Source organism: Beta vulgaris, chromosome 9, assembly GCF_026745355.1.
Source record: "Beta vulgaris subsp. vulgaris cultivar EL10 chromosome 9, EL10.2, whole genome shotgun sequence".
Lineage (NCBI taxonomy): Eukaryota > Viridiplantae > Streptophyta > Magnoliopsida > Caryophyllales > Amaranthaceae > Beta > Beta vulgaris.
In genome coordinates, this window is record NC_079210.1 from 52,208,193 (window position 1) to 52,418,760 (window position 210,568).

At 34.6% G+C, this 210,568-nt stretch overlaps 20 protein-coding genes, 2 long non-coding RNA genes, 1 other non-coding gene and 1 pseudogene across 42 annotated transcripts; 10 read left to right on the forward strand and 14 right to left on the reverse strand.

Moving 5' to 3' along the window:
• Positions 1–285: 285 nt before the first annotated feature.
• Positions 286–11,347, reverse strand: LOC104904682 (protein disulfide isomerase-like 1-6). Its single transcript, XM_010693030.4, has 12 exons — positions 10,677–11,347; positions 10,442–10,571; positions 6,458–6,623; positions 6,107–6,225; positions 2,668–2,748; positions 2,485–2,574; positions 2,286–2,357; positions 2,118–2,186; positions 1,758–1,838; positions 1,175–1,309; positions 784–837; positions 286–690 (listed from the first exon to the last, which is right to left on the reverse strand). Exons 1-12 carry the CDS (start codon positions 11,183–11,185, stop codon positions 595–597), a joined length of 1,602 nt encoding a protein of 533 aa, XP_010691332.1. The 5' UTR covers positions 11,186–11,347; the 3' UTR covers positions 286–594.
• A 4,588-nt stretch (positions 11,348–15,935) lies between these two features.
• On the forward strand, positions 15,936–25,510 carry LOC104904683 (UDP-glycosyltransferase 82A1). Its single transcript, XM_010693031.4, has 2 exons — positions 15,936–16,897; positions 24,373–25,510. The coding sequence occupies exons 1-2, from the start codon at positions 16,414–16,416 to the stop codon at positions 25,257–25,259; spliced, it is 1,371 nt and encodes a 456-aa protein (XP_010691333.1). The 5' UTR covers positions 15,936–16,413; the 3' UTR covers positions 25,260–25,510.
• A 435-nt stretch (positions 25,511–25,945) lies between these two features.
• On the reverse strand, positions 25,946–30,986 carry LOC104904684 (hypothetical protein). Its single transcript, XM_010693032.4, has 3 exons — positions 30,242–30,986; positions 27,242–27,427; positions 25,946–26,430 (listed from the first exon to the last, which is right to left on the reverse strand). Exons 1-3 carry the CDS (start codon positions 30,698–30,700, stop codon positions 26,149–26,151), a joined length of 927 nt encoding a protein of 308 aa, XP_010691334.1. The 5' UTR covers positions 30,701–30,986; the 3' UTR covers positions 25,946–26,148.
• Positions 30,987–35,634: 4,648 nt separating this feature from the next.
• On the reverse strand, positions 35,635–39,183 carry LOC104904685 (plasmodesmata-located protein 7). Its single transcript, XM_010693034.4, has 3 exons — positions 38,359–39,183; positions 36,875–36,988; positions 35,635–35,844 (listed from the first exon to the last, which is right to left on the reverse strand). Exons 1-3 carry the CDS (start codon positions 39,083–39,085, stop codon positions 35,837–35,839), a joined length of 849 nt encoding a protein of 282 aa, XP_010691336.2. The 5' UTR covers positions 39,086–39,183; the 3' UTR covers positions 35,635–35,836.
• Positions 39,184–48,159: 8,976 nt separating this feature from the next.
• On the forward strand, positions 48,160–49,743 carry LOC109136148 (dynein light chain 1, cytoplasmic). 3 transcript variants are annotated; one of them, XM_019252089.3, is made up of 3 exons: positions 48,160–48,309; positions 48,536–48,688; positions 49,277–49,743. In XM_019252089.3, the coding sequence occupies exons 2-3, from the start codon at positions 48,551–48,553 to the stop codon at positions 49,421–49,423; spliced, it is 285 nt and encodes a 94-aa protein (XP_019107634.1). In that variant the 5' UTR covers positions 48,160–48,309; positions 48,536–48,550; the 3' UTR covers positions 49,424–49,743. The 3 variants fall into 3 exon arrangements, with proteins under 3 accessions (XP_019107634.1, XP_048491711.1, XP_019107635.1); XM_048635754.2 differs by having other exon boundaries at positions 48,224–48,309; positions 48,454–48,688; XM_019252090.3 differs by lacking the exon at positions 48,160–48,309 and having other exon boundaries at positions 48,381–48,688.
• A 1,901-nt stretch (positions 49,744–51,644) lies between these two features.
• On the reverse strand, positions 51,645–53,408 carry LOC130589409 (glyoxylate/hydroxypyruvate/pyruvate reductase 2KGR-like; annotated as a pseudogene).
• Positions 53,409–53,677: 269 nt separating this feature from the next.
• On the reverse strand, positions 53,678–57,103 carry LOC104904687 (hydroxyphenylpyruvate reductase). Its single transcript, XM_010693036.4, has 2 exons — positions 56,591–57,103; positions 53,678–54,290 (listed from the first exon to the last, which is right to left on the reverse strand). Exons 1-2 carry the CDS (start codon positions 57,011–57,013, stop codon positions 53,772–53,774), a joined length of 942 nt encoding a protein of 313 aa, XP_010691338.2. The 5' UTR covers positions 57,014–57,103; the 3' UTR covers positions 53,678–53,771.
• On the forward strand, positions 56,568–117,528 carry LOC104904691 (protein CURVATURE THYLAKOID 1C, chloroplastic). Of its 2 annotated transcripts, none has more exons than XM_057391681.1 (7): positions 56,568–56,578; positions 111,629–111,748; positions 114,695–114,789; positions 115,058–115,144; positions 116,433–116,495; positions 117,030–117,067; positions 117,198–117,528. In XM_057391681.1, exons 2-7 carry the CDS (start codon positions 111,643–111,645, stop codon positions 117,250–117,252), a joined length of 444 nt encoding a protein of 147 aa, XP_057247664.1. In that variant the 5' UTR covers positions 56,568–56,578; positions 111,629–111,642; the 3' UTR covers positions 117,253–117,528. The 2 variants fall into 2 exon arrangements, with proteins under 2 accessions (XP_057247664.1, XP_010691346.2); XM_010693044.4 differs by lacking the exon at positions 56,568–56,578 and adding an exon at positions 111,404–111,542 and having other exon boundaries at positions 111,632–111,748.
• Positions 60,082–62,963, forward strand: LOC104905045 (rop guanine nucleotide exchange factor 12). Its single transcript, XM_057391683.1, has 7 exons — positions 60,082–60,501; positions 60,638–60,754; positions 60,919–61,073; positions 61,166–61,240; positions 61,345–61,611; positions 61,876–62,196; positions 62,319–62,963. Exons 1-7 carry the CDS (start codon positions 60,189–60,191, stop codon positions 62,730–62,732), a joined length of 1,662 nt encoding a protein of 553 aa, XP_057247666.1. The 5' UTR covers positions 60,082–60,188; the 3' UTR covers positions 62,733–62,963.
• On the reverse strand, positions 63,062–65,216 carry LOC104904686 (photosystem I reaction center subunit VI, chloroplastic). 2 transcript variants are annotated; one of them, XM_048635752.2, is made up of 3 exons: positions 65,020–65,216; positions 64,486–64,615; positions 63,062–63,323 (listed from the first exon to the last, which is right to left on the reverse strand). In XM_048635752.2, the coding sequence occupies exons 1-3, from the start codon at positions 65,145–65,147 to the stop codon at positions 63,144–63,146; spliced, it is 438 nt and encodes a 145-aa protein (XP_048491709.1). In that variant the 5' UTR covers positions 65,148–65,216; the 3' UTR covers positions 63,062–63,143. The 2 variants fall into 2 exon arrangements, with proteins under 2 accessions (XP_048491709.1, XP_010691337.1); XM_010693035.4 differs by having other exon boundaries at positions 64,486–64,612; positions 65,020–65,214.
• LOC104904688 (30S ribosomal protein S17, chloroplastic) lies at positions 67,533–68,186 on the forward strand. The gene has a single exon (XM_010693038.4). It carries the CDS (start codon positions 67,588–67,590, stop codon positions 68,059–68,061), a length of 474 nt encoding a protein of 157 aa, XP_010691340.2. The 5' UTR covers positions 67,533–67,587; the 3' UTR covers positions 68,062–68,186.
• LOC104904689 (homeobox-leucine zipper protein GLABRA 2) lies at positions 68,866–79,262 on the reverse strand. Its single transcript, XM_010693040.4, has 11 exons — positions 78,930–79,262; positions 78,414–78,661; positions 73,043–73,160; positions 72,732–72,929; positions 72,169–72,552; positions 71,690–71,791; positions 70,387–70,596; positions 70,123–70,297; positions 69,754–70,025; positions 69,582–69,668; positions 68,866–69,508 (listed from the first exon to the last, which is right to left on the reverse strand). Exons 1-11 carry the CDS (start codon positions 79,011–79,013, stop codon positions 69,128–69,130), a joined length of 2,259 nt encoding a protein of 752 aa, XP_010691342.2. The 5' UTR covers positions 79,014–79,262; the 3' UTR covers positions 68,866–69,127.
• On the reverse strand, positions 94,516–96,807 carry LOC125499526 (uncharacterized). 2 transcript variants are annotated; one of them, XR_008967490.1, is made up of 3 exons: positions 96,528–96,807; positions 96,162–96,219; positions 94,516–94,767 (listed from the first exon to the last, which is right to left on the reverse strand). It is a non-coding gene; the product is annotated as an uncharacterized LOC125499526 (long non-coding RNA). The 2 variants fall into 2 exon arrangements; XR_008967491.1 differs by having other exon boundaries at positions 96,745–96,798.
• On the reverse strand, positions 100,114–102,167 carry LOC130590244 (uncharacterized). Its single transcript, XM_057392303.1, has 5 exons — positions 102,077–102,167; positions 101,709–101,949; positions 101,083–101,438; positions 100,692–100,981; positions 100,114–100,584 (listed from the first exon to the last, which is right to left on the reverse strand). Exons 1-5 carry the CDS (start codon positions 102,165–102,167, stop codon positions 100,114–100,116), a joined length of 1,449 nt encoding a protein of 482 aa, XP_057248286.1.
• Positions 102,500–105,426, reverse strand: LOC130589978 (uncharacterized). Its single transcript, XR_008967492.1, has 3 exons — positions 104,961–105,426; positions 104,377–104,434; positions 102,500–102,974 (listed from the first exon to the last, which is right to left on the reverse strand). It is a non-coding gene; the product is annotated as an uncharacterized LOC130589978 (long non-coding RNA).
• On the reverse strand, positions 105,832–111,366 carry LOC104904690 (uncharacterized). 10 transcript variants are annotated; one of them, XM_048636845.2, is made up of 5 exons: positions 109,954–111,366; positions 109,082–109,296; positions 107,900–108,029; positions 107,695–107,781; positions 107,078–107,581 (listed from the first exon to the last, which is right to left on the reverse strand). In XM_048636845.2, exons 2-5 carry the CDS (start codon positions 109,202–109,204, stop codon positions 107,532–107,534), a joined length of 390 nt encoding a protein of 129 aa, XP_048492802.1. In that variant the 5' UTR covers positions 109,205–109,296; positions 109,954–111,366; the 3' UTR covers positions 107,078–107,531. The 10 variants fall into 10 exon arrangements, 1 of the variants encoding a protein (XP_048492802.1); XR_007270043.2 differs by lacking the exons at positions 107,695–107,781; positions 107,900–108,029 and adding an exon at positions 105,832–106,197 and having other exon boundaries at positions 107,496–107,581; XR_007270045.2 differs by lacking the exon at positions 109,082–109,296 and adding exons at positions 105,832–105,985; positions 106,109–106,197 and having other exon boundaries at positions 107,496–108,029; positions 109,954–110,152.
• A 12,437-nt stretch (positions 117,529–129,965) lies between the features above and the next one.
• Positions 129,966–132,155, forward strand: LOC125493718 (serpin-Z2B-like). Its single transcript, XM_048637221.1, has 2 exons — positions 129,966–130,391; positions 131,295–132,155. The coding sequence occupies exons 1-2, from the start codon at positions 129,966–129,968 to the stop codon at positions 132,153–132,155; spliced, it is 1,287 nt and encodes a 428-aa protein (XP_048493178.1).
• Positions 132,156–135,730: 3,575 nt separating this feature from the next.
• Positions 135,731–138,506, forward strand: LOC104904694 (serpin-Z2B). 2 transcript variants are annotated; one of them, XM_010693046.3, is made up of 4 exons: positions 135,731–135,987; positions 136,847–137,323; positions 137,535–138,006; positions 138,109–138,506. In XM_010693046.3, exons 1-4 carry the CDS (start codon positions 135,874–135,876, stop codon positions 138,342–138,344), a joined length of 1,299 nt encoding a protein of 432 aa, XP_010691348.2. In that variant the 5' UTR covers positions 135,731–135,873; the 3' UTR covers positions 138,345–138,506. The 2 variants fall into 2 exon arrangements, with proteins under 2 accessions (XP_010691348.2, XP_010691347.2); XM_010693045.3 differs by having other exon boundaries at positions 137,535–138,506.
• Positions 138,507–139,097: 591 nt separating this feature from the next.
• TRNAT-AGU (transfer RNA threonine (anticodon AGU)) lies at positions 139,098–139,171 on the reverse strand. The gene has a single exon. It is a non-coding gene; the product is annotated as a tRNA-Thr (tRNA).
• A 1,595-nt stretch (positions 139,172–140,766) lies between these two features.
• LOC104904695 (golgin candidate 5) lies at positions 140,767–153,607 on the forward strand. The gene is made up of 20 exons (XM_010693047.3): positions 140,767–140,993; positions 141,099–141,303; positions 142,549–143,534; positions 143,673–143,744; positions 146,369–146,440; positions 146,858–146,972; positions 147,554–147,615; positions 147,713–147,760; positions 148,860–149,144; positions 149,282–149,341; positions 149,452–149,535; positions 149,645–149,710; positions 149,782–149,880; positions 150,000–150,218; positions 150,315–150,426; positions 150,500–150,720; positions 151,206–151,265; positions 151,345–151,458; positions 153,002–153,076; positions 153,166–153,607. The coding sequence occupies exons 2-20, from the start codon at positions 141,159–141,161 to the stop codon at positions 153,199–153,201; spliced, it is 2,931 nt and encodes a 976-aa protein (XP_010691349.2). The 5' UTR covers positions 140,767–140,993; positions 141,099–141,158; the 3' UTR covers positions 153,202–153,607.
• Positions 153,608–155,367: 1,760 nt separating this feature from the next.
• LOC104904696 (hypothetical protein) lies at positions 155,368–162,532 on the forward strand. Its single transcript, XM_057391847.1, has 5 exons — positions 155,368–155,713; positions 157,341–158,079; positions 159,372–159,451; positions 159,564–159,686; positions 161,785–162,532. Exons 2-5 carry the CDS (start codon positions 157,361–157,363, stop codon positions 162,003–162,005), a joined length of 1,143 nt encoding a protein of 380 aa, XP_057247830.1. The 5' UTR covers positions 155,368–155,713; positions 157,341–157,360; the 3' UTR covers positions 162,006–162,532.
• Positions 162,533–163,189: 657 nt separating this feature from the next.
• LOC104904697 (magnesium transporter MRS2-4) lies at positions 163,190–171,501 on the reverse strand. 3 transcript variants are annotated; one of them, XM_048635940.2, is made up of 5 exons: positions 170,966–171,501; positions 166,791–167,233; positions 164,980–165,258; positions 164,309–164,371; positions 163,588–163,754 (listed from the first exon to the last, which is right to left on the reverse strand). In XM_048635940.2, exons 1-4 carry the CDS (start codon positions 171,270–171,272, stop codon positions 164,318–164,320), a joined length of 1,083 nt encoding a protein of 360 aa, XP_048491897.1. In that variant the 5' UTR covers positions 171,273–171,501; the 3' UTR covers positions 163,588–163,754; positions 164,309–164,317. The 3 variants fall into 3 exon arrangements, with proteins under 3 accessions (XP_048491896.1, XP_010691352.2, XP_048491897.1); XM_048635939.1 differs by lacking the exon at positions 164,309–164,371 and having other exon boundaries at positions 163,190–163,754; positions 166,791–167,125; XM_010693050.3 differs by lacking the exon at positions 164,309–164,371 and having other exon boundaries at positions 163,190–163,754; positions 170,966–171,500.
• A 5,107-nt stretch (positions 171,502–176,608) lies between these two features.
• On the reverse strand, positions 176,609–181,566 carry LOC104904698 (cleavage and polyadenylation specificity factor subunit 3-I). Its single transcript, XM_010693052.3, has 6 exons — positions 181,369–181,566; positions 181,012–181,186; positions 180,817–180,914; positions 180,206–180,251; positions 179,967–180,116; positions 176,609–178,440 (listed from the first exon to the last, which is right to left on the reverse strand). Exons 2-6 carry the CDS (start codon positions 181,165–181,167, stop codon positions 176,800–176,802), a joined length of 2,091 nt encoding a protein of 696 aa, XP_010691354.2. The 5' UTR covers positions 181,168–181,186; positions 181,369–181,566; the 3' UTR covers positions 176,609–176,799.
• A 3,124-nt stretch (positions 181,567–184,690) lies between these two features.
• Positions 184,691–194,221, forward strand: LOC104904700 (probable plastidic glucose transporter 3). 3 transcript variants are annotated; one of them, XM_048636192.2, is made up of 15 exons: positions 184,691–185,077; positions 185,166–185,296; positions 186,067–186,175; positions 187,804–187,871; positions 188,063–188,195; positions 188,831–188,930; positions 189,017–189,129; positions 189,239–189,332; positions 189,814–189,967; positions 190,080–190,223; positions 190,433–190,506; positions 190,978–191,066; positions 192,826–192,940; positions 193,402–193,586; positions 193,755–194,221. In XM_048636192.2, the coding sequence occupies exons 2-14, from the start codon at positions 185,212–185,214 to the stop codon at positions 193,579–193,581; spliced, it is 1,458 nt and encodes a 485-aa protein (XP_048492149.1). In that variant the 5' UTR covers positions 184,691–185,077; positions 185,166–185,211; the 3' UTR covers positions 193,582–193,586; positions 193,755–194,221. The 3 variants fall into 3 exon arrangements, with proteins under 3 accessions (XP_048492149.1, XP_010691357.2, XP_010691358.2); XM_010693055.4 differs by having other exon boundaries at positions 184,692–185,077; positions 185,161–185,296; positions 193,728–194,221; XM_010693056.4 differs by having other exon boundaries at positions 184,693–185,077; positions 193,728–194,221.
• The last annotated feature ends 16,347 nt before the right edge of the window (positions 194,222–210,568 follow it).

Below are 210,568 nucleotides of genomic sequence, written 5' to 3' on the forward strand. Positions count from 1 at the left end.
AGAGTTCAAGCCAGATCATGTGGCACAAGTTTATGAATACTTCGAGCAAGGTCACTCCGAAATATGGCCTGACCAATAACCGGGTCAATAGTTTGGGTTAGAATCCTGTTTCCGAACCCACACCAAAATCGCAAACTTAACTGGGCTACGCTAATTAAGATTGATCCGGCTCTGGTTCGAATCAGAGCTTACAAGATATTCATTTGCATGTAAGAAAGAGTCAAACCCATTGCTATTGATCTGGAGAGGCTAGAGAACAGTACATTAGTAAACATGCACGGGTAATTTGGTAAGTTTACTTGATATGGGCTTCACATAAATTCTTCCGAGTAGTTCACACTTACAAATGTAAGGAAAGATGGACCATTTTCCATTGGATCAGGATTCATCATCTTTTTCCCTCTCAAAAAATCAGTCTAAAATTACTGTGGTTTCTATTACAAAATTGTTTTCATAAAGTTAATCTACACAAGTTTTCTAAGCCTCTTCTTATACTAGTGATTTTGTGTTGTAATTGCCGCTGAAGTTAAGATATTTGGCAATGTAAACACTAGTATACTATTTAACGAAAGAAGGCATTCTGCATACTACATTCTACAATTCATCTTTATTTGCATGTTCTTCAGCTTTAACATTTTTCTTGATGAATGCTCCCAAATCCTTCAAACTGGACTTCGCAGGCAACGTAATCTGGAATGAAGAAAGAGCAAACTCAGTCAATAAATGACAAGTTCGGCTAGTCAGTGACCTATAAATTACAAGACAGAGGAATGTGATGTTTACTGGATTTGATTTATCCGCTGCTGGATAAAACAGTAGTGTCGGGTAGTCCGTGACCTGCAAATAACAATTACTTAGAATTAACCCAACAAATTTATTTCGGTGATCTCCATAATGTACAAAGCTACAGAGTCGTGTCATATTATTAATTATTGGTTATAGATGCCTTGTTACAGCATAAATCTCTGTTAATAGAGGTCTCACGGAACAGCATTTCACCGAATGGCAAGTTTAAAATCTGTTCTAGGACAGGACAGCCTTTACATAACGGAATGGCCATGTTTTGATTTCATGGCTCTAACAGACATATACATAAACCAATCAATTACGTTCGCTTTACTATGTAGGCATATAGAGTAGTAAGCACCTACGTGCAAGATTCATGCTTACTAACCTGAAGTTTGGGATGCTCATTTGCGGAAGCATCTATCCTTGCAAAGCTTAGATTTTCCAACCCTCTGAAATGTTTCGCCAATTTTTCTACTTGCTTGCTCACAGCATCACAAGTCATGCACCATGGTGTAAAGACCTTGATGTTTTACAACAGCAACAAATAAAGGTAGTAAGAAGAAGAGAAATGAGTTCTTGTTGACCTTTTCCAATAATACATCTACTATTTAATCATTCATGGATATGAAAATTTTTCATTTCCCAAAAGTAAAAAGACCAGGAAGGAGAGAGGCATCAGCCTGAGAAAGTAAAATCAAAAGTGAAGTTCATAAAAATTTAGCAAAAGCAGTTCAAAGTTGGTGAAGTAACAATGACCAAAAACAGATCCAAGAGGAAAAAATCCTTATAGTTTTGGGGTCTTGTTATAAGCATCTTGTTTTGTGCTATAAAATGCATGAATTAGCTAAAAAATTCCATATAATGTACAAAGCAGAACACATAGTGAAAGGGAAACAAAGAAGAAAAGCTTTACAGAAAGAAAGCTTTTCGCATAAAATCGTAGGAGTGCAGAGGGCAGGAATTCGAACCTCAAGAAAAACATTCTTGGAGTTGCTGAGGACCAGGTCATCAAATGTCTTCCCCACGACAATCTGGACAGTAGTGTTTTCCTGTAATATTTCAATCTCAACGATTATTAATAAGCAGCTGATAGACTTATTACTATTGTTTCCTAAGACTATTTAGGGCTTTTTATAGGAAATATTTATCTAGCATGGTACAACATATTGTCCTCCCTGCATAATATCTAACATGGTAAATCAATTCTAGATCAGAAAAGTTGCAAATTCACAACTCCTGCAACCTAGATTTACCACCCTTGTTGCTTAAATATCAAAAGTAACATCTAAATAACAACATTCAAAATAAAATAGGTATAGAAAACTCACATTATCTGGTATACCCTGTGACTTAAAGAACATTGGAACAGTCCCATGCAACAGCCCGGAGCAGAACTCCTATAATCATGCAATAACAAGAAAAACAAAGAGTAAGTTAAGCAAATAGTTTGTGGAGTGAATAGCTAGTAGTAGAAGTAGCAAGCTGACAACACCTACTTCTAAATTTGTAGGAGTTGGTTCTGCTTCCAACATATACTTTGTGCTGATCTTGCTATCAAAAGCAGCAACCTGTCAATGACACAGGTCAATTATTCACATCCAAGATCGGCATTTCAGTATCAGGTAAACCGAAGATTAAGATTATGAATCTGACTTCAGAATAAGTTAACTAACAATAAGTCATCAAGACACTCACAACAGTTTGCTGAGAATCTTCTAGTCCCAGCAGGGTCAAGAAAGGTTTAGCCAAATTCTCCTCGGTAATGTCCACATATATGAGCATTATCTGCGGCAAAAAGATAGAGAATTAACTTACATGTTCAGGAAAATTCAAAAAAAGAAAAAATAAGTGGATGGAAGAAAAGAAAAGAAAGGGGACCTTCGACTTAAATTTTTGGGCAACTTCTTGAAGTATCGGAAGAAGGGACTTGAACTTGTCAGATTCTGTAAACACATAAACCTACAAACACATTTTAACTCGTCATTAGAATCTTGCTTGATATAAAGCTTAACAGTTGATAGTATTTGATAAGCACAGTTCAATGTACACGTATTAAAATGTTTAGAAACGGGCTGGAACTAATGAGGTTAAGCAGAACTAAGATATTCAAATTACATCTGAGGGTAGTGGGGGTAAGAAATTTCCAGCATCCAAAACTTACTTTTCTCACGATAAAAGAAAGCATCCACAGAAAAAAGAGACTAATACATAAAATTACCATATTCAGTAAGGAATAAAACTTTGCAAACAGTTGGGAAATAAGGCTTTGGTGTTATTATTGTTGTTGCTGCTGCTGTTGTAGTAAGCAATAAAATTTGCAAACAGTTTGATGACACTGCTCAATATCCAGATTAATAGATTGAGTGGTCTGAGTCTTTGTGCAGAAACCACAATCACCATTTTGTCATCTTATAGCTTCAGCTTCTGATCAAAGTCACTGTAAAGCATGACCCTGGCTTTGATGCTTCAATCCTAAAGGACATTTCATACATCTAACTTACACAAATCGCCCCCCCCCCTCCCAACCCTCTGCCTTGACCTACTGAAAGCCTATCTCCCCAGGACAACAGCTTTGGCCAACATTAGCTACATTATTTCCTGAACCGACAATCATTATTCACATTCAAAATCTGTTAACATTCAGAACTTTCATGCCTTGCCCCGATGCTCGTTCCATTAATCTTTTCTGAAGGGAGTTGTGGGGAGCACATACTTTCATCTTTTACTGAAATGACGAAGCATCTCAGTTTCCCCGTATTACATAAGGGCAATACTGTGATGCAAGTCTGCCAGGCAAAAATAAATCACATAAAAATTGAGCATATAAGCTAAACAAAGAGTGCCAATGAAGCCAAATTTAGCTTTCAGGGATTAGCAATCTATCCAGTTCGAGTGGTTCATTTGCTTGGACCAATTCATACCAAAGGAGATCAAATGCTTGCATAATTAATGTTCCCGCATGTTCTAGAATGATTCACAGATTATTTTATTTATATTTTTTTTCTCACATTATACTGTTGAAGGAATTGAAGCATTGTATAAATCACAAGTTCGGATCTAATCTTGGATGGAGCTGACTATCAGGCTAGGCTTCTTAAGTCAATCTAATAGTGATATACTTGGCCTAAATATTCAGTTGTTAAGTGATTCACTAAATCCAACCTTTAACGGCGGTCATATGATTGCATCGCTTCCATTGTTGAAATTGTTGCACTTAAAGAATAAACTTAGTAGAGACCACCACACGAGTAATTATGGTGCACTCCGTCACAGTAGTACCTTCACCATGAATCCAACTCTGGCACAAAACCAGTGGAGTCATCCCCTTGAAATATACTGTGTGAATCATGCTTTCTAAATTTATCCTTAATAGTAGTCCCTATATGCCTTTTGATATCTGACTCTCATGCTAGATTTGTCCTTAATCTTGGATGGAGCTGATTATCACGCTAGATTTATCCTTAATACATGTTGGCAATTCTTTACTGAATTCTCTTTTGGGAAGTAGGCTCTAATCACTATTGTTTAGTCCACACTTTTTGGCCTTCGGAAGGACCCTGTCGAGCAGGGACGGATTATTGAAGGGGAGGGTGGGGGCTTGGCCCCCCATAGCTGTATAAGATAAATTATGTAAATTTTAGTTCATGTCACAAAACAAACTGTGGCACAGTGACAGTGAAACAAGGTGTACAAGGAAGTTTGAGTCCTAGAGGTTGCAAGTCCGAACCTTGCATCAACACATTTGGACTTTTTTGTTTTCCTTCATTTTAATTGCTTCTCTTTTTTCTTTTTTTTTTCTTTTCCTTCGTTCTTTTTTACTTCTTTCTTCTTTCCCTCTATCTTTGGCTTATATCAATTTGCCTAATTTAGAAAAATCTTTTCCATTGATTGTACTATCTTTTATTCTTCTTCTTTGAAAAATTTCTTTTTTATTTAACTATAATAGTACTTCTTATTTCCTCAAACTCATTCCTAACAATCATAAAATATAAGTTTATCTCTTTTTTTGTGACTTAAGAAAGCAATTTGGTAATTTATTTAGTTTTTTTATTGGAGTAATTTATTTAGTTGCTAATGAACTATACATTCAATTTCTTACAAAATTACTCAATTTCTTGAACATTTCATAATGGTCAAACAAATAAATGGAAACAATTCCTTAAAAATTATACCTTTGAGATTTTGATTTATTACATTAGCTACAAGCTCTTTGTAGCCATTAATAATAGTATATTTATATTTTGGTGTATTAGTGTTTTTATTTAGTGTTTTGGTGTAAACCTTGTTTTCAAAAAAAAAAAAAAAACTTTTATCACTCTTGACGATGCCATCTCCTCTGGTCACGATTCCTGGTTCATGTTAGCCGACCCCAAATCACCTTGGGAATAAGACTTAGTTGTTGTTGTTGTTGTTGTTATTGTAGTGTTTTTATTCATCATTTAAAATTTTACACTGAAACTTTTATTTTACCAACTCGGCCCGTATTAAATAGTTAGTTAAGATCCGCCACTGCTGTGGAGAGTAGTTGCCCCTGGACTCACACGCAAAATTTTCATTGAGGTTTAGATACCTTCAATATGCATGTGGATTTTTTTTAACTTGTAATTTTTTTAAATTTGATTTCTCTATCAATAGTTTCAGATCTTACTTAGTATTAGTCTTTTTTACTAAAACTTCTTGGTACAAAGCAGTAGAGCTTTGTTTTCTAGCTAGTACTAGCTTGCTGCATCAAATTACAAGTCAGAATCATATCTTCCTTTTCCCTTCATCTCCACATTTATTATCACATTTACAAGAAATTATAATCCACTCCAAATACTTTCTTGACACTCAAAATTAAACTGTTACTCCAATAAAACTTGCACGGTCTCCTACTCTCCTATTTGGATATCCCAAAATAATATGGTCTTTCCTTTTATGGTGTATTTCATTTTGTATTTCTCTCTGAATGTTTTATTCATAGTTAACAACTGATCTTAATTTCCGTGCCAAGAGCAACAATGCAAGTGTTTTTGGGGTAAAAAGTATAAAAAATTCATTGATTCTGATAATACTGTAATCATATACATGACTCATATACCTCAGGAAATCAAATGTCAATTAGAACCATGATACATAAATGGAAAAGAAATTATGAAATGTGAAAAGTATTATAACCACTTAAAAAAAGGAATTGGCAATATTACTGTATACATGAATTTTATATCTCTCAGGACATCAGATGCCAGTTCATTTCCCGAAATCAGGATCGACATACATGTTATGTAAATGAGCAATGTCAGAAGCATGGCAAATATGAAAAAGAATGAAAAGAAACCTGAAGTTTAATTTCGCTGGAGTAGACTTTCACAGAATTCAGCTCAGTTAGAGTTGTAACTAATGGAAACTTGTTATGTTGCAAAAACTGCAATAATTTTTCGTTCTCTAGGGGCTCTTCTACAGAAGCAAACGAAATACCTATGTCAGAGCAATAATAAATAGAAGAAAAAAAAGGTATTGGACAAACATTCTGTAACCAATAACCAGAAAAATGATCAAAAAATAAAGTAGAACAGGGTGGCATAACTGATGTACAATGTTTATTATTTTCTCTAAAACTAACATATCTCCAATATAATTTGGCATACTAAGTGAAAATGTCAATATACAAAAAGCTAGCACTCCTTACCGAAACTGGTGTATCTTTCTGGTTCACTCTTGACAAGACCAACAGCAGGTCTTGTAGACTTGATATCAGGGAAAAGAGTTTTTGCAACCTCATAAGAATTGGTTTCAACAAACTGCATTTCACTGTCCAAAATTGCAGCCTTGACAAATTCTTCATACTGTGGACCCTGTTAAATGATTTCACACAGATTAGGTGCTGCTGGAGGATATACATAAAGGGGATAAATAACTTCTGCACAAGGATATATGGCGTACATATTATATTAGAACAAAAAGGTTGAGAAAAAAGAACTAGGACCCAGCTCTGCTCCCAGCCTCTTAATTTCGTCACAGCTCGTAAAGCATACAAAAAGGGCCTTTATGCATATAACTCCTTGCAAAACCACCAACATGAATGCAGCATTTATAAAATCCTGTTTGGATCTATAAACATTGCATTTTTTTGGGATTTTGAACCTTAATATAAAGTAGCTTAGCCAAAAGTACTCCGGCTAATTTGCTTCAGGTTCTAACAGCTTCCTTCTTATCCCAGCTCAAAATCAAACAGACTTATAATTCAGAAGCATCAATTGTGCAGCTCAATATGACCATAAATTATCAATCAGAAGTTCAGAACAATCACAAGATAAAATCTAAATATTTTGTATTCTCAAAGTAGTCCAGCATGGCAGCACTCAAGCTTAAGTTCAGCTAGCATATCCAACATGATCAGAATATGTCAAAGCAATGGCCTCAAGGAAATATTGTCTGTTTTCTGAATCATCAATGAAGTTCAGAGTTCCTTTGTGTTAGAAGAATTAGTTGCTGCCACAAGCTGAGAAACTGATATATTATTCTGAAAAGTGGATACACGTAATTTAACAAGAAGGAACAAATTTCATATCCAGCCATACTATGATCATCAATATCCAACACATGAACTTGCCTTGGAATAAATCTCAAGGACTCAAATGGTATCTCAAACCAACTTTGCATGGTGACTACCCTCACTGAATATCGTCCATTGATGTCTCGGTATTAACAAAACCCTTGAATTGGTGATTCCTACAGCATCCACACAATTAGTAGCTCCAAAGTCCAACCTCCAGTTCATCCATGTATATGCAGCTATTCATGTCATGAACACTGTTAACAATGAGCGTGTAAGGACCTATTTGTAAGTTTCCCACGCACCTGATCTTAAACCTACGAGAAATAAGATGGAAACTTTTTTTAACCAGGTCGTGTCACAAGCTTCCCTAACACATGTAGGATATCTACTACTATCCTATTTACAGCCTAATAGTACATAGGAAACTGACATAAGAGCCTAGGCACTTTCAAAACTTGTCATAAGTTGCACTCATTGACTCCCCAATTTTTATGAGAGAAGTTGCACCCCTTACCATCGATGTGGCTGTATTGATTACATCGCTCTTGTGTTGCGGAACTCCAAACAAATCCCTATGGATCCAATAACAATTAAAAAAGGAAGCTTGCATTTCTCTTTGCAGGTTTTGCTTCAAAGATTTTTGGAGGGCTTCTAAACAGGCAGAATAATTTTTTTCTAGCATTGCACAGGGATAAGTATACAACATAATCAAGAATCATACTCTAACCTTAGAAATAACGGTTTTTTCACCAGGTACCTTGAGGTTTACGAATATTCACCAGGTACCCGTGTTTTCAACAATTCACCCGGTGCCCTAGGTTTTGAAATTCATCAGAATACCCTTAATGACTAACAGTCGTCAACTCTGTTAGTCATTAAGGCTAAATCAACCCAATTAACCCCTAACAAACCTAACTAATACTAATTAATCCTAATTAACTCATTAAACTTAATTAATACTTTTAAACCCTAATAAATTATATCTCTTCGTAACCCCTAACCCCACCACCTGACCCCACCCCACCCTAATGTCCTACCCACCCAAATCCCAGCACCTCCCCTCACCCCACCCCTGCAGCCCCCCAGCAGCAACAGCACCGCCAACCCGACCCCAGCAGCCGTCAACCCAGCACCGCCATCCAGCCCCGACCCCACCTCACCGTCAACCCAGCACCGCCACCCAGCAGCCGCAGCATCCCTAACCTGCTGCTCCTTTTCAATGGCGCTTTTAGCGCTGTACTCAATGGTTTATGAATTTTAAAAATTTCGAAATTACTTCCAGCAGCCACAACACCCCTATCCCTGCCATTGTAGTTCTAGTAAGTGCCAAATAATTCATTGGAGACAAGGTCACAAGTTTAAATGTAATCCTCAAGACCCCAGTGCGTTTCAGAGAGATCATTTAAGTAGAAATGCAGAAGCTGGGAAAATGGGACACCTTTCTTAGACATTAATGCACCTAATATGGACCAAAGAGAAGATAAAAATAACGAATTGGATTCAAACACTTCAACGGGGTTGGGATCAACAGCGAAAAATAGAAGAGAGAGAAATCAAGGCAAAGTGAGAGAAGGAAATCCAGTTGTGGTTGTGCCGTTGCTGCTGGTCTGTCGTGGCTTGACGCTACTTTTCTCTCTCCTCTGTCGTCCCTCCCTGTGTTGTTGCGGTTGCTTCTTGTTGTTTCATTCGTCGGGGTTGCGGATCGTTGCGATGAGGGTGGATATAGTGGGATGAGGGTGGCAGTTTTAGTGGTGATGCAGCACTGGAAGGTAGGGCCGTAGGGGTGTTGGTGTTGGTGTTGGTGTTGTTGTTGTGGAGAGAGAAATGGAATACGAGTGGAAATGTTGGCAATCGTCGAATCCTAAATTCTCCAAAACCAGAGGGGTAAATGGTGAATAAAGTTTGTAACGAAAACTTAAAGCCAGGGGCAAGCCATGTATTTTTCAAAACCTCAGAGGAACCAAGTGAATTGTTGAAAACACGAGCATACCCGGTGAATATTAGTAAAGCTCAGGGGCACCAAAAAACCGTAGAAACAATGCATCAATGGAGGTAACTTTGTCATACCAAAATCTATCTGTCTCCCTCCACCTCTCCTTTAACTTAGTCTTCTCTATCATTTAGTTCTTAACCGTTTATTTCGACTACGACACGCCGACACGGCGATACTGGTCCTTTGTCCAGGCATACTAGTCATGTATACTATTGTTCGATGTTCCAAAAAGAATCACTTTCAGAGATGCCCAAAAAACTTTATAGTGTATTTCAGTAGAAATATCTAACGTGCTTGCTCCTGAGGGACAGGATAGTCGAACTATCATTCCCAGACAAAGGAAGCAATACATAAACACAGATTATCACATTGCTTTGCATTGCAAAAACATAGCGGTTCGGGCAATAGCTTTTGAGGTTGCAATTTTACTAGGTTAAACTCTACCAAATTTGAATTTTTTTTTCCATAAGATAACAATCTAAGAGCGATTACTGTTATATCTTAAAACTCATTCCACCACAACTTAAATCACATTCCAAAACTTTGTAAACAATTCAAACCAAATGCTAATTTCACCAAAAACTTAATTTTTGAGTAACTAACCACTGCTACCCACAACACACACCCATTGTGCCGGACATGCTCGTAAAATATCAGAGTCCTTAATAGATCATGGACCAATGAATCATACATACGAAATAATCCAACCCCATTAACAATCTATATCAACGCTCCAATCAAATTTGCCGTCTATTACATTTACAATACATTACATAATATCAAATCAAAAGAAGTAACTAAACTCTTGTCACCCATTTACACTCAACACATGATAAGGAAAACCAACCCATCGAAACATCGAAAATCACATTATAAAGAACACAAATTCGGCAGATCAAATTACATTTACACTACATTACATGATCTCAAATCAAAAGAAGTAAATAAACTTTTGTCACCCATTTACACTCAGCACATGGTAAAGAAAACCAACGCATCGAAACATCGAAAATCACATTATAAAGAACACAAAATTCGCCAAAATCAAACATTTCCGACAACATAGTCATATATCCAAACCAATATAAACATAGATTAAAATCAAACAAAATATAAAATACCTCAAATTTCTCAAACAACCCAACAACAAAGATACTATACTTCTTAGCAAATGCCTCAGCTTCAGCAACTGAATTCAATCTAACAACTGGCTCACCCGTCTTCTTCCTCGCCCAAATCACAATATCCTCCCTAATAATAAAAACCCAAATTTCAAAATTCTTCCATATAATTCAATCAAATCAAACAAACAAAATCAACCAATTTATATAAAAAAGAAGGGAAAATTCTCCTTACGCTGTAAATCCACCAGTATAAGGCTGAGAAACCCCATTAGTAAAAAGAAGAAGAGTAGGATAACCCTTAATATCCAAAGACGACGCCGTTTTAGGGTATCTCTCAGCATCAATTTTCGCCATTAAAAGAGGAGAATTCAATTCATTCAACAAGTTAGCAGCTTCAGCAAATTGAGGCATTAATTCAGCACTTCTAGGACACCAAGGAGTATAACCCAGAATTAAAACAAAGTGATTTTGATCAATGAGTTTCTGGGTATTATCATTGTTTAATTCTACTACAATTCTTTGAGCTCTACTTAAAACATTGGCTTCAGAAGATGAAGATGAAGTTGGTCTTTCAAGTTCTTCTTGTTCGTCAACTGCTAAAAGTTCTTCAATTTCGGAAATGTCATCGTCGGTGGAATGATCATCATCATCGGAGGAGAGAGAGTGGAGTGGGTTTAAGAGCAGAAGAAGGAGGAGGAGAGAGAATTTGAAGAGATTGAAGTTAGGTGTTTTAGTGGGCATTGTGAAAAAATTGGAGAGAGAGAAGAAAGGTGGGATTTTTGGAAGTGAGATCTTGTGTTATTGTCTGAGACTTGGGAGTGAAAGAGAAAGGAAATTGGAGACGAAATGGTTTCCGTTGATCACGGAATTGAAAATGGGAGAGAGTGGAGACAGGAGACTGGGAGAGTAGGAGACTCGAACTAGAGGTGATCATAGGTCGAGTCGGGCTTTTGTCGTTGAAGAAATAGCATGTTTTGGGTTAATGTGTCGGGTCGAGATTTTGTATTCAAAGTTGGGCTTAGGGTAATTACTCTGGAAAATAGTAGGATATTGTTTTGGCTTAAAAATTATGTTCAAAATTCGATTTTTTCTAAGCGAAATATTGAGAAAAAAACATGTCCGGATATGAATTTTTAGATTAGACTAGACTTAATTACCTCGAGCTTGAAGTTTGTTTTTTCTTTTCTTATTAAGAATATGTTATTATCTACATTTTCTGACCTTTATCTCTAAAATATGACTTTGTTCTTTTCGATTGCAATTTCTCTTTGTACTTTTTCTTCTACACTAAAACTATTTATCAAGCAATTTAACTCTTAAAGATAAAATAGGAATGAGGCAAACAAGAAGGGATGAAAAAAGGATCTCATATCTCATGAAAAGGGGAAGGGTAGATTGGGATTTCCCTTCTAGGGCTGCTAATCGAGCGAGTTGATCACGAGTAGAGGGTTGTTCGGCTCGTGCTCGCTAAGTTTGGAGTCGAGTCGCTCATGAGCAGCTCGTATAAAGTTTTGATTCATGGAAAATCTTTTTTTTGACCCAAAGAAAATTGAAACTTGAATAAGAAATATAAAACTAAAATAGATAAAAAGAAAAAGAAGAATCTTGAAGTAAGATAGGCTGGGGTGGATGGCTGGTGGGGGTAGGTAGGGGGCTGGTGGGCTGGGGTGGGTTAGGGTTAGTTAGGGTTTTAGGGTTTATAGGTTTAACTAAGGTTAATTAATTAGGATTTTTATGATTAATTAGTATTAATGACTAACGAATTTAACCGCAATTAGTCATTAAGGGCATTGAATGTATTTTTTAGAAAGTAAAAGATATATGATGAATTCGAAAATAAAATTGGGGTATTTGGTAAATAAAAACTTGTTAGGGCTATTAGGTGAAAAAGTCATTTAAATTAAGATTTTAAGTATCAAAGCATGGATTTTTAGGGTTTCATAAGTTGGAAAATCATAGTAGTATATTATAGTTTATGAAATTGAGTATTTTTAAGATTTTAAGTATGTTTAAAAAGGATTTTAGTATATTATAAGTTGTTGGAAATTTTGTAAGGATGCTTATGATGGAGTTTTTATGATCAAATTATGAGTTTTAAGGGTTTTAACATCTAGTATAGTAGTACACTAATACTATACTATGGAGTATTAATAATTGAATTTTTATTGATAAGAAAGGTTTTTAAACACTTTTAAAGAGGGCTTAAAATATATTAATATTGCTCTAAATTTTTAGAGTATTGATTTATGGTTATGTTGATTATTGTTAGGCAGAGAATTCTCTTTATGCATGCGATTTTTAAGCTTGTGAAAGTGGTCTCTCGTTTTATCTACACAAGGTATGTACATACCTATGTGTTGGTTGGATTAGTATCATGCCTTAAGGATGGGATTTATGTAGTATCATGTATAGGAAATTATTTTTAGTTCATACATGATTTATTTTCAATTGGAGTTGTATATTTTATGTTGTTGTATGAAGCATGTTGATTATGATGATTATATTATGTTTGTATGGATGATTGATGCAAGCATATGAGATTTGATAACTTTATTTATCAATTCACATGAGGGATTCAATTTATATTGGTGTTGGATCATGATTGAATCATGTTATTGTTCCCTTTAGATTATTTAATTACTTTATGAGGATCGATGGCCTTACTTAGTAAATTGATTATTCACCTATAAAAGGTTGGTTGGTTGGTTGTTGACTTGGTTAAACATATAAATAAAAGTTATGAATATAATATATATTGAAATTAATCTTGAATTGCTAAGTTGATGATCACTTTATCTAATCATAAGATTAAAAAAAAAAAAAACTAGCCTTCTCCTCTCCCCTCTCTTCTAGAAAACTCTAATTATTTTCTTCTAGTTTGGGGCTGCCATCATCCTTTTGATGGTGGTAAACCCCCAATTCTTCTTTTTTCTTCTAGTTTTCATTATTTTTGTTATTAATAATTTTCCATTCTCTCTCTTTTTGAGAGTTTTCTATCCAATTTTTGGGTTCTTTCTCTCCTTTTATGGGAGTTTGGAGTTTGATTTTATTCTCTTCCCATGTGGAAGTTTAAAAATTGGTATGAGAAATTGTTCCTATTGGTTGAAGTTCAAGACCATCAACATCGAAGTATTGGAAATCCGGATGCAGTCAACATGGTTAAATCAAGAATTTTCTTCCCCAAACTATGTCAGAATGATAGACTTCCTCATCAATAGCTGCGTGATCCAGCAAATACAAGGGAGTTGCACTGTATTGCTCGATCTGGTTTGTAGTTTATTCGAAGAAGAATTTGATTTGATCTTGTCTGATTATGTCTTGTTTTTCTTTAATACTTATTGTAGATGTCGTTTGGCCATCAATTAATGAAATTTATCTTTCAAAAAAATAAATAAATCTAATCCTAATTAAGATAAAAATGGAAGTTTATGTATCTTTGATTATTATATTATTTGTCCTACTTGTGAGTCATAACAAGTGAATAAATTATTAATCATGTAAAGTGAAACGTTAATAGCAATGGTTTTAGACTTGTGCACGTATCAAGTGTTGGACTAGTATGAGTTGGAGTATATCATGGTAGCACATGGCTTTTCTTGGGACCAGATTGATCATCATGTCCTATTTTTATTTTAAAGGTCCCTTGCTATCGTAGGTCTGGGGAGTACGGAGTCGCGCCTGTACTTCATCTTCTAGATTGAAAATTGGTTTTGGTTTAGACAACTCGTGCCATTGACTATTCCAACTAAATTAAATTAACTTATTAGTTATGGAGATTAGTTTAGTAAAAGTAGTATGCTATATTATTTTATCCATGTTTAATGTTTATTAGTATCATGTTAAGTTTTATATTTATTTACTATGTACTACTCAACTTTGCTGATTACATGAGCTGTGTGTATGTGTTGATCATAGCTATGCCTTATCGATCCTATGATTACCCAATTGGTGAGCAATCTCTCGAGATCAATAAAGCATTGTTGTGTACAAGTTGAAGATGATGCATAATGGGTTCGGGGATTTGGAGAGCTTGTGTTGACTTTTATTATTTCATAGTTGACTTTAACTTTTGTGGTTGACTTTTACATTTGAGGTTGACTTTTGACTTTATGTTGGTTTGACTTTTGGTTGACTAAGTTTTATTTTCAAAGTTATTTATTATCATATCCACTGCAAGTAACTGAATATACCGATACATTATCACATACATGGGCGATAATACTTTGATAATTCTCTGAGTTTTATATTAAAAATGTATTTTTGGAAAAGAGAGAATTGTCGAGTGTTACAAAGATAGAAATGAGGCAAACAAGAAGAGATGAAAAAAGGATCTCATATCCCATAAAGAAAAGGAAGGATCTCATAGATCATTTTAGATTGGGATTTTCATTTTAGGGGTGCTAATTGAGCGAGTCGATCGATCATAATCAGAGCGCTGATCGACTCATGCTCGCTAAGTTTCGAGTCGAGTCGCTCATGAGCAGCTCGTTTAAAATTTTGGCTCACCTTCAATTATATGCATTTGATTATCATATCATCTTTTCTTTACATTTTTCCCCTTTCATACTAGATCAATTTATTTTTATTGAGTTTAATATATTTCTTTAGTTCAAAGAGAAATTGATTGAAAGCAATTGGGTTGTGGGCAAGGTAATCGAGTTTCGAGCTCAATCGGGCGAGTTTGAGCTAACTCTAGTCGAGCCTTGACCGATTCGTGTTTGAGCTGCTTGCCAGCTGCTTAACTCGATTACCACCCCTATCCACTTTTAATTGTTATCTTTTAGTACAATTTTACAAGTTTTATGGTACTAATTGAAAAAGTTTTCCCGATTAAATAATGATCTCAAACTGACATCTACTAAATAGAAACCTATTGTTTCTCTGCTTAAACAGAGTTTAAACATAAGCTTGACCACCGAGCCTTCAATAGCAATATGCACGCTTATACGACCAAGGAAAAGTTTTATCATATTGACCTCGTGTAAAATATCTAAAAAAGAGGCTCATGCATCTCCCAGTTACATGACATGCCGACGAGCCCTTTGAGAAGTTTACATTATTATTTTGTGGTTGAAGGCAAGTCGTTTATCGTGCTTGTGCTTAATTTTAATATCAATGCTTGTTGTCACGAACACCATTATAACTATCTTGCCGTACAGAGATATTAACGAGTTTAAATCGTGTGATCCAGTCCAATCCACATACAACTCTAGTTAAATTGCTTTTGAAGGCGGCAGGGGGTTCGAAGGAAAGCAACACAAATTAAGACTACTTACTACTAGCAAGTGTGGCCACCTATTCATCATGTTAATAATTCAGGGGTGCGGTTGGCAGAAGACCAATAAATGTTACTAGCAAGTGTGGCCACCTATTCATCACATTAATTAATCATCAACTACCTCAAAAGGACTTATTCTTACAATCGTAATTCCCTACGTTGTACAATTATAAAATATGTGACATACATTACTATATATATCCTCAATTCCTCATGGCTCATTTACTTAACTCTCAATATTCCACAATACCGTGTGCTTTGCATCATAAACCACCTCAACACTTCACTTACAATAACATTTTCTTACAACTTTACATCTACAACAAAAAACCTTAATCGAATAATTAGTTGTTAAAATCAGATCGACTGATTCAGCAAAGATCCATATACTTCTTTTTACAGAAACCCCCACGTGCTTATACTGATTGTTTCTCCCATTTTTATTTGATCTTAACTTCCTACAAAATCCTACTTCATTCTTATATATATTCATCTCTTTAAGCTCTTAATAATCACTTAAAATCAAACACATTCGAAACCTCCCTAGACAAACATATTTTTATTTATCAGATACACGTATTTTTAGGGTCGCGCTGTCTTATCTCAGAGTTATTAAGCTCGAACTATACCATCAAACCCCCTACATCCCTCCCCTCGTTCTCCACGAGAATCAATATCTTTATATTACAATATGGTTTATGATGAGCCAAAAAAGAAAATGATCATCTTAGTGCCATATCCAGCACAAGGTCATGTTACTCCCATGCTAAAGCTAGCATCCACTTTATCAACGTTTGGGTTACAACCCTTGTTGGTCCTCCCAGAGTTCATCCATCATCCGATCGTCGCTAAAGTCGACGCCGCGACGAAAGGTGGGATCGTGTGTGTGTCTATCCCAGATGGGTTGGATGAGACCAAGCCAAGGGATTTCTTTGCTATTGAGAAAGCAATGGAGGACTATATGCCGGCTCATTTGGAACGTATGATTCGTAAGATAAATGGTGATGAAAATATTATTGCGTGCATGGTAGTTGATCTTTTGGCTTCTTGGGCTATTGACGTGGGTTTAAAATGTGGTGTTGCTGTTGCTGGGTTTTGGCCTGCGATGTTGGCTACTTATACTTTGATATCTTCTATACCTCAGTTGGTTCAAAGAGGTCTTATCTCTGAGTCAGGTAATTATTTGATTTGAGTAGTTATAATGGATAGGAAGTTATAAATTAGATTTAGAATTTTTGGGACAAAGATCTTAGGTCCGGTTGGTTATCGTTTTCTGTTTTCAGTTTGTTTTGAAAACCAAAAATTATAATATGAAAATCAGAAAAAGTAGTTTTCAGTTTTTAGTTGTCAGTTTTCAAAATTAGCATAATTACTATCATTATGACTAAGTTTAAGTTTATAATACTACTTATATCATATGATTTGTAAATCATAAAAACCAAAACAGGAAACTGGTAGTGATATCGAACGGGCCGTTATCCTTTTCAAAAGAAGTTTAGTTTGTTTTTCATTTCTATTCAAGGGTTCTTATGTGTTTTTACGCCTCATTGAAATTTTGAGAAATGGACAATTTTTTTTCATAGGGATATATACCTCACTCATATGCAATATTTTGACTTTTATACTATATATAATCAATATATTGTCTGGTTAGTTTCAATGTATATTTTCATAATATTAACTTTTTTCTTTAAATTTTTATCAATTGAATATTAGAAATAATAATACTTAAAAACTACTATTGTATATTTGTATCTATCTATATATATAAAGCTAGAAAAATTTGCCTATGTGTCAAGCTATTACTCATTTCGCCACATGTCATCATTATACTTATTCTCATTATTTTAGTGCCACGTGTAAAATGGATCAATTACAATCTTATAAATTTGGTAAGTTTCACTCAGTAAATGGAAGTACTTTACAATCATATTAGTTCGTGTATAATTCTGGCACAGTTGCTAACTAATAATAAACAATGTTAATATTGATATAACTTACCATTTTACATTACCATTTATGTAACTTACCCGTAGTCGTAGATTTTGATTTATAATGTAGACAATTTATTTTGGAGTTGCGGGATTGATAATTTTCACAACTTTTTATATTGCTTAATTATTACTCCAGTAGAGTACATTATTATTAGATATTATATTAGTGTAGTATACAATAATTATCTTTACGTGTCATTTGTCTATATTAATAATGTATGGTTAGCAATAAGTTCGAGTTGGATTAATTTCAAGTTCACCTGATTTCTATTTCGGGTCACTTACCCCTATCCAAACTTGACTTGATTCTGATTTCACGCCAAAAATTAGAATTTAAACCCGACCTTTTCGATTTCAGGTTGACCCGAAACCAACCCAAAATGACCTGATTTTAAATTTAATCATTGCAATAATTCAACATATTGAGTGAGTCTTGAATTCAAATGCCAACTTAATCAAATTTAGAATATTAAGAAACGAGTTTGGTCTAATACAAGTTAGATAAACATAGGTTGGCCTGCCTTGAATTTCACCCCACTTCAAAGTCAGATTATTCATATTGTTTTGAGGTTCAAAAATTCAACCTGAACCTAACCCATTATTTTTTCTGGTCGGGTTGGGCTGACCCATCTTTTTTTTCAGGTTGAAAATTTTAACCCAAATCCGAAATTTTCAGGTTAGATTCGAGACGGGTTATCATATTGGATCAGCTTTAATTTTGACAGTCCTAATAAAAAGATTATATCATGAAATATAAATTTACAATTTATAATCTTTCAATTTTAAATGTAGTTATTCCAATAATTTTGGAACGAAAAAAAACTATTTGAGAACTAAAAAAAATCCATGTGCATTATGCACGGGTCCAATAATCTTAATATAAATTATTTCTCAAATAGTCAAGATGTAAATTATTTGCAAGTCAATAGTAACAAATTTTAAAAGCCATCTAATCTTTTATTTCTCATTTATATCTTTCTTAAATTATTTCAATATTTAGTTGTGTATGATCACTTCATGATTCTAATGTAAATATTCAATTTCTAAATTGAAATATTTTGGGTTTTCATATTTTTTTCTTAGATATATGTTATTAATATTAATTATCAGCACATATTTTGCTGACCCGCAAATGAAAACCATGCTATCTAGGGGAATATATTTTTTTTTTAATATGTAACAATATTGATATAAACAATTAGATTCATTGTAAGAAAATTTATGTGAGCTTAAAGCGAGTTTGAACAAGTTTGACCACTAAATGTTACTCAAATTAATTAAATTAACCTAAGCAATGTATGTGCTATTAACTTAGTACCATTTAATCATTTATATGGAAATAATAATAATAATACTGATTATTATAGATAATTTATATTTCAGTATAGTGCATCGCACGGGTTGTAAGCCAATTTTAGACTATTCTTAATACAATATTATATCATTTTAGATAACAAGCCCATTTAGTTATTTTGTTTAAGGTTAAACCCATTTTAATTTATAAGATTCTCATTACAAGATCATAATATCGTGTAGGATATTTCTATATTCATTTCTTAGGTATATATTAGAAGAAAAATTTATACATTACAATATATATTTCATTTATATATTACAATATACATGAAATTTTTTGTATAATAATAATTATGATTAAATGGGTTAAACGGGTAATTCGTTTATCAAATAGGTCGGGTCAGGGTTGAGTAGTATTTCAACCTGTTTATTAAATGTTTAGTAAACCCGAACGCAAATCCAACCAAACCTGAACTGATTGCCAGCCCAACTTGGTTGCCTACTCTACTTTTATGTTTATACTATTTCATTACATATTTATATAAATATATATACACGATTTAAGGGACGTATTATATAATTTTAAATATATATTGTCTATCAAGAGTTATTAGCAAAAAGGGTTTGATGAACATTAATAACTGATATTTCTATATTCATTTCTTAGGTATATATTAGAAGAAAAATTATACATTACAATATATATAATTTATATATTACAATATACATGAAATTTATTGTCTATTTGATAAGATGAGTTACATGTTATTTTTTTAATAAACTAAATTGAAAATGTATTTTCTCTTTAATTTTTTTGTTAATTTACATTTACTATACAGTGTAAATTATAATGTCACTACTTTATGTAGGGTTTGCAAAAGCTAACTCAATACGAAATACGACCCGAACCTAACCCAAAATAAGCAGGTTAGGGTTGGAACTTTGACCGATTTTCTAACCCATTGATTAAACAGGTAGGTTGAGGTTGACATTTTCGACTCGAAATTGACATGCTTTGACTTTATTAACTTACATATATGTAGAAAATTCTCGAAAAATATATTGATAAATCTAAAATTTGGTTAAAAAAGTAAATATTGCTAAATTGGTCACAATTATTATAAGAAATATTAAACATGCATACTTTCAACAGTGAACAAACTCTCTCATATATACTTTTAAGAAAATAATTAATTTTTTGTATAATACTAATTATGATTAAATGGGTTTGAACGGGTAATTCGCTTATCAAATAGGTCGGGTCAGGGTTGAGTATTTCAACCTGTTTATTAAATGTGTAGTAAACTCGAAAGCAAATCCAACCAAACTTGAACTGATTGACAGCCCAACTTGCTGGTTGCCTGCTCTACTTTTATGTTTATACTATTTCATTACATATTTTTATAAATATAGATATACCATGATTTCAACTCTCACCATGATTTCAAGGGACGTATTATATAATTTTAAATATATATTGTCATATCAAGAGTTATTAGCAAAAAGGGTTTGAAAAACATTAATAGCTGATAAAGAACGTGAAAACTCAAATGTTACCACAAATGTATAGTACAAAGACGTGGTTCAAAATGTTTTTAAAAATCTTATTATTATTGTCATTTAATAATTCATTTGTGATGTTCATTCACTTCGTTGAGATAAAAGGGTTTTTCGTGTTTCCTCTTCAATAAATGCTACATGTAAACTTGCAGTGTTTTACCATGTATAACATAATATATACACATTCTTATTTGATATAAAAAATTAAATCAAAAAAATAAATTTTCCGTGCATTTTTGCACGGGTAGAAAACTAGTATATATTAAAAGGCGTGCGTAACAACGTCGATGCGCCACGTGACACCCTCCTCTGGCCACCAGAATTTTGCCACGTGTCTGTTAACCAACAAAGTCAAGCGGTCATTATTTAAAAATAAATATGCTGAAGCCTGGGCTCGAACCCCTGACCTTATGTAAGTATTTTCAAAGAATCACCATCTCATCTAACATCTCTTAGTGATCCATGTTTCCACAAAATTACAAATATGTGTTGTAATTAGTTAATGATATTAAACATATCCCTTGCATCCTTAAAAATAAATAAATTTGCATGTTCATTAAAATTAATTATGTATGCATGATACCATTTGAAGAGTAGTGTTGACCACTACAGTAGGGAGTTTTAGTTCATGTAATCTATGTACAATAAAAGAAATTGCATAGTATAGGGTTTGATCCCGAGACCTCAAGTAGATATACTAAAGTCTTAACCACTAGGCTAAGTTGTATTTATTGTTATTATCATAAAGTATTATATTAATAAATGAAATTTTTTCTTACCCGGGGCATAGCCCGAGCCTAATAACTAGTTAACAAGTATAACAGAATAAGACGTAATTATAAATAAACAGATGAATAATGACAACCAACTTTTATTTTGGATTGATGTACTTATTCTTAACAACTCTTGCTAGTTGCTACAAGACCCTGCTAAAGTCTTAAAGTATGTTTAACTAGTCTTGGAGTGAAGTACGAAGCAAAACTTTGGTGAGTTTGCTGCAAGACTTGCTATAATAGGATTATATAGTTGACAGTCTTTGATGGCGTTTTGGTTTCCAAAACTCTGACAAAGACTCACTTTGTCTCCCAGGCAACATTGCCATTATCGAGTTAACTACCCAATAAGGACCTAAACTATGAGAATTTTTTCTAACAAGGACCTCAACAATTTTTTTGATCTACTAAGGACCTCAAATTAACCATGGTTACATTTTCCATCCAATAGGTTACATTTTCCATCCAATTTTATTAACTTTGTTTATTTTTTGTTTAAAAAATTGAAAAGGCCCACCAACTCAATTATTCTTTACCCTCTCCATCTTCCTCCTAATTTGACGTTAACTCTTTTTTCATAAAACTATGAGTATTTTTGTCAAATTGATACTTTAAGATACATTCTTTGATAATATGATCATTTTAAAAAAAAATCACCACATGTGTTTATTTTTAAAGATTTCCTTTAATCATATGAGTATTTCTTAAAATTTCGACTACATATAAGATGTTGTAGAAATTTATTAAAAACAGATATACCGTAGTAATTTCTTTAAATACTCGTATGGTAAGTTCTTAACATATGTTGGCGTCCACCTTTAATCATACTAGATTGCAAATACATGTTCTTATTTTTCTTTATATTTCTGTATTTTTTTTTCTTTTACCCTTATTTTTGCCCTTTATCCTGCTTTTGTGAATAGTTGTGGCATGAATTCATTAACTACTGACCCGAGACTTTTTATTAGTGTCCGAGAGAGAAAAGAGAAAAAAGGTAAAGAATTGAGAGAGATATAATTATCGATTCTTTAGAGTTCTTCAGAGACAATTACTCTAAGAATATATAAGATGTAAATAGAGGTGAATATATAACATTAGCTAAAGGGCTTATATGGTCAATGAAGATTTATTAAATACTTATAAGTAGTCCAAATTTAAGAAATACTCATATGATTAAAGAAAATCTTTGAAAATACACACATGTGATAATTTTTTAAAATATGTTCATGTGATCAAATAATGTATCTTAAAGTACCAATTTGATAAAAATACTCATAGTTTTATGGAAAAAAAAGTTAAAGTCAAATTAAGAGGGATATGGAAAGAGATAAAGAATAATTGAGTTGGTGGGGCCATTTCAATTTTTTAAAACAAAAAGAAAACAAAGTTAATAATATTGGATGGAAAATGTAACCATAGTAAATATGAGGTCCTTAGTAGATCAAAAAAATTGTTGAGGTCCTTGTTGGAAAAAACTCTCATACTTTAGGTCCTTACTAGGTAGTTAACTCTGCCATTATCCCACCCAAAGCAAAATTGCAACCTCTACAATTTTTTTGGTTGTTACCCGGTTCACTCGAGTCTTTTATCCGGGTCGCACACCTGGCTTTAGTGGGTGAGTCTCTCAACAAGAATTTCTGCATACAATGAGGCTCGAATTCGAGACCTTCTTTAAATGACATCAAACTGTTTATCACTTGAGCCAACTCTGGTTGATAACCTCTTTGTGACATTTGTTTTTAAAAAAAGGATTCTCAAATTCCTCCAAGTAACTAAATGAGTGTCCCATCATTTTTATAAAATTAATGTCATCATTTCACACATACTCAATTAGTGCCCATGATTATTATAAAATTAGTATAAGTTTAAAATCTTAAATAAATTTTCGAATTATAAAATAATATGTATATATACTAACTATAAACTGATCTCATGATATGATATATATATATAATGTTAAAGCAAAAAAAAAATGAAATAATTAAATATAAAATAATGCTAAACTTTTATTAGTAAGTCTATAGAGAGTTTGAAGGGAAAAAATATAAAATTAGAATGAGTCTTGAATGGATATGAAGAATAAAAAGTAGTAAAAATTAATAATATACTTATATAACACAGTCTAAAATTTAGGATTGAGTCTAAGGGACAAACACACCCTAGCTCACTCATTAAGGGTTCATTCGTTATCATTTTCTGATTTCTGTTTTCATTTTATATGAAAACCAAAAACAAAAACATATAGTTTCTGATTTTTGGTTGTCAGTTTTCAAAATTGACATGTTTATTATAAGTACGACTAATTTGAAATTTATTATATCTCTTATATTATATAACTTTTATATTAAAAAAACCAAAAACTTTATAGTAATACCGAACGGGCTTAAGAAATTTGGGGCGGCTTGTGCAAAAGGTCACTTGTGGTTTACGCAACTTGTAAAAGTCATTGTCTCACATTCTCACTTAATCATAACATAATAGTTTATGTACTAATCATGGATGCTGAAAAAGTCTAAGCGTGACGCAGCTAGAAGGGTAAATTTTATTATACTTTACTTATACATGTTGTTGCCATGTTAGATGTTACCATAAAATACTAATGATCTTCTTTTTCCGGCTGCTTAATGTACGCAATTAGCGTTGTACTTTTAGGAAAGGCTATTTATTTAAAATTAGAGGTCGGCATGTATTCGTCTAGATGATTAACTTAGACAACTACGCTTTATAAGGATTATATTCTTGTTCAATGATTAGTCCATCATTTAAAATGCTTAAATAAGCATATAGGAAGACATGTACTCAAAAATTAGCTTTAAATGTACTTAAACTTAAGTACATCCTTCATACTTGTATATATAAAAACACGCTAAAACTTCTAGACTTGAATATCGTTTTTTTTCTTCTGAATACTCCGTTACTATCACACGGGATCTAATTGTAAAATTTGAAATGACGTATATTTTTTGAATATTAACTTTTTATATTCTTTTATAAATGCGCGATGGGATTGATTTACTGTCTATGCAGGGCTTCCACAACTTAAAGGACCAATATCATTTCAACATGACCAACCTCTTGTGGATATTAAAGATATGCCATGGTTAATCGGAACTCAGGCTGCTAAAAAGGCAAGATTCAAGTTTTGGGCCAGAACTATGGATCGGTCCAGATCTCTTAAGTGGCTCCTTGTCAACTCCTTCCCATATGAATCACAAAAATTACGAGTCTCAAATTCAGACAACAGCCCAACTACATTTCAAGTTGGGCCATTGAGCGGTAATGGGCTAAGTGAAAGCCCGACTTTTTGGGATGAGGATGGAAGTTGTTTAGAATGGCTTGAGCAACAAAAGCCCAACTCAGTCATATACATATCATTTGGAAGTTGGGTCAGCCCAATAGGTGAGGCGAAGGTAAGGAGATTAGCATTGGCATTGGAAGAGTTGGGCAGGCCATTTATTTGGGTACTTGGACCTGCATGGAGAGATGGACTACCCAAAGGGTATATAGAAAGAGTTTTAAAACAAGGGAAAGTTGTAGCATGGGCACCACAAGTAGAAATTTTGCAACATAAGGCAATTGGGTGTTATATCACACATTGTGGTTGGAATTCGACAATAGAGGCAATACAATATAAAAAATGCCTCTTGTGTTTTCCAGTAGCTGGTGATCAATCGTTGAATTGTGAATATATTGTTAACGTGTGGGAAATAGGGGTTAAGTTACGTGGATTTAATATCAAGGATATTAGTAATGGCGTGAAAAGAGTGATCGAGGATCGGGAGATGAAGAAAAAGATAGAGATGTTGCACATGAAAGTTTTCGGGAAGCAAGCAATCTTTAAAGTTGAAGAAAATATGTTGCGTTTCATAAATGATGTCAAGAGATCTGATAATGCATTGAATTTCAACTTATGAGAGTTTGGTAGAGAATATATGTCAACATTCTCCTCGTAAGTTTAAGATATATTTATATATATTCTCTATTAGTGTTTATGGAAAGAAATTGAATTAGCAACAAAGAAAAGGAGATGATGGTAGAGAAAAATGGTCCTTTATTCTTTGATACCATTCTTTTCTTCTTTGGTATTCAGAGCAATATGCCTTCCAATTTGTTTAGGTCATCGTAATTAAATCTGACAATGAAAAATAATTGTATATTTCTTCTACTTTTTTACTGGCTACAACTAGGGGTATTCAATGTCGGATATCAGATCCGATCCGAAAATTCAGATATCCGAAAATTTCGGATCGGATCACCTGGTTTTCGGATCGGATCCGTTGACATTTTTGAAAAAACCCGATCCGTATCCGATCCGAAATCCCGATTTTTTTCCGGATACCCGATCCGAAATATCCGAAATCTTAAAATCGGATCGGATATCCGAAATTTCGGATCGGGTCGGCGGATTTTCGGATCGGATATTTTTGCACACCCCTATACAACACATTTGTCTTTTACATTGTCAATAATGTGCAACTTTTCCTTATATATTTTTTATTTATTTTACGTTGTACTCAATTTTTTTTTTATATAAAACTTTCCACATTATTCCCTTGAACTTACAAAAATTTTAGATTGTACGCTAGCTATCTAGCTAATATGGTGGATTTATTCGTTTTTTTTGTCATTAGCTTCATAGCAAAAGTGCATCTCTAATTAAATTACACTTAAACAAGAAAATTTAGAAGGAAACCCAACAAAAACAAGCGTAAAATACAAGCATATCTACAAGTATCCTTACATACACTTCCATAAACAATGTCACACTACTCTTAAATTAGCAAAAAACAAACAAGATTAGATTCAATAATATGAGCAAGTATTCTTCCGAAATTTGATAGGCTTGGTGCTTAAGTAGTCGACTGTAACATTGCAGAATACGTGCAAACGATGCCTTGTTCTTACGAGCTTTCCTACGACGTCTCCCCTCGAATGAACCTCCATTTCTAGCAAGAATGGAACTTGGCCACTACGTTGACTGGATACGTCTAAGTTTGATGCAGCTCCATACAATGGAACCTTATCTCCATTCACTATTATTGAAGTAGTGCTCCGACTTTTTCTTGGTTGATAGTGTTTCCTCAACTGTTAGTTGCACAATTATTAAGTGAATATATATATGTATACAAGTTGTCATGATAAATGGTAAGAACTAGGCCACAATCTAATTATAAACGATATCTGTCGAAAAACCAACTCAATCATAAACTTAAGCTAATAGTTCAAGCTATAGGAATAATTTTAAACTCTTATCAGTATCAAATAGACAAAGCTACATGTCTACTTGTACCCGGTGGGTAAAGTATCCACATGAAATAACAAAATATTTCCAATTATTGTTTGTGCTTAGTTAGTGGCGGATCTAGAAAAAAAAATTAATGAGGTCAAAGCGTAATTATTAAATTTTATCGGGGTCAAATGGTCAATTTTCAGGATAATTTTCAAAAAATCGAAACTTTTAAAAGAATTTTTTGCAATTCTACCAATTCAAGTGGGATCAAGTGACCTCGATCCCTTGTTTTTAAGTGGATCCGCCACTGTGCTTAGTTGTGATCCGCTATGCATTATAAAGTCTATCATGTAGATAGGTTATACAATGGGTACATTCAATTTTTGCAACTCAAACTATCTCTTCGTCTTTTTTAGTTGATACCTTTGCTTTTTCACTGTCTTCAAAATACAACTTCAAACATTAATATCTTTAATTACATGTCAAAAAATCAGACTTGACTATGTATTTCCTCACTTAGATAAACTCAGAGTCAAAGTTTTCATATAAATAGTATCCACGGTAGAAAATGTAGCAACTAAAAAAGATCGAGGGAGTATTTTAAGTTAAGCAAAGAGATGGTAAAAGAAAGCAGTAATTTAATAGATGTAGAAATGTAAATCTAACCTGACCGGTAGCAACAGCAATCTCGGAGTAAAGAAGAGTAATGGGAGTTGAGCTAACATGAATGCCGAAAAATGTAGCAGGATTATGAATGCCAAGCTTCAATGAACCATTAAATGTCATTACTTTTGTGGGTACCCCTGAGAAATCCGTAGCCTCCGACACATACAAGTTATGAACTGCCAAGCTCTGCCATGAATATATATGACGCCAACAAAAATTAAGTACAATTATTATTTTGATGATTAACTTAGGAATAATTCCTTAATGCTATAGTTCTATTATTTAGGCATCGGAAACCAATGATGTCTTGACCTAGTGATTAAGATTGATGTGTTTTGAATGATAAGTCACAGGTTTGAATCCCCCTTTATACTTTGTACTGCCTTTGTAACTCATATAGATAAAAAAAATTATTTAGGCATTGTAACTCTTTCGTTCAGCAAGGGCGTAAGAGATTCAAGGAGGGGTGAAATTGAGCAGAAATTGGGTGTTAGAGTGGTTGAGGTGCATGATAGATACCTTGGCTTACCTACTACAGTTGGTCGTTCGAAAAAATCATTACAAAAGGTGTAAAGAAAAATTATGGAAAAAGCTTCAAGGGTGGAAGGGGATGATTCTTTCAAAAGCTGGTAGGGAGGTTATGATAAAGGCAGTGGCCCAATCTCTTCCTACCTACGCGATGAGTGTGTTTAAGTTTCCCTCTTCTTTTTGTGATGAGATACGATCTTTGATAGCTCAATTCTGGTGGGGCAAAAAAATGGTGAACGGAAGATCCACTGGGTTGCTTGGAAGAAACTATGTAAATCAAAAGGGGAAGGTGGTTTGGGATTCCGAGATATGAAACTGTTCAACTGGGCTCTATTGGGAAAACAGGCATGGCGTCTTGCGACTCATAAGGGGAGTTTGATTGAACAAGTTCTAAAGGCGAAGTATTATCCCCATTCCTCTTTTATGGATGCTGAGCTGGGGTCGAATCCGAGTTATACTTGGCGTGGTATTTGGGAAGCGAGGTGGGTGTTGAGAAGAGGAGTTAGGTGGAGGGTTGGTGATGGTGAAAAATCCGAGTTTGGCATGATGAATGGATTCCAGGTACGCAGTCTCGCAAAATTATTTCTCCGCGAGGGAATTCGAATCCTAATACTATGGTGGGGGATTTAATTCATCCTATTTATAAGAATTGGAATAGAAGTTTATTATCACAACTCTTTCTACCTTTTGAGGTGGAACGAGTAATGAGTATCCCTATAAGTTCCCGTCTTCCGGAGGATGTTATGTGTTGGGACCTTGAAAAGGATGGAGTGTATTCGGTGAGATCTGCATACAAAGCTATTTGGGGGGACTCGGAACAAGCTATTGAAGCCTCTACTTCGTCTCCTTCGATGGTTTGGAAGAAAATATGGAGTTTGCAAGTGCTGCCCCGGGTTAAAATTTTTGCGTGGAGGGCTCTCTCAAACGCCCTCCCCACAAACTTAGCTCTGAACCGTCGTGTTCCTAGTAGGGAAAAGATTTGTAGCGTGTGTGGGCAAGGAGATGAATCTGTAGTTCATGCACTATACTACTGCTCTTTCGCACAGGAGGTTTGGAGACTTAGTGATTTCGACATTAGGGAGCGAGACGTGGGCAGGTATGTGGGTGACTGGTGGGAAGGTTGTTTCGAAAATCGGAAGGGGAGGCGATGTGCGAGTTGGTGACTCTATCTTGGGCGATTTGGGGCTAGATGCAAGATGTTAATGGAAGGTGAGGGGGGCTATCCTATGGCCACATGGCAATATGCAAAGAAGATATGTAAAGAAGCCTTGGAAATTAGCCAAACTCGCCACAAGGGAGAAGCTGCTGCTGCCCCCCACGCAACTGAATGGGCCAAGCCCAGCGCTGGAACCGTGAAGCTCAATATTGATGCGGGCCAAATTGGGGTTGGTGGGTGCGGGTTAGGTGCGGTGTTCCGTGATGAGAAGGGTGATGTACTAGCTGCTGGTGCGTTTCAATTCGAGGTCGCTTGGGAGCCGCGTGTAGCGGAAGCAAAGGCGATTTATCATGGTCTCAAACTGGCGAAGGAGTTAGGCTACCGTCACTTGGAGGTGGAGAGTGATAGCCTTCTAGCGATACAAGCTTTAAGAAAGGGTAGAGGGGGATCTAGTGAGTTTCATTTAATTATAGATGACATTTTAGATTTGGTTGTTTGTTTTGATTTTGTTGTTTGGTCTTTCGTGAAACGTTCCGGTAATAATGTTGCTCATATGTTGGCTCATCTCCAACCTTGGGAGATTGGCAAACGTGTTTGGGTGGATGATATTCCGGTTGATGTTATGTCTTTGGCTATGACTGATATAATATGATCTCCCTCTTGGGGTTCCCCTCAAAAAAAAAAAAAAAAAAAAAAGACCGACTTTCAAGCCTCCCAACGCAGAACATTGACGAAATTCATGTGATCAACGCACAAGGTAAGAGTTCAATTCCTTTTTAAATAAGTGAAGTATACAGTTCGAGATTTCTTATGACGATATAAAAGTAAGTTTCACGGTATAAGAATTTAACTCAGTGATACGTTAATCACTAATTAAGATTTGTATACTTATTCCGTTCTTAAATAAATGCAATACTTATTTCAAAAAGCTTTCATATGAAAGAGAGAAGTCTCTCACTTATTTTATAATAGAGGGTAAGTATATTGTCATATCTTTGTTTAATTTTGGGGACTCATCAACTAGGGTTTTGGAAAGGGGGTTAATAAGCCTTTTCAGGATTAATTAGGCGTGTGATTTGCATAATTGCATTTATCTCAAACATTAACTAAGGTAGAATTACGTTAAACTTAATTCTGACTTATCCCGGAAAAATCTAAGTGACTATAAGTCTAATAAGATAAAATTAAGTAACTTATTAAATTCAGATAAGATTAAATAAGTTCAGATAAGCTTAAATAAGTCAAAATCAGTTTGAATAGACCACATCCTAATACTTCATCCAAACTATATCAACAAAAGCACAAGTTTTTTTTACCTTCAAAGTGACTTGAGTTTTGAAAGGTCTACTAGCTCCCCAAATAATCAAGCAAAACAAAGTGAACAAAACCACAAAGCTAAGCAACCCAATTAAGGCCTGAATTCTTCTTGACAACCCTTTCTCATCGTCGTAGTTACCTTCTTCAAGTATCACATTACACTCAGGCCATCCTTTCTCATTCCTTCTCCGACTACCTTTCCGACCCGACGAAGACCGGAAAATCCCCGAAAACCGGCTAGCAGACGAGTTCCTCGAGTGCCTACCCATAGAAGGATGTGAAGGAGACTCCGTAGGACTATTGTACATAGGAGTAGCGTGCAATGAAGTAGACTTATCTCCCTCATCATGTGAGTCTCTTGATGGACTTTGCACGTAGTAAATTGGCCTTTTTGGTGATCTTGAAGGTGATGATGGAGCTAAACTTGTAACATCTGATTCTGATTTATTATGTATCATCTTAACACCTTTTTTTTTTGTCTAGGAGAAATTTGATACAACAAATGAAAGTTTTGTTGCTTTATTCTATTAAACTTGTTAACATAGAGTACACATTTTTTGTGTTAATAATGTAAAACACGCTTCTTAATTAATTCTAGAGAAGAAAAATGGTGAGAAAAAAAGCAGAATAATAGACTTTAATGGGGGAAAGACAAAGTTGTTATGTATGGTATTGGTGGAAGGAGGGACCATTATAAGAACAAGTGAGTGTTGCTAGTTGCACATTATGTGCACTATATAAAATTTGAAAGGTGACAACAGAAAAATTATGCTTTTAGTAGGTGACAAGAGGGGTATACAATGAGCACTATTCCTCAAATATTGGCTATGCTTGTGTGGATATGTTTGATTGTTGAGCTAAAAGTGTCGGCAACCGACGAATATTAACCAAAATCATTGTTTGGATATTGTTATAAACTAAATTAGTATTAGTTATGTTGATTTTTTTGGTGAGTGAATAAGTTTGATTAGGTATTTAGGTTGTTCTCAATGTTTTAGAAATTTTTTTTTTAATCATTAGTAATAATACGGGCTATTTGTATAAGTAAGCTTTCTCGAATAGAGAGCACTAGTAGAAAAAACCTCAATTGCTTTGGTTTTTTAGGCCGCAAATGCTCCGTATTGCACGCGTAGCAGACGCCATATATACGATCTTGTATAAAATTAAGAATAAGGCGGTCTTATATGAGATTTTGTACCTTTTGATATTTTTATCAATATATATAATTAGAGAAATCAAAGACGACATTCCACATGAAAAACAAATTGATGGTTCATATTAAGGTCAAGTCTAAGTTTCTTTTCCGTATCAAAAATATATATATATATATATATATTAAGGACAAGTAACTCTTTATAATTATAATGCAATATACTAAGAAATAACAGAGTTAAAGTTATAATTAATGCATAATTGGCGAACTCCTCCTACAATGATTAATAAGTGAGACTATCACCATATCTTTAAAAAGACTAGATATCTAAATGTAAAATTAGAACTAGGTGTACTTCATATCATGTAAACTTAGTTATTAGGTCCGGGATATGTCTCGGGTAAGAAATTTTTTTATTTATTAATATTGTACATTAAAATAATAACACTAAATACCACTTGGTCTAGTGATTAAGACTTTAGTTTATGAACTTGAGGTCACGGGATCAAAACTTATGATATGCAACTTTTAATGTACAATACTCCTAAGAAGAGCGCCACGTGACACCACACCTTGTTTAGAAACAGCTTTTAATATATTTATATAGATATAAATTGGATAGGAAAACCTCTACCATCTAATAAGTTTATCATGTAGGCATCTAAAAGTTATAGTACTACTATTAGCTAGGAGTATTGGTTATAAATTTGAACAAGCGGCACAATATGCATCGAATCTGTATATTATTTTTTGCGGCCAAACTTTTTGTAGTGACAATCAAAACTCCAATTAAGTTAGGACCCATTATTTGCATTTTTTTAGGGAATGTTAGGACCCATGATTGACATATCCTTCATGAGTTCGTGAATGATAGACTAACTAATTTATTTCATCATGACATAAATGCAATTAAACTAAACTAGTTTAGATGAGTTAATGTAAATTTACGTGCGCAGTTAAAACAAAACACTTTTTAACAAATTTACGTTAGGACTCATTATTTTCACCCATATTGGATAGAAGACACTTTTTTTTTGTCCATTACAGTTAACTCTAATAATGGACTCAAAAGCATAGAGCTCTTTCAAGAATTACCTACTTCCTCCGTTTCTTAATAAGTGCAACATAGAGAAAGTGGGGAAATACCAAGGAATGTAGAGAGAGAAAGTTGGGACCACAATAAAGTAGAGTAATTCAAGTGATGAAACAAAAAAGTCGTGGTCTCTTCTTGCTTTTTAGTGACATATTTGTAACAATACTGAACTTTTTTTACCATTTTGAGCTTGGTTGCACTTATTGTGACTATTCCAAATAAGGGAAATGTTGCACTTATTAAGAAACGGGAGGTAGTATTATTTTTTACATTTGTTGTCCAAGACTTACCTATTTAGGTTGAAATTTGCCAATTAATGAACAATTATTTATCAGTGAAATTATGAAAATATATTATCTTAAATTAATGTGTCAAGAGAAAATCTATAACATGTTACATAATAATATACTAATACTTACTTTTATCTGTCAATTAAAGATATGATCAAAATGATATATATAGATAATATTGTTGCAATTTTTTTTAGAAATAGCGATATAAATAAATGCAACGTAAGTATAAGGATATACTCAAATAATAATATACTGATATTTTATATTTACTTTTATACATCAGTTAAAAATATGATCAAAATGACTTACATAAATAGTACTATTTTTTTTAAAATGGTGAAAATAATAAATAAATGAATGCGACAATAAGTATAGGACATATTCAAGTATTAATGTATTAAAGACAACCATTTATTATGGCCCACAACGGATTGAGACTAAACACCTTCTTCGGCCAAATTATATTTCACAGTCCACAGGCCCACAGCTATTGCCACTATCAGTCTATCACAAGGATCGACGAAGGCGTCCAGGTGTGTACGGGTGTACCCGGTTCAGCCCATATATGAATGGGCCTATTAGTTTTTGATTGACTTTGGGCCTGGTCCACTATAAAGGACTTTATCATCTTGGTCTTTGAAGGCAATATCTTGGAGAGGGACATGCGATGTAGCCATAATAGCCCATAGCCTAAAACATTTAATAAACTCCAATGACGCTAGAATTTAGAGTAGGTTTTGTTCAAAATTATTATACTCCAAGAAACGGAATCAATCAAATATCTTTCTTCTTGTTTGGTTCAATTTTTTTTCAATCTATTATTATTATTTGGTAGTTGGTGGTAATGAGCTCCCCTTGTTTGTTTCTTTTCCTTCCCCTCAAGTAACAAAATTCGCTTGTTGATAGTAATAATTATCATTCTGTTTTCATTCCAAAGTTTGAAACAAACACCTAACGGCCCATTTGGTAGTCGTTAATAAATTGCGGTAATGGAAATGAATTTTAAGTATATTTTATTAGGTAAGTATCCTTAAAATCTCCATGGGGAGACATTTTTTCTCCATGGGTAAGCAATCTCACCCGTGAACTTGTCTTTTTGTCTCCAAGGGGAAGCAATTTTCATTACTACTCATTACCACCTACAAGGTGGTATTGGATGGGAATGAAAATTCTAGAAGGAAAGTGGACACTTTAGGATAAATTAGCATTACCATAGGAGTGGACAATGATATTTTTCACAAATTCATTCCCATTACCACCATTTATGACCAACTACCAAACGGACCGTAAAGGTAACAAGCTTTGTTATTGTTCCCAATCAATCCTCTCTTTGATTTCATTCTTTTTTTTCATTCTACTACTTGAAGAAAACATACTACAGGTGATCACGGGTCAGACCAAATTAGTCATTGGTCGAAAAAGTGGCATGGGCCAAAGCGTCTTGCCCAAATTCCACTATTTCGAGTTGGGCCAAGCGGGTTTTCAAACATTTTCTAACAGAGTCAAAATTTAGCTTAATTTTCCGGATTTAGGTTGCCCAAAAATCAAGTCTGGTCGGAATCACAAGTCAAAATCATGTCAAAGATCCGCCCATTTTCGGGGCGGATCCATGTTAATCACCTCTAAACCATAACTATGTAAAGTACTATTAATATCGAATCAAACATACTCTTAATTATATACATTTATGTTGCTCAATCTATTTTTCTTTGTTAACCTAAGATTCAGTATAATCTATTTTTCTTTGTTGAACTATGATTCAATATATATCAACCTGAATCGTTCCTTTCAAAATGAAAACCTCAATTTTTGTTCTACCTTTCCATCTTCATGACTTGTCAAATACGCTTATATATATTTTTTAATCTTTCTCACTTGAAATATTCTAGTTAAAGTTAGTTAAAAAACTTTGACCACATGATGGTTATTATATTATAATAAAGAAAATATATCAACAACTTGAAATCCTTGATAACAACAAAAATCACATAGTGGTCGTTTGGTTCAAAAATGGAATTGAAAGGGAATATAAACAAATAGGAAGAAAATGGTAATAAAAATGATTATATTTATTGAGTGTTTGGTTCAAGTCATGGAATGAAAATGGATGGTAACCATTACCACCGATAACTAATGAATTTTGTTACTTGAGGGGGATGAGGAGGTAACAAATTTGGGGGAGTCAATTACTATCAAGTAATGAAATGGATTGGTGAGAATTTAAACCAAACATGAATAAAGGGAATCGATAATTGATTATGTTTATTAAAGCCTAAATATAGTGAACCAAACAGGTTGAAGTAGGAGTAAAAATTTAACGGTGTTGAATAGCCATGCACAAAGTAGTACTACCTCCGTTTCTTTTTAATTGTTACATTTTGACATTTTACACTATTCACAAATTGCACTTTGACCCTCGTTTGTGATTTATACGTGAATAAAAACATAGTCATGTGGGATCTTGTTAGATTCGTATTAGTATGTATTTTATTAATATGTAGTTTTTATATTTTTTACAAATACAAAATTAGAGATATAAAGGCTCAAAGTAGTGCATCGGCATACGTGAAAAGTGTAAGTGTAACAATTAAAAAGAAACGGAGATAGTATGTAATACCTCGGAATCCAATGCGTAAAAAAGGTAACAACATTGCCTCCAATCCATGCAACTTTATATAATGCATGTGGCGTATCTTAAAACTTAAGATCAGACAATACAACTTTAATACAGATTGCTTTCATAAAAGTGTATTAGTTTGTGGATTCCTCTTGCCTTTTGCATGAATATGCAGACTGGTTCACACCCATCTTTTGCTTTCTTCCTTTTCAAAAGCTTTGCTTAATCAAAGAATATTACAATATACTACTATTATAATTATATATATATATAAAGTAACAACAAAAGAAAGAGTAATAATAATGTCATTTTTAAAGCAAGAGAAGCAAGAATGGATGGAAAGTTGACATTATGAAGAGGAAAAGAAAGAAAGAAGAAAAGGCCTGGCGCTTAAAGCAGCCATTTTTAGAAGAAAAATGCCAGTCACAATTTAGCCATTTATTTACCTGCCAAAGACAAAGAAAAATGATTATTTAAAAAAATAAGAAATTAAGTACGCCTAATTCTAATTTTTGTTCATTTGAAACTCTTCTTTTTTATTACATTTTGCTTATTTGGATGATTTCAAATAAGCATTGAGTAAAAGAATTAGCATTAAGTGTATCATGCTCACGGTATACCGTGATGTATGATAAATTTTTTAGAAGAAGTACTATGTTCAACATTGGTAGTGATACTTATAAGGAGGAGGAGAGTTTGGTCCATATACAAGTCCAAAAGAGGTTTCATACTAAAACCAATTCGCAATAGTAGGAGTAGCTCCTCTAGCTTATATTATGGTACTTTCTCTTCTCTTTCTCCAACACGAGACAACTCATAGGTGGACAACATATATGGAGTTCAACAATAAGCGATCAGAAATATTTATGATCAAAGTTATATATTGTCATCGGAGAACGGACAACATATATGGTGGTCGTCTGACGATCAATAGAGAAGGTGGTGGTCTGATGGCTTGGTGTTGACCGCGAATTATGGGGAGAAAATGTGGATATTGATTTAGTGAAGGTGAAGGAGAAAAGGAAAAAAAAAGGATTGTTTTTTGTTTTTTATTTGAATAAAAATTAAAACCCCAACCAATGAAACAATGACACATGTCCAAGTTTACTGGTTTATTAGGTTGCATCAAGTTTTGACCTACTCTAAGAATTTTGTTACAAAATTTAAAATTATTAAATAATAATCAAAAGTTTATATTATTAATGGAGAAGTAATCAAAATTTGTATTATTGTAGTTAAAAAAGTCTGTTATATATTGAGACGGTGCGATATAAAGTTTTGACCAGGGAAAAATTGGAACAACTATCTTCAAATACAGAATTAACTATAAATCATTGTGTCTTCGACTACTCGATAAAAGAATATTGGTCAATTTTAAATTTTTTGCTTTAGAGGATTGTTAGTGAAATATTGATTCAGGAGAAAAGTGTAGTATTTATGACAAATAAAATAGAGATGTTTATGATGATAACTTACTACTTCCAGCAAAGACTCGGCAAATGAAAGTGAGAAATATGATGACGATAACAATTGCAGCTAATAGTCCAATAATTAGAGCGAATGTCTTCACACTCTTATTTTTGTCGGATCCTAAACAAAATAAAGGAAAGAGAAAAAAAAAAGATAAGATTCATGCAGAGAAAAACAATTAAGATTAGTTTTTAATTTGTACAACAAATAATTAAATCTAACTTAATTAAGTTATGTAACAATGATCTGGGTCCTAGTCATTAGTCACTGGTTCACCACAGATAATGTATTCTAACACTATTAGTACATATTTATCTTGGATCTTTATTACCTTCTTGTTATAATGTACTCCCAAGACTTTGTCGTCATGCATAATGCATTAGGTTACAATTCCATTCCCCCCTTACTCTCAAACGCTTGGCTCATTAAGACCCGAACAGGGTTCGGGCCACTTCTTCTTACTAACAAAAAAAAAAAAAAATCCAACTATAGATATACATGAATCTCTCTAGTTCTTTAAATGATGATACAACATTATTTGTTGTAAAAATGATGAGTTAAATTAGAGTATAGACCTAAAATATACTATTTCGCCTTGTAATGAAGGATTAAGCTGTTTTTCTTAATGCCAAATGACTGAGATTTCGAGAAGAAGAATTGCAACATAAACGAAGAAAAAGTATTAATATATATACGTACACTGATTTTTTGTAAAACATTTTTAGTAACATAAACGGAGTAGAAAATTAAGGTCAAAAGTACTTATATATATATATATATATATATATGTCTCTACAATTACCAACATATAAGACATTATTCTTTTGTCACTTAAGTTATAATACTATTGGAAATATACAATATTGTGTTTTCATTTTTACAAATTCTAGTGGTAGAAAAACATTGTACTCAATTTTTTTGGTCAAATTATCCACAATAACCGAAAGACACCTTATAATGAAGCAATATATATATGTAATGGTAGAATCAAACTTATGGAGCTAGAGTTTGAGAAAAGAAAAGAAAGAAAACAATAACCAAAAGTATGTAATTAGACACTTTTATTGTCAAATTATTCATACACCTTAAGCATTATAGTACAATATATATTAGAAGTAAACCAATATACTTCTATAGTAAGCAAATCTCGATTATATAAGGCAACATATGGTGGACACTAAAAAATAGAAAAAGGAAAAAAAATAGAGGATAACTAACTGTTTCATTTGAATGAAAAAAAAAGGATGGGGAAAGTAGGACAAGTAAATTGAACTTCGGTTATTTTTTTTGAAAATAAAATGTAAAGACTATTTTTCTACCCAATTAATATTATTTTCTACTTCATTTGTTATCACACGTTATCGCACGCAATATGTAAGACTAGTTTTCCATAATTAAACCCCAATGATACTTTGTCTAATAATGTGTAAGATGCTTAAGAATGTCTAAAAATAGTGGCGTAACAACATTAAGATTTATAAAGAACTTACCAATATTATTAGTGTTGAAATATGCACGACCACCTCCAATAGTATACCTCACGTAACATTTACCTAAATACATATCACCGTAACCACTTGTTGCACAAACCATCTTAACTTGTTTATCAGCCTCTTGTAAACAATCTTGACACTGCCCTTCATTCAAGTCTCCTACACATTGCGCAATCACCGCAACATCCTTAGACCCTCCCGCCCTATAAATCTCTCCTCCACCACCCACCACCCCATCTAACACCGCGTCGCGGTTCGTTATCTTATCAGCTATCCCCGTAGGAGTGCCACATTTTTTCATGACCACTGTCTTATCCTCGGCACCAATGAACGTGTCATTATCATACTTAACGTAGCACCCTTCGAGTTGAATGACACCTCCACATGCACCAGGGCATAAGGCTCCTAGACGACTAACCGAGTTGGCTACGCATGTAGCGCAGTCTGGCATGGAGAGGTCGCCTCGGCATTGGTAGATGCCGTAGACAACGTCGTGCGGGGAGGTCCCCGCGACGGCGAAGTGGTTGTAGGACATGTAGGTTGCTGAGTTCACGAGGGAAGTGAGGAGGGAGTTGAGGTTTGAGGTGTAGGCGGAGTCGTCGGAGGAGTATCGGAGTTGAGAACAGCCACCATAGATGAAGGAGTTGAGTGTAGAGGAGTGGGAGAGGGAGAAGAATAAGGGTAGGAGTAAGATAGGGAATGTTATTGGAAGTGATGGTGCCATTTCAAAGAAAAGGGAAGAAAGTGATGGAGAGAATTTAAGTTAGGTGTTTTCAAGGGAGGTCACATAAGCATATATCAATTGTTAGTTGGTTGTACGTTTTATTTACTTCATGTTTCTATGGTCTTTAAGGATAGTCTTAGGGGCATTCTTGTAAAAGCATTGATAAGTTTGTTTATCTATGTTTTTTTTTATCCATATGACCTACAAAGGAAGTATAAAGTACAAAGAAGGAGAAAGGGGATTTGAATTTGTGACCTATTGTTCACAACACCTCAATCTTAATCACTAGGCCAAAACATCCTTGATAGTTATGTTTATCTATGTTATGAAGAAAAACTTATCTTCATCTTAGAGCTGATCATTTTGGCTTGGCTTGGCTCGGCCCGGCCCGCCATATTTTTGTGCGGATTTTGGGCAGATTTTTTGGCCCGTGGTTGGGCCAAATTCGATTTTTTTTTTGCCTTGGGCAGGCAAAAAATGACTTTTTAGTCTATTTTTTACCCGAAAAGCAGCTCATTTTGACCCAAAATTTTGGTCTGAACCGATAAATGGCTATTTTTTTTAAAGCGCGATCCGACCCTGTCCATGATCACCTTTACTTCATCTAAATGTGTTACTCTCTCACAATGGCTAAATGTATTATTTGCTATATTAGTAATTAAGTTTTATATATTAACTTTAACTCGTATAGTTTGTTCATTTTTGTTTTACCCCACCTAGCTAGTGATGTGCTCATATGCATCCTTTTTCTTTTCTTGTACCTACTTTCATTTGGTAATGTTTTCTTTTGTCTGTATTACCCTAGCCTTTTTATCTCACTTTTTCCCTCCCTTAATTAATTTAGTGACACCCATTTAATATATATAAATTATACCTTACTTTTTCATCCTCCTCCAAGAATTAATACCTTACTTAACTAATTTAATGAATTTATTTTTTTATAAAATTAATTCTCCATTTTCTATCTACAATATTGAAGTATAACATGAAAATTTACGAGAGTTAGATATATAAATGAAATAGATAATAAACCTCATGTATTAGAAGAGAAAAGGAAAGAATTCATTACCAAAAATATTAATGTTGAAAAAAAATATGCAACATCCTAAAATAAAAAATTGTTGCAAGTAAAACAATTATATTTGTTGAAAGTTAGTGGAACTTACAACTTTCTCAAAATTATTGCAATAAGTTGAATAGAATTAGAGTCAACAACACCTAAAAACAATAAAAACATAATGGTCAACATATAATGAGGTTATAGGTATATTACTTATCTTTTAGGTGTGTGCGAGATTCTTTTTGCACAAAAGCTCAAAAGTTGTAACCTTTCTACCTAAGAACCAAAGGTTTTCTTTTATTAAATAAAAATAATAATAAGACATAAATAAATAAATAAATAAACCAAAGGCTTTCAATTGAATTTCTTAAAGCATTGGGTAAGATAAAACACTCTCAAATCTCATTGGTGGAAACTAAGAAAAGATACCTAAAGGTTAAAGTCTTAAAGGATTACAAGAAGCACACTTTATTAAAGATCTAAAGTAATATGAATATGAGAGAATATCTCAAAAGCATACTATAATTCAATGAATTTCCTAAAGTCAGAACATTTAAAACATAATTAGTTTTTATCTCGGCCGATATGTCTCGTATTATTTACGAATGTGTATTTAAAGTCTCCAAAAATAGAAATAGTATCTTATTCCTAAGGGTCTGTTCTCTTCGGCATAAAACAGCTAAACTGAACTGAACTTATTGGAGCTGAACTGAACTGAATTGAATTGAATTGAATTGAAATAAACTGAATTGAATTGAATTGAATTGAAATAAACTGAATGTAATAAATATATAAATAATATTTTAAACAAGAATAATATGAATATTAAATAATAATTATAAAGATAACTAATAATAATGAATAATAATAATAATAGTATTTTGGATATTTTAAAATGATAGTTATAAATAAATAATATTAATAATCATAAATTAATAATAATAATAATTAATGATAATAATGATAATTTATAATAATTATTTTATATTATTTGTATTAATATATTAATACTTGATGATGATATATAATAACAATAATATCTAAGAAGTAAATTAATATTACTATTTTAATAATTAGATTTAATAATATAAATTAGTAATAAAAATAATGATTGGGTTGGACTGCAAAAATTACATCATAAACCGTCTTGACGTGATTTGATTGTTTTATGGGATAAAAAAAAATGGATTTATTTGTGCTTTGACCTAAATCATGTTCCTCCTAATAATAATAGTAATAATAATGAGTAAAGCTATAATAAACAAAATAATATATAGAAACAACAACAACAACAACAACAACAATAATAATAATAATAATAATAATAATAATAATAATAATAATAATACTTAATAGTAATGATATATATTTAAAATAATAATAATGATAACAATAATAATAATAATAATAAGAGTAATTAGTAAAATAAATTATACCAACATAATAATAATATTTAACAAAATAATTATAAAAGAATGGAGCTGAACTGAACTGAACTTATTGGAGTTGAACTGAACTGAACTGAACTGAACTTATTGGAGCTGAACTGACTGAACTGAACTGAACAGAAAATAAGCTGGGGAGAACATGAGTACTGTATAGTGTAGTTGGTTAGTGCATTAGCATATCAAATAAGAAGTCATGGATTCGAGTCTTGAAACAAATATTTTTATTGCTCAATATCTCATTTGATTGTGTGAGGGAGGGAAGATTACATGTGGCAGCATGACATTTGTTTGTCTTGAATTATATATATATATATTATATATATATATATATATAATATATATATATGATATATATATATATATATATATATACTTCCTTCGTTTTTTTTACATGTTACACTTTTCAAATCACGGACTTCTAGGTAATTTTTGGAGAGGAGAGAGATAGAGAGAAAGAAAACAAAAGGGTCTCATGTGAGCATGTGATAGGAAAGAGATAGAGAGAATTATTATCCAAAATAAAAATGTAATATCTAATTTAAAACTTCCTAAAATAAACCGTGTAACATGTAAAAAAACGGATGAAGTATATAGATTATAGTTTACATGTTGGACCATATGGCCTATCAACCCACAATCTCGAAGCTAGTATTGGCCCATTGGACCGTTTGGACGAAACTCCATATACCACCAAATTATTGAAATCAGGAGGGATGGCTAGGGGTGAAAGTTATTCGGATAAAATCCAAAATCCAATCCAATCCAATCCGAATTAGTAATTCGGATCGGATTTGAACTGTGTTCGGATTGGATTCGGATTGAGATTTCTTGAAAATTTGGATTTTCGGAACGGATTGGATTGAGGGTAATCGGATCCAAAAATCCAATACAACCAAATAGTAATATGCCTTGTATTATGTATTTGGATTGGGCTTAAATGCTTATTTTTTTTATAAAAAAACCTACTCCATATATACATAGCACTTCAACCCTTCCCCTAAAATACTAAGTACACTTAATTCCTCAAATCCTCATTTACTAAATCTACTAAATTGTTGTTGTGCTTAATTCATTTCATCGAAAAACATGAGTTTTAAAAAAATTGGATTTCGGATCGGATCCAATTTAGAGTATGAAAATTTGAATTGGATTGGATCGGATTCAAACCCTAATTGGTTTGGATTCGGATTGAAAAATTGAAATCCAAATTTTATTCGGATCGGATTGGATTAGGCCTAAATCCAAACCGCACATCGAACTTTCAACCCCTAGGGATGGCATCTACTATGAAGAAACATGCAGGAATTATCGAACGAACATTACTCACGTCACCATCGCGGCAAGACTGCAGGTGTAGGTTTGGGCTTTGAAGTTGAGCCCAAAATCCAAATATAGCCTTTTGTTTTTTTTTTGTTTTTTCTTTTTTGATATATATAGCCTTTTGTTTATTGTTTAGGCTAGTTATTCAGTATATATAAAAAAAGTATTTATTAAGTATTAGATTTAAATGTATTAGTTAAAGATCTTTTTAATCAATTTTTTTTTTTATAAAAAAACAGTCTATAAATATAATTTGAGAGAATAATCTAAAATATCTTGTTAAATCAAGTTAGTTTAGGTGAAAATTTTATGTGAAAAAGTAACATATCTCAGTTTTAGTTTTAAGATAATGTAGTAATAGATTGCAAAATTTGTCTTCATATTCTACATCTATGTTTGACAAATTCATGTAATTGTACTTGCGGTATGATTTTTTTAACCAGGTTTTCCCGAGGTTTCACGAAATGCACCAGGTACCTTCGTTGTTTCAAAAATGCACTAAATGTCCTTGTGATTTGCATAAAATGCATCAACTACCCTTACTGACTAACGGTGTTAAGTTTCCGTTAGCTTTATTTACCATTTTGCCATTATTAGCCCCTAATCCTAAATCCTAACCCTAAACTCTAACCCTAATATTAACCCCCTAACCCTCCTCCATCGCCCTACCACCCAACCCTCCTCCCCTACCCCCGCAGCAGCCCCCATCCTCCCCCACTACCCCAGTCCCCAGCAACCCCCTCCTCCCACCCCCGCAACAACCCCCCTCCTCTCCACCCCCTGCATTGTCCCCCCCACCACCCCAGTCCCCAACAACCCCCTCCGCCCCCACCCCCGCCAAAAATTCCCTCCTCCCCCACCCCCGCAGTAGCCCCCCCCCCACCCCGTCGAATTCCCCCATCCCCGATACAAAATACACCAGCGTATCCGCAACAATTAAAGAGAAAGAAAAAGTGCTTGGGGTCGTTGGTTGAAATCGACGACGGTGGGGGAAATTTGATGGAGATCGATGGTGGTGAGGGAAATCGATGGAAATCGACGGGGTGGGGGGAACGGGGGTGGGGGCTACTGCGTGGGGTGGGGGAACAGGGGTAGGGGCTACTGTAGAGGTGGGGTGGGGAAATCGACTGGGGAGGGGTTGTGGGGGTGGTGGGATGTTGCGGGGGGTGGGGGAAGGGGAAGGGGAGGGGAGGTGGTGGTGGAGGGGAGGTTGTGGTGGTAGGGTTTGAAGTTAAGGGGGTTAAGGTTAGGTTAGGGCTTGAAGTTAGGGGTTAGTTTTACGATAGGGTTAGAAGTTAAGGTTTAGTTAGTTAATTAAGGATAATTAGAATTTAAATAGGGTTAGAGGTGTTAATTAACCCTAAAAGCTAACGGAAACTTAACACTGGTAGTCAGTAAGGGTACTTGGTGCATTTTATGCAACTCACAAGGGCATCTGGTGCATTTTTGAAACAACGAGGGTATCTGATGCATTTCGTGAAAAATCAGGGGTACCTGGTGAAAAAACCGTTTTTAATTTAACTCTTTTAAAAACAAAGCGTTTAGTTGAGACACATCTTGAGTTTCAGTTTTATGACATTTTTGTATCATTTTGAGACACTTTTATATCAATTCAGACTATAGTCACTATACTTCAATTTAAGCTATTTTTACGAGTGTATGAAAAAAATTATCAGTTTATGTATATTATCTCTAATTTGGGGGATAAAATTTTAAGCTTATGGCATTAAGTTGTCAGTTGGGCAAACTCCACAAACTAGTAGATATATAACTTATAAGTTTATGGCCACAATGTTTAGTATGGTAATCTATCATTCCACATCAATGGATAGAAAAAGTTTATGGAGTTATAACCTCTATTTATTTATTTATCCAATATGAGTCACGAAGGCAGAACAAAGTACAGAGAATCCCGTCAAAAAAAAAAGTACAGAGAATGAGAGAGAGATTCGATCGAACCTGTAACCTATCGTTCACAAATCACAAGACATCAATCTTAACTACTAGATCAAGACATCCTTGATTTATCATTTTTATTTATTAAGGTCCTTAATACTAAACATTAAAAGATGAGGTTATTAACCTAAACAATCTAAATATATACAAACCCGATTCCCTCTCCTTTTAATTATTTTTTTTTCAAAATTGGTGCTTTATAAATTTCTATAATTTTGTTTCTTGTTATCTATGTATCATTTTTAGTATGCAATGCTAACCTGTAGCTCGCGTAAGCAAATAAATATTTATAAAATTAAGATAATAAGAAACAAAGACATTTTACAATTGACTTGCTTAAAGTAATTAAATTAAGTTTATAGGATCTTGTTTTTCTGTTGACATAGATTTTTTTTTTTGCATAATCGTTAATTTTTCTAAGACTAGTGTATTCGAGTTTTAATGTATATTTTCCTCTAGTCCATAAAGTACTCTCTCTGTTTCATAATATAATTTTTGTTTCTCGCTTTTGAGATCAAATTTTTAAATCTTTTTCATTTTTATATAGAAAAAAAAAACATATTTATATAGGATTTTGTTAGATTTGCCTCAATGTATAGTTTTATAGTATCATCTTTTTTATATTTTTTATTAATAAAAAATTAAATATATTGAAAATCAAATATTAACCTGAAGACCGTATAAAAAAGAAATAAACACTATATTATAAGACGAAGGAAATATCAGAGACGGTAACGATCCTTCTAAATCTAAGGGTGTCTTTATCGCTGGTCTTGAGCAAGAGTCTGAGGTACAGACTTTGCCAAGACTCAGAGAGTCTCACGGATAATCTTCAACAAAATCAATGTGAGTCTTGAGATGGGTTTGGATAATCAAGACTCCACCCAAGACTATTGATATGGGACCCATACTTTCTAGGCCACCAAAAATCTGCCATGTGTCTTTTATTTTTTTCTTTGTAAAAATCTGCCATATTTTAAATTTTTGGTAGATAGTATGGATAGAGTCTGAGGGATAATGTATAAAACTGGAATGAGTCTGGAGTGAGTCTGAAAAGTAAAAAATAGGTAAAAATTAGTGGAAAACTGATGTGGCAAAATCTGAAGTTTGGATTTAGATCTGAGGGATAAACACACCCTAAATGACTAATGTATAGACGTATAGTCACAAATATTATCAATTTATCTGATAATCAACAAAAAAAACTAATGGATAAACTCGAGGTGACACAGAAATTCAGAAATTAGTTCGTACAGGTCACGACTCACGGCTACCGAAAAATTGCGCGTACTACCACTCCAACTCATATACACGTCATCAAAATGATGCTAAAGAATTTTGCCAAGTCAAAGCATTTTCTCCTCCCATCACATATCCACGTCATACTAGTAAATATTCCTAGTCAATTTTTTTGACTCAGTTTATACAAAGAAAATGAAAGGATATTTAAACCTGTGACCTATTATTCACAGCATCTCAATCTTAATCACTATGTTAAAACATCATCAATTGAGTTATTAGTTAATGTATAGAGCTTACTTTAGGGTGAAAAATTGTAATTAGATCCTATTAAGGGAATCTATATTGGCCGAGGCTTCATAAATATTCCTTATAGTTGAACTCTAATAACATTACCTTTTATCAACAAAATAGGAAAAAAATCCTAGTTCATTATAATTAATATCCTCCCATTTCTATTTTAGGATTATTACAAGTAAAGTTTATAAACGATGTATTTTGTGAATTGGAAATTATAATGACCCAACACTTTAAATTGGATTAATACTCCCTCTGTTTCAAATTATAAGGCATTTAAGCTAAAAAATTTTGTTTCACAATATAAGGCGTTTTACATTACCAATGTAAAATTAAATGCAATTTTATACTATCAAGATAAGATTATAGGTTATTTTCTATTATCAACACAATATTTAATGTAAATTTTTATTACCTATGCAAATCTAACTAAAACTAACTAAATTCTTAATATGCGTAAAAGTGGTTTACATGCCTTATAATTTGAAACGGAGGGAGTAGTGCTTATTGAACTTGTAAAGTTAAAAGGAATCTTTTAGGACTTGGGTTTTGTACTTCTATTAAAGCCAGAAAATATATGATCAGATTTAGGTTAGAATCTAATGACAAAATAAATATATATGTTCATAAAATATCAAGGATAAAAACATTTCTTTTAAAAAATACAATTACACTTTTTTTTCACAAACATTCGTAACGATTAAGGTCTTTTCTAACAAAACTCTCTTATTATGTACTCCCTCCTCTTTTTAATAACCATATTTTACATTTTTACGCTTGTCAATGTAAATATATGAACATTAATATCTCTAAATAAGATCTCCCATGTCTATATTATTTCTTACCAATTAATCACAAATGATAGTCAAACATAAATTTATCAAGTGGGTAGAGCGCTCCCCCTTGGCCCCTGAGGTCGTGGGTTCGATCCTTACCCTAGCATTATATTGGGGTATTTCCTTTACATGCTATCCATGCCTTACAGGCCAATGTGTTGGTGTTTCCTACAGGCTAGTAGCCTTGTAGGGGTTAGCCCTTGGATTGACTTAATTTTCTAATAAAAGAAAAACATAAATTTATCAAAATACAAAGAGTAACCATTAAAAAATGCAATCTAACATACAATCAACCGTCCTAACTCCTAAGGGTCTATTCTCCCCAACTTATTTTCAGTTTAGTTTAGTTCAGCTCTAAACAATACTTTAACTCTCACATATCACTATTCATTTCAGATCATTCAGTTCAATTCAGCTCTGGACAATACTTTTACTCTCACATATCACTATTCATTTTAGTTCAATTCAGTTTAGCTATCTTATATCGAAAAAAACAGGTCCTAAGGCTATGTTTAGTTCACCTGAAATTTTCTGATCTGAACTTATCTGATCTAATCTGAACTTATTTTTTCTGATTTGATCTGATCAGATCTGAACTGATTTGATTACAAGATCTTATCTTTTAGATTTTTCTCAATATATAAGAAAAAATATAGTCATGTGGGGTCTTGTTTGATTCGTCTCAATGAGTACTTTATTAATATTCAATTATTATAATTTTTACTAATATGTAATGAAAGATATAATGATTTTTAAATATAACCATGATCTGAACTGATCTGAATTTATTTTTTCTGATATGATCTGATCTGATCTGATTAGATCTAAAATAAGCAAAAATAAGGTGAACTGAACATAGTCTAAAAGTCCCAACTTATGTGCCTCTCAAGCTTTTATCCCTAAACAACATTGTCCTATAGTCTAACTAATAAATCAGCCATGAGAGAAAGAGGCATAACCTCAAAGTTGGGAGAGAAAGGAAATAAAAATATAAGGAAAGTTTGGAATATGTGCCAGACTTCAATTATGTAAAGCTTACGACAGCAAATGGCTCGGTCACATTTGGAGGTAAGTAGATCATAGATGAGATGGGCACTTCTCCCACTTCTCTGTATTTTTATAAAAGCCTCTGATATTGCTACATTTGCAACACTTTTATTTGCTTCATTTCTTATGTATGCCTCTTAAAACTTGAAACTTTTTTATTTTCAGTACAAATTGAGCTTATCCTTTCTGGGTTTTCAAGATAAGAATCAAGCAGTGCATATCTCATCTGGGTTTTCCTTGGTAACAGTGATAAAGAGAGAAAATGTTGGAAGGAAAAGCTATGATAGAGGATACTGATATGCCTTTGAAGATGCAGATCCAAGCTATGGCTTCTGCTTCTCATTCTCTTGATTTATTTGATGTCTCTGATTGCAAATCCATTGCTGCTCACATCAAAAAGGTACAAATACCAATAAAAATACTATATTTCTTCCATTCGGAAATAAGTTAAAACGCTTCTCTCATGTTTCATCTATTTTAGAACGGAGGCATTATGTTTTTTTATTGAATTTCGTTGTAGACCTAGTTATTGAAGTTCAATGCGGTCAGGGTTGGGTCAAGATTATAGGGTTTTAACGTGTATAGACTCGTATTTTACTTGTTTCGTGTATTGCCCAATATTTAAGTTAAAGACTTCTCTCATGTTTCATCTATTTCAGAACGGAGGTATTATGTTTGTTTTTCATTCCTTTGTAGTAGACCTGGTTATTGTAGTCCAATGCGGTCAGAACTGGGTCAAGATTATAGGGTTTTGACATGTATAGACTCGTGTGTTACTTGTTTCGTGCATTGCCCACTATTTAAGTATCGGACTAGGCTATTTACTATTTTATATATTTAAATGTCATACTGGAATAGTTTAAACTAATCAAGAGTTTGTATGTCCACCATCTACAACACAGTACTTGAGGTAAAATGAGAAGTCCTTGTAATTATTTGTAACGTTAATTTTTTTCTGATTTATTTTGTACAACTTAAAATGTTGTAGGATTTTGACAAGAGATATGGAGGAGGATGGCAATGTGTGGTGGGTTCAAATTTTGGTTGTTTCTTCACTCATTCAAAAGGAACCTTCATCTACTTCACACTTGAGACACTCAAATTCCTCATCTTCAAAGGGGCTGTCTCTTCTTAACGTCAGAAAGAAACAAGGGTTTATTTGAAACAAAAAAGGGCAATTACTCTTTTCCATCATGTCATTTTCTTTCTAGGTTTTTATTGTCATCTCACTTTATTTTATGAGGCGACGAATAGAAGTTCAGTATTTTCAGTCTTGAGAGCTGATGCAAGGTTGTTTTTGGTATTTTTCCTTGCTGTGGTTTAAGACAATTATATCTGCCCAACTTTTGTATATATTAGTAGTACTAATGTACTATCCTGATGCTTTACTGCATTATCTGTCTTCATACTCTGAATCTTCATCATTATTGTTAATTACTATCTATTTGTGTCTCACTTATGATTTTTTTTTGAATTCTAGATGATAAGATAAGATTGCCATTTCCATTTAGTTGGAAGATAACCTAAGCTTCTTGGAATCTTCTATCAATTAGTTGATTGACTAAAAAGGTTAAAGATAATCCATAGATATCTATGAACATATGTTGACTAAGTTGACGCGGTAAGCATAAGTGCACAACTGCACAAGTTCAGTCGAGTTTGAATTGGAGCTAGCTCGACTCGATTTGCTATCGAATTTCACTTGATTAGGGTGTTCATATAGTTCAGAAGTTTCAGGATCTAGCTACTAAGTAGCACCAAGATGCCTGCCTGAATGTATATGGCTTCCCCAATGGATAACTATTAACACATCAGGTAGATCAAGATTGAGGGATTCTATAGACAAAGTAAAGATACAAAGAATCAAGGCATTCTTCTAATCCTTTTTCATTATTATGTTGATGCTCTTTTGGTTACTTATTACTACCTCCGGTCTTTATTAGTTTATCCGTATTTTTTTTGGGGACGTCCCTTATTAGTTTACCCATTTCTTTTGTTTCTATTTTTGGAATGAGACCACTAACTTTTCATCACACATACATTCAACGTTAATATGAAATAATAGTTTCTCTTTCTTTCTATGTCCCACAATATTATTTCTCCTAAATTTTGTGCAAAAGGAACGGTAAACTAATCAAGATCGGAAAGGGAGTATTTTATGAGGTATTGTGTTTTCTTTCTCCTCATCATAAGAACATAAAGAGATGGGTCCAATACTTGGGATTCCATCCCCTCTTAACACGGAAAGGTGTAGATGTATCAATATTCAATTATTACAAGTTGACAACATCACCATACTTTGTAGTTATTGACATGGACATGCTCAAGAGGCTAGGATATTGAATTATGATGATCACTTATTTAGTCACTATACATAAACAAATGACAATCCTTCAAAATAATATTAATCACTTGGTCCTCTCATTTTTTTAGGATCAAAATTATATGTGGCAGTTGGATCTAAAATTAGGTAGTTTTTCAGTAAATACAACTCATAAAACCTAGTAATCCAAACTTTTCAATATGTGCTTCTGAGGATTAAAATCGGCCTAATGATTATGAGATCCTCCTTCTAATCTTGTGATCGAGGTTCGATTCTCGCCCCTTTTAAGAAAGATCTGCTATATCCCCCCTTCTTGCAAGGAAATGCTTCTATTTCATCACTGTACAATAAGTCTCCAATAATGCTAATCCATGGATAAAGTGAGCCACCTAATTTTTTAAGCCTGATTTTGTGCGAGATGAGCTTCCTACCCAAACATGTATATATCCTGTGATGCAGAAGTTGATAACGCAGACATGTACATATGTGGAGGTGCACATAAATAGCCTTCATCTCACATCAAAATCATTGAGCCCAGGCTCCTAGCTAATGGTCTAACAGTGAGACAATTAACAAAAGTTGAAATGTCAGTAGTTACCTTAAGTCTAATTATTGTTTGCTTATTAAGGGTATTTAGATGTTTACAACGTTACTTTTGGTGTTAATTCTTATTATTTTGATAATGAGGAAGACCAAAACCTTATTGGATCGACACTTCTTGCAAGTCTGTATGTCCAACTAAGTTCTTCACAACATTCCTTTTGCTATTAATGATTTTTTTTAAGTAATGAGAAGGAAGACCTTATTGGATCGACACTTCGTGCAAGTGTGTCTATCCAACTTAGTAATTTAGACCTTTTGGGAGAAGAGAGAAAAAGTAAGGGAATTCCAACTTCGAAGGAGCTCCTACTGGGGTTTGATTTCACGACCTGAAGGTCAAGATCATCGCTTAACACTAGGTTAAGTGCTTGTATCCTATATATCGAACACGATATAAAACAGATGGTAATCCACCTATTTCAAAGAAAACATGTAACAAAGTCAATCACTGATATATGAAGATGGTCCAATTTTGAACTTCCAGAATCAGACAGCAATACGACATCTAGAAGTGTTTAGACAAGAAGCTTAAGGTGAGTGCATAAAAGAAAATGCTCACTACAATACACAGAACAATACAGCGTATCTAAGTGAAGAATCAGAGAATTACCAGTGTCTCGAGAAAAGAATGTTTCCGAAGGCCAATAGGAAATAAAATAGATTCGAACGAATTTCATTGAAGGCTTCAGAAGTTGCTAGATAACTGGAGTCAACAATGGCTTCTTCAGGAAATGTGCCTCTAGATTTCTGATCACAAGATCAGCCATGGCCTTGCAAGTTTCAACAGTGTCACTTCCTACATGAGACAACATGACCACATTATCAAGCTCGAATAGTTCTTGAGGAACATGTGGCTCATTCTCAAAAACGTCTAGCCCTGCACCGCCTAATCTACCTTCGAGCAGAGCAGATACAACCTCAGTTTCAACAAGATGAGCACCTCTTCCTATGTTTATGAGGATACTCTTTGGACCCAGAGCATCAATGACCCCGCGATTGATAATATGACGGGTTTCTTCAGTGAGGGAGCATGAAACAACAAGGATTTCGCAGTTAGCTGCCAAGTCAGTAACATTTTCATAGTATCTGTATTGTACATCAGTTTTCTTAGACCTGGAGCAGTAACTAACATCGCATCCAAATGCTTCCACTCTCTTTGCAATAGCATAACCAATCCTACCCAATCCCAGAATTCCTACTGATTTACCAGTGAACTGCAAAGACAGAATAGGGGAAAGGTATGAGCAAATCATAATCATATGCCAGTACAATGTCAAAGCTGAGCTATAGCGCAACTAAGAAACACTAACACGAAAAAATTTGCACAAGCAAGTGAAGCATACAAGAGTAAAAGACAATTAGCATCTCATTTATAAGGCTGGGAGTAATTATGTGAAGAAAAGATAAACCAAGACTGATTCTGCTTCTGTTTTCGGCAGATATGGTCCTGAGGCCGAAATACTGTGATCGCTTGGATAAAGCATGCATGGAGAAATCATCACTTGGTTTCATGGTACGGCTGATATTGCCATCAATAAAAACTTGTAACTCAACCAAGGTACTCCTTACTGTAGGCAACATAGTATTCAGCTTATTAATTTGAGTACCAGAATGGTCCTGAGTCCTGACAGATTCATCCCTTAAAGTCCAAAATTTATGATAGCAAAACAGTCAAAAGGAGTCGAAGAAAGGCGTGTTGGTGATCATCGAGGGCGTGAAGCTACTCGAATGGCACTTCTGAACTCGTTTTCGATAGCCAACTGTAGTGATGTAGCTAGCTGAATTTTGAAGTCCTCCGCCTGTTAATATATGTAATCCTCATCTCTCTCCTTGCACTTACCCAGATAAATTTTATCAACCCCAACACTGTAACTGGCTATTATCTCCAATACGGAGAGAGAATCGATCAACTGGAGCTCACACCATGCACTGTGTTGCTGACAACTGCGTGGATTAAGTTGGATTTTTGTTTAAGAAATTCATGGTTTGAAAAAATTCCCAGATTTTGAAGACTTAATACGCCCAAGTAAAACTACATTTTTTTTTATCCACATGAGCCACAAAGACAGTACAAAGAAGGAAAGGGAGGATTCAAACCTATGACAGTCACAACACCTCAATCTTAACCACTAAGCTAAGACATCCTTGATTGAGTAAAAAGACATTGGTAGGTCATTAATACGCCTTTTTTCTCCATTGTTCAAGAGTTAAATTAATTTTTTACAAGGAACACAAACTCATGAGTATTGGTATTTTAATCTTTACAACTGCACAAATGGACTTCTACTAAGATTCTTTTCAACATAGAATCTTTGTTATTACCTCAAGGCCCAAGGGTCTTGTAAATTTTAAAATTGACAAAAGTACCATGAAGTTAGCTAAACCTCAGAAGTACCGAGTGAAAAAACTCAGAATTACAAGTAGTTGATATATGTTCAATTTGCAATTTTATGGCACCATCCTCAGTCGAATCATTAAAAAAGATTTGTTGCCTTGAATTTTAAATATATGCCCAGTATCAAGATTTATGAATAAGTTAGCTAACAGTAACATAGAACAATCAAACAACTGGTGTCAAGAGTGGTTTGGCACTGAAGTGAGCCTCCAAATTCCCAAGAACAAGATTGGCCATGTCGGTGCGGGTCTCCACCGTTCCACTAGCAACATGAGGCAAGAGTACTACGTTATCAAGTTTAAACATCTCTTCAGGAACGTGAGGTTCATTTTCAAAGACATCAAGCCCCGCCCCAGCTATCCGGCCTTCAGCAAGCGCTTTCACCAGCTCGGGTTCATCCACATGAGGACCCCTTCCGATGTTAATCAGAACACCCTTAGGACCCAAAGCATCCATGACTTCACGGTTCACGATATGCCGTGTTTCTGCAGTTAGGGCACAAGCCACTACCAGTATGTCACAATTAGAGGCAAGTTCCACAACACTGGGATAGTAAGTGTAACTCGAATCTGACTTTTTGGTTCGAGAGAAGTAAGAAATTGGACAGTCAAATGCTTCAGCTCTCTTGGCAACTGCAGCACCAATCCTACCCAAACCAATAATTCCAACCTTTTTGCCACTAAACTGGAACGACAAAGCAAAAAGAGCAGTAAGCGGCGTGCTAAGGTCTTAACATCTTATCCAAGAAACACACAATGGATATGGGCTACCAAGGTAAAGATTGATAACAGGTATGGGCGACATGATAGGTTGATACTCAAAGCAATAACATCAGGAAATCAGTCAGAAATATCTACGATTCACATACCTAGAGATCCTGATCCAACAAGGGACAAAGACAAATCATATGCATCTCATTCCATTTCACATATTTATAATGACAAGCAAGTAGATCAATGGCAAGACAGATCAGATCATGAAGTGATTGGAATTTGTTGGTTTGTTGGACACCATTAATAAAGGTAATACATACATTAATAACAGGTCAGGACTCGTCCATGTTTCACATAAAATAGCTGCAGGTTCATGGCATGCTAAACAAGAGAGACTGGTCGAAATCTATGCTTCCTAATTTCACCATCAAATTCATCTCACAAGACCACAGCCTAAAAATCCTTTAAAGTAGCAAAAGCATTTGCTATTTCAAAAGTGTTACATCACAGCAGTGAGAGCGAAAACAGCAAAACAATAATGAAGAAACAGGTACAAAGAGAAAATAATTCAAGGACTAAATGCTATACTATCAGCAATCATATTTACGCATTATATAACCAAGGATGTCTTGGCCTAGTGGTTAAGATTGAGGTGCTGTGAACGGTCACAGGTTCGAATCCCCCCTCCCCTTCTTTGTACTTTGTACCGCCTTCGTGGCTCATATAGATCAAAAAAATATATAAGTATATATTTACGCATTATATTCACTTGCTACATAATGATCTCCCATTTCATTACCGTCCAATGACTCCAATCTAATCTAAGCAAAGATCATAAGATGAATGTTAATGTCATGAACAGCTAATATACTAATGTAAGAATCTGCAAAGCTTTTTTTTTTTATTTAGTTAGCCCAACGACCAAAAGGAAATGGCTTTAGAGGGTGCAGTTCAAACAGAGACAATTAAGACAATTAGAACACTTACAGAGTTATTTTAGTCTTTAGAAGTTCATAATCTCAAGTTTCATACACGGTAATCAATTAAAACTCCAGAGTTTCTGAATTGTAGCACATGCCAACATTTCCAATTTTCAGAATCTCAACAACAAAATCTTATTTTACTCGGAGTCTTCAATAAACTTTAGATACTCGTGTCCAGTCCTGAATGCTCCGACATGGTTATGGACACTTTTCATAATGTTTCCATCAAACACTTGTACACTAATCCTTTTCCGACACTCATACCCGAGTACAAGTAACATAACACGCCAACTGCAGATTCCATTGTGATTTGGGAAACTCAGACTTTCCCCTACTACAGAGTTTTTTTTTTTCTAATAGAACTTCCATAAATTTTGACAAAACATGATTCACTTACATCATATCACATATTGGGCTTCAAATTAACACATAAACTGTAACTTCAAAATAGCATATTAGGTTCCTTGCCTAAACTACACTCGAAACTATCAACATTGACATAAACATATAATAAACATTCATCTTGACCTAATGCAAACAGCAATTAGATGATGAAGCCAACTTCAAATTACAAAATCTCATACTACAAAGGATAATTTTTTAAGGTAAAAAGTGACCCCTTAACTTTAAAAATGGCCAAAAAGTGAGGTGTTCTTACTATAACTTTTGGAATTCGCAATTTCAAATTAGTATATTAGATTCCTTGCTTAAACTACACCACAAACAATCAACATTGTCATTAATATAAATGAACATTCCTCTTACCAAATGCAACCAGCAATTAGATGACAAACCCAACTTCAAATTACAACATCTCATATAAACGATAACTTTTTAAGATAAAAAAATGACCCCTTTAGTTTGAAAGGCGACCCCTTAACTTAAAAAAAGCCCCTTTACAGCAAAAAGTGAGGTGGTCTTACTATAACTCCACGTCTTACACAAGACTCGGGCTTTGTTCTTTTGGACCGAACTCGGAATTGAATAGAACTGAACTGAAATGAAATTGTTAAAAGGAAACTGAACTAAACTGAATTTGTCCGAACTAAATCGAATTTGTTTGAACATAACTGAATTTTCATTAATTCAGTCCAAAAGAACATAGCCTTACGAAATTCTCAATTCAAATGTGAAATCAGTTTCCTTTCTACTCAAACTACACAAAACATAATCAATTCAACGTCAACACAATCAATCAAATCAAACATCAATCAATCAATAAAATCCGAATTCAAAACATATCAAAAATCCAACAAAAAAGGGGAGAAAAACAAAAAGAAAAATTTACCCTCGTAGTCAATTGAAAATCCCCTTTCTTCCACAATCCATTTCTAACATAACGATCACACTGAGGAATCTTCCTCAAAACAGCAAGCATAAGCCCAATTGCCAAATCAGCAACATCATCAGTCAAAACATCAGGAGTATTAGTAACCCTAATTCCTCTTTCTTTGCATTTCCCCAAATCAATTTTATCAAGTCCGACGCTGAAACTAGCGACGATTTCAAGCTTGGGAAGAGCACCGATGAGGGAAGCGTCAGCGCCAGCAGAGGCGTTTCCGACGACGGCGCGAATGGAGTTAGCGTGATGAGAGAGAAATTGGGTACGGTCTGGAATGTTCCAGAAGCGGAAAAGATTGTAACGTTTGTTGAGTTCTTCTTCTAAGTAGGAATTCATTGGACATGCTAGTAGAACTCCTATGGATTCCATTTTTTTTGGGAATTTTTTGGGTGGTGTTTGTGAAATTGAGTTTGTTTGAGTTTTTACTACTAGTAGCCTAATAGCCTAGGAGTGAAGAACTAGTGGTAGCAACTTTAATGAGGTGCCATGTCATCTTATAACTTATCAAAAAGCATGAGTCATGAGCTCATGACACATTAAAAGTTTAGTTAATTTATATTTCTTCCGTTTCATAATAAGTGAAATACTTTCCTTATTTGACATAGTAAAATCAAACTCCAAATGGTAAAAAAAAGTTCACTCTTATTGCAAATATACTACGAAAAAGTAAGAAGAGACCACAACTTCAATACTTTTTCACTCTAGTTTATTATGGTTTCAACTATCTCTCAAAATTCTTTGGTAGCTTCCCACTTTCTCTATGTTTCACTTTTATGTTGAAATGGAGGAAGTATCTAATAAAAATAATATAATTATAGTTCAGTTTATCGGTAGGAAGACTAGTCATAAAATCATAATATACTCAAGCGTGTGAGTCATGACACACTATTCTTTTGGATTTGTTTTTTCGGTTTTTAAAGTTATGTTTTGTTCAATTTAGTTTAGTTTTATTATGTTTTGATCGGTTCAATTTACTTTAGCTATATTTAATCCAAAACAACTTGATTTTCATTCAGTTCCTCGATAGGACTTAGGAGGATGGTTGGTAATTAGGGTTGTGCACCGACCGAAACAGACCAGACTGAAATCGGTTTGGGCCGGAACCAAAATAACATATTTTTCCTTCTTTTTAAAAGTTGTTTTTTTCCTTCTTATTCTAATACTAATTCATGAACTATTTTAACCTTCTTTTATATTAATATTAATTTAAATACAATCTCATAATTTTAATATAAATTGGTGGAAAGTTTAATGAAATCTTTGTATAAAAATAATAAAAAAGTATTTTGTAAAAGTAATCGATTTTTCGGTCCAATCCAGACCTTAAAAATTCGATTTTACACCTGACCGGAAACAGAATTTCAAAGTTTTGAGGACCAAATTGACAACTACCGATCCGATTCCGATTCCGATATGCTTATCGGTCCAGTCCGAAAGTTCACGCCCCTCATATTAACAAATAAGAAAAACCTTCATTTTTCTTCTAATGATGGGTTAGTGATGTGCCATACAAAATCATGTATACTAGTGTGTTTCCTCCTAATTCCTAAATCTACCTAATACAAAACCCTAAAAACACACATAGCTCTCCCATACGATTTCTCTTACTCACTTTTTTTATTTTGTACTTTACGGAAGTTTAAGAAATTTTTTGACAAAATATTTGTTATTAGATTCATTTTGTGAAGAAGTACTTCATAAATTTTGAGTCAAAAACTATATTATAGCATCGAGATTGTAGAAAGGGTGTCAATGTTATTTTTTTTTTTAAGGGAATCCAACAAGAACGGGTTATATCATATCTTTCGAAGCAATAGCCAAAACATCACATGGGATATCATCCACCCATACACGCTTTGACTTACGAATCTAATGTTAACTATATATGCATGTATAATTGATAATGTAGATTGTATATGATTGTAAAGAGGTTTGGGTTCAATTCAATCTCTAATTGTCATGTCTATTAGTATCTAACTAATAGCAAGTTGTGTCGAATTTTAATTAGGTTGTTGTTGATTTTCTTAGGTGAGGTTTAGATTTAATTCGATTTTCTACTCATGGAGTCTATAATGTATTGAGTCATTCCTGTTTTAGGTGGAGTTGAGTTCAAGTTTGGCTCAGGTCAATTTGGTTTTCGATCTATATCATGTTATGTTTGAGTTGGTTATATTTAGTAATCACGAATAGCAAGTCGCAACAATTTTACGTCAAATTATCTAAAAAGTTCAATTTTTGACAGCTCCAATTGGCTCGGCCTTGCTGGTCACCAAGTTTGGTGAGTATTATGATTGCAAAGATTCCATCTAACATCTCTCGAACAAGATATATGTCAACATTCTCTATACCTAATAACATTACAATAGGCAACTAAGAGCTCAGATTACAACGTTAATCTGATATGACGATCGTACAAGTTAAGATTAAGTGAAAGTAGTAAAAGTGATTAATAACCTTTACATTTTTACTTAATACTCCCTCCGTCTTTTATTAGTTTATCCCTTTTGACTTTTGACACTATTCACATACATGACTTTGACTATCTCTTGTAATTTGTATTTAAGGAAAAATATAGTCATGTGAGATCTTGTTGGATTCGTCTCAATGTGTATTATCCAAATATCAACTTTTTGTAATTTTTGCTTATCGAAAATTAGAGATATTAAGGTTCAAATTAGTATCTCGACAAATGTGCCCCAAAGAAAGGGGTAAACTAATAGAGGACGGAGGGAGTAATTAACCATTAAACCATTTTGGTTTAGTCAAATTGTCTAACTTAAGACTTGTTACATTACAATATATTCAACCCCCTTCCACAAGTTAATGCAATACACTTAAAAATAAAATAATATATGTTTTATTAAAAGAAATTAACATATACAATGCACTTAAAATACATAATTTATTTCCAAAAAAACACGACGATAACATTACAAAACAGCTAGCTAGCATCATAATTTGGTGCACCTAATTATTGTTCCTTGTGTAAATAAACAATTTTTTTAGCATGATGACCGTTGAATATATATGTTTTAAGTATCCAAAAAAACTAATTAACCAAATCCAAAGATTCTCATTATCCTTAAAAAGACATTAACTTTACCCCTTTTCACCCAAAAATATACTCAAATCATAACATAATTATTGATAATCTCCTTATCATGACAACTTGTATTAACTCTTTCTCTTAAAACATGCACCCCACGTTCTTACAATCCTTTCATTTCAAAAATAGTAAATAATCACAAAACAATCATCCCACTAATTATTTGGCAACATGAACTAAACTTCAATTTTCTTTTCTCCTTTAACATTTTTTTTTTTTGTTCAACAAGAAGAAAAAAAAAAGTCAAATAAGGTTATATCTCTGTTCAGTCTTCACAATCTTTTTTTTCCTCTATCCCCTCTCCTTAATCTTAATATGACACAAAAACAATCCTAAGAAAAACAACTTTGCCTTAGAAAGAATTTGTTCCTACATAGTTATGCAAAAATTGTTGTTCTAAGTTGAAGCATATATATACATATTGTAAGAAAAAAAAGAATGGTAAGAGCGTTGGAACAAGAACAGGAAAATAACAAGGCGAGGGTGTGCCACATTCGTGGATTGAATAGAGAGGGTAGTGGAACCAACAATGGCATGAGGCGCGGCCATTCGCAAAGTATGATCCTCGAAAGCACGAGTTCAGAGGAGATGGTAGAGGATCCTAGGAGCACAAAAAGTTATGCTTCTAAGATGGAACAACAACCTTTGCCTAAGCAAAAGATTGGTGCAACATTGGATAAGGATCAAGGTCTAGGTCCGCGCTCAAGATTGGCACCCAATGCTGGAGCTGATAGAGATACCCTTTACAAAGGCAATACCATATAACCATATAACCATATCTCCTTTAACTATGTCCCAGTTGTTTCCGTGCTTCATAGATTTTGAATTCGTTCATTATTAGTACCTACCATACCTTATTGATTATGTTTTTTGTTCATGATTTTTAGATATGGATATGATGAAGGAAAAGTTTGCTAAGTTGCTCCTAGGAGAAGATATGTCTGGTGGTGGAAAGGGTGTATCTTCTGCTTTGGCTTTGTCAAATGCCGTCACAAATTTAGCAGGTAACTAACTTATTACATCGATTGTAGGATTGAAACAATGAAACACGATGAAGGTAGAACTAGAGTTTTAATTGTTGATGATGATCTGCATTAGGGAATGGTTAAAACATTGATACATAATCATCAATTAATCTAAAGATAGTACTTTGTGCAATATGATGCAGCATCTGTGTTTGGAGAACAGAGGAAATTAGAACCAATGGCTCCAGAAAACAGGGCAAGATGGAAGAAGGAAATTGATTGGCTTCTATCTGTTACGGATCATATTGTTGAATTTGTTCCTTCTCAACAAAAATCCGCGAATGGAACTAGTATGGAGGCAAGAATTTTGATTTGAATCACTATCATTTTTGTCAAATTTGTTCATACTTCAACCCAAAGAAAATAAAATCATGTTTTTGTGTGTTTTAGATCATGACAACGAAACAAAGAACGGATCTTCAAATGAACATCCCTGCTCTCAAAAAGCTTGATGCCATGCTAATGGTAAGCATTGAAAAGATCAAGTTCATATTATCAGTTTGTTTGTTGTATGTGTGTACATATATATATAGCAGGATTTTAATTGGTTATATTACTGATACATATAGGATTGCCTAGACAATTTCAAGGATCAAAATGAATTCTATTATGTGGCTAAAGATGCTGATGAATCAGAAAAGGGATCAAAGAGAGAGGACAAATGGTGGCTACCTACAGTTAAAGTTCCTGCAAACGGTCTATCAGAAGTCACGAAGAAATGGCTTCAGTTTCAGAAGGATTCTGTCAACCAAGTGCTCAAGGCCGCAATGGCTATAAATGCACAAGTCTTGTCAGAAATGGAAATCCCTGAAAACTACATCGAAGCCTTGCCAAAGGTACTCATTACCTAACAACATTGTTATTATTTGTAATAGTTTTACAGACAATTTGGTGTCTGGTAATAAATTGTGGTAATGGTAATGAACTTCCATGTAATTTTGCAAAACGAATGCCCACATACACTGGCATGAAACTTTATTTGCGAAATTGCATAATAGTTCATTGTCATTACCATCAATAAGAACTGCCTACTAAACTAACTGAGCATTAAGGTTTGCAAGGTGATTTTTGCTGATATATATGACATGTATTCTTGGTAGAACGGACGAGCTAGCCTTGGAGATGTAATTTACAAAAGCATAACAGTTGAATATTTCGATCCTGAGCAATTTTTTACAACAATGGACTTATCATCAGAGCACAAGATTCTTGACCTTAAAAACAGAATTGAGGCTTCAGTAGTGATTTGGAGGCGAAAGATGACCAACAAAGATGCCAAGTCTCCTTGGGGTTCAGCCGTTAGTATAGAGAAGAGAGAACTATTTGAAGAAAGAGCAGAGACCATTTTACTAATCATCAAGCAGCGTTTTCCTGGAATCTCTCAATCCCAACTCGATATCAGCAAGATACAATTCAACAAGGTAATATTATTCCTGAAACTTGTGTTTTTATAGTGAAAAGAACAAGGCCTCAATCTTAATTAGCTCTAAAAGTTGCTCAAAACAACAAACCTAAAGCAGGTGTTTGTGTTATGGCATTGCAGGATGTGGGTCATGCACTACTAGAGAGCTACTCAAGAATCCTAGAAAGTTTAGCACACACAGTGTTATCGCGCATTGAGGATGTTCTATACGCGGATTCTCTTGTACAAAATCCATCTCTTGCGCAAAAAAAGAGGAACCCCTTGACAGATATCAAGATCACTTCAACAAAGTTCCCAAATGCAGATGAAGAGATAGAGAGGCTAAATGCAGTAGGAACACCTCCATCAATGACACTCTCGGACTTCATGGGATGGACTATGGATAATGGTGAAGCAGATTTAAAAGCAAAGGAGGGATCAGGAAACGAAGATTCCTTTGATTTAAAAGCAAAACTTGCAAACATTGCGATTCCTAAGAAGATATCCTATCTAGAGAATTTGGGTGGTTTAAGAAGTCCAACATCGCGCCATTGACAAGATGTTAAGTTGTAGAGAGACAGAGAAAAGCACTTCTTAAAACAGCAGAAATCGCGGTGTAGAGAGATATATGCTAAAACCCAGTTGTAAGTTGTAACTCATTAAAAGTTCCCTTACAGTTTAGTTATTCACTTCCCTTGTTTTGACAGTTGGGGAAGCTAATGTATGCATTGGGTTTGAAGCAAAAAACTGTTCTGCTTTCATCAGCATATACTAATTGTCTTTGTAGACTTTTAGCTAAATCAGATGTTAAGTTGTTGATCATAACTTCATTTGTCATTAAAAAGAGGTGAAAATTCTTCGAATAAATTTAAGAAGAATAGAGATGAGATGCTGTTAAAATTGTACATTCAATTGAAGATGATTTCCAGTTTTACAACAATGTAATAGTAGAAGAGAATAAGATACTTAGATCTTTCCACGAGGTCCGAGCTTAGGAGGTTGTTGTGGACCTCTAGTGATGGGTAGAACATCGGAAGGAGCGTTGGCACTAACGTATGTGAGCAAAGAACCACCTCCCAATATCAAAAACTTGAGCAATAATCCTCTCTTAGTGAATGGAGCTGCAAATGTTTCAAAGAATTTGCTCTGCAATTGGATCCAAAAGTCATTTAGACAAAGTCTAATTCTGTCCTTTCTACTGCTAGTTTACAGGAAAAACTATTCTACCAAAGCATAGTGAAGTATACTTTTGAGCAAATGAATAGACTAACATAAACAAGAAATTAGATATGGTATTATTCATCAGTTTCGTTTTAAATGCAACAAAAGGGTATTATTTGTGAGATACAAAATATTCATTTGTTGCATTTAAATTGAAATGAAAGAAGTATTGTTTTGAAACAGAAATAATAAACTAAGTTCTATGGAATGAATTGGTTATATCCCTTGGAGAATGGAGGTAAATACTATATACTGTATCATATAAGGATGAAGAAGTTAGCAAGAAATAGGAATTATTACTCTATCCGTTTGGTTTTAAATACAACAAAGGAGCATTATTTGTGAGATATAAAATATTCATTTGTTGCATTTAAAACGAAACAAAGGAACTATGATTTAAGTCTTCAAACCCCCCTATTTCCCCTTTGTTTCCAAAATTAGGAACGAAATTTGTTCCTAATAGTTAGGAATCGGGAATCTCTCATGTACCTAGTTATCATACTCAAGAATATATTACTCCCTCCGTCTCATAATATGGTGCTTGTTTCTTTTTTACACGGCCTCCAAAACGTAACTTTGACTTTTAATATCATCAATTCCGTGTTAATAAAAAATATAAAAAGTTGATATTATGAAACTACACATTGGGACGAATCTAACAAGATCCCACATGAATATGTTTTTTTAATATATACAAATGAGAATATTCGGTCAAAGATTTTAAAGTTTGACCCACCAAAAATGAAGTAGGCACTATATTATGAGACGGAGGGAGTATGATTTTACTAGAGGGAAACAAAATTTGTTGACAAAATTTCCATTTCTATCATCTTCCTATATCACTTGATTAAAGTAATGATATGATAAGAAATTCAATCATAAATCACCTAACTAAGATATATTTGTTCAAATTTGTGTGTTGGTAGACGTGCAAAGAGCAAATGATAAAACTAAAAAAACCGGAGGAAGTATAAATTTCTATCTATCCCAACAACCTAAAATCACCATTAAATTAGAACTTGTAACTTAAGCACTAAATGTGTAAAATATGAAACAAATTGAGAAAAACAATGAACTAAAAATAAACCTGAAGAGAGTTGTATGGTGAAGGAGCATCTGATCCATAGACATCCCATTGACCAGTGGTGTTTGCTATGTCATCCAAATCAAAGTAAACACTCTTATCACCATACTTAGCAACCACTGCACCACACCTGCTAACATAAACAATAATTAAACTAATTACTAAAAGGGCTCATTTATTATCGTTTTTTGTTTCCATTTTTCAGTTTTTCGGAAAATCAAAAACAAAAATATGGAAACCAGAAAAAGTAGTTTTCAGATTTTTGTTGTTAGTTTTCAAACTTGACATGTTTGGTATAAGTATGACTAATTTTAAGTTTATTATACCCTTTTATCATATTACTCTTACATTCATAAAACCAAAAACTGAAAACTGACGGTGATGCTGAACAGGTCCATATAATGATAACTATTCATCAAATACCAACTCCTTTCAAATTTACTTGTTAACGTGTGTACGTTAAATTACACTATCAACGTGACTACTAATTCCGGATGAACGAATTATTTTTATCTACCATGTAAGTTTAGTATGTACCTAGACTTGTTGAGTTTGAAACTCTGGTTAGCAGGCCTAATGTGGAGCTTAGTACCGGTGATGGAACTTCCAGCAAGGCCCTTAATGGTGGTGGGCTGAACAGCAGCCAAGGTTGCTAGTGAAGCCATTAATTTGGATGTTTTTGTTCCAAGCAAAGATTTTCTTTTTTTTTTACTCTTTGTTTACAATCACTTGGCAAATTAGTATATAGCCAATGTTTGAGGTTTTGTGGAATAGAATGAATCTAAGTTGCTTACGTGGCATTGTTAGACTTGCTGAGATAGATATGAACTAATAACTCCTACCAATGTTTGACACTTGGATTTTGAGGTGGATAAGGCTATCTCTTTTGATTCTCTACCTTTGCATTTTTCTTTTTCCTTTTTGTTCCTTTCCATTTAGTTTTTTTTTGGGTTTTCTACATAGTGACTTGTGTTTTTCGAAATTTTACATTGTACCTGACCTTTTTGAACTCTATATATTGTATCCCAAAACTCTCTAAACGTCACACATAATACCCTTACTAATAAAAATTCCTACTCTAAATCTCATTGGTCTTTAATTTATCGGATTATATCCCAAACCTTAGTAATTTAACAAGGCAATAAAATCCTACTCTAGGCCCACAGGGTAAGAAAGTCCCATAATCTACTGTTTATATCGTGTATAAGGGTCTTATGTATAACGTTAATAAATCTTAGGGGTACAATGTAGAAATTTCAAAAACATCGGGTACAACATAGAATTTCGTAAAACACAAGGGTACTGTGTAGAAAAAACCCTTTTTTCATGCTTTGATATATAGTAGAGGTGATCATGGGTCGAGTTGAGCCGCGTCTAAAAAAATTGCCTATTGATTGGGCCGGGTCAAAAATTTGTGCCCAAAGCCTGCTATTTCTGATCAAAATGAGCGTGTTTTTCGGATCAAAATCAGGCCGGACCAAAAAATAAAATAAAAGGTCATTTTTGGCTTGCCCAAAGCAAAAAAAATCGGACCAGACCGAGACCGACCGCGGGCCAAAAAATTAAGCCTAAGACCCGCCTAAAAAGCAACTCGGGCCAAAATGATCAGCTTTAATATATAGTTATAGATTTGTCATTGATAATGTTTCAAGCAAACATATGATTTCTCAAAAATATTAATTAATTTTGGAAATATTTGAATGGCATTAATATTAAATAATGTAAACTCAATTTTGACATTTTTTCAATTTTAAAATACTACATCCGTCTTTTATTAGTTTACCCACTTTGACTTATAACACTATTTATCTTTATTAGTTTGACCATCATTTGTACTTTATATATAAGGTAAATATAATTATGTGTGATATTGTTTGATTCGTCTCAATATGTAGTTTTGAAATATTAAATTTTTATAATTTTTACAAATACATAATGTTGAATTACTATTTGGTTCAATAAAACGATTTGAACTTTGCCTAAAATAAAGGATGTTGGGCTTATGAATAGAAACGTCAAGTGAAGTTTGGTTTTTCATTTGGACATTGAGATCATCATTATTAAAACTCGGACCAAACATTTAAATGGGCCGGCCATTTTCATTCCATCATCGAGTGATGTCAACAAAGTTTTTCATGACCATCAAAACTCAAAATCAATCTTCACATTTGTAGATAAATGCCTTTGAACTAAAAATGTAATTAGTAATTAGAAAGAATATATTGGCCTATTAATTAAGATTGATGTGCTGTGAATGATAGATTACATATTCGAATCCCCCTTTCTTTATACTTATCAAGCTTTTGTGGTTCATATGGATCATATCAGCGCATTATTTTTCAAACCGTGTTAGTAGGAAGAAAATAAATCATTTTATTCATATCTATATTCATACAAAACATTGTACATTTTTCCTTCAAACCCATTAAACAAACACATGATATAATTTCTAATTTAAATTTTTATAACATAAGCAATAAGAAGGTAATGGGCAGGTTAATGAATTTCTACGGTGCTGAGTTAAGAGGGGAGGAGAACCACATGACGGGTTACATTTTGTCCAAGCTTTTTAATAATAATAGTACTTGTCCAATCTAAGACTTTGTTCTTTTGGAATGAACTAAACTGAACATAATATATCTAAATTAAACTTAACTGAAACATTAAAAGAAAACTAACTAAATTAAATTGAATTAATCTGAATTGAACTTTAACTGAACTGCACTTTACTGAACTATATTAATCTAGTCCAAAAGAACAAAACCTAAACACCTCATTTTTGAGTACACTCAAACATAAACCAATTGCAAACAAGTAGTCTTTACTATATTGAGCTAACCCAAACCCGAAACTCATAACCTAAAATAACTCCTTTTATTGAAAATCGAACCCGAACTCGAACCCAACACATATAGATTATGATATCCATAGACCATGGGTGCCTAAACAAAGTAAGTATATACAAACTTTACTCTTAGACTCTTAGTAGTACACTTAAAAAACCCAGCCCATTACTCTTACTTATCCATTCCAAAACTATACCATAAAATTTCATTCACATAAACTCTCATCTCAAAATCTCATCTTCTCCAAAACAAAAAAAAAATGTCTCTCACTTTCTCTCTCCTAAAACCTCCACTCTCAACCCCATTCATCCATGGCAGTTCCACCTCAAAATTCTCTCTCCTCCCTTCATTTTCAACCCTCTCTCTCTCCTCCACACCACCTCCATCAACAACCACATCTTTCCCAATAATCAAAGCTATGAGATCAATGCAAGGTAGAGTTATTTGCGCAACTAATGATAAAACTGTGAATGTTGAAGTTGTTCGTTTGGCCCCACACCCGAAATACAAACGTAGAGTAAGGAAGAAGAAGAAGTACCAGGCCCATGACCCGGATAACCAGTTTAAAGTGGGTGATTTGGTCCAGCTTGAAAAATGTAGGCCCATTAGTAAAACTAAGACTTTTCTTGCTGTTATTCCTCAAGGTAGAAAGGATAATTCTACTAAAGAAGGTGTTGAATCTGAACTTGGAATTCCTCTTCAATCTCAACAACAAGAGGATAAGAGTGTTTGAGTTGGGTTTTTTAAAAATTGGGGGGAAGTGGGATGTTTGTTAGGTGTTTGATGAAATGCTTGACTGAAAATTTGTATGTTGTTTGTTCTATCTGAATTAATGCAAGAGTTTGTTATATTTTTTTACTTGTAAACTCTTGATTTGCTTCAATTTTAGTACCACTATATTTTATTCGTGTGGATGTTATCTAACTTAGTTGGTTGGTAAATTTATGGTAGGGTGATACTCGAAACCTACGATTGGGGTGATACTCGAAAGCTACAATTAAATTATCGAATCCTGTTTACATTACTGTTATTAGTCGCTCATTTACATAAATAAACAAATAGTATTTTATTCGTGATATGTGAAATTCGGAATTAATGTTCTAGATGAATTTGGAAGATTTTTGTATGTATTATATGTGTTTTATTGTAGATAGATGGATTAGGGTGAGGAAATTAGTGTTGTAGTATGATTTTAGAAGAGGTTTGATTGAGCAAATTTGGTGCTCTTATAAATTCATAAATTGCCATTTCTTAGTGTTTTGTAGAGGAAATCATGGATTTTATGTGGATGGAGTCCTTAACAAAACTGCAACCCTGACCCCTGAAGTAAAACAATAAATCAATCGGTACATTGATTTTAATGTTAGTACCATTTTACGCGTTTCATAGTACCAATTGGAAGAGATATGCGCAATTGCATACCAGTCTACTTGAACTCCAACAGATAGACCCCTATAAAACCTTGTGTTGTCATCTTTGGTGCACACACACTTCGCAAAAATTTGCTTTAACCACTAATGTATCTTAATACAACATATAAAAATTGTAAGAACTATATAATCATCTCTAATATGATGCCTCTTATAATTCTCCCTTCGTTGTACCTTGTAAAATCGGCACATTTCCAAGTTACATGTACGTTCTTAAGATCTACAGAAGTTGGGGAGATGAAATAGGCAAAACAGATTGGACATGATCAAAAGAATACACATGAAAAAACAGAGGCATCAAAGGAATCATATCTATTCTTTTTTTACAGTTATAGATCTCTACCTAATTACCAGAAGCCAGAGTTTTTGTCATCCATCCTCGCATTGCAAGCTTGTCTTTATATTCGCGAGTATGCATGATATAATTGAGCTAACAGGCTCAACAGATTCCACAGTAAGTTTTGCTGCAGGAGAGCTATTTGTGACTACTTGTAAAGCTATTGTAAGCAAACACCCTCCTTCGGAGCTCTTCTCTTCTTGAACAGAAGTGAGAACGAGGGGTCTCGACTCTGTTCCATCTGGAAGGATCGAAAACCCGGAAGGTAACACTGCAACATTGCTAGAATCACAGCCTGTCATGACTGATTGTATGCTAGATATGTCTACAGGGGCGTAAACAACCATGGATTCAAAAGTATTTATGCTGCTATCTTGGAGTACCCAGTTCATGTTATCCTTTGATTTCATTGTCTGAAAATCAAAGTGCAGATGATAAGTTTTGATGGTTTCACAGAATAATAGAACAATTAAAAAAAATTCTCACCTGGATGCTAACTGAATTGCCCCGATCCTGTCCTTTCGCTAAGTTTGCAATTAATTGTACGTGACCTCCATTTGCCATTACGTCCCACTGTATTTGATATAAAAGAATTGTCAGGATGTTCTTTGTGAAATCATGGAACTTGAATGTTGTCATAGAGTGCAGTAGAATGAACCTCTTGGCGGTGAGTATCATCTCTTAAGAAATCGAATACAACACTGGGAGACACGGGAAGCCACACAGAAGAAACAGCACACAGGATAACTCCAATGGGTTCACCAGGATCATTCAAGTTCTTTCGCGATGCTACCCTAACATCTTCGCCTGTTTTAGTTGTGATTTTTGTCCATGAGTTGAAGTTTGATGCTCCTACTGCCCGGCAGAAGCTCCATGTCATTCTCTGCGCTAACTTTAGTATGCTCTTCCTCCCTGCTAATGTGGCAACACCTACAGCCAGCACAATAATAATTACTTTACTTTCCTTGACATTTGGAGAGAAGGAAAAAAAGATCTTGGGAGGAAATGTGTGATGTGTAGTGTATACCACTTGAGTCTTTGGTGGGAACATTAGTAGCCATGAAGAATACAAGGCGTTCGCACTGGAGTTGCAGAGTAGCCATCCAATGCTTTGCGCCAAAGGCCAGGCCACTGTTAACTATGGTTCTATATAAGGAGTGGACTATGCTCTTTTGGCATTCCACATGTTCTACCCATGTAACCTAAAATATGAAATTAACACACATCAGTAAATCTTGTATCTGTAACTTGGAGTTTGGACTTGAAATTAAGCATCTTTTGATATGTGTACCTTGCAATGGCCATTTGATTTGTCTTCTATGATGCATCCGGAAGGTCGTTTCCTACATTTTATCAGTGAAGCATCAATGTTGTCTTCTAAATTGTCTACAGACACATCGACAATCGCCCACTGCTCCGGACTCAGTTGTTTGCAGCATCGCACAAAGTACACCTCTCTTGTGGAAACCATCGGCGTCAACATTTGCAACTCAGCATACATCTGCAAAGAGTGTACTTAAATGAGCTATATAAACATTTTGTCTACAGGTATGAATATTCTTACAGTACATAAAATTTTCTGTTAGACCACCAGATAGTAATTAGTAGCATATTCAATATTCTCACAGAATGTAGTAGTACACTACATCTAAAAATCTTAACAATGCAAGGACAAATGAAACTATCAAGAGTTGATCAGAATGGCCTGGGTGATCAGGACATGCTGGATTTGTGCACCTTATTTCTGGTCCAAACTGTGGCCCAACCCATATAACATTTTGTACACCATTTAGGGCTTTGGTTACAGTGTCTATCACAATATCTTCCCCAGCTGAAATAATTGGTTGGGCTACAACCACCACCCCTTTTTTTGTCAGTGGCCCGACCAACTCTAAAATTATCTTAATATATTAAGGTCGGAAAAACTTTGTCTACCTAGTGGATAATCCACCTATTAAAATGGACATTAATTATTAGTGGAATTGGAATACAACTCAGAGTTAATTATTTTTTAATTTTTCATTTCTAGTGATAGTCTACCCAGTATCCCAGTGAGTAAATGTATCAATCTTCATTAACGTCCTAGCGTAAAAGTTAAAGAATTTTTTTTTAATGAGCTCCAAAAGCATATTTATTATTTGTGTGCCAATTTCTACACTACCAACATTATGGTCCAACTCAGGACTTTCCCCTCATAACCCTAAAAAAAAGGTTCCAACAAGGGGATATTGCTTCAAGAGTAAATAATTTGCTAAGACTAAATTATAAATAGTGGAGATGTTATTGACTTCTTAATTTACATCAATTACAGCTGAAATGTCAAGAAAAAAGGTTCTTTTGACACCAAATTTAGTTTGGTAGTGAACTAGTGATGAAGAAATTATAGCTCAGTCTGTTAAATCAGGGATTGTTCTTTGTGATAATAATTATGTCTATGTTACATTACACCCTACTTTTAGAAAAAGGAGCACTCAGAAATAACCAATCAAATTTTACATACTAGTCATTATAATTATAATGCAAATTATAGTCAATGCTTAATCATGATGCTAAAATTTTGTTTGTCATTACTCATTAATTAGTTAATCACTTACCAACTGAACTGCACCATCTTTGTTGAGACCTTCACCATTGTAGATTACATCCACCACAGCTGCCTTTGAAATCAAACATGGGAATATCTCCTTCCATTGATTCTAAAAAAAAAAAAAATCAATTAACACGGAAAAAACTGATACCAATTCGTGTATGCAACATGTCATGCCATTAGTCATTGATAATAATGGTACGACATGAGTTACTAATATATAAGGTAACAAATAAGCATTACTAAGGTTGTTAATGCATATATAAATTATTGATAATCTCGCATCATCATTTGAGCAAGAATTAAGGACCTAGGAAATAAAAATCGCCAATTTTAACTTTTTTTTTTTTGACGTATCACCTATCTTTTTAAATAGTCCCAAGTGTTATTCTTTGTTGCTTTTTTTATAAGTTCATTGTACATGGCATCTTCAAACTTAAGAGTTAAGATCATTATTCATGTCAAAATTTTATCCTAGTGTCTCACCACATCCATGAAGCTTTGGAGTAGCCTAGGAACATCAACAAAAACAACCCTACTCTCTCTTGAGGCCTCTATTGATCTCTTAGGCTTCGCACCGCCACTCGAGTTCTTGACAGGGAACTCTTTGATATATTCATCGTAGTTGAGTATTTCTCGGCCAGTCTCAACGCTTTTAACCCACAATGGTTCTCCTGAAGTAGCCATTTTTTTCAACTCCTCCAATGCTTTATCAACTACCTCCATAATTTTCGATTTGTCAATGCCAAACCCCCCATTGTACAAATCTAATGAGCTTCTATTAACTTGATCATTTGTTGCTGAACATGAAGCTGTTGGAGAGACACTACTTGATGGATATCTACCCACAACTGCTCGCAGTTTCTCAACCTACAAAAGAGAAAGATAACATCTAGCGCGTTCTTTTCACCTTAATAAATTCGGGAAGGAAAAAGAGTAGAGCATTGGTGAACATAATAACTTGTGTAAACTTATCATATCCAAACTAAGTGAAAATAATATGAGAAGAATAGAGCATTAGCCAAAACTTATGCTAGCAATATGTATACCTCAGCCTTAAGTCTAGCATTTTCGAGTTTGAGTTGTTGCTGATCATCAGGTGTTACAGTAGTTCCCCTACTAGTGGTTGCAAAGCCACAATTGGGGCATGAAGTCTTCTGTGTGTTCTCTCTCAAGGACTTATTTTCCTCTTTCATCTTTTCCAATTCTGTCTTTAGTAACGAGTTTTCATGGCGCTCTTGTATAGCCTGATAAATTAGCAGCAGGACGTGGAACAACTATTAGCAAATTGGGGCAATCTAATTATGAGACGTTGAGACAATGCAACAATGAGTTTCGGGTGTAGGGAGTTTCATGTTACCTTAATCTGGGTTCGACGATTTTGAAACCAGAATTTAACTTGCCTAGGATGGAGGCCTAATTGTTTGCTAAGTTGTTGCCTTTGCTTCTCATCTGGATGTGGTGACTCTTTAAACAATCTGCAATGTGACAAGTAAAGAACAAAAATGCTATATCAAATATAAACTTGAGCAATGACTAACCTAGTGTGTTTCTCATAGAGTATAGATCTATTCCTAGGGCCTCAACCATCAGCTTAAGCTTTTGGTTGAGTTGGTCCTTTGACATGGTATCAAAAGCCAGCGTGACAAAAAGGTCACGGGTTCGAATTTCATCCACCCCTCTTTTCTCAGTTGAATATTTAGCGTCAGGTATGAGGGAGGCCTCTGCTGCATGAGTTGGTCCTTTGACAGTTTCTTCACATTGGAAAAAAATTATTTTCAAGGCCGATAAGGTCTTATCAGGGTGTAAACATACAGTCAAATCGGGAATGATCACGTCCAGTTAGATCTAACAAGTTCATTTTCTTATAAATTTAGGTGAAAAACACATCACAACAACATTTTAGCTTTTACTCGATTCAAAAATCGACTACGAAGAAAATTGTCAAGTTTAAATTAATCACTGAAGCCCTCGTAATTTTTTGCTCCATGCCAAAAGATAACTGAAACTAGAGTGTGTGTTAGTTTGAGAAACTAAAGCATAACTTAATTAGGATCGGAATCACTACTACTTGATTAGGAAACTAAATAAATGAATGAACCATGATTTATACAATTGAAATTAGTAATGTAGAATTAGGATGCAATGATAATATACTCCTAAAAGTCTTTTTCTATAATTTATTCCATGAGTGCTACTGATTACAACATTTCATTTCTTGAGATTGGTGTTGATAATATACCTAAGCATCTAAGTTTGATGTTAAGTGGAATTTGTTTCATCAATTAAGGTATGGGAGGGCCTATGTAATCATATTAATTGATGAAAAGATTTGTGGGACTGGACTAAACTTTAGAGATCAATATAGGAAAAGAGATATAAAGGTACAATTTACAATGAGTACACTTGTATCATTGTATTATGATCAACCGAAAGTCTGCACAAGATATGAAAAAAAACACACACACAAATGTAATAATCGATAGCCAATAATAGGATGTGTAAATGAGCATGCAAGTAAAAATACGACGAAGATTGATACATTTACGGTGATCTACCCAGTAGATAGACTACCCACTAGTCGTTAAGTTGTACTCCACTAATTATTAATTAACGTAAATTTCTAGTGGGTGGATCATTTTTTTCGAAATATGACTGTAGTTATCTCTAACATTAAAGCTAACATGCATTCGATTAAATAAAGTACTCGACTTAATACTCCTATAAGGCTATAACTAAAGGGGGGAAAAGTACTACTTCCTCCATTCGTTTTAAATACAACAAAAAAAATATTTTTTATCTCACAAATAATACTCCTTTGTTGCATTTAGAACGAAACGGACGAAGTACTAGAATTATGTTAGTTATTTACAAATAAGAGAGAAAATATGTAAGACGTCCTATGTCTCAAAAGACATTAACATATTGAACCTCGTGACACTGCATTCAATTTCTACAGTAATTATACAGCTTATGATACTGATAGTTTTGATAGATAAGACATTACATTGTGTTAGAAATTAGGAAAGAGGAAATGTATTTAATTTCAACTACTCCGAAATGTTATTCCAACAGTAATTGTGGATAAATTTTGGGTCACAAGAAAAGACTAAAGAGAAAAAAAATGTGTATAAATGAAAGGTCTTTTTCTCTAATTTTACTATTGAGTGATGAATAATTACGACAAATGAAATTATAGTCCTTTTCTAAATTTTCAATTAAAGGAGGCGAAGTTATAATTTATCAATAGTAAGAGAAGAGAAAGATCTAACATCATATCTAATTTTGCTAGTTTTGTTATTGTAATTTACTTCCTCAATCTCATAATACTAACAAGTTGCAATAACCAATATATTTAGCACGTAATCATAGAAGTATAACAGACAAGGTAAACAAGAAAAGTAATTTAAATAACATAAACATGAGTAAGAGAAGGGAAGTGTTTAATATATTTTAATTATATTGAATGTTAGTTTTGTCTATTAATTGATTATGTTGCAAATATTTCGCAACAAAGGAAACATATATTTGATAAATTATAAATCAAGTAGCGCACTTCTAAAGCATATCGAATAATATGATAAATTTTAGTTCTCACTTGTTAGGACTTAAACATGACCTTGATTACAAGTCTCAAGGTATATCAATTACATCGAGCAATCTTGATTTTCTCGAATGTCTAATTATACATATATCTAAGGAATTACTTCTTATTTTGGTGTACAAAGTCACATATAGTAGTGATCAAAACAATATTTGATCTCGAAATTTAAGTACATTCTCACAAAACTTTAAAGATGAAACTATATGACATTCACTCTTTCATATGTAGCTATAGGTATAATAGGATCAAAAAATTGATGGAATCTGAGTCCAGGCGCACCAGGTTTTCACAAGTGGGAGCATAAAGGGCTAGCAGACAACAAAGATAAAGAGCAAGAAACAACAAAGGTGATCTAGCTTGATACACAAACTAAAAATTCTACTTTCTTTTATGCACTTCAAGTTTGAGTTTTGAGTGAAATACACCTATCAATTCGAAATTTCCGTTTTAATATTATGTCGGTTTCACCTAAAATTACTCGAGTTTCCCTTAATCCTCATTCCAAAAATAATTGGAATGATAAACTAACGTACAAAGCTAGCAAGTTACCTTATAAGCATTTGAGCACGCAATTTGAACTTTTGAAGCCTAGCTACTCGAGGCTAGCTAATCACTACCTTAATCAAGTGTTAAGACAAAGTATGTAGGCCTAATACAAAAAAAACTTGTTCCTTCCTCCTATACTATTCAATGATTCGTGTACGTTTTTTAAATTGGAATACTTACTATACTATTTTCATCCTCCATTTACGTAAATGTTTGTCATAAGAATCGATCCCACTCCGATTTCAAAGATGTTTATCCAAGACTTTTTGTGGCTCTTTATGCACTAAAAATATAACTACAGGTATAATAACAAATTATAGGTAATGGAATTAAAAGAAATTTTCCCTTTACTTCAACTCGTTGAAGCCATACAAGAGATATTTCATCGAAAAAAGAAAATTTGTATATCTTGAAAAAAAGTAGCTTTTTAAGGTACTTAAGAGACCGCATTTCTAATTTGTTGAAAATTTTAAGTTATCATAGAAAATATAATGGAATAAAAAATTTATAATAATATTTGTATTATAACGCCCTATGGTTCCAAATACAAGACTTGTTTGAAAAATTAGAATCACTAATATTATAATGAGAAAAACAAATTTACTAAATTAAGTCAATAAATTTCTATTAAATTCGTCCATATTATAAATTTGTTATAGTTTTCAACTTTTCGGTATATGCATTTATTATTGAATAACTAAGGGACAAAATTTGATCACAAATATTATGTGTGTCTTGTTAAATCAAATAAATGGAGCTAAACTATGGCTTTTGGCTAAAATAATACGAGTACTCAATTGTTCTTACTTCTTAGAGCTTTCTCCCTCAACATTTTCATAATTAATAAAATCATTTCAAATGGTAGGAAATCCTTTATGTCATTACATAATTCTCATTAAACCAAAATTTGTATAATTATAAAAAAAAAAAAAAAAAACTGTATTTGAACAGCATACTTTATAAATGTACTAATTCCTAATGTATCATATATTCATGTATACACATTTTGTTGCTTATTACATCAAACTAAAGTGACCAAGGATGGCTTGACCTAGTTGTCAAAATTGAGGTTATGTGAACGATAGGTCACATGTTCAAATTCTCACTCGTCTTCTTTGTACTTTGAACACCCTTCATGGCTCATATGGATAAAAAAAATCAAATTAAAGTATATATTTCTAAATTCCTAACGTATCAACTTATTACTATTATCATTATGAGTAAAAATAAAGGGGGAAAATGGCATTCAATGTGATCATTGAGAAAAAAAAAATAGTTAGAGGATGTAAATTAAAAAAAAACGTGGAAAATAAATTAGGCACTACGCCATTAATTCGAGGGTGGGAAAGGCCAATATGTGGGGTAGATGTAAATATTAATTTCAGCCAACGGAAAATACTAACTACTTACTTTTAGTAGCAATATTTTTAATTAGGAAATTACGAATTACCCTTCCCCTATATCAAATATTTTATTATTTTAATATTTGAAAAACACCCTTATATCAATTTCATAAGTCATTTTCTTTTTGCACCCTTTTAAATCTTCACGGACAAAGTAAAAGATCATAAAAAGCAGATTTGCAGATTTCCTTTCAACCCCAAAAAAACGCCACCGGCCATTCATACACTATCTTATTAAATTTACGTCACTTTCTCCCAACCTCCACAAGGAAAATGTCTCATGCAACTATTTAGGTAGTGTTTAATTTTAGTTTATGACATTTTTTAGAATAACTACTTCCCATTCTTTTAATAAGTTCTACTATATTTAATTTAGAATTATGTAATCAAGGATGTCTTGGCCTAGTGGTTAAGATTGAGGTGCTATGAACGATAGGTCACAGGGTTCGAATCTCCCCTCCCCTTCTTTGTACTTTGTACCGCTTTCTAGCCCATAAGGATCAAAAAAAAAAATTAGAATTATGTGAATGTTAACTTAGTGAAATCTTGTAAGGATGATGTTCGAAATCTGGGATCAAATCATGTCTACATCACTACAATTAGTCGCTCATTTACACATAAAAAATTATAATGACTTATGATAAGTTAGATTTTGACACACATTTAACATGTTAACAATACAATTCTTGCACAACTTTCCGAAGATGAGGTCATCTTTGAAGATGAAGAATAAAAGTAGTCACTAGTCTCAATACTTATATAGTTGATCGGTTGCTTTAGATATAGGCTCCGCCATTTCTCTTGTCAACTTAACCATACCTAGGAAAATATTGAAAAGAAGGTGGTACGGAATACATATTACATGACAATAAGCAAAACAAATATGGAGTATATTCTTTTTTGTTCTTAAATAATTGAATTTCATATTTTTACATTTGTGAGAATTTATTGTTAAAAGATTTATGGGTCCAACTAAAAAGTCAAATTAAACTAAAATATAATAAACACTTTATATTATTAACTATAAATCAATAAATCAATTAAGGTAAGCAACTTACGCCATTTTAAAGAAAAGCGTGACAAAAACCTCATATTCTCGACGTTTTAATTTATGTCAACCAAACAAGCACGTAAAACAACTAAACAAGTCATATAGTAAGCTAATAAGACAGACTTACGCTTCCATTTCACGAATTTGATCAGCAGTATGACGATGATATTTCTTCCTCTTCTTCTTCTTCCCCTTCTCATCTCCACCATCGTCGTCATCGTCGTCGTCGGCATTAATCATAAAATCATCCTCCGACCTCGAACGAGCGGGGCCGGAATTCTCACTACTAATCTCAACCGTATCCTCTCCCTCCTCCACCTCCGCACTCTTCGCCGCCGCTCCCTCCGCCGCCTCCGCTCCCCGAAATATCCCCGCCTTTTTACAACAACAAATAAATAAATAAAGTTAGACTAAGTCTATTATTACTACTTCTTTCGTTTCATTTTAAATGCAACAGATAGGTATTATCTGTGAAATATAAAATATTCATTTGTTGCATCGAAACAAAAACAAAGGAAGTATATATTATATATTATACATATACTTCATCCATTTCAAAAAGTTATTGTTTCGATGTAAAAAGATTACAAATAGGAAGAACAAAAAGAAACGACGAGATGATAAAAGAGAGAGGGGGGATTACAAGGGAAAGAGAGAGGGCAGGAGAAGAGAAGAAGTCTTTGGGGAACTGAGAATTAGGAGGCTTGTTAGACATGTCGACGCCCATTTGTGACGGAAAAGAAGGGGGGGATGAAGAATTAAGAGAAATTTGAAGGAAGAAGTCTGAGATGTTGTTTGTTTATGAAAGTTGGGGAGAGAAAGAGAGAGGACGTGCAGATGAGGGAGGAAAGTGGGGCCGTGAAGAGTTAAGGATATAAAAACAAAAGAAGGTTTTGGAGAGAGACTAATAGTGAGAGAAATTAGGAGAGAGAATGTAGGCTGGTAGAGGTTGACTGGTAGCAATACAGGGAACAGCTCTAAGCATTTAGGAGAGAGAATTTGGGGAAGATTGAAAGAAATGGAAATAAATAAATTCAAAGGGTGAAAAAAGCCTAAGGATAAATGATTTAGGGCTGTTCTCCTCAATTTATTTTCGGTTATCCAGTTTAGTTTAGTTCAGTTCAGCTCAATTCAGTTCAGTTCAACTATTTTATGTCGAAGATAACACTTTAAACGGGATATGATTGAGTGATTCTAAGAGTAATCTCAGTAGTTGTCCTCCTTGTGGTATAAGAAGATAGTACAAAAGTAATAGTATTAGTTTATCGGGAGAGAAAAAAATTTGGTCAAAAAATTGATGTCCAATGCTTCTTGATGGACCAAGAAAAAGTCGAGTGAAGAAGGATTTGGAGAGAGAGAAAATATGGTGGGTAGGGCTATGTTTAGTTCACCTTATTTTTGCTTATTTCAGATCTAATCAGATCAGATCAGATCAGAAAAAATAAGTTCAGATCAGATCAGTTCAGATCATGCTTATATTTAAAAATCATTATATCTTTCATTACATATTAGTAAAAATTATAATAATTGAATATTAATAAAGTACTCATTGAGACGAATCAAACAAAACCCCACATGACTATATTTTTTCTTATATATTGAGAAAAATCTAAAAGATAAGATCTTGTAATCAGAAAAAATAAGTTCAGATCAGATCAGATCAGATCAGAAAAAATAAGTTCAGATCAGATCAGATAAGTTAAGATCAGAAAATTTCAGGTGAACTAAACATAGCCTAGGTAGAAAAGTGGGGAAGTAATAAAATAATTAATGACCATAAACTGCAGGGCAATCATTGGTTGTGCTCTAAGTCTTGGGAATCACCTGTTAAGACTTTAATCAAAAAGGTTAGTTGATATTTATATAAACGGGAAATTTATTTCATAGACTACATTTACTTACTTCATTTGTTTTTTCACGATCTCTATATGTTATAAGGAATTTAACGATAGATTATTATTCACTTAGAAGAAGATAATTTTTTGGTCAAGAAAAAATTGACTCTAATTAAGCAATAGGGTAAGATTTAGATCGGGAGTATCAATATATTACTATCATAAATTCATAATGAAGAACTTCCTCGATCCATTTTAAAAATATAAGACATTCATGTTTTACGAAAATTTATTTTGACTATAAATATCTCTCATAATATGATAAATAAAGATTATAAAAATTATATCGTTGGATTCGTCATGAAAAATACTATAATAATATTAATTTTTTAAATTTTTATCCGCGTAAATTGAGAATAATTAACGGTTAAAGTTCAAGCTTGAATATTGTGCGTGCCTTATAGTTTGAAATGGAGGGAGTATAATATTGTCTTCGTGACTCATATGGATAAAAAAAAATTGAAGTATTGTTTAGGAAGAGGCCAACTAACTTGAATGAGGTGAAATGGTGATATTCGTTGTACTATATTAATGAGATTTGATGTACTGCTTCAGTGCTTTGTATGATGTTTTAATATTTTATGTATTCTTGTAAATTTGTATGTATGCGTATAAAATTCCCATGTCTTTTGAGTGAAAACTATTATTATTGCTCACTACCCTTCCACTTCCGGCCTGTTTACATTTTTTTGTTTTTTAACGGTTTGTTTACTTGTGTCATGTGTTGGGCAGTTAGGCTTCATTTTGAGTAGCTAGGGATTGATAATTCAATCCAAATTTTATCTTAGATTCTTAGTCTGTTCTGGTTTGAAGGGGAAAATCGCAAGTCAGCCCCGACAAAAAAATAATCTAAATCCGACTTCGTTTACAAAGTTTGAGTCGGAGAAGAGAATCTTTATAGTAAACCTGGGTGTACCATGCTCATGGTACACTACCCAAGGCTATTTTCGCTAATTGAGCAAAATGGGCAAATGAGCAAATGAACAAATGAACAAATGAACAAATGAGCAAAATGAGCAAATGATCAAATGAGCAAATGAGTAAAATGAGCAGATGAGCAAGCATTTCTACTCATTTAAGAAAATGAGCAAACTTGAATGAGCACAAATACTCATTTAAGAAAATGAGCAAACTTGATTGAGCACAAATTATGTAAATGAGCACTGCTCCATACCACCACCACCATGAACAAACTACTTTCTCTCTCATCAACAACTATCATTATAATAACATGCAAATCAAATTATCAATATAGGACGAAAAGAGAGAAAATTACAATCTCATATTCATCAAATCCTATAACTTGCAACCTGTGAAACAATTTCGAATCATTTTGATTTCGAAATTTCAGATCTGGAAGTTTTAATTTCATGATTCCGGCGAGAAATAAACGCCATAGTTTTCGCCGGAAGAAGACGACGCCTTATCGACGGAAATGAGCAGCAACAAAAGTAGCGACAGCATCGCCGGAAAAAATGGCAGCGAAGCACACAGAAGAAGAGAATACGCAGAAGAGGAAGAGGAGAGAGAGGTTGGGTTGTTTCCTCTTTAGTTTTTTTTGTTTCTAAGCGTTGGAAGGAAGAAGGAGAAAGAACAAATATTACCCAAAATTACCAGCGTGTCCTTAGAGTTCCAATTAATTACGAAAATACCTGGGTGTACCATGAGCATGGTACACCCGGGTGTACCATGAGTGAACTCGTCGGAGAAGGGTCGGAGTCGGATCTCATAAAAAACCGAGATCCAAATTTGACTTCGATTTTAAAACCATTAATTCTTTTATTATTATTTATATAATATGTACGTATAATTTGACTTTGACTATAAACCAATAGTATTATTTAAGATTTTTCTATTGAAAAATAATTGATAAAAACATACTATATATGATTTTCATATGAACATTTTAATAATAATTAGATTATTTGTATTATAGAAGATTTTTCTATTAAAAAAAATGGGGCAAAAAAAGAAGTCTTATCGGAGTCAAATGTTATGATTTTGTGTTGGTTCAGAGTCGGACTCAGAATAAAAATTCAACTTCTTGTAAAGTCGGAATTAGATTATGCATAATCCGGTCCAAGTCCAACCTCCTAACATCCCTATTTTTTAGTCTATTGCTCAAAATCATGTATTATTTTGAATATATCCGTATACATGTGGGTTCCAGACTTCCACCACTGCTATTTTATTTCAAGAGTTTAATCCCACGAGCCACGAGGAAAGGGGGATGAGGATTCGATCTCAAGTTGAGAGCTGAAAGACTAGGACAGAGACTGATCACTAATCCAATTCACCTCCTTGTTCAAAATCGTGTTATGGTGGAATATTATTGTTTTTATGAAGTACGAGAGGTAGTCTATCATATTAATGCTCTACCTAAGGTTGAGTATCAAGCTAAGTTTGGTTTAATAATTGGGATTGTGCATTTCAATTTTGAGGTTGGCGTTTCAATTTTCACTAGGAGCACTTTAAGAGAAGAGACTTCTCTACTCTCCCCTTACTTTTAAAGTATATCTATCTTGCTAATCTCGATAGGTTAACTTGTGCGAGATTCCGATCCGATAGAATAATTTATGTTACGCATCAAAGAAAATACGATTAAGTCAGTCTAACTATACATACAAACTAGAATGGATAAAGAATCTGTTGTAACTAAGGGTCGAATATAGCACCAATGAAATCTAGTCTTGCTTGCATCACATTAGACTGGAACAGTGAATAATGGATTTGGATATGGTCGAATGCACTAGAATTGGTTTTATTTTTTTGTTTAGAATTTTTGCTTTTATAATAATTTACAAAAAAATATTTAAAAAAAGACGGTGTAATTTTAATATAAAAGTAAACCTAGTAACTAAATGGATTAAACTAGTCACCGATGAAATGACAATGTATATACGTCACTTAGCACTTTTGTTACTCCATTAAAATTGTCCAATGTGTACATAAGTAATGTCAATTAACAAAAATAAGAACCCGTGACCTCTTGTTATTATACATGACACAATTAGCATCTCAACTAACTTTTAATCATGCTTTAAGTATCCACATTATTATATTTGTATATTTTAAATCTTGAATTTTCCTTAATATATTTTAGTGGGAATGGAAAAAAATGCATATCAAGTTCGGAAACACAATACCAACTCGGGGTAACCCCCGAGCCCAAATACTGCTAGTTTTAATTTAAAAATAGTCAGTCTCTTACAAGACAAATTCACTAATTTAGGAATGGTTCTAATTTTCTAATAGAATTTTAAGGTGGTTTATGAGAAAAACCCTTGTTTAATATAACAATAATTTGTAACTGACTTGATTTTGATTTTAATTGCCAATCTATTCTCATTTTCATCTTTTTTTACAAGAAAAACTACCTTAAACTCGATTCTTTTAACCTTAATTTCAATTCAGTTTAGTTTATTAGTATAATTTATTTCATTTTAACTCGTCTCAATTCCAATTCTATAATATTTTTTTGATAATTTTGTTTTCGTTTGTATTATTGCAAGGAGGCCCAAGAATCATAACCGATACCAACTCTATACGTAACATTGTTGTTATAAAAATAAAAAACTTAAGTAGTATGTTTCTTTTTAATTTATTTCAATTCTTCTATTCAGTTTAGCTTACTTTTTTTTATGAGAAAACGGTGAGGAATATTATATTCTGTTCAACTTACTTAAACTCAAAAAACATGATTTTTTTTTATTGTTTAAAAAAAAGTACCTTACCTCCACACCAAAAAAAAAAAAAAAAAAAAAAAAAAAAAAAAAAAACTGCCTAATGCTTTTTGTGAGTTACGAAAAGGAAGATAATAAAAAAGCTCATTTGCTAAATCCCGCCCTAGATTTTCCTACTAACGCCCTGTATAAATACATATACATGTATATATACTTTAACACTCACTATCCCACTTTCTTTCACTCTCCCTCACTCTTATATAACTCCTTCACTACATCTCTTTCATCAACAAGGATCTCCTTTAAAAACTCCGGCAATTTTTCCGGCGACAATAACTCCGACAACTTTTCCGACTATTTTTCCGGCCACTTTATTGCATTATTAATATTAATGAAATTTTATAATTCTTTTAGTACACAAAAATCGGACTATATTAAAAAAAAAAAAGTGTCCAGGCACCTAAATTAGGTGCCCAAACCTGTGGTCAGGCACCTAAATTAGGTGCCTGTACCTGTGGTTGGGCGCCTAATTTAGGTGCCTGACCACAGGTTTGGGCACCTAATTTAGGTGCTTGTACCTGTGGTTGGGCGCCTAATTTAGGCGCCTGACCACAGGTTCGAGCACCTAATTTAGGTGCCCGACCACAGGTTCAGGCACCTAATTTAGGCGCCTGTACCTGTGGTTGGGCACCTAATTTAGGCGCCTGACCACAGGTTCGGGCACGTAATTTAGGTGCTTGGACACTTTTTTTTAAGTCAATATAGTACCATTTTGTGTATTATAAGAATTATAAAATTTAATTAATATTAATAATGTGGCCGGAAAAGTTGCCGGAGATATTGTCGTCGGAAAGTTAGCCGGAAAAATTGTCGGAGACTTGATGGGAAAGTTAGCCGGAATAATTGCCGGAGTTATCTCCATCACTCCCTCACTACATCTCTTTCATCAACAAGGATCTCCTATCAAAAACTCCGGCAATTTTTCCGGCGACAACAATTCCGACAACTTTTCCGACTAATTTTCCAGCCACATTATTGCATTATTAATATTAATGAAATTTTATCATTCTTTCAATACACAAAATCGGACTCTATTGACTTAAAAAAAAAAAGTGTCCAGGCACCTAAATTAGGTGCCTGAACCTGTGGTCAGGCACCTAAATTAGGCGCCCAACCACAGGTACAGGCACCTAAATTAGGCGCCCAACCACAGGTACAGGCACCTAAATTAGGTGCCTGTACCTGTGGTTGGGCGCCTAATTTAGGTGCCTGACCACAGGTTCGGGCACCTAATTTAGGTGCCTGTACCTGTGGTCAGGCACCTAAATTAGGCGCCCAACCACAGGTACAGGCACCTAATTTAGGTGCCTGTACCTGTGGTTGGGCGCCTAATTTAGGCGCCTGACCACAGGTTCGGGCACCTAATTTAGGTGCCTGGACATTTTTTTTTAAAAGTCAATATAGTCCAATTTTGTGTATTAAAAGAATTATAAAATTTAATTAATATTAATAATGCAATAATGTGGCCGGAAAAGTTGACGGTTTTATTTTGCAGGAGATATTGTCGTCGGAAAGTTAGCCGGAAAATTGCCGGAGTTCTTGATGGGAAAGTTAGCCGGAATAATTGCCGGAGTTATTGTGGATGAAAGAGATGTAGGGAGGGAAATACAACCCATGTATACAAATACAAAAATACAGGGCGTTAACTGGAAATTCTAGGGCGGCATTTAGCAAGACCCTAAAAAAGACAAGCCACACAAACTCTGATGGTTAACAAAGCCAAGCTGACAGATGGCAAAGTGCCAAAAAAACATCAAGTCAAAACTAAAGTCTATAAAAAGTCCTAATGCAATTAATGCTACAAGCAGAGTATTCTCCAATCTCCAATATGAATGAATAATTCTATAATTTTTGTATATCTTCATAAACAAATGATGAAAATGAAACACTGTGTCTTTATGTCATTTATGGGGCTGAAAGAATCTAAAGTTGTTTATGTATTTGCCTCCAAACCTTTTCATGTATTCTAGGGGGCCTGCAAATTGGAAATGTATCTATCATAATATGGCTTTTCTACTTACTCTATTCTTTTCAATTCTATTCTTTTTAAAAGTTAAAATAATTTTCTTTGGTAAGAGGAGGAGAAATTAAGAATTCTTCTTGTAGAAATTGAAAATCAAATTATTGTCGTAAAAATGGAAAAAGGGTATTATAATCACTAGACTAATCTTGAACATTATTTCATTCAATTTTTAATTGACCAAGAAGAATACTGGATGAATAACACTATAATACATGTACAAGAATAAATTTTACATGGCACAACTAAATATATGTTAATCAATTAAGCAATTTTTAAATCCGTTTTTTTTTCAGTTATTAAATTTACTTCATAGTGCCAAATGATAATGATTGACGGATAAATGGATGCTAAAAGGCTAAAAGGGGGAATTATCGCGGATTGGCTTGATGACGATAGCAGTGGTGGGGAACATGGTCATGAAGGTGGTTGGTGGATGGTTAGGGTGCCGGGAGATACTATATTATTTGACATATTATCACATATAATAAGGAATACCACATAAATTTTTATAAATTGTCATAGGACGTCAATAATAATGGAGAGGTGGTAGCTCAGTAGAGTACCACCCCGAATTCCAAGGCATTGCCCAGGGTGCACATCCTCATCCCAACAATATGTTGGACATTTAATTTTGGGTTGTTTAGCCTTTGTACCCAACTCTGAGTTGGTGCGTCCTGCAGGCTAGTAGCCTAGGAGGAGTTGATCTTCGGAGCAATTATCTTTTCTAATAAAAAAAAAGACGTCAATAGTACAAGGATACCATAAAAAAATTTCCAAGAAAATATAATAATCAGTTTTTTAGTTAACTACTATAACTGTTGCACTAAAAAGACTTATTAATTTGCCACATCCCAATCTTACATTAATATTCAAATCTGATTTTGATATAGTTAACTAGTTATTAGGCCTCGGCTATGCCCCAGGTAAGAAAAAATAATCATTTATTAATATAATACTTTATAATAATAACATTAAATACAACTTAGCCTAGTGGTTAAAACTTTAGTATATGTATTTGAGGTCTCGGGATCAAACCCTATAACTCTGCAATTATGACATAATTTCTTGTTTTCGCACGCCTTTTAATATATATACGTATAGATTTGACTATGAATTGAATATCATAATAATGTAAAAATTTATATCAATTGTTAAGTTTTTTTTTTTGGCTAAGTATTACTCTTTCTAATCCCTTCTCAAATAAGTTATTTATTTATTACAGATTATACTATATGTACTAATAAAGTTGTTCGTACGTATCGTTGAAGCTTAACAAAAAGTTTATTGAGGATGGAGAAGTAAAACCATAATTATATATTGGGTTCGTTTGACAAAGATATAACGATTTAATACAACCTAACATATTAAATATAAACCTACCTATAACTACCCTTACAAAATAGTCATATCTTCAATGTCCTTTTTGAAGCATTTAACATACTCTTTCTATTTCATCATCTTTTCTATTATTGAATTTGGTCCTCAAAAATCATAATCCACAAATTATATAAACATCTAACTAATAAGAATGGTTCAAATAATCCCACGAAGATGTACATAGTGAGAAATAAGGTCAAAAATTAAACCAGTTGTTGCAACTTGTACGATGAAGTAGTCATGCATTGAACAAAGTCCGTCCTAAACATGTTGGATTCTCTATTTTAACAGTTAGAATTACAACAAATTATTATAATAGACAGTCTAATTTCAGTATAAAATTAGACAAACCTAATACATAATTTTTTTAACAAACCTATTACATTTCCTCTAACCCAACACTTTCCTATTCATCCCTTCTCTTCTCCTTCCTTTTTTTTTTTCTTGACTATCGAACTACAACAAATTATTTAATATTAACTCGGTAGTTTTATCGAGTGAATGAACTTGGTCACGAAATAGATTAGCTAGTCACTATATGAAAAAGGTCACATGTTATCCTCTTAATATTTGGCTTGGACCGTGCCTAATTTTAAGTTAAAATTAGGCGGTCTCTTACAAGACCAACTGTAGAATTAGGGTCTTTTCCCTTTGGCATAAAACTGATGAACTGAACTGAACTGAACTTAATTGAATCGAATTGAATTGAACTGAAATGAATAGTGATACGTGCGAGTAAAAGTATTGTCCAGAGCTGAATTGAACTGAACTGAAAATAAGTTCAGTTCAATTCAGTTCAGTTCAGACCAGTTCAGCTGATCTTGACAATACTTTTACTCTCACATATCACTATTCATTTCAGTTCAGTTCAGTTATGTTCAGATCAGTTCAGTTCAGCTGTTTTATGCCGAAGAGAACAAACCCTTAGTCCTATAAATTAAAATATTTAGGCATACTTTCAGTTTATTGAAATACATTTTATGAATAACCATACCAATATTAGTTTTACATATTGGAGGTCGATCAAGGATATATCCTTCAACAGTTCATTGTAGTTGGTACTTGGTATTGAAATTTTGCCAATTATGGATTATTATAAATTAGTTGATCTTATTATGAATGGTAGATGATAGGATATTATGATCACACAGCATATGAGCATAACAACCATGTCAAAAGTGGAAAATCCAATCTAATTGATTGATCTTCTTGTTACTCATTTGGAATCCTTTATAGTTCATATCTTTTCCTAGATTTCATTGCCATGCAACATGTCTTACATTCATAATTAGATTAGAATAAGAAATTAAAGTTAATATTATACTACATCTGTTTCTTAGTAAGTGCAACACTTTTCTTATTTGAAATAGTCTTAATAAGGGCATCAAGCTCAAAATAGTATAAAAAGTTCAATATTTACTTCAAATATGTCACCAAAAAGTAGGAGGAGACCACAACTCTTTTGTTTCATCTAGGGTTGATAAACATATCAGGTTGGGTTTGGGTTAATAATAAACGGGTATAACATGTCCCAACCAAACCTAACCCGCTTATTGAACAGGTTGCAAAACTCAACCTTGACCCGACTTGTTTATTAAACGGATTACCCATATAACCAGATTTAATTAACCCATTTACATATTTATTACTATTAAATTTTTATTAAAGTTTATTAATTTTCAACAATAAATTCACATATAACTATGCATGATTAGATTTTCTTTTCAATTTTTGTGTTCTACAATTAGTATTTTTAAAATTTTCACCAATTTTAACATAAGTTTTTAGGAAATTTATATTTTCACGAGTTAAACTAGTCAAAGCAGATTAATTTCGGATTGAAAATGTCAACCTTAACCTAACCCATTTAACCAATTAGGTAAATCGTATCAACCCATTTACTTAAATGGGTCAAAAATCTCAATCCAAACTCACTTATTTCAGGTTGGGTTCGGGTTCGGTAAACGGGTTGAGTCAGTTTTTCACAGCCCTAGTTTCATCACTTGAATTACTCTACTTTATTGTGTCCCAACTTTCTCTCTCTAACTTCCTTGATATTTTCCTACTTTCTTTACGTTGCACTTATTAAGAATAAGAAACGAAAGAAGTATAATTTTTAAGTATATTATTTGTTGAATATATGCATTGACAACCATGTCGAGAGAAATGAGTCAACTCTCAAGTATTTTAAAACGTACAGCAAATTATCATTGAGTCATCCTTGCACAACTTTGAGATGGATTGATTTATCACTCCGAAAGATAAACAGATCATACTAATTCATTTCCAGTTAAGTAGCTACAAAGTAATTTAATTATTTCCAGTTTTCTTGTAAAACAAGCATTGGTTTCTTTGACCTCTGCAAAAGGGGATTGTGGAAAAGAAGAAAACGACCAGAAAGACCTTAAATGAGTAAATGATAGAAAAGAAAGATAAGTTCACAAACGAAAAAGAAAGTGAAAAAAAGTGGCTGAACAAAAAAAAAACCATGAACTGCTTTCACTAAATTGGTGTTTTCGTATAAAGTAACCAATGTGATGAGATGTGCATAATGATGTCCATTTTAGTATTTTTCGTTTAACAAGTGAAACTGGAAAAGTAACACTTCTTCCGTTTCATATTACTCGCTACATTGCTTAATTTACGGACTTCTAGACAATTTTAGAGAAGAGAGAGGTAGAGAGTAAAAAGAAAAGGATCCATGTGAGAGGAGAGATATAAATAGAGTTTATTACTAAAAAGGAAGTATAATAAGTAATGTGAATCTCCCCACAATAAAAAGTATAGTGAGTATTATGAAGCGGAAGAAGGAGAAAATCTTACTTTAATTTCTGTCGTCACATAGGTAAAGGAATCATCATTGACGTCTAGAAAGGGTAAAAAAAAGAGCATTGAGAACAATATTTTGTGCAGATATATATGTTTGCATACTTGCTTGCGTTTTAGGATTCACCATCTTTAATGTGCACTTGTTCTAGCATGTAAGCATTAATTAAACATTACCCACCACGTCAGTACGTCACCAAATCTAGATATAACATAGTTGCATGCATTAATGCAATTTAGCTATAGGTGGACTTGTTAAAAATTGACTTGGCTCTTTTTATCAAGTTTTGAACAAGATTTTTCAACATAAAATGTGATTTAAACTAAATTTAAAAACTCGTAAAATAACGGGTCAAATTAAGTAAAATTTGGATGTACTTATTGGTGTTATTGCTATTGGGTAAATAAACGGAAACACAAAAATGAAAAACTACAGCTCCTTTGCCTCTCATTATTTTGCTCATATGACATTGTTAAGGAAATTATAGCATATTTACATCTTCGTCTTAGAGGTGATCAAATGATAGACCAGGTTGCCGTCAAAAAAAATTTGCCCATCTGTCGGTCCGAGCCTAATTTCAAATTAATTTTTTGTGCGCAATCCCGCTTTTTCGCGCCAAACAGAGCAAGTATATGCACGGATTTACTTTATTGCCAATATAATAAAGTAGGTATTACTCGAATACAAGCTCTCGCAAGTAAACTCAGTCCAACTTTGTAGGTCAGCCTTAAAGGAGTATATAGTGAACTAGTGAAGAGTGGAAGACACACAAAAACTACAATTAGTAGCAATTCCATAGTGATGGCCACTGGTGCGAGATGGGCGGGCCGGACCGTGGGCCAGAATGGGCTGGGCTGAGATTTCACGTCCCAGGACTGGACCGTGAAATTCATGGGTTGGGTGGGCTGGTCCACGGGCTGAAAAGTCTTGGCCCACACCGGTCTGTTACCGGTTTTCACGATTCGAGAAGCGGTTCTGGCAGTTCGTGGGTCTAGTGTGCTGGACCGGGCTGGCGGGCCGGCATGAGATATTTTTTTTAAAATTATTTAATCATTGAAATTATTCATTATTGTTATATAACATCTTTAAAATGAATAAAAATATATACAATTATTAAAATTAATGAATAATTTCATTATTTTAAAATTTGACTGAATTATAATATATGCAATTTGATTAACATATATACAGTTTGATTAAAATATACACAATTTGGTTCAATAATAACTTGGACTGGGCTGGTCTGGTTCATGGGTTGGGCTGGACCGATTTCGTGGTCCGGGGGCGGGCGGTTTTAGTAGCGGGCTTTAGTGGGTTGGGCTCAAGAAAACTGGCCCACGGCCCACCCACCAATTTCACGGTTCGAGCTGGGCTGGATTGGGCTTTTTACGAGCCCGACCCACACGGCCCACGAGGTGGGCTGGATTGGATGGGCTGGATTGGCCCGCACTATTGGCCATCTCTACTTGAATTCCACTTACCATCACAAGATACTAGGTAAAACCCTTACCATAATCATCTTTCCTTTTCTTATACTTACATTTCAAGGTTTACTAGATACTTCTTCAATTAATGTTGCATGATGCCAAAAAATCTAACTCAAACTTGCAACTTTTAAGTAGTCCATAAACTGTAAACAAAGCTATAGACGTTAATGTATGTATTCAAGCTACAATTTCCCACGAGGAGCAATACTTATTAAGTAGTTGAAACTAAATGAGAGGAGGAAAAAAAAGACGGACAAATGATGACCCACACCTTAAAAATTCTTGTACACAAGTAACAACATCCCCATCACAAATATTTGATAATTGCTATACTAGTAAAACCAAAGGATTGATACAAAATTTTTCAGTGTAACAACCGCCATGGAAGATTAGATTTAAGTATAAGTTGATCTAACAGGAAAAAGTAGGCAGTTGGTGCACATTCTTATATCTTTCTCTGTCTCTCCTCCTTTCCAACTGTCTCTGCTTTGCTTTCACCACCTTCCTCCTTTAGTCTCTCACATAATGATATACCTAACAGATTTGAGACATCATATACCAAACATTAAAAAAGGTCAATCAACATCTTCCCCAACATGAAGTGTTCATTTGCATTGAGCTATTGGCCGCATCGTCAACGGATTACAGCCGTGTTGTTCAGGTTTTTGAGCTTCCGGGAATGTGATATCAAAGCCGCGATAGCCACAAACCATCTTCATAGTGCATTGCTACTTGCTAGCAAAAGTGGTTCCATGACCGTCATTGTAATCATGACTATATTGAGTGGGAAGATTTCACAGTTTACAATAAGTGAAGCAAATAAGAAATTAATGACAATTATTAGAGTAATTACGGATGCTACATAAGGATGATTAATGATGAGACTTGCAAGAATCTAACTTTGCTATTCAGCTTCAACAGACAGTCATTGGTTAAGGTCTTGAAAATTAGATGAGATGGTTGTTTTGGACAAGCAGATGAGAAACTACCGACGTACCAAACTTAGGTATATGCCTTAAGATGATGAAATTGATGATTATAAATGTGGAATAAATGTGAATGAGATTTTCAGAATCCTGAAAAGAAACGACAGATATTGTGGCCACAAATTTACCAGAGGAAATAAGGTACTAGAACAAGGGCTTTGTTGAGTGTCCGTACTATTATATGTCACTCATTCATGAATGCACCACAGGCCACAATAGCTCAAGTCTTAGTAGAAATAAATTTTCCAACCTCCATTTGTCCCTTCATATTAATTGAAACTAATAGTAATAACCACCCTTCCTTATTTTACACCACAAAAATCCCTCTCTCTTGAAAAATTATTAGATGATCCAGAACCAAAAACTCACCCGTACGCCCGTCCCTAGATCATTCATTGATGTGTTTTAAAATATACCGCAAGTGCACGGTGTCTGTTTGGCAGAAACTGGCAAATACGGGTCGATCCACAGGGAGAAGAGTTCTACAGATTTATGTTCAATTATCTAACTACTTCCAGAGAGGAAAAATAATTGAGGAATTAATAACTAATCTAGAGTAAACTAAAACGCAGAAAAATGGGAATTTATCAAATACTTAAAAACCTAGGGCAATCGATCGGTCCACCATGCTTATACCAGTTTAATCAATATAATATAATTCAACAACACTTGGATTGAGATTCAAATAATGAAGTAATTCGTTAATCCTTGGTCAGGCATTAACAACTCCTAGATTAACATATGCCAGTACGGTCGCTCAACATAATCAAATCTACCTATTGTAATAAGCCTCTAATGAATATGATCTTTCGATTCTAATTCTTATTAGCTAAACATAACTCATGATATTGCGCAATTACATGAATTAAACAAGTATAACAAATCAATAGGAATTATTCTAATTCAATCCAATTATTGAAGAACATCAAACCACAATCAAAAAGGTATAAACATGGCTTCCCTCTCTAAACCCTAGAAAATAAACTACTCACTCATGATGATATTGAAAGCAATAAACATAATCAAAGTAAAAGAATTCATGAAATTAAACTAAGTAGAGAAGAATACCAAATGATTGAAGAACGATGAAAAAGGAAATCGACGATCTATATAATCTTCAAATGTAAAAGTTCAACAAAAGTAGAGAGAATAAACTAAGTGTTTTGCCCTAGAAAAACGTAGAAAATAAGATAGGTTCCACGAAAATACTAAAAACCTATTTATACTAAATACAAAACCGGCTAAAAAAACCCGAAAAATCGCAACCTGAGAGTCCGCCCGGTCGGGCGACGGTGATCGCCCACTTACGACGAAGGAAAAATTCCGCCTGGTCAACCGGGCGAAATCCGCCCGGTCGGGCGCGTAAGCGTTTTTCTTCGTCTGATGCCGTTGACCGGAGCGAAATAAAGGTAAAATCCAAGTATTGAAGTTCGCCCGGTCGACCGGCGAATCGCCCGGTCGGGCGCGCAAGCGGTTCAAGCTTCCATTTCAATCAGCAGCTAAGTTCGAAGACTCGCCCGGTCGGGCCACCCGCCCGGTCGACCGGGCGAAATCTTTTCCTTAGCTTTTTCTTCGTGGAATCCAACCGAAATGCTTGCGTGGTTTTCCGGATGTTCCTTGGACCATGTGTGAGTGCTAGACTTCCGTGTCGCGACTCAGATAAATGCACAAAGTGCCTAATCTGCATCAAAACCTGCAAAATACGACAAGAGCTCCAAACACATCAAATCCACAAGAAAAGAGCTCAAAAGAGCCCAAATCGACTATCAAAACTAAGGGGATTAGTGTAACACCCCCACGACTCCTCCTTTTATAAACTAGGAGAAATTGCGGGAGTTGTTATGCCACGCATGATAATACGTAAGGCTAATCAGATAATACAGCGGAAGTCTTTTAAAATAAACTGGAAATACTTTAATACAACGGAAATAAGAAAGCATGTAAATGAATTACAAACTCCGAGACTATCCCATACTAGTCCCATTTCAAAAGTCAAACCTTGACCCCATTGGTCAAGTAAAGTCAAATATAAAATTTAAGATAACTTAAATAATAAAGTACTCGTGCACTGAAAATTCCCATCCGGATGCTTATGATTTCCATGCACATCAAGAACTTGTACCTGCAACTTCTTCTCTAAACTCTGCTCACCAAATGGATCATCACAGGGTTGTTGAGGAAAAACAACAACCAAAAGAAAACAAGAACACATACATCAGCAACGCTGAGTACATAACACAACAACTAATGCGAATAATAACGCATGCAATCCTCAATCACTTCGGCTTGCTCTTCTTATGACTCTACATGCAACAAGCATATAACTGAACTTACTAAATACTTTCTTTTATTATTATTTGGCAATGAACGGGCACCGTCCTCCTCTTGGAGTCATACGGGCTACTATTTCTTGTGTAAGAGATCCCACACCTCTTACTAAAGTTCCATGAACTTTAAATAACTTGACTCGAGAATTTTAAGCTTGTTAGTAATGAACGAGGGTGAGAGTGAGCCTCTAGACTCAACATCTCAGAGATAAAGAATACGAGTGACACCTAGTCCACTCAAAGATCTTGATAATTGGAATTCCATAAACTTGCTTGATAAAATAAAAGCATTAACATCGTCATGCTAAGCTATATGCAGGAGTATAGTTTCAACACTAACCCCCCTTATGTTCAATACTCATGGGGGATCCATCCCAAGAGTTTTATTGCCAAAGCCCATTATGTGAGACACATTCACAATAATACATCTAGCAAATAAATTAATTTATTATCTTTCTTTAACAAGTGAATGCAACAAACACCATAGTTAACTCAATTCTAAATTCTTTGAGACCTTGCTCATCTTATTACTTTAATGACTCCATGAGTCCTTTTTCTTACTTTCTTAAGGATCCATGACCCAATCAATTGAGTCCTTGCTCAATGATTAAACTACTTGTGAGACCTTGCTCAATAACTTTAACTTATGAGACCTTGCTCAATAATATATATAACTTTTAATGAGACCATGCTCAATAAAATATATAACCTCAAACGAGACCATGCTCGATAAAATATATAACCTCAATTGAGACCATGCTCAATAAAATATATAACCTCAATTGAGACCATGCTCAATAAAATATATAACTTAATTGAGACCATGCTCAATAAAATATATAACTCAATTGAGACCATGCTCAATAAAATATATAACTCATTGAGACCATGCTCAATAAAATATTAACCTCAATAGAGACCATGCTCAATAAAATATATAACCTCAATTGAGACCATGCTCAATAAAATATTCTAGGCAAGCCCTACTTCAAGAGTAACTTTAATAACTTTAATCATGCTCAAAAGCAATAATCATCAATACATGCTTTTCAAATATAGGAATAACTCAAAAGTTCCATTCCTAATCTCCTTTCTAAGTTCTCAACATATACTCAAACAATTTCAAGGCATAAGCCTCTCCTTACTCCTCATGCTCAATAAAATATATTATCCTTTGAAACTACTAAAGTCAAGGTCAAAGTGTATGTACCTTGATTACACAAAAATCAACAGTCAAAAGTTTGACTGGCTTTAATTATTCTTGAAACCTACCAACAATAAAGTACTATCAATTAGTACTTCCAACAACAATTCAAAGCTACTTAATAATTAAAAATCAGCATTTTAAATATACTAATAAAGCTGATTTTTCTTACAAATGCTTTAAAAACTATTTTTAAAGTCATAACTTGAAAACCTTTACTATTAGGCAAAACCCACTACAAACTAATACTTAAAACTTCATAAAACTACTAATTTACTTAATAAATTACTGCTGTAAATTATTAAAATAATAATAACAATTTTTTTTTTTTTTTTTACAAGTGGTTCAAAAACCACAAATCTCAAAACTAACCCAACCGGCGCCACCACAAGCACCACCCGCACCACCACTGACGCGACGGTGGCAGCGGCGCTCGTCCAGTCGCTGGTCACCTACTGCTGGCCGGCAGTGGTCCCGTCGAAACTCGACGATCTCGCCGGCGAACCACCACCGTGGTGGCCGGAAATCGTGAACAAAGAGGAGAGAGAAAATAAGGAAGAAAAACCCCAAAATTTCAGAAAATAATTACCTTTTGCTTCCCTTTGATAATTGCAAGCTAGATCTTCCTATAAATTTCAAAAACAAAACTAGATTAGAAGCTAGAATTATTGAAGAAATTACTTGAAGAAACTTACTTGAGGAAAAAGATTTGAGAGAGAAAAGAATCTTACTCCTTTTTGAAGAAATGGTGGCTAGTGAAGAAGATGGAAAAAGATGGGAAACTCTAGGTTTTCCCCTTTTTATAGTGGTAGTCATTTTGGGTAAAAGACCAAAATGCCCTTACTCATCAAATTGCCAAAATACATTTGATGATAAATTTCCAAAATAATCTTCCTACTAATATTAATAAAATATTTCTTGAAAATACTAAAATACTTCTTTGTGGAAATACTCAAATACTCTTTTGGTAAAATGACCAAAATACCCTTCTGCTCTTAAATCGAAATTAAATAGCTTTAATAATTAAAATGATTAAAACTATTTAATTTAATATCTTAAAAATATGGGGGATTACAGTCTACCCCCCTTAAAAGAAGTTTCGTCCCGAAACTTAACAAAACCCTCCTCTCTAATCCAACTTTCAAATTTAAAATTTAGAGCATTACGCCATAAAATAGTTCTTTCTTAAGAAGTAGCCAAATAATACGCTACTAAGTAAAACAAGTAGCCAAATAATACGCTACTAAGTAAAACAAGTAGCCAAATAATACGCTACTGAATAAAACAAGTAGCCAAATAATACGCTACTGAATAACACAAGTAGCCAAATATACGCTACTTAATAAAACTTTTGCCTTGATATTTAAACTATGAAATGTTACTTTGCTTGAAAAGTTTTCCTTGAAAACTCTAAAAATAGTGCACAAATGCAACAAATTCTTACTAATTTCTAGCAAAATGCGCGCACGCACTCTACCCCCCTTAAAGGAGTTACGTCCCGGAACTCAACTCACCTAGTCGAAGAGCTCAGGATACTTCTTTCTCATCTCGTCTTCAGCCTCCCAGGTAGCCTCTTCGGTACGCTGGTTAGACCACAAAACCTTGAGTATCTTTATATCTTTATTTCTTGTACTCCTCACCTTAGAGTCCAAGATCTTTACTGGTCTCTCTTCAAAAGAAAGCGTCTCATCCACTTCTATAATCTCGGGATCTAATACGTGAGACTTATCGGGCACATATCTCTTTAGTTGGGATACATGGAACACATTATGCACCTTTCCCAAGTTTTGGCAAATCAAACGATAAGCCAATCTTCCAATTCTTTCAATATGTCATACGGACCTATAAACTTCGGGCTAAGCTTTCCTTTTTGCCCAAAACGCATCACCCCTTTCATAGGTGACACCTTTAGTAAGACTTTCTCGCCTACTTGATATTCGCTATCTCTTCTATTCTGATCTGCATAGGCCTTTTGACGATCCTGGGCCGCCCTCATCTTCTCACGAATATATCTTACTTGATTCACGGTATCTTCAATCATTTGCGGTCCCAAAGTAACCGTCTCGCTAATATCGTTCCAGCACAATGGACTACGACATTTTCGACCGTATAAAGCTTCAAAAGGAGCCATCTTAATGCTAGAATGGTAGCTATTGTTGTATGAGAATTCTATTAAAGCCAACATCTCATCCCAAGTCTTAGGGTAATCTAAGGCACACGCCCTCAACATATCCTCGAGAGTCTGAATGGTTCTTTCCGATTGACCATCAGTTGCTGGATGAAAAGCTGTACTCTTAAGCACATCGGTCCCAAAAGCTTTCTGTAATGTCCCAAAAATGAGATAAGAATCTTGAATCTCTATCAGACACAATAGTGGAAGGAACTCCATGATGCCTCACCACTTGGTCCACATATACTTTACCACACTGTTCCATCGACCAATTGTCCTTCATTGGAACAAATTTTGCTACCTTAGTTAGTCTATCTACATCACCCACACTTTGGTGAATCCTTTCGCTGTCTTAGGAAGACCTACAACGAAATCCATTGCTATGTCATCCCATTTCCACTCAGGCACTGGTAACGGTTGAATCGTCCCTTGAGGTCTCTTGTGTTCGCTCTTCACCTTCTGACAAGTCAAACACCTAGCAACAAATTCAGCCACTTCTCTCTTCATATTGTTCCACCAGAACATTAGCTTCAAGTCCTTATATAATTTATCCCCTCCAGGGTGGATAGAATAAGTTGTTTGTGCCCTTCTTTCATCACTTTTTCTTTCAACTCGGTGCAACTTGACGGTATGCACCATCTTCCATTGAATCGGACACTTCCATCATCATGGATACTAAACTCCTTTGTCTTTTTCTCCTGATAGCTTCTTTATCTTCTCCATTTCCTCATTCCCTTCTTGAGCCTTTAAAATTTCTTCATTCAATTCTGACTGGATTGAAATGGCATTTAAGCATGCTTCCACTCCACTACTCCAACAACTTCAATGTTGAGCTTCCTAAACTCGTCACACAACTTCTCTGGAAGTACCAAAGTACTTAAACTATGGCTAGACTTACGACTTAACGCGTCGGCAACGACGTTTGCCTTTCCTTCATGGTATAAGATCTCAATGTCATAGTCATTCACCAACTCTAACCATCTTCTCTGCTCATATTCAAATCTTTTGAGTATACAAATACTTCAGACTCTTGTGATCTGTATACAACTTCACCTTCACTCCATATAATAGTGTCGCCAAATCTTCAAAGCAAACACTATTGCGGCTAATTCTAGATCATGGGTTGGGTAATTCACTTCGTACGGTTTCAATTGCCTAGAAGCGTAGGCTATAACCTTTCGATTTTGCATCAATACACACCCTAAACCATTTTTCGAAGCGTCACTATATACCTCCAACTCAGCATTCTCCTCTGGTAACGTCAAAATTGGAGCTGTAGTCAACAACTCCTTAAGCTTCTTAAAGGCTTTCTCACACTCCTCGGTCCATATGAACTTCGTATCCTTCTTCATGAGACTAGTCATTGGTTTAGCTACCCTCGAAAAGTCCTTCACAAAACGTCTATAGTAGCCAGCTAGACCCAAGAAACTCCTTATATCAGTAACATTCCTAGGTTAGCCATTCGCTCACTGCGGTTATCTTCGACGGATCTACGGAAATTCCCTTCTTTGACACAATGTGGCCAAGAAATGCCACTTCTTCCATCCAAAATTCGCACTTCGAGAACTTTGCGTAAAGCTGATTCTCCCTAAGTGTAGACAATACTGACCTCAAGTGCTCTTCATGCTCCTCCTTGTTCTTCGAGTAGATAAGGATATCATCGATGAATACGACTACAAATTTGTCCAAATACTCTCGAAACACTCTATTCATGAGGTCCATAAACATCGCTGGTGCATTGGTTAAACCAAATGGCATCACGGTGAACTCATAGTGACCTACCTCGTCCTAAAGGCAGTCTTTGGTATGTCCTTCTCCCAATCTGCATTGGTGATACCCTGACCTCAAGTCTATCTTTGAAAATATTCCAGCTCCTCTTAATTGATCGAATAGGTCGTCAATCCTCGGTAACGGATACTTATTCTTAATAGTCACCTTATTGAGATCTCTATAATCGATACATAGCCTCAAGCTTCCATCCTTCTTCTTTACAAATAAAACAGGCGCTCCCCATGGGGAATAACTAGGTCTAATGTACCCTTTCTCGAGTAATTCCTCTAGTTGCTTATTGAGCTCCTTCATCTCTGCTGGAGCCATTCTATAGGGTGCTTTTGATATAGGGGCAGTTCCAGGAACTAAGTCTATGGTGAATTCTAACTCCCTCTGAGGTGGCATTCCCGGTATATCTTCCGGAAATACGTCTGGAAACTCATTCACCACTTTCACATGCTCTATCTTAAGCTTCTCTTCTTCCAACCTCTGCACATTACACAAGAATAACGGAGCTCCCTTCTGCACTTGCTTTACCAAACTTAGGGCTGAAATGATCTTAATTCTACCTTCTTGTGGTTTAGTCTTAAAGTCACCTTTTTCCCATTCTTATTCCTCAATCTCACTTTTTGTTCTCCACAAAGAATCTCGGCTTTATACTCCTTAAGCCAATCCATCCCTAAAATAATCTCCAAGTCTTCCAATGGAAATTCTATGAGGTTGGTTTCAAAGTCTACCTCCCCAATTCTCACAAGGACGTTTTCATATACTCTTGAGCAAGTTACTACTTCCCCAGATGGTAACATAATAGGAATTTCAACATTCCTAGGGTTTCCTAAGCCATATTTTGAAACAACTAACTTTGAAACAAATGAACGTTCGGCTCCTGAATCAAATAAAGCTTTAACAAAAGTGGAATTAATAGAAACATTACCCGTAACTACGTCCTTGGACGTCTCAGCTTCTCTAGCACTTATGACATTCAACCTTGCAATTGCAGGCACACTAGGCCAGCTCCACTCAAAACGGTCTTGTTGTTCCCATTTTGCCTGTTCCCACCTTGATAGTTGTTGCCTCCTGACTGGTTTCGATTACCCTGACCAAACTGGTTTCCGCTCTTGCCCTTGTCGGTCTTCAACTCAGGGTTCTTGGAGAAGCACTCATACTCTCGGTGACCCAATTTGTGGCAGTAGTTACACTCCACCAGCTTTCCTTCACAATCCTTTCCAGGATGATTGTAAGGGCACCTCTTGCAGAAATACACGCGTTCGTCTCCTTTCTTTCCCTTATTAGAACCATTTCCACCCTTTTGTGGTTGAAACTGGCCTCCATTCCTTTGGCCACTAGATTGTCCTCCTTGGTGAAAGTTATTTTGAGGCTTGAACTTCTTGTCGTTCCTCTGGAAATTTGACTAGGATTCTCCTTCCTCTTATTTGTTCGAGCTCTCAACTCCAGCTTGTTTCAAATAGGAACCTAAATGAGCAGCTCTATCATACACTTCCTCTAAGGTCCTGAAAGTTGAACCTCCTAGCCCAAGCTTCACCTCAAGACTAAGTCCAGTCTCGAACCTAATTGCTTTCTTTCCTCAGTAGGTACTAATCTCGGGAGCAAACTTCATCAATCCTACAAACTTCTCATAGTACTGCTCCACAGTCATGTCACCTTGCTTCAACTCATCAAACTCAGTGGCCTTTTGCCTCCTCAAGAAATTGGGATAAAATTTCTCCTTCATAGCTACTCCGAAAGCCTTCCAATCAAAGTCAGGCCTTGCCATTAACGTCTCCTTATGCTGCGACCACCAAAAGTCAGCTTCCTCCTTAAGGTAATATGCAGCTATAGCTACTTTCCTATTATCTGGACATTGGATAGCATCGAATAGCTTCTCAAAATCCCTAACCCAGTTCTCAAGCTTAACAGGATCACCCTTCCCTCATAAGAAGGCGGTTTACTATCACTAACCCTCTTAAACCAATCAACAGACTTCTTCTTGAAGGACCTCTTCTAGCTAAATTCGTAGTCACTCGGACTAAGTTCCTCAGTTGAGCATCAATCCTAGCATTTCTATCGGCCATTGATCTGCCAAAGAAAAAAAATTTGACTCAAAAATCGCTTATTGACCCTCAATATAGGTCAAAATACTAAGCAAATGCCACGCTGACATTTAATTCGCAATCTCCTTTCTAAGGAACTTTTATACTAACTCTCTTACTAGAGTAGTAGATTAAAGCAAAACTAGCACTACTTTGTAGTCATACTACACCTTTCAGTCCAAACTGGACTCCATGCAAGTAGAAAATGCTACCGTTGCAATCAAACACTTAGTCACATAAAACACATCAAAAGTGCTACTAGAACTAGAGCACTTACTAATCTAAGACACATAAAGACTTAGTGTAATGCGACGCAATGTACATATGCATATGCAATTCCCTTCCCTTTTTGCAATTCGACTTTGAAATACTTTTAAGTTCGAAAACTTTTGTAAAATAAGGTAATATAAACCTTGGAGCTCTGGTAACCACTTTGTAACACCCCCACGACTCCTCCTTTTATAAACTAGGAGAAATTGCGGGAGTTGTTATGCCACGCATGATAATACGTAAGGCTAATCAGATAATACAGCGGAAGTCTTTTAAAATAAACTGAAATACTTTAATACAACGGAAATAAGAAAGTATGTAAATGAATTACAAACTCCGAGACTATCCCATACTAGTCCCATTTCAAAAGTCAAACCTTGACCCCATTGGTCAAGTAAAGTCAAATATAAAATTAAGATAACTTAAATAATAAAGTACTCGTGACTGAAAATTCCCATCCGGATGCTTATGATTTCCATGCACATCAAGAACTTGTACCTGCAACTTCTTCTCTAAACTCTGCTCACCAAATGGATCATCACAGGGTTGTTGAGGAAAAACAACAACCAAAAGAAAACAAGAAACACATACATCAGCAACGCTGAGTACATAACACAACAACTAATGCGAATAATAAGCATGCAATCCTCAATCACTTCGGCTTGCTCTTCTTATGACTCTACATGCACAAGCATATAACTGAACTTACTAAATACTTTCTTTTATTATTATTTGGCAATGAACGGGCACCGTCCTCCTCTTGGAGTCATACGGGCTACTATTTCTTGTGTAAGAGATCCCACACCTCTTACTAAAGTTCCATGAACTTTAAATAACTTGACTCGAGAATTTTAAGCTTGTTAGTAATGAACGAGGGTGAGAGTGAGCCTCTAGACTCAACATCTCAGAGATAAAGAATACGAGTGACACCTAGTCCACTCAAAGATCTTGATAATTGGAATTCCAATAACTTGCTTGATAAAATAAAAGCATTAACATCGTCATGCTAAGCTATATGCAGGAGTATAGTTTCACACTAACTCCCCCCTTATGTTCAATACTCATGGGGATCCATCCCAAGAGTTTTATTGCCAAAGCCCATTATGTGAGACACATTCACAATAATACATCTAGCAAATAAATTAATTTATTATCTTTCTTTAACAAGTGAATGCAACAAACACCATAGTTAACTCAATTCTAAATTCTTTGAGACCTTGCTCATCTTATTACTTTAATGACTCCATGAGTCCTTTTTCTTACTTTCTTAAGGATCCATGACCCAATCAATTGAGTCCTTGCTCAATGATTAAACTACTTGTGAGACCTTGCTCAATAACTTTAACTTATGAGACCTTGCTCAATAATATATATAACTTTTAATGAGACCATGCTCAATAAAATATATAACCTCAAACGAGACCATGCTCGATAAAATATATAACCTCAATTGAGACCATGCTCAATAAAATATATAACCTCAATTGAGACCATGCTCAATAAAATATATAACCTTAATTGAGACCATGCTCAATAAAATATATAACCTCAATTGAGACCATGCTCAATAAAATATATAACCTCAATTGAGACCATGCTCAATAAAATATATAACCTCAATTGAGACCATGCTCAATAAAATATATAACCTCAATTGAGACCATGCTCAATAAAATATTCTCAGGCAAGCCCTAGCTTCAAGAATAACTTTAATAACTTTAATCATGCTCAAAAGCAATTAACATCAATAACATGCTTTTCAAATATAGGAATAACTCAAAAGTTCCATTCCTAATCTCCTTTCTAAGTTCTCAACATATACTCAAACAATTTCAAGGCATAAGCCTCTCCTTACTCCTCATGCTCAATAAAATATATGTATCCTTTGAAACTACTAAAGTCAAGGTCAGAGTGTATGTACCTTGATTACACAAAAATCAACAGTCAAAAGTTTGACTGGCTTTAATTATTCTTGAAACCTACCAACAATAAAGTACTATCAATTAGTACTTCCAACAACAATTCAAAGCTACTTAATAATTAAAAATCAGCATTTTAAATATACTAATAAAGCTGATTTTTCTTACAAATGCTTTAAAAACTATTTTTAAAGTCATAACTTGAAAACCTTTACTATTAGGCAAAACCCACTACAAACTAATACTTAAAACTTCATAAAACTACTAATTTACTTAATAAATTACTGCTGTAAATTATTAAAATAATAATAACAATTTCTTTTTTTTTTTTTTTACAAGTGGTTCAAAAACCACAAATCTCAAAACTAACCCAACCGGCGCCACCACAAGCACCACCCGCACCACCACTGACGCGACGGTGGCAGCGGCGCTCGTGCCTAGTCCTGGTCACCTACTGCTGGCCGGCAGTGGCCGTCGAAACTCGACGATCTCGCCGGCGAACCACCACCGTGGTGGCCGGAAATCGTGAACAAAGAGGAGAGAGAAAATAAGGAAGAAAAACCCCAAAATTTCAGAAAATAATTACCTTTTGCTTCCCTTTGATAATTGCAAGCTAGATCTTCCTATAAATTTCAAAAACAAAACTAGATTAGAAGCTAGAATTATTGAAGAAATTACTTGAAGAAAACTTACTTGAGGAAAACTAGAGTTTGAGAGAGAAATGAACTTCTTACTCCTTTTTGAAGAAATGGTGGCTAGTGAAGAAGATGGAAAAAAGATGGGAAACTTTAGGTTTTCCCCTTTTTATAGTGGTAGTCATTTTGGGTAAGACCAAAATGCCCTTACTCATCAAATTGCCAAAATACATTTGATGATAAATTTCCAAAATAATCTTCCTACTAATATTAATAAAATACTTCCTTGAAAATACTAAAATACTTCTTTGTGGAAATACTCAATACTCTTTTGGTAAAATGACCAAAATACCCTTCTGCTCTTAAATACCGAAATTAAATAGCTTTAATAATTAAAAATGATTAAAACTATTTAATTTAATATCTTAAAAATATGGGGGATTACAATTAGAGCGAATAATCGATGAATAATGAACACATCATTCATAAACGACCCTATAGCATTGATCTCGTTTAATCATATCTATCCGGCACATACAAGTTACAACCACGGCTCAATGGCTTGGACTAACAGTGTTCTTTGAAGAGTGAGGGAGATATTTTGCTTTGACTTGATATAGAGATAGGACTAGTTGGATTTAATCCCCTTCCCCGATTAATAAACCAAATCTCCCTATTGGAAAATTTTGGAAGGAAAACCATCACCCTTTTCCTCACGGATTGAACTCTCTCCAAAAAAATTTCCATTTCCTATCTTTATTATAACACATATGTTATTAAAAAATAACAACACCACCCCCCCCCCCCACCCCCCGTTTCTTCCCCTTCATGCCTTCCCAAACTATCGAATTAGGGAGCAGACTATTCAAAATTAAAGGGAATTGAGACGGTTCGGTTCCTTCCTCGCCTTTAAGGCTAACTATGATTAAAAACAATATACCCTACATATGTGATCCAATTCTCAGTCCCTTTGCACCTACAGAGCAGGTGTTTATCAACACGGTGAAAACTGAATCATAACATGAATATCTGCTCAAGACTGGGAAAAGAATATTGGATATGAATAGAATGTTAAATCAACTTTCAAAACAAAAATTACCTAAAAGAGATCTCAGACTATCCGTCTAGAAATAATTCAGCTATACATTTTCTTTATCCCTGAACCTTCTACTCGAGTATGCATATACACTGACAATGACCAAACATCAACATGATATTGTGAACAAAGAGCATCAGAGATAAAGAAAGGACAAAAATTGCTATGGATTGATAAATCGGATTGTGTGACTGTAAACATAATACCATCCAGAGCATGACACCAGAAAATGGGACAAAATGTACTATCGTGAAAGAAGCAACAAATTAAGAAAACTTTAACGCTCGTTCAATGGTTAACTAAGCTAATTAAGGTGTTAACTATTCATCACAGTCAACATCAACTAAAAACAAACTGCAGTTTCCGTGTTTCTTAGAGGCGTAGAAATATAAGCAAAAGTTTGTTTAAAGTTTGGAACAAGAAACTCATTTTAATCTTTACTAGATTTCTATTTTTTTATCTTATCTTTCCATTGTGGGGATCTACTTCTCCTAGCAGTCATTATACATTTTTGGTTTCACCATGCTCATAATTGATGAAGCAAAAGTAGGCAAAAAGATCATCAACCATCCCAACTAACAGTACTCTTCAGTCAATATTCCAATGAATACCTCTTTATAATAAAACAAATCCCACTACCATAACTTATAAGTTTATCAAGCATTAAAGATAATAGAAACATGTAAAACGCATGTTACTCATAAAGATCATATAGAATACAAACATGTCGAACGCAATGTGTCGACGTAGCACACCGAGTAATATAGTGGGCCAAATGCAGTTCTGGTGCTTCAATTTATATCCAGCAGCTAAGCAACATTAGAGAGTGGGCCTACAGAAGCTAGTTGCTGAAGGCCCATTCATCAACCATATCAAATGCCGATTTTTCTGACCGCTAGCATTAATACTTATACACTATATTCAAGACAAGAAGCGCAGTAGGAAAGACAACTATAACTGCAAAAGGAAATGTAGCACAACACGAGACATGCATTTCCTTAAAGTTCACTAGATTAACTCAGAAAAATGAGCATTGGACAGACTTTTAAGAGTTTCATCTGGTAAAAAACAAAAGAACAGGCAAGAAAAGTGATGACACATTTGAGGCATAGACTTTATGATTACATCAAACTTGAAAGACGGCCCAATACATAGTGGACCCAGCCACCAATTGGGCTTCTCTTCCAAGCCATTATTTCCCTTCTACAAATGAAATATGTTTATTGACTTTCATCTGAAGTGGCCTTTAAACTTGATTTGGGCCGAAGAAAATAAACCATTTCCTGTTCAAGTATGTAAATAAAAAAAATTCTATCCCCCTAAGGTGGTGCATGTGAAAAAATGAATAATCCATACATTAACTGCAATTAAGAGTATGAGCAAGGCAAACCTTTTATAAACATGAGAATCAATTGATATATGTCCTCTATGGTACACTGCCACACTGGAGCTGCAGTTTTAGCCAAGACCTGTTATCTGTACATATAAGTGAAAGAACAGAATAAGTACAGTCCACCACAAAGAAAATACTGGAATCAGATCTTGTAAATTATCGGCCATTGTAGATGCTAATCACAAGCCTTATTCACCTATTCCTCTCCCGCTGTTGTCAATCAGAGTCTCAGAGACATGCAGAAGTTCTATGCTGGTTAGTATTGAAAGGGAAAGAAGCATGTCTTGCACCATTATAAACAGGCAGATAAAAGTGTCAATAAGAGTCTAAGACCAATATTGCCAGCTAAAGCTCATCATATACAGAACGTGTATCTAAAATCAAACAAAGTTGTATGTTACTTTTTTTTTGTGAAGCTGCATCAACTATCAAGCAACTTCTACCCAGCAATACATTAAGCCATGCTAAATCTGGATTCCAGGACATGCATGGGTCGGATTGTTGACCCATCCCACTCCTCCTAACTGATACCTACACTTGCACAGCGAGAGAAAAATCCATTATACAATGGGGTGACCAAAATCCTACAAACTATAAACACTAAAGAGTGATTAAATATTTTCCCAAGTATAAAATCAAAGAATTATATAGTCCAACATCAAGGACTACAACATTTGTTTGTTCGTATTAGGTCCGAATTAAAATCTTACAGAATCTGCCACTGGATCCTTAAGACTTTTTGGCATTTAGTAGGAAATCAACATCCGGAAATCTTTTTTTGCTTTTCTTTTCTATTTAGTACTTTGACTTGTTTTGGTATTCTAGCAATGAATTATGCTTTCTTATGTCCTTTCATGGGTCTTTAACATAATATCTATGTTGTTTTTAAGTATTACAATGCCTCTATATTTGATTCCTAAGTATTTTGGCACTAAAGGTAGTCTCGCCTACGAGATGCGCGCCTTCGCCTTGCGCCATTTAAAACTAAGATCACATCCGGGACTACCTTAGTGGTATCCAAATATGATTTATTGATTCGAAATGTGGAGTACAACTGTAGATCGTGTACCAGACTAACCAAGACTTTTTGGATTTCTTGAAATAGTAGTTTATTTTAAACACTAGATGCAGTCTTCTATTTCTACAATTCATGATATGAGGGACAATTACCAGGCACAGTGGTTCTAGCTAACTTCCTCTCAATCTAGCAGATAGCAGTTAGAAGTTCCAAATCCAAAGACTTTTTTCAAGCTCCATGACCACATCATCTAAGGCCCATATACATGAATTTTAAGATAGACAAGATTTAGGAGCAATTAAGCAGAAACTCAAAAGACCAAAAAGGATATAGATGCAGAGAACAATTGCAGCTTCAAAATATTGAATCCAATGACTATTGAATGAAGAGCAAACTTACTTCTATATACTCAAGAGTATAACATAGACAATTCACTACGTATCTTTACTGAAAAGATAACAGAGAAACGTGTAGAGGTTACTAAAGGAAAGAAGTCAACCGTCCTAAAAGGGAAATCACAGTCTAGGAGGACAATATTTCTAAGAACTTCATCACATTCATCTACCTTAATCAATAAAAACAGCAGTACAGAGCAAATGATTCGTTTGAATCCAATGGAGTTCTTGGACTTGATCACAGTGAAGTTGAGAATTTCCAGTACTTCAGATATTTCCTTTTGCCACTGCATTCACCAAAATCAATACTCTCTCACATTTGAAGCACTATCATCCCCCCCCCCCTTCAATTATTAACCACGGCCTCATTCCGGCACACCATGCCCTATCATAAGATAAACAAGGACACTAATCACAATATTGCTAGTTTGCTACACTTGTAGTCAAACATCAATGGCATTCTAACACTTAACATAAAATGCCAACAGCATATCCATGATCACTACAAAATACAAATTGAGCCAAGACATAAACCCTTAGGTTATCAGGGCATTGGATTCTCACCAACGTTTGCGTTACTCAAGCCGACAAAACTTTAACATCTTCTAATGATGAGAAGATATATCGGCACAATGATCATACAAACACTATCAGATTGATGTTTATCAGTTGTCACAATGGCAATAGTACCAACATCACAAAATGCTGTTTCAGAGACCAATTCATCACACAACTTAAAATCTAATGCAGAATAAAAGCAACAACAATATTGTTAAATTAAGAAAAACATGTAGCTTTTTAGCAACTTTAGGGTTTCACCATATATCAACAAAATTAAATTACTGATTTCGAGAAACATAATACAATAACAGTCGGATATTCTATTCCTCAAATGTAATGTTAGATTGTGCAAGCAATATAATTCCTCTTTCTTCAAAGCACAAAAAAACCCTAAATTCTCAGTTTACAATGCGAAATAGAAACCAATTTTGCAAAATAATCATCCAACAATGACAAAAAGAAGCTTATCAGAAAAGTCGACCTGCAATGGCCAGAATTTCCGGCGATGAAATCCTTCAAGAATGCTCCATGTCTTTGATTTATCAGCTTCCAAGTTTTTGGGAGAGTAATTATATAAACCTATCAAGTACAGTAGTGAATTACTGACCCAAAAACTTAATTATATAAACTATCAAGTTTTTGGGAGAGTAATTATATAAACTATTAAATACAATAATTATAGGGTGGTTCATATTAGAGCAATATGCAAATTAATAGGTGCACATGTCCGTATGGTGAGGAATGTATGGACGATGAACATCAAGCACTAAGTTATAAATATAAAGATCAACACCAATGAACATATATTATAGAGATGTATATTCATTTGGCTTGTTAGTTATGTACTTGTTTTCATTCGACTGATTATTCATGTACATTTGGCCTCTTCTTTTTTTCGAAGAAAAATTTCATTAATTGAAGGCCAAACAATATCTACAATAGATATTAAAAAAAAATACATCAAATTCGTCTTCGAATAAACTCTAATGAACCAGATCGAGTAATACAACGCATCCCTCTTGTATTTGCTGAATCAAGCAGCTATTGATAATGAAGTCTATCATTCTGACATAGTTTGGAAAAAACATTCTTGATCGAGCTATGTTAAACGAATCCGAGATTACAATATCTTCATGTTGAGTTTCGAAGTTCAACCAATACGAACAATTTCTCATAACTAAAAACAAAAAAACCACAATCACAACTTCTATAGGGAAAAAGGAGATTTCCACAACACTGACTAAAAATCCCATAGCAGGATTTGAAGAAATCTCATAAAGAGATACTAATTTATTCAACAAAACAAGAAAATAAACTAAAAACTGAAAAAAAAAAAGGAGAAAAGGGGCTTATCATGAATGAAATCATCGATGGCAGCCTCCAATTGATGAAGAAAGGGTAGGGGAGGCTAGAGTTTTAGAGAGAAAAAAAAGAGAGATGGACAAAAAACTTACATGTTATTACAAATTTATATGTACATTTGGCTTGTTAGCCATGTATATGCGCACCTTACTCACCATACACACGTGTTGTAACACCCCGTAATTTTCACTATTTATTTTTGGCGCTTTTACATTAAAATGATATTTTTCGTAAAAGTAAAATGATTTATTATTTAAATTATTTTGGAACTTGTTGTGAAAATGGCTCTGTGCGAGAGCAGCTCAGAGGCAATTTATCTTACCACGGATTTCCGAAAGGGAGTCCAAAAAAAATGTATTAAAATGTCTACGACGATGAGCTTTCAGCCATCAGTTAATTATTATAAACACATTTATAAAAAAAAAGTTATCAAAATAGTGGTCAAATATGCTGAACAAAAAATTAAAACTCGAACAACAACTTTTAAACTCTAATACCTAACTTTAAACTCTATTTGCCAGACCGGACCAAAATCTATTGAAAAATTTGAGGCTATTGTGACCTTGGGAAAGTGTGCTGAGCTGTGTTGAATATGAGCCACTCGCACTCTTTGAAATTTGTCTGCGTCCAATTTATGCATTTACCGGCCATTCCCGCCTCCGGCTTACACTCTCTCTCTCAAAACAACTCACCTGAACAATAAAACAGGCAAATTTTAACTTCTCATTATCATCAAAATCACTAAACTAGTACATTTTTTAGACTTCTTACAAAAGTTTGCAACTTTGATTTTTCAGGTTTGTGAGAAATGGCTTCTATTATTGCAAATATTTCTCTTCCTCTTGTCATTAATGGTGCAAAACCCTCTTTGATTCCCACTTCAAACTTCCCAGTTTGTGTGTTCCCAGTCTCAGGTGATATGTCTCCTTCATCCCTTCCTGTAATTTCTAAGATTATATCTGCATATGAGAGATTGTTCATGTGGTTTTTAGTCTCTTTTTTTTTTTTTTTTTTTTTTTTTGGGATATAATGCTGCAGATTTTGTGATAGTACTGAAATTTGTGAGCTTTTGAATGTAAAGATGGCTGTTGTTTGGAATTTTTATACCCAGTTTGTTTGATTGTGAGATAGTGGGTAAATTTTGCTTGTAATGTATAGCTAGCTGTTATTGCCTTATTGGGTAATTTTGATTGTTGGTATCTTTGGCTTAGGGTGCTTTTTTTGTGTGGAAATGTGAGATTTGATGATATATGGAGAGAAGACAAGCTGTGAATTTCGAGTAGCTTTCGTCTTTTTAGGCTAAAATTCGATATAAGTTGGTCTATATATATATGTATATTCATGTTGTGTTTCTGTAGCAATGATGGAGAAAAGGGGAGGGGAAATTAAGAGAGGGAAGGGTAAGGAAGGTGAGGGGAGGAAGAATTGGGCTTCCTTGAATTCTTTCCATATTGGGTGGGCTTTACTAACTTCCTCACTACTATGATGCTTGGACACTTTAGTCTTCGTCTTACCTTGAGTATCCGTGTTGGATCCTGGACACCCCGGCATGGTTATGGATATTGACACTTCATTACGGATCAAAATCAATGTAACTTTTAATTAATTATTTGAGTCCGGCACTTGAACACATATATTTGTGTCAACACAGAGTAACCAAGTTGGAGCAACATGGTTCACTAGTCTCTATTTTGCTATTTTGCAGCTCAACTTTTGTTCTTGTGCCATGTGATTTGACATCTTAGCTTTTGGAAAGTCTCTTGGTGCCATCCCTTTGATGATGAGAGGACTCGATCTGGATGAAGTCTTTGTTCTTCTTCATCCTCAGTAGCTTGATAATTAAGCGTGAATAAGGGTATAAAAAATCTAATGACATTATCTTGTCCAAGTGTTTTCTTCAATGTTCACAACACCTTCTGTGCTCCTCTGCAGCTATTGCAGTTGAAAAGAACCTGTAGCTTTTTTTATGGTCTAAATGTCTAATGCCAATATAAAGAAGCTGGCTTATGTAGCTAGATGCTCAGTTTGGTGATTTTGCTTCATGATTTGGCTCTAGTGGATCTACTTGGTTTCATAGGTCATTCAGCTTAACTCTTGTTATTGGTAAACTGGTTTCGAGCACTATCATACATGGTAGATGCAAGTAGATGATTAGTTTAGTGTAATCGGTTCTCAATCTTAATTTCAATCAACGAGTAATTGGCTTGTGGATGCATGTCTTGTGGTAATTTGAGCTGTAAGTACAATGCCACAGCGGTGACTTATCTATGTCTGGGCTTGCCAGAGTTAGGGAGGATCGAATTAGGTAGCCTGCAACGCAAGTCTGCAACCCATGTACATCCTCTATGGATTCTATGTACAAATTGATGCTGAAGCTCAAAACAGAGTAAAAGAAGGCTTAATATTTTAAATTATATTCTTAAGCTTCCTTTACGAACTGGAGGAAAGATCTCGTGGCTCTCCTATTAGCTTGTTAAATTTCATATGCTAAACCATCTATTATCATCAAGCATTTGGGAGTATTTCCATAACCTGAAGGGATGGTAACTGCATTCCGGAACCGAGTCTTTTACCTTTTGAGAAAATACTGGGAAGAACTATTCCTTAATACCTCTTGCTTGGTAGTAACAATTAAGACGTATCAAATAGAAAGAACTAGAAGTATAAACAAAAAGTTTTCCTTCTACCATTTTGAGCTCCTGCAACTCCAAACATGAAGCTGGGTCAAAAATCCCATGTACCCCATCTTCATCAGAGGGAGAGTAATTGTGTGGTTAGTCCTTTTGCACTTGTTCACCCCTCTCTTTGACTAGTACCATTTCTGCATTCACGAGGAATTTTAAGGCTTACATAGTGCACGAGTCAGCGTCCTTTTTTTTTTTTTGGCAATTCAAAGTTGTTATTGAAAACCAAAAAAAACTTTGGTGATAGAAGTACAACCTATGCAACCAAAACTAATGAACACAGAAGGTCAGTAACAGCACAAGCAAACACAAAAAAAGACTACCAAAGTAGAAGGCAGTCACACAAAGAACCTACTGAATGAGAAGACTTCTTTGCTTCTCAATACAGTTACAAGCAGTATTAAATATGATATCTCTTACAAGAGAGTGAACGGGGAGGTTGCCATTATCAAACAGTTTCCTATTTCGTTGCTTCCATAAAGCATACACAGTTTAAGTGAACAACATCACCATAACTTGATCTTCAGGCTTCTTGCTCCTAGCTTTATCCATCACTGTTCTACTTTCTTCTTCAAAACAGGAAAGAAGGTGATTCAAGGAGCTGAACATGTTTATAGGGGAGGAGGATTACTTTTACTTAGGTGCTTAAAAATTGGCTTGAAATGATGCCTTATACAGGACTATCATGGTTTGATTGATGGAAAAACTACATAAGTTTAGATCATTAGCTATTAGGAGCCTTTGAGATGCATTTGAACTGAAAGGATTGAAGAAATTGTCCCACTTGAGCTGTTTGCCTGTAGTTTAGACTCTTTACCTAAGGATTTTGTTCTCTAACAAAATTGTGTACTTGGTTATGTTGGTACAGCAGAACAAACTTTCTACTACTTCCCTGGTTAGTGATAAAGCTTTAGAACTCTGGACCTCCCCAGCAGACCCCACCAACGCGCGTTCCTTGTTGCATATTTTCCATGTTGTTTATGTGCCAGAGGTCCTTTGTCAAGCTCATATTCTTTTTGTTCTTTTTTTTCCCTTTTTTGATAATAGCTCATGTTCCATATGTCAATATCTATATACTGTTGCTTATTTATTGTGCTTCAACTTTTTGTCATATTTCGTTTTGAAATATAGTAAGCTTTGAGTTTCTTGCTTATTTTGATGGGTGTTTCTTTTCAGAAAGACGAGGTCGTCTAGCGGTTGTTGTGAGAGCAACAGGAGACAGCTCTGATTCTTCGGGATCTCTGAGTGTTGTCGAATCTGTTCAGAATCTTGTGAGCACCTTCTAGCACCATACTTTAGATTTTGTTCTTTCTCCTAGCCACTTCTATATGTTAGTCACTTAGCCCTGTCTACTGGATGCTCACATTGTTCATACCGTCTCTGGAGAGGTCCTATTTCTAGAATGATAGAATTGGAATGTATTCATTGCTCTTCTGTAAGCATACTAACATAATTTACCAACTAGAAGCCATTTCAATTACTTAAGGTAATTTTTATCTAATATATATCATGGCATTAATTTGGACTACTTTGATGCAGTGGGATAACGGTGAAGATCGAATTGCTGTTATTGGTTTGGGCTTGACAGCTGTCATTGCATTCTGGGCATCACTAAATTTGGTTGCGGTAAGCACCATAGATATTTCTTGTGTTATGTGAGATTAAGATTTAGAGTTGCTAGTGAGAAAATTTGGAAACTCTGCTTCGGAGTTGTGTTGAGAAGATTAAAGAGCCTTTTGTAGTCTTATATTTTGCTTGAATTAGGAGGTCTCAAGTTGATAATACCTAGAACAAGGGCACACTGATTATCTACTTTCTGGTTTTTGATGAATTTACGACCATAGATGCTCAACAAACATGGTAGACTAGTGTGAAGTTGAACAAGACTTGCCTAACAAGGGAAGATAATTTGAAAGATATTATACTATAACAAAACCAATTTGGAGTCGGGTTTTTAGGGCCTCATAGAGCTCTTATAAGAAATTAGGCATCTTTTTTTAGTTGATTTTAGGATGAATGTTATCTTCTTCTTTACAAATTGCCTCACTTCCATGTAATACTAAATGTTTATGCTACGTGCAATACTTTACAAAAGTCGACATATTAACTTCTTGGAGTAGAAATTATTACTCCAACTTTTTAGTTGCCCCTTTTTTACTATTAAGCTCTGCAAACCTTGACTACGTCCTTTAATTACATGTATAAAAAAGTATGATCATGTGAAATTTTGGTAGGTTCATTAGAGACCGTGAAATAACAAATGGAACAATGCCAAAGAAAAAGGAAAAACGGAAGGAGTAATTGACTAATGTGAAACTCCTACAAGGACAAAGGACTCTTAGCTCTTGGAGTTCCTATCATTTTTTTTTTTGATCTTCTTTAGGAGGATTTCCTTCTTTGCTTGGTTGAAAACGGTAACTACCTACCTGTATTGTGTTCATTTAGTTTTGGATCATATATCACCTAACACCCCCTTGAGCCAACACTTAAAATACTTGAGAAGACTATCCATGGTGACTATGCGATTTATTGAAATTCTCAAAATTAACGGTTTTGGAACCGCCTTTAGCTTTTATGAGATATAATTGTGTCCTATTGATTATGATATTATGACTACCAAGTACCAACAGCTTAATACAGTTGAACATATCGTTTCTGTTGGTCTTCTTCCTCTATCTTCTCATCATCAATGAATGAAAAGTTCTCTATTTTCTTTTGGCCCTTGAGACCTTTGGAGTTCTTATATCACTTGTTAGTTGGCTGTTTAGAGGTACATTGTCTGCTTAATCTTATTGGGGATGTGAGTTTAATCCATCTTAAATTTTACAATTCAGATTATCTGTCTGCATTCTGCAACATCTGTGTGGTTTCCCTGTTTTGACTTTTGACTCTTATATTTCTGTTTTATCAACAGGCAATCGACAAGCTTCCTGTAATTCCAGGTTTCTTAGAATTCGTTGGGATATTATTCTCTTCGGTATGTATACACTTATATTCTTCCTCCCAAATGTTGTGTAGTAGCAACAAGTATAATGATAGTTTTCCTTATGAGCGCAGCCTCTCTGTTGAGAGGCATGAACTAGAGTATCATATGTCTATACATGAAATTAACAGGGAATGGCCATGTACAACAACAACCTCAGAACACATTTACATTTCAATCTCATTAGTGTAACTTCGATTAACTTACCCAATCATATAAACATGGGCTTTCCTTATGATCACAGCATTTCTGTTGAGAGGCATGAACTAGAGTACTATAATGTCTATACACGAAATTAACAGGGAATGGCCATGTACAAGTACAACAGCAACCTCAGAACGCATTTACATTTCAATCTCATTAGTGTAACTTCGATTAACTTACCCAATCATATAAACATGGGCTGCAATTTGATGATGTACTTCGTCAGTAGTCACACTATATACTGTTTTTCCTCCGGTTTCTTATTACTCTGATCCTGTTAAATTTTCCATATATCCAACCTGACATGTAAACGTTCTTTTCCAGTGGTTTGTTTATCGGTATCTCTTGTTCAAGCCTGACAGGTGAGGAAAATTCCTTTCATAAGCTCTGTCATCCTTCTTGTACATGATGAGATTCTTAACAAGCTCTCCCATTGCTCGATTTTCTGTCAAGCCTGCCTAATGTTGGTTTTTCTTGGGGCTCATATTACAGACAGGAGCTGTTTAGGAACATGAACAAGTCGATATCAAATATCTTAGGCCAGTGAGATATGCTGGTCTTAGCTCTTGCTTTTCCCTGGGACTCGAATACCGGACAAGATTGCACCCTTTGATGTATAGTAATATTAATGATGTAGGGGCAAACACAATGTCTTGGTATAATACTATAGTATTTGTGAGTTGTGGCCTAGCTTAAGGTATGTACTTGCTCTGTAATCTGTATTTGCATCCAACTTTCATGGAGCTGAAAAGTGTAAGTTGAGTAGAAAAAAATAGTTGTTCCTAAACTAAGTTGAGCAATGAAGTTTTAAAATTGATGAACATGACTTTTTATTTTTTTGGCTACTTTGTTGACAATAGTTATGACTTTGGCGTTATGTGACGGGTTACAATTTCTATCCCACACATTATAATAATATACTTCATATATAACATTGAGTTTTTTGCGGATATACCAGGGTAATAAGGCATTTTGTTACGATATACCTCACTAATTTTTTTTTGTCGGGATATACCAACCTAAATTTAAGTTCTGTTAAAATGTACCAAAACACTATTTTCGGTAAGAAAATCAAATTTTCAGCCTTTGACTTGCTTAATTACTCTTTGTATAGTGTGTAACATTCAATTGCTTCTATAGTTTTATTACATTCATTTTCCTCCAACTTTCTCACTGTCACTTTGTGGCTCACTCGCTAGTTCCTACCAAGTCAAAGGTCGAAAATTTGACTTTTTCGCCGAAAATAGTATTTTTGATACCTTTTAACAAAACCTAAATTTAGGTTGGTATATCCAAAAAAAATAATTTAGTGAGGTATATTTTCCGCAAAATGCCCTATTACCTTGATATATCCCCGCAAAAACTCTATAACATTTGTTTATTTTCATCAAATTTTCATGATTCGAAAACTGGTATTATTAAATTATTACTCACTACTATATTTCATAGTAATGCTATCACAAGTTTTTATCATCAAACGGGTAAAAAAAAGATGATTAAGGAAGGGATTAAAATTAATTATCAAGTATCACATAATAACTAACTGGTAAAAATCAAGTTAATTAACAATATAACTCTACTACTGTAGTAAGTCTATAAGAGCTTAACCAGTTTATAGTGACTTGATCTGCAAGGATTCTAGTCTAGTACAAAATCCGAATACAATCATAATTCACCTTAACAATCTTTTGGACCGACTAAACAAACCCTTTAAAAAACTATAAATAACAAGAAGCACCTCAAATATGTTATCTACATTTAATTGATCTCCAAGAAAACAGAAACGAAAACAATGGAAAGTTCAGCATCTTCTCCTTCATCTCCTATCTATACACCATCATCACCTTCGTATTCGCCGCCGCCATCTCCCGAATACTCACCAGAATCACCCTCATACACACCTTCAACTCCAGAGTACTCACCACAGTCCTATAAACATTACTTACATGATTCACCACAACCATACATGTCTACTGAATACTCTCCGCAGTCCCCTTCATATACGCCTTCTTCACCTGTTTATACTCCAGAGTCCCCTGAATACTCGCCACAATCGCCATTCTATACACCGTTGTCCCCTGAGTACTCGCCGCAATCACCATTCTATACACTGTTGTCTCCTAAGTACACACCACAGTCTCCTGAGTACACGCCACAATCACCATACTATACACCGTTGTCTCCTGAGTACACACCACAGTCTCCCGAGTACACGCCAGAGTCTCCTGAGTACACGCCACAATCGCCATACTATACACCATTGTCTCCTGAGTACACACCACAGTCTCCCGAGTACACGCCAGAGTCCCCTGAGTACACGCCACAATCGCCATACTATACACCATTGTCTCCTGAGTACATGCCACAGTCTCCCGGCGAGTACACGCCAGAGTCTCCCGAGTACACGCCAGAGTCTCCTGAGTACACGCCGCAATCGCCATACTATACACCGTCGTCTCCTGAGTACACGCCAGAGTCTCCCGAGTACACGCCGCAATCGCCATACTATACACCGTTGTCTCCTGAGTACTCTACAGGATCTTGGGCATGGTCTTCTAGCTATACACCTGTATGTTGTATCTAATTAAGGACGAGTGATCTTTTCAAGTGAAGGCTAGATTTGTTGAATACTGTACCAACTTAGGAATATTATTGTTAAAGTTAGATGGGGATTCGAGCATGTGATCTATTGTTCATATCGCTTCATGTAATGTGGTTGTTTTGTTTTTCATCCATAAATAAAGTATTAGTCTTTTGAATTGGATTTGGTGAATGCTGATTATCGTACAAATTTCTTGTTAATTGATTAAGTTTTTGTTTATTCATTCATAAATCAATTGTCTGCAGTATAATATCATGTAGTTGGTTACTTTTATGAAATTTGCAATTCTTATAATTATTCCAAGCAATGAATATTTTAGGTTATAATTAAACATGTCAATTGACTTGATTTGTTGTAAATGTGAAACCAAAAAAATATAGTAATGCTTTTCTGTGAGACGTGAGTCCACATTAGGGAAGATTACTGGAGCTTTCTTCAGGCAAAGTAGCTAGGGCTTCTTTACACAAACAAGGGAACAAAAAAAAATCCACTATAATTGCTTTGGCGAATTTAAAGAGAGTTTCATTGGTTTGAAAATTTGATGACTATGAGCTAGATAAACATAATAATAATAAGTGATTCGTTATCCTATTATGAGAAAATTAATGCTATTCATATGTAGGCATTCACTTAAACCAATTTGTGAATTAATAGAGCTAAACTTGATCAAAGCTCGACTCAATCTTGGTTGGATCAAAATTTTAATGATCAATTGTCTTAACTTAAATCGATACATACGCTTGGTAATTTTTAAATTATTTTAATTTGATATTATGCGTTAATTTTTTCTGGATGTGAAGATCTTTTGTTTTATCAAAAGTTAAGAGTAGAAGGTATAAGTAGAATACAACACTAAATATCCAAAGAACCCCTTCGGTTTAGAGGTCAATGTCCAATTTGGCTTTGACACTTATATTAAGGGAATTATTAAGGAAGAGTAAATTGTATGATACTGAGAACAAATGAATAATAAGTTTTTTTTAGTTGACAAAAAAACTAGAGAATGTCAAAATACATAGTAATGTCAAATTAATTGATAACTAGTATCAAATGAATAGCACTTTATGTTATAATCCGGTACAAAAATTTTAAAATCGACGAAAACACACACAAACATCTTTCAAATTAAAAGTAGGCGGTCTCTTACAAGACAAACTCAACATCTTTTGTTTCTCTTCTCTCCTCTAGCTTTTTTTTCCTCTTTCTTTTACTTCTCAAGTACGAATCCTCAAAGAAGAAACGGACATATGAAAATAATTATTTGGTCAAAAGAATTGATGAAAGGGCATGATAGATTAAAACTATAGCGTCGTTTGATAGGAAGTAAAATGTTTTCCATGAAAATGAGTTTTCCTTTTTCTCTCATTTTCCGTTATTGGGTATGGTAAGAGGTATAAAACAAGTTTTCCATCAAAGGAGCTTTAGGTGAAAATTGTTTTCGTTTAAGAATGACGGGAAAACACATTTTCCTCCCTTCTGGGCCTTCTCCTTAACAACCTTTTACTCTCCTCTTATCTATCATCTCCCTTCCCCTTCTAGTTTTCTATTTTCCATAAAAAAAATTTACATTGAACCAAATAAAAGAAAATTAGCTTCACAATTTGATTTTCCATGTAAAACGTTTTACATGAAAAATCATTTTAGATTGAAAATGTTTTGCATCCAACCAAACAAAGCCTATAAATTCCAGAACTTTCCTTTCAATTTTTAATCAAATTAGTTTATTGACTCAAGTAGGGTTTATTATATCATACTTATTGTGAAACAAGAGTAAAATTAACTTGCAACAAGATTTGAACCCATGACCTCTTACTATTTTGCATGACACACTTACCATCTCAGCCAACTTTATTTTAATCATGCTTTAAGTGTCCATAATATTATATTTGTTCAGTTTAAATGTTGAGTTTTGCTTAATATATTTTAATGAGAATGGAAAGAAAAATGTATATAAAGTTTGAAAAAAAATACCGCCAACTCGAGGCAACATCCGGACCCAAATACTACTTTTTTTCTTAAAAGAAGTTATTAGGTTTGTTAAATAATAAGGTTGTTGTTTCAAGAAGTGCTATAAATTTTGGTAACTGTTAGTCAAATATTCTTTACATAAAAACATTTAATTTCCCCTAAAAAAACATTTAATTTGATATATAACTAATTAAAAAAGAATAATACTACCTTCATTTTCTCATTTGTATCCAAACTCCAAAGGCCTTGGCAATTGGTATGTTTGCAAACTTACAACTTCTGATCATTAATATTGTGGATCTGTAAAGTCTCAAATGAATTGGCTTATTAAAAAAAAGCTTGTTCTTTAGAAGATCTATCTCGTGTCTGATTTGATTATGTACAACTAAAATTATAAAAAGTTAATAGTATAAATTTGTATTGTAAGGCAAATGTAATAATTAAATCGAATATGAGTATATTTTTTTTTATGTATAAATAATAAAAGAAGGTTAAATTATAATATAAGAAGAGTGTCAAAATTAATATGGTACCAAAAAAACATGAAAGTATGAGACATATGAATAGAGCACAAAAGGTCAAAAGCAAAGTAAACCAAGATTAAGAAAATGAGGGAGTGTTTGGAGAGGGGAAAACCCTACATGCTTGATTATCTTGTGGAGAAAATAAAACAATGAAATTACATAAATAGAGTTATTATTGGGTGTGCTTAAAAAATAAACTTTAAGAGGCTTTTTCTTTTTTGTTCCTCATCCATAAAAAAAATAGGCACATAAGTTGTACTAGCATTCGTTTGTAAATAAGTACAACAATTTGAATCTCACGCTTTAACACATAACTTTGACCATTATATAATTATAAAGGTTCTTAAAAATTGATATTATGAAAATATTTATTAAAATAAATTCAACAATATTTTATATAATTATTTTTATTTATATTATTTCATATATATATAAAAACTTACCGTCAAAATAAAATATATAAATAATATAAAAGTTAAAGTATTACCACTAAAAAAAGCCCACAAAGTATAATCTACCAAAAGCCCCAAATATCCACGGGCCCCACCATCAAAACCTCTCTCATACCTCACGTCTATAAATATACCAACGTGGTCATCCTTTCCTCTCACTTTTCACCTATTACAAAAATTACACCCCCCAAAATTCTCAAAACCACACTATTACATCCATCATCACCATGAGGCCTCCTCAACCCTATAACTACCACAACCACCACCACTACCACCACCGTAACTATCATACTCGACACTCGAAACAACCGCCACTACTACCCACACCACCACAATACCGCCATTCGCCGCCTTTCGGCTTCCACCAATCCCCACCATTACCCCCAATATCACCTACTTATTACCACCACCAACCACCCCTACTTATTCCAAAGTACAAAAATGTTGACATTTCTCCCTTACCTCTTAATCATCACACATTAGTTTCACCACCACCAGCTGAACTTCGAGTTTACTCCCCTTCATCCCCATTTTACTCCTCAGTATCTCCTAATTACTGCGGTAATTACTATTACCCTCACACAACTATTGATAATAATGAATATGATCATGCAGATTATTATTCACCTTGGTCTCCCAAGTACTCCTTACCATCTCCTGTATACTTACCACCATCTCCGTCGTCGTCGTCGTCATTGGATCAAACAAAGCATCCTTCCGAGTCTCCTGATGACTCGCCTCCCTCGTCTCCTGTCTACTCACCTTCGAGCTCGCTGTTACCGCCTTCTTTTGATCATTCATTGCCATACTCACCTTCTTATGTGCCCTACACTCCTTAAAGTAATTCATAGGCGCCTGAGGTCATGTGTAGGGTGAGCAACTGCACATGCTTCAAAATATAAGGGCCCAATTCTATTTGTTTGCGTAAAAAAAAACCTAAATCTAATTACAGACTATTCTTTTCCAATTTTATCAAGTGTAATGTTGGATGCAAATTAAAGAGATTAATTTTTATTTGGTATTTTTCTTCTTCTTCCCCTATTCTCCAAAAAAAATTAATCTTTATAATTTATTGTAACACAGGACTCCTAATTGTATGAGACAATCCTAATGTAATTAATTTGCTTTGTAAAACGTGTGAAAGTTGTTAGTTAATAGATGGCTTAATCTCTTAAGCTTGTTTAGGAAAATTTGTCATTTGAATTGTAGTACGTACTGTAATGTTCATGCTAGCTAATTAAACAATTGTTAATGAAGACTGATCAAGTATATGTGATTGTCTGGTACTCTTGTATATCTGTTATGTTTTTGATGAAGTTATTTAATGTTATTGGAATGTATTGGAAAAGGAGGAATTTGACTTAAACTTTGGAAGTTGTCTAAAGGACTTTTTCTCATTGACTACTACCGGTTGGAGAAATAATCTCAATATTATCAAAAATTATTAAAAAAGACGATCTAATTTTGATATAAAAATAGATTTAGTCAGTAAATGGATTAAATTAGTGATCGAAAGAAATTAACCTAGTCACTATTGGGATAATTCTCTATTTAATATTGGACTTACCATTGTTTAATTTTAATTTAAAAGTAAACGGTCTCTTACAAGACAAACTCCAATATTATTTTGGGAACATTTCATGAATTTGGAATGTCATGGTCTAGTAGTGAAATAACAGGGATAATTATGAGTAATGCCTAACAAGCAAGTGACCTTGTTTCATTTACTTGACATCTCTTATGTGTTGCATGAATTTTCCCCTAGTATACCTTATGTGCTAAAGAAATTAGAGCATAAATTATAGGGTGTAGGATTGATGTTTCTAAGCATATTTCTAGCTAGAAATTGTAGAGCAAAAGATTTGAACAGGTGACTGTTACAAATTAAAATTCAAGTACTCATTGCTTTGTTTAGAAATTGGAACTCATGAATCATGATTATTTTACGATGCGATATAAATAACAATGTTTAGTCTTTAAGGTGAATGAATCTCTCTTGAGTCCTTGTGCTAATTTTTCTTTTACGATTAGGTTACTTAGAGAATAGTTATAAAATTTTCTATCAATAAAAATCAAGCAACAACTCGAGACAACAATTAATTATATTGCCTTAATTATTAGGCCCACATGAAAAATGGTCGTTCATAACTTATCATCTAAAATACCCAAAAACTTATTATTCTGGGAATAATAAAGAAAATTAAGATGATCAACAATAACAATGACAAAAATGGTTAGGGGGAGCGTGGTCCAAAACTTTGCAAAATCCTCCTTTAGAGCAGCTGCTTTGTTGACATAAATCGTTACACTTTCCTTCACTTTCATTTCCTGGAATACATTCTCCAATATGATTGTCTGAACAACACTTCACTCCATTAACATCATTAGGATGATAAGTGTTGAGTCTCTCATAATCATCAGCTGCCAATATATATAACATATTAAATCAAGTAAATTACTAATCAATGTTCGAACCCTTAATAAATACTTCCTCCGTTCCATAATAAGTGAAAAGAGAAATGTTTCACTTATTATGGAACGGAGGAAGTATAAGTTTTATACTAATTGGATGCGAAAAGATTTCCAAACTTAATTAAAAATTTTTTTTGAGAGAAAGAATAGTTCACAAACCTGAACAAAACACAACGGCAGCAAGGAGTACATAAATTATCATCATACTTATTTTCGCCATGTCTTCCGTAGTGTTTGAACCCCTATGATCCATCAATTAAGTTTTGTTATTTACATAAAAGTGATGTATCAATCATATTTGAAAAATGCATCTATTGACATAAAAGTGATGTATCAATTATATTAGCAAAATGCATGATGAGATAGATAAAGAAAAAAGGACAGGAAATTCTTTAAAATAAATTGATCAAATGTTTCAACTTCTTTTTAATGAAAAGAACAAGTTGATACTCCCTCCATCCCGTAATATAGTCTTTGACCTTTAATATTTTCAATTCTGTATTAATAAAAAATATAAAAAATTGATATTATGAAACTACACATTGAGACGAATCTAATTAAGAAGATCCCACATGAATATGTTCTTTTATATATACAAATGAAAATATTCAATCAAAGATTTTAAAATTTGACCCAGCAAAAATGAAGTAGGCACTATATTATGAGACGGAGGGAGTACTATATAGAATTTTAGTGCCATGCGAATCATTATATACATAATACATGCATAGAGTACGTTGACGTAAAGTTTAAATTTCAGGCAAATTTTGTACAACATGTTTATGGGAGGAAAAGTAAAGATATGATTCTAATCAAACAAATTAGAACTGCTAATAACAAGCTTACTGATCAATTATATATAAGCTAATTCCTTTACATGATATATATGTTGTTTTAAGATACTTAAACTTAGATTGGTAGATTAGTCTAAATTTTATTCATATTAGTATATAACATCTGCATTATTCTACAACAAGTGATTAGAAACAAGAGAACAATACCTTTAAATCCTTGACAGATTGACTCAATGTAGAACGCTAGCTAAATTTGAATTCTTAGATTGATTATGAGTTATAGTTATGATGGCCATATATATAGATGCTCGCATGTAGTATACAATGAAAGTTTCCTTATACTAGTGTATGGAAATTTGGTTTATTTTGTTCTAAGAATATGTGCACTTGTTTTTGGTTATGTTTGGAAGTTAATTAGAAAGTTTCCTAATTTTTAACTTTTTATATCTTCATGATCATCATATGATATAATAGTTGTTTTATATATATTGTTGACTATAATAGGAGTATCATAACTTCATAAGTGAAAGAATCGTTTTCGTGATCCTTTCCGTTATTACATATTCATCAATCATATATATACATCATACGAGCATTTATATATGCTATGATTAGAAAAAGTAATAATCAATGGAGGAAGATAATATATTTTACTTATATAGAAGATTTTTTTTTGGAGAAAGAGAAGTGCATTAATCCTATATAGAAAACTAGCCTTCATATGCACGCGATGCGTGCGTTAATTTCAAAATTTGTTATTCTATTAGATACTTCATTCGTATTTTATTTATGATTATCTTAAATGTGAAAAATTCAATAGTTAGATGAATTTAGATATATTAATTCGCTAATGCAAAAAAATAAAAAGGTTGTGAGTGATTGTTAACATTAATTTTTTGTGAATGAATATTGAACAGAAAGAACAAAAATAATGAGTTGGTTTAACTGAATTAATTAAGGAATTAAAGAGTATCAAAGGTAGTGAATGTTCAGACTTTTCATGTGCATGTTATGTATGCCATCTTTTTTTTTAATAAGGTATAAATATTTTGTCCATTTAATTTTTGATTGAAGTATTTGATGCATATACCATTTTAAACTTCTTTTAAATGGCAAGTTGGAATGAAAATTTTTAAATGATTTGCTTTTGTAATTTTTTTCATTATATTAATTAGATCATTAAGGGTATTTTGTCACTTCAAAAAAGGACACCACACCTCCTCCCTTGACTTATATAATAGAGATACGGACTTTTTTTAAAAGGATTAAATACAGACTTTTAATATATTAATAAAATACGAAATGGCCTATGTTTCAATCTTGATTTACTAAGTCCAATTCTTTTTAAGGTAGATTCTTGTAATAGATTTACTCCCTCTTTTATAGTGACAGGTGATTATAGATTAAGAGTTTGTCTTGTAAAAGACCAACTACTTTTAAATTAAAATTAAAATTAGACAATGGTAAGTCCAATATTAAAAAAAAATTAGCCCAATAAACTAGGTTAATTTCTTCAAAAATTATTAAGAGAGCCGGTCTAATTTTAATACTATAAATTAGATCTAATCATTAAATTAATTAAACTAGTCATCAAAAGAAATTAACCTAATCACTATTGGGCTAATTCTCTTTTTAATATTAGGCTTACCATTGCCTAATCTCCATTATATAAGCCAAGGGAGGAGGTGTGGTGTCCTCTTTTGAAGTGACTAAAATACCCTAGCTTAATGATCTAATTAATGGAATGAAAAAAATTACAAAAGCAAATCATTTAAAAATTCTCATTCCAAATTGCCATTTAAAACAAGTTTAAAATGGTATATGCATCAAATACTTCAATCAAAAATTAAATGGACAAAATATTTATACCTTATAAAAAAAGATGGCATACATAACGTGCACATGAAAAGTCTGAACATTCACTACCTTTGATACTCTTTAATTCAGTTAAACCAACTCAATATTTTTGTTCTTTCTGTTCAATATTCATTCACAAAAAATTAATGTTAACAATAACTCACAACATTTTTATTTTTTTACATTAGCGAATTAGTATATCTAAATTCATCTAATTGTTGAATTTTTCACATTTAAGTTTAATCATAAATAAAGTACGAATGGAGTATCTAATAGAATAACAAATTTTGAAATTAACGCACGCATCGCGTGCATATGAAGGCTAGTATAAAGGAAGGGAGGAGCAATGGTGTCCACTTTTGAAATGCCTATTTTGCCTCCCTTCCCATTCTAAATCACAAATTTACTTACAAATCAAAGCTTCAAGGAAAAATACCAAATATATAATTATAACAATCACTCACAAGTCAACTAAAATCATAAAATTGCATAATTTACGTTATGCAAATCACTAAAATGAGGAAACTTTACAAAAACTTAAAAATTGACTTACGAACTATAACCTATAAAAACATTGACTTGAAATCAAAGTGTACACTTTTTTTAGAATTTATGAAGTACTGTACTTAATTCAAAAATCAACTAAAAAATTATAATATTAGAAATCATAAATAAATTCAAATAAAATTTCTATTTTGCACGCGATGTATAATTGTTTAGTTGATTTTTGAATTAAGTACAGTACTTCATAAATTGTAAAGAAAGTGTACACTTTGATTTCAAGTCAACTTTTTCATAGTAAGTGAATTTTTAAGTTTTTGTAAAGTTTTCTCATTTTAGTGATTTGCATAACGTAAATTATGCAATTTTATGATTTTAGTTGACTTGTGAGTGATTATTATAATTATATTTTTGGTATTTTTGTTTGAAGCCCCCTTTGATTTGTAAGTGAATTTGTGATTTAGAATGGGAAGGGGGGCAAAATAGACATTTCAAAAGAGGACACCATTGCTTCTCCCTTCCCTTATATACAGATTAATATCATGATTACAATTATTATTATATTATTATTGTTATTATTACTCCTATTACTATTGCTTTTAATATTATTATTATTATTAATAATAATAATAATAATAATATTTTAATATTGCAAATTATTATTTTGCTAATACTTTTTTTTCTATATGATTCGGCTAATTATATTGAAATGATAATTTAAACCTAAGAAGTACACATTGCAATAATATTTGTCATTGTTCAAAGTACAATCTTTTAAATAGATGACAACAATAATACTATTAATAATAACAACAATAATACTATTTAACAATCTATTCTGTTTCATACAGATTGCACGAAGTAAGGCAAGTCGATGCATAATAATTCTTGACAATGCATAATGACGAAAAAGATGGACAACATACATCAGATTGAAATTCGCTTGAGTCAATATTATCGTCCATTGAGTATACTATTTAACAATCTATTATGTTTCATACAGATTGCATGAAATAAGGCAAGTCGATGCATAATAATTCTTGACAATGCATAATGACGAAAAAAATGAACAACATACATCAGATTGAAATTCGCTTGAGTCAATATTATCGTCCATTGAGTATCAGATTAAAATTTGTGAATTAAGTCTTCTGTGAAGTTTTTTCCTCTAACAATTAAAAAGGAGGAGAGATTTTTTTTTTTTAGAAAGAATATGATTATAAGGTTTTTTTTTTTGCTGCGTTAGTAAAGTGAAGTTGCATTTAGTAACCCCAAATTTTTTAGCTAAAATGTCTTCTAATTTGAACAGAGGGAGTATAATTATAACAGCTTAAAAATCATCCTTTTTCCATTTCTTTTAAAAATATCATCCTTTTTTCTTTTAGGGAAAAGTTCTCTTATCTTTTCCATAGTCCGGCTAAATAGCTAAAATTTATGTAACGAATTCGTTGTATAATTACTTGATTTAATTTGCTAAGTATTATTTTTAATTCTGAATATCTCCTCCTTCCTCTGAACTCCGACTGTTCACCCCAAAACTACATCTCCATATTCTATGGCCAGCTCATGTATCTCAACAAAGTTGAATGCTACTCCTTTCTTTGTCAAAATCTAAAATAATCAATCAAGTTTATTAAATAGCATATACTTAAAATTACATATATATCTAGCTGAAACCTCTCTAAGTCAATGTATGCATCTTCAACTTAGTTTTAGAAATCAAAGTGAGTAATATATGAACCCTTAAATAAAAACCTAGCTCTCAAATCAGTTGGAGGATTAACGTGCACCGTCGATCAAGACGTTGGTAGATGATACAATAAATGGTGGTGATGAGAATTAAATTAAAACTTACTATAGATTTATTAATTTTTTTACTAGGGTTAGATGAATCCATCTAGGGTTTGAATAGTGAGATACTAATGAAAACGTCTATATAAAGAGAATTGTTGCACTCACACAATAAACCCTACACCACAGAATAATCAGTTTCCTTTGAACCCTAAAAAATGAGAACAAAAAATTGTTCAAAGCGAAAATATGCTGGCAAAGCTCCAAGAGGAATCATAAGAGAGAAACGGCCGTGCACGATGCACCGCGGTTACGCGGTGATCTCTCAGGATAGCCACCTTATGATGAATTTCAGCTTGAAAGTAGCGAATTCTATCTTGCAAAATAGTCTTGCTGCTACTAAGGATGATGATCATAAGAATAAGAATGTGGTATGTTCGCCGATTTCGATCGACAACGTGGTGAATATTCTTGTACTTGGTACAAAGGGTCCTACGCTAAAACAGTTGCTTGAGCTTGTTGGATGCAACACCGTCGATGAAGTTAATGCGACGGCGGCTGTATTAGCCGGTGTTCTTAAAGAAGCTAACGGGGATGATGCGCCTGAAGTATGTTTTACTAATACTTTGTGGGTTGATCAGCATTTTCCTCTCAATGCGTCGTTTAGAGAGGTTTTAAGGAATGAACACAAAACTGAAGCTTGGGCCGTTGATTTTAAGAACCAGGTAATTCAACTAATATAATTTAAACTACATTCATAGTTGTAAATATATATTTTAGAAATGTGGTATGATTTTAAATTAATGAATTGATATTAATTTTTAATAAAATTTTATATACTTATTTTTTTTTTTGAGGGGAAAGAGAAGGGCATTAATGAAAAGGATGTTATTTTTTTGTTAAAAGAACCAAAAAAAGAATTATGCATATATCTTTACTATTATTAATTCCTTTATCAAGTGATTTATTACTTATCACTCTTTTTTTATCATTGGTTAGTTAATTATAATGCTTTTTAAATTCTGAATAAAAAGCACAGCCCATAAGGCCATAATAATAGCAACTAGTAAAAAAAAAAAGAAGTAGTAATACATATGGTGGGACATTAGGACTCCGTTTGGTAGGACGTAAAACTGTTTTTCTCTATTTTCATTTTTACTGGTTGACAAAGGAGTGTAAAACCATTTTTTTGTTGGAGTAAAATTCCACTCTCAACAATGGAAAACTATTTTTCCGTTGGAGTAAAATTCCACTCTCAACAATGGAAAACTATTTTTCCGTTGGAGTAAAATTACACTCTTAATAATGGAAAATCATTTTCCCTTTAAAATGAAAAGAAAACTGTTTTCCTTATCTCTCCTACCTACACCTCTCACTACCTCCTTATTTTCCCTTTCATATCTTTTTCATTTTCATTATTATTTTACATGGAACCAAACAACGAAAAACTAATATTTTCATTATTTTTCAAAATGATAGTGATGCTGAACAATGCCCTATATCGATCTATCAATTTACTTTAATTGTACCTTGTTAGTTGTTAAGTACGTCGTATTAATACAAATTCCAGTACTACAAATTGATAATTATTGTGTTAATATGTTGGGTGACATATTCTTTCATTGTAGGAGGAGGTACAACAAGTGATAAACGAAGTAAACTTATGGGCAGAAGCAGAATCAAAAGGTTTAATCAAACAAATAGTATCAAAAAATGCTGTAACTAACGAAACCATGATGCTACTGATAAATGCATTATACTTCAAAGGAACTTGGGTTGATAGATTCAAGCCAGAAAACACAAAAGATGGAGACTTTTACTTGCTCAATGGAACCAAAGTTGAAACTCTCTTCATGAACAACAATTATAAAAGTTTTGATTATGGAACTTTTGAAGGATGTCAAGTATTAAGGATGCTATACAACGAAGAAATAGTTCCTAAAGGTGAAAAACCAAGGAGTTTCTCCATGTATATCTTCCTTCCGGAAGCGAAAAACGGGTTAATAGATCTCTTAGAGTACCTGAACACGAACACAAACACGAACACGAACATATTCAAGGACAAAATTAAGCTCAAGTGTGAGAATATTGACAAACTTTCGATTCCGAAATTCGATCTCGAATGCAACCTTAAACTCTCGGAGACTATGAAAGGATTAGGAATGACATTGCCATTTGATGAGTACAGTATGGATCTTACGGGATTCATTGACTTTCCGCTTGAAGGACAAGGGCTATATGTTACAGACATTGTGCAAAAATGTCGTGTTGAAATAGATGAAGAAGGAACTAAAGCCGTGGCTTTTACTGAAGTTCATGGTTTGGCTACTAGGGCTCCACGGCTTCCTCTGCCGCCGCCGCCGCCTCCGATTAACTTCGTGGCGGATCATCCTTTTATGTTCATGATTAGGGAGGATTTTTCAGGTGCTATACTTTTTGTTGGCACAGTGGTTAACCCTATTAAGAGCTCAATATTGGAAGCAACTTAAGCTGATGGTTGGAGTCGAGGGGTGGATGAGATTTGAGCTCCTGACCTTTAGAGCATGCTGGTTCCGATACCATGTCAAAAAACCAACTCTATCAAAAGTTTAAGCTGATAGTTGGAATCCCGAAAATAGTCTAATACTCTATCAATAGCTATAGTAGTGTTTTTTATTTAGGTAGATTTTAGTTCCTTCCGTTAAAGTTGCTTTTTTTTTTCCTCAAGGAAATCTAATAATTTCTTTAATTTCATGATCAGCTTATCAACTTATGTGATAAAGTACAATTAAGAATGGTATTAGTATTAGTTTTAAACAGACATTACGACTCCGGTGTTGTTAAATTACTCATATTGTTGAATATATTGTGTTGTCTATAATACATGATCATTGTTCAGTGTTCACATCATCACATGAACATCAATGTCAACACAAGTCTGGATCGCATTCCTATGTACACTAACCTTCAAGTCCTATAGAAAAATTTATGTAATTGACAAAAATATACTTTGATTCTCTATCTCTATTATATAAGGGAAGGGGGAGCAATGGTGTCCTATTTTGAAATGCCTATTTTGCCCCTCTTTTCATTCTAAATTACAATTTCACTTACAAATCAAAGGGGACTTCAAACAAAAATACCAAAAATATAATTATAACAATCACTCACAAGTCAACTAAAATCATAAAATTGGATAATTTATGTTATGCAAATCACTAAAATGAGGAAACTTTATAAAAACTTAAAAATTCACTTACAAACTATAACCTATGAAAAAATTGACTTGAAATCAAAGTGTCCACTTTCTTTATAATTTATGAAGTATTGTACTTAATTCAAAAATCAACTAAAAAATTATAATATTAGAAATCATAAATAAATTCAATAAAATTTCTATTTTGTTCATAGAATTTAACTTTGAAAAGTAAAAAAAAAAACAAAAAGAATGGTGAGAGACTTAAGTGACAGAAACTAAACCAATCAAATTTTGCAACTAAAAACAATTATACTTTGTATGTCTAATATTCAAATTTTGACTTTTATGCCGAAGAAAATCGAGTTTCTGCTTCGATAAAAATTCAAGCACGCATCGCGTGCAAAAAATCCTAGTCAATCAATAATGTAGGATCTTTAGAATTGGAAGAGGAGAGGTTGAGAAATACTCTCTCTGTTTCAAAATATAAGGCATGTACGATGTTCGAGTTCGAACTTTAACCGTTAATTACTCTCAATTTACATGGATAAAAAATTTAATAAAATTAATGTTAAAGTATTTTTCAATACGAATCCAACAATATAATTGTATAAAATTTATCATATTATAAGAGATATTTGTGATCAAAGCAAATTTTCGTAAAACATGAATGCTTTATATTTTGAAACGGGAGAGAGTATATTTATTGAATAATATATATATATATATATTTATTTATTTTTGTTTTTATTTGGGCATCGGAGAATAATATATAGGGTTAATTGGCTAGAACAGCACCAACTTTGGCCCAAGTGCAAGAAACGGCACAACTTTAAACGGGTGCAAAGCGTAGCACCAACTTAAAGTTGAGGTGCAGGAAATAACATAAATGATGCCGGACAACGGAGATTCCACCGGAGCTAGGGAATATCTATTATTTTAATATTTTTGTTAATTCCCTCCCTTTTTTTAGTAAGTCACGTGACCCCTTGTTTTTCCCTCCTTTCCATTTCTTTTCTGTTTCTCTCTCTTCTCTTCTTCTTCTTCTCCAAGCTATTTTCTGCACCTATGAACTTCTGGAATTCGCCATTTTAGACAAGGAAGACGAAGAGCAATTGAACATCTACGCGCGAATCAAAATCTGAACTTCAAGTTGGTGAGTTTGCTTACATTGATTTTTTTTTTTAATTTGGGTAATTCTCTAATGTGCGATAATTAGGGTTAAGTTAGATGAAATTAAAGGGGTCTGAAACATGTGTGGTTGATTAATTGCTTGAAAAAAATATGGATTGATTTCAAAAAAATTCAAACTAACCTTCCACTTTGAACACCCATGGAACCGTCTGCCATGGTTCCCATTTTTCTTGCTCACAGTTTGTGCCATGGCTGGCAACCCGTGGTGGCAGTAAACTTTCCCATGCCTTTCAACCATGATGAAGGTTGACAGTTAAAGAAGAAGAGAAGAGAGAAAATTGGGGATTTTTGTTAAATGAGATTGGGAATTTAGGGTTTCTGATAATTGAGAAAAGGGGATTCAAAATGGAGTTGGAAGTTAAAGAAGAAGAGGAAAAACAAGGAAAACACGTGACTTACTAAAAAAAAAGGAGGGAATTAACAAAAACATTAAAATAATAGAGATTCCCTAGTTCCGGTGGAATCTCCATTGTCCGGCATCATTTATGCTATTTCCTGCACCCCGGCCACCTTTAAGTTGGTGCTAATGCTTTGCACCCGTTTAAAGTTGTGTTGTTTCTTGCACTTGGGCCAAAGTTGGTGCTGTTCTAGCCAATTAACCCTAATATATATGGCATTAACTTAAATTTCCTTTTTCAGTTTATGCCTTCCAATTCTTGATTTCAACTCATTCAACTAATGTGATGAAACAATGTCGTTCCTATGAGTTCATTTTGGTTGAGTTGGTCCTTTGATATGGAATCAAAGATAGCGTCACAAAAAGGTCACGATTCGAATCTCATCCACCCCTCCTCTCTCAGTGGAATATTTAGCGTCAGGTGTGAGGGAGGCATGTGCTGCATCCACACTTCAAGCCCAAAGGGCTCTTGCGTGAGGGGGGGTGATAGAGTATAAATTTATTCTTGAGACCTCAACCAAAAGTTTAAGCTGATGGTTGAGGCCCCAGGAATAGATATATACTCTATCAGTTACGGTTAAATTAGATGCAAATAATACTCCCTTCGTTTTATTTTGTATTTTTCTCACTTGAAATCTTTATACTTCCTCCGTTTTTATTTAGATGTTACACTTTTCAAATCATAGACTCCTAGGTAATTTTTGGAGAGGAGAGAGATAGAGAAAATGAAAAACAAAAGGGTCCTATGTGAACATGTGATAGGAGATAGATAGAGAGAAGTTATTACCCAAAATAAAAGTGTAACATCTAATTTAAAACTTCCTAAATTAGAAAGTATACAATTTTAGAATTTTCTAAATTATTCTCAAATTATAAGAAAAAAATATAGTCATATGTGATCTTGTGTGATTTGTCTCAATAAGTATTTTATATTAATATTTTATCATTATATTTTTTTTATTAATATGTAGTGAATAATATTTAAGATCAAAGAAATATATTGACAAATGCGTACAACGAAAATAGGAAATATAAAAAATACAAAGTAGTACTAGCACCAATCAAAGAATTTTATGTACAAATTATAGTTTTTTTTTTGGGTTAAATTATGCTCATAAAAAGTCTAAATTTAGAGTCCAACATATACAATTAGTTTACTAATTGGTTATAAATAGTGATGATGAAAATGAATTTAAACTTTTTTATCGGCATAATTTAACCCATGACTTTCTCCCCAAGCAAAGTAATTAAAAGATACAAATAGAAAATGAAACAAGTCTTGAGGGTGCATAGTTTTTGGTAGGTAAGAAATAAAAATTTTGATCCTATAAAAAAAATATATAAATTTCGATGAACTTTTTTTTGTTGGGATAATAGCAAAATACACACCATAAATCCATAATCAAAGACAATAGAGAGAAAACAAAACGAAGTAAAAACAATGGTGGCGAAACTAATAGTTTCTTCTTCTTCAAGATTTCTACCATTTGCAAGAGCTTTGAGCACTAGACCCGCTTTCTCTCTCCTCACCAACGTCGCCTACCATACATTCCTTGTACGTATGTCTTTCTTTATTCTTACTAATCAAGGCTCATAATTCGGTAGTACATATGCTATTAACTTTCGTGGGACTTTGCGAGAGGTTTTGGTTTGGTAGGATCCTTCAGTTTTTTGGACTTTTGTGTGTAGTCAACTCAAGTTGTTGATTTATGATATGATTTCATATTTTTATATGGGATAATGTGTTTTTTTAATGAGGCGACGATGTTGTTCATGATTTGTCTTGGAGTATAATTTTTTTTTAGGGATTGTATTGAAGTATACTTGGTTGTAAAAGATTTAATTTGGAATTTTATTTATTAAAGCTAAGTATTAATTTTATTGGGTGTACCATAGTCCACAAGGTTATTTATTTTTTTATCATTTGAAGCTCTGTGTTTATTATGCACATTTGGAGAATGAGTATATGAAATAGAAACTAGGTTTTATTATGCACATTTGGAGAATGAGTATATGAAATAGAAACTTGGTTTTAGGTCGGGACTGCCCCAAGTAATTATAATTTTCATTTAATAGTATTTGAACTTGAAATTATAATACCAAATATTACTTGATTGAGTAGTTAAGATATTAGGATATAAGCTTGAGATCATGTTCGCTCACAGTCAACGTAATTTGGTATATGATGAAAGTGGTAGGATTCAAGTGTACTTTGAACTTAGAAGATGCTATCTACTGACTATTATGGGAAGTTTTGATGAAATAAATTTTTAAAACTATTTTTTTCTACTTATGCTTTTTTTACATCAACACGCATCGCGTCCATATAGGACTAGTTGATTATATATATTCATAATGGTGCAAGAGAATAAACGGCATTATGTGAAGGCAAATAATGTCAGAAAACATTGCAGGGAAAATCTGCTGTGAATTCAGCTGTGCAGCAGCAGCAGCGCAATTACACCGCGAATTACACCAGGAATCTGCCTAGCATAGTCTGCAAAGATTTAAACAAGAAAAGCCATCAGGATTTCAGTTTCAATTTAGCCAAGCGTTGTTTGGTAGATGGGCTAAACAGCACATCTCAGAAAAACCTTTTATGCTCCCCTGTCTCAACTAGTGCCATCATAAACATGCTAGTCCCTGGATCCAAAGGAGAAACCCTTTATCAGTTTCTTGATTTGCTTGGTTTGGAGGAGGAGAAATTGAACAAGTCTGCCATGAGGCTCATTGATGCTGTAAAGCCACTCAATAACGTTGCTGGTGCTCCCCAGATCGCGTTCAGTAATAGCGTCTGGCTAGACCAACAATATCAACTAACACAGTCATATAAAGAGCTGATAAAAAATGTTCATAATGCTGATGTTAAGAGTGTCGATTTCCTGTACCAGGTACGCGTAAAAAAACAGACTGATGTCTAGAGACTTAATCCCTCTTTTCTTCACCTGATATGTACTGAAGTATACTGTTCCTGATTCAGACTTACTGCTACTGATTTTTTACTGAATAGTCTGCTTTTGATCTTGAGTTTTTCACATTATCATTAGATTTGAACAAGGATATATACTGATGATTACAAACTACTGCACCTGTGTTTTAAAGGCGGATGATGTGATGCAAGAAGTTAACAGATGGAGCAGAAGAAAAACTGAAGGGATGATCAAAAGTATTCTACCAGAAACCTCATACTACAATGATACAGTTATGGTTCTAGCTAATGCATTACACTTCAAGTTGGGAAGTTCAGATGAAACTGTTGATTCAAATGAAGCACTAATGTACTATTGTGGTTGTTTTGACGGTTCTGAAGTACTTAGAATGCCATACAAACAAAGCAACACTACTGTAGTAGATCAAGATCCTCGAAGTTTCTCTATGTACGTCTTGGTTCCATCGAATCCATCCGGAGAAAATGATGATCCTCGTTGGGGTTTTAAACCCATAAAACAGAAGAAGAGCCTTCAAGAAATTATAGAGGAAATGAAGGTGGACGGAAAAACTGCTTTCGAGAAGCAAATCAAGAGACAGATGGTGGAAATATCAGATATACTTGTCCCAAAATTCAACCTTGAAAGTGAGATTTCACTGTCAAGTACTATGAATGATTTAGGCTTGACATTTCCATTTAAGGCAGGACAAAATGAGCTCATGAGATTTATTGACTCTCCCATTTCAGATTTACTGTATGTCACAGATATTACCCAGAAGTCGCGTATAGAATGTAACAAGGGAGGATTATCTTTTTCTGTTGTGACTTACACAACTCTATGTGGCCCTCAACATAGGTTTCCAACATCATCAAAGCTCAAGTTTGTGGCTGAAAATCCATTTATGTTCATGATTCAGGAAGATATCTCTGGTGCTGTTGTTTCTGTTGGCACTATGCTGAGTACTCCTTTGTCTAAGTTTTAGTCTTTGTGCTTGATCATTTGATATACTAACATGTTTGGCGTAAACTTTTGAGGTAGCCTTAAGAAAAGTAGGAGTGTTTGGTTAAGTAGTGGTATGAGTAGCTTTTCGTGGTAGAAGTAGTGTTTGATCAAAGTTATAATTTGTAACTTTTGGAGTAGTGTTTAGTGGTCTATGAATTTTATAGTAAAGTTTTGTACCAGTTTTTGACTGGTTATACTTATAAACAACAACTTTAACAACTTGTTTTACCGAACATCAACAGGTTATACCGCTACTTTGACATCTGACAGCTAAAGGCTACACATCAACCACTAACAGCTACACATCAACCACTAAAAGGTACCATCACAACTAAAAGCTATCACCACAACTACCGTTGCCGAACACGTCGTAAGTGGTAAGGATATAACGAAATTGTGGTATACAACTATACACTATGCATGATGAAATGCAAATAATTCTCATTATATATTACAAACTTACCACTGAAATTTGAATACTAAAAAAAATCATTGTTAAGCATTGCTGGAAATTGGGAAGAGAACCATTGAACCAGAATATTGGAATTTGGGGCGAGAGAAAGACACAGCAAAGGAGGATCAAAATGGGAAAAGATAACTAAAAAAACACAGAATTGCTCTCGTTGAGAGTCGAACTAAAAGGTACCATCACAACTAAAAGCTATCAAAGATAACTAAAAAACCACAGAATTACTCTAAAAAACCACAGAATTACTCTAAAAAACCACAGAATTGCTCTCGTTGAGAGTCGAACTCAAGACCTCCCGCTTACTAAACGGGTGCTCTAACCAACTGAGCTACGAGAGCTGATATTAATAGCATTATGCCAAGCACTTTTGTTTCTTTCGGATGGCACTCTAATCATAAACTAATAAACTATACTACCAAAGTACCACCTCTCTTTTCTTAAATCAATCCCATTTGAGTTTGATGCTTATCATTGTTGGACCATATTATAATAAATTAGTAATAGATGAAAAAAAATCTAAAAATATATTTTAGATAAATATATATAGACAAATTCAAAAATATCTTAAAATAATAAAGTTTATTTTCTCTTATGCGAAAATGACATATAAATAAAACAAGAAAAAATGTTTAGTGAAAACCCATATAAGAAAAGCCATACTCTATATAACTTGTGTCAAAATTTAACACTAAATCGTAGTGCTATTACAAAATTAGGGGGTTTGTAAGTATATAAAAGAACATTATGAGACTTTTTGCACAAGGAGAACTCTTAATTAGTTGTTTATATTGATAGGATGTAAAGCATGAATGTTACAAGGATCAATGAAGAATCAACTTTTAAGATGATCGGCCTTTATAATCCAATCAACCATCTTAATTATTTGCTTCCCTAAAAACGTGTTTGATTTTCCATTTTATATGAACTAAGATCCCCATAACAAAGTATATAAGAGTATAAAAGCGTATAATTCTTGAAATAATGAGATCATTAATTAGATTTAAAATAATTGTAATGTCTTTCCGGTCCCACATCATTATTCCAACAACGATATAGCCATATTTTTTCGGGATTTTAACTGCATCATTTATAAAGTATTGGGGTCATTTTTTTTGTTGAATATTAAGTCATCTACTGCCAACAATAATGATTAATCCCCTCACTTCGAGTGCTCCCCTTAAGGATAATAGCTGGCCAATAATCTATTTTGATTGCCAAAAGATTGGGAATCGTACCACTAACCAATTGGTTATGGGACATAGTGAATAACAGCTATGCCAAGACCAGTTGGTTAGTATTAATCCATCTTACTCAATGTAAAAATTAAACGGGACAACTTACATAAATTATCATAAAGTTGTGAAGGGTAATTAATCACCTCATCATTGTACTAGATGTTGAAAGGTTTTATGAAAAATATTACATACTTGTATTCTCGTTCTATCCGTTTGCGAGAATTTTTGACTCGTTATGTGAGTCTTTCATTCTTATCATTGGTATGAGTTTTATTTTTATGGTGTTAATAATTTTGAAGTTGATATGGATCCAACAAATTTATGATCAAGTCTTCGACCACGACAATTTCATCACACAATTATATTGTGAGAGCCTTTACTCGGATTGTTACGAAGACATTGAAGTACACTGCTAGGCTACTGGCGTTAAGCTTGAACCAGTGAAATTTAGAACGGCGCATGAGTATACCTAATACTTCATTCGTTTCGTTTTAAATGCAACAAAGGGGTATTTTTTGTGAGATATAGTATTAAATGGCCAACATATCATGAGGATTCGAACCCTAGACAATATTGTGAAATTCGAGATGGTAATCCACTTACCCACCACCTCGCCGTCAAAGATGTAGAAAATTAAAATTACATTTTTAACTTTTTGGGGTTAACATTTACAAACCGTTTTATTGCATAAACAGTAACATACTTTGGATCCACCAAAAAAATAAAATTTCCCCCATTTTTCTAGTGTCATCTTCTTTCCAACCTCATTCTCTTGCTGATCACGGTGTAGTTCACACCTGAACTCTCACCCTTCCTCTTTCTCTCTCCTCCTCGATCTCCGCAACATTTCTGCAAATTCTCCATCCTCAAATTCGATTCTAACCAGCTGTCGTTCTCTCAATCTTGAGATCTCTAACAATTTTAGGTTATCAGTTGTTCGATTACAATTTCTATTCAACAATTTGCTGATTCGATTGCAATATTCAATTAATAAATGTTTTAATTGTTTGATTTCTGGTGTGATTTCTAGGTTTTCGTGATGGATTTGATCTGAAAATCTCGCATTTTGTGATCGAATCAAAGTAGAAAGATGGACTGGTGGGGCGGAAAGGTTTCGCTTGGAAATTTGGATTTTTCAGGCGCAGTAAATAAGCTTCAAGAGAGTGTTAAGAGCATTGAGAAGAATTTTGATAGTGCTCTTGGTTTAGAAGATAAGCTTCAGTCAAGCGATGAAGGTTTTTTTTTCTCTCTCTTCTGCAATTTCTTTCTTCTTTTGGTTCAATTTAGAAAATAGAGTTGTATATGTACATGTTCCGTCGATTTTTGTATATTGAATTATTGATTGGGAATGTTATGTATTGCTGATTGTTGAATTATAGTCGAAATTCTGTGCTACCTGGATACTTGAGTATGACATGACACTTGCTAATTGCTATGCTTTAAATGAGACCAGAAAACTTGTAAAACTCGCGGTGATAGCGAGATCAGGTCTGTTAAGCTTTCTAACGAGTCACTCTTTAGTATGTCCGATTGGTTTAGCTAGGAGGGAGATTGAGTGGACAATGTTTATTTGTGGTTGCTGCATTATAAAAAGAGGATTTGAGTATTTGACCAGGGGAGCAGAAAACTTATAAAACTCGTGGTGATAGCGAGATCAGGTCTGTTAAGCTTTCGAACGAGTCACTCTTTAGTATGTCCGATTGGTTTAGCTAGGAGGGAGATTTAGTGGACAATGTTTATTTGTGGTTGCTGCATTATAAAACGAGGATTTGAGTATTTGACCAAGGGAGCAGAAGAGAAGTTGATACTATACCTCATAGTAGCAAGATCACTGTATATAGAGTGTGGACTTTAGTGCTCTGGATGTTGAGAACTTGAGATTGCTTCTGTAAATCTATCGTGGAAGTTAGGCATTTTGTATGAATGGAATGGAGGAGCAATCACTTGGTACTTAGTAGCATCGTGAATATGTGATTTTGCTTACATATTACACTTTTATGAAGCTTGTGCTATTGTAGTCTTTCTGGTTTTCAGCAGGAGCAGTTAATAATTAATCCAAAATTTCCCACGTTATTTTCCTATCATTAATGGTGCCAAGATAAGCCCAGGGCTCTAAGTTGTTCAAGATAGGAACACTGAGTTGCATGACTCTTTGTCTCTAGATTAGTCAGTTAAAACCCTAAAATGCTCCATGGGGGGAGGGAAGGGATATTATTCAGGGTATAGAGTGTCATGTGGAAGTCGTGGAGATTGTTGGTTGCATCCAAGCATCCCTGACTCTCATGTTATTGTGATATTTTGGAGTATTTTGAATATCCGTTTTTAACCGATAATTTGAACCATGTATATGTGTGTGTTGACACTTGGCACTAGTCTTTCAGTGTGCACATTGAATTATCACTAGTGCACAAAATGATAGTAATGGAGATAGGAATGTGATGCTCTCAGCTGATGCTTCATTTACTGACTGTTTGTATCAGCTTCAGGGCCACCAACTTCTTCTAGTAGCAGGAATGCATTATTTGATCCTGTTATGGCATTTATGGGGAATAAAGAAGAGGACAATGTAGATGAGTCAAAGGAAAGGGAAATCCCTCAAGATGAAGCAAGAATTGCGGAAAATAAAGATGATTCGTCAGAACATTTGGAAAGCATGCAGGGCCAATCTGTGGTTGAGGAAAAGAAAGTTGATGGAGTTGATACTGTAGTTCAACACGTTATAGAGCCAGTGTTGTCTCCTCAAGAAGAAGAGGGGGGAGTGAAAGAGCAAATGGACTATGTTGCTTCTGAAGCTGTGGACGAAGTAGACACTATGACAGAGTACTCAAGCGAAGTCAGATCTGATGCACAGGAGTCTACTGCCTCACCTGAAGTAACAATTCAGGATGCACAGGAGACTAGTAAACAGCTTGATGGGGAAGAGAAACCTGAGGAGGGATCTTTAGAACATTCAGAATCAGCTGAAAGCAAGGTGGTAGATGATCAAGCAAATCAACACCATACTGATAATTTTATTACTAGAGAAGCAAGTGATGCTGTAGAGCCACTCGAAAGCATGCAAGAGCTGGCTGTAGGCGGAGGCACCCCAAAACAAGAGGAAGTGTCAAGTGATAGCCAAGCTGGAAATCTGGTTGAGCACTCAGAAAATGTTGTTGGTATTGCTGATGCTGAAATTGAAAGTTCTACTGGATCGGTCAACATCAACAATAGTTCGTCTCCTGAATTTCTGACTAATGCGATCCAGGGAATTGTTTCTGGTCAAGCTATTGAGGAAGCTAGTTCAACTATTGTAACTATCCAAGAGGCAAAACCACCTAAAAAAGATGAAGTTGAAACTAAAGATGATAGACCTAGTCCAGTGACCAATGTGTTTGACTCCACTGATTCTGTCTATGAGCTGGAGAAGGTGAAAAGGGAAATGAAAATGATGGAAACCGCATTGCAGGGAGCTGCTAAACAAGCTCAAGTATGTGCTGTTTCAGTCATCCTGTGAGAGGAATTGAACACATTAAAATGTTTCTACAACTGTTTGCCTTTTCTTAAATTTTTTATAAATTGACCAAAGCTGTTCTGGTTATACTTTTTTTCCCTCTCTCTTTCCCAGGCTAAAGCAGATGAGATTGCCAAGCTAATGAATGAAAACGAGCAGTTGAAATCCGTTGTGGAAAATCTGAGTGTAAGCTTTTATCTAATTCTTTTTTTCCCTTTCTGTTTGTGCTAGTGTCAGTCCCACAAGTGTTGTACCCAAGGGTGCTACAGGTTCGGGAGAAGGAAACTTAGGATATACATTCTGGCAGTGTGTGTCTATCATAATTTGCTAGAGAGATGGCAAGCGATCAGGCTGTGGCTTACCTAAGAAAAATCCCGATGAATCCTCCTAACACATAGTAGGGAAAGTGAATCCACATATGTTGAGTGCATGCATACCACGCCAGGGGTGATTCTGTAATAATTCTCCAAATCAAAATTTCACTCATTTCTAATCACTTATTTCTAATCATTTTGGTCATTACTTACCTTCTCTTCTAGTTTTCTTTATTCCTCTTCTTCTTCATTAATTCTCTTATCTCCAATTTTCTCTCCCCTCCATTGTTTCTCTTGCCTCCAAATTTATCTATCCTCCATTTTATTGACCTCTAAATTTCTCACCTCCAATTATTTCTCCTTCATTGTTTCTCTCTCTCGCTCCTTCAAATTTGCGACCTTCATTGAAAAATAATGAATGACAAAAACAAATAATGGAGCTCTGAATTTCATCAATGGCAGAATTAATTCATTTTAGATTTCAGAATCAACATTAGAGTTTCTAGAGTTCTTGAAGGACAATTTAGGAATCAATACTATTTTAAGATTTCTTTTACCTCAATTGTTTCTCTTACCTCAAAATCTCTCTAGCTTCAATTGTTTTTCATCTCCAAATTTTCTCTCTTTCATGATTTCTCTCTCAACATGGTCAATCAAATTGATGTACTTGAAAATATGATTTAAGCAAGTTGGGCTTCATCAATGCCAAAAACAAATGTTCAAGTTTCAGAGTTTGTCAATTGTGGACTTATGTTCACATTTGAAATCAATATTGCAGTTTCAAAATGAGCAAACACTTGTGCTCATTTGAGAAAATGAGTGAAAATTTTTGCTCATTTGGGCAAAAGTGTGCTCATTTTCTCAAATGAGTAGAGATTTTTACCCATAAGAAAGTATGTTCATTTAGGTGAATGAGCAAAAGCAATTATAAATGAAAATTTCGCTCACTTGGAGAATTTCGGATGAGTAATAAGCAAAAAATAGTATTGGTTGTACCATGAGCATAGTACACCTGAGTTTACTATAAAATTTCTCATATATATGTAACTTTTAGTTTTGATGATCTAAAAAATATCAAAATTTAATTGATGGTCAAACTAATTTATTACTAATGCTCTAGTGTTAAGTCTCCCCACAAACATCAATAAATGCATTTCTTCAAGCTTTTTCCTAATTTAGTCACCATAATTCAATAGGATTAATGCACCCAATTTAAGTACCAATAATCTCATTCAAACAATTGATGGCTCCCCTAATATCCAATCATACCTATTTTCACGAAGTCATGCAAATTAAAGACAATAAGCTTAGCATCTCATTAATCGTAGTAAGAATTATTTACTATTTTTGATGTGAATAACTCTTACTTTTGATTAGAATTCTAATACCAGTTAAGAGTTAACTTTCGTTGTGAACCTAGTCACATCTAATACAATACTATTTGTAGTCAACTATCAATAATCAATCCAAATTTGACAAATATGAACCATGAAGTAATTAACTTGGGAGAATTGGGGGATCAAATTATGCCATTAATCCATTATAGGGTTCAACCTAACCCTAGATCATGAAACTAATCACTCATCATTCATTGATAAACAAAGGTAATTAATGAGGGATTTGAAATGCATTATAACATAAATGTAAAGAAAAATAAAAGAAGAAATAAACAAATACTTAAATTTATGGAAGCAAAGATGAAGTCTTGAACACTTCTGTAAAAGCTATATTAGATCCTACTTGACTATGTTTTTCCCTTATATTGAATCACAAACAATGGCCAAAAGTGAAGTTTGTCAATAGTGCTAAAATACAATGTTGTAGATTGAAAGGAAACACAGGAAGTACTTACAATTAAAGAAGCAATACCAGAATATATATGGCTAACGTGCTGCTATGAACTTATTTCTAGTCATCCTTGCTAGCCCTACATCTTGCAATTACCTGGTAGACCAGTTTGACTGTGCTCATTTCTTCTGGTCGTTGTTTTAGAATTGATGATCTTGTATATGGGTAATTTGTTATTTCTCTAAACTAACACAATTCTCTTCTGGAAAGTATGTTGTTGGGGTAAGGTAATCAGGTTTGTAACTATGTACAATGGTATTCTAAATTTTTTCCGATGATAAAGGAAACAAGATATTAAGTATGAAGTATGAACATTGCACAGCATTTAAATTTTGATACTCTTTTGGGTGGGATGTCGGGTATCCTTTACTTTTTTCTTTTGGAATGAAGATTTGTGTAAATTGTGGATCTAATGTTTACTTGCCATAATTAAGTCTATGCTTTGAAGAGCTTTCTAGAATTTGTTATTGTGGTCAAATTCAATCTAAAGTTTGTTCTGTTGGGACTTGGGAGTAATATATGATGTCATTTTTACCCACCAAGAAGCTTTTCGCCATGGAAATAATTTTTTGGCTCGCGTCTGCTGAAGCTTTGTTATATTTGATATCTGCCAGTCTTATCTAAAACCAGTTTTCGTATTTATGACAGAGGAAATCCAATGGAGAAATTGAGTCTTTGCGTGAGGAATATCACCAAAGGGTTGCAACTCTTGAACGAAAGGTATAATCTTTCTAATTAATAACTTAACTGTAGGGGGTGGGGAATATATTCTCTTTTTGTTATTTAACCTCTCCTTGACTTCTTTTGTTTTTGAAGGTTCTTTTTGACATATAACATTTAAGACAATGAAGAATGCAACTTCCGACTTTCTTATAACTAAGTTCATTAGTGAGGTCATTTAATAAGTTTAGGTGTTTTTTGTTTTGTTTTGTTTTGTCAGTGTCTGTGGTTGATAATGTATGTGGTCGTATTATAGACTTGATTTTGTCAGGTTTACCTGGTATTGGTTGAGGTTTCCATTTGACTTCCAAGTCATCCCGCCTTTTCCTTCTCTGACAACAGAACCTATTGTTTGATTGGGTTTCAAGTGTTGTCAGCAATTTTGCTTATACTTGTGCTGTCTGTGCATTGTTTCAGGTCTATGCTCTTACCAAGGAAAGGGATACATTACGACGAGAGCAGAACAAAAGAAGTGATGCTGCTGCTCTTTTGAAGGAAAAAGATGAAATTATTAATCAAGTTATGGCTGAGGGTGAGATTGGAACTGTGAAACCCGTAAATATTTTCAGATTTGAGTAGATCATTTTATCTTGATAAACAGCCATTATAGCACATGCCTACTGGATGATCCTTCTGAGAGTTTCTTCTGTGTTGGAATTCTTTTCCCTTATGGGCAAGGAATCATCCCAAGCCAACACCGGTATTCACTTATGCTCGTAGAAGAATAAGGGCAATAGTGTTAATGTCTCTGTAAGTTAGTTACAGAAAAGGATAGGGAAGGGCATTTAGGGGAATTCATGTTAAGCAGGAGTTAGATGATGGAATAGAGAGCAAGACATGCAAAGATGATGCAATAAAATTAGTGGGCATCAAGGAAAATTGTGAGAAAGTTTGCTTAGGGAGAGATCCCACCTCTTGAAAGTGGAGAGGCTGCAATTAATGATTATTCACCCTGGTCTAACCAATTTCAGACTCCCGTCATTTTTTTCTATTACTTTCCTTCTTCTATTCACTTAAGCTATTTTCATTTGTGCCCATACGTGGATTCTTAGCATTCTGATTCTCCCATTTTTCCTTTTTACTGTACTGATCCGTCTATCTGTTCCATGGCAGGGGAAGAGCTTTCAAAGAAGCAAGCTGCTCAAGAAGCTCAAATGAGAAAATTAAGGGCACAGGTTGTTTATCTAGTCTCTTGCTTCTTAAGTCGTGGTAAGATTATTAAATTCTGCAGCTTACTTGTTTGCAATTTTCACATTTCTCTGTGAAAGCTAGATTAGAGAATTGGATGAAGAGAAGAAGGCTTTGGCTACTAAGCTACAGGTAATTGAACTGTGATTACTGTCCAAATGGGTTTTGAGTTCAATACTGCTTTTCTTCATCTCCCATGAACTATATGATGATTAACCTTATAAGTGCATGCTCTTGTATTATGATGCAGCAAATTATTTGTCTGACTTTACGTCATGCCCTTTTGATTTCTACTTTTTACTCTATTTTCACATCTTTTTCCTGTGAGGTTTGAGACCTTGAGGATACAAAAAGCTTCTTTCATCTTCTTTTTGCATGCTGTTAGCTTATAATCATGTAAGGTTAGCTCTATGGCTTGTATCAGACTATTGGTTGTCAAAACGAGGGATTATTTACAGAACTGAACTATTTGGGACAAACAATCTTCTATCCCACAAATTTTCTGAGCAATAAAAAGATGAAGTATCAGAGAATCTGCTGAAGGTCTCATAAGGCCAACATTGATTCTTATCATTATAATTTTCTTATGAAATTAATATTATAGGACCACACTCTTTTTGTGCTATCTCCATAACTGATTTTACAAAGGTTTCATCTCGTGCTTGCAGTTCTATTTTTGGGAGTGACATTTCTTGGTGTTTCTTTGGTGTTTATTTTTTATTGGTCACAAAAACTTAGTTTATTCTCCACTATTATCGTTTGTATAGGCCCCAAATAAGAAAACTTTTTTTTTCCCCTTTTTTTGTCCCTGTGTTGTAAACTGGAACAGGTTACTATTCTTATACTTCTAATTTTGTAGGATTAAGTTAATTCTTGTTTCTGCCATCTTGTAAGAGTATGTTTCTAAGCTTTTGTAAATCCTACCTCTGTATGAGTTTGCTGTTTAGTTTTTAGTAAGCGTATGCAGTTTCCTAACTATATTAAAAAAAAAGACATTTTCTTTTGCTTTACTTGGGAATGTTGGTTAAGTCATGAATGATGAAACTGGGTGCTAACCATCATGGCAATTAAAGCAAATGCCAGCAAACGCTTAGTTACATCCTGAGTCCTTATATTTCAAATCAAGTGCTTCGGTTTACAAACTATTGATGTATCCACTTTGCTTGTACAGGATAAATTTGTTATTCTGTCTATCTATTCCTATTGAGCAATTGTTTCTGAATTTGTGCAGCTTGAAGAGAATAAAGTGGAGAGTATAAGGAAAGACAAGGCAGCAACTGAAAAGTTGCTGCAAGAAACAATCGAAAAGCACCAAGCAGAGCTTGCAGGTCAAAAGGAATATTATACTAATGCTTTAAATGCAGCAAAGGAGGCTGAAGCATTAGCAGAGGCACGGGCCAATGATGAAGCTCGAAATGAGCTGGAGGGGCGACTACGTGAGGCTGAGGAACGTGATACGATGCTTGTCCAAACGCTCGAGGAATTAAGACAGACATTAAGCAGTCAAGAGCAACAGGTTCTTTTCGTAACATCTACCAAGTGTTTATCTACAAGCTGATTAATTTGCCTTTGCTGATTTCTATGCGATCACTGTTTGAGAAATAATATTTTTAATCTAGCTTGTTGCTGTTTTTTCCTTGTCATATCTTACAGGCAATCATGAAGGAGGACATGTTACGCAGAGAAATAGAGGACCTTCAAAAACGATACCAAGTGTGCTATGATTTAATATATATTTTATTTATAGAAACCTTTTTTACTTGTGTTTTGTATTGTACTACCGCCTAATTGAGTATCTAATATAATGGCTGGTTGATTCCTAGGAAAGTGAACGACGGTGTGAGGAACTTGTTTCACAATTACCCGAATCGACTAGGCCTCTCCTGCGACAAATTGAAGCTATGCAGGTCTTCTCCCTCTTCCCCCAACCCCCCCTAAATATATACTTTATAAATTCTAAATGTCGGGTCTTCTTACAAGAATCTGAATTATTTGTTCCCTCTTCTTCGGTTGCAGGAGACGTCTGCCCGGAAGGCTGAAGCTTGGGTTGCTGTAGAGAGAACACTTCAATCTCGGCTTCAGGTTTCTATTAATTCTCTATGTTCGCGTACAAGAATTATTGAGCTTTTTTTTCTTATTAGCTTGCTGTACAGGAAGCAGAGGCCAAAGCTGCATCTGCGGAGGAAAGAGAGCGATCCATGAATGATCGCTTATCTCAAACTCTTTCTCGGATTAATGTTCTTGAAGCTCAGGTAGAGTTCTAAGTCTTACTGTAGACAGGGTTGGTGATAAAATTCAGTAGCATAGGTCGTAGTTTAGTCTCAATCATCTTGATAAGAAAAATGGTAGCTTATGCTGGTTAAATTTGTAGATTTCATGCCTCAGAGCTGAGCAGACACAGCTAAATAGGTCTCTTGAAAAGGAAAGACAGAGAGCAGCTGAAAACCGACAAGAATACCTTGCGGCAAAGGAAATAGCTGATACTCATGAAGGCCGTGCAAATCAGCTTGATGAAGAGATCAAGGGACTCAAGAGAAAACACAAAAATGAGTTGCAAGAATCGTTGGCGCACAGGGAACTTCTACAGCAGGTGGGCTTCTGTTATGATTATCATGTATTCTCATCGCATCTTCAGTTGTGTTAATTGCACATTCAGTTGTGTTGATGTATATATGGATAAATATAGGAGTTAGATCGGGAAAAAGCAGCTAGATTAGATTTGGAAAAGGCTGCCCATGTACAGTCTTCCTTGGCAGATCAAAGCCCAACAACAAAGAAAAGTTCCACACATGAAAATGGTACTAAAGTGGTAAATACCCATTATATTTTGTCCTCTTTCTCTTGTTTCTCTGACACAGTCTAATGTTGCAGGGATGTTAACACGTAAACTTTCAAGTGCGAGCAGTGTGGGCAACATTGAAGAAAGCTTCTTTTTGCAGGCTTCTCTAGACTCTTCTTCCTCTTTGTTAGAGCGGAGAAATTCTGGAGAGGCTACAATGAGTCCCTATTACCTGAAGAGCATGACACCAAGTGCTTTTGAAGCTTCCCTTCGGCAAAAGGAGGGCGAACTTGCATCATATATGTCTCGATTGGTATGACTTTTAGTTTCATATGACCATGTGTTGGAGACCGTGAAAAAGATAATTTTGGACGGAAGTATATTGACTGTATTAATTAGCTAGTTAAATAAAGAATTGGTTCAACCATCTTTATAGTTAGAATCCCGTTGTATAATGTGGTCATTAGCACAGAAAGCTCTATTAATAGGCTTGTTCCCTTGGTAGTTTCCGTTGACAGGTTCATGATCTGGTGCTGCAATCTCTAAAGGAATTAAAAGAATAGGATAAAAAATTCTTCTTTTTACTTCACTTAAGACCAACTCATCTAAAAATCTTTATCTGAATAGTCCTCATTACTTGTGACAACTAACAACCATGTTTGGTCTCCTTGCTTTAGTAATGATATGTGAGAAGAACTTCTGAAGTTTCTTCAATTTTCTGGATGATAGGTTGAAACTAAGAGAATGAAACAAGTTAACTCAGCTTACATTAGTCTCTATGCCTCTTGTGTATTGTAGGCTTCGATGGAAGCAATACGAGACTCACTTGCTGAAGAGCTGGTTAAAATGACTGAGCAGGTATTTTTCTTCTCTACCACATTACTTTTATGAGATCTTGTACTGCTACCCTGCTTGCTTAAATCAATCTTCTCTGCAGTGTGAGAAATTGCGGAGTGAGGCTACTATGCTTCCCGGCATTCGAGCAGAACTAGAAGCTCTTCGAAGGAGACATACTGCCGCTCTGGAGCTGATGGGGGAACGTGATGAGGAGGTGTGTTAATTATGCTAGTTTAGTGCTGTGAATTTTGATAGCTGACGATCAGCTTTATATGTGTGCTTCTGGATTATGTAGATAACTAACAAAAACTATAAAGAAGCTTGCGCAACATCGCAATGTGGTGCATTCTGCAAATAGATAGTATGTCTATGATCAAAATAATCAGGATGCATCACTAACATTCGGTTACTGTGTTCCTGCTTATCCGCAAAGACTTGGGTGGAAAGTGATGATTCAATATATTCTGACCTGTGGAATATGGGCTGAAGTCCCTGCTGACTGTGGGATCTGCAGGGTTGGTGGTATTAAATGTGTGCTGAAGTGATTGATGTGTAATTTTGGGAGCTTGCAAGTTTACGTGTTAAAGTTGTTCCAATGATTAGAGTAGACCTGTGCACCTAATGCCAGGATGGGAATAGTCCTTACTTATTAGGCAGAATTCTTTTGAAAATATTAAAGGATTGTCAAAGTATGGCATATGAAGCTAGGAGCTTGCCATGCTTCCAAATCAAGAAGCTATAAACACTCTGAATTTCACGGAAGTATTGGAATCTATACCTAGTTCTGTTCTTTTCCCTACCTAAAATATGGTTCGAGTAAGATATATGTAGAATAGTTTGTCAAAGGATTCCTTATTTTCGCTCCCTGTACTAACGATTTTCACCTACTGGACTTGCTAAGATTTGGTCAATTAAAGACTTGTGCTATAAAGCCAGTGCAGGTATAAACCACCTCAATCTACTTGTAATCTTTTAATGGCCTGACTTAATTCAGTGAATGTAAGCTCTATTATTGCTTTGTTTTTTCTGTGTCCAAACTGGTCTTCTATATCCTCATGCTTCATATACAGTTGAAACTTGGATATTTTCTTCATCAGACTACCAGAACACCTCCTGCTGGTCTCTTGGAGTTAGCATCTTTGACTGTTAGTTAACGGATTGTGTACCTGAACCTCCTCAAACCCCACCGCTGTGGCATTATGACTGAGTTATTATTTGTTAATTGTTGTTGACTGGTGTAACCAATTAACCATCATTAGTTGCTTGGAGATCATGCTGAATTTGTGAAGTGAGGTTGAGCAGTCTAGTGTTCGAAGCCTATTGTATTGAAAGATAATGCTGAAAGCAACATGATGGACTGAGTTTGAGTAGCCTACTATATTATGAAATTTATTTGTTACTCTAGTTTTGCTTTGTTGGGCATGGTGATTACAGATTTTCGTCCTTCCTCTTGTGCGGAAATCTTGATCCCATAGCAAAATCTCTATATTTTGGAAGAGCTCCATGTGTAATGTAATGTAGAATGATGGCTAAAATTAGTAGCCGTGGCAGTTGATATACGACATGAAATTTGACCTTTGACTGCTTTCATTTTGTGGGAGTTTTAGGTAGTAAGCGAGCTTTCAGCTTGATTTTCTGAATTCCTTCCAGACTTCAATTTGAATATCTTGGATCTTGAAGTTCTCCCTCCCCCTCCTGCCATGTCTGTTTCTCCTCCTATGACAGTGCATCTTCTAACAAATAATATTGCTTTTTAGTTGGAAGAACTCCGTGCTGATATTGTGGACTTGAAGGAAATGTACAGAGAACAAGTCAATTTACTTGTTAACAAGGTACTTTCAGCCTCATGCACACTGATTACTGTTTTTTCTTCACAGTTATTATAAATCTATATTTTATCTCTGCCTGCATATGTTAACAGATTCAAACGCTAAGTTCACAAATGGGTGCTACTTGATCACTCTGAGTCTCTGAGTGCCTGCTTCCAGTTTCTTTTTTTCGTCCATGAGAGCGTAGCCTCAATCGAAAACCTCACCAAGTTGCTGCAAATCAAATCATTTCAATGTTTCTGAGTGTCTCAGTAAGAAATCACATTCTCTCTTGATTAGAAGTGTATCACCATGATGTATACAAATTGCCATATTTAGGAATTCAATACTATAATCACTTGTAGCATTTTTCTAATTCATTTGGAAAGAAGAATTTTGTGAGAAGTGGGGTGTGGTATATAGCAAGAAAAACCCTAAGGATTTACCCTTATATAATTTTTTGGGTTATTATTCAATTGTATTTAATTCTGCAGAACTGTGTCAACTTCATTCTTTTCATCTTTTCATTTCTTATTTAGTGGAAGGTTCTATTCATTCTTTCGGTGAAGGATTAAGACCTGACTCAGTTTATTTTGCATTGTATGACATCTGCATTTGATTTACTGTTAAAGAGGTGTTTGTATTTGCCTCATTCTTTCATTGCAATAACTCTTATTCAATAGAGGTTTCGTTTTTCATGATGTTGTGATTATTCGTTACTCGTCAGATATACAGCAGAAGACTCTCTACTGCTAAGGTTTCTATAAACCCCATTGGAAAACCATAGTCACCTCAAAAAATTTCCGACATTCCCAGAATTGATTTTTCAATCCTCGATTTCTAATGCCTTCATGTTCAGTTCATTCAACTGCGTCATTTCTCCATCTTGATTGATTCTGGGTTTGCATTTAAATTATTCGAGTCAGTTTTTCTACTTGTTTAAATTATTATTCGAGACAAGTTTTCTACTTGGGTAGAAATACAAGGTTTTATTTTTTACTTTTTTTTTTAGGTGATGTAAGTTCAAAAGTTTGATATTTTGGTCAATTTGAGGTTATCTGATCGGAGGTAGTGGATGTGATCAGAAGAGTACTTTTGTATACTTGAAGTTTTGGTCAAGTTTATCATTGTTCTTCGAGTGGGTTTGGCCAACAAACTGCTTCCTACAATATGCTTCCATAGCAAAATTGTGCGTGATAATTGAGTAGGAATTCTAATCAAACTAAAGTATAAGAAAATACTTTATCTGTTTTCGTTTTAAATGTAACAAAGGGGTATTATTTGTGAGATTTTGTTGCATGTAAAACGAAACGGAAAAAGTATATATTCTAAGTAAAATGAACATCGATCTTACACCGTTTTTGCAATAAAGTTTGTTGACGACATAATTGACTCATGGTAGACTGAGTAGAGTAATTTGAAAGTGGAGATCTTATACGGAAGGAATATATTCACTTATGAGTTAGGATGCTACAAGAGCAATGAATAATGATATACTGCTAATCGTTGTTTTTTTTACCACAAGATTACCACATTTGATCATGAAATTGAAGACACTCATCTCCTGAGTCATGAGCATGCCATTATGAAAGAAAATGACAACAACAATTAGCGACTCATTTTTGTATGACCTTTGCAAAACAAATGCGACTGGTTGACTTTTACAATATTCACATGTCTTATTTTGACTCTAATTTTTTTGATTAGATAGAAAAAGAATGTTTGACTTTTTCCTTCTTGAAGCATAAAGATATTTACCAAAATAAAGAATCAAATTTAAAAATAGAATTGAAGGAAGTATTTCTTATTTCTAAAGCCAGCATAATTAGGAAACCCAACAAATAAACATAATTAGAAAATCTAATTAAATTAAATAGTTGAAGACATTATTTTAAACACTTAACATATTTATTTTTTTAATTACAGCATTTTGCTATTTAGGGATTTTTTTAAAAAATTAGGGACATTTGACGCTTTTTCTTTATATGGCAGATTGACTACTATCTCTCTCATTCTTTCTTCTCGTCTTCTCTACCCTTTTTCTCACTTTTTCATTACTTCTACGATCTTTTTTCTCTATCTTTTGCACTTCTCCATTTTTCATATGCAAATGCAAATATTCCAATAAAAAAAAGAGCGAGAAAAAGTATAATAAATTAACTTTTTTTTTCGGATATTTATAGCTTACGCATAGTAAGATTTTGTAACGAAAACTAGCAAACATAATCTTGAGAGTAAACATAATCTTGAGAGTAGACTTTCACATCTCAAATTCCTAGTGCATATTCCACTTAAAAAAATTCCTTTCTTTTTCTTATTAAAAACACAACATGATCAATAAAATAAGTGCAAAAAAACCAAACCAAATAAAAAATCAAAAAAATGAGAAGGATAAAGAAATAAAGAAAAATGAAGATGAAGTCTCTAACCCTTGTTGTCTGTAACCCTCAATTACAGTATACAACTGTCTTTCTCTCTCTATATTCAGCTTTCCATCTCTAAAAGTTGACGCAATTATCACGCACAATTTTCGAATTTCCATCTTTAAATTTCCTTCCTACAATTTGATGAACAGATAAGAAGAGTGAGAGTAAACAATTGCGCACAAATTCAACTACTTTTCGCCGAGATCGGAAACTTGGATCTTCCAAAATTGTTAAGGTTTGGTTACGAGTAATTTCAATACAATTTTTATGATTGAAAACTATATATTTGAGCTAGAATTTACAATTTGATTAGTGTATTTCTTTACATTGGGAAAAAGCTAGTTTAAATTCAGATTTTGAGGGTTTTAGTTGAACTCAGTGAAGTTCGTTACTGAAATAAATCTGTTTATATCATCGAATGCGTTTTTTCTGCTGAAATATGTGTGTATGTGTGCATTTTATTGGTGTGCTGATGTTTAGTAGATAAATGTGAAGTGAAGTGGTGAAATTCTATTGGTGTTTCATCAATGGAGGTCATTAAATTGTTAAGTGGTTGATTACCACCTTGTGCCGTTGTGAGCTATTCGTGTGGTCTCGCATCGAGCTAGTATTTGTTTGTGCGTGCTTATTTAGAATATGAGGTTGATTATCATTTTTTGCTAGTATAGATAGGGTTAGAAAGGAAGCAATTCTAATGGTAATGGAGTGAACTTTTGTTTTGGAAGTACGGCTTTGATATGCTATATTCACATCGATGAGCTTTACTTACGAATGAGAGTGTGTTCTGTTCAACTGAATTTGACTAATATGAACTTCTTGGATTGTATTGTTGTTGTAAATAGAAGTATAGTTATAGGAACTCATTAACCTTTTGATTTTTTATTAGAAATAACTAATAAGTTCCTTATAAGTTGAGATGCATTATACCTGAATCTTAGGTGTGACCTCTAAAACAGAAATCCGACTGTGATTATAGAACCATGTTGTGCGTTGAGTATTTAGGATTATCAGTAGCCTTAAGATGATAGTCACTTCATGGATCATAGAAAAATGCACATGAAAATTTTGTTAGATTAAAGCTAACAAGCCCTATAATGTGTTGCCAAACCTTGCAAAACTCGATTTTTTTGCTTTGCATGCCATAGTGTTCATGTATGTGAGAGGGAGAAGGAAGAGTGAGATACATCCTATCTCTTACAAGTAATTGGTGGTAAAACTTCCGAGCTGTATGCTATAATCTCAATAATTGACTTGACAGCCCTGCTATATAAGTTGTGTATTTTCCCTATAGAACAAATGTGTAACGATGGTTGCAGTAACTATCTCTTAGGATGAAGATATAGCATATCTCAGGTGTTACATCATTTAATCATAGCTGCTTTGATTAACTAATTTTAAATTCCCAACTTCGTTATTATAATAAATTTATTCAATAAGCTGTATTAGGAAGTATACTCTTTAACACATCTCTTGCTATATGTGAAGAAGTAAGACTGGAACTTTTGTAAGTAGCTAAAAGTACGAGTCCGTAATTCTGTATGTGAGAGGCAATGGTATGGTGAGTTTGGATAGGCATCTATCTGTAAGATGCAAGATTGGCATCTATGATCTAACACCTCCAATTGGTACTTGTGCAACAGATTTTTGTAATTCCTTGATGTAGATATCACTTAGTTCCATATGTTGTGAAACTTTGTGGACTGTAAAATTAGAGAGACCTTGCTACATGTTTAGGAAAACCATTTGGGGCTCTTCTACTGTTAGTCTATTAGATATGAATTCATTGTTTCATCTCCTCAAATTTTTTCATACAAGAAAAAGATTTCATTTACTAATCATGTAATTATTATTTTGATGTGCAGGTAATTACTGCACCTTGAATATGGCGAATCCAAAAGGGTCTGCTAACATCAGAAATCTGATGCAGAATGGGAAGAACTCCCTACTTCCCCCCAAAAGTCCATTTCCCAGTATTACTCCAGCTTACCCTGATTATGGACCCAACACCTGTTTGGGATCAAAATCTGCCTTAAGGTGTAGAGATGGAAATTCATATCATCAAAGAACGTCATCAGAGAGCGTTATAGAGGAGCAACCTTCTTGGCTAGATGAACTTCTAAATGAGCCAGAGACCCCTGTACGAAGAGGTCATCGCCGTTCATCAAGTGATTCTTTTGCTTATTCTGATGCTGCCAATATGTCTAACATGGATTATATGGTGCCACTTGATGAAACCAAGTTCAAATCTATGGTGTCATCTTCATTATGGGGATCACAAAACTTTGACCTTAGCAAAGAAACTCTACAAGGGTCTTTCCATCATGACAGTAACTTTTATGGGAAACTTAGGAATAGGTCATTGGAATTGAAATTGGCTCCATCAAATCATACTAATGGGTTGCGTTCATCGAGGGATAAAGCTGTTACGCAAAGTGCAGGAGCATCTGCTGCTGCTCTTGAACTGGATTCAGTCCCGTCTACTGCAGCTGAAAAGCTAGACCAAAGTGAATCTGGTTCTCATGATCCCAAAAGTTTCTTTGAGAAGAAAGATGGTTCGCATGCCAAAACTCCATCGGAAAATGATACAAAGCGTGCTAAGCAGTGAGTCTCCATCTTTCTTCCTTTTTAATTATGGTTATTGCCTACATTTATCGATTGCTATCCTATTTAACTATCTTTAGCATCTCTGTTTTGTTTTTGTTTTCGCTTCTGGTTTATAATTAACCCGGTATATCTCTTCCCTTGCCCTTAATTTCAAAGGATAGAGGGGAAAGAAAGGAAAATAGGAGTAGCATTGAACTATGCATCTGCTCATACTTACATCTAGTCTTTGAATCTTTGTAACAAGTTGACTATCGTCCTTCCAGATTGCCATCATGTTTGTATTAATTTATCCTTACGCCTTTTTCTTATGAATGTGTTTTACCTTCAATTTCTCACATCATTGTGTAGTTGAAAATCAGTAAAACTTTCTATTTGCCATCTGGGTGGTCTCTAAGTTTGAATGATCATAGTGTTGATTTACATCTCCTATTAAGGCTGATCTCTTATCTTGATATGTGCTTTGTCTAAGATTCTTTTCCTGTGCTACATTGTATGTATGTCATCCCCACCCTGAAAAAGAAAAGAAAGGCTGTATTGATTGCTATAAACAATGCGTCTGACCTTTAGTGATGGTGAATCTTTTGCTTGTCCTGATGTAAAGAACTAACTTACAATAGTGTGATTGCTGCGTCACTTTTCACGAGGAAAAATTGGTTTGTCTATCTTTTTTGGCTCAAAACTCAAAACTGAAGAGAGACAAGGTTGCTTTTATTTGTATTAGATTTTGATATATACATTGAGCACCATACAATGTCACAGTACTGAGGAAATATACTGTTAAGGAAGTGCTTCAATATTTTAAGCTTGCCTTCGCGATGCAAGTGTATTGATTTTCTTGTTATCAACTATATTTTTTTTTTTTTTGGTGTTTGCTCCCGGTTCACCCTTCGGGTTACATCCGGACCGAGGACAAGTTCGGGGTGGTTAGGTTACATTCCTCTTCCAAGGGTGTTGCGGGGATTTGAACACGGGTCCGTCCTACCAAAGCCAGTCCCCATCACCACTGGGCCAACACTTACTTGGTTATGAATCACTAGTCAACCCCATCCTGTTGTGAAGGATTTGGAGTTATTGTCATTATCATTTGTATTCATATTACATGATAAAGTGATACTAATTGAAGCTTCTTCCTACATAAATCATCCCTTTGAGCGAGTTAATGGTCCTTATGCCATGATGGTGATATGATTGTTTTTTGTCTAGCAAGTTGAGTAGATGTTTGCTAGCTGCCAATGTAATCAAGTGAAATATTAACAACCAGAACTATCCCTGAACTTTACGTAATTTAGGCAATTTGCTCAACGATCAAGGGTGCGGAAGCTTCAGTACATAGCTGAGCTGGAAAGGAGTGTACAGTCGCTACAGGCAAGTTTTTGTTTAGTTGATCTTCTCCCTTCTTCTTTTACCCTCTTTTGCAATTAAGGAAAGGGAAGGGTCAGGATCAGCGTTTCTTATATTATCATGTCTAATTTGACAGGCAGAAGGATCTGAAGTTTCAGCTGAGCTTGAGTTTCTCAATCAACAGAACCTGATCCTAAGCATGGAGAACAAAGCTCTGAAACAGCGTTTGGAAAGCTTGGCCCAGGAGAAGCTCATTAAATATTGTAAGTGTCTGTAATTCGTCTTGTCAACTATGATGAAGATACAATAAGCTGCTTTTAAAATGAGGTATTGGATGTTGACACTTAGATTTGAGAACATGATTTATATTTAACATAACTTGTAACTGATAAGTTTGATGCGTGTTTACTAGGAAAGTTTCTCTCATTGCTTTCCTCTTTTTATATGTTGCATTCGGACAGAGATGATTTATATTTTGAATTAGAGGATCCTCGAGCGCAAGGTGAAAACATCATGCTGAATGATGTACATTACTCGATTTCGAGCCTTACCCTCTTGTTAACGATATTGACCCACTCAGTGTCTCTTGTTAAAATCAAGAAAGAAACAAAAAACTTCCTGCTTGAACCTAATTTATGTGCACAAAGCCTTCTCTTGATTTCCCAACCTGTTGCACTGCCCCCTCTTGACTGGTTGGTGTCCCAGATAAAACATTGTGTGTGTGGTGTTGGGGGGGGGGGACTTAAACTTAGATACTATTCCAGTGCCTGTTGTGTCGTGTGCCCCTTACATATTGTGGATCTGAGATACTACAGTATGTTGTCACATTGTACATATCTGGTTTGTGGTTGATGTGTCTTTTATGATTTAAAATTGGCCTGGCAAAATTTTACTTGGCATCAACTCGATGAATTTGGGTTTAAACTTAGACACTAATCCAGTGCGTGTTGTGTCGTGTGCCCCTTACATATTGTGGATCGGAGATACTACAGTATGTTGTCACATTGTACATATCTGATTTGTGGTTGATGTGTCTTTTATGATTCAAAATTGGCCCGGCAAAATTTGACTTGGCATCAACTCGTTGAATTTGGGTTTGGAACAAGAAATTATGACCCAAACCCCTCGAAATAATTGGAAAAAAGCATTTCAAAGCCTACGTCACAAATCTGATTGGACCATTTTGGTTGAGTGACCAACTATATACTTTTAAAAATTTCCCATAGATAATCCTAGCAACGAAAATACGCGTGTCTATACATCCCTAATGCACCCTAATACTCCCAAATTCCACCTCCTCTGTCTCTAATCACTGCTGTACTGAGATTTATCATCACCATTTTTATTCCCTAAAATGCCGAGGATATGATCATATGTGAGTAAGTGAGTGATACGTAATCGTTTGTATTTCTATTTGAAGTTGAAACCTTCGGATAAAGTTATCCTATGCTTTTGTGCCTTAATGTTCAAGTATGATATTAGTTTTTAGATTGTCACCAATATTGTTACCTTGTATTTAGTCAATTTGAGATAGTCATATTACTCCAAGATCATCTATCTTAGTTATTACTATTATTTGTGCATTTGTATTAGATTATGTACTTCTTATGTGCCAAATTAGTTGGAACACTTCCCTTTCTTGGAAGTTTTATATTATTTGTAACATCCAACATTACTTTATTTGGTAATGGGTTCTCTCTATCCCTCTCCTCTTCACATGTACTGTTGAACCCCCCCCCCCCCAATTTTGCAACTAATATGGAACGAAGAGTATTTTCTTACCGAAAATTTACATAGGAAAGAACAATATAACTTTTAATAGCAATATAACCTGAAGCTGATCATTATGTGTCATGGGAAAGGTCGACCAGATAAGCAAATGACTTGACCTCTAAATAACCTGACCCAACCAAGCATTTTGCCAGATCCAGCTCAAAATCGAAAAGTTGATAATGCCATTGACATCTGCTTTGGCTTTTGACAAGGCCTTTCATTCTGAATCAGAATTGTTGCTAGATTTTGTAATCCCATTTAGTACTTGAGTTCCTCATTTCTGTCGGTAAATCTATAATTTAGAATAGCCTTTATTAAGAAATCTGCCGCTAAACATACATGCTGTTGTCGAATCATGTGCTGTTCTGTTAAATGCCATCTTGTATGGCTTATAAAATCCTATAAATCTCTGCAGTTCTTAGCTTCTATTTGTAATCAAGCCTAAAGATTGATTATGTAAAAAGGGCATCACTTTTGTTGCTGTGCCATGGATCTACTGCAGTTGATGGATTAAGCTGGCTTATGACTTTTTTTTGGTGACTTGGATATATTATAAATACCACTGAAGATAGTTAATTTTGGTTCCAGTGGAGCATGAAGTTTTGGAAAGAGAGATAGGGCGACTTCGTGCCTTGTACCAACAGCAGCAGCAGCAGTCGCAGCTGCAACCGCAACCGCATCAGCGGCCATCATCTAGCCACAGACGGACAAATAGCAGAGATCTCGATGCGCAGTTTGCAAATCTCGGTTTAAAGCACAAGGAAACTAGTTCAGGGGCTGACCCGTTTAGCGGTCCAGTCGGTATTTGAATTTGGGATTATCAAGGAGGAATTTGTCTGTACTCTGTGTCCTTCGATCACAGTTGCCACGCTGGTCAAACTGTCGTATCTGCTGCAGGATTCATCCCTTTTGAATTGAGGTGGACTTCAGCTCGGATAACCTAATTTCTTCTTTCAGTTTCTGTTTCCATTGAATTATTATTGTTGTGCACCTGGTGGTCAATACTACTAGAATGGAAGGAAATTCTTTTTTCCAGGTAGATGTCTTGCCTGAGGTGGTTAACGGAAGGGTATTTGTCTGGTGTGATGTAGCAAATCACTAATTTAAGATTTTCTTTATCCCATTATTTTGCCTTTTGCGCATAGCAATTGTCAGATGTAGAACCCTGCAGAAAAGCAGGAGTGAATATGGGATGTTGTAGGAATATGTATTCCAGGTTACTTGTAATGCCTCATTAGTGAAGCAGCTTTCTGTAATGAGCATTTTTCACCGACAGTTGTGCCTCGTTTTTTCAGATGTAAATTGGTTAATGTGCAGTGACGTAGTTTCTGTTTGAGTCGTGGTTGTGGACTTGTGTCTCCCCGTCTCCCTTCCTGGATTTGACTTTTGTTTATCCCATTGTACTGGTTGCCCACTTTCCTCAAAGCATCTACTGTCTCGTCACGAGCAGAAGATTTGAAGCTGGGTAATATCGATCTGCTTATGGCTACAGTCTGAATAGTCCTGTAAATGTCCAATTTGGATTTTGTAGCTAATCTACATCCGAGTTTATGTCGTTCATTTTAGTTACTGTCACTCCTAAATGGCTTTGGTTCCTGTAATTCCGATAGGCGTGTAAGGATGGATCCCCCTGTCATGGGGCTAGAATTAGATTGGTTTTCTTTGTCCTCGAGGTTCTGACCCATTTAATGTTGGAACTGTATATGGTATTAGTGGTGGTTTTGTTGAACACAACGTATCACTCATCTAGTTTGATTTCTTAAGAAATGAAAAGTAGCTTCGTTGATCATTGAAAATTATCTTTCTACAAAAAGCTTCACCTATTTTACGGAACTATATGAGAAACTTTTTCCATTTTTTGGAACTATATGAGAAACTTTTTCCATTTTTTTGGAAGTCATTCTTGTGTTTTTGCCAACCAAACGACTCTACATCTTTACCAACTCGATACTTGAAAAGAAGATCAATCCTCGTCAAAAAGAAAAGAAAAAGGGAACCAAACTGAAGCCACTGGAGTCTATACATAAGAGACGATAAAATTTCAGCACCACCATTCTCACCCATCATAATCTTCCAAATATTTATTGCTCAATAAAGAAGATGGAAGATGTATACAGTAAGAAGCTTCAATTGCACTATCAAGGTATTCACTCTACACAAAAGTTAAGATCTTTGTAACTGACTTCACATCTCATGATGAATGCGATCTATGGTCATTGACAATTTGAACATATACATATGGAGTATACATATATATATTGAAGTTGCAATGTGGATGATTAAGAGCCAAGTAGCTTCTTCCACCTGGCATATCCTAAAATGAGGATAAAAATCAGAAAAGAGAAGGCAGTGCCACCTCCAACAACGTAGCCAAATACACCATTCGTCTTATACAGGCTACACGGTATGTTCATGCCAAAAGCTCCTGCTATTAGGGTATCAATTGCTATAGCGAATGACGCAATCGTAAGATTGAGCTGCAGTTGAATAAGTTCATTACGCTGATTGTCAAGTTGGATGTTAACATAATCTTCCGTGTCATCAATATACTCCCTCACCTGCAACAAACATCGTTATCAAAGCGCTTAGTTGAATATCACAACTACACCACCACCAAGACTTACCAAGATTCAAAATATTATGTTTCATTAAAGAGCCTATATTAAAAAAGATGTACCTATTAGAGATGTAATTGCTACATCCTGTAATGAATCCATAAAATTCCAAATACATCTAATGAAAACTCAATCACAGATATCAACACAACCACTTAGTGCAGTGTAGATACATACTGACTACAAATTCATCACACACTAGCAAATCCACTAATAGGAAACTTTGATCTACCAAAAGGAAAGGCTTAGAGGTGACCCATGCATCAACACCAGATCCATACTAGCAACAATTCAAAGGATCATTTGCGCTGCTCGCAAGTGAGCTGCATATTCCGGGCTGTTGGCTGTTAACAGTGAAAGAGAACCCCCCCCCCCCCCCCTTCTCTTCTCCAATTTTAAAAAATTGGAAAAAGCTCTTCAATAGTATTTAGAAATACAACTTGTTTTTCCATTTTCTTGAAGCACACCAGTTTGACTTATCTGGGCCTAAAAATTACCTTCTACCCCTAACAGGGTAACATGATGAGGACCTTTTCCACAACCCCAACCATCCCCGCACCCTGTGGGGTAAAAAAAAAAGAAGGATTAATTTAGAGTTTATTCAATCTCATCATATCTCATGAAGGCATATTGCCATTTTTTATATTTTAAGCGCTGTCCCCTAATGTAGAATACGTTCTGACACTCTAAGATACCAGAAAATCAATTCCCGCACAAGGGCATGAAAATTATTATGACTCCAGGAACCAAATTGCATACTTTTCACAAAATTTTTTTGGTCAGTGAGCGAGCAAAAATCATATACACTCTTCTTGTTACCTACAATACCTGTCAATATTTTGGCTTTGTGCTCTGCATGATATATTTAAGAGGAATTAGGAAAAGAATTCTAAGTCCTGAAATTTCCTATCTCCTTATCAGTTATCAGAACAGACAAGGGAATGAAAACTAATCATATTCCACATAAAACATAGTATATGTCATGATACCCCACCCTCTCTTCTCTTTCTCTCTACACAAATAATAAACACGAACACACAGAGAAGAAACAAATTAGATGAGTACCAAGATCAAGACAGCACAAAAGCAGGTTTTCAGTTTAAAAAAAAATACAATTGCAGTTGAGAATAGCACATGTCAGTCTTCCGCAGTTAAGAGCAATACTTACAGACAATATCTTGTTCCTAGTCCCATCCAACTGCATGAAATAAGCCTCCAATAACATTTCAAGATCTTCAACATCATCATCCCAATAGTTGCTGGTCATCATACTTCCACTCCGATAGGAACTGTTACGGTGAAGAGCATGTGGTGTCGCCACAATGGAATTTGAAGCAGCAGAGTTCAACAAAGCTTCAGATTGTTGATACTGGATCAACTTCCTCGTAAGATACAGATGAGCCATATCTTCGTTATCATCCAAAAGATGCTCAATTTCATCTCTGACCTAAAAGTTCAGATCATAAACCTTAGCATATATAAGTAACAAGACACTGTTTATGAGAATGCAGCATCAGAAACCTATGGAGGCTTGTCAACAAATAGATATTGATTTTGATGACTAACAAAAGGCAAACACAATATAATATCATTAAATGTAAACCTGCAAGTTTAATAGTAAGCTAAGAAAATTTGATCACTCATCATAACACAACAATAAGTGGTGTGGCCAGGCAATGTGTTGTCAGAGTACAGTGCATCAAAGACCACAAGAATTTAGAGTAAAATCTCACTACTATATGTTTATGACATGATATCAGCAAAAGTGGGAAATAGAGAAGAACAACCAGATCATGATTAGGACGAGAGGCCAAGACATCATGATGAAAGCAAAAATTCAGAAGGCTCCTCTAAAAGAGTAAACTGTTAATATCAAACCCTGAGCTTCTTAATCGCTACTAATATCTGAGGAGAAACTTCTATCTTCTGCTATGAGCTCCTCTAAAATGGAAAACCACAATCAAGCAAAACAGTGCCCTCACCATCCTCCCACCATGTCTTAGTAATTGATTTTGTTGACAGCAAAACTCAGTGAAATAATAATCACCATCACCACTACTATCTCCTTAATAATCCACCCCCAAATATCCTATCAAAGCAAACTAAAGATCCTTCCTCATTTCTAGCCCAACTCTTAAAAAGAGAAGAAAGCAAAAGAATAGATTTCTTATAATCATTCCGGCCCCGTTTCCACCAGTGTTGCCTTGCCAGCACCTTCCTACACCGACACCCGTATAAAGCCCAAATCAGAAAAGCCAATTCATCCCTCAAGAGGCCAAGACCTCCACTCACCATTGTCCCTTGACATTAATCACAAGCCTGAACCCTGTACAATTTCTAAAAGATTTAGTTACCAAGTAACACCAGAAAACAAGTGGCTGAAGTCAATGAACAAGGACACAAAGAATTCAGTGCAGCACTAGCAAAAGAAATATCATAAGCACGCTTCACCCCCCGCTACGAATGACAAGGACTCATAAGAAAGCTTTCCAAAAGCATATTAGCTATATTGGCAAAGTTAGACCAAGCTTCAGAGACAAGACTGTTACACAAACCCCCATAAATCTCTTACCATCAGCAAATAGGAAAAACAAGTCTCAAAGGAGCAAAAGCTATCCATCTAGAAGAGTAATAGAAGTACCAAAAAAGTTGTAGCCTATCAAGTCATTTCCATGAGAGAAAGAGCAATAAGCACTCAAGTTGTGAAGTTCACACCCTGGTTTCAGAGTACAACGGATGTTATAATAACATATAGGTGTAATTGTAAAGAGGTCATACTGCTGATGGAAGAAGAATGTTAATTGCCACTACTCTTCTTCCCCAAATTGAACAGCTACAAATTCCATAAAAATTACATAATACTTCATCTTCATTACTACATGACTGCTAGAAAGGATCATATAAACCTACTTTCACTCAGTTAAGAGAAAGCCCTCCAACTAGTATATTTCTAGAAGCATAATTCAAATCAATGCATACCTTTTGGACCCGGGCTAGCAAGCGAGTAAGATTACTTTTCAAACTCCTCACACGTTTCAGATTCTTGGTGCTGACATTCCGAGCTAAATCATCTAACACAGGATAGGCATGTTTCTCAAGCTCAGCCACATTGGAATCCAAATATGAACACACCACCTCTAAAGCAATTTCAAGCACCTGAAATTCAAATGGAAGCTCCTGCTGCTCGCCCTCAACAGGTTCAGGTGTACGTGCCCATTGCACCTCAGTGGGATGCTGTTTACTGTCCCTGTCATCAACATGTCCTGCTTTATTCATACCTTGGCTCTTCTGAGGAAGCTGCTGCCGAAGCTGATCTACAAAAGGAAGAACCTCCTGACGGAGAGGGTCAAGCAAAAGCACCTCTTCAGCAGTAACTATGGCCTTTATAAACTCTAGATTCACAACCATGGCTCTTTCTCTAGCTGCCAAAAGAGAAAAAAGAAAAAAGAAAAAGAAAAAGAAAAGTAGACTGAGCTTGATCCTCCTTACCATCATCCCACATAAGCAAGTTGAAAAACCAGATGCACAAACATATTTTTACAACCACAAAACACAAGTAGAATTTTAAAAAAAAACTTAAGTTGATAGCACAGTTATGAGTATTAACGAGTCAAACTGAGGCTGAGCTTATGTAAATTTGGCTAGGCTCGAAAGTGTTCTTCATAGGACTCGGCTCGAGCTTGAATATTGAGCTCAGCTTGAGCTCGATTCGAAAGCTAAAAAGCTGGGCTCAAACTCTCAGATCTACAAGGACAGCTTGAGCTAATCCGAAGGCCCAAACATCAAATCAATCACAAGGCCCAAAGTGCAAACACTTGTTCATCTCAGGCCCCACGCCCAACTGCAAGTTTAGTGAGATTGGAATTTTTCACCTGTCAAAATTTAATTATTATCCCCCTAGATACCCTCTTGATACTCTACTAATGTGGAAGTTTCATGTCTCTTGGTATTTATTTTCTTTTGACGAGTAACAAGATACTCCTACATTGCTTTCATTGCAAGAACCGAAGAAACCGAAAATATAATATGATGGAACATGTGATACTATGCCTTCATCTTCTACATATTTAATTCCATTGCATATAAAAGACCAACGGAATGGAATCTAAAAAAACCAACCAAAAAAAATATCATACCAACATCATAACATCTTCAAACAACAGAAATATATAAGAGAGAGACAAAGGAGAGCAAATAAGGCACTTAGATTATACGAGAAGATTAAGCCAAGATACCTATCAACTACAATTTCACATTTTTTTTTAGGATTTATTATCAAAAACTACATTTAACTTTCAAGTTTTTGCGAGAAAATACCTTAAAAAAATTGTTGTCCCAAACTACCTTATTTTTACCACTTTGTTGTTGACAGCTACCTTATTTCGGTTTCTAACGTTGACTTTTGTTTTTTCCGATTTTTAATGTCATGTTATATCACTTGAACTGTTCAAACCCTTTTTTAATTTTTCCCACCATAATTTCCCATTTCCCTGTGTGCACGCTCTCTCTCTCTCTCTCTTATATCTCTGTGACACTTTGTACCACCAATCCACCATTAGATTTCTCTTCTACTTAAACTAAAATTAAAACAATCACCCTCTAAGTCTCCTCGAATCTCAAGCAATTTCCACAAGGGTAATTCTGTTTTATCCACAATTTTGAACTGAAAAAACAAAAGTCAACACCGAAAAAACGGCATAAAGTAGTTGTCAACAACAAAATTGTAAAAGTAAGGTAGTTTGGGACAACAATTTTTAAGGTAGTTTCTCGCAAAAACTTAAAGGTTAAAGGTAGTTTGGGACAAAAAATCCTTTTTTATTGCTGACTACGGTTTTCCTGTTTAAAGGGGTTGGGAATGGTAGTGTTTTCGTTGTTCCCTGGGAAATCAGTATAAAATGGACCAATGAGGGTATTTTCTTTTCAAATTCAAAAAATATATTTTTGAAAAATAATACTCTCTCCCTTTGTCCCAAAATAAAATGCAACGTAAAAATATAAAATTATCCCATACACGAACATTTTATATTAGTAAATAAACATGGTCAAAGTGAGGCACATGACTAGTGCAATAGTCAAACTGATGCATCTAGTTGGGGACCGAAGGAGTAATTATATTTGAAAAACTCGAGCATGTTCACGAGCTTTCAAGCTGAACCAAGGATAGCCAGCTTGGCTTGCTAAGCTCTTGCAACAACCCACTTGAGTTGAGCTTTGATCCACACAAGCTTCAGTACTTCACAAGATTGCTCAGCTCATTTACACTCCTAAGCACGATGGTGAACCTTTAACATAGGTGTGTGTGAACCCCCCCCCCCCCCCCCCTTCCTCCTCCAAAAAAAAAGTTCACACTAAGTTATGAGTTAAGACTTAGACTGTGCCATTCGTAACTGGCATATATTTGTAAAAGATAGAATCTGCCCACAGTAAAATGTCAAAGTCCCATTGCCACAAATGTCAACATACTTGCGTGACTTACATTATTATCTTCTACTAAATACTCCATCCATCTTGAAGTGGGAAATATACACAGAATATAGTCCTGTAACCAGTCATCAAGACATAGTCAACCAATTATCTGTCATAATCCCGAAATTCCACCATATAACACACTATCAGCTAAAACCTCTTGCACTAGCTGATTAGTGAATAGGGATTACTCCCCACGTTTCCTAAACATTTGTCATCCAAACTAATGATGTATTAGATATTGCATTGGTGCGCAAGCGACACTATGTTGGCATTGAAAAACAACAAGTATCAAGGAATAAGAAAAAATAAGCTGGTGACGTCTAGGATAAGTGTATTGTAAGGTTATATACACATATTAAAGATAAGCAAGTAATATCATGGTATTCAAAATTGACAGATGATATTGCAAAAATAAAGCATTGGCCTTTTGACAGACATGGCACAAGAAAAGGAAATTGAGTAGACACTTATTTCGATATACAGGTGCAATAAACTTATTCGTCAACGCCATTTCAAACCAAATAATTATGGGACATTAAAAGTTTACAAGAAAAAAAGAAAAGCGACAAAATCCCCTTAATAAAAAAAAAGTCATATTTTCTTGCAATAACTTAGCGGTCGTTTAATTTTTAATGTAGGAAGAGTAACTTCATAGGAAGTTCCAATGCCAATGAACCTTTAATCAAATTGTTTGGTTAACTACCATAAGTGGAAATTCCCATGTGAGGTTTTACTCACTTATAAGTGCCCGCATAAGTTAATTCCTCCATTCTCTAGGACGTAGACACTATTCATCTCAATCAAACAACTTCACTAATTTCCAACCCGTACAAATCTCCACTTCCCATGACGTCAACCAAAAAAGCACTTAGATTTAGACTATCTCATTCAAAATTTCGCTCGAAATCTCCTACAATAAAAAATGTCACTTTTCTTGCAATAACTTTGCAACCGTTTAGTTGAAGGCAGGGAGTGTAACTTACACTTCATAGGAACTTCCAATGTCAATGAACCTTCAATCAGATTGTTAGTTAATTATCGAAAGTACAAATTCCTATGTGAAGTTTTATTCACTTATAAGTGCCTACATAAGTTAATTCCTCCATTCTCTAGGACGTAGCCAGCATTCATGTCAACCAAACAACTTCACTATTTTCCAATCTCTAGAAATTTCACTTCCCATATTTTTCAATGTCAACCAAACAAGCACTTAAAGAGCTAGATTGTCTCATTCAAAACTTCGCTTTTTCATCGAGATTACAAAAGTTTAGGTAAAGTACATATTGCTCAAATACTAGCACAAATCATCAAAAACAGAAAAATTCAGTTAATCAACAAAAAAAAAAAAGCAAGAATGAAAAAAGGAGAAAAACAACACCAAAGTTCAAATTGCTCAAATACTAGCACAAAATATCAAAAACATAAAAAAATGCAATTAATCAACCAAAAAAAGCAAGAATGAAAACGAGAAAAACAACACTAAAGTTCTAATTGCTCAAATACTAGCACGAATCATCAAAAACATAAAAAAAATTCAATTAATCAACAAAAAAAGCAAGAATGAAAACGAGAAAAACAACACTAAAGTTCAAATTGCTCAAATACTAGCACAAATTATAAAAAACATAAAAATTTCAATTAATCAACAAAAACAAAAGCAAGCACGAAAAGAAGAAAAACAATACCAAGAATATTAGAAGATTGAGAGAAAACAGGGCCAAGAATCCTCAAATCCCTCGCCGGAATACCAACACGTTTAATAATCGCACTTTTATCCCACTCAATCAATTCCGACTGTCCAAATTTATCGAATTTCATCCACAATCTCGCTCCTCCCATCTTCTTCTTCCCTTTACTCGCAGAAGTTCCCGCAACATCGTCGTTTTTCGTCGTCGGAACTATTTCTATCGCCGAATTTTCCGGCGGAACAACTTTCCGATTATTCCGGCGACGAGAAATTGTCCGGCGGAAGGACAAAGGGTTCTTCCCCATTCTCTCTCCTCAATAAATTAGGACTCCAGTTTTTGACGTGAGAGAGACGGAGAGACGGAGAGAGGAGGGAATCTCTCTCCTTTGACTGTGATATTTGACTTTGTGAATATTGCGTTTTCTGGGGTTGTGCCTCCGCTTGGTCGGCCATCAACTCCTTCAAATCCACCGAATTTTTTTGTCCTTCTGCATTATGGATCGGATTTATGCTCGATACTTTCACTACTACTACTGCTAGTTGAGTTGACTTACCCTTTTATAAGAATTTTTTCTTTTTTTGGGAGTGGACCCACCCACCTTTGGTTTTAAAAGAAGGGTTGAAAATTTTAAAAAAAATTTCCAACTAATTTGGGTGGATTTGGTGATCAACTCACGAAATTGCGACATTTGGCGTATTCATTGTTCAGCAATTTCATTTGACGTCATATGTATCACACTTATTAAATGTCATGTCACTTTTTAAAAAAATAAATAGAGTTTCAAATTAATAGAAATACACGTATACGTACATACAGTTGAGAATAAGATCAAATATAGTTAGGCTTACAATGAAAAACTAGAGTATAGTAAATCGATTATTTAATATATAATTCGAAAAATTATAGTTTTTGCATCATTGAAAAGTATTTTAAAAAAAATACTTTAAAACAAGATCCATTTATAGTATATTTACATTTTATATTAAAGTAACTTAAAAAAAGAAATATTTTCTACACTATGTATTGAAGTTACAAAATGCAATTAAAATTAGGACTTTAATTAGAATTAGGGTTTCTCTACAAAACCTATTAATGTTAGAATTAGGATATTCAAAGTTATTACATTATAACTTTTGTTAGGGTATGTCGGACAAAAGATACGGTCAAATAGGGTATCTGAAAATTTCAAAGTCGACATATTCTCCATGTATAAAACGGACGTTTGCCTGCGTTCTAATACTAGTATAAGAATAAAATAAAGTTTGATCATAATTGGTGATAGAGATTGCGAATTTCCAATGGTTACAGAACATTAATAATTTTGGTGTTTATACTAGTAGTTTGGTATACATATGGTAAATAGTGTTAAAAGCAGATAAGAAAATTAGGTTACCGAGCATGATTTGATTTATTGGTAAAGGTTTAATGTTAATTCATTCTATCAAACCCACTATTAGATGCACGACGAAATGCTATTATTTTATACATCGGAAAGTAAGTTTTATTAGTGACTAGCAAATTATGCACGCGATGTATGCTTTGTTTTTTTTTTCAAACATAAATTATAGCCTTTCTTGGCAAAAACAGGGATAAAAATTTGAACATTAGACTTTTTTGACTAAATTTCGTATGTTGAGCCTCTACCATTTAACGCTTCTTTTATTAATTATTTTACTTTTTCTTTATTTTATGTTATTAAAATTAAACTTGATTAACAATAAAATAATTAAAGTAAATTTGTTTATAATTTCTTATGTTATAGCCTTCAATTTTGATTGTTTTAAGGCTCCTCCGGACCCGGTCATATTTTTCGCTGAAAACCTTCGTATGGGGTGAGGAACGACTTATAATGCATTCCGGGTGCTTCGCACATCTGAATTTCCCCATAATGCCACCAAACGACCAATTTATTATTTTGTCGTGCAGTCACTGAATGGCACCGAGACGGTCGTAAAAGTTGTTCTTATGCCCATTCAAAGTCGTGGAAGTCCCTCATAAACCATCCTATGTCCCCTCGAGGCATCACACGACATTCGGTGCACGGGTCTCGAGAACGTCTAAAATCGTGACTTATAGCCTTCAATTTTGACTCTTTTAGGCCTTTTCCGGGGCCCGGTCATATTTTTCGCGGAAAGCTTTCATATGGCTTCCGGCACAATTTATAATGCATCCCAGAAGTTAGGCACCATCTGAATAAAATGCCACGAAACGACCAAATTTTTATTTTGTCGTGTAAGCAAGAAATGATCCCGAAACGGTCGCAAAAGTTGTTCTTATGTCCGTTTAAAGTCGTGGAAGTTCGATATACACCATCCCATATCCCTTCGAGGCATCCCACGACATTCAGTACACGAGTCCTGTGGACGTCTAAAACCTTGACTTATAGCCTTGAATTTTGACCGTTTTAAGGCTCCTCCGGGCTCGATCATATTTGTTGTCGAAAACCTTAAAATGTGGCGTGACACGACTTATAATACATCCCGGGTGCTTCTCACCATCTGAATTGCCCCAGAATGCCATCAAACCACCCATTTATGATTTTGTGTTGCAACCACATAATGGCATTGAAAGAGTCGTAAAAGTTGTTCTTATGGTCGTTCAAAGTCGTGGAAGTCCGAAATATACTGTCCCATGTCCCCTCGAGATATCCCACAATATTATGTGCACGGGTCCCGGGAACGTCTAAAACCGTGACTTATAGCCTTCAATTTTGACCGTTTTAAGGCTCTTTCGGGCCCGGTCATATTTTTCGCCAAAAACCTTCCTAGGGGGTGCGGCACAACTCATAATGCATCCCGGGTGCGCATCTGAATTGCCCCAAAATGCCGTCAAACCGCCCATTTTTTATTTTGTGGAGCAACCACGGAATGGCCCAAAACGGTCGTAAAAGTTGTACTTATACCCGTTCAAAGTCGTGGATGTCCTTAATATATCGTCTCATATCCCCTCAAGGCATCTCACGTCATTCGGTGCACGGGTACCGGGGACGTCTAAAACTGTGACTTATAACCTTCAATTTTAACCGTTTCAGGGCTCCTCCGGGCCCCGTCATATTTTTTGTCGAAAACCTTTCTATGAGGTGCGACAAGACTTATAATACATCTCAGGTACTTCGGACCATCTGGATTGTTCCAGAATGCACCAAATGACCAATTTATTATTTCGTCCTCTTGCTACTCAATGGTACCGAAACGGTAGTAAAAGTTTTTCTTAGGCCCGTTCAAAGCCGTGGAAGTCCTTAATATACCATCATATGTCTCCTCGAGGCATCCCATGACATTCGGTGTACGGGTCCCGGGGACGTCTAAAACTGTGACTTATAACCTTCTATTTTGACCGTTTTAGGGCTCCTCCGGGGCCGGTCATATTTTTCGCCAAAAACCTTCCTATGGAGTGTGGAACGACTTATAATTCATCGCGGGTGATTCGCACAATATGAATTGCCCTAGAATGCCACGAAACGACCAATTTATTATTTTGTCGTGTAGGCAAGGAATGGCACCGAAACGGCCGTAAAAGTTGTTCTTGTTCCCTTTCAAAGTCGTAAAAGTCCTTAATATACCATCTTATGTCCCCTCGAGGCATCCCATTGCATTCGGTGCACGGGTCCCCATGACGTCTATAACCGTGACTTAGCCTTCAATTTTGACCGTTTTAGGGCTCCTCCGGGGCCGGTCATATTTTTCGCCAAAAACCTTCCTATGAAGTGCGGCACGACTTATAATATATCTTGGGTACTTCGCACCATCTGAATTGCCCCAAAATGCCGCCAAATGACCAATTTATTATTTTGTCCTCCTGCCACTAAATGGCACTGAAACGGTCATAAAAGTTTTTCTTAGGCCCGTTCAAAGTCGTGGAAGTCTTTAATATACCATCATATGTCCCATAGAGGCATCTCACGACATTCGGTGTACGGGTCCCTGAGACGTCTAAAAATGTGACCTATAGCCTTTAATTTTGACTGTTTTTGGGCTCCTCCGGGCCCGGTCATATTTTTCGCCGAAAACCTTATTATAGGGTGAGGCACCACTTATAACGCATCTCGGATGTTTCGCACCATCTGAATTGCCCCAGAATGCCATCAGACCACCCATTTATGGAATGGCCTCGAGACTGTCGTAATAGTTGTGCTTATTCCCGTTCAAGTCGTGGATGTCCTTAATATACTATCCCATGTCCCCTCGATGCATCTCACGGCATTCAGTGCATGGGTTCCGGGGACTTCTAAAACCGTGACTTATAACCTTCAATTTTGAGCGTTTTAAGGCTCCTCCGAGCCCGACCATATTTTTTGTCGAAAACCTTCCTATGAGGTGCGACACGACTTCTAATGCATCTCGAGTACTTTGCATCATCTGAATTGTCCAAAAATGCCACCAAATGACCAATTTATTATTTTGTACTCCTGCCACTGAACGGCACTGAAACGGCTGTAAAAGTTTTTCTTAGGCCCATTCAAAGTCGTGGAAGTCCTTAATATATCATCATATGTCCCCTCGAAGCATCTCATGACATTCGGTGTAAGGGTCCCGGGAACGTCTAAAACCGTAACTTATAGCCTTCAATTTTGACGTTTTAGGGCTTCTCAGGCACTGGTCATATTTTTCGTCAAAAACCTTCTTATGCGATGCGGCACGACTTATAATGCCACGAAACGACCAATTTATTATTTTGTCGTGTAACCAAGGAATGACACCGAAACAGTCGTAAAAGTTGTTCTTATGCCCGTTCAAAGTCGTGGAAGTCCTTAATATACCATCTCATGTCCCCTCGATGCATCAACATAGTCTTTTGTGTTAAATAAATAATTTCACTTTGTTATAAATATATTAAATTTTCTGTTTTATATAATACTTGATTGTGTTTGTGAATTGATTGATAAGATATATTTTTTTAGGGAAAAAAAATTCATTATTGATTGTGTTTGTGAATTGGTTGATAAGATATTAATTGATATAATATTCCTTCTATTTTTTTCAACATAAATGTACAAAATCTTATAGTTAAAGTTTTTTTTGGTGGCATAATTTGATTGCCAACATTTAAGTTAATTTTTTAAAGCTATATTTGAGTTTGACTTTGTTTTCTCACTTTTTTTTGGTAGTAATTGATTTACTAATAGACAATTAAGTAAATTTTTAAGAACCATAACTCCCTTTTTCTTATATAATAGAGAAAAGTTTTTTAAATTAGAAAATTTGAGAGGCAAATTAATTGTAATTCTATGCAAAATTAAAGCATCAAAGTTTCCAGAACAATAGTGACGTACTGTACACTAAATCATAAATGTATATCTAATCTTTCCCGTAAATTTGCTACATTGAACTACTTCGAACTAACAAGTAGTTTTACATTAATGAGTAGAATTGTAAAGTAGAATTATGATAAACAACTTTTTAATTTAAGGCAAAAGCTAACGAACGCCCGGAGACGCTAGATAAGAAATATATTGTGAAAAAAAAAAGCCATTCTTAACATTTACTACAAAAGCCATTATAATTTGGAATTGTTCACATTTACTATAAAAGCCATTCTTTAAATTCAAAAAAAAGGGCATGAGTTTGATTCTGAGGAATATTAAAAAAAATGGTCACAAATTCTTTACATGAATTTTTGTAGCTCAGTTCTTTTCATAAATTGGATCATTAAAATATATTGTAAAACTTCATCAAGCTCCAAAAATGTTCAACAAACTACATCGGCATAGATTAATGTACAACAATGGAACTTTAACTGTCCAGATCAGAGCCAAGCTTAAACACAAGCTACAGACTGACCATAAAATTTTACCGTCTGTACTTGCTACAGTCAACAAAGTTAGATGTCAATTATGCAGCAGGAAGAGGAATTGGCTTTACAGCACTATCGATACGTCGAAATGCTACTCTTACTCTTTCCTTGAGCCCTTCATTGTCACTCTCAACATCACCAGTCTGTTTGTCAAGATAAGCCACATTGTTGTCAACAGTAATAACCAACCTTCCGTCTTCACCTAACTTCACATCTCCAAACAGGGACACCAGAAGCGCATGTGCAACCTTCTCCATCTTCTTCTGATTTTCTTCTTCCGTTCTTTCAGAATCTGATTCAACCACCACCTTCGGCATCTCTTTACTCATATTTAGAACCATGGCCACTATTGAATCTGAGACCATGTCACTTATTGGATCAGCTGTCCAATGTAGGGATATATGTTTTTCTGACTCCTGCTTCATAGTAACAGAACCATGCACCTGTAAAGTTGGAACATCAGAATCTTCATCAACCCCAGATTCAACACTCTCATATATCTGCCTCAATCGATGCTTCAAAACACCAAATGCACCAGAGTAAGGAATCGTAATCCGTTGGTTAACATTAGCTGTACATAGCTGAGAGAATACGTGAAGATCTTCTGGGGCCATAATCTGGTAAGTAAAACCTTTCTTCACCAGTAAGCCACTCACAGATTCACCAACTTCTGGGGTTTTCTCAGCAAGCCTCCCTATGGTTTTTGCCATTTTCTCAGAACTAAATGACATTTCAACAGACTGGCAGTTTTTAGGAGACATAATTTTGGTGTTGCGGTCAGAAAATAAGCTGATCAATTTCTGCTTAAGCCTTCCCATTTCATTAGCCTCTCCATGAACAAGTATAATGTTAGGAGGCATAAGCTCCTTGAGGAAAGCACTTGTTTCAGAATAATCAGCGTGAGCAGAGAAGGATATGTAATGGACCTGCATGTTGAGAGGAGCTGTGAGACCGTTCATGAGGGTCACTTCTTTTGGTTCGTTTATGATGGTTTTGGCTAGCGTCCCTTCAACAACATACCCAGGAATGACACATGAATTTTTCTTGTCTGAACACCACTTATCAAAAAGCTGTCTAGACAACCCACTCTGAAGCCCACCAGGGCTTGCCATCACCACCGAGGGACCAACATCATCAAAATTCTCAATGCTCTTCAGTGGAGATATGTGCTTAAAGTCAAAGGGATTTGAATTTGCAAATTGGTTGCGAATCCTATCATTCATAGCATTTATGTAGGTCTGGTAGACAGCCATGCATCTTTTGGCAAGAGGAGAAGCGTAATAGATGGGGATGTTGTGAAGCTCAGGGTGATTTGACCAGTACTCGTCAAGGATTAATAATAGTTCCTGGGCACGACCAAGGGCAAATGCTGGAATAAGGACTCGACCCCCTTGGGCAACGGTTGAGTGAATAACATCAGTGAAGCGTTTCTCTCTTACATGCCTAGGTTGATGAAGCTGAACACCATAAGTGGATTCGATTATACATATATCAGGAGAGAACTGAGGAGTTTCAGCAGAACGCAAATGTCTGTCTTCTTCACGGGAATAGTCTCCAGTATAAAGGACTCTCACTCCAGCAATGTCCACCATAAACATGGCTGCACCAAGGACATGGCCAGCAGTATAACACCAGAAACGAATTCCATTTACTTCCAAAGTTTGATGAAAATCAATGACCTAAGATGATTGATACATGCATCGAAGGTGACCATGTCAGATTGCATTTCATCATAATGACATTTAAATTAGGCTGCATGGAAATATAAGAAAATGCCTTAAAAAAGTCAAGATGAACAACAATCACGGTAAGCAAATAAGATCAAGCTAAAATTTATCATGCAATGATATCATCATTCAGTAGAGTAAAGCCAATTCAATTTTCCATATTCAAAAATGACTGTTTTACAGCTCCATCCTCAATCATATTCCGCATACATGTACATGCTTGTAAAAGAGGGAAAATTTTATCAAGTATACAGCAACAGACTACCAACAAGGGTTCCACCATAAATAAAGCCTGGAGTGGTCAAGATGGATACATCATTACAGCAATAGCTGGCTAACGAGTCAAGCCTAGTAACTTCAAAGAAGAACCGCCAACACTGGAGAACTTTGAAGTTGAATTTAATGAAAGAGAGTAGTAGAAGATTAAGTGATAGTAAGAATGATAGTTTTAGTAGCAACACAAAGAACAATAAATATTCCCTCCATCTTCCATTTACATAGTTTAAGAAATTCTTAATGAATCAAAACGGAACTTCTATAATTCAAAAGTTATATTTTGACCCCTACCATAATTGAACGCATCAGTTATATATCTTGTCTCTTCAACTCAAGCCTGAATTACCAATATTACTTATATATGGGTACTATAGTTAACTCAAATGCATAACTATAAAAAAAACACCAATTTCGGGTCCGAAGGGGTACATACATAGCAAAATAACCATATTAACGATTTGGGTGATGACAAACAATCAAGATGGAATATAAAGTGAAAGAGAATGGGTCTGTCAATGGCATGGGTAAGAAAAGTGAAAAGATATTATTTTCCCTTTTTTATTGGCTTTTAAAGACTGGAAATGCCACACCAACATTCCAATTTCTTCAACCCTTCTTGAAGACGTTTCAGCTGCATCTTGTGCCACTTCCTGCCGTTTCATGTTTCTGAAATGCGGAAACCTCGGGTAGTGGTCGTTTTTGTGCTTCATAGGCTAGAAGTCTAGAAGGAAAGGGAAAGGCCAGAGCAAGAAGAATTCATCGGTAAAAAGTAGCAGGGAAGCAGGAAAGAATATCACAAAAAATCAGAAATAACGTATAGTCTCCTTGATTGGAGAAATGACGGTTAACACCAAAGTCATCAGTTCAATTTCATGTCAACCAAAGAGTACTTTAGGAAACACTACCTATTACAGGATGCAGACAAGAGTTAGGCCATCATTCCCCATCAACCAAAAGCACTATATAAGCCATTACCTTGTAGCCATAGGTTTCATAGTCATGACTTGTGACACAATCTACCCAATCTATGTCTAAGTACATACATGATCAAATGATACAGCATGTATATGATATAGCCCAGAAGAAAACAAATTCAGTTGGGGCCAAGAAAAATTATATACCGTAAAGACCATTTCCAGATATGAAAATTGAAAAGTAAACTAAATTATAATAATCCTTTGCAGTTTGGAGAAAGAACCAACCTCAATTCTGTCCATAGAGCGAAGAATATCTTGCTCATCAAACAACATATCTTCAACTGACACTTTGCTGACTTTGACATAATCGGACAAAAGTAATCTGTAGATAGCTTTAGTCGCATGAGTCATGTAGACTTTGCCTTTGAATGTTGTCTGATGATAAGCCAAGAGAAGGTAAATTAATACAGGTAGAGGGCAGTCTGGAGTGGATTATATAATTTATAGTTCATACAAACACAAACCTTTTCTAAGAAATATGGAAGAGATGCAGCATGATCCAAGTGAAAGCTGCAGGAATGAAGCAGCAATGTTGAAATGAGAGAAAGATAATAATGTGGCATCTAAAAGCAAGAAAGATCAGAATGACCCTCATACAAAAAAAAACGTAGATATTAGAGGACAAAGCTACACAACTACTTCTATTACTCTGTCCTGTTCAACTGCATCTGACTCATTTCAGAGGAATATAAGTTCAGACAAGTTAATATAAGTTCTGAAAAGTTCCATTAATTTCAAAAACCTTACAAAATAAACTTCAATCAGTTTTTATAAGTTCTAATAGCTAATAAGTTCTAAGTTGAAAGAACGCGACCTAATTTGTTGGTTGCAAGGTTAACAAGTTAAAGAGAGCCTTCTCATTTAGGTGCACCAATGAATTCACCACAGAAGAGATTCAATATGTGCAAGTACCTCTAAGAACAAAATCTATTGTTTGAATGAACTAGAACAATTTTTCCATCAACACGAACCAAGCCTTAAATTATTTTCTATCTCCCCTCCCCCTACCTGAAAAACTCCCCATACTCCAAAATGGCGAAAAAGATGGCACAAAATAAGGGCAAGGAGAACATACTGTGTAACCAGAAGAACATCAATTGTTGAAGGATCAATTTCATCAAAGTAAGGCAAAGCTGCCATACCAGAATATGCAGGGTGAATACCACAATCAAACTGTACCAACAAAAAAAAAAAAAAACCACAAGAATTAAGAAAACCAGAACAAAGACACATTCGAATTCGATTCCGAAAACACACGATAAAAACATACCAATACAGTCTTCCCCTTGTAAGACATATAAACACAAGACCGACCAACTTCATTACCAGCACCTAACGGAGTAATGATAAGTTGATCCCCTTCTCTTGAAGCTGGAGTATCACGTTTCTTCAGTGATGATGATGGTGGTTGAACAATTGACGCCATAATTGAATTAAAAGATAACCTTCAACAACAAAAATGCAGTAAATTAAACAAATAGTTACCAAATATTGTCAAAATTTCAAGAAAAACTTAAGTAGTTCATCAAATGTTTGGAAAATTATATTGGAACTCAAATTGAAGTATGTGTAAGCTACAAAATTGATATTTATAAACTTATAATAGTGAAATTAGTCATTAACAAACCTTGAATTTTAGGAAAAATTCAACTTTCTTTTCTCTGACTCTTGTTATCTGCTTTGCAAATTTAGAAATGAAAATACGAAATTGTGTAAGGAAAAATTGGGATTGATTAATGTAGAATGTGGAGAGAGATGGAAAAATTAATCGAGGGTTTGCGAAAATTGTTAGTAATTGTGTGTGTTGTGACTTGTGAGTGCAGCTTCTAATGGATTGGAGGGTTTTAGGGTTTCAAACTTCTTATTCTTTTGTTTTTCTCCAACCTTTCTTCAATCTTAAAAATGTGCCTTTCTTCTAACAAAAAAATTAAAATGTGAGCGTATTTTTGTCCCTCCGGTTCATTTTAATCTACCCACTTACACTTTTCACATATGTTAATGCAAAATTTTGAGGATATATATTTTTAGTTTTGTATTTGTAAAAATTATAAAAAGTACGTATTAATAAAATGTGAAAGTATTGGGTCAGACCGTCTGACCAAATACTTACTGTCAGACGGGCTGACCCAGTGACCTCAAAACACCGTCTCCTTTGGCCCTTCACAAAAGCTCAATCATCACCATTTTCCCAACACTTTTCACCTCCCCAAAACCCCTAACTTTCCCACATTCTCTCTCCTCCATAACAACCCAAAAAAATGGGACTCAAAAAACGCAGCAAAAAACCCACCCTCACCGACGCCGGAGACTCGCCGCCGGTACAGTGTTCAGCTCTTTTCTGCCATGGTGGTGCGTAAACCAGCACACCTCTTCTTAGACGAGATTGGTGTTGAGTATGACGAGCAAGACAACTACGTTGTAATCAAACATGCTGCTCTTTTCACCTCAACCATCATGTCTTCATTCTTAATTTCACTTGAATGTAGCACATTATATATAACGAGCAAGACAACTACGTGAGTATGGCTGAAGACTTGATTGTGAAGGAAGGGCGTGTAGCTGGGGTGGTGACAAATTGGGCTCTTCATGAAATTCTTAATTTCAGTCTTCATTCTTTTCCTATTTTCCATTTTCAGTTGGACTTTGTTTTGTTTCAGTTGGACTTTGTTTTTTTTAGTTTGACTTTGTTTTGTTTCAGTTGGACTTTGTTTTGTTTCAGTTGGACTTTGTTTTGTTTCAGTTGGACTTTGTTTTCTTTCAGTTAAACTTTGTTTTGTTTCAGTTGGACTTTGTTTTGTTTCAGTTGGACTTTATATCGTAATATGTATACCAACTGAAACAAATAATGGACCAACTGAAACAAAATGAAGACTATCTGAAAAAAAATAAAGACCAACTGAAACCCAAGTAAGTCTAATTGAAGCAGAAGAACCAACTAAAAAAAAAATGAAAACTACCTGAAAAAAAAATGAAGACTACCTGAAAAAAAATAAAGACCAACTGAAACCCAAGTAAGTCTAACTGAAGCAGAAGAACCAACTGAAAAAAAAAATGAAAACTACCTGAAAAAAAAATGAAGACTACCTGAAACAAAAATGAAGACTACCTGAAAAAAATAAAGACCAACTGAAACTCAAGTAAGTCTAACTGAAGCACAAGTGCTTCTAACTGAAGTCGTCCGACGAGAATATTGTGTCGGACGAGTCCGACACAATACGTTCTCTAATAAAATACATGTCATGACGAATCTAACAAGATCCCACATGATTATATCTTCATCCACGAATAAATCACAAATTATGATCAAAGTAAAATTTGTGAATAGTGTAAATTATCAAAGTGTAACAATTAAAATAAAACGGAGGGAGTATAAAGAAAACTCAACAAGGCTTGCATTTGTATATGGCAAAGCCCAAGTATAAGTAGCCAAAGCAACAACTCTTCAACAAGGAATTATATCCTTCATTCAAGAAAGTTTCTAAGATATTTTAATAGGAGACAATATACTGGTTATCAAAGTAGTTCAAGGACTATAGAATCATTTTTGGCAAATTGCAAACAATGTAAATGATCTTAAGACCCTCTTTAATTCTTTTAACAATTGGAACATCAAGCACATCTAACGATAAACAAACAAAGGTAACAAACTGGATGATCACTAATGAATGTTTAGTCGATTCTCAGTTTGCACATAGAAATTTGTAATATTTCATCTTTAAACTCCATCCTTGTAAATGGTCTACTAGGGGTTTCCCTTTAGCGAGGCTTTCAAATTCTCTTCCCCTCACTTTTATATAAGAAAAGTGGACTAATTGATATCAAATATGTATAAAATATTATAACTATGTGTTCAACCACTCTTGTAAAAAAAAAACATATCTTACTTAAGACTTGTTGTTACCATAGGCATACTACTAGTACTCCTTCCAGACCAAGTTTTTAACACTTTCCCTTTATGTATGTTTATCTCTAATTAGTTTGAACACCCCATTTTTGACATGGTCCCATTAATACTATATTATTTCTTTTAAGCTCCTTTACCCCACAACATACCTTTATCGATAAATAGTTATCCAATTTCGTCTTTCTTCCAATAGTAAAATACCCTAACAACTCTTATCACATTACTTTTTTTCATAAAATAACCTTTGATAATCACATTGTGACTTATCACCTCAAACTACGTGTCTCGACACACGTTCGATTTTTCTAAATGAAGAGAGTATAAAATGTGACAGTACAATGTGACCATGGCCACTTCTGCGGGACGAGCAGGTCGGGTTGGGATTTCACAGTCCGATACTGTCCCGTGAAAGTTCACGGGTTGGCCGGGCTGGTTCGCAAACTGAAGAATCTTGGCCTATACCAATCTGTTGTCGATTTTCATGGTCGGGTAGCCTTAACCAGACTAGCGGACCGACATGAGTTTTTTTTTATTTTTTTATTTCAAAATTATTTATTTAATTGAAATTATTCATTATTGTTACATAAAACTTTTAAAATTAGTTAAAATATATACAATTATTATTATTAATGAATAATTTCATTATTTTTGAATTTAATTGAATTATAATATATACAATTTGATAAAATTTGATTGAACAATTACTTGGACTGTACTGGTCCTATTCACAAACATGGCTGGACCAATTTCGTAATTCGAATTGGGTAGTTGTAGTAATAGGCATTCGTGAGGTGGGCTTAAAATATTCAGCGCACAACCCACCCATCAATTTCACAGTTCGAACCAAGTTAGATCGAACTTTCTGCAAATTTAACCTACACATCCCACGAGGTGAGTTGGACTGAATTGCCCCGCACTATTCGCCATTGGCCATTTCTATTAGAGTACACGATGGTAATGAAATTTTGGTGAGACTCCACTTTTCATGGAGAAAGCGAAGTGGAAATTGTACTCTACTCCCCCCACTCCAACAAAACTGTGACTCTGTGACTTGTGAGCCTCTCTTAACCCTTGCCGCACTGTATCAAACCTCTCCAGTCTTCACTCTCACGTGTAACCTCCAGATTTTCGCTTTAGATTTCCTACTCGTCATTTTATTCACACTTCAATCTCTCCTTCTCAGTTTTTTCTCTCTCCTCTCCCATACTAGTCTTTTTTATTCCATCTACGTAAAGTTTTTATCAATGTCAATTTCTTAAGCAACAAAATTACTTTGCGTATATATAACTCACTCATTCTCAAAATTATTAATAATAGATCCCACAAAAAAAACCTTGCAATATTTCCTTCACCATTTTGTTGATTTTCTCTCACCGACTTTTCGATCTCATCGAATTTTCGATCAGAATCACCGGAAAATTATATTTCTCAGGTAATAATCATAAACTTGTAAATTCTGGAAAATCATTTGAAAAATGCTATTGAATTTTGATTATTACTGTTGTTTGAATCAAGTGAAGTGAATCTGAATCTTGCGAGGGGTAATTTCGTCCAAATCTTACAAAAATGCGAGGTCGTCAAGCAGTAGGAGATGCTGCTGTGTCTACTTATAAACGAGTTGCATCCAAAGATCGTTTAGATCGTTTAGATGGTAGTATTTTCTTCATCTTCTACTAATTTTACTCTTATTATTTCCTTGTCTTTGTTCAAATTTTATTTATTCTAATTCATGTAATAATTAGTACTACTTGTTCATTTAATAAGCCATGCAACTCTTTTTTTTTACTGTTGTTTTTAGGTAATTAATAATTTGTGATGTTATTCATGCAATTGTGATGTTGTGTGGTTTTATTATAATTTGTGTGATTTATGTGGTGCATGAAGAAAGTAATGTTAATTAACGTATGTTGTACTCATGGAGTTTATGTTTATGCATTATTATAGTTACTAATGATTAGCATGTAGGCCTTATTAGGCTGATTTGGTAAAACCTTATAGTGAACATGTGAAATTTTCGAATCGAAAAGTTTTACCAAGATCCTTTTGGGATGAATACAATAGTGTTTTTTTGAAAAACATTGGAATAATATGAAGTGATATAGCATGTTATTGCTGTTTAATTGTGAAACTTAGCAAGTTGTTGCCGCTAAAGTCAAATGTAGCATATCAGTTTGATTTGGAGTGATAACAAAAATAAATAAATAGAGGGGTGATGTTGAGGAACTCAAAGTTTCTAATTGTTATAACTTATAACAAGGGAGTTTACACCTAAAAGCTTTTACACTCTCCCGGAAAACTCACCTGTTTCGAAATTGGGAGGAGTTTGGGTGATTCACATGCATAGCTACATTTTTAGTATCTGTAATATAAGAAAAAGTGCTGTTCTTTTTTGCTGATTGGTATTGTTTTTTTTGCTTGTAGGTCGTCTCCAAGGTTTGGCAAAAGAAGGTGGAAATCCTCCATGGCGGAAGTCATTACCTCATATCCTTGTTGCTACAATTGCATCCTTTCTGTTTGGATATCACCTTGGGTACGTGTTCAATTTATTTTATTCACGATATTTATGTCTCCTGTTGAAGAAATATCTTATACAAGTTACTCCCTACATGCGTATAAAGCTTCAATAATAACAAGAACATCCCAAGAGAAAACAGTTAAGAAAGAAAGCTACTTTCTGTGTCTAAAAATATAAGGTGCCCAGGACTAGTTTAAGTCTTAATGATCCTTCATCTGTACTAATTACTACAACCAATATTTGTCTGGAGTTGGTGAACAAGGAAGAAGTTAAAATTATGGTTCATGAAAAAACACACACTTTCATAAAAAATTTGCTTAAATTATGAGATCTAAGTAACCAAACCTAAGTAGAATGTCAAAGATGCCCACTATACTCCTAAAATACAAGCTAGCATACCCCAACCATTGTTGCTTGTTGGCTTCAATTTCTCTTTCACTTTGTCTTTGTTCTAATTGATTCACTACATCTGCAAATTGAAATAAAGAAGTCTGATAATTGGTCCAAAGAAAGGATTTATTTATTGGAACTTTACTTTTGTCATGAAAAATTTGATAGAAGTGAAAATGGGTCTGGGAGGAGGAGAGTTTGGTCCACATACAAGTCCATAGAAAGTTCCATACTAAAACTAATTGGAAATAGTAGGAGTAGCTCCTCTAGCTTATATTATGGTACTTTATCTCCTCTTTCTCCAATGTGGGGCAACTCACATGTGCACAACATATATGAGGTTCAACACTCCTCTTCACATGTGAGTGTCCTTAGAATTAGAGCACATTGGTAAGGTACACATTAATAATCCTCATTGGAAATGAACGTCCAGTAGAGGCCCTTATCTGCAAATGCACGATATCAAAGGCCCAACAACCTAGGCTCTGATACCATGATAAGTTTGATAGAAGTGAAAATGGGTCTCGCAACCCAATAAGGAGAAGGAGAGTTTGGTCCACATATAAGCCCAAAGGAGGTTCCTTACTAAAACCAATTGGCAATAGTAGGAGTAGCTTTTCTAGCTTATATTGTACTACTTTTTCTCCTCTTTCTCTAATGTGGAACAACTCACATGTGCACAAACATATATGGTTTTCAACATGTCTCAACCACAATTTCTTGTCCTTAATATATGAATTATATATCTTACGGGAGTCCTATTGGTTTGTCATTGAGATTTTATTCTCTGCTCTCACCATCTTTATTCTTTGAATATACGGATGAATTTTCAACTCTCCACAACCCCGAGGTCAAAAATTGTCTGAGAGCAGTTCATCCGTTTTTCACTCAAGAATTTTTAGGGCTTGGGGTGAGTCCTAACTGGGCAGACATCCTAACTCCTACCCCTGGGCTCATTATCATTAGAGTCGAATGCGCCGGAGTAGTTCTTGTGGCTTGCATTAAATTCCTATGATGTTGAGGTGTAGAATATAGTTTAATTAATACATTTATTTTAAACAAGACTAGCTTTTTAAATAATAAGAAATATGAAGGAGTATGATGGAGGAGTTAATTGGTAGAATCTTTCATGCAATGGTGAATTAACTTGTGTTTAGAAAAAGGTATTACTAGAAAGTAGAAATAGAAATGTAATGCTTCTTGGGTTGCTGATACTTATATATATATTTATGTTTGTTTGCTGTCAAATGCAGAGTAGTGAATGATACACTAGAAAGTATTTCTTTTGATCTTGGCTTCAGTGGCAATACCATGGCTGAAGGTAATTACATATATTTGGCATTAACATAATTTCACATCTTTTCGATACAGTTTGGATCATCTTTTATCTCTTGGTAGTCAAGGACCAAGTATCTTGCAATCATGGAATTCGAGTCACGGGCACACACATGAAAGGAACTTTCTGAAAGATTTTATAGATTTTACTGACACTTTATTTGTACTTTTTTGTAGGCTTGGTTGTTAGTATGTCTTTGGGAGGCGCGTTTGTCGGCTCTCTATTCAGTGGGTCGATTGCTGATTATTTTGGTCGAAGGAGGTCCTTCCAGCTGTGCTCATTGCCTATGATTATTGGTGCCTCAATGAGGTTAGCGCAATAAATTAATTCCATACACTTCTTCCTTCCTTGTCCATTAAGTTCTTTGGTGTTGATACTTTCTACTCAGCTTGAATAGAAATGGAGAGTGGTAGATTCTGTAAAGCCTCTTGGACATCTCAATTTTCATGTGGACATTTTCTATTCTGTCAAAAGGCCATCTTTTGAGTTGAAGCATGTGATTTGACTAGGAATAAGATACAATATTATACTTCATTTTTGCATTACCTGATGTGTTCCTATTTCACTGTTTGAATGTAATTGCTCTGCTTTTCTCTCTCGTTTTCTCTTTTTGGGGGCGGGGGTTGATGTGCGTGTGACTGAACTTTAGTTCTGTTTAAGGTGATACTGTCCTTTTTTTTAATTACCGATATCTGTTTCTTGTATGTTAGGCCACAATGGCTAAGTTGCACCTAAAACCTTGTATGGTACACCTAAAATTTATCGTTCTCTCTCTTGGGGGGGGGGGCTTGATGTGCGTGTGAATGAAGTGATTAGTTCTGTTTTAGGTGATAGTGTCCCATTTTTATTACCGATATGTGTTTCTTGTATGGTAGGTCACAATGGCTAAGTTTTTGTCTTTAGTTGACATCTAAATAACCATCATCTGGCTCTTAAATGTGCAGTGCAACAACAAGTAGCTTGATGGGCATGCTTACTGGAAGATTTCTTGTTGGAATTGGCATGGGACTTGGCCCAGCTGTTGCAGCTCTATATGTGGCTGAGGTGCATGAGATATACCACTTTAGCGATTTTATGTATGCTGTCCATAAGTTTTTAAGCAGTTTTCATTAAGTTTGAGTAAATATCAGGTTGCACCAACATATGTTAGGGGTACATTTGGAAGTTTCACTCAAATTGCGACATGCCTGGGACTTATGGCTTCCTTTTTAATCGGCGTTCCTGCAAAAGAAACTAAAGATTGGTAAGAAGAGCTATATTTGAGCTATGCTCATTTTGGTTTTCAGCTTTACTGCGTCCTGTGATTTTTTTTAAACAAATTATTATATAATCAGAGTTTGCATTATTGTCAGGTGGCGTGTTTGTTTCTGGGTACCTGTGGTTCCTGCTGCATTACTTGCTATCTCAATGGAACTTTGTGCAGAGAGTCCTCACTGGCTCTTCAAGGTTTTAGCTTTTTTCTGACCTCTGGCTTTAAGGATTTTTTTTTTTCCTGGTAACATTTACAACTTAAAAATTGTGCTTGGTTTTAGAATGTCTTGCGTAACTTTGGTTTGTATTGATAGTTGCAAGTTTTGGGGTAAAAATAATTCTCCATTATGTGTATTGGGACTTGGGAGTACATTGCAGCTTCTGAAGGCATATTGAACTATTAATCTATTAGTTATGGTTCATTATTACGTATTAAGTCTCTCTCTTTTTTTTTACCTGTCATTGTGGACCTGAGGCACTGATTTGGTTAGCTTTATACAGTAACCTTGCCGTTCTTCTAATTTCTTCCCGTGCCTTTGAAATTTTAGTCTTTTGATTCACTGTTGATGGTGGAACCCTATGAAGTTTATTTGTAGTCTGTGGTATTATTGCCACCCTTAATATGCAGGACTTTCCATGACCATGATGCATCTAATATTCTGGTTATTTGTCACAGAAAGGTAGAACTGTTGAAGCTGAAGCTGAGTTTGAGAGGGTACTGGGAGGGTTACATGTCAAGAGTGCAATAGCTGAGTTGTCAAAGTCGGATAGAGTGGACGAGGCTGATACAGTCAAATTCTTGGAGCTATTTTATGGTCGACATTATAAGGGTATATGATCTTTTCATTTGTTTATAACAATTGTGGTTAGCCTTCCTTGTTTGAGGCTGTTGCAGTAAAAATTTCACTTGTTCCAAATTTCATATTTTGCTTCATTTTGCAGTGGTTTTCATTGGGTCTGTCCTATTTGCTTTACAGCAGCTCTCTGGCATAAATGCCGTGTTCTATTTCTCATCTTCTGTCTTTAAAAGTGCTGGAGTTCCACCAGATACTGCAAACATGTTTGTGGCAATCATTAATTTATCAGGTAGAGGCTGCTCTTTCTATTAGTTGCATTTGTCATTGCAATCTCGATAACCTTTTAGTTTACATGGGCAAGGGAAGAGTTGGGCTGTCCCTGAAGAGGTTTTTTTTTTTTTTTTAATTTTAAAGAAATTGGATTCTCGAATACACATGCAAGTCATTTGAATATGTGATTGGTAGAAATGACTTGACTTCTGTAAAAAAATTCTGTAGGATCATGCACTGCAACGATACTAATGGATAAACTAGGAAGGAAGGTGCTTCTTCTGGGCAGCTTTTTGGGCATGGTAAGACAATGAATTAGCTGGCATATAGTTTGTACTAATGTAGAAGTTATGGACTTGTGGTAGTGGTAAGTGTAAGCTTTGGTGTTAATAATGTCTGCTACCTCATTGCTACATCTTAATCTAAGAGTTTTTTTTTTTTCCCGAAAGCCCAAACAGCTCAATACATGAAAACCATTAAATCGATAATAATTAGCTCAGTAAGTGTTTGTCTGACCATTTTTTCTGGTTGTTTGCATACGCCGCGAGGAATGAGGTGACTGTGAATTACTAAAACATTTTTAGGACTTATATGAGTAACTTGGGTGGTTTGGTTTGTTGGTCTCAAATTGGCTTTCTTACGGGAGTATTCCTTATTGAAGTGATTGTGGTCTTGTGGATGGACCTTTTGTTGCTTGGTTGGTTGCTATTGATCTAAGTTTTTGTTTTCCTGGGTTCTGACTTGATCACAACCTTTTGTGCATTTGTGTTCAGGCCGTGGCATTGGTTCTTCAAATAATCGCAGCATGCTCCTTTGTATCACCTGCGACATCAGTATACCTGTCTGTTGGAGGTGTGCTGCTGTAAGTATCCATCAAATAGACTCTATTAATCTATAGTATATACTAAATATGAGTCACTATATTTGCCTTTTCTTTCCCGAAGTACTAAAGTTCCCTCCTGAATTCTCTAGATTGAAAGCATTTAATAGGCCCAACTACATGCATGTATACTTGTGTCATTTCTCAAAAAAATTAATATTATTGACAAAAAATGATATAATTGAATAAGGACTCCTATTTTTATATATAACAATTGAAAAAATGAAGCAATGCTTGGGAATTAGCTAGTTTGTTTTTTATGTGGGTATACTTTATTATGTTATAGTGAACAAAATTAAGGGTGTTGGACAGGGAAAAATGATGCAAGAAACTTTCAAGTTGGAAGATCTCTCTTCTCCTGTTACTCAATTTTTAATCCTTGAATTTGCTCAGTCCTCAGAGGTCTGGAAGTCCACTTTTACACTAACTTGTACATCCAGCAACTGCTGTTTTCTGTAACCTACATTGGGGGTTTAGAGAGGACTTCTGTCTCAATATCCCCTTGAGTTTTCCCTTTTCCTTTTGGGGGTGAGGGCTTGGTGATAAAATTTTCTCTTGCTGTGCTTCCGATGTTGTTGGAGAGAACTTTGTCTTTGTGCAAGACTTATAGCCGATGTATGGACATAGAGGTGGCTAAGTGTGCCAGGCTCAATTGGACCCAACCCAGACAAGCCCCAGCCAGGTAAAAAAAGTGGGTGGATTGTTGATTAGTGGTTGATGGGCTCAATCTCAAAACTTTTAGCCCGGAAAGGGACTGTCTAAATGACATATAGCTTGGCTAGATGATTTGGATTTCCAAGTGATTTTATAATAATTATAATCTGACTAAATAATAGGCCCGACATGGATCGGCTTAGTCAAGGCTCAGGTTCAGCCGACCCCCAAAACTTAGCTGTCCATGGTCGTTCCATTCAATCTGGCCCGGTCCAGGACCAACTCAGGAGCGTTTGGACTGGCCAACTGGCGACCAGCCGACCACTATGTGAACATAATAGAACATGGGTGTATCCCTTGTTGACTCAATTGGGTATCGGATTTACAGTGATCAGACAATGAAGAGGACTCTGGTCTCACTGGTTACCATGGGAGTTAGTGCAGTTGATCGATTTGCAGATCTAGAGTTTCAATGGGGAACTATGTTGTCAATTGAAAGCCAAAATGACAGAAACTAAAATTACAGATGTTGGGGGCTTTTGTTTTAGGGGATGTAAGCTGAACCCATTTTAGAACGGGGGAAGTACTTTTCGGAGGTGGGGTTGCAACTTATCCTCCAAATTATCTCACCCAAATGAAAGGAAAAGAATATTGCGATAGGTAAATTATGTGTTGATGATCCAATAGTCATATTGTTATAAAGATGTTCTCAACTCCCTCTCCACGAAAGGGAAGTATTCGAACTCTATTCATGAAAAGGAACACCCAGAGTAAGGTATTTTCATTGTGGATACTCGATAATTTATGAATCCACTGAAGTTGTTCATATGGCAGAAAGTTCTCACCCTGAACATACGAGATGTTGGTAGGATGAGTTACTGATGCCCTCAAGTTTTTTTTTTTTTTTTTTTTTTTTTTTTTTTTTTTTTTTTTTTTTTTGGTTAACAAAGCATCTTCATAACTTAAAAAAGTTTGTTAGAGTCCTCAATACATTGAGTAATACAATAGCTAGGGGCGTTGGGGTGTGCCCTCAAGTTTGATGTCCAATAATTTTGCTGTATTTAAATGCTGAAATTACTTTTTCCAGGGTTGTTCTGACTTTTTCTCTTGGAGCTGGTCCTGTCCCGAGTCTTCTCTTGTCAGAAATGTTTCCTAATCGGATAAGGGCGAAAGCCATGGCTTGGTGTATGGCTGTTCACTGGGTAATGAGCTTCTCTTTTTGTGTTAATCTTTTGAAAGTATTTGGAGTCACATTTTTTGTTTGAATATGCTGACTAGTAATGCCTTTTATACTGGATTTGCTTGTTTCTGCTTTCTTGTTCAGTTTACCTCTTTGTGATAACTCCCCATGTTTGTGAGTGAAATATTTGTTGAAAAAGTTGTCAAAGGTCATTGTTAATGTCTCGTGCATAGTGTACTTTAGGCATATGCTAAGATCAAACTTATGCTCATCCTGATTGGATAGTGTCCTGTAGTTGAATGCCTTAGTCGTCATGTGTCATTCCATACACATGCTAATGCTTAGCTGACAATGTGATGTGCATGTGTAATGTTTCTTCTGTCTGCTCACTGCTGCATTCCCCTCATCTCTTCAAATTTGCCTCATTTCTTTCGAGGATATATCATTTCCTTTTTGCTGATCAACATTTATATTCATCTGCAGGGGGTAAATTTCTTTGTCGGTCTTTTATTTTTGCGGTTACTTGAGCAACTCGGGCCAAAGCTCTTGTACACGTTCTTTGCAACCTGCTGTTTGATAGGATTTGCGTTTGTGAAGAAAAATGTATTGGAAACGAAGGGAAAATCACTTCAGGAAATTGAGCTTGCACTTCTTCCAGCTTGATGAAGGTGTGGCTGTTGAGATGTCTTTATATTATTCATTACAATTGCAATATTAATTTGGGCACAGGTGACGAAGATGCATTGCATTAAACAAATTTACTTTTGCATATATCTAGGGTAATGACCTTTGCTTTCTCATATCTGCAGCTTTGACTTCTGGTTTTCTTGCCACAGAAAATGCTGCTAACAAATCTGACATGAGCGTTGCACAAGATGTCGACTGTGCAGCTTATTCATCATTCTTGGTTCATTGAAGCACCATTTTTGTCACATATAGCACAGTCCCTACAGTGTGCTGTGTCAAGTGTTCGGCATTTGTGACCAGCGGTGCTCATGAAAATCTAGTCTGGTATATATCATAAGATCCCTGCCGCCCTCACGAGTAGTGGTATATTGTTAGATCAAAATTACGTTTATTAGTGTTCTGGAAGAGGGAACTAGGTTGTCAATGCTATTCTGTTCAACTTTCCCTTCCCACTTGTTATACTGGTTATTATCGAGTATGTTTCTAGGGTAAAAGAAAGTTTATCTTATTGAACGCAGTGCATTCGAAACATTCTGCATTCGAAGCTGGGAGTTGTAAGTCATGAGGCACATATTTATATATTGAGGGTATAAATAGTACGATTACGATTCTGGAACTGTTTTGTAGTCAATTCAATGACAATTTCCTGAGTATAGGAGGATAAGATCACTAGTTTTTGCAACATTTGCACAACATCTACTCATCTAGTACAATTACATACGTTTTTTAACTCATTTGCTAAATCACGCCCTAAAATATCCTGGTAACGCCCTGTATTTTTATAAAATACTGTATTTTTGTGTTTTTCATTTCTTTTTTTCATTTTCTCCTCTTTCCTCACTTCCCCTTCTTCTTCCACACCACCATCACCTTCATGCCCCCTCCACCACCACCAACAATACCACCTCTCATAATGTTTTTTTTTTTAAAAAAAGGAAAAAAAAAACCAAACAAGTTGACAAATCTCACCATCTTGCCGCACCTCCGCCGCCGCACCACCGCTGCCGCATTTCCGCCGCCACACCACCACTGCACCACCACCACCGTAGCCCCACACCCTCTTCTCATCCTCTGTTTTATTCCTTTTCTGAATTTTTTTTTTTAAAAAATAGGTAGGCGTCCACCATGGACGCCCCACCACCGGTGGAGGCGTCCATGGCAGGCGCTCCACCACATGGTGAGGCGCCTGCCATGGACGCCTACCTATTTTTTTTAAAAAAAAAATCAGAAAAAAATGGGGCGCCCACCAAGGACGCCCCACCACCGGTGGAGGCGTCCTTGGTGGGCGCCCCATTTTTTTTCAAAAAAAAAAAAAATTCTTCCTGAAGCCATTACAATGGAAAGAAAACAGATTGAACACAAAATTCTTTTTTGCCATGGTATTTCTGCAAGGAACCGTCACAGAGAAATGCTTTTTTGGTGCAATTTCTGTCATGGTGAGCTACGACAGCGGTGGTGGGGCTACAGAAAAGGTGCAATTTAAGTTGAAATACCATCGCAAAAAATGGTAATGGTTGTGTTTACTGTATTGACAAAAAAAATGGTAATGGTGGTAATGGTGCAATTTTTGGGTCCTTGATATAAGTTGAAATAAGGGATGGTGGTGGGAAGTTTTGAAATTGGAGAAGGTGGAGTTGGGAAGTGAGGTAAAGGGGAGAGAGAGAAAAGAAATGTAAGAGTATAAATACGGTATAAAAATACCGTATTTAGGGTGTTAGTAGGAAATTTTAGGACGTCGTTTAGCAAAGCCCTTTTTTAATTCAGTATATGTTCAATTATAATCACAACTAAGAATAAACACTATTGATTTGTCAGTACTTGAAGATAGCAGTTTGTTCGACTTTTAGGCATTTTATTATGGAGGCATGTGGTTCAGTGATTGGATGTCGATAATTTCATCTAGGGAAACTTTATTGTTGACGTTTCTATCTGGCAAATAAAACAAATTTAGATCTATATAATTCGACTTTCATGCTTGGTATATGTTTTTTTTTTTTTATTGATACGACCTACGAATGCAGTACAAAGTACAAAGAAGGGGAGGGGGGATTCGAATATGTGACCTATCGTTCACAACACCTCAATTTTAACCACTAGCACTAGGGCAAAACATTCTTGATTTCATGTTCGGTATATGTAGTTCTAAATCGTTGACATCTTTCATATTAATAAGTAGAATTATAAAAAAAATTCCACAAGACTTCATTTTTCTTTGTTTATAAAAAGTCGATGTCTTAAAAATATATTTTGAGATAAATCGGACAAAACCTCTACATTAGTACTTTATTCTTCTTCATACATCAATCACAAATGGGAATCAAAATGGAGTATCTCTATTATATAAGGGAAGGGGGGAGCAATGGTGTCCTCTTTTGAAACGCTTATTTTGCCCTCCTTCCCGTTCTAAATACAAAAGGAATGTCAAAATCAAAATCGACACTCAAAGAAAACTACTGAAAATTAATTTACAACACTCACTCACAAATCACTTAAAAGAAGAAACTTTACAAATCACTCATACAATTGATAAAATCACGTCATAAAAATCATGCAAATTAAATCACTCAAATAATCAGGAAACTTTATTAAAACTAATTAAAATTAACATAAAAACTAAAACTACTAACCTAGAACGTCAATACATACAAAAACATTTACAAAAATTTACTTACAAATCACTATTCTCAAGAATCATTCACAATTAATGGTGGGCCATGATGAAAAAATAGAGATGTATTTGTAGTGAAATCAGTTAGAAGGTAAACAAGAAAAAAATTATTTACTTTTTTTTATAGTGTTTCCTATGTATAATAAAACTTTTACATATATTTGGACCTATCTTTTTCTATTATATACTAACGATTAATTTATCAAGGTAAAAAGGTTTATGTAAAATATCATTTAAGAATTAAAGTACAACATATCTCTATTATATAAGGGAAGGGGGGAGCTATGGTGTCCCTGAATGAAGAGACTATGTTAGCCCCCTTCCCATTCTAAAATACAAATTTACTTACAAATCAAAGGGGGCATGCATCAAACAAAAATACCAAAAATATATTTATAACAATCACTCACAAACTACAACCTATGAAAAAATTGACTTGAAATCAAAGTGTCCACTTTCTTTACAATTTATGAATTATTGTACTTAATTCAAAAATCAACTAAAAAATTACAATATTAGAAATCATAAATAAATTCAATAAAATTTCTATTTTGTTCATAGAATTTAACTTTCAAAAGTAAAAATAATAATAAAATAATTATACTTCGTATGTCTAATGTTCAAATTTCGACAGACTTAAGCGACAGAAACTAAACCAATCAAATTTTGCAACTAAAAACAATTATACTTCGTATGTCTAATGTTCAAATTTCGACTCTTATGCCGAAGAAAATCGAGTTTCTGTTTCGAAAAAAATTCAAGCACGCATCGCGTGCAAAAAATTCTAGTGTATATATATTATAAGAATAGTAAGCATGTAGATTAAGAGAGGAACGGAACAGAGGGATAGAGTAGTTGAAATATAAATTCAAGAAGTTTTTTTTTTGGATAGGTAGGCAAGAACACCACATATGTAGAATAGAAAGATGACATAGTAATTCAAGAATAAAAATTTAACAAAATCTTAAATGTGTCCATATTACTTTCTACATGTCCGGAGATACTTGATTCCCTACTCCCTAGCATTTACCAATCCAAAAATTATGGTGAGCTTACTAACTTTTTTGATCTATTTTAAGTATGTCTATTTGTATTCTTGTGTTTTTCTCTATAAATTTGGCTTTAGCAAATATTAAAATATTGCTTTAGATCTATAGGATCCTCCGGTCCACATCAATCCTATAGGCACCTTCTGTATATGATCTAGATTGTTTTTATTGAAACTCATTACAAGCCTACTTGTGAGTGTCCCACATTGGAGAAAGAGGAAGATTGTTACACTTTATAAGGTAGAGGAGTAACTCCTATTATCACCAATTGGTTTTAGTATGAAACTCCTTTGGGCTTATAAAGCGGACCAAATTTCTCATCCTCCTCACCCAGGCTCGTTTCAGTTGCTAAGAGTGAGAGATACTTCGGTGGTTAGTGTATCTCTCTCGATTTTAAGAGGTATTGGGATCGATTTTCTCCCTTATGGTTTTGATCACTAGATGCCTATTTTCCGATATGCCCCTAAAGCAGCTCCCCTTTCCCCTTTGTAGGTTATTTTGGGTTGGTAGTCGATCATCTAGAGAGCTTCATTTGCCGCACATATATCAAATTAACATATCACTCGCAGTTCCACATTTAAATACACCTCTTAAGTCTAAAGTGTAGTAAAAATAGCTTCATCCATAAAAAAAAAAGCCATGAAAAAGCAATGATTATAAGCAACATCATTACATCAACATGTATAATCATGCAGATTCAAAATGAACAAAATCATTCAATATGGTTCATTTTATAATGGAAGCTCGATGACTGAAAGGTTGGAGCTTCTGCTACCAGCAACTTTTTACAGTGGAAGAAATACAGTAGAAAAATTTGTGTAAAAACTTCAGTTGATTTGTGTAAAAATTTGTGTAAAGCAACTTACCCATGTTTCATGGTTACCCATGTTTCATGGCAGAAATATATCTCAACTCAAGGTCTGAAAATGGTGGGAAATTGAATTAATAGTTTCATCAATGGAGGAATCTGACCAAAAGTAGAGCACTTGACATGAAAGTGAGGAGCTAAAGCTAGCCTCACGTTCATTATGGCAGAAAATCTATGGAATTCAATACAAGGGAAGGTGAATGAAGGCACAAGAGGTAAAAAGTTTCAAGAGTTTTTTTTCTTACTAATTTTTTGGTAGCTAGGTTTTGAATTATAGACTTCCCTAGTTAAGTCTAACAATATAATATAATACCTACTATTTAGCAATGTTCATAATATTATATAATAAGTTATAAAAAATACGAATATATAGTAATAGATAAGATATTGAAAATAAAGAGTCGTCGCTTTTAAAGTCAGACTTAAAGCGTGTGAAAAGGTCTTCATACTTTTTATGAATGAGATTTTACTTTTATTATTTTATGTAAGCGTCTGTCGATTTCAAATGTAGAAGTTATTGATTCTGTCATTTTCATGAAAGAGTCAACTATATAACCAACTGTATATGAAAGAGATACATTATTAGAAGAGAAAAAGAAAGTTATACAACATAGCACGATTCGACGGAATAGATTAAGTAAACATATTCTAATAACAATTTATAACAAGCTAGCTATTACTAGTCACCAATAAAGATCAATGATTGATTATTTAAACAAAGAAAGCTTCAACTCTAATGAATTAATACTTCTATATCATTGTTTTTTCAGGCCACAATAACTTTTCCAATGGTTTTTGTTAGAGGTGCTACATTATCTCAATTCTCAAGGAACAAAAATTGACAATCATAAGACATTATATCGACATTAAAACTCAACTTTTCCTAATATAAAAAGTCCTAGGGAAATCATACAAGGACGTTTAGTTGTTAAAATGACGACATTATGTGTACACTCGTACCCGCATATTTTGGCCAGTCAAAATATGAAAGTTGGACCACTTGTATTATTCTTTACAAGATTCCATGATATTTGAACTTTTAATATTGTGTTTAGTGTTGCAGTGATATATATTAATATAATCTCTTAGACCATTACATAGTTAATCGTTATTTGTTAGAGCTTTCTTGTGACTTCTAACTGCAATTATAATACTACCTCCGTTCTTTTTTAGTTGCAACGTTTGACAAATTGCACTATTCATGTTCTCTTATTTAACCACATTTATTGATTTATATGTTAAACAAAATATAGTCATGTGGGGTCTTGTTTGATTCGTTTCGATGTAAGCTTTCATAATATCAAATTTTCATAATTTTTACTTACATACAATTAGAGATAAAACGATTTGAAATTGTACATTGGCAAGCGTGAAAGTCAAAACGTTGCAACTAAATAAAAACAGAGGTAGTATACTATTAAGTACTTATAAGTAGAGAGAGGGCAAAATTGGAAAGATTATCTTAAGTCTTATACTTCCTCTTTTGGAAAGGGAGTATTAGGTATGACCTACGTTTCACAATACATGTAATATATTTTTATTTAAGTACTATTCATGAATTAATTTTGATAATATTTTCCTTACCTTTATGTAAGAAAAATCTTAGTCAAATGAGATCTTATTACATTTATCACAATATGAGGATTTCAATATCAACTTTTTATAATTTTTTCTTATAAGCAATATGAGATATAAATGCCAAAGAAGTGTGTTGGAGTAAGTGAAAAAACAAATATTGCGTGCTAGGGGGCTAGGGCTTGTTGGGTCTCTGTGTGAGTGACCCTATGCGAGGGCAGTCTAGAGGGAAATTCTTCTTACCACGGAGTCCTCGAAAGAGCCCAAAAAAATAATTCTCCATCCAGTTTTTTTTAGTCTATTCACTTTAATTTGGAGGAGAATCAAGGAGAAAGTACAAATGTATGAGAGAGAAATTGAAAAATGTGAGAAAAAAATTGGCTAAAATATCAAAAAGCGAATAATATGGGTGCAAAAAGAGAAGAAAGTAGATGAAACATATTATCAAGAATGAAAAGGCAATAATATGTAAAGTAAAAAGATATGGAAGCAACAAACCGTATAACATATGTAATATGTAGTTTTGTCTAAATATGTATTTCGAAAATATCAACTTATACTTTTAATTTTGGCTATTTACATATGGTGAGCCAAAATAAAATAAATTGAACGACCGCTAGTTTTGAAATGGCTAAAACAATACAACTTTTTACTTTTTAGCACCAATTTTTTTTTTTTTTTTACTATATATCTATTTTAATAATATAGCAAGAAAAAAAAGAGAGTTAGGATCCAATCCTGTCGTAAGACAATATTAATGTAGCTACTACAAGTATATATAGTGGATAAACTAAAGCTAGCTACAACAATCACAATCAATATGCATACGACCATCATTTACTATCCAATTTGCCTTCTCGATCGATAAACATGAAGAGAATATACATATGCCTCAGCTCATAGCCATGTATTATCTTTTCATAAACGTATTAATATATAATTTCAAAATCTCAATATATTCATAATTTTTAATACATATATATAAGTATATTATTGATGGCCGATAAAATGCATTTAGGCCTTAAACCTTAGAACAATACGTAAAAGGAAAGGACGTAGGAGAAGGGTGGGATAACAAAATACTCCCTCCGTTTTTTTTTTTTTTTTATTTGCTACATTTGCGTTTACACAAGAATTTAGGAGATGTCATTTTCATTCTTTTTTAGTGTACTTTTTGACCCTTTTAGCATTACATAGGGTGGGAAAAGGGAAAAAAGTGGTACTTTTTGGTGGAAAAAGAGGAGAAACAAATATAATACTATTACTTTTTGGTGGGCCAAGCCTCCTAATAACGAAATGTATAAAAAAAAAGCAATCTTTTTTGGAAAATGTAGCAAATAAAAAAAAGCAGAGGGAGTATCTACTTCCTCCATAACATAATAATTAAAATAAATAGATATTATTTAATTTATAAGGTATAAAACATATATGAAAAACTTGTAAAAAAAAAATCTTTTACGAGTTCATTTTTGCGAAAAAAAAAACCTTACAAAGCATTTTTTGCGAAAACAAACCAAAATCAATTTTTTTTTTTTTGCGAAAACAACCAAAATCAAAATTATTTTTGCAAGATGAAACCTAGCCACTACTACCAGCAACCCCCAACCCTCCCTCCACCGGTCCACCCCCTCAGGTGGGCACCCCCACCCCCCCTCGCTCGCCCCTACCTTCTATCCTCTCCATTCTTCCCTCCTTCACCCCTCCCCCCTCTCCTCTCCCTTCGTCCATCCTCCCACCGCTGCGCCAACCAGAACACCCCACCGTTGCGTAAAAGGTTTTTTTAGCATATTTTTCCATAAAATATTCATTTGTTGTAGTTATTAGGTTACGTAGGAAGTATTAATTTATGAATCACTTGATCCATGCAATTCCCATGCCGCCATGCGTATGAAGTACTCCTAATAAGGCAATGCGTAGATTTGGCAACACAAATTGAGATTGCACCCGTTTGAAACCCATCACTTGGCTATGAAGTATTCCTTGATTATCGTTTACCAACGGTGTATTGTCATATTGTGACTTGGAGACAGCTGCATGCTTGCTTTATCAGGCAACATTTACATTTACAGATCTCTTAATCTGTTAGATTATTCTGAATTGAATAGGATTCCAAATCTCTTGTGTAGAAGACTAGAAGTTACCTGCAGAATTCTCACAATGAAAATTGATATGAACTCATAGTCATGGTATCTATTATAGAAGAGACGTGCACATCATCTATACTCACTTTGCTTATTACAGAGGGGATCTGACAAATAGAATAATATCCTCTCCAGGATGATTTCTTTATTTTACGAAAAAAGATATATTGATAAATATAGGGAATTAAATCCCATGGTTGATAAATTGAAAATAGTTCGATATATACTATTTTTGTTTTTTAGTTACACCATTTGATCATTTTAATATACTCATCAAAAAGTTATTTGTTGCAACTAAAATATAACAGAGGAAGTATAAGGGATAAGGGGTGAGTACGTAACATCCGAAATTGAGTCAAACCTATAATTAGGATCAAGAATCGGGTTCGGAATCGATTAGGACCTCAGCAGTAAAAACGAAACAATTGTTGAAAGTATGGAATTAAATATATTTTTTATTGTCTTATACTATCTCCGTTTCTTTTTAATTGTTACACCTTGATATTTTCCACTGTTCAAAAATTGCACTTTGACCTCGTTTGTGATTTATATGTAAACAAAAATATAATCATGGGGACCTCTTGTTAGATTTATCTTATTATCTATTTTATTAATATGTATATAATATAATTTTGCAAATACAAATTTAAAACTAATAATATATATCTTCAAATTAAAGTTTTACATTGACATACATAAAAAGAATAAGTGTAACAATTAAAAAGAAACCAAGGGAGTATTTGTTAGTTTATCATTCAACCTCAATGTATGGATGTAAAAGTGAATGGAGTTACAAGTTCCATCAATTTGAGGTCCTTAACCCTGAACATGAAAAGTTGAGATCAATAGCTTTACACTTTGTGAAAGTTTAGGTCCTTAAACTACCCTTGACTCAAATTCAAATATAGAAAAGTAAAAAGTTTCAAATAACTTAAACAAAATATACATAATTTTGGACAAATTGTCTTCTATACCTTTTTGCAGTGGGTTTTTGGGGTTGTGATATATATTTTCCCTTAATGAGATTGTTCCTCATCATAATTGATTAGGTATTGATATTGATAAAAAAAACTTTAAATGGTTTGAGTGCACACTAATTTAGTTTGCACCAGTTTGGTAATTGATATTAACTTCATATATATATGTAGTGAATTTTATAGAGATATAGTGAACTTATATACAATATATTGGATTTTATTAACAGAACACATATAGTGAAATCATATGCAATATAGTGGATGCTTTAGTTTTAATGTTTTAACATGCAAAAAGATGTAGGTTGTGTAGCATATATCGTGACACGTGTTTTAATATATCGAAAGATGTATTTTATGCATGATATATATAGTGAATATCTGCATGGGGCATGCATGGCATAATGAGTTTCTGCATGATATAGTGTATTATTCAGATTTAATGTAGTTTCTGCATGATATAATATGATTTTGAATGATATAGTGAGTTTCTTCATGGTAAAATGGGTTTTTGAATGATATAGTGGATTGTTTATCAGTGATGTAGTATCTACATGATATAGTATGATCTTGAATGATATAATGGGTTTATGCATGATATAGTTAGCTTCTTAATGATATAGTGGATTTTCCAAAAATGATATGTGCTTTGGCTTGGTGTACACTAATGCTAACGTGAACTGAGTCCATACAAGTTAGATTATTGTAACATTGATCAAACCTATTTGGAATTTGGCTTCTCCTCTAGTCTTTATTCTTGAGGCTTTACTCATCAGCATGCATGGATTAATATTACGTACAACTCAGTCTTTTCTTTAGATATTCCGCCTTAATTTCGCCATCCATTAAAGGACAGATTGATTTCTATCTTTGTTGTACTTGGTCCACAATTTACTAGATGGATTCTTTTGGAAGGAAAATTTGTCACAATCAACCCTTTGCTAGTTTGCTAGTGGTTCAAATATGCCTATTCTTTTCTTTTAGTAATTAGTACAATTCTTTCTTTATGAGTATGGCAATTCGAATATATTTCATTTTGTTTTATCGAAAACTGTGAGAATAAAGATCACGGCTTACCCTAATGAGGATGCCTGGGTTCATATATATATACGTTAGCAATACAATCGTACAATGACGAGGATATCCTTAATATCCTCTATTGAAAACAAATCAAAAATCATTCTCTTTCTATATAAAAAAATGTATGTACATGTAAATATAAATTCATTTTGTTTTTTCTTCGCAACCAATCCTCTTATTTGTGATCAATATCTTAGAAGCCCTTCTTAAATGACTTTATTTCTACATAGAACATGGGATAGAAAATGTCTAGAAGTTCAATATATAGAATTAAGAAATAAGGATATACATAGTAAATTTAGGGTTGTGTTCCTTCAAAACAAAATCTGAATTCATCCAAAAAAAAAAAGGATAATTTATAGATGCAAGGTATTCGTCCACAACTCTGCTACAATAGACTTGGTGCAAGATTCTACTATTAGATATATTTAATCCTTCAAACCAAGATGAGCGCCTTCCATGCATATGATCTATGACAAGTACATACCCTCCAACATACAAATAAGAACAAAACTACTCTTTTTGATGCAAAATTAGTTATTAGGCCCGGCTATGTCCCGAGTATGAAAAAATTTCATTTATTAATATAATACTTTATGATAATAACACAAAATACAACTTAGCCTAGTGGTTAGAACTTTAGTATATGTACTTGAGGTCTCGGGATCAAACCCTATACTATGTACTTTCTCAATTTTTTTATTGTACATGGATTACATGAACTAAAACTCCCTAGGGAGAGCGCCACGTAGCACATTTTCTTGTTTTTGCATGCCTTTTAATATATTTGTATAGATTAGCAATGACAATCTAATTTGTGTGTAGCCATGTGGGTCATTTATTGTGCGCGATGTAGGTCATTGTGCGCGCATGACATCTATTAAGAGAACATTAAATCAAAAAAGAGGACTACTAATTTCATACATTATATATTGTTTTTTTATCCATATGAATCACGAAGGCATTACAAAGAAAGGAAGAGGGATTCGATCGAACCTGTGACTTAACGTTCACAACACCTTAAGTTTAACCACCAGGTCAAAACATCCTTGGTTATACATTACATATTGTAGAGTGTGTTTCTTTTGACAATTACAGGAGTTGTCTGAGTTATGAATTTTATAAGATTCATGAAACTTATAATCTACAACTCAACGTGACGACCCTAATTAGTGTTAGAACTATATAAAGGGTGAAGAAGATGAATACTATGAAATGATAAATCTTCTAGGCGTGTGTAGACACTTTCCCAAAAGTGATATTCCGACCCTATACGAAGCACGGGTTGCACGGAATTCAATTTCGAGATACAAAGAAGAACAACAAGAGTCACGCTCGTATGAATCTTGTCAAAATGAGAATAAGTTTTTTGTAATTTTGTTTGATGATCAAATGTATAAAAATACTTGAGAGAAAAATGCTTTTTGAGAGAAATATCTTCTTTCTATATCCTTCATCATATGAGAGATTCATATTTATACTATTGCTCAATAGTTTCTGAAAAACCGAAACTATTCAATGACAAACCGTCATTATACTCAAAGCCACGCAAAACCGCAAAACCGCAGTAGACATTCGCGAGCCGCGAACAGCGTCACGAGTCGCGACTGGGCACCGTCGCGAGGTGCGACCCAGGTCGCGAGTCGCGACCACCTTCTGTCTTCTTCTGCGTGCAAACGCCCAGCCTCGCGAAGTGCGACGTAGGTCGCGAGTCGCGACCAGTCAATCTCTCCAGTCCAGTACCTGCTTGTGCGAGTAATAGACTGCGACGTGCGAGGCTACGTGCGAGGCTACATGCCATGCTACTTGCTTGTGCGAACTTGCTACGACATGCTTGACTTCCAAAGCTTGCAAGCAAACCAAGTAACAACATCGTATTACATAACAAAGCATAGTATACAACATATATTGTTTCAAGCAACACCACCATAGCCAAGTAACTTGAAACAACATATCATGAAATAAACTAACTTATACTCTAAATCTTCAACAATCCTCCCCCATTTAGAGTATATATAATAGTTATGCATAAACATCATCATAACAAATCAATCTTATGCATAAATGAAAGTGTATGAAACTTGAACTTCCATATAGTACAGTACACATTCCAAGTATCCGTATCCAATTGGTGTCGATAACGATTGAACCAATTTCAATACATAATGGAAACCCGAAGATACTATACACACAAGATAAATTTACTTAAACTCATTATAAACCGACACATAAAGCCTTGTGTCCATATCTATTCATAAGTGTATCAAAGCTATGCCCCAATAGCTCCTTGAAGCGGCTAAACTTCACACTTACATAGGTAGATCTCTAAAATACATGCTACTGTGACAAGCACAAAACAGAGACCTATTAAGATTTACAACCTCCTTATACAACACAGTTATAGAACTATAAACTTAGGATGAATAAAGTTCTACAATCATCTAAATGAAGAAATTAATCTTATTGAACTTAAGACCCAACGTCATATTGGGCGTTAAGTTAAGATTCCCTCATTCGTGATTCTCGAGGGGCTCCAATCCTAAACCGATTGCCATCCTCTTTACATTATCTCTAGCCAAGGCCTTTGTAAAACAATCCGCTAGATTATACGTTGTACGTACATAGTCAACAGTGATTACACTATCCTTGATAAGTCCTTGGATGTAGCTATGCCGCACACCAATATGTCTTGACTTACCATTATAGACTTGACTATATGCTCTTGCCAAAGCAGCATCGTTATCACAATGAATCGCTATGGCGATATCGGTTTTGGCAACAAAGGAATCTCAATCATGAGATTCTTCAACCACTCCGCCTCTTTGCTTGCGGAAGATAAAGCAATGAATTCCGAAGTCATGGAGGAATCCGCTATGCAAGTTTGTTTCTTGGAAGCCCAAGATATAGCACCTCCCCCAAGTAGAAATACCCATCCACTTGTAGAAGATGATCCTCTTTATTGAGATCCAACTTGCATCCGAATACCCTTCTAAAACCGAAGGATATCCACTGTAGGATAAACCATAGTCCTTGGTTTTTCCTAAATACCTTAACACACGACGAATAGCTTGCCAATGTTGTATACTAGGATTACTAGTATACCTACTGAGTTTGCCTACCGCAAATGCGATATCCGGTCTAGTACTCGTCATTGCATACATCAAACATCCAATTACCCTTGAATACTCAAGTTGAGATACAGCACTACCTACATTAGGTAGTAATTTCTCACTAGGGTCCATTGGAGTTGACACAAAGGAGCAACCACTAACATCGAATTTCTTAAGAACCTTTTCGATGTAGTGAGATTGAGACAAACTCAATTTCCTTTGCTTCTTTTAATTCTAATTCCTAGAATGACATCCGCCTCCCCCAAATCTTTCATTGAGAACTTAGACGATAGAAAAGATTTAGTCCACTCAACTTGGGATAAATCAGTTCCAAAAATTAGCATGTCATCTACATATAAGCAAATCATCACACCATGACCATTGTCATCAAATTTGCTATATACACACTTGTCTGAATTGTTCAATTTGAATCCGTTAGACAACACTACCTCATCAAATTTTTGATGCCATTGCTTAGGTGCTTGTTTTAGCCCATACAAAGATCTAATTAGTTTGCAAACTTTTGTTCTTGACCTTTGACAACAAATCCAACCGGTTGTCTCATGTAAACCTCCTCATCTAATTCTCCATACAAGAACGCAGTCTTGACATCCATTTGATGGATCACAAGATTATGAATTGCTGCAAGAGCAATCAATAATCTTATAGTGGAGATTCGAGCTACAGGTGCATATGTATCGAAATAATCGATACCCGGCTTTTGAGAAAAGCCTTGTGCCACTAACCGGGCTTTGAACTTGTCAATAGTTCCATCGATTTTCATTTTCTTCTTGAAAATCCATTTGCACCCTATTGGTTTACATTTAGGAGGTAGGTCCGCTAAAACCCATGTGTTATTCCCCATGATTGAGTCCATTTCATCATCAATAGCTTCTTTCCAAAATGAAGCATCTTGAGATTGCATGGCCTCATCATATGTTAAAGGATCCCCTTCCACATTATAGACATATGGAAATTTAGTCAAAACACTATCTCTTGATCCTTCAACCAAATATACATGAAAATCCGGGCCAAAAGATTTCTCTTTCCTAACCCGTTTACTTCTCCTTGGTTGAGTTGATGTAGATGCAACATTTTCATCTAGAATTTGTTCATCTAACTCATGATCATCATTTTGATCAATTTCTTGAATTTCGGTACTTGGAGTTATATCCTTTGGTCTAGGAACCGATGAATATCTATTTTCATCAAAAATTGCATCCCTTGACTCCACAATAGTGTGAACCGACCAAAAGTCGTTTTGTTCTATAACATAGAACCTATAGGATTTGCTATGAGAAGCATATCCTATAAAGATGCATTCAACTCCTCTTTCACCTAACTTTTTACGTTTAGGTTCCGGCACTTTCACTATTGCCCTACATCCCCAAACTCTAATGTAACTTAGATTTGGTTTTCTTTTGTACCATAATTCATAAGGGGTAACTTGTTCTTTTTCATAGGAACACGTTCAAGATGTAACAAGCGGTTAAAACCGCTTCACCCCAAAAACCATCACTCAAACCCGAGTAGGATAACATAGAATTTACCATTTCTTGTAAAGTTCTATTTTTTCTTTCCGCTACACCATTTTGTTGTGGTGTATAAGCCGCGGTTGTTTCATGTATTATTCCTAAAGCTTGGAAATAACTAGGATTATGAAATTCACCACCTCTATCGGTTCTAAACCGTTTAACCTTGTCACTTAGTTGCAATTCTACTTCATTTTTATAGATCTCAAATTTTTCTAGGGCTTCATCTTTAGTAGACAATAGATATACATAACAAAATCGTGAATGATCATCAATAAATGTTACTATATATTTTTTGTTTCCTAAAGAAGGTGTACTATGAAAATCACAAAGATCACTATGTACCAAATCAAGCAATTTAGTATCTCTTTCCACATTATTAGGGAAAGAACACCTAGTTATTTTGGTAAGCATGCATGTTTACACTTCTCAATACTTGGATCAAAAGCAGGAATTAAATCATCCTTAGCCATAGAATATAATTTTCTATAATTAACATGACCAAGTCTTAAATGCCAAAGAGAAGAATTATCATTAATAACACACACATTGTTCACTAAAGCATTTGAAATGTGCTAAGTTTAAACATACCATTACACAAATAACCAAGTCCAACAAACAAACCACCTTAGATAATATAAATTTGTCCGACTCAAAAACCATTTTAAAACCTATTCGATTCAAGATAGCTCCTGACACTAGATTACGCCTAAGTTCCGGAGCAAATACAACATCTCTTAACACTAGAGATTTGCCGGAACTAAAGACCAACTCTACTTGTCCTAAACCAAGAACTTGAGCTGTAGAGTCATTCCCCATGTATAGAACTTCTCCATTGTCCACCTCCTTGAAGGTTTTGAATGAAGACCGCTCCTTGCACACATGCCTTGAAGCTCCTGAATCGATATCCATGAACAATCATCCTGTACACAAAAGATTTCAGAAATCATACACATATAATTCAAACTTGAATTACATGAAAGTTGTGACAAGTACCTTGTTTGGCTTGGGATTGGCTAGACTCGCCTTTCCCTCCACCTTGCTCATTCTTTTTGTTCATTTTCCTCTTCCATAGGAAGCAATCCTTTTTGAAGTGTCCGGGCTTGCCACACTCCCAACAACCACGTTGTTGAACACCTCCACCATTCTTAGGCTTCTTAAATTGTTGCCTTTGGTGAAATTATTAGCCCTCTTCTTAGGGTTTGAGTCTTTGAACTTTCCATCCTCCACCATGTTAATGGTAGAAGAATTAGGATTTACCTCCTTTTGTCCATCTTGAACCCGAATGCCCTCTTCAATCCGAAGATGAGCACCCAATTGTTCCACATTTATATCATCTTTCCTATGTTTAAGGTATTTCTAACATCCTTCCAACTTGGTGGTAATTTGTCTATTATTGAAGATACAATAAAAGTTTCATCCATACTAATGTTGTGTTGTTTAAAACTTCCTAAAATCCTTTGAATTTCATGGAATTGTTCCATCACAGGCCTTGTTTCATTCATCTTAAAATTATTGAAATTACTAACTAAGAACTTCTTACTAGATGCATCTTCGGCCATGTACTTTGACTCAAGGTCATCCCAAAGCATTTTAGCGGATTCATAAAATTGATAAACATCAAATAAAGTGTCGGACATACCGTTTAAAATGTGACCACGACATATATAATCGTCATTCTCCCACTTGTTCCTTCTCCTTGAGGCCTCCAAAGTTTCCTCTTCCACAAACTCGGGTTTTGGAGTACTCAAAACATATGCCACCGAAAGAGAAGTGAGAAGAAAATGCATCTTCTTTTGCCATCTACGGAATCCCACACCCTCAAACTTTTCAAGTTTCTGAAAATTCGCAGTCATTTCACGTACCGTAGCCATCTTCAAGAAATATCACTTTTGGATTGTTAGAACTATATAAAGGGTGAAGAAGATGAATACTATGAAATGATAAATCTTCTAGGCGTGTGTAG

What these genes read in the sequence shown, in the direction of transcription:
- LOC104904700 (XM_048636192.2), top strand. Translation starts at nt 185,212, where the DNA reads ATGCGAGGTCGTCAAGCAGTAGGAGATGCTGCTGTGTCTACTTATAAA. An exon ending in TCGTTTAGATCGTTTAGATG is followed by an intron (nt 185,297 to 186,066) that starts GTAGTATTTTCT and finishes TTTTGCTTGTAG; the next exon opens with GTCGTCTCCAAGGTTTGGCA. An exon ending in GGCAATCATTAATTTATCAG is followed by an intron (nt 190,224 to 190,432) that starts GTAGAGGCTGCT and finishes AAAATTCTGTAG; the next exon opens with GATCATGCACTGCAACGATA.
- LOC109136148 (XM_019252089.3), top strand. Translation starts at nt 48,551, where the DNA reads ATGTTGGAAGGAAAAGCTATGATAGAGGATACTGATATGCCTTTGAAG. An exon ending in TTGCTGCTCACATCAAAAAG is followed by an intron (nt 48,689 to 49,276) that starts GTACAAATACCA and finishes AAAATGTTGTAG; the next exon opens with GATTTTGACAAGAGATATGG.
- LOC104904697 (XM_010693050.3), bottom strand. Translation starts at nt 171,272, where the DNA reads ATGGGGAAGAACCCTTTGTCCTTCCGCCGGACAATTTCTCGTCGCCGG. An exon ending in TCAATCTTCTAATATTCTTG is followed by an intron (nt 167,234 to 170,965) that starts GTATTGTTTTTC and finishes CTCTTTTGGCAG; the next exon opens with CTAGAGAAAGAGCCATGGTT. An exon ending in CTAGGAACAAGATATTGTCT is followed by an intron (nt 163,755 to 164,979) that starts GTAAGTATTGCT and finishes TGTTTGTTGCAG; the next exon opens with GTGAGGGAGTATATTGATGA.
- LOC104904688 (XM_010693038.4), top strand. Translation starts at nt 67,588, where the DNA reads ATGTCTCTCACTTTCTCTCTCCTAAAACCTCCACTCTCAACCCCATTC.
- LOC130590244 (XM_057392303.1), bottom strand. Translation starts at nt 102,167, where the DNA reads ATGGCCGATAGAAATGCTAGGATTGATGCTCAACTGAGGAACTTAGTC. An exon ending in AAGTTTGTAGGATTGATGAA is followed by an intron (nt 101,439 to 101,708) that starts GTTTGCTCCCGA and finishes AGGACAATCTAG; the next exon opens with TGGCCAAAGGAATGGAGGCC. An exon ending in GGAATAAGAATGGGAAAAAG is followed by an intron (nt 100,585 to 100,691) that starts GTGACTTTAAGA and finishes TGTAATGTGCAG; the next exon opens with AGGTTGGAAGAAGAGAAGCT.
- LOC104904691 (XM_057391681.1), top strand. Translation starts at nt 111,643, where the DNA reads ATGGCTTCTATTATTGCAAATATTTCTCTTCCTCTTGTCATTAATGGT. An exon ending in TTGGGATATTATTCTCTTCG is followed by an intron (nt 116,496 to 117,029) that starts GTATGTATACAC and finishes GTTCTTTTCCAG; the next exon opens with TGGTTTGTTTATCGGTATCT. An exon ending in CTCTTGTTCAAGCCTGACAG is followed by an intron (nt 117,068 to 117,197) that starts GTGAGGAAAATT and finishes CTCATATTACAG; the next exon opens with ACAGGAGCTGTTTAGGAACA.
- LOC104904698 (XM_010693052.3), bottom strand. Translation starts at nt 181,167, where the DNA reads ATGGCGTCAATTGTTCAACCACCATCATCATCACTGAAGAAACGTGAT. An exon ending in ACAAGGGGAAGACTGTATTG is followed by an intron (nt 180,915 to 181,011) that starts GTATGTTTTTAT and finishes TTGTTGGTACAG; the next exon opens with TTTGATTGTGGTATTCACCC. An exon ending in TTCCATATTTCTTAGAAAAG is followed by an intron (nt 180,117 to 180,205) that starts GTTTGTGTTTGT and finishes GCTTATCATCAG; the next exon opens with ACAACATTCAAAGGCAAAGT.
- LOC104904685 (XM_010693034.4), bottom strand. Translation starts at nt 39,085, where the DNA reads ATGGCACCATCACTTCCAATAACATTCCCTATCTTACTCCTACCCTTA. An exon ending in TTTCAACACTAATAATATTG is followed by an intron (nt 36,989 to 38,358) that starts GTAAGTTCTTTA and finishes TATTTTGTTTAG; the next exon opens with GATCCGACAAAAATAAGAGT.
- LOC104904684 (XM_010693032.4), bottom strand. Translation starts at nt 30,700, where the DNA reads ATGATACATAATAAATCAGAATCAGATGTTACAAGTTTAGCTCCATCA. An exon ending in AAACTCAAGTCACTTTGAAG is followed by an intron (nt 27,428 to 30,241) that starts GTAAAAAAAACT and finishes TATTCATGGCAG; the next exon opens with AGCTTGGCAGTTCATAACTT. An exon ending in TTGCTGTTGCTACCGGTCAG is followed by an intron (nt 26,431 to 27,241) that starts GTTAGATTTACA and finishes TGCAACTAACAG; the next exon opens with TTGAGGAAACACTATCAACC.
- LOC104905045 (XM_057391683.1), top strand. Translation starts at nt 60,189, where the DNA reads ATGGTAAGAGCGTTGGAACAAGAACAGGAAAATAACAAGGCGAGGGTG. An exon ending in TGCCGTCACAAATTTAGCAG is followed by an intron (nt 60,755 to 60,918) that starts GTAACTAACTTA and finishes AATATGATGCAG; the next exon opens with CATCTGTGTTTGGAGAACAG. An exon ending in AGCTTGATGCCATGCTAATG is followed by an intron (nt 61,241 to 61,344) that starts GTAAGCATTGAA and finishes TGATACATATAG; the next exon opens with GATTGCCTAGACAATTTCAA.
- LOC125493718 (XM_048637221.1), top strand. Translation starts at nt 129,966, where the DNA reads ATGCACCGCGGTTACGCGGTGATCTCTCAGGATAGCCACCTTATGATG. An exon ending in CCGTTGATTTTAAGAACCAG is followed by an intron (nt 130,392 to 131,294) that starts GTAATTCAACTA and finishes CTTTCATTGTAG; the next exon opens with GAGGAGGTACAACAAGTGAT.
- LOC104904696 (XM_057391847.1), top strand. Translation starts at nt 157,361, where the DNA reads ATGGCGAATCCAAAAGGGTCTGCTAACATCAGAAATCTGATGCAGAAT. An exon ending in TGTACAGTCGCTACAGGCAA is followed by an intron (nt 159,452 to 159,563) that starts GTTTTTGTTTAG and finishes TTTGACAGGCAG; the next exon opens with AAGGATCTGAAGTTTCAGCT. An exon ending in GGAGAAGCTCATTAAATATT is followed by an intron (nt 159,687 to 161,784) that starts GTAAGTGTCTGT and finishes TTTTGGTTCCAG; the next exon opens with TGGAGCATGAAGTTTTGGAA.
- LOC104904687 (XM_010693036.4), bottom strand. Translation starts at nt 57,013, where the DNA reads ATGGAATCCATAGGAGTTCTACTAGCATGTCCAATGAATTCCTACTTA. An exon ending in ATTTTCAATTGACTACGAGG is followed by an intron (nt 54,291 to 56,590) that starts GTAAATTTTTCT and finishes TTGTCGTTCCAG; the next exon opens with TTTAGTGGCAAAAAGGTTGG.
- LOC104904686 (XM_048635752.2), bottom strand. Translation starts at nt 65,147, where the DNA reads ATGGCTTCACTAGCAACCTTGGCTGCTGTTCAGCCCACCACCATTAAG. An exon ending in TTCAAACTCAACAAGTCTAG is followed by an intron (nt 64,616 to 65,019) that starts GTACATACTAAA and finishes TGTTTATGTTAG; the next exon opens with CAGGTGTGGTGCAGTGGTTG. An exon ending in CACCATACAACTCTCTTCAG is followed by an intron (nt 63,324 to 64,485) that starts GTTTATTTTTAG and finishes ATCCAATTGCAG; the next exon opens with AGCAAATTCTTTGAAACATT.
- LOC104904695 (XM_010693047.3), top strand. Translation starts at nt 141,159, where the DNA reads ATGGACTGGTGGGGCGGAAAGGTTTCGCTTGGAAATTTGGATTTTTCA. An exon ending in CCGTTGTGGAAAATCTGAGT is followed by an intron (nt 143,745 to 146,368) that starts GTAAGCTTTTAT and finishes TATTTATGACAG; the next exon opens with AGGAAATCCAATGGAGAAAT. An exon ending in CATCATATATGTCTCGATTG is followed by an intron (nt 150,721 to 151,205) that starts GTATGACTTTTA and finishes TGTGTATTGTAG; the next exon opens with GCTTCGATGGAAGCAATACG.
- LOC104904690 (XM_048636845.2), bottom strand. Translation starts at nt 109,204, where the DNA reads ATGCAGTGGCAAAAGGAAATATCTGAAGTACTGGAAATTCTCAACTTC. An exon ending in TGCTGTTTTTATTGATTAAG is followed by an intron (nt 108,030 to 109,081) that starts GTAGATGAATGT and finishes GTGCAAGTGTAG; the next exon opens with GTATCAGTTAGGAGGAGTGG. An exon ending in TGCAGCTTCACAAAAAAAAA is followed by an intron (nt 107,782 to 107,899) that starts GTAACATACAAC and finishes TAATGGTGCAAG; the next exon opens with ACATGCTTCTTTCCCTTTCA.
- LOC104904683 (XM_010693031.4), top strand. Translation starts at nt 16,414, where the DNA reads ATGGTTTATGATGAGCCAAAAAAGAAAATGATCATCTTAGTGCCATAT. An exon ending in AGGTCTTATCTCTGAGTCAG is followed by an intron (nt 16,898 to 24,372) that starts GTAATTATTTGA and finishes CTGTCTATGCAG; the next exon opens with GGCTTCCACAACTTAAAGGA.
- LOC104904682 (XM_010693030.4), bottom strand. Translation starts at nt 11,185, where the DNA reads ATGCCCACTAAAACACCTAACTTCAATCTCTTCAAATTCTCTCTCCTC. An exon ending in TATACTGGTGGATTTACAGC is followed by an intron (nt 10,572 to 10,676) that starts GTAAGGAGAATT and finishes TTTTATTATTAG; the next exon opens with GGAGGATATTGTGATTTGGG. An exon ending in GGTTGTTTGAGAAATTTGAG is followed by an intron (nt 6,624 to 10,441) that starts GTATTTTATATT and finishes ATCATTTAACAG; the next exon opens with GGTCCACAGTATGAAGAATT.
- LOC104904694 (XM_010693045.3), top strand. Translation starts at nt 135,874, where the DNA reads ATGGTGGCGAAACTAATAGTTTCTTCTTCTTCAAGATTTCTACCATTT. An exon ending in TCGCCTACCATACATTCCTT is followed by an intron (nt 135,988 to 136,846) that starts GTACGTATGTCT and finishes AAAACATTGCAG; the next exon opens with GGAAAATCTGCTGTGAATTC. An exon ending in GTGTCGATTTCCTGTACCAG is followed by an intron (nt 137,324 to 137,534) that starts GTACGCGTAAAA and finishes TGTGTTTTAAAG; the next exon opens with GCGGATGATGTGATGCAAGA.
- LOC104904689 (XM_010693040.4), bottom strand. Translation starts at nt 79,013, where the DNA reads ATGGGCGTCGACATGTCTAACAAGCCTCCTAATTCTCAGTTCCCCAAA. An exon ending in ATGCTAGACTTAAGGCTGAG is followed by an intron (nt 72,553 to 72,731) that starts GTATACATATTG and finishes TCTCTTTTGTAG; the next exon opens with GTTGAGAAACTGCGAGCAGT. An exon ending in AAGATGGTGCAGTTCAGTTG is followed by an intron (nt 70,597 to 71,689) that starts GTAAGTGATTAA and finishes CACTCTTTGCAG; the next exon opens with ATGTATGCTGAGTTGCAAAT.